This window comes from Peromyscus californicus, unplaced genomic scaffold (assembly GCF_007827085.1).
Source record: "Peromyscus californicus insignis strain IS unplaced genomic scaffold, ASM782708v3 Scaffold_13__1_contigs__length_99412109, whole genome shotgun sequence".
Lineage (NCBI taxonomy): Eukaryota > Metazoa > Chordata > Mammalia > Rodentia > Cricetidae > Peromyscus > Peromyscus californicus.
Window position 1 is genome coordinate 82,116,642 of NW_026294424.1, and position 214,593 is coordinate 82,331,234.

The 214,593-nt window shown below is 39.0% G+C and overlaps 2 protein-coding genes and 1 pseudogene across 3 annotated transcripts; 2 read left to right on the forward strand and 1 right to left on the reverse strand.

The window, feature by feature from the left end:
• Nucleotides 1–623: 623 nt before the first annotated feature.
• Nucleotides 624–161,266, forward strand: Npffr2 (neuropeptide FF receptor 2). 2 transcript variants are annotated; one of them, XM_052735339.1, is made up of 4 exons: nucleotides 624–781; nucleotides 140,427–140,761; nucleotides 143,976–144,075; nucleotides 148,736–161,266. In XM_052735339.1, the coding sequence occupies exons 2-4, from the start codon at nucleotides 140,434–140,436 to the stop codon at nucleotides 149,559–149,561; spliced, it is 1,254 nt and encodes a 417-aa protein (XP_052591299.1). In that variant the 5' UTR covers nucleotides 624–781; nucleotides 140,427–140,433; the 3' UTR covers nucleotides 149,562–161,266. The 2 variants fall into 2 exon arrangements, with proteins under 2 accessions (XP_052591299.1, XP_052591300.1); XM_052735340.1 differs by lacking the exon at nucleotides 624–781 and adding an exon at nucleotides 83,454–83,633.
• Nucleotides 8,715–40,259, reverse strand: Gc (GC vitamin D binding protein). The gene is made up of 13 exons (XM_052735338.1): nucleotides 40,108–40,259; nucleotides 30,922–30,991; nucleotides 30,200–30,332; nucleotides 27,796–28,007; nucleotides 25,423–25,555; nucleotides 25,027–25,121; nucleotides 22,443–22,572; nucleotides 21,012–21,214; nucleotides 19,164–19,293; nucleotides 18,611–18,708; nucleotides 17,092–17,224; nucleotides 13,264–13,323; nucleotides 8,715–9,123 (listed from the first exon to the last, which is right to left on the reverse strand). The coding sequence occupies exons 1-12, from the start codon at nucleotides 40,199–40,201 to the stop codon at nucleotides 13,288–13,290; spliced, it is 1,467 nt and encodes a 488-aa protein (XP_052591298.1). The 5' UTR covers nucleotides 40,202–40,259; the 3' UTR covers nucleotides 8,715–9,123; nucleotides 13,264–13,287.
• On the forward strand, nucleotides 130,181–130,783 carry LOC128108794 (60S ribosomal protein L19-like; annotated as a pseudogene).
• Nucleotides 161,267–214,593: the final 53,327 nt, after the last annotated feature.

Genomic DNA, 214,593 nt, shown 5'->3' on the forward strand with positions numbered 1-214,593 from the left:
GACTTGACGGTGGGAGCTGGAGAAAAATTCTCCAGCTACAGCCTTCCATCAAAAACCTCACTTAATACAGTTAGCTGCTTTAAAACCCAGTGCTCTTGAATTTAAAAGAAAATAATGTATCAATTTAACTAGGTGGCTATGCATGAAAGCTCCTAATTCTGAAAATCTCCCCATCATTGGTATTCCTTACGATACATGTAAAGGATGAAAGGATGCTCAAACAGATTTGTGACTAGGAGTGATGAGAGCACTGTATTTCATAGCAAGGGACAGGGGAGGCTAGGATTTTATAGAGTTGCAAGTTTAGAGACTGAAGTTTACAGGTTTTTTGTTTGGTTTGTTTTTTCGTGTTTCCTGGGTCTCAAATTCTTGAAAGGTGGTGGTGATGGGCCTATATATTTGGAGGAAAAATGGCGATTGTGAGTGGATATTTCGGTTGCTAACGGCACCTTGAGAGACCTCCTTTCTGCACACAAACCCAGTGTCATAGGCAGGCTCCTGATAGAAGGTGTTTCTTTTTATACCAATATTTAGATCACCACGTGCTTTAGTTATGTTTCAGGGATAATAAGAAATGAAGAAAGAAAGAAAAAAAAAGCTGTGCATCTCTTTCCGTAGGTGATGTTCTACCCAATTGTGATTGATGACAGCAATGCTGCTTAAAACATTTTCATGTGCCAGGAACTTGTCCACCACGTCTCTGATCAAGATCCTGGGAAACGCATTGCAGTGCAGCTGTACCGTTAAAAACTGACTCTGGAGTGGCCAGTGAAAGAGAATAGTGAGTTTATTAGAATCAAATCAAATCAAATGAATGAAGTGTGTAAGACCCTGCCACTTTGTGCTCTGCTCACTTCTCTTCAAGGGTTTCCCCAGCTCCCTCAGCTGTTCTGTTTCCCAATAGCCAGGCAGTATTCAGGCATGCCCGGCCCCTGTGATGGAACCAGACGCTCACAGCCATCATGTCTTCTTACTCGCCATTGTCCTACTCTGAGTAGTGAGGACAGATGCCATTCCAGCTGTTAAATATTTTGAATCTCACTTTCATCATTCCTGTCCCAACACTACTTAAGAAAGTGTTTGTTTCCCACTTGTTTACGGGTTTCTGTGAACTGACAGTTTCAAGGACACTGCCTTAGAGATCAATTCTGTTTGAGGCAGGAGCCCTGTAAGGTGGTTAGGATGCTGACAAGGTTGGTGGAGTGGAAAGGACTCGAGCATCTCTTGGGAGTTAGACTTAAGGAGAGTTCCTGCTATAAAATACTTTCTCCTATCTGTGCACATCAAAAACTTACAACATATTGATTCCTTTGGCTTCTACTTTCAGCCCACATGTTATTTTTCCCCCAAAAGCAAGTATTTCTGGGAAAGGGAACAATAAATTCAAATCACTTTAAACTATTAGACCAATTTGGAGATTAATCACATGAAACGTAGCAATACAAATACATGGAAAAGAATTGAAAGATAATATAAAACTAGGGCACTGTGGCCGTGTCTCAGAGCCCTAGAGTCCATGAAGAGTTTGAGTAGAAGCAGGGAGAGTCCTGAGCTGGTGGGAGAGGCCCGTGGAAACTGCTGTTTACCTCCTTCCTGTTTGCCCAGGTAGGTTTTCCAGAGCCTGATTGAGTAGATGGTGGCAGCACGATTTATTTTAATTATGCAGTATGTCATCTTCTCTGGCATCATGAAAGTTAACGAAACAGCAAACCAAACAACTTATGGTGAGACACAAGCGAGGGAGGCACTGTGTTTATTGTCCCGAGCTTCAGTTCCCAGACGGAAAGTCAAGAGAACCGACTTGGCTGGTGAGATGATGCAGGAGACGTCACAGGCGACATATTCCTTGTACAGACACCAAGGAGCTGACTGAACAGCAGGGAGAGAGAGAGAGAGAGAGAGAGAGAGAGAGAGAGAGAGAGAGAGAGAGACAGAGAGAGAGACAGAGAGAGAGACAGAGAGAGAGACAGAGAGAGAGACAGAGAGAGAGACAGAGAGAGAGACAGAGAGACAGACAGAGAGAGAGACAGAGAGAGAGACAGAGAGAGAGCCAGAGAGAGAGACAGAGAGAGAGAGAGACACAGAGAGAGAGACAGAGAGAGAGAGACACAGACACAGACAGAGAGAGACAGAGAAAGAATACCATTTTACCCTAAAGAGCCTGCCCCCGTATTAAAGTCTGGATACTTAGGTGGGCCAGTTTTCCCCTCTTTTCCCTTTCAGTGATTCTGCATTTGCCTGTGATGTTCACTCACTATTCACTCCTTGGTTTATTCGCCTATACGTCTGTCTGTCTCAGCACAGTGGAAGTCAGTTTAATACTAAGGGCTGATACTAAGGACTAAGCTTGGTAAATGATGACTAGAAGATCTGGACGTGTTTAAAGATCTGTACTCCGCAGGACAGTATTGCTGTCTTGAGAATTCTTTTACCTGAGAGGCTTTTAGCAGAGAGTTGTAGTGGATGTCAAAACACTGCTCAAAATTGTCTGCATACACCCAGTCACCAGTTTCACTGTCGAGAGAGCACGTATAGAACTAATTATACTCCACTATGGAGCCCCAGTGCGTCATTCTACTTTGTGTGTTTCCCAGCAATTAACTTTAAAAGGGCTAACTAGCCCCCGTGTGCCCCAGTGTCCTCATCTAAAATTCGCGGATACTAGCGCTACCTACCTCAAGAGGTAGACATACAGTAAGTATATGTGCTAGCATTGAAATACTGCAAACTTCTTGTTACTTCACTTACCAAAAAGTACAGCCAGTCTCTCCTACCCCTTGGATAAGTCTTTGGACTTACTTGGTGAATAGAATAAAGACATGGAAAGAATGCAATCTGATATCTGAAACTCCGTTGGAAAGAGGAACTGCTGTAGGAAGCTCACTGTGAGGGCCGCCATGTGAAATGCTTGCCTGGCCTGGGGCTGGTTGAGGAGAGCCCACCATGGAGCCCATGTATTCCACACACCAGCTACTTGATTCCTTCCAGCCTAAGGGCTGAACACAGGAATGCAGTAGTCTTGAAGGTTTCAGCTGGTCATAGTCTGCCTGCAACTGCAATGGACGTGTTTATTGCTGTTGCTATTGCATGTAACTGTTTATAATTGTTATTGTCTCAAACTGCTCTTTCAGGGTAGTAAGCTGCTAGGTGGTCATCCACAACACTAATAGAGGGTTAAGTACTTTTCTGATTCAAGGAAATACTGAATGCTCTCTTAAATAAGTCTTTGCTGTTCCCTAGCACATGCCACTGTTAGTGTGTTATCTCATCGAAACCTTTTACCTGGAAGTTCCATGTGATAGGAATCTTTTAAGTTTAACATTTTCTTTGACTGATGAATCTGTTTCCCCTATTGCATCTTCAATGCCTGAGATTCTCTTCCATCTCTTTTATTCCGTTGGTGATGCTTGCATCTATAGTTCCTGTTTGCTTACCAAGAGTTTCCAGTTCAGGATTCCCTCCATTTGTGTTTTCTTTATTGCTTCTATTTCCATTTTCAGGTCTTGAATAGTTTCCGTTATCTGTTTGTTTGTTTGAATTTATTTTGGTGATTTATTGATTTCTTCCAATTTCTTGTTTGTCTTTTCCTCAATTTCTTTAAGGGATTTGTTCGTATCCTCCTTAAGGACCGCTATCATCTTCATAAAGTAATTTTTAAGGTCATTTTCTTGTGCTTCAGCTGTGCTAGATAGTTCAGGTCTTGTTGCTGTAGCATAGCTGGGCTCTGGTGATGTCATGTTGCCTTTTTGTTATTGATTATGTCTTACACTGGTGTTTAGGCATCTGGATTTGGGAATGATTATAGGTCTGGGTGTTGATTCCTGCATTTGTCTTTGTTAGATGAATGTTTTCTTCCTTTGTTTCTCTTTCCCCCCTAGTCTTCTGACCTAAATGGCTGAGGGTTCTGGTGAATAGTGTGTCTTCAGGTCCAGTAGGGCGTTCTCTCTGGGTTTATTGGGGCTAGGGGTCCCTAGGTCCAGCCTGGCTTCTGGTAAAGCAGAAATCTCCCAACGTTGTAGACCAGGATATGGAGGGGGGTAGGTGGGCTGGGGTTGTTGGGCAGGCTTTAAAGGGTTTTTGTGGGTGGTACACAGTGTCTTACCTGGTGTTCCCAGGACCAGCCTGGCCTCCCATAAGGCTGCTGGGGCTTTGGGCCCTAGTATGGAGCCCAGGTTGGGGGAACAGTCTGGGTTTGTTGGGCAGGTTTTAAGGAGTTTTAGCTGGTGGTGGGCAGTGTCTTACATGGGGTTCCTAGATCCTGCCCGGCCTCTGGTAAAGCCAAAGACTTCTTCCAAATTAGTAGGCTGAGATATGGGGCCCAGGGGTGGGGGTGTTGTCTGGGGTTGATGGACAGGCTTAAAGGGGTTTGGCGGGCAGTGGGCAGTGTCTTCCCACTCCCTCCCTCCCACATTTCTCCTCTTTATTCTCTCTGCCTGCCAGCCCCACCTATCCTTTCTGCCTTGCTGTTGGCCGTTCAGCTCCTTATTAGACCATCAGGTGTTTTAGGCACAGTAACACAGCTTCGCAGAGTTAAACAAATGCGACACAAAAGAATGCAGCACATCTTTGCATCATTAAATAAATATTCCGCAGCACAAACAAGTGTAATACACCTTAAACTAATATTCCACAACAGAATACATTTGGTGTATGTGTAAAAAAGTGGTCAAATTGACAAAAATTATTAAAATGAATCAAAGAGAATAAATGTTAGAACTTTCCTGTTAGCTGCAAATTATTATGAAAAATGCATTTCAAATGATTTGGTGTTGACTGTTTTATTAAGATATGTTTTAACATATTTATATATAAGTTATATGTTGTGTATACATATACATGCACACCATAATTATATAAATGTTAAAATAGATCTTAATAAAACAGCTAACACTAAATCATATATATATGTGTGTGTGTGTGTGTGTATAAATATGGGTGCAGGTTATGAAACTAGGAAGGATGAAGGCAGGAGGAAAGGAGGTATTGAGGAAGTGGGGAGAATAGACTACATATGACATAAACGCTGAAAGGAGACGACAGGGGTGGAAGGGTAACCAGGCAACCAGGAAGGCTGAGGGGACTGGGAGAAGAGGAGAACAGAGAACCCACAAAACAAATTAATCAAGCATAATACTTTGTATACTCATTTTAAGAATAAGTAAAATTAGTGGGGTGATGGTGGCGCATGCCTTTAATCCCAGCACTCGGGAGGCAGAGGCAGGTGGATCTCTGTGAGTTCGAGGCCAGCCTGGGCTACAGAGTGAGTTCCAGGACAGGTTCCAAAACTACATAGAGAAACCCTGTCTCGAGAAAACAAAACAAAACAAACAAACAAAAAAGAATAAGCAAAATGTAGAATAATGGAAAAGATCTCATTTCAGAATCCCTTTCTGTAGTTACCTGCATTTAGACATGTCATCCACAAGGTGGAGGCAAAGAGTTTTATTTGAACTAGGCAAGTTAGGAGTCTTTATAGCACAGCATACAACAGGTGTAATACAGCAAACCCATTCTTCTGATGTTGAAGACCGTGGAGCCAGGCATTTAATTTAGACGTTAAAAACTTTCTTAAGGGCTAGAAAAGTATAAAAATCTCCACCCAGGTAGCAGATACTTGCTAGTATGCTTAAGTTATAAATAGTAGTGCTGTTGGAATGATGGGTGGAAAGAGAGATTGTAATTAGGTGCTTTTCTAATAGGAAAAGGCATTTTTAAAATCTTGGAAGAAATAAACAAGTATGAAACAGCCTTCGGAAAAGGAAATATTTTTATTTTATTACCCACAATTGGGAATACTTAGTGGAAGGTGAAATTGTCACCCTGTCACTAAGGAAAAGAATATTAAAAATGCAGTGCAGTGGCAGCTACAGATAATGCAACCCCATCAGTTCACCCTTGCTGAAGTGTTATCAGCCACTTAGACAACAGATGAGAGCCATGAATTGGCTGTTCTCAGGGATTATGGTGGCACAGGGATCAAATCTTAATCTCAGCGGTGATGCTTGGGAGAGGATATTTTGTATTTCTGTTCAATTCTCCATATGATTCTAATGTGAGGCAGGGTCCTGTTACAGGCAGGGCTCTGTAAAGGGTCCAGAGACTTAACAAACAACCTTCCAAACCCTTCTTTTCCAAACCCTTGTTTCCTTCTAGCTATCTCTATCCCAATGGAAATTGATAAATGTCAAATCTGATCAAATTCTTGTGTTACTTGGGATTATCGTCCTTGAATTAAATGACATAAAAGCTTTTCCCATGTTTCAAAATCTAAATCTCCAGAATAGGGAACCTTGCTTCTGAAGAATTTCATCATGAGATAATAATAAACTAACCCTTGTGGAGAGCGTTTAAGACCATTAGGGTCATGTGTAAGAGTCATCTATGTGATGACCTAAGCATCCAAAAAGCACAGTGACTGAGTGCTACAGTGTAAAAGACTAAACTCTACAAAGGACAGCAGTAGAGAGCTTGAACACTAGTTGAATTTTTTTTTGAAAAAAATGTATTATTTATTGTGTATACAGTGTTCTGTCTGCATGTATGCCTGCAGGCCAGAAGAGGGAACCAGATCTCATTACAGATGGTTGTGAACCACCGTGTAGTTGCTGGGAATTGAACTCAGGACCTCTGGAAGAACAGCCAGTGCTCTTACCCACTGTGCAGGCTTTGGTGAGAATTTGGTGAAAGCTGAAGCTAGGTATTGCAGTCAGATTAACATTTACCATCAGTCAACTTAAAGAAGATGGACATTCAACTCATTGTAGCTCTTAAGAGATGAAACAAGTTTCCATGCACGGAAGAATTCTACCTCATCTGTAACGTGGACATCCTTCCCCCGTGTCTACACTGTCAGCCTGCCCTGTGGATGGCAGACTTACCAGCTTCACAATGGGATAAGCCCATACCTTAAATCCAATCTATCCTTTGTCATTTCCTAGGAGAACCTTGGTACAACTTTTGTCATTCTTAGAAACACAATCGAGTTTTGTTTCCTTGTGATATAGTGAGGACTCAGACAAGAAAACAAATTACCTCTTGGAATCACCTATGGTTGACAGTAGATGGAAAATGAAAAATCGTCCCTTAATGTTGGACAGCATTTAGGGGTATCCTACCAAAAGACAACTGCTTCACAGGAAGTGGAACAGCAAGGGCATGAACACAGACATAAGACTGAAACCTAACACTCCTACTAAAGTGATGGAACACTTAATATTCTTAATACAACAAAGCACAGTAAAGATGAGTTCAATAAAACTAGTGAAAACACCATTTTAGTCAGCTGTGTCAAATTTATTGACTCCTTAGTGACAAAAGTACTTGGGTATCAGTACTCAGTTCTATCTGATCAAGCCTAAAATACCTGAGTAAACTGGAGCAGGTTGCAGCAGTTCACACATAAATGATTTGTGAATATTATTTCTCATCTAAAAACAGGGCACGATTTCTCAAAAATTGACAGAGCAATAATTCTGGGCAGTACTCACACAAGGGGGCTGGCAGATAAATAAATTTGGGAAATGATGACTTATATAGAGTAAATTACGGCTCTCCAAAGAAGAGGTAAAATTCCAGAACAAATTTGATTTAAGAATCTGTCCTTCAGATATGCCCACAAAACTTCCACGGAATGTTAATTGGAGGTATGTCTGTCCTGCCTTTTGCTTCCTATGACCTTGAGCTCTAGTTCCTTTTTTGTTTTGTTTGTCAAGACAGCTTTTCTCCATGTAGCCCTGGCTGTCCTGGAACTTTCTCTGTAGACCAGGCTGGCCTCAAACTCAGAGATCCACATGTCTCTGCCTCCCTAGTGCTGGGATTAAAGGTGTGCTCCACCACTGCCCTGCTGAGCACTAGTTCTTTTTGGAGTCTGTCTTCTCATTTTATCAATGCTCTACTACTTCGAGTTATTTGAGACTTTAGAAAGGCTTTGTTTTTGTGAGAGGATTTTTCAAATGTCTGAAATGTTGTCTGTCTGTGGCTAGTTGGTTTTTTGACGTTGGGGCATCTCAAGAACTCCATTTGAAGTCAGTTTCTCATTTTGGAACCTTTGTATCCCACACACTTTCTGCCACAGAGGCGGCAGGGCACAGGCGGTTCATTCCCTTGGTAAAAGTGCAGGCACTTCGCTTGGTTTGATGAATGAAGTTCTCCTGCTGGACTTAGAACACTGAAGAGTGGCAGAGTTGATTGTGCTTAACTTAATCCTGATTATATATGCCGTAGAACACTTTTCGCTTTTACTGTTTAACCACATCTGCCATGAGGTGAATTCAAATTTTCCAGTGCGATTAACTCTAGAGAATGTTTTCCTTGGCTTTTTCCTTTTTTTTTTTTTTTTTTTTTTAGCTTCACAGATATAGTTATTCCAAAAATACGTTTTTCTTCCAGGAAGAATAAAGAATCAGGGCACCTTTATTTTCCCTGAGCAGAGAACACACACATAGAAATTCATGCATATTTTAAGTACATGGTAAATGGAAAGTAAGTACATGGTAAGCTGAAATTTTGTGATATTCTAGAACTTACCTTGCTAAATGGCTTTCAGGAGTCATTAGCAAAGGTAAAAACCCAAACCAAAATTAAAACAAACAAACAAAAAAAAAAACATGCTTCTCCTCTCCTTTCAAGCTGAGGAGAAGTTTCATCTGCAAGGCAGATAGATATTACAAAATTAACTGCTGAAGCTCATAGCTGGACCTGAGAGGGTGGTCCAGGTGGTGTTTTGTTTTTCTTTTAAGGAGTGTGATATCTCAGGCTGTTTGTTAGCAAGAAGGCTAACTTTTCTTTAATGGTGCATACGAAGTCTGAAAGAACAGTCAGGGAATGGAGTAGAGCCTGCTGGGGATTGCAGAGGTGATGCTCATGTTGGAAGTGTTTCAGAGAAATAGCAGAGATCTAGTGAGAAGCCTGGCATCTGTGGCTGGCTAGAACAGCAGCATCACTCTCCAGTGTACTTAGGCTTTGCACTATATTCCAATTTATTTATTTATTTATTTTTATAATTCATCACAAACATTGTAGCTGGGAAAAATGGAATGATCTTGGTGGTCTTCCTGGAAGCTCAGTGGCTTGGCTCAGATTTGGCTACCAGTGGCTATTTTCCAGGCTGGTCCAGTTCTAGATCTGTGAGAAAATGGGGATAAATGGTGCATTTGAGAAACATCAGATGCATACAAGGCCATATTCTTTTGATCTTTATAGTAAGCATAAAACTGTCTAGCATGACCCATTTGTCCTTTATAGTCCATTTTGGGAATGAGGGATTACAAGTAAGAAATTCCCAATACCCAAAGCAAAAGTTATCCTTATTGCATACACAATCTAGTGAGGCCTGTGTGACTGTCTGCTCTATGGGAATAATCACTGTCAGAGCAAAAGAGAAACAATGGATAAAAGAGCCCTGGTTGTGGTTTGGGTGTTGACTGTCCCACAAAGGTCATGTGGTCCTATGCTGGCTAATTTTATGTCAACTTGACACAAGATAAAGTCATCTGAGAGGAGAGAACCTCAGTTGAGAGGTCTCTATAACATGTCTCTATAAGATCTGAATGTAGGCAAACCTGTAGGGCATTTTCTTAATTAGTGATTGATGCAGGAGGGCCTACCCCATTGTGGATGGGGCCATTCTTGGGCTGTTAGTCCTGGGTGCTATAAGAAAGCAGGCTGAGCAAGTCATGAGGAGCAAAGTCAGTAAGCGGCACTCCTCCATGGCCTCTGCATCAGCTCCTGCCTTTAGATTCTTTCCCTGCTTGAGGTCCTGTCCTGACTTCTCATGATGATGAACAATGATGTGAAAGTGTAAGCTGAATAAAAACCTTTCCTCCCTAACTTATTTTGGTCACAGCATTTCATCACAGCAATAGACACCTTAACTAGACAGGTCCCAAGGGAAGAGATGGACCCTTGGAAGAGTGGAGTGCAGTAGGAGGTCCTTAGGTCATTAAGGATAGGTATTCTTAAAGAGGACAATGGGATACTAGGCCCTCCCGGCTTCTTCCTTTTTCTCCCTTTGATTCCTAACCATGAGGTTAGCAATTCTCTGTGCCACATGCTCCCCTCCACTGCCATCTGCCATCTGCACAAAGGCCGAAAAGCAATGGCACTCCATGAAACTTATGAGCTGGGACACCTCAGACAGTGAGATGAAATCAACCTATTTTTTTAAATAAGTTGATGATTTCAGGTATTTTGTTACATTTGCGGGAAGCTGAATTCTAATGCCCCTGGTCATGGAGTTGAGAGATCAGTTCAGTGGTTTTTATTTCAGTAAGACATTGTTGAGCATGGGATGGGTCTTTTTCTGGGTTTGGTCGTTTTGTTGCTGCTGTTGTTGGGTTGTTGGTTTTTGTTTGCTTTTTTATGTGTGTGTGTGTGTGTGTGTGTGTGTGTGTGTGTGTGTGTGTGTGTGTGTATTTATTTACAAAAAATCTTGTTTGTATTATGACAAAATTCATTTGCCCTTGTTCTGTTTCTTTTCTAAGATAGCAGGAAGAAAATCTTCATCTGCGACTTTATTCACTGAGGTTATCCCTTGGAGAGAGGATGTGACAGAAGTTATGAACATGCTCTTAATGTCATTTCTTAGGTCTCTGTCACACTGTGAGCAGTCTGTGCAAGGTGTGATTCAGGTATCTAGAATATTTTTCACCTACAAGGTAAAAGAACTCTTTTATCTTTGCATTCCAGGGAACTCTAATTTCCTCCAGAAAGAAAAAATGCCTTGTTTTATTAGATTGAAAAACTTCCTCCCTCCTCAATAGAGAATCACGTTGGGGCCCTGAAGGCTTTCCTAAGAAAACAAATGTCAAGATGAACACTCCAGTTATGATAACACTTTTAAAGCAGGAAATAGAATGTGTCTGTTGACTGTATCAGAGATGTAACTAGGGATGAGAACATGTAGAGACAAACTATTTCAGCTTCTATTCAATCTCTAGCTGGGCACTAGTGGGCTTTCATTGAAAAAGTGTTACGTGCCCAGTCAAAGTTTCCTTAACAGTGTTAGGGTGTCAGAATCGCCGAAAAAAAAAATGAGTATCTTCCAATTTAAGATGTGATGAAAAGACTGGCCTGTTTAGGGGGAAATACTCAATATTTCTGCTGGTATCATTGACTGCGAAACTGGGTACAGAATGTCTATCTCAGGACTCAGTCATCTCAGGGTAGTTTCCTGTTAGTGGAATGCCTCCAGAGTTATTCCATAGTACCACAGTATTTTTCCTAGAGCCCAAGAATCACAGTGTACTGGGTGTTGTATGAAATTTAATAGGAAAGTTTAGGATGCAGTATCATATTCTGGACATGATACCTCAGTCCTATAACCTTGTGAATAAGGTGTAATTCTTTCTCAGAGCCACAAAACCATCTTGATACAGTTGATCATTAGTAGCTCTTTATCCCAGATTGTGTTTATGACCAGCAAGACATGGCTAAAATTGGTTTAGAAATGTTCAATGCATTTTGTAGAAATTTACAGAATGGTGTAAATGATTTTTGAGTTTTTATTCAGGTGATCAAAATGCATTCCAATGGTCAAATAATGATAGTACAGAAATTTAAAGATTATTTAAAGGTTAAAGAAAAATACTAATTGAGGGGAAATGGCACAAAATATCTATAAAAGATAAAAATAATGACTATTAACTAGAATAATCAGCATTTTGGAATTTTCATTGATGTATTACTATGTTAAAATTGAGTTTATCCCTTTATTTAGTTAACATTAAAATATTCCTGAAAGCTGTTAGGTTAAAAGAAAATCTCTTTAAATATAATTAGTTTCATGTTTTTTACTTTGTTTTCTGTTCAAAATATACTTATTTATTTTGTGTATATGGTGAGCTCATGGGCCATGATGTATTTGAGTGAAGGTCAACTGGTAGGAGTCCACCATGTTGGGCTGGGGGATCAACAGGGCTCATCAAGTTTAACAACAAGCACCTTTACATGCTGAACCATCTCATCCACCCTACTTTGCTTTCCTAGATGGATATTTTCTCCTGTTTCTAAGTGTCCTCTGAGAAGCTAAATCTATCTTCCTAAAACTTTGAGAAAATGTGCTCTGAGTTACTGGAGAAAAAACAGCTTGGTGAAAACAGATTTAAACTGAAATGATCAGAAGGCTTTCTAAACAACCTTGATTCTTAATTAAAGCTTCAGATGCCTTGAAGGGTGGCTTGTGAAGTAGACATAATGTACTTGAATTTTCAGTCTATAGAAATTCTCACGCATGGATTGTGATGAAGGGAAACTGAGTTCATTTAAAAGGGGGTGTAGATAATGTATCAGCAATGGTCCAGATACTGTTTTAATTCTATAACACATACAGCATGAATAACTTGTATTTTGAGTTCTATTCTCCAGAAGGTAGAGAACTGACTTTGCTGTTTGTCTGGGTTTTGAATTTTAGGAATAGAAGCAGCAGGGGCAATGAACGCTCTTGCTAGCATCCCTGCTGATATTTACTTTATTATGTTTAATAGACACTAACACTGAAGTAGATACTTAAATTTTCATTTATAAAGAATGAAATATGAGCTGTATGGAATATGGATCGATTGGTTCAAGCTGGCAAAGACAGAAAAATGGAGTGGGGTTTTTAATTTAGATTCGATGGTTCTAGAAATGAGTTTCTTTGCCCAATTTCATGAAAAGCCTGACTAACACAAGTCAAAATCATTGTTTATAACATTTAAAAATCTCAGCTGTATTAGTTTTTAATGAACACAATTGAACTGAGAAAAGAACTTTTGTTGAAGGGCGTAGAGTTGAGATCACCTTCAGTTTAAAGCATGGGTTATGTACAATTAGAGTTTTGCAGTCTAAATATCTTCATTGGTCACTTTTAAATGATTGAAAGCATAATATCTGAAGGAAGCAAGTAGTGCTGAGCTGCAGAACTCTGCTGAGAATTTTAATGCTTGATGACCTTATCTTTAAACTGTTTTTCCTCTTGATGTACACCAGGATCCCTTCCATGACATTTATGGTATCATTATCCTAGATAATGGCATTATGATGGATGAAGTATGAGGCTGGGTATCTGAGAATCTGGAATTATTATTAAATATGTCAGAAGTTATCTGTGTACATCTATAAGTACTGAAGCTTTCCTCAAGGCTTACTATGCTCAACTGAAAAATGAATTGGAATGGATAATAAATAGAATAGATAAGTAGGGTAAAGTTTGCATCCTATTCTATGATTTATAAAATATGTGATAAAATTCTAGATTCCTTGATGATGTGTTTTAAATGTACTTACCCAAGACAGTTCATATGCACTGCATCAGGACTGCAGGATGTCTCTCATTTCAGCATCAATCTGATGATGAAAAAGAATGTTCTGTAATTTATCAAGCACTTTACTTGTAGGTTAAATCATGTGGAAGATACACTGTAGTTGGAGGGTTTCTCTGGTCCCACCTGTCCTGCCTTGCGGTCCAGACAAATCTCTGTCACCCTAGGTCTGCAGCCAGTTGTACCCAAGTAAACATACAGAGGCTTACAGTATTTACAAACTGTATGGCCTATGGCAGGCTTCTTGCTAGCTAGCTCTTATAATTTAACCCATTTCTATTTATCTATAAGTTGCCATGTGGCCGTGGCTTACTGGTACTTTCATATCTTGCTTCTCCTGGTGGTGCTGGTGTCTCTCTAGACTCTGCCTTTTTCTTTCCTGTCTCTCTCCTTGGATTTCCTGCCTACCTCTAAGCTGCCTTTCCATAGGCAAATGCAGCTTATTTATTTTTATTATTTATTAACCAATAGGAACAATATATATTCACAGCATACAGAAAGACATCCCCCAGCAGTGCACAGCATTTGCACTTGTCAATGGATAAGATTATAATGATAATACAAGTTTTTCATTATAGAATTTAAGAACAACAATAGAATTTAAGAAGTGCTAATTAGTGAGTGCACAGAACAGATAACAGAGGAGCTTGCTTTGTGCACATGGAGTCCTAGAGGTGCCGATTCTATTCTTAACCTTAAAGCCTGGTGAAAGAAACAGCAATTGGGGTTAGTCATTATCTGCACACAGTGGGGTAAGGGAAGAGAGCAAATTTAATGTTTGGAAGATTGAAAGTAGTTCAGGAGAGTGTCACAGAGGCACAGAAATAGTCATAGGAGGTCTGGCTGCAGAGAAAATCAAGGATCAAAATCTCTTGATTGTAAGAATAAAAGGAAATAAAATCAGACTTCGATATGGAAACAAGGAAGCACCACTGGATGAATATATTAGCCTTGTTTTTTTTTTATATAGTTTATTGTGATGTCAGCATAGAGATGGGATTGTGTGAGGAAGTGGAATCAGAATGGATTTGTGAGGTCAGTTGTGAATGTATAATCCAGGGGACAGACTACAGGAAACTAGGACAAGAATGTTGAAAAATATAGGATGGGGACTGGGGAATATTTAGAAGGCAGAGGTGGCAGGACTCAGGATTTGATTTGGTATATATAGAAAAAGATGAGAAATTAAGTATCACTAAATTGTCATTTGGAGACAATGGGTAAATGATGCTGATATGAATCATCAGTTTGTGAAGCACAGAGGTTTTAGATGGGAGGATTTTGGATTTTGGTTATGCTGTGAATGAGTTCATTGTGCTATAAGCAATCATGTGATGAGAAGAGATCACCATAAATGGTTGTACAGAGAGCTTGGTGCAGAGAGGCAAGGTATTGGCTAGAGGTGGCTGTTTAGACACTAACAGCACTCACAGAGAGGAGAACACTTAGGAAAATGTTGTATCACGGACTTGACAATCAAAGACAAACCGTGCAAAATGGAAATTTAAGGAGTAAGGAGAGGATGAAGAAAATATAAAATAGAACAAGAAAGGAAGATCATAGACCAACAATAGAGAATGCTAACATGGAGGCCATAGAAAGTGTATTAAGGGGCTGGGAAGACAGCTCAGGGAGTAAAGTGCTTGCCACATCAGCACAAGGACTTGAGTTTAAGTCCCAGACCCTGCATACAAAGCTGGATATGGTGGCACACATGTAGATGGGAGGGTGGAACTTGTTAGCCAGCCAGTATAGCCTAATCAAAATGCACACACATCCACAGGGACACCAGAGCACATATGCACGCACACATGAGCACACACACACAGTACATTACCTCAAAGAGGAAGGAATAGTTGTGGGTACCACATGTTTCACAGAGGAGGCTGATGAGGACTGAAGGATGTTTGTCAAGGTTAGCAAGAAGGACTGTTGGTGTGACTGCCTTGGTAGTGGCATGGTCTAGCTTCTGGTGGTACCATACCATTACCAACACAGTTACAGCAACAGTTCTGACATAGGAGTTGAGTAATTCAGAGAAGGTATAGGGAATCAGAGGACATACTGTTGGCCAAGAAAATAATAAGAGAAAGGAGAAAGAAAACTCTAAGAAGTATTTAAAGTATCATATTTATTAGTTTTGACACAAGGAAAAACAACTCTAGTATAAATTGGAAAGATTTAGCAAAAAGGAGATAGGGACTGATTCAAGGTAAAGAATTAGACGAAAGTTAGAGTGAATACTACCAACCAGATGCAGTTCTTGCTATTAATATTTTAACAATAGTAAGTTTGGATTTTCAGTCAGTAACTATTTTCTGACGTAAAGACTTGGCTTTTGTCATGACTGGCTAAATTGGAGCTGGAGTCTATGATAGTGGCTGGAAGAAAAGGAGCAGGAAACTGGTAAGAACAAACACTGGTTTCTAGAACAGTATAGGACCTGCTTCATCTTATCCATCTGTAACATGGATTTTAATGTACATGGTTGCTTTAGGTTATTCTATAAATGTTTATGCAGAGAGCTATTGATTCTGTTTAACATATCAAAAAGTCTTTACTGAGGAACATACTAACCTAAGGTGGGTATGCCATGGAGAGTATGCACTGGGAAAGAGCAGGTGGAAAGCACATCACTGAAATTGTCAGCCTAGCTCCTACTTGGCTGTTGGCATCTGTTTCTGTTAGCTGGATTCTAGTGAACAACTCCATCAATAGTAGCAGTTTTCTGACTCCATGAGGCAGATGTGTTTTGCTGAATTATTCTCACCAAGGTCCAGAAATGGAGTGGGGACATCAAATGTCTCAGAACTATCATACCTTCAATCAAGGCAAAGTGTTGATCTGACCTTTGGTCTCTTCTAAATGCCTTAAATGACTTTTGGAGAGTAATAGGGACAATGAGAAATGTAAACAAATGGGATCCCTCTGTTCTGACAGTGACCAACATGTATCTTCTGGTGGGTTAGGGCGAGTACTGATTGATTGAGATGCCAGTATAATCATTCAATATCTCAGAAGTCAGTAAAGCTCAGGACTAACATTATTGAAGCAACACAGCTGAATTGGGCTCCCTTCTCTCACATCTCAGTTGAGAGAGAGAGAGAGAGAGAGAGAGAGAGAGAGAGAGAGAGAGAGAGAGAGAGAGAGAGAGAGAGAGAGAACACAGTATAGCCTCCCACTGTGGCCTACAGGAGAAAACCAAGACACCTTTGTAGTAGTGAATAGGGAAGAATGAGAGCCAACTGATAGTGTCTAAAAGAAAGGCTAATATTTAAAAATGATTAACATTTTAACATTAAAAATATTTCTTCATAAAATAAGTCTCATGGTAAATATGTGGCCATTTTCTTATTATACTAAAACAAATTAAATGTAGCATTTTATAGTTAAAATACAAGAAATGGGCTGGTATCATTTCTCTACAAGTATTTCTATTTATCAGTCTACCTGCCTGTATGCCTGTGTATGTATTATTTACACTCACACATATATATGCATGAAACACAATGCTATAAAGTAGCATGTGTTCCAGGTAAATTGGACTCTGATGCTTGCACTGTTACTCTCTACTTTCATTTTTAGAACCCATTGTGGGTTCTAACCTATAGATTGAGTAAAACCTGGAAACTATTTTTCTTAGTTTCCTTACTGAGACAACCAGCAAGGTCACCACCACTCCGAGAAAGCCTTTCACCTGCACACACTTCAGGAGCATTCAGAACAGGGACGAAGCATTGGAGTTCTGGAACACTCTTGCCCTGAGAAGCAGAGGCGAGTGAGGCTTTCCTACCTGTGAGCTGCAGTAGAGAGGAGGTGAGTTGATGGAGCAGCACTTGGAGGCGAAGTCAGATCGCTTGTCCATCATGTCCTCCAGCTCTCTTGGAGAGGCGTTGGGTGTGTTTGTCTTCAGTCGCTCCGCCAGTCTGAGAAAACAGTTCTCTGTGAGGTTTCGCTGGAGGTATTGCAGGGTCATTGCTTAAGCACCACAACAGCTATTTCAGATCATGTACAATGGAAATAGAAATACTTGCCTGTCTTAGGAAACCTTATTTGTAAAATGGATTTTCAGTGAGCGTGTTGAGGTTAGAACTGAAATCTATAACTTGTTCAAATTTGTGCAAGCAAGCATAGAAATGCCACTGAATTTGCAAGCCAATTGTCTCTTTTGAAGTAGCTCATTATCTCAACATTAAGTGACGCCTTTTTCTATTTTCCCTGGCTTTTCACCTTTCTCCAACGTTAAATTTCAAGTTGCTTTAAAAGGTATCCTTCACAGGACTTGACTTAAGTTTTATGCTTTCTCTTGCTCCTCAGTTTGTTGCCTCAGTTTGGAGCTCACTATTCAGATGAACCGAAATGGGAGTGGGGTCCTTTGGCCCTTGTTCCCAGGGGTTTCACTTACTCATTTTCAAGATGGTGATAGGACTTGAGAAAGCCTCTCACTATTTTCCAGTTTGTACCACCTATGATCTTGGTGTCCCTTCACTTTCAGAGTGGCCGACTTAGCTTGGCTTATTACTTTCTCCAAGAAATACATGCCTAGACCAGTAGTGAGCAATAAGGGCCAAAGGGTGTGATAACACTTCCAAGCATAAGACTTTCACACTTTTCACTTTCACTTCATGGAGGTCACTGAGGAGATGTCCTATTCTGGGGTTCTTTAAGAAAATGTTTTTGTGAATCTGTGTGTTTACTTGAGACCTGGATTCCAACTGATTTAAAATGGAAATTTATTAAATTGTGTGGAAAACAGCACAATCTTTTTAGAGATTTTTCCCCTAAGAACCCAACACCATGTCTTTTATTATTATGGCCAATTATTTTATTGTTAATTTCTACTTAGGGAAATGCTTCCTCACCCGTTTAATTGAGAAAATAACTATTGTACCATGTTGTTGATAATTAGCATTGTTACTTCCAGTTCATAAGGATCACAGGCTGGCGATGGTTGACATCGGGCCAGCATGAAAGCTTGGTTCTTATCTGAGAACAAACATTGGCAGGTAACTCCAGGGTCCTGAATATTGACCAACTATATGTTCGTGTCTCCATTTTGAGTTAAGTCCCCTCAGATCACTTATAATTTATATTCTTGTGACTGTGTTTTAATTGGCCACTCACCCCATGCCCGTGGCATACCCTGGACTCGAGGAAAGAGTTCTGATCACCTTTTAAAACTTTCAACATTGCAGCCCTTCTTCATCTCTCACTCAGTACGCCCTGAATTTTCACTTGTACTTTTCAGTCACAGAGTTAGACAAACAGGACAGACACATTTGGAGGGTGAAGCCACGAAACCAGCCACTCACTTTTTCTTGTACTCGGTAAATGTGTTCTCAGAATAATCTGCACACATTTCCTGCCCCCTTTCAATGAAAGAAGTTAGTTGCTTCTTCAGTAGGGGACTCTGTAAAGAAAAAAAATTGCACATCAACATTCCTTGCATGGGAACACTGTCCAGGTGAGGCCATTAGATCAGATTTCCATGTCCCTGCACCAGGTATCAGCAAACTTTTTTTTTTTTGCATAAAGCCAGTTAATAAATGTTTTCAGCTTTGTAGGTCATATATGATCTCTATTATGGATATTCCACCCTAAATAGCAGTGATAACAGGCAATGGGCAAACAATGTGCATTGTGGTCCTCCAGTGTAACTCAATGGCCACTGCAATTTTAATTTTATTTAATTCCCACACAATGAAATATCAGTCTTCTTTTGACCTTTTTCCTTAGTAAGTGAAAAAATGCCATAAACCACATTTTGATTGCTAGCTTGCAGGGCAAGATTGCCAGGTTTGATCCCTAAGCTTCAGTCTGCAGTTTTGGCCTCCACTGTTGATAAGGAAACTTGGGGATGTGTACCTGAGTGCTGAAACAAGCGGCAGAGTCCTGTGCATCACAGCATTCACTAAGGGATTTCAGGGTGGTCTCCAGCACCTTGCTGAGGAATACTTCTGGAACGCGAGTCCTTCTGCTTAGTTCAAATGTATACCTGGTGTCAAACAGAAAAGGAGGGGATGCTTTTCAAGGTGCGTCTGGAGTTCAGAATCTGAGATGGGACCCATCTACTATCTACTACTATTCCACCTATCTACCGAGACAGTATGGACATCTTGCTTCTGATTGTCATGTTGTTTTCTTTGAGACAGCCCTGCTCTGCAGCCCAGTTCATTCTGTAACTCACAGTGGAGTGGGTCCTTCATCCTAGGACCCCCCTTCTGCACTTCCTGCCGCAGTCTCCCTAGTGCTGGGGTGACAGGCATGGACTCACATGCCTGACTATTTGGTTTTTGTTAATTTATTTTAATTTTATTTAAAATATAATTACATCTTTTCCCCTTCCTTCTCATTCCTAAAACCCCTCTCGTGTCTCTCTTATTTTTTCTCAAATTCATGGCATGTTTTTCTGTAATTATTATTGTAACATATGTGTGTGCATGTGAATAAATATAACCTGCTGAGTTATATTTCGTTTACTGTTGTTTAACTTAATTTGAAAAGGATTTAACACAAACCAACTCGCTGTAAACTGACTTTAGATTAGATGACATTTTCATAAAAACATTTTATTAATGCTGGGTTTAATAACTGTAATATACTATATATACAACAGGACATATATAAATATACCATGTTCCTTTATGCTCATATGGGCATGTCCTTTGTGAGAGTATAATACAATTCTCCCTGCAGCTAATGTTAGCTGGGTACTTCAAAGCAAGTGTTCTGTACAAAAATGTACACAGTCTTCCCCCTCTGTCTTATCTAACTATTGTCTATGAACTTATCAAATCAATTAGTATTTATAGGAAGAATGTACATTAGTTTTAGTTTTGTCTAAATTCTACTTTCTTATATAGGCAACTGACATTCTAACCATTTTTCCAAGCTGTAAATTATTTTTATGCTATAAGTGTGAAGATACTCTTAATATATATAACATACTGTATATGTGTTGATTCTCTTTAGTTAGATAAAACAAGATCAAGTCTCACTATTTCTATTTAATCTCTTATTAAGTAGCAGTGAATATCAATACTGTTAAGGAAAGAACATTCTAAATTTGATGTTTTACTTATTATCAAATGATTATTCTCCAGAAGCTTGATAAACTTTTAGTTGGTTTGTGTGTGTGTGTGTGTTTGTGTGTGTGTGTGTGTGTGTGTGTGTGAGAGAGAGAGAGAGAGAGAGAGAGAGAGAGAGAGAGAGAGAGAGAGAGAGAGGGGAGAGAGAGGGAGAGAGAGGGGGAGAGAGAGGGAGAGAGAGAGGGAGGGATTTGGAATAGAATATGGTCAAACTGGGCAATGACATGATACATATTTATGTTGCCATGATATGTGTATGGAGCATTTTATTGTATACGACACTTACGTTGACCTCCATTTCTAGATGTGTTTCTTATTGGCCGCCTCTGCACTAAGTAAAGCAATGTTGTCATTCTCAAGTCAGCTAAAGAGAACTCTACGTCAGAAAGGCCAAGCTCCTTCTGCTAGTACACACTAACGTCAAGAGGCGGACCTAGGAACCACAGGCTCCTTCTTCCTTATCCAAGTTTAAAGACTTGGAGCCTTTTAAAATCAGTTAACAAATGCTCAAGCTCCATAGATGATGCCGTATAAAGAGATTTGTGTTTGCAAAGAGGGACAGCTTGCTTTCCCCTAGTCTGGTCCCCTGTGGAGGCAGAAACACACCACACACTGCTCTACTTACTGGTCCATGGCTTGGGTGGTACTCTGACCACACAGGTCTGTCTTTGTGGGCAACTTGATGGCTGGCAATTGAAGTGGGTCAGCAGCTGGCATGAAGTAAGTGCACATAAAAGTGTCCATGGGTGTCTTTTCTTGACAGCACTCTTCAAACCTAGAATTCTTTATGAACGGGCTGCCACATATATTTGATGTGTGTTCAAGCAGCTACAAAGAGAATGGTGGAGTCGTGCAGTTAGTGTTCTTCTTGTTGGTCTCACTAAAAATAAAGCATAGGCTTTCAAAGCCCTGATATATTTATAAATGCCAGTGAGAATGCTCTTAGAAAACAAATGAATACGATACTTGGGAAGGGAGTTCGTTGATACATGAAAGTTTATCACATAAAGTCCAACTTCACTTCTGAGAGAGAGACAATGTTTATGAAAATTCCATATTGAATCTGGGTACTTTATGCTAACAAAAACAAGCAATAATTTATGTTTAAAATAATTAGGACCGGCCGGGCGGTGGTGGCGCACGCCTTTAATCCCAGCACTCGGGAGGCAGAGCCAGGCGGATCTCTGTGAGTTCGAGGCCAGCCTGGGCTACCAAGTGAGTCCCAGGAAAGGCGCAAAGCTACACAGAGAAACCCTGTCTCGAAAAAACCAAAAAAAAAAAAAAAAAAAAAAAAAAAAATAATTAGGACAAAGAGGACACTTAGCTATAATGCTATAAAGCATGTCGTTGCTTAAAATGCTGAAAAGCCAACACAAATGCAATAATTGAAGATTAGTTAAAGATATGAAGCACCTGGAGAGATGATGTAATATATACAGTTGATAATCCAGTGAAGTCCTAGTGGACATCATGCATCACAGCAAACCATAGCAAAGCAGCTATGCACACAGTTGTTCGTTTGCAATGGAAAGACCACACAGCACAATGCATCTATGCTAAATATGGAGACTGATCTTCATCTAATGTAATTACCTGAATCTGTATCAACTTGAGAAAATTATGCAAATTGAGAAAGTAGAAAAAAATTTGATATGCTTACCAAATTGTACAAAGTATAAAAACATTACCAGGCTTGGATAGTGTCCGCACTAATAAGACTTTATGCCATAGTAGAATTTTAAATTGTGTTCAATTTAAATATAATACTGAAAACTATAATTAAATTTAAATAACCATGTGTGGGTAATGGATACTCTGCACAGTACAGGGCTTGGGAATCCGGGAATCTTGTCCTTGTATGACTGGATTTTTGTCACTATTTGTGTGGTTTCAAATTACCGACCCCCTCATCTGTGAGTCATACTTAAGAATGTATTTATATTTCATAAATGCATGTAAGGATGCTGAATAATGCACATGAAAAGCAGCTGAGAAAACTGTCTGGCAGTCAGTTCACAGTACTCAGATCATCACATGATCACATGGACTGCCTTACCTCTCTGGCCATGCAGTCCTCTGAGGTAGACTCACAACATCTGGACAGGACTTGAGTAAGTTCTTCAGCTAGTGGCATTACATCCCCCAGGCTAGCAGTTGGCACTTTTTGGGCTAGTTTTATGAGATGGCTAGATAGTTAAAAATGAATTTGTTAGTTAACCCATGTTCTTAGCTTTCTAGTTTTCATTATAGACATGCTACTGAGAGGAATAATGTAGTCTTTGGCATCAACCGATGAATGGAGCACACCAGCCATGTGATCTGTGCTACATAGTAAAGTTACAATTCTCAAGATTAAACTATCCCCAGTGAAGGTTTTCAACTATTCAGCACTGAGACATAGCTTCTCTTTCAGCCAGATCTTCACACACGTTGGACTGAAGGCAGTCCATGATGTCAATGTGGCGTCTCACTGTCTTTTAAAATGCCTTATAAAATCACCTTTAATTCAGCACTTTTGTCACTGAGTTATAGAATGTTTTATGTGTCCTGAACATTACCTCCATAATAGTCATAGTTTGCCAGTGTTTTCCCTTATTGCCTCTTCCCTTGCTGATTATATCCTTTAGATAGAAGTATAAAGTTTGATACAGTTATTTTTGCTTTTGCTTTTCTTCTGTTTGAGAATCATATCTAAGGAATCATTGTCAAAGCCAAAGCCTTGAAGATGTCTGCCATTTTCTTATAAGAGTTTTATAGCTATAGATATTACATTTAGATTTTTAGTAAGTTTTTAATGGTGTGAGGTAAGGATCCAGCTTCATTCTTTTGCATGTAGCTGTCTAGTTTCTCAACACTGTCAGAGAAATTGCCTTTGCTGTGTTGTATACTTTTAGCACTTCTGTTGAAAATCATTTGACAAAATATACTAGTTTAGTCTAGATCTTCTATTCTGCTCAGGGATCTATACATCGATTTTCGTGTTAGTATCACACTACCTTGATTATTGTTGCGTGGTAGTTATTTTAAGCCTCACTGTTGTTGTTTTGTTTTGTTTTTCAAAAGTATTTTGTCTATCTAGAGTCCTTTGAGGTTCCCTTATGATAACCTATTCATTTCTGGATGGCAATGAAGTTTGGAGCTCGAATGTCCACCACATGGCAATTGTTTGAATTCAGGTGATAATGCTGGAAGGTGCTGGAAGCCTTGAGAGATGGGTCTTCTTGGGAAGTCTTTGGGTCATTGGGAATTGACTTCCAAAGGGCATTGTAGAACCTCCTCCACCTCTTCTTGCCATTTTCTCCAACTAAGAGCTGAGTGGTTTGCACTATCATGTGCTTCCAATCAATATGCCACCAGAGGCCAAAACAATGGGGCTAACTTACAATGAACTGGAACCTTAAAACTCGTACTGTGTATAGGTTGATTAGTTTAGGTATTTGTTACAGTAATGAAAATCTGATTAACAAAGACTTTTTTCATTTAAAAAATGCCATTATGGCTTTAAGAGCTTGGATTGACTACACACATTGATTTAAATAGTACATTTTATTTCATTTATTATTTCTAATATTTACTAATTTATTGTTTGAGACAGGGTTTTACTATGTACCCTAGACTAGCCTGAAACTCACTATGTAGCCTAGGTTAGCATTGAACTTATAGGCAGATATTACTTTCCTGCCCACCAGTTCCAAATAACCAACATGGAGACTTAATGCAAATTACAAATGCTCAGTCAATAGCTCAGGCTTGTTACTAGCTAGCTCTTCCACTTTAAATTAACCCATATTTCTTATCTACCCTCTGCCATATGGATTATGGCTTATTACCTCATTTTCTACACATCCTGCTTCCTCTGTGTCTGTTGGCATTTCCTTTGATTCCACCCTTCTTCCTCTCATCATTCAGTTTGGCTGTCCTATCTATACTTCCTGCATGGCTACTGGCCAGTCAGTTCTTTATTAACTAATGAGAGTAATATATATTCACAGTGGTAAGAAGGATTATTCCACAGAAAACTTATGACTACCCTCTTGCTTCAGCCTCCCAAGTGCTGGTATTGTAGGTGTGCATCACTTCACTTGGCTAGTATGGCATTTTCATAGTTTTAAGTCTTGTGTAGGTCCTTAAGTAGGGAGTGCCTTTCCACTTATGGTATCATCTTTGATTTCTTTGAGCAATGTATTATACCTTTCATTGAGCATGCTTTTACAGCATAATTTTGAAGCACTGATATACTTTTATGTTTGTATACTATAGTTGAGATATTTTCCATTCTAGAAACATTTAGAGATTATCTAGATTTTCCTTATTAAAAGTATGGCAGTAATATTTATAACTTAATCTTTGTTCACATCAAATGCTAATCCCTTAGAGTAAATTCCTGGACACTAATGCAAGTATAACCTAAGGTTAATTAAGGAATATATACGATGGCTCTGTATTATGACTACATATGTGATACTTGCAAAACATACCTTCTCAGTGTGAAAGAAGAATGAAGGCAAGACTAGAGAATGTGCCATAGAGTGTGTGTGGGGTTCTTTAGCGGGCTGTATTCTACAGCTTCTTTCACAAGCTTACAGAGTACAGAGTGGAGGAGCAAATTTCTAACCATGAAGATGGTATGGAGTCTTTACCTAAGCCTTGATTTCTCCTTTCCATATGCAGCATATTGTGAACAGAGTCTATTCGACAGAGTGGTGAGAAGTGATGACTGTTTAATCTGGAGTCTCTAGAAAATAACAGAGAATTATATTAGATAATGAAAACCAATGAAATACAGTATGAATAATTAGCAGAAAGGGGTGTTTTAGTTGTTTGATGTTTTAAAATCAATATAATGCTGAACCCTAGCACCACAATGTATTGATAGCTCCTTAATGGCATGAATATTTTCCACTTAACAAAATGCAATGAAGTTATTCTAGAGACTTTTGCTAATTACAAAATCTTAACTTTTCCCATTATTGAACAGAAATGCCAGTTTAGGATGGAAAAATAATATATAACTGTAATAAGTAAATGGAGCCTACCTCCTTCAAAAAGCATACAGTTGGGCTTGGAGAAGTACAGCAGGATCCAACCATAGAGAGATAACTCTTGGTGTAGCCGACTAAAAGTGGCAGAGGAGCTTGTCCATAATTACTGGAATATTCATATAGAAATCTGGGGGAGAAATGGGATTGATTAAATAAATTATAGGAAAACTCAACTTTTGTTAGTATTTTGATGAAGAAAATGTGCATGTTATATTGGTTCATATCTATCTATCTATCTATCTATCTATCTATCTATCTATCTATCTACTTATCTACCTATCATCTATCTATCTATCTATCTATCTATCTATCTATCTAAGTATTTGTATGTATATATGTATGTATGTACATATAGTGTGTGTGTGTGTGTGTGTGTGTGTGTGTAGGCTAGAGGTTGACATATGCTATCTTCCTCTATTGCTCTCTACTTTAGGTTTTGAGACAAGGTCTCTCACTGAACCTGGAGTTTACCATTTTGATTAGACTGGCTGGGTAGTAAACCCCAGAGATTGGGTGCCTTTGCCCTATCCCAGTGTATGGGTTCTGTGGATCTGAACCCAGGTCCTTATGCTTGCTCAGCAAGCATTTTACCTATGAAGCCAACTCTCCAGCCCATTAGGTCATGAAATCACTACAAATTTAAAGAAATAACAATAATACTGGCAACTATAAAAATGTATTTATTTTGAAAAATGGCTTCTTTAGTTCTCATGTTGTCTGTTTCAAGTGAGAGGTCATCTGTCTATTTTATTTTATTTACGGTCTCTCTAAGAGCATCACCAATGGTAGCTGCTTAGTAAAGTGCTTGTTGAATTAGTGATAGTGAATATAATTAGGGGAGTTACTCTTCATTTTCATTTAATTTTGCTATCCTAGAAAATTCTCATGTATAGTCAGCTTATGTGACAAGAGCAATCATTTCGATTCTTAGCAACACGAGTTCCTGGGGCTTTTTTTTTTTTTTTTTTTTTTTTTTTTTTGGTTTTTCGAGACAGGGTTTCTCTGTGTAGCTTTGCGCCTTTCCTGGAACTCAGTTGGTAGTCCAGGCTGGCCTCGAACTCACAGAGATCCGCAGTTCCTGGGGCTTTTAAAGACATTCTGAGGGCTGGAGAGATGGCTCCATGGTTCAGAGGACTTCCTGCTCTTCCAGACCTTAATTCACTTCCAAACATCCAAGTCAGGTGGCTCACAACTACCTGTAACCCCAGCTTCAGGGGATGTGATGGCCTCTGAAGGTACCCGCATATACGTAAAAATGAGGTAAGTTTAAAAAAATTGATAGAAGACACCTGAAATCTTGAGCAAAATACCCAAAAAGTAACAGAAATGGGCATACCCACCAATATGTATGAAATTATGAATAGTTTTAATTTTATTTCGCCCTTTATCTTTGGATATAGATATTTTTCATCATCATGAGTGTCTTTCCTTCTTATTTTTGTCCTTATTCATTTTGTTTTTTTGAGAGAAAGTTTCAGCAGCTTTGGCTGGCCTGAAACTTGCAGCAATCCCCCTGCCTTTGTCTTCAGTGTAATCCCTAAGGAATTCCAGGATTTTGTGATTATGGGCAACTTCATTTCTGTACATTTTATAACTCCCCAAGATTAACATTTTCAATGTGCAACCTGATTTCTCATATAGATTAAACAATAAAAAGGTCCACATTACATGTTCACTTTGTAATATGTGTCATGCTTACAGCTGTTTCTGAAGATGTATGGGGGTAGAGGGCATGTATTTCTGTGTTTTATTGGAAAATATTTTTGTTGTTGTTGTTTGTTTTTGTTTTTGTTTTGTTTTGTTTTGTTTTTGAGACAGGGTTTCTCTTTGTAGCTTTGGAGCCTATCCTGGAACTCACCCTGTAGTCCAGGCTGCCTTAAACTCATAGAGATCCACCTGCCTCTGCCTCCCACCTGTGCTACAACCACCTGGCTGGAAAGTATTTTAAAATGTGCACAGTAGTAACATTGCTTCCATGTCTGCATGATGCAAGAATCATTATTAGTAGAAGGAGAGTCACCACAGGCACTTGCAGATGTATGAAAACAAGTCATGCGATGGTGGGAGTTGGGGAGAGTGGGTGGGTTCACTTCCCATTATGTAGTATTACTGTTTTCTTAAATCTTTGCATTTAAGATACTATTTTTTCACTATCCATGAGTTGTCTTTCCCCATATTTTTGCCTGCCTGCTTGCCTCCCTCCATCCATCCTTCCTTTCTTTCCTTCCTTCCTTTCTTCCTTTCTTTCTATTTTTGAGAGAAAGCCTTCCCATGAGGCCATGATGACCTTGCCTTTGCCTCCCCAGTGGCAGGAATCTGAGTTGGTGTAGAAGAGCTGTAGGTTGACTTCAAAAGAAGATCACTTACTGATCAGCAAATCCCTTTGGATCTTTCCTGAATGCCTCACAGATCTCATCATTTGTTGGTTCTACATAGGTGGGAAATTCTTGTGGCTGGTGACTGAGGGCAGCCATGCAGAGTTTCCGCTCCAGGCCCTCTTTGGTGCAACACTCAGGAGTTCCGGGGTGTATAGGAAAAGGGGCATCACTTTCACAGGACTTGATAGACAGCTCCGAGGTCTGGAGTGAGAGAAGGAAGGGGGAACAGGAAAAATCTGTACAGTATATGTGAGTCTCCATTCTGCATAATACATAATTTGTAATGTAAAATTTTAATTAGTAATCAAATTTCCACAGCGTGGCTTACAAACATACAAAGTTGCATAAGTTTGGTTATAGGCAGGTAGACTCTTGTTTATGGTAATCAATGACACTTTCCAGATTAGAATGAAACAACTTTCATTAATAAATGGACTGTGCTTATGGGGCTGCAGCCATTTGACTTTTATTATATAGCCTGGTGTTTCTCGATGAAGGGTTTTTAACATCTCTAGGGGAAGAGTACTTGGAGAAGTTCTGGTAGGGATGCTCATCTCATCTCCCACCTGCTTTTTGCAGTTAGACCAAGAGCAAGGAGGACCTCCGTGGCCTTTTTTCCTTCCTTAACTAAATGAGCAATCTTTGACGGGGTCCGCTTTAGCTTCCTGCATGTTGCAGTTCCCTGTCATTTCTGCAGCAGGATTTGATATTACTCATCCAGCATATAAAACACTTGCACAGTAGGTCGAAGACAGGGACCGAAAGTCTGTGTTCCCCTAAGTTTCAGGTCTTATCCTTGGCAAGTGATGGAAACCAGCGGTCACTGTCATTTACAGCCTCAGCCCTGCTAGTTTCATTCATGCTGAAGGATGGAATGCCACCAAAGCAATTGTAGGGGGAAAAAATGGAAGTAATTTGATATTTGAAATAAACTGGTATAACAGAATAGATATAGAGAAAAGGAAATAGAAATTACCATGGAAAAGTCACTTTGGTGTTTATATAAGAAAAAGTAATTTGATATATATTAATTGTCCTTTTAAGGTACATTTTCCCAGGATCTTTCCTAACAGTGAAGGAGAGCAACATGCTGAATGAGTTGTTCAAACCAGCTCATCATTACTTGTGCATGCCTTCCTTCCATGACACCTTGAAATGAAGAATTAAGCTGCCTTTGAAAATCATCTCTCTCCAACCAATCTCCTTTTCCTTTTCATTAGTTTCCCTAGAACCTCCTCTGGGTTTTCCTGTTTTCAGTTATCCCACAAAGTAGAAGTTGAACAAGCATCAGCACATGGCAAAATAATAAATAAATGCTTAGAATGAGCAGGATAAAGGTGTTGCATGAAATTTGCCCACATCACCTCTCCCTAAAGCTCCCATCTCCCACCTCAGCAAGGCAGGCAGCAGCAGATCCATGTAGTGAGATGGAAAAGAAATGACCATGTACTTTGTTGTTTTGAGTGTGGTTGATGGTCTGGAGCATATCCAGTCTGATGTGGTGCAGAGTGAGGCTGAAATGATGAGCATTGATGAACTTGGTGGTGAAAGAATTGACATAAAATAGAAGCTGAAGGGGGGCAAGTAAAGTAATCAATGGGCAAGGATATCCACTGTATAGAATCTGTTCTAGTAATGGTGTTGAGCAGACATGGATCTTTCTGTGAGGCCGTTAGCCAAATCCACCTATCATCATTTGTATAAGGGCTAAACCACATTAGTAAGTTTTGTCTACTTTTTCCACCTTTATCAGTTACTGTCTGTACTTTGAATTATAATTTTTTTTCATTCAGAATTTCAATTTCTATATAAATTCTGTAGGGGAGAAAAACACACACACATGCATATGATATGATATGTGGGTTTTTTTTAACACTTAGAACCTAATATACATACAAACTGTGTACATAGTAATATTTGAGTGACCCAAATAATTTGAGGCCAACATTTAGTTATTCTGTGGCCACTAATCCTAACCTTAACATCGTAATAAAGATGTAGACAGGATTTTAAGCTACACAGCATGTGTTAAAATTATTTTAAAAGGTTTGTGAGTTCTTTGTAAAGGTTCAGATTTATAACGATTAAAAAGTGTTTTTTTTCAGAGTCCAACCTGGATTTAAATCCTACACACACTTCTCATTAGCAGTGTATGTATAGTAAGTCATTATGTTACTTTACCCCAGTTATCTTTCTTTTGACACTTTTAGCAACAATGAGGGAAAGGAACTGAGCACTAGAATAATTGTGGGGGCTAAAAATAATATCCTTTGTTTTTCCTTGCGACTGGGAGTAGGTGGCTTGGTGTCTAGAGTGTCCTGGACAGGTGACAGGAAGGTCTCTGGCAGTTCCTTTCTCTGGGTCATGGTGGAGATGGCCAGACCCACACTTACCCTGGTGTCGTAGCAGTTGGGGTCAGCCCCCTCCGCACAACACTCTTCAGTTAAGGCGACAACTTCCTTCACCAGCTGGCTGACCTGTTCGAAGGTGCCACTGGGAAATTTCCTGCTGTATAGGATGAGTGACCTGAGGGGGGAAGTGATTATATTAATTGGAGTTGAATTGGTTTTTTGTTTGTTTGTTTGTTTTTGGCATTTTGACTCATGCCAAATAGGATATCTATTCAACTTTTAAATGAAATATTTCATATATTAACTTTTTTATTTGACTAATGGTGGTAATATGAGGTTATATGTCGGGCATTTGCTCTAGGAAATTTATCTTGTATACAGTAACAACTGGATTTGTAGTTCCCATCAAAACAGCTTGCAGTCTGTTTTGAGCTTACCCCAAAGAATGTACTATGTAGGCCATTGCTTGTGTTTTCCAGAGTCCAAAAATGGACAGGTCTAATTTACCTCAGAAACCTGTGTCTACTCTCTATTACACACTCATTCATTAATTGACGAGTGGTAGTTTCTTTGACCGCAGTAACTGTATTTCAGCTGGCGTCTCTGGCTGATCTCCATATGTCTGATCTCTTGGTCCACAGTGGTCCAGGGCTCTTTCCTCATCTCAGAGAGCAGTTCGGCCTTCTGGGATGTGGAAGTTAGCCTGTGCTCACTTTGGTTCATGGTCAAGTACCCAAGAGAAATGCATGGACACTGCAACTTACAAAGATCTGAAGTCATCTTTCCCCAGCACGGCGAGTTCATTGCAAACTTTGTCCTTTTCATAGTCTCGGCCTAGAAAGCAGATAGAGAAAATAGGTGTTTTTTTTTTCCTTTTAATGAATATTACACTAAATAGATATGTGTAAAGTGCTCTTCAAAATGATCCATGGTAAAGGCATTTCTTAATATCTATGCACAGTTTCATTTGGAGGTATGTTTTCAGCTATTTTCTCACAATAAGCCTCAATTTTATGATTTCTTTTTATTAACTTTTACTGTGTAGCAAGAAAAAAGGTAGAAAGGCCAAATTCATGTTAAGAATAAGTCAAATGTTACACATCAGTTAGTGAGTTAGAATCACTAACAAGAAAACCATTCTCCTCAGTCCAGATAAAATGCTGAAGGAAATTATTTCTTTCAATCTCTCCATTTCCCTCTCTTCTTTCTCTCCCTCCCCACTTCCTTTCTCCTTCTTTTTTCTCTCCTTCCATTTGTTGTCTTATGGCTTCAACAAGACAAAGAACAAAAGGAAATGGAGAGGCTTTTCCACTCCAAGGTGAGTTTCCAGTTGTGTGAAGTCTGAACTTGGAAGAGGCCAGTGATTACAAAACCTGCTGCCTGACTGGGACCACACCAGACTCTAAGGACTTCAGGTAGGGAAGCAAGGGTCTAAGGAACAGTGTGGAGTAGCTCCTCATACTTCGGGCATAGTAAAAACAGTTTTGTAACCACTAGTCCTTGTTAGATTTTCCTTAGAGTTTGAGATACAGTGGACAGGGATCTGATTCAACTCCAGAAATCTAAATGTAATGGGGCAGGTAAAGTAGCCTAGGGAGCAAAGAAGATATCTGTGGGTAGGAACCAGTGGTCCTCAGATCTGATACAGACCAAATGAGAGAGCAAGAGGGCCTGGAGTCACCTTTATTTTGTAAGTTTGGAATCTTTTCCCTAAACCTCTAGTATTCAAAAGTCACAAAATAGTTCTGTTAAAAAAAAATGTTTTACCTTTTTAATGCACACTAAATAACTGTTTCAAGAAGCTCCCTCCATTAAACTAGTTTTATTTGTGTTGGAACTTTTATTGTGACAATCCAGTAGTGTGCAAAGTGAATTCCATATGAAAGTGGGGTACTATGGATGAATATTTTGAGAAATATTTTGTTTCTAGCTTTTCAGTTTCAGAAGTCTCATTTCACTAAACATGTGGAGTTTCATTTCACATGTTACAGAAATGCAGTATGCATGAAAAGGCAGTGTAAATAAGCATTACATATTAACCTGTCCAGGAGTTTTGAGTAAATCAGAATATACTTGTTTGCACACAAGTGTTTTGTATCTCATAGGAATTGCATACTGCTTTAGTTAGGGAGAATACTGCTGAGAGAAAAGTGGGAAATTGGACTGTGAGAATTAAAGTCATTTTGGAACTGTGTTTGCTGGATCATTTAGCCTTGGGTGGGAGAGGACACAAATGAAGTCTCAATGGGTGGCACTGGCATTGCATTAAAATACAAAGTATAATCTTAAAGAAATAAACCACAGAGGGAGGCATTGATATGATCTTTCAGATGTATGGCCTTGGATGTATTTTTGGAAAAATTAACTTATACAGGAGACAATATCTATTGTGGATGGTTGGATATGTTAATCCTTTCCTTATTGCACACACACACAAAAGCAGTAAATTACTGAAATTGATTAATTATTACAGATTGATTTCTCATACTAATGGAATATTTTATGAAAAAATTAAATTTATTTTACTATTTGCATGGTTGTGTGCATGTATGCATGGGAGAGAGAGAGAGAGAGAGAGAGAGAGAGAGAGAGAGAGAGAGAGAGAGAGAGAGTGTTACATGTATGTGGGTTGCCAGAAGCTTCAAGGCAGTTAGTTGTGTATTCTCCCTCACAGCCAGAAGTGGCTGCTGGGAATGGAGCTTGGGTGTCTTTCAAGAGCAGTGTGAGTTCTTAACCTCTGATCCATCTCTCCTATCTGAAAAGTATTTTTAGACTAATTAAACTCATTTAAAGTTAGTTAAATTTATACGGTAAGTGAATTATAAATATCACATTTTTTGTTCTTTAATGTATCACTTAGAAAAAGAATGATTTAGACTTCAGTGTGGTGACAGAAATTGTTGGTATAAAGTTAATGACTCTTGTGAAATCATGTTCACACCAAGTGACCTCTTTGTACTACTTAATGTTTACAAATTTCATTAACGATTTTTAACATCATGTCCAATTAAATCTACATTGTGAAATATTCTGGTAAATCGTATCAAAACCTGAACTTTTGAAAATGAGTTGTACTTACTTTTGGGAAATTCTGTTGCTTCTTGCATATTACAAGCACTTCCAACAAATAGGACAATATTCATTCATTCTTTCACATGTGCCACAAATGTGTTCTATGACATTCACTCTCTGCCTGACACAGCATTCACACTGAATGTGAGATGCAATGGGACCAAAACAGGTTCATCCTCACCCTCATGGATTGCTCATTCTGATAGCAAGAGCCAATGAAATCCTCCTGATTTTGGTACAAAGTCTACAAAGAAAGATGCTTTGGGTTCTTTTGCTATTGTAAAGACTTTCACTAACTCCTGATTTTGTTCCATGCAGAGAATGAATCTTGATTAACGACTTGAGTCAATATTTTACAGAATGCTATAGGCTATCTCATGGAGCAGTTTTTTCTGTTTTCATGATGCCCAATTTTGTTAACCTTTAAATTTGTACTCTCTGAATGTTCAACTCAAAGATAATTAACATCATAATAATAGCTAAATTATGAGTACCAATGATTTGAGTAGCACTGTAGTAAATACTTGATGCATAGCATACCCTTTAACGTTTATAGAAATGTAGTCAAATGTGTAGTTTATCACAGCTCAGTCATTGTTATCTATACTACTCTGTATGTACAGCGTGGATAGAACTTCATCGTTTATTTATTTGGTTTTCTTCGAGACAGGGTTTCTCTGGGTAGTGTTGGTGCCTGTCCTGGATATCACTCTGTAGACCAGGCTGGCCTCGAACTCACAGAGATCCACCTGGCTCTGCCTTTCAAGTGCTGAGATTAAAGGCGTGCACCACCACCACCTGGCGAACTTCATCATTTAAAAACATTTTTTTCTAAATTTGATGATGATGATGATGATGATGGTGTGTGTGTGTGTGTGTGTGTGTGTGTGTGTGTGTGTGTGTGTGCATATATGTGAATATGTATGTGTCCACAGAGCCTACTGAAAGAGGGTGTCAGATCTACTGGAACTAAAGTTACAGGTGGCTGTGAGTTGCCTGATATGAATTCTGGAAAATGAACTCTTCTTTTCAAGAATAGTGAGTGCTGTTAGCTGCTGAGCCATTTCTATAGCCCCTAGAACTTCATCTTTGTAAGATATTTTTAGAAAAAAATGTGTTTGCTAATTAGCATAACTGTTGCATTTGTTTCTGTGAGTTAGAGAATCACTTTTAGATTTGGCACGATTTTCTTTATGATATTAAAAGTTCATTGTTAAAATACCTTTCTGAAGTTCTAGTTATGACAGTCATGTCTTCATAAGTTCATTCTAAGTTTTCATACTCAACCCTAACTTTTAATTTTAAAAGACAAGCTTACAGGGTTTGACATAGGAAAATAGAAAGGACAGAGTGTTGGCTGAATTTCTCAGTGAACTTCTTTGGTCTCGGCAGACACAAGGACTTGAAATAACATTGGGCATTTATGAGTGAGTCTTATAAAGGAGATCAATGCTAATTATATTCCCTTTAAGTGAACTTCCATTTTCTATGAAAGATATTATTGGGAAGGGAACTTTCCTATAATAAACTTCTAAGTGAACTTCCATACTAAGTAAACAAATATAAACTTCTAAGTCCTGGGTGCCTGTCAGTTTTGTACACAACATGTGTAATTGCACAGAGCCAATTTATTAAGCATTCATTGTGAAATTTTAAGAAATTATCCAGTTGAGGATGTCCAAGTTGTGTGTCTGTATTGTACTTCTTGAATGAGGTGACATAAATAGCAAGTGGTGATGATCTTCTTTTGTTGGGTCATTATACATGATCTGCTTCATAACTCCAGGAAATAACTCAAAATAAATTAAATATACTCAAATGAAAGACTTAGCACTTTTTAACTACTAAAAACAATCATAGTAGAAACTTACATCATAATGGTTTGAGCAATGATGTTTTTTTATATGTCTTCAAAAAAAGGCAATAAAAAGCAAAATAATTGAACAGTTGAAATAGGAACACATGAAAAGTATTTTATTTTTATTTGTTTATTTTTATGTGTCTGAGACTGTGAATGCATGTATGTGTACTCATATACATGCCTGGTACCCGAGGAGGCCAGAAGAGGGTATTGGATCACTTAGAACTGGAGTTATAGATGGTTGTGAGTCACCATGCAGACACTGGGAATTGAACCCATGTCCTCTGCAAGAGCATCCAGTGCTTTTAAATCCTGAGCTATTTCTCCAGCTCCCCTATGCACCAAATATTTAAGACTTCAAAGGAAACAAGATGAGGAGATAACCCACAGAGTGAGAGAAATTTAAAACTACATATATAAGAGATTACTATCCAAAATATATAAGAAAATCACATCAAGAAACAAATAATAAAATTTAAAAATAGTAAAATGACAATTAACATTTCATAAAAGAAGAAATACAGATACATGAACAATTTCTAGCAGCTATATGTAAAAGTTTACAACAGGTATTTGAAGCATTCTCAATATCATAAAACACCAGGGAAATGTAAATCAAAACCACAGCAAGATGTCATTTCACACTTGCTGTTGCAGTGGTGATTATTAAAAAGAAGAAAGATAGTGTAAGGATTCAGAGAACAAGGAATTATCATACAATGTTAGTGAGGATGCACTTCAGAATAGCCATATGGAAAACAGTGAACCAATTCTTAAAAGAACTAAAAATACAACTATAGTACTATATTATCCAGCAATACTACTTCAGGGTAGATAAACAAAGAAATAATGTTGCCATGTTGATGGAATCTTTGAATTTCCATGTTCATTGCAACAGCATTATAATCACAAAATTAAGATATTAAAATAACCCATGTGAACCAGTGGAAGAGTGGATAAACAAAATGTATTATTGATACACAGTACATTACTATTCAGCCTTATAAAAGGAGATTCTATTAATTAGCAGTGTGCCTGATCCTTGAAATCATTATATTAAGTACAAATGGCTAAGAACAGAAAAAAAAATGTAACATGATTCTATCCATTGAATGTGAAGAGTCAAACTCATAGAAATGAAGAGTGCAATGATGTTTATTAGGGGCTGCAGGCTGTGGGGGCAGGAATGGAGTTGTTGGTCAAAGAGTTTCAGTTAGATTAGAAAAATAAGTCTTGAGACATTTTTTTAAAGAACATAAAACTTAGTCTAATGTGTCTTAAGATACTTTATATCATAAGCATGATAACAATGGTAGATACTCATGAAGAGTTTATTTCTTCTAAAACATGAATTCCATATTAGCATTTGATTTTCCTCCTGTCGTAGCCTTCCAGCTGTAGTGCTGGAATTCCATGATTATAGCATGAGCCATAAAATCTGGCTTTCACTTTTCCTATAATAATCAAAACTACATTTGAGGTTAGCACTCGAATTTTGCAGTATTATACAAAAACTTCATTGAACGAAGCACTACTCTGAACCTGGGAATTACAGTGGGGAATAAAATCTAGTTCTCTCTTTCATGCTGATAATTATATGATGCATTTGTTATGATAAACAAACGAGTAGCTGGAGAGAAGGTGGAGGATGGAGTAGTAAGAAGAAGGGTGGATCAGGATGAGTGGATGGAAGTTGGGAGCGGTTGGTACTAAGTGAGGTTGGTTGGAAACCCTCACTGTACGTGGACATTGATACTCAGACAACTGAAAGCTGTCATAGCCATCTGGATATGTGCAGGGTCAGTGTTCCAAGGAGATGGAGGAGTTGGTGATGAGCTCTGGGGTGCGGAGATAAAGAGCGTGGAATGGTTGAGGCCGCTGTGACTGGAGAAGAATAGATTGAAAAGTAGAGTGGAGGTAGTCTGTAATACAATTAGATGGAAGTAGGTGGTGGACGGGAACCTCATGTGTTATTTTGAGAGACATCTTTATCTTCTTACATAGATTGAACCCATGATCTTTTAAAGGGCGTGCATGTTTATTCTTATACCATGCACATAATGGTGACTACATACCTGGCATTGTGCTTTATAGCGGTGAGCTGTGACATTGCCATTGATTTTTTTGGGGGGGGGCTAATATTTCTTTTGATGATGACAGTAGCTACTTCTCTAACTCATTTTGAGCTATTTTGTAAAGAAGAGGAAGAAGAGAAAATGTAGTTCATTTACCAACTCTAAGGGAACTTCATTTTTTTTTGCATTTTGGTGTTATACTTAATAGAAATATGTATACAGAATAGCTTAAAAGTCTACAGTTGTTTATTTCCTGTTGACAATCATTATCTTAGGGACTAAAAAGCTGTGTCAACAGTTCTCTTACTTACTGTGGGAAGGGCACGGGGAAAGACAGCCGCAGCTCAGCGCTGGCTCCATTTCAGTTCTTGGGAAAGAACATAGATCAGCCAGCAAGAACTGCCTCTGCAAGTCTTGGGCCAGCAGAAGTGGGTGGCTGTTTTCTTATGATATCATCATGATTCGGCAGATTTGCTAAGTCCGTTTCTCCCAAGATATGTCCAGTTCCCCAATGCCCTCTGACAGAAAAGAACAGGGCATCTGCCGCAGGTATCGTTTCAGACCCAGTTTCCGAAAGACAGCTCCAAAGATACCATCGCTCAGGAAAGATCCAGGGTGTTTGGAAAACTCCGATTTGAATAGGGTTTCTTGTGGACTCCCAGAGCCTTGATGACAGTTGAGGCATTGATGGTGAACTACGGAGTGACACATGGCTAGTTTCTTAAATATGCCAGGCCATAGGAACAGTTTTCAAGATGTGTCTTGTGTACATGGTGTTTGGAACAGTGTGCTAGGAAACTGTTAGGTCTCTGAGAAGGTGACAGACTTAGAGAACTACCACCACTCCCCCAACTCCACCGCCAAACTCCTGCTTGTGCCTGTTCTGAGCTGGGAACTCTGCATTCCCTCAGTCTGTGCTCTGCCCCTTCCAACCAGCAGGGGGCACGCTCAGCCTCCAAAGGGTCATAGCATGGCTCCGGCTGGTGCACTTGGTGTTACTGACCAGGGAACAGATGAACGAAGCATTTCCTAGCAGGGCTCTGGGTGCCACACTTGATGTGACAGAAGGGAACTATGGATGAATTCTGAGTGGCTTTCCCTTGTACATGTGTTTTACATGGCTCTGGGTATCGTCGGGACTACAGGACGTGGGCTGTAAAACTGAAGTTGCTGCGATCCTTGAGGGAACTGATTTGACTTTTTTGGGGGGCATGTTTCCTCTGGGACTATGGCTGCTGAGAATGTTGCAATAGAGATGGGAGAACGCCCTTTTGGCAGAGGAGGCAGAGCCGACGCCAGCTGCCGAGTCAGCAGGGCTCCTCTCAACTTGTGGTCTCCACAGGCATCTCCAAGATCTAGCTGCTGCTGGACTTTTGATTTTGGAGATTCAGTCTGAACGAGCATCAGTAGGATTTTTCCAGGTTATCTGTGTCCCGAGAAACTCTGTTGCAAATATACTTTTGGCACTCTCTGGGGCATTCATCACCTACACAGCTCATTTATTCATTTATATCTTTTTTTCTAAGATTTTTGTAGTTTTAGCTAAGGACTTACATCTGACTTAAGCATCTGTGAATGAATAAAACCGAATTTAACATAATTAAGATAAAAATAACATGGAAAAATATGAATGTAGGGGCTGGAGAGACGGCTAAGTGGTTAAGAGCACTGGCAGCTCTTCCAGAGGACCCAGGTTCAATTCCCAGCACCCATATGGCAGCTCACAACAGTCTGTAACTCCAGTTCCAGGGAATCTGGCACCTTTACACAGGCATACACGCAGACAAAACACCCATGCACATAAAATAAATAAATCTTTATAAAAATGTGAATGCAAAAAGAGTAAGATAAAGTCAAGACTGAGCTCATGCATTCCATAATTAGTAAGTGATGATTCCTGAGAAGGCATGCATCCCTGGTTAAATATGTTACTACTATGACTATAAATGGATGACCTGGATGAGTCTGTTAACGGAGAGTCCTAAACGAAAGCCTTAATCTGACAAAATAGACTGTATGCATGTTCCCTTATAAGCATCACAGAATAAGCCAGAGGAGAAGATTACTCATAGGAAAATTTATAAAATTATAAATTTTCAAACACCAGAACTATGCAATGAAGGATTAAACTAAGGTTAACAGGTCTACGGAAAAATAAATTGAAGCTTCTATGGAAAGTTTTCAAGCTGCAGAATTTATGAAGTGGCATACATCATGTAGTCTGCTAACATTGTCAGAAGTCTTAAAATATCATAAAGGTGAACATACCATTCTAAGGGAGATTTCCACAAGAAACAAGCTCCGTTACTTTGTTTATCATTCTATTACACAGTTACCAAAATTTCTTATTTTGTGTGAGAGGTATTTTAAAAACTTTAATTCCTTCCAAATGCTCAAGAGTAAGATTCCTTAATGAGGATCAAAGAGATCTCTCTGATGGCTCCCGGGACCACTGTCAGTGTGATGCTGCCAAGGAGGATAAGCATTTGGGGAAAAAATGCTCAGTTGTCTATCAGAGTCTCCAGTTACATTATAGATCTTATTCATCCGATGTGTGAGGGATAATTAAAAGGTCTGTAACTCTATCTTCTTTCATGAATCTTTCTGTTTGTTTTGAGTCTTTTCTGTTCAAGCTCAGACTGGCCTTGAACTCCCTGTGTAGCCAATTCACCAGGAGGCCTTGAACTCCTGTCCTCCAGCTTCCACCTCCTGCCTGGTGAGACTGACAGCATGCACCACACCCAGCTCTGTCTGGTGTGGGGAGCATTCCTTTCCAATGCTATATGACAAAGCTCAGCTCAGATCAACCCCACTTGGTCCTTCTTTCATTTCGTCTTCCTAATCATCCACCATTTCGTCTGTCTGTTACTGCCTCTTCAGTTTTTAAAGTGGCACTAGAGCATTGAACTAGCAATAGTTCTCAGTCACAAGGGGAACCTTACCTCGCTCTAGAGCATGCCCAAGTGCTACGGCCAGCAGGAGAACTAGAACCCTCTTCATGTTGTGTCCAGGGAGTCCTGCAGCGCCTCTTCTCATCTGCGGGTCACCATGCAGAGGACAGGAGCAAAGAGGTACCAGTCGCCTTTACAAATGCTCCTAACTAGGAACCCATCAATTATTAATCTCCACACAGAAGCAAGGGACAGTCAACCTTGTCCCCAAAGAAGGAAAATAATATCATCATCAAGGCAAATAGATACCCCGGGGGAAATGTGGAGGAAAGTCTGGGAGATTTTAATCATTAACTTTGTCAGTGAAAAAAGCCAGGGCATAAAGATCCTTTCCCACCGCAGTTTTTCCACTGAACGGACTTAATGTCCTAATGGGGGCACACTTGCCCCTCCGTAGAGAGGAAAAGACATATCTATATATCGTTTTTGGATACTCCCTACCATCCTTATGTATTGATAGAAAATTGGAGGATTATGTTTCTTCCTTTATTTTTCTCCTTTTCTCCCTCCCTTCCTCTCTTTAAGTCTACCACAAGTAAGCATCACTTTAGAATATCACAGGCTAGATATTTTAAGTAAGTTCAGGAACCACATTCTTGCCCAACTCTTCCTGCTGTTCATTTGTGAAATGTGCTCATAACTCAGTTCCTTTGCCACTTGCTTGGTGTGGAATTAAGCCATGTGCGGAGCTTACCAGGACACCCAACACATGTTCACATGCATTAATGTTACTTCTTTTATTCTAGTTATGGCCACATTCTCCCTGACTTTTCATGCTTACAATGTCTGAAGAAGTCATAGAACCATTGAAACCTATAATCCATTTGAAGATTAAAATTCAGTACCTGTGAATACCCTGACCAATCAATTCAGTAGCTAAAGATTAACCATGCAGGCAGAGTCCACTAACATCAAACCATAAAAAACAGTTACATTCTCAGTTGGATTACTGACCATATGGAAAGTGCATGAGTGTTAGGTTCAGAAAATGGAGTCTAGCTGGTTGGAGAAGCTAATGGTGCAAGATTTAATAGGAACTATGTATGTAAAGCTGGTGGAACCCCACACAGCAGAAGACATTAGCAGGGGCTGGGAGCAGTGGTAAAGACACATGGGAGGCTGCTTCCTGCTTACACACTAACTGTGTTCTGTGTAAAGATCAATTTCATGTCTAAGACAAATATTCACAATTTCTCTTTCCTCTGGGAGCACTAAAGAGAGTTTTATTCTGAACTACAAACTATTTGGGAATGGATGCTCCATAATACCAAGACCACTAAGAACACAGACATCAGTATGATGGTTAACACAGTTGTATACTTTTGTACTTTTCATGTCAAGAGTAAACTATGAATATATATTAGAATCTACTCAATATTTCAGTCATGTTCTCATAATTAGTTCTTTCAAAAAATACATTTGGACCATTTTTCCATGGGTGCTTGCAACAGAATTGAAGACCTGCCCATGTCTTCATTTTTTTTTTTAAAAATTGTAACTTTATCTATCTTTTTCAAATGCACTCCCAATGTTTAATGATAAACTACATTTTGCAAGAATTTCAACATCTCATTTAGGCATGCTCTTGGGAAATCTTCACACAAGCTGCCAAAACTATCCTCTTGGATGTGTCTGTCTTTTTCTAACTGAAAAATCAGCATGAATACATCCATTTCACTCTTACTTTTGTGACTTGTCTTATTCTTCTACAAGGTGATCATATGCTGTGATCCTAAAGCAGAAATATTCCTACGTGGCCAGAACAAAACCTCATATGATAATTGTTGGTAATAAATCTGCTGTGAAGAAAAATCTGAAAGAAAAAAAAATCAAACTTCAGAGCCTGTTACAGAAACAGTTGTAGAAATTGATGAATTTACTGCAGAAATATCAAGTTAATTAAAAATTTAAGCAGTGCACTTGTACAGGCATCTTTTTCCTATAAATAATGTATTTAGGGCTGGAGAGATGGTTCAGTGATTAAAAGTGCTTGCTGTTCTCCAGAGGACTAATGTTTGGTTCAAAACACTTGTGTTGGGCATTCACATTCATATGTAACTCCAGCTCCTGTGGATCCAATGCCCGTATCTGACCTCTCTGGGCACTTGCACATAGGTGGCATACACACACACACACACACACACACACACACACACACACACACACACTTCAAATGAATAAATCTTGAACTTCTTGAAAACAGATTTTCTTTTTCCTCTGTCCCTCTATTAGCTTTAGAGGAAACTTAGATTCTTTTCCTCAGCAGGGAAGACGGAAGGAGACGGGAAGCAGACAAGGCCATTTTTGAGTTCTTTCTATCACGTTTCTCTTCTCGAAGTGGCTCCTAGGTCTTATACTCTTTACCTAAGCAGTACCTATTACATCTGATGCCGTGAAAAACTGCTGAAAAATGCCCCCAACAATGTACTCCAGTAGAAATTACCTCCTTCCTGGGAGTCTGTTTCCCAATGTGCCCCTTATTCTATTAAATGTATCATCAGTATGTTTGATACCTGACGAAATAAATATTATTGCTTCATGATATACCACCTTTTAAATCTATCATCACCTCATAAGTAATTATTTAGAATGTTAAAAATCTATTTAGCAATTTGGAAATGCCTAATGACTGCCACGCAGTACAGTAAATTGCTTATTGTATTTTTCTAACCTAACCGAAACATTGTGCCCTTTGAGAAAAGTTTCTGTCCCAGCCTCTCCTCCTCTAATGCCATCCTCTGATACCCACAACCTTTCTACTCCATTTCTATGAGGCTGGTGTAGTTTAGAGTCTAAGTGTAGTAGTGATCACACAGTATTTGTCTATATGTACTTGCATTTTCAACACAATGTCCTCCAGGTATCATCACTGCAAATTATTCCATTCCTTCCTTTTAAAGACATTAAGTATGGTGTTCTCTCTCATATATCTCTCATCTCTCTCTCTCTCTCTCCTCTCTCTCTCTCTCTCTCTCTCTCTCTCCTCCCTCCCTCCCTCCCTCCCTCCCTCCCTCCCTCCCTCCCTCCCTCTCTCTCTCTCTCTCTCTCTCTCTCTCTCTCTCTCTCTCTCTCTCTCTCTCACACACACACACACACACACACACATATATATATATATACACATATACACAAACACATACACATATGTACACTATGTATACTTGCATGTACAAACGTATGCTATTTCCTTCATTTGTTCAGGGGTGGGCATTTGCCTTGCTTCCATATCTTAACTCCTGTGGATAATCCTGCAATCAACCTATCAGTAGAGACAGCTCTTGGATGGACTGATTTCAATTCTTTAGGCTATGTACCTGGATGTTGTTGTAGTTCTGGACCCAACGATCACTCTAGTTTTTAGTTTTGAGAGGCTTCCATGATATTTTACATACTGTACTAATTAATATTCCTACCAACAAACAAACAGTATTTAAGAGTCCCCCCTTTTCCTCATTCTCAGCCACACTTTTTGGCATTCATCTTTGTGACAATAGCTAGGTACAGAGTGGGCAGTAATACCTTAGAAGTTGATATATAGAGAGAAACTATGGTCCAGACTTCAGGGTATTCTTGCTGGAGTCATTTTCCTATTCTTGACTTCTATGAGAAGTTCCGGTCTTGCCCACCCCTCCCCCTGATTCTTCCCTTTCACTGATGCTCATTCAAGTTAAGTTTCTGTGCCTTGTGGTGAAAAAGCCTTCTAACTAACCAGCCTTGAAGTCATTCCCTCTGTTGCCGTCATTTAACACTGTTAAAGTCTACCTGTTCAAAGCATCGCAAGCCACAGTCTGTGTTAAAAGTTTTAAAGTTGTTACTCCTTTTGGATTCTAGGTATCTGTTAAATTAACTGACAGGAGAAACAACAGCTTGTTTTGTTTTTCTGTCCTTCCTCCAGTCTTTGTTCATACTCCTCCTCTTCCCGTTTCTATTTGTGTGTTTTCTGTCTCCATCCTTCAATAGAAAAACCCTTAAACAATTCATTTATCACATATTTAATTCATCCCTGTTCATGTTAGATAGCATGCCAGCTATTGTTACCAAGGACAAAAAGACCTCCGTGGCCCCTCCCCTCATGAACCTTTCAATCTGGTTAGGAATACAGGTGTCCAAAGCACAGTGCAGAGCACACCTAGGAAGGTATCATGTTCCCTTCCAGGGCCTGTGATCTCACCCCCAAACAAGGGTTTGTAAGACATTTTTATACTGTTCTTCAGAATAGTTGTACTGTGTGATATTCCTCCAAACTGGAGGAAAGTTCATTTTCTCCATATCCTAACTAGCATTTAGTTTTTACTTTTTTTTTTTTTTTTTTTGGTTTTTCGAGACAGGGTTTCTCTGTGTAGCTTTGCGCCTTTCCTGGGACTCACTTGGTAGCCCAGGCTGGCCTCGAACTCACAGAGATCCGCCTGGCTCTGCCTCCTGAGTGCTGGGATTAAAGGCGTGCGCCACCACCGCCCGGCTAGTTTTTACTTTTTATAATGCTATTCTACCTGGGGTGAGATGGTATGTCACTGAGATTCTAACTTGCATTTCTTTGATAATTAGCAATATTAAGAATTTTTTACATGTTATTAGCCATTTTTTCTTTTGAAAAAATCAACTGCCTATTTTTAAATTGGGTTGCTTTTTTAAAGAAAAGCATTTTTTATTTCTTTATAAATTTTGAATATTAACCCTTTGACAGATGGGTAATTGGCAAAGATTTTTTTCTCTTCTGTAGATCGTGTCTTCATTCTGCTGTTTCTTTTGCTCTGCAGAAGCCTTTTAGTTTGTTGTGATTCATTTATATTTTTGTGTTTGGTTTTGTTCTTGTACTTGGATCTGAAAAAAACCAATCACCTATACCTATTGTTTGGAGTATTTCCATTATATTTTTGTCTACTAGTTGGGGGCCTTCTGTTGGGATATTGGTTTCAGTTGCAGTTGATTTTTCTGTAGTATGAGGGGTGGAGGTTGTTTCCATCTTTTACATGTGAATATCTAGAGTTCCAGCACTATTTGCTGAAGACGCTGGCCTTCCTCAAATGTGTGCGTTTTTGTTTGTTTGTTTGTTTTTTGTGTGTGTGTGTGTGTGTGTGTGTGAATCAGTTGACTGAAGACACTGGTTTTATTTTTGAACTATTTGTGTGGTTTCATTGGTCTGTTAGTCTGTTTATGTTGGTACCATACTGTTTTTAATTAATGTGCTATGTAGTATAGCTTGAAATCAGGTACTGTGATAAATCTACTGTGGGCTATTGTGTGGTATGTGTGTGTGTGTGTGTGTGTGTGTGTGTGTGTGTGTGTGTGTGTGTGTGTGTGTGTTTCTGTGAGTTAGTATTTTCATAAAATTCATGAACTGTTAACACATTGATTTCCACAGGCTGCTAAAACTGCTTCTCTTCTTTGTTTAGAAGTTCAGTGGCACATATTTCCATTTTCGTTTCAGACTAGCTGATATCACCCCACACCGAGTTAACCCAGATTGTCACTAACAGCAGACAAAAGGAGGGTTGTGGTGTTAAAAGTAATCACAGAAGAAACAGTGCTAAGGGAATGCATGAAGAAAAAATTATATGGAAACCACTAACCTTGGTTATGTACCAGATAGACTTCCTGCTAACAGATAAATGGAATAATTTATTTTAAATATCTAGGCAAACATTCAACCCATATACACATAATAGAACTTGGAGATTTTTTTAAAAAGGAGTATATCCTTTTTCATACATGAAATTGCCCTGTTATGTCCAGAAAAACATTTCTTTAATGTTTGTGTGATGAGTACGTTCAAGGGAAATTGTGTGAAATTCTCAAGGAACTAATAAAAATATTGGTAAAAAGAACATATTTTATCTACTAACTCATGAAGAGTGTGCTAAATCTTCCTGTTCTATAAATGCTGATTAATGTAGATCAAGGGAATAAATAAAATAGTCAACATCCCTGATCTTCAGTTATATGATATAAAATAGAAAAACTATGTTTACATCATATTTTTGTTATACTGTTTGTGACAAAATTTGACTAACAATAGTAAATTTATTCATTGACTAGTTGAGACATTTATATTAGTATATAGCACTATTTGAAGTATTAGGGTAAAATACAAAGAAGGCAGTCAAAAATATTTAATCTTATGGATTTTAATACTGGTGGAAAAGCAGGATGAGAATTGCTTTAATAGATAGATATATTAGGCAGTAATTCTGATACAAAAATTCTAATAAAGTATTTTTGTAGACATAATTTATACCTGAAGAAACTCAGGAACTGCTTTCCTTCTAACTTGTATGTAGCACCTTCATCTTGCTACTCAGAGTCCTCCAATGAACATCATGAAATAACTTTTACTTCTAAATGTAACTGGTCCACTATTTTGGTTGTTTTGCGGCAGGTTCTCAACTATGTAGCTCTACCTGACCTGGAACTAGTAGAGATCCTCCTGGCACTGTCTTCTTAATGCTTGGATTAAAGGCATGTGTTACCATGCCTGGCCTGAGTAGTCCATTATTATTTAAAGAAAACCATTTTGTAATAATCACCATACACCAAAACAAAGTTTTAAAGGGTTGTGGGGCTGGGCTGTGGTGACGTACGCCTTAAATCCTAGCACTTGGGAGGCAGAGGCAGGCAGAACTCTGAGTTCGAGGCCAGCCTGGTCTACATAGTGAGTTCTAGGACAGCCAAGGCTACACAGAGAAACCCTGTCTCAAAAAGCCAAATTTTTTTTTTGTTGTTGTTGGGAGTTCAGCCCAATTGGTACAGCCACAACATAATCTCTACACCTAAGGCTCAGAGGACACCATGGATAAGTAGGGGTAGAAAAATTGTAAGAGCAGGTGAGTCTGCTGCTGGATAGTGTCTTCTGGCCGTGACAGGGATGCTATACCTATGAGGCCTCAGGAAAAAGGTTCCTACACAAGTTGTGAGTTGCATGGCTACAGGAGGTAGGATAGCATTTTATATTAGGAGCTCTGGTGGTATCTTTTGACTAGACTTCATGATAGGTCTCTGCAAGTAATAACCAACCTAGTGGTGAAACCCCACCCCACCCTCAAGCCTGGAGTAGTCCAGGGTGGGGTGGTGCTAGCCCTCAGGAGGCATCATTACAGTGACTGACTTTAACCAAGTAAAGAGTTATTGGCTTACATGGCAAGACTAACAAGGCATAATCCTGCAACTGTGGAGCTGGCCAGTTTTATTAAATGCTTAAGAAATACTGTAAAAGCAACTGAAAGGTCAGTTTTGCTCTTATCATTTCATAGTAGTGCTGTGAAGCTCAGAGAGTTCTTCCAGGAGTGTTTAAAGGCTTACACGGCAGTGTTCAAGGCAGTGACTCCCAGAGTCACTGCAGTCATTATCTTGTCCCAGGGACATGTTTATTCTCTGCTTCTTAGTGACAATACTGTTCTCATAACCCCTGTGTTTTTTTCACCCTTCTGCAGAATGTCATGCTGGTTCACACTATCATCGCCATTAGACTAGCAGTCTGTGCTGGTTGGGAGTGGGTGTGTGCTGTTATCTAGGGTTCATGAGTGGCCGAGTGAGGAATAACCTCAGGAGGTTTCAGAGAACTCCAGTACAAGTAAAGGTTTTAGGATCTCTGTCATTAAAAAACCCCGGTTCTCAGTAAACTTCTTTAGAGGTGACATGTAATGCACTTGGAGGACTCTTCTGACTCACCTATCACGACTTGAAAGTCATCCAAGTTTAAAAACAGCCTAGAACAAGAAATGACTTTGGCAAGAAGTCAGTTTGCTGACCACTGGTTTTGAGATTGTCTTTCAGAATTAGGTGTGTACATTGAGCTGAATATTGGCATACTCTCTTCTAACATGAGTGAGATAACCAAAGGATGCTGGGAGGATCGGCCTCACTCACCATAGCATGATGCTTTCCATTCCCTGGCTTTGCGGATGCAGAGTCCTGTTTCCCATCAGGAAATGCTTTTAGCAGGACTCTGCCACACCCCCATCTTATCATCGTACTCCCTGATATTGCTGAATCTTTATAGAGTAAAGGTATTATTATAAGGGTGCAGTAGTGCTTACTGCCCATGGAAGGGAGACTGTACAGCAGGGGCAAGTAGGAAAACACTTGGAAGCCGGGAGAACATGTTGGTGCTTCTCTACCCAGTTATAAATAGACAATGTCAGCATCCGTGGTAAACCACCATGCAGGGAAAAGGCTTCGATCTCCCTAGGATATCTGCATGATCTCGTTAGGAAAGGAACCTGGAGGGACTGAATTGTTCTGCGAGAGTTAAGGCAATTTAAAATGTGTGATGGAAGAGAAAAATAATGAGCTTTCGATAGCCTCAGGACGAATTATAGCAATGGGCAATGTGGCTTGTTTGTGACATATTGGATTTAATAAAAGGCACAAAATTGCATGAACTATATAAATGAAAGACTGTATTGGACAGTTTCCTGGATTCTCAGCCCCCACTTCTCCCTTTCTTTTTTCTCTTATTTTTGAGATTATAATATAATTACATAACTTCTCCTTCCCCTTTCCTCCCTCTAAACCTTTCCACATAGTCTTCATTGTTCTCTTTCAAATTCACAGCCACTGTTTGCCATGATTTTTACATACACACACACACACACACACACACACACACACACACACACACACACACACACATTCCTAAGTATAACTGCTCAGTCTGTATAATGTTACTTGCATGTACGTCTTTGGGCTAACCACTTGGTATTACAAAACACTTGGTCTGCTTTTCCCTGGGAAAGACTATTTCTGCCACTTTCAGCATCCTGGGTAGTCTTTAGTTCTTTGTATAAGGCTTAGACCTCATGAACTTTCAACCACCCACTTTGGCATGCTTGTTTTTATTGTTCTTGTTCAGCTCAGGTTTAGGCAGCCATGTTGGTGAAGCTTTATGGGTGCAGCTTCTGATGCTGCTAGGAGACACAGTCTCACACCAAACTCCCTGATGGGCTGGCCCTTACAATCTTTCCACCCCCTCATCTACAGTGTTCCTTGAACTTTAGGTACAGAACTTGTTTTCACATGTATCCATTGGGACTGGGCCCCACAGCCCTCAATTTTGATTGGTGGTGGTTTTATGGAATGGTCTCTGACTGTTGCAAAGAGAAATTTCCTTAATGAGAGATGCAGATTACACTTATCTATGGATATAAGGATATATTTAAAATGCAGTTAGGGTTATGCTGGGATAGTAAGGCGGTTGTTGTAGATTCTCCTCCAAGACGCACGACTTTACTAACGCCTCAGTAGTTGGATAGTTTCCAGCTCCAGGCATGTTTTCCCACTTGTCCAGTGGGTCATAAGTTTAACTATTGAGCTATTGGCTTCTGCCAGGCTATGTGTGTCAGGGGCCTCTGAGCCCTGTGTGTGAAGTGCATGGTGTCATTAGCAATGGGCACTTTACCTTCCACCTCTAGGGGGCAGCTAAGGGCAGTAGCCATAATCTGTATGTTTTGGGAGTCTCTTGGACAAGGACCCTGACTAACAACTAAAAACAGGGTTTCTTATGCCTGGTGTTAGAGTTTTTTTCAGGTGGTCTCTTGCTTTGGGGTGGGGGAGCATTGTCAGCCTAGCTGAGAGATTTCATTCAAACTATGTATGTATATTTACACACAAACTTACATGGATTATAGGGATTTTTTTTTTAAGGTAAATAGTTAATGCAATGATTCCTTCTGACCTTTTCAGACATCCTTACTGTTATTTTCCCCTCCTCCCTGCTTCTTCTGTTTTTGTATTCTTCCCCCTCCTTTTCCTCCATTTCCTTCATCACATCACTTGCACCCAGCTATTCCCGTCTGTAATGCTGCCCTACCCTTGTACTCCAGTCCTGGTCCCTTTTTACTTCTCTGGTTTTGGCAGTTATTCCAGCATATGTACTCACACCTGAAGATTTGGAGTTAAGGGCCTCTAAGGAGAGAGAACACACAATGTCTGTCTTTCTGGATCTGGGTTAACTCCCTCAATATGAGCTCTTCTAGTTCTACCCATTTACCTGCAAGTTCATGATTTCATTTTTTTTAAATAGCTGAAGAATACTCTACAGTGCTTATGTGACACATTTTCATTATCCATCACCAGTTGTAGGATATTTAGATTGTTTCCATTTCCTTGCTGTTGTACATAGAGCAGAAATGAATATGGCTGAGCAAGTATCTGTAGAGTAGGATGTCTGACCCTTTGGGCATATGCTATGGGCTGCTATACCTATGCCATATGGTAGATTTAATTTTTATATTTTTGAGAGTTCTCCGCACTGAGTTCCAGTCAGCTCACTTTTATCTTAGCATTGCAGTAGTGCTCCACCAGTCAGCTATCACTGGATGGGGAGATGGCGTAACTCTGCTGCATGTTTTTGTACTGTGTTCTTCGTTTTCTCTTGATCCAGTGTAGCACACTCGTTGAAACTATCCTGACACAGGTACCAATGTAAGCTGTGAGAAAGTCATTTGTAGCATGAATCTTAAAGAGTCTTATTAACAAAAACAAACCTGAGGCCAGTTATTGGGGTGAACACTGGAAGATCAGAGAGCCAGAACAAGCCACAGCCACCTCACCTCGCTGGCTCCTCAGCTGGTCTTGTCTCCTCAGACTGGAGGCCTCTGAGTCCTCATCCAGAATGGGTCTCAGCTGAATTGCTGCTCCAAAGCCTGAATGCTTAACCAGCCAAATGCTTAACCAGCCAAATGCTTCTATATTTGGCTATATATAATCTTATATATCTTTCTGCCTTCTACCATCACTCCCTGGGATTAAAGGCGTGTGTCACCATGCCTGGCCATTTCCAATGTGGCCTTGAACTCACAGAGATCTCACAGATGGATTTCTCCCTCTGGAATGCTAGGATTAAAGGCGTGAGTGCCACCATTTTCTAGCCTCTGTATCTAGTGGCTATTCTGTCTCTGACCCCAGATAAGTTTATTAAGGTACACAATATTTTGGGGAACACAATACTACCACAGTCATTACTGTGACAAAGCCCTTGGCTAATGAGGATTGAAGCAGGCAAACTGAAAATTGAATCAGGATTCTCACACAGTCCCTCTGTCTGGCTAGTCAGGATCTCTGCAGGCACTGCATCCCAGCTTCAAAATGTTTGGAATGTTAAGATGTGAAAAAAATGATTACTTACTTACCACTTTCATTCCCTAGAACAGAGCAAAATTTAAAACATGGATTAATTGGTTTACTCTTTTACATCTAGAGCCTGGAAACATGGTCCTAGCATGTATAATAAAGAAATGTTGAAAGAATAAATGAAAGGCCATTTTTCTCCGTCATGATCCAGGCTCCTTCAGTGAAGGTCCAAGGCACAAAGCCCTAGTGCAGTCATGGGGCAGCTAAAGACAACCAATTGAAGTGACAGGCTCGGTTTCCAGCCAGGCTTGTGATAAGACCCAGAGACTCAGTACCACATCATTCTTGAAGTATAGATGCTCTTTGAAGGATGATTCCCTCGCTGTACTTGACTATCAAAGAGGAAAGGAGAATTGAGTGAGTATTGTTGGGAAAATATAATCAAAGCACCAAATATCCTCCATAGCCATAGAATAAAAGCTCTTCACCAGAGCTGAAAAGAAAGAAAACAGGTGGTCTGCTGGAGGACGTGAGAAGAGAGGAAGAGATCTTAGCCTATCTCACAGCCAAACATTATATACATATACATACCGTTACAGGCCTGTTCTCCAGGTAAGTAGTGACTGGTCCTCGACTAAGGCAACGTGAATGCACATAGAGTCCTGCTGTATCTGTTATCTGGAATCCCTCTGTGTTAGCCTAGCGTTTTTACCTGAAAGAAAACAAAGGTCTCTCATTTTGAGACAGGACGGTGTTTCAGAGCAAGGCACACGATGAGAGGCTATTTCTCCAGAGAAACTAGGAGGGCTGTTTTCTGTTTTTGTTGAGAAATTTCAAGGAGATAGTTTTCAGATATTAAAAAAAAAATCATTCCCAAATTGTAAAGATAGCATGAAGTTGACTTTACGTTTAAAGCAAGACTTTATATACCTTGCAAAGAATCACAGAAGGAGTTTGCAAGTCTTCTAAGGTAAATGTTCTAAGAAAATGCTTTGTAGGCTAAGCCTCTTTCCTTATTTTCAACAGGGAATGTTACTTTCTAGTTTTTAGTTTGTATTATTTGCCCTCACAGTTCAAAAAGACAAACAGAACATCCTAGCTGAACCATGGACCTTTGATTTAGCAATCTGACACAGTGAAAATTGAATATTTACCTGCACCTGGCACTGTGTGGCTGGGCCAAAGTCTCTGTTACTACCTTTAAGAAATACATTCATTATCCTAATTGTATTCATTTTTAACATGAAGCTGTGTGGTTTCAATAGGTTATGGTGACAGGCCATATAAAAATAGTGGTTTTGTAGGTGGTGGTGGCATGCACTTTTAATCCCAGCACTCAGGAGGCAGGGCCAGGCGGATCTCTGTGAATTCAAGGCCAGCCTGGTCTACAGAGCGAGATCCAGGACAGGCACTAAAACTACACAGAGAAATCCTGTCTCGAAAAACAAAACCAAACAAGACAAAAAGAGTGTGTTCTTCCAATTCTATTTAATGAATCTTTTGAAAGTATATGTATTTGCATGTGCCTGTGTCTGGGTATGTACACATGTGTGGGGTGCTCATGGAGGCCAGAAGAGGGTGTTGCATCCCCTGGAGTTGGAGTTGAAGACAATTGTGAGCCACCTACTATGGGGGCTGGGAACTGAACCCTGGTCTGCCGTGAAAGCAGTCCATCATCTTAACCACGGAGCCATCTTTAAATTCACTGAATTTTATGTTTATATATTTTGCTCTCTACTTCCATTAAAATGTATTAATTCTTCATTATCAGAAATATACTTTAATATTTAGTACTGATGGAGATTTCATCAATCTGCGTTACCATAAACAACTCCTTTTGGTCCCACCTAAAAGAGCCTGCGTGGTTTGCTCTTAACAGGACCTCTTATTTACATCATTTTCCTCCCTCACTGCAAGTCCCTGGTCATCTGCTTGAACATCCTAAGCTCCCTCTGGCCTTTGATTTCTTATCTGCTGTTTTCTCCTTTTATTCTCTTTGCATCTTAGTGCTGAGCCGCATAATTTGTCTCAACTTAAACATCCAATTTGGGGAGGCATTTGATTGGGTGAAGCCATGTTCATATATGCTCTCATAAACACTTGCCAGCTTTATCATTTTAAAATTTGGGGGTGTAATCACTTTCCTAATGTCTCATGCTCCTTCTAGATTGCAGACTTCAAGAGTGAAGAGCATTGTTCTGATTTGTAGACATTGTACACCCAGTTTCTGGCAGAGTGCCTGGGATGTGCAAGGTCTCCAGGCTTATTTACTGCGGAAGATGAATCTGCACAACTCTATTGGGTGGATAGTATTGTATTCTACAGCCAAAGAAATTAGAATTCAAAGAGGTAACATTGTCTGATTATTCAGAACAAGGCCTCAAATCCACACTTGGTTTGATCTTGATATAAAAGAAAACCAGGAAAGTTTTCTTGTAGAATGATTACTATGTTTTTTTTTATTATATGAAACCACATATAACTATCTAATAAAGTGGATATTTTAACACATTCGCATTCATGAACCCACTAAAGATGAATGATGTAGTTTACGTAAGCTACCCATTCCCCTCTCCAGTCCTCATAGCTAGGATGAAATTAAGGTATCGAGCTATATTTAGAAATGCATAGAAGAGATTATGATTCTTACTATGCACTATATATTATATGAAACAAACCATGCGCATCAGTACTAAGCCATGAATATTACCCCTAATCTTAGTGCCATTAGTTAATTCCCCACCAACAAACCAACCAGGTAGCTGCCTCCTCCTGTGCCGAGCTGATCTTACGCTTTATAGAGAGGAGAAGAAAGCAGGCATTCTGTGATTATCTGGCTTCAGGATAAAAGTTATTTCTCACCCAAAACAAAGTTTAATAATAGATTTTCAAATTAATTGATTAAAAATTTGTTGAGTATGGAAATTTAATAGAATTAACATGCAAAAAAAACAAAAACAAAAACAAAAACACAAAACCTGTGAGAGGAAATATTCCTACCTCAGAAATGAGTCACTCTGAGAAAAAAATGTTTTGTAATGGAAGTAGGAAGTGCCAAGTACTTCATTATGTCCACGTAACTCAAAGTTTTCACTTTGTGGATAACTTTCAGCACATTAAAGGGGGTGAGCCAGGAAAATAAGGATCGTGTCTTTGGGTCTTTGGAGAAGTAATGGTAGGGCTATTTAGGAATAGTCTGAGTTTGGAGAGCTGCCCTGCAGGATAACCTGACTCTGAGAATGAAATTTCTGCAGATACAAGGGCAGAGCAGCAGAAGGGAATTCTCCAAAAGGAGATGTAAAATGGGATACAGGTTTGGCTCAATGGAGACCTGATGCAGAGTCGTCAATGCTGAGACCCACTCTCTGACTAAAGCAGCTTAAACTGACTTATTTTCTGTCCTGTTAAACTGCTACAGCGTGTGGTTGGCAATTTCCAGTCTGAGAGCAAATGCTACCAATGCCCAGAAATAAAGGACAGCTATTTCCTCCTCGGTGTCTCCTGATTATACAGATGATGGAAGATAGTGGTCACTCCACTGAGCATTCATTTATTGAAATGTTGTTAATGAGGGTGTCTGTTAACCTTTATACAGATTGTACAGAGAACAATTTCCTGTTAATTAAGTTTAGTCAAGGGGAAGCCAATTCAATCCATTGAGGTGTCAATAAGATAATACTTTTTGTTTTATCTTTTTTTTTTTAAAGAAAAGATACACATCTAATAATGGTCTACTATGGGTGGTTTTTTTGTTTGTTTGTTTTTGCTGCTGACGTTTCATATAGGACCTCACTATAGTTTCTATAAAGGAGCTATAAGTAATCAAAAGGAGTCTCTTACATCTCGGTGTGGTATGATCTAGGAAAAGGGGCTATTAGAATTCGGAGTAGCTGGTTTAAATTTGTCATCTAAACTTCTGGAAGAAACGTTTTCTACTTTGGCTGCTTTTCTTAGAGTACCGCTGACCAGTTACAACCAGACAAACTTCATTATCGAAATAAATCCAGGGGATGGTGAGATGGCTTAGTGCTAAAGTGCTTGCTCTACAAACTGGAGGACCTATGTTTAATCCTTGGACTTCATGGAAGTACAGAGGGAGAAAATCCCACTCCATAGCTGTCCTTTGACCTCCTGGTGCATACTGTGACATGCACACCCACTCTCAAATCACACAACAATAGAAGGCCTAGAATCTCAAAAGTTAAAGTACTCAGCTTCCAGTGGAAGGAGTAGGTGTGTAGCTAGAGTTTTCCTGCCTGGCCCACAGTCAGGACAAATCTCTGACACCCGCCAGTCCCACAGCTGCTCAGACCTGACCAAGTAAACACTGAGACTTATATTGGTTACAAACTGTATGGCCGTGGCAGGCTTCTTGCTAACTGTTCTTACAGCTTAAATTAATCCATTTCTATAAATCTATACCTTGCCACATGGCTTGTGGCTTACCGGCATCTTCACATGCTGCTTGTCATCGTGGCGGCTGGCAGTGTCTCTCTGACTCAGCCTTCCACTTCCCAGCTTTATTCTCCTCCTTGTCCCGCCTATACTTCCTGCCTGGCCACTGGCCGATCAGTGATTTATTTATTGACCAATCAGAGCAACACATTTGCCATACAGAACATCCCACAGCATAGGTGTATGTAAAATGAAGAACTAATATGGGGCTGGAGAGAGAACACAGTGTTTAAGAGCATGTACTGCCTTGCAGAAGACCAGAGTTTGGTTCTCAGCACCCAGGTTGGTAACTCCAGATCCAGGGGAGGTGATGCCTTCATTTGGTCCCTATGGTCACCTAGGCTCATGTGCACATACCCACATACCCACAAGTAATATAAAGGTTTTAAATAAGAAATAATATATATTAAGGGAGTAAAGAGGACAACATTTGAAGTCTATGTGGGATAACTTCAGACTTCTTATTCCTCCCCAAATCTGTATTGTATAACTTCATACAAGAAAAATTTCTTTTCATAATGATGACCTCCAAGGTGTGAAAGGCAAAACACACACACCAGAAAGCTAGGAAATGCCTTTATTCAAGCTACTGCAAGAGGAATAAATTGCACTGCGTGGCATGAAGCAGACAGGGAAGGGTCGTGACTAGGGCAATAGGGAAGAGAGCAAGTCCGTCGTGGGATGAGCCCATGACAACTCATCTTGAGCCTTTCTGGGCGAATGGTCAGCATGAATAGACATATTTGTCTGCTAAGTGGCGTTCATCTCAGTTGGGTACCAGTGCTCACAAAGAGACAGAGATGGGTCTATCTTTCTGATTTTTGTCAAAGGGATAGCATCCTAAAATCCCTGAAGGAAGGCATTGGGTTGTAAAACAGACAAGAGCTGGAAGAAGATAGGCATCCTAAGGAAGAGCCGGAAGACCTCAGAACTGCATGTTGTATAAAGTAGGTAAGAAAAGAGAAGTCAGGACTGGCCATAAGGAAAAAATTTGCCAAAATTTAAATCAAGCGGAGATGAAGGCTTAAAGCTCTTCCTCTGATACAGCAATTCTCCCCCTGTATGTTGTGACCCCACCCCCACCCCGGAGTCATATATCAGATATTTGCATTATGATTCATAACAGTAGCAAGAGTATAGTGATGAATTAGCAATGAAAATAATTTTATGCCTGGGGGTCATCACAACATGAAGAACTGTATTAAATGGCCACAGTATTAGGAAGGTAGAGAACCATAGCTCTAGTATCTCTAAGAAAAGAGAATTGGGATTTTATAAAATGAGTGCATCCGTGGGGGGAGGTGGAGGCAGGTCTGACACAATTCATGAAACAGGGTAGGTGTGGGAATGTAGAAGAGCCATTTCTCAGCTCTCTAGGGGATGGGGGAATTAAAAAGTATTTATAATATATCTCATTCAGGGACATAGGACTCAGGGAATATTCACCACTGTGGAATAGTCTTCCACCTAAGGTAATGCGGTCACCCATCGTTAGTGTATTGTGCTTCCTAGCAGGGAGTGTTCAGCAGGATTTCAATCATGGTAGTATTAGTGGGGCTTGTGGGGTAGCTTCCTTGTGGTGCCAGAATTCCAATAGACTAGGCTCAGCCACACATTCCAGTATGCCAGCCAGAGATCTGAGTCATAGTGAAGGGTAGAGAAGGGAGATTTGAGAACAGTCAAGATGAGGACACATATGGGGCTTCAGTGACCTCAAGTATGTCTTCAAGAGTCTAGCTGAAACTTTTTTATAGCCAAAAAAGCAGGGAAAGGAGGGGCTGAGTATTCATAGCTAACAGGACAGACGGTGGTCTGATTGCAAGCTCGGATCTGGCTCTGTTGAGGACCTGGGAGCTACTGTCATTGTCACTACAGAGGAGCAATCTGGCTTCCAGGAAGTTCTTGCTCCGGAGGCAGCCTCACCCTCCTGGGTAAGTGCCATCATTTGGGAGGTCATCTGTCCTGACAGGCTTCCATGGCTCAGGTGAAGTTTCAGTCCCCGTTCACAGTGACATTTATTGATTGGTTCTGCGCTTCCTGGAATTCACAGTAACTACGGGAGACTGTCTTCAAAAGAAAAGCTGAAGGAGGAGAAACGGCCTGAGAGGGACCTATTGGAGTTATTGCAGTGACTAGTGTCCAGTGGTCACCTTCCTGGACTAGTGTTTGACCGAGTCAATACAATATACAACTGTTCTGTCTCCTAAATGTGTTGTTAATCAAAACAAGTTTTGTTTCAATAAAAGTAAAAGAGTTTCTTTGCTTGTGAGGTGTTTAATATTTTTATTGTTTTGCTTAATACTTTCGTGTGCTTTTGCTATTAGTAACCATTTTTTATTGCTATTATTCCATGTTTATTTCTTAGAATGCTAATCTTTCATTTGGATTATGTTTTAAATGTTACAAAGCTTTGGATTTACTATCTCATCTGATAATCATATCAAGAGAAGGGAAATGTAAAATACTAGGTAGTGTTTTAAGTTAGATGTACTACAATTGTGGCCAAATTAATTAAAGCATGGGCTTTTATTCACGTACACAGCTGCCTCCTCCAGAGGCAGGGTTTGAGGGGGTTGGCATTGGATGTGAAGAAGACAAGGCTTTTATAGCTCAGGGGTATGGGGGTTTCCAAATGGGGGATTTGGTGGGTAAAATAGGTATGATTATAGGAGCAGAGCATAAGCATAACAAGTTAGTTCTAACAACCTTCTGAAACAAAGACATAGTTGCAAGGTGGGCATAACAAGGTAGTCGTCATAGCAATAAGCTGTCATAACAAAGTAGTCATAGCAATAAGCTGTCATGACAAGGTAGTCAAAACAATAAGCTATCATAACAGGGTAATCATAAGTGGTTATATAACCTTTTGAAACACATGTAGGGTTGCAAGTTGGTTATAAACAACTTTTTTATTTTTTATTCTTTGTGTCTTTCACATCATGCCTCCTGATCCCATCCATCTTCCTCTCCACCCCAAAATAAAACAAAATAAAATTTAAGAGAAAAAGAGGAAGAAAAAAAAAGAAAGAAAGGGAAAATATTGTCTTGAGAGCTGCAGTGTGACACAGTGAGTCACATCCATATATCTTTACATGCAGGCATTTATCAAAAAGAATCATTGGTCTGGTTTGAGGCCCCTGGTCTCTGTTGCACCATTCACTTGGGGCCCTCACTGGGACTCTTCCTGGACATTCTGCAGCCTTGTGTCCTCAGGACTGACCCCTATTGTCACCCCCTATACTACAGCAGATTACAGATGGAGTGGATGTTGGGATGGGCCAGCACAACACTGGTTCTGGGCCTGAGTAGTTGCTGGGTGAGTCAGCCACCAGCTCTCCCCTGTGTTAGCCACCAGGGTGGACTCACCAGCATTACCCTGGCTAGTTCACCCCTTGCAGTGATGAGCAAGGGGCAGGCTAGTTCTTCAGCTTTCATGCCCTCAGGTTCAGTTCTCCCACACCTAGTAGCTGGCTCTACTGTGTTGTTCAGGTGAGGTGTTGAGGCCACTTTCCTTGGTGCTGCAGCTGATAAGGGGCAGGGCCAACTCCCCCACTCTGTAACCTCAGGCCCAGCTCTCCCACCTGCCTCAGGTGTTGATGGGTGGGTGGGGGGCATCTCTCCCCAACCCATGCCTCCATAAGACAGATGAATAGTGGGGACAGCTCTCCCATGTTCAAAACACTGGGGCTGGCTCACCCACACCTCCACCAACAGGGTCAGCTCAACTGTGCTGCCCAAGCGAGGTGCAGGGTCTGCTCTCCTGAGTTGTACCTGGTGGGGGGAAGGGATAGCTGTCTTGCTCTTATGACCTGAGAGACAGCTTTCCCATCTGCCTCAGTACAGAACCATTTGTAGTTAAGGCTACAGAGGCCCAATCCTTGAGAAACAGAGGTTTGATCATAAAGAGGGATTAATCTAGTTTGTCTTTGCTATAAGATGGCTTTTAAGCCTAAGATGGAGGCAGGCTGGTTCTTCAGTCAACTGCTGTGGTAGCTCAAAAGAGACATAGAAAACATTCAATGGATGAACATGGCTGCCCATAAGAAGCTACTTGTGGACACTGAGATTCAAGTTTCATAAAAATCTTTCCTTAATCTTGAAATATTTGTATAATTTTCATGAATTCTAAGGCCATATGGAAAAAGCAGGATGACCCCCAGAGAGGAACATAACATGAAGACTTGAAGATGGTCTGTGCTCCTCACAAACACTAAAGTATTAGGTAAATACTGCTTTAGTGTATATTAACTGTACAGAATGCTTCACTGTGGCATGAGTGTGGTGCACTTGGACCATATTTGTTCTCCCTATTACCTATATTTACCTGACCGTGCCCCCCCATCTGCATCCTTTTCCCCAACAGCCCCCTTTCCATTTTCATTTATTCGCCCCTAGATTCCATCTATGAGAGACGCACCTCTGTGAGTCTGGCTTTCTTCAATTGACAAGGCAATTCTGAAAAGAAATACCACTTTGCTCTCTAGCTGAATAATACTCAGTGTGCTCAGGTCATGTTCTTCTGCACGTGTGTATCGGTTGATACTGTGGCTGACTCTATAACTTGGCTGGTGTGAGCATTGACATGACAAGCACAGTGCCCCGGGGATCTGCATGGTGTGCTGAGTCCTCAGGAGTGGTCGAGCCGGATCACATGCTACTTCTGCTTTTAGCGTTTTGAGGACCCTCCACCTGTACTGGTTTCCATGTTGCTTGGACTCATGCAGGCTCTCTTCTGTGGTGTATGAGTTCTCCCCGAACCCCCCACATTCTTGCAATTGTATGTTGTTTGTCTTCTTGGCCATTTTGACTGAAGTGGCATGAAATGTCAGTGCAGTTTTCATTTTTTCGTGAGGACTGTTCCCAGTGAAGGGCATTTCTGACGGAATGCAGTCACTCCATCCTGTGTCGTCGGATTGACATGCTGCCGTGTGTGAAGGCCGACTGCTGGGCTCTTTCCTGGACTCCATCTCCACGCTTACACAAACTCCAGCTGCCTTCTAGGTACTCTACATTTGGGCATCTGCTGATGAATGGCACCCCTGGTTCTGAACTTTCACTCCGCTTAGACCTTGAAAAGTACTGATGCTATTCCGTAGACTCTCTCTTTACTCTGCTGTTTTGTTTGCCTTGAAAGAACTTTCTAATTTCATATAACCCTGTTTTATGTCCAATACATATATGGAAAAAATGTCCAACATTATTAGTCATCACAGAAATGCAAATATAGATTACATTAAAATCTGATTTCATCCCAGTTGAATGTACTGTTTATTTAAGGGACATGTCCCAGCCTAGTGGCAGTGGCGCACGCCTTTAATCCCAGCATTCGGAAGGCAGAGCCAGGCAGATCTCTGTGAGTTCAAGGCCAGCCTGACCTGCAGAGAGAGAATTAGGACAGGCAATAAAACTACACAGAGAAACCCTGTCTTGAAAAACCAAAAAAACAAAGAAACAAAAAAACAAAAAACTAAACAAACAAGGGACAAGTCCCTTTCTTTTATCTTTACTTCTGGCAGCCAACTATCTTGGAAATCTTATCTGCTTTAGTCCAGGGTAGGTGATACAGTTACTCTTTATTAACTGCCCTTAGGATTTTTTCTATGTAAGTAGAAGAAATGAACAGTCCTACTGTGTGAATGCGTGTTGTTAATAGAAGGAGGATTTAACTTAGCTCTAACTTCCAATGCAGTGGTATTTTGAAATGGAGCGTTTGGGAGGCAGTTAGATTTAGAAGTCGTGATTTAGACCACACATGGGTTGGGTGTCCTAGAAGGACTATCTCGGTGCTTGCTAGCTTTCTCCATTACCAGGACACAGCAAAAAGGCAGCCATCTCTAAGATGCAAGAGAGCCTCATCAGAATCTAGCCATGCCTCCACCATCATCTCAGCCTTCTAAACTCTACAGCAACATGAGAAAAGGGCTGTCTGTTTAATCTTCTTTAATTTATCTTATTATGTTGTTTTGTTATGGCAGCTGAGGAGACTCAGGCTTACATGGATATGCAAACTTGATTAAATTATTTCATTATAATTCATTTGAACCTGATGAATAGGAAACTGAACCCGTTTCTTATGCTTACATACTTGTTAAAGAACTAGTAAATAAGAAAGCAAAGATTTTTAAAATAAAATCTTAGTTAAAATATAATTCCATCAGTTCCCCCTTTCCCTTTCCTCCCTTGGAACCCTCCCTTAATGCATAGACAATAACTAGCAAAATTTATAATAAATACAATTTCTATTAAAAGGGGATATTATTTTGTTGAAATAAGATAGCTGCTTACAATGCAAATACTTTTAAGTCCTCTAGATTAAATCACATCTAAAAAATTCAGCATTTCTAATGCATTATCGATCATAATAAGGAGATAATTGTGGGGTTATCCGAACATTGCTTTCAGGCTGGCTGGATTATAGGCTTGGTGTAAAGGGAGAATTTATATAGCTTATAGTGAATGCACAAGTATTTGGTTACTGGTTACCTAGATTTATCAATAACAGATTGGGGCTAGTGTTATATAAGGAACTATAGGATGTCACAGACAAATGACAGGTATGACTGGAAAGTTAGCCACTGCTTTTCTGAGAAACTGATCTTTAAACTAAAATCAGGTAACTGGTTTTGGAGTAGAAAATAGGAAAAATGGAAGGAGACTTTTCATATGCTCCCACTCTCAAAAGTAGCGTCTCTGTGTGCCAAGCGGTTGCCCTCTTGCTATTGTTTAGATGGAGCCTGGAGTCATTCCTAAGGCCAATGACTCCACTGAAGGGCCTGTCCCATGCCAGCCTCTGCAGTCTCATTGTGCTGATGCTTGCCATCCCACATCTTTAACAAGTCTGTTTCCACTGCACTGTTTCTATTACATGAAGTGATAGAATCATTCTCACCTTTTGAAAAAGACCTCTCTTGATTTGTTCCTTCTTTTAGTAAAGGTTCCATTTTTCCTTTCACCCAGACTGCAGGCGTATTCTTTCTTTACTCTCTCTACTATCTCTGGAGATAAATGTTTGATTTTTAAACTTATTTCTAGAATGTAACAGCATAATTGGGTTTCTCTAAAATTAACTTTCAACTCACTAAAAAACACTGGTTGTGGGATTTTACACATTTATAAAGAGTAATTTTTCTATAAATGTATTGATAAGAAATGTAATCTCATTACCTACTTATTGAGGGCTAAAAATTATGTTTATTGCTTTTCCCCTGCCTAATGTTTTAAAATACCAATTATCTGAAGCATGAATGCTTTCTAATGGCACAGAATTACAAATAGCACCTTTCCCTCCCAAACAATCACTCACCCTTTGAAGTGTTTATTGTGTGTTATGATCCTACATTCTCTTCTGAAAACTTTAGCAGTGGTGGCCTTTTTTTTTTTTATAATGTAATTCGTTTTGATATTTTAGAAAATGGATCATTTTGCGAATAAGATGTATTTTCCTCTACATTCTTTTTGAACTCTGAAAAGTTATCAGCTGGAAACTTAGGTTAGAATGCTAAGCATTCTGTGTGAAATTGAAACTGGAGACAACTGAGGATTAGAATGACGAGGAAGAACACACATTAAGAAACAGAGTGTACTTTAAAGGACCATGAGCCTGAGGGGAAATGTAATTGCCAAGAGCAAACCATATTTGAAAAAAACATTTCTCTAAAGTCCTTTCTTTGCTGTGTTCTTTGCCCCTGGCATTTCTTGTACTGGTTCTTTTTCCATTGATCTATAAAATCAGGTCTTCACCATTAGAGCTCATTTTGAGGCATCTGAAATGACTCTCCAGAGCTCACAATTTCTTTTCAAATAAATTGCACTATACAACACTCTGATTGTCTCTGGGTAAGAGGGAGGTTGGGGAACTTACCTTTCCTGGGCTCCAGGCCACCTCTTCACAGGTGACCTAAGTTCTAGGTGGGGCAGGTCCACATACCAGGCTTTGTTGATTCCCATGGGAGGCCTTACCCTCTTTGAGGAGTGGATGGGGAGTGGGGTTGGGGGAGGTGGGGTGGGAAGCAGGAGGAGGGGAGGGAGGGGAAACTGTGGTTGGTATGTAAAATGAAAAAGAAAATTAAATAAAAAGTAAAAATAAAACAAAAAAGAAAGTTACCCAGTGAAAGACACCTCAGTAAAATCTTAAGTATTACTAAGAGAAAATGGAATAATTAAAATAAGTAGATGCCATTGCAAGCCTCCCTTTCCAGCCTGCTGCTGATAACAAAATAGGAAATGGAAAATGAAAGTTATATTAGCATATCAGTGAAAAAGAGAAAATATTAGTAACAAATGCTTTTATGAATATATGTGATCTACATATAAAGTTATAAGTCATAATATATATAATTTTGCAGTATATATTTTATGTATATAAAATGTACATAAAATCTTCAGTGACAGGCTAACACATGGTTTCAGAGTGTTGTCTAGTGCAAATTATTTGAAAAGAAATTTTAAAGGTCACCCTATTTACAAGTTGTTTATGTCCTGACACCATCTCCTGTTTTTAGCATAAATAACTTGAGCTAACTTCCTTTCTCACTATTCGTCTTTAATCTCCATACAAATAACCTAGGCTAACTTCCTCTTAGCCATCCTTTGTATCTATTCTCTGCACAAACAACGTAAACTAACTTCCTCTCCACATCATCCTTTGTATCTACTCTGTTCATAAACAGCTTAAAGCTTAAGCTCTATTTGTCTACATTTCTCTTAGCACCCTCTTTGCAGCCCATGTATGCCCCACAGCCTGGCATGGGACACTCAGAACCACTAACAATAGAGTTCATTTCAGACTAAGGCTAAAGGTACTAAGAAGTGTGTTAGACATTATGAAGTTTTGGGTGTCTGATAGGCTGTTTTGGAAACAATGCTTTTTGTGTTTAAAATAGTTACTCTTTCTTCACATAAATGTGAAAATCAAGTAGTGAGTGAATATATGGAAATATAAGCTCTGCAATACTGTGCACATGTGCATGATATTTATCAAACCAATGCAGAAACACTTTGAGGGTAATACTGTAGCTATAGAGTGACAATTAGGTTTTAGAAGAATTTTCTACTGTGAGCACTAAGGCTCTTTTGAAGAACCTCCATTGTAGTCAAGACAATGAACTTACCTCATTGTTCCTTAGACCCCCTTTGCAGTACTGTGCTCTGGCAATCAGTGATCTGCATTCAACAGTCATGGGCACTCTGCACTGTCCAGAATTCTATACAAATAGAATCATACAGAGTATATTCTTTCTGAGGTTTTTGTTTTGTTTTTCTCTCATCTCTCAACATAATTATTTAAGGCTCATCCATATTGTTGTCAATTATCAATAGTTTTGTAAATTTTTTTTTGATTTTTTTGTTTTGTTTTGTTTTTCAAGGGAGAGTTTCTCTGTGTAACAGCTCTGGCTGTCCTGGAGCTCACTTTGTAGACCAAGCTGGCATTGAACTCACAGAGATCCACCTTCTTCTGCCTCCTGAGTGTTGTGATTAAAGGCAGGCACCACCACCACCCTTCTTGTAAAATTTTAATTGTAGCATAGTAATCAGTTTTGTGGACATGTCACAAATGACTTATCCATCTGTCTGTGGATAAACACTTGATTGATCACAGTATATTGGTCTGTGACAAACAAAGCAACCTTCATCATTTGTACATGTCTTTGTGTAAACATCTGCTTGCCTTTGCTCTGTTTGTGTTTTATAGGAAGCATATAGTTTTAGTTATAGGAGCATATAGTTAACAAAATAATTGTCAAGCTTTCTTACAAAGTCCTTGCACCAATTTATATAGATACCACCTATAGCCTCAGCTCTGTTCTCCATACCATCACCAACAGCTAGTGTGATGAGTCTTCATTATCAGATATTCCAGTAACACTCACACCCCCAGATATAAAGTATGAAGACCATAGAACACCTGGGTCTAATTGTTCCATTCCTAAGTCTCATGATATCTTTTCCTCTAGTATTTCATCTTGTTTTAAGGAAAACTCATAGCCCCATGATTAGAATGCATTAATGTTTTAAATCCGTTCAAGCTATAACTTTTAGAAAGTTGTCATTTTGTTTGACCTCTGTTGTATTCTGTATATTTGCGTCGTATATGAGATCTTATGCACATGGGAAATCTTGGCTTTGAACTCTTATTAGAATTCTTAGAGGATTAACTTGCAGTTGTTTCTCCAGACTAGATTCTTCTAATGTTCATGCAATTTCACTTGAATATGCTCAACCTGTAAATATTACAAAAATAAAGACCCTAAGAATTTAGTCTCCAAAATTGTGTGAGCTTAGCCTATGGTCACATTCTTGACAGAAACAATTTTGTTTTCTACTTAGAGGCAAAGCAGAAATAGACAAATTTCTTTCGCATATTCCTCTCTTATTGTACTTGATTATACACATTTTCTAAGGTACAATATGAAGACACCCAGGAATGTGAGGAGTCTGATCTTTTTCACGCCCTGTCACAGGAAGGCCTTGTGTTTTCTTCTTGGACATTTGGAGTGGTTAATATAAACACCTGCTCCATCTGGGCTAATCAACTTTCTGAGTTCTTGTTTATCTTCCTGGTCCCAGTTTTCAGCATGGAATATATATATAATTTTTTTACTTTCCTGAGAGTTAATCTATGCATTTAAAAGCAGTTTTATGACTGTTCAATTGAGTATGAAAAAATATGCAAGGGTTCAAGGTAAACAGGCCATTATATTTTTAGATTTTACTTATGTTATCTTCTTCTGGGTAGCCTTCATAGGCATCTCAAAATACTAGTGATAGCATTCATTTCATGCTATGCCTAAAGCAGCTCATTTATTAGTAGGAAACATGTCTTAAAAGACTATTGTAGGTAAAGATGGAAAATGCCCAGTGAGGGCAAACACAATAAGAAGACAGTTTTTAGTGTTGTGTCACATAGTTTTGAAGTATTCAGTCTAAAATTAAAACACCAATTAGATTTGTAATCAAAGAAGAAATATCAATTTTTGTTGTGAAGTGTGGCATGGGTGCGTGTGTTCACACAGATCCTTGGGAAGATGACTCAAAGGCACCCTAAGAATGAACCTTTCTCGGCTGCTGGGGGTGGGGGTCCAGCCTCAAAGGACTGAAGCACTTTCCCTTCACCCAGGGCATTTTTATTTTTCTCAATATTTACAGTTTAGTCAGTTGATTTCCATATGCTCAAAACAACCTGAGAGGAGTTCCCAAAAATGCAATGCCAAGTGCAAATTCATCAGTACCACAGTTTTCTGGGTTTCCTGAACCAAGTTTTGCATAGGCTTTTGTATCCTTGGGAAACTCTCAGACAAGATTCACATAGGGTGACTAGAGAAACAAAAGGTATTGGTTAAACAGAAGATGGATTAGGGCTAGATGCTACTCTCTGGAGCCAGGCCAGGAGTAGCTCAGCGGAAATGCAGCCACAAATTTTACAGCATCCATATGTGCTTTCTTTTCTTGTTTGTTGCTCTGATAAAATACCGTAATCGAGGCAACTTACACAAGAAAGAGTTTATTTGGGCCTGTGGTTCCAAAGGGATAAGAGTCCATCATGGCAAGGAGGCCTGGCAGCAGGCAGCAACTGTAGAGACCTTCACTCAAATTCCATGATCTTAACTCATAAAAATTTGAGAACTTTTTATTGAAATGTTGAGCGTAATTATTTCTATAAGGAAAAGAACACTAGGTAGGATTCAGCATATTCAGGGTGTTGTGGCCATTACAAATAGCAGTAGGAAGAATTTGGGATAAGAAAAACACAGAAATTTAACCTAATTTATTGTCATGCTTTCAGTTGGATTCTCAATCTAGTTTGCAATCTTCTGCATGCTCCTCAATCCTCTGAGTCTTAGTGTGCTCATTTGTCCTCTTGAGAAAAGAAGTTTTCTCACCTATCAAAAATGATGATCTCAGTCTTGCAATGTTACCCCAAGTATTCATTTAAATATTATGCTTAAAACAGTAATTCTAAGAAATCTAATTTTTTTTTTGTGGTCCTGTAAATGACCCTTTGTCTTTTCACTGCAGGAATTCAAAAATGAATATCAGGTTATTTATGTGCTTTCAAATATAATTTGCATCATAAGGCACTTGATAGTTACATTGTCCTTCTTAATTAATCCCTTCTGGGGAGATCACAAGTCATCCAAGGCATAAATAGGGGCTTCACTCATTTTTGTAGTCACAGACCTAGTGATGTGCTCAATACAAGTCCTCAGTAATTACGTGTTCAGGGATTGAATTGTCTTCTGATTCTATTATTTTTAAATTAGTAATGGAATTAGAGAGCTGTGCAGAATAACAGATTCTAAACTGTACAAAACCTATGTCATTTTAATTTCTGAATCTTCTAATTATGGTTAAGTTGCAAGAATCATCGCAGATAATTACACTCATGCCAGAGGTAGCTCTGGAATACAGCAAGGGAAGCTTCGATCTAACCTAATCGATAGCTTAGTTGCTGAGAAATTCTGACCCCTGCAGCACTCAACAGAGCAGTGAGTTGAAGTAAAATCAATTGAATTTTGAGAAACTAGATGAAGGAAACTGAAAAAAACATGGTACGTGTTAGTAAAAACAATAGAGTGATACTAGTAATGGACTTTCATAATGGGTAACAGCATTTCTTCAGAAATTCTCTATTACTTTTGAGTTGAAGGTCTGGTCTCCCTGGAGTGGTTCCTCATGCTGGCCAGTGAAGTAGCAATCTTTCCACACACTTGCTTCAGTGTTCCATAAAAATGTCTTTATAAGTCATAGGAGTATTGGCTTATTAAATGTAGCTTTAAATTATTATAATGAAGGAGGCAAAACACAAAGTTTTCATAAGCACACTGACTTGCCAGAGATGGATTTGAAAGACCATTCAAACTCTACAACCACACAATATACAGTGGAAATCACCTATTGTAGAATTAAAATCAATTTAGAGAAACAAATCTCCCAGCCTTACAGTTCTTGGTCCAACCTGAGATCTCTGTGGTCTCTAGAGGAAGAGGGATGCTTTAATCAGCAAATGGTACTGGAGCAGGTCTATCCATGGTAGTTTCTAGATTCTCAGAGAAATGTATGGTCATTATAGATTTTTTCATGTTTTCTGGATAAATATTTATTTTATGCTGTTGGCATATTGCCTTTTTATTTTATCTTAATGCATTTTATCCAAAAGAAAATGGCATGTATTTATGTGGTGGGGGTGGAAAGGAAAGTGTGTTGGAGGTGGGAACAGACTTGAGACTCTTGAGTGGTGCTCTTGATTCAAGGTAAATATGCACAAAAGGCAAAAATGCATATTATTCTCATCGAAAGCCACCAAAGGCATTTTTGCCTATTAATAAGAGCATTCACAACTTTTATTAAGAATATGTAGGTGAAATTATTCAAGTACTTATGATAATCACAATAATATCTATAGTGTATATTTTGTCTTAATATTCAGACACTGAAGCCAGTTGGGTATTTTCCTTCTTAAGTAACTTCTGAGCTTAGATAGAGATAGAGAGTCTGTTCAAAATTATGGAGACTGAAAGTAGGGAAATCCATTCAACTCTAAACAACAGTGAAAAATAGAGTCCCACAATGAAGCTAAAACCTTTCTTCCTCATTTATCTCTCTTTACACATACCTCACATACACATATAAATACAAACAATGAAAGAAACTTAAGAGACTGGAGCCAATCTTGTGACTGACTTTATTGGCTTTGTCTTCAACAGTTTTGGCTAATGATTTGGAAAGCTATGTTGAAAGGGAACTTCTTAATCTTAGCTAATTTATCTGTTATATGTACATCTATCTTGAGCATTGAAGGAGACTTTTGGTGTTGGCCAAGAGTTGGGGAAGTAAGAGAGGAACTTTTCCACCTTTGGGGCCAGAGATTGATACAGAATAAAAATAAATGAGGGGCTGGGGGTGGGTTAAGACAGTAATGGGGAGGAAATACCATGAATTGTTTTAAAGAATGCTTCTAAGCTTTCTGTGAATTAGGGTGTTGTTTTCCTTTGCCTTTTTTATGGTATTTCCAGTCATTGCTTTAAACTTTCAAATGTCTTGAAAGTGGAGGGTGTGCCATTTAGCATGCAGATAAAATAGTAATGAAGTTATGGCTGTGTGGTTGTTACATTGGCAGCCACATTTATTTATTGATCAAATGGGCTTTAGTCCAATGAGGAGGAACTTCTGGTCTTCTGCCATCGCTTCCTCAAATAAGGCTAAGGTTGGGTAGAAATTCAGTTTGGCCACTGAGCCTTACTCAGAGTAACTAATCTAGTTTCTTATTTTCATTTCTGTCTACCTCTCTAAAGGTGGTGGAACCTGGGAGAGTAGAGCCTAAAAATAAGGTAGATTAAAGTCTCACACAATAGCCAACTTTATTCAGAGTAATAGACAGCTTATACTCTGAGGTTTAAGAAAAGTCACATGAGTAAAGTTCTCATGAGTTCAAACTATATATAATCACAAGGACGTTGCACTTGGAAAAATCATGTTTTTCCTCAGAGGCATAGAAACAAATAACAACAGCCAGATGTAATGAATAGTCTGAAGTAAACTCACTCCTATGTGCTACAGCTTACAGGGGCACAGAAATACATTCCAAGAACAATTCCATGATTTTGAAGAAACTGGAGTCACAAGACTCTTGTCTTGTTTTCTTGGAGTGTTCTCATAAGCACTCAAAATTCCCTTTGCAGGACTCCATTTTTGTTCTGACATACTTATTCATTAGAGGTACTACAGGACAAAGGTATAGTCTGTAATTTTCTACAGCTGAGTTGAGGTCTCAAGGAGATGCCCAACACAAGAGTGAAAGCTGTTCCTCAGTGGCGTGGTTATTTTCTGGCTCTGGGCCTCCATGTTTATACCCCAGAATGACTGTCGTGTATAATGGTCTTTTACTTAGGAATGAGACTAACCAGTAGAAGACCCTAGACCAAAGGGCAGAAGAAGACAATTACGGGCCCAAATGTGACAGAATTAGGTAATGCTTGCTTTTGAGTATTTTGCACAAATATACCTGGAATTTGATGGTGGAGCCTGATTGCCTTTCTTAAACATCTATAGACTCATTTCATTTCTCATGGTGTTTATATAAAAAGCAATAGAATGTATTGAATGACCACCATTGTCTCTTGGAAAAATTACCTTTTAAAAAGAATCCAGACATTTAATCTGATAGCAAGAACAGTCATTGCAATCCATGCGGTAAAGCATAGAAAGTAATTCATCCCGACAGATTGTTCCATAACAATAAACATCTATGCTTCTATTTGTCTGTGAGATCATTAACTACTGCCATGTTTGGGAACAATTTCTGGTATATGACTTAAGTCCTGGGAGCTGGATTTATAGATTTTATTGTGGCTTTGTGTGTGTGTGTGTGTGTGTGTGTGTGTGTGTGTGTGTGTGTGTATGATGGGGATCAAACCCAGGATATTAAGCAATGAATGAAGCAAGCTCCTAGTACTGAGTCTCATCTTCCAGGTCATGGGGAAAATAATGTCAAGGAAAAAGTTATATCAAATTAAGGGATCATCAGAAAGATGCATTTGTATATTCTTAAAATATCCAAAGGGATTATTATTTGCTATCAGTTAAGGAATTATGCTTTTGTATTTCATAATACAAATTGTCTCAAAAGCTACATCACATGTCTCTCGGGACATGCTTTTTGGTCAGTGAAAGTCCCCAAAGCTGCCCTCAAAGGTTGACCTCATAGATAGCTTATTAACCTATTCTGACTGGTACATTCACTTATTTAGCAACTAATAAAGGACTAAGACAGTCTAGTGGGAATTTGTATGTCTTCTGTTGCTGTTCATATTTCAGTGGGTAATTAAAAGACAAACTTATAAACCTGTATTTTACTATGTCTATTAAAATGTTTTCTCATTAAGCAGCATTTAGTGGCTAACATCAACTTCTACTGAAATATAAAATAGCATGTCAATTTCTTTTTAGTTGTTGTTTTCAATTTTATAATGAATTAATTGCATTTATGAGGCTTAATGTTTCTCCTGGGTTCATCTGTAAAATTTTAATTATAAATTTTTCCTGCTCACTGGATATAGAGAAAAATATATTTCTTTAAATTTTTTTCAACTAAGAACAGATAATTTTGACTGAAAGTGAGTCTTTATGATGTTCCTTGACCATTGGCTACCTTTGAATTGATGCTTCATGGTGTGTTCTATTTGATTGGCTCTCAGTGATCTAAATTGACATGTTAGGATGATGAAGAAAGAAAAATGGAGTATTCAGGAAAAGATGAAGATTTGGCTATACTATGAATTTTTTTATCTCTTTTTATGTTTAACTTTGCTTATATTTTAGTGAAACCAAAGTGTTTAGCATAAAAATAATTTTGAATAGCACATAAACAAATATAAATATATTTATATCTCTATCATTATAACGTGGACTATTGGTTGATAAAATAATGCTGTCTTGTTCTTTTAATGACATGCACGGATTCCTTTTAAAAAGTATTTGAAGACCAAAACAGTTAATGCTGTTTTTTTTTTTTAAATTTTTATTTAACTTTATTTTATGTGCATTGGTGTACAGGTGTCAGACCCCCTGGAACTGGAGTTACAGACAGTTGTGAGCTGCCATGTGGGTGCTGGGAATTGAACCCAGGTCCTCTGGGGAATTGAACCCAGGTCCTCTGGAAGAACGGCCAGTGCTCTTACCCACTGAGCCATCCCTCCAGCCCCTAATGCTAAGTTGTTAAGAACTCAACTGTTGCTTTTTTATCTCCTCTACTTCTTTTCTTGGTGGGAGCCAAAGTGTAAACCTTGGTGCTCATAAGAACTGTTTACCAAATAATTTTGGTTCTCACTTCAGAGCATATTTCAATTCCCACTCCTCTTCCAGCTAGCTTAGTCATGTGTGAGGAACTTTAAAACAATAAGTTGTGGTCAGAAATGATGTCTGCAGTTGAGGGGCTCTTGCATATGGGCCCCTCCCCATAGTGGTTTTCCCAAGTACAGCACATCATGGCACCAAGAAGAAGGTGAAGGCATTGGCTTGGGTAGATGATTAACTAAGATAGACAGAGCCCTCTGCTGACTGGCAAAGGAAAGACACCATGGCCAGAAAAAAAAATCAACTCCCATATATAATTTAATATATCCCAATAGTTTCTTTTTCATATACCTCTAAATAGCTGATGAAAGTAATCCCCATGAAAGGAGGAAATCTGAAAAAAATGCTAAAGAGAATATGAGAAATCTTTGAAGGAACATCATTAAGCAAATACCTTCTCCTAAAAGCCTGAGTGATTCAGTAGCAACTCAGTTTCAGTAAGGAATTCGTCACTTGCATCTCTGTCCCCTATTATCCCTTTCCTTGCTTTGCCTCTACATGCCATTCGAATATTAGACCTCTCTGTTCTTTGTGAAGGTAAATCATGCCTGGAAGGATATTTTATGGTTTTTTTTTTTTTTTTTTACTTTCTTACCTTAGGGTTTTCGAAAATGCTTATAAGCAGTAGGCACTCACAATAAAAAAAAAAGAGAGACAAGAACATTGTTAGGTGCATTCAATGAGTATAGATATAAAAAGGCATTCTGAAATGTTTTAAGAAAATGGAAAAACAGAAAAGCAAGCCCCCCCCCCACCTCTCATGGAATATTTGTTTAACTATGCAAAGAAATGTTGCATTTGTTTAGCATGTAAAGATGTGTTGCATTTATTTATGTTGCATAATATTTGTTTAACTATGTAAGGATATGTTGCATTTGTTTAAATATGTAAAGATGTGTTGCTGTTTTACCTTGCCTGTCTAAGGTACCTGATCGGTCTAATAAAAAGATGAATGGCCAATACTGAGTGGGGAGGCATTGGTGGGACTTCTGGGCAGGAAGAGTAACTAGGAGGAGGAATTTAGGCTCAAGGGAAGAAAAAAAAAGAGATGCCAGGGAGACACCAGGGGCCAGACAGACAGACATGGAGGCAGAAAAGTAGGACATACAGAATGAAAGGCAAAAAGTCCGAAGGCAAAATGTAGATAAATAGAAACAGGTTAAATTAAGTAAAAGATCTAGTGTGACAAGCCTAAGCTAAGGCTAGACGTTCATATTTAATAATAAGTCTCTGTGTCTTTATTTGGGAGGTAGTTGGCAGCCCAAAGAAAATGCCAACTACACAATACTTTCTCTCTCTCTCTCTCTCTCTCTCTCTCTCTCTCTCTCTCTCTCTCCCCCCACTCCTTTCTTATCTTTCTCTGTGTAATCTTCTTTCTCACAAGACACTGACTTTTTATTCAAAATGAATGGGATTGGAGCTACTGTCTTGTCTTGTGGTCTTGTAATCCCTGGACTTCTTGCAGGAGTTTGGTATAGGTGGGCCGTCTGCCCCATGCAGGTGTATGCCTGATGTTTCTGTTGATGGTGCAACAGCTCCCAGCTGTGAGCACAGGTCTGTAGCTGTCATGGCAGCACTTATAGCCCTTCCATAATTTCTATCTCTAAAAATAGACTTGCCCATTTATGTTCATGCTTTGCCTTTTACATAACAGAACAGTTGTATTTGCAACCTAATATCATCAAATGGCCTTCAGTGTGTTCGTGGTTAAGTCTTGTTTAAGTTCATCCCTTGCCACATCATGCCTTTGGGGACACAGCTTCATCTTTGAAAGAGGTGTTTGCTTGTTTGTTTTCTCCACAGTTTTTGATGTCTTATCAGTTACCAGGGGCAGCCATCACTTGCGTTGATGACCTCCCTGCTTTCCCTGACAACAGAGTTCTCACAACAGCCACATCATCTCAGATCTCCAATTCTGAACTCACTAATGGTGCAGTTCTTTTCCTTATAATTTTTGAGCTTCCAGAGAAAAAGGTCTTTGTATTGATTTTCAACATGAATCAATATTGACATCTTAATATATATTTGCTGAATGAATAAATAATCACACTAAATGTCTTTATTCAGTGATTTCTCCCATGTTATGAATTATAAAACACGAGCCATTTCAATGCTCTTGGCTCTGAGGAGAAAGAGAGGGAAGTTCATAAAACTTCTGAAGTAAAAGGTCGCCCTGGGAAATGTAATAGTTTTTATTTGTTTATGGGCTAGGAAGCGAAAGTATTTTAAAATGTTCAACATGTTCTGTGCCCAAAGGAACGATTAAAGTGTCAGCAAGTGTATTAGAACTGTCATCTTACAATAAAGCAGACAGTTTTCAAGCTTCAAGAGGTATTTATCTCACTTGTGTTTCTGAGGCCAGAGGATTTTACTATTAATTACATTCAAGGATGCTCTACAAAACTGCTGTATTGAAAGAATGTTGTCACACAGTAACAACCCATATTTGTTCTATCTTTTTAAATAAGCTTTGGGCTAGAGAGATGGATCAGTGGTTAAGAGCACTTGTTGCTCTTACAGAAGACCTGGTTTTGATTCCCAGCACCCCATGGTGGTGTATAATCATTTCTAACTCTAATTCTAGGGAATCCAATGCCCTCTCCTGACCTCTGTGGGCACCAGGCATACATATGGTACATACATACATACACGCTGGCAAAACACTCAAGTACATGAAATAAAATAAATAAATTTTTTTAAAAATTAAAAACAAACATGTTAAAGTGTGTGTGTGTGTGTGTGTGTGTGTGTGTGTGTGTGTGTGTGTGTGTGTGTGTGTGTCCTGTCATTCCTTAGGCTTAGATACCTACTTGATAAGACAGGGCTTGAAGGGCTTCATGTAGCCTAGACTGTTGGCCCAGTATCCCGTCTGCCTGTCTCTGCCTGCCCAGTTCAGGGATTACAAACACAGGACACTTGTTTTTCCACTTTACTTGGATGTGTGTGGATGTTTTGCATGCATAGATGTCTGTGTACCAAGTGGATGTAGCGCTGGCAGAGGCCAGCAGAGGGTGTCCGATCCCCTGAGACTATAGTCGTATTTATGAGTCACCATGTAGTTGCTGGGAATCAGACCCTAGTTTTTTGGAAGAGCAGCCAGTGCTCTTAGCCACTGAGCCATCTCTCCAGCCCTATGCCTAGGCTCTTTTGCGTGAGATCTGGGCCTGGAATTTGAGTTATTGACTGTGCCATCTTCCCAGCCCTAACTGAGAATTTTCAAGTGCGTGTTTGATGGTAGACATAGGGTAGTAGACAATGTAGTAGACATAGGATGATGAGAAGGGACCCCTGAAAATGTTCATTGGTCAGACACAGGGCAAATTAATGGGCTATAGTTGTAGTTGAAGTGAGTCTGGATAAAGAAATGATGTTGCAGAAATCTGTGATTGTATTTACTAACTGTGTTATAATAGATGAAGCTAACTTAACATCTGTCACTATAGATGACAAAAGACAGACCACGTAGTGAATATTTGCAGAAGTAAATTCTTTCAGTTTATGTTTCTAGGTGGTAAATTTGGCAACATTCTAGATTAAGATGAGAGATTATTAATTACTTCTAATTAATTTTATGCTACTTCCCCATCATATTAATCAGAACTAATTTTTTACCTAAATATTCTCATCACAAGAATTGTTGTAAAGAAAAATGCTTTCACTTGAAAACTCACGTCATTCATTCTCATAAAACTTCAAGGAACAGGTGTAAAATCATACATTATTGGAATACTTTAATCAACTGTTTGCTAGTACTTATATATATGCATATATTTATCCCAGTAAAATCTCTCTCTCTCTCTCTCTCTCTCTCTCTCTATATATATATATATATATATATATATATACTTAGTATATATTAGATTAATTCATGTTTTATTTTAGATGTCAAATAATTCTTTGCAAGGCCTATTACTTAGATAAATATAAATGTAAGTTTACATGTGCATATAAAACAGGCAGCAGAAACATTTCACTCAATAGGGAAATGGCCAATAGGAGTCACACACAAGACCTGGTCCCTGGCTAGGCTACATGAAGCCCTTCAAGTCCTGTCTTATCAAATAGGTATCTAAGCCTAAGGAATGACAGGAAACACACACACACACACACACACACACACACACACACACACACACACACACACTTTAAATATACAAATATATACTATATAAATATATAGTATATATTTATTTAGTATATATTAGATTAATTCATGTTTTATTTTAGATGTCAAAATAATTCTTTACATGGCCTATTACTTAGATAAATATCAATGTAAGTTTACATGTGCATATAAAATAGATTATTGTATAGAAATAAACTACTTAAACATAGTGTTTACAGCTGATAGTGAAATGGTGAAATTGTCTGATGCTAAATAATTGCAGATTATAACCAGGTTTGTTTATTTTCAAGCTGACTAAAAAATGATTAAAAAAAGAATATATTTCACTAGTAAATATATTTTCAAAAGAGGTTGGCATGATAACTGAACTCTCCATCTTTATTTAAGTAGAAGTCTTGTTCTACAAATGGCCGAGCCACATGGATAAAATCCAAAGACAAAGAGAAACTTAGTTACCATGGTAATTGCCCTATGATATCATTATTATCTACCTTTGTGACAAGTGGGGCTACTTAATGTGACACGCCGATATATTTCTGAATGACAGATGGGAGAGAACACACAATTAAATATATTTAGTTCCTGCAATATCTACTTATCTTCTGCCACTTTTAGTTTGAGTACTGTAAGTACAATAATGATTCCACACTGAATTATTTACATAACTACCCCTTTTCACCTTGTCTCTGTTGGCACCATGATGATAGTTCTGTTTGCATTTACAGTTGGTGATTTTAAGTACATGCTTGGGAGAACGACTTGGGAACACATGAGAACATTTTCTCTCTTCAGCCTTAGCAGATGTCACAGTCCTCACCCTGTGAAATTATGTTTGATACAGGGAAATCTCTCATCAAGAGGTTAATTTGTATTAAAAAATTTAACATTTAGAGGAAAAAATACGTCTGAATCTTCCTTTTTCTCTCAAACAAACAAACAAACAATGGCCAGAACAAACAAGCTGAAACGGAGCATCTGTTTTGTTGACTTTCAGATGTCTTGGCAGTTGGGCCCAGGGACCAGGTCTTGTGTGTGACTCCTATTGGCCATTTCCCTATTGAGTGAAATGTTTCTGCTGCCTGTTGCAACATTAAGGATGGAGCTCACTGGGGACAGAGTCTCCTTTATCTCTTATTACAAAGGCTAATCACTGTCCACTTGAGGATTTGGACTCATCTAGAAGGCATACCTATGAGTGTGTCTTTGTGGGCCTTTCTAGAGATGCTTAAATGAAGACATGTTTTCAACTATAAAATGCCAGTAGATATAAATCTTGGTTTCAGGAAAGAGGACCAAACTGGTGGCATAAGTTCCTACACTAAGTGTGATTCTTGAGTCTATTTTTCCATCACAGTATAATCTTACCTATTTATTATTTATTCATTTATCTGAAGTTCTGAGAACTGAGCCCAGGGCCTTATGCATGCTAACTAAGCACTCTATCACTGAACTACACTTGAAGTCTATGATATCTTTTTAACTGCTACACTATTTTTTAAACCCAACTCATATTTTTTTTGGGAAATGTGATTGTGTTGAAATCTATAGTTGTTTCTTAGTTGCTCAGTTTTTAATAAGCTATACATATCTGATTTAAGTAGAGGAGTTTCTTTTTACAACGGGGATGTGGCTATTTAGACTCATAACTGGTCAAAGTGTTCAGAACAAGTGTGATGAGTTTTCAGAAGTGGATGGATTATCTATAGTGACTTCCCTCTATCTAAGACTCAGGGAACATCTCACATAAGCAGGAAGAAGGAACATAAGAGCTAGCAAATGAAGAGGAGAGCTGTTGAAAGGCTTCCTTCTAGACATGACATGGTTAATGCACACATCCACTGTGGTTGCCTGCACAAGATCAAGCCAGTTGAAAACAAGATGGAGATCCAGGGAGGCGGCTCAGCAGGTGAAGGAGCTTGCCATAAAGACTGATGATCTGAGATCGATCCCTAGAACGCACATGAAGGAAGGAGAGAACTGGCTCTCACAGATGTCCTATGACCTTCACATGTGCATCATGGCTTGTGCATGTATGTACCCCCATACCCCTACACACTAAATAAACAAACAAACAAATGAATAAATAAAATGTATAAAATAAAAACAAGGTAGAACACAGTAGAAGATACCCAATGTCACCTCTCACTCCACACACACACGTGCAAGAACAAGTACACACACATACATGTAGACACAAATACCATGGAGCCACCCACACACATGCAAAAAAAATTCTACACGTATACTAAATTTCAAACATAGGAAATCATGCATTTTGTTTCTTCCATATTTTATGTTATTTCAAAAGATGATAAAGGGAACCAGAAAGTTCAAGAATAGTTTTAAACCTTCAAGATGCTGTATCTTAATATATTTTTCTTAAATTAATTTCCATACAATTGTTTCTTCTTTCAAAGCAGTATTTTATAGATGAAAAATAGAATGAATGCTCAGAACAAGTGTCATCTTAGATTAGAACCAAAATTAAAAGGATACTTGTATTTCATTAATAATAAGTTCTATAATTCACAATTAAGCACAATAGAGATACAAAGTTAATGCCTCACTTTTTTTTAAAATATGAAAATCAGAAAAGGGAGATTTACTCAGTGTGGCCACATGGGCAAGAGGGGCAAAGAAATCCAATGACATCTTTCCTTATGTCCATCTTCTGGGTTCTAATGTAAGGGTAAGGTTTACATAGAAAGCAAAAACTATGCACAAGTAAACAGCCCAATGAGGTGTGGTCCCTGTCCACCACTGTCTCTCCTCCAAGTAAATCTATGTACGGCTTGGATAGAAAATCCATGCCCATGGAGAAATCATTGTATCAATGCTAGAAAATCTGCTTAGCAGCTAGCCTGGCACTCACAGCTGGGTTTTGATGTACACTATGTGAAGATGTGTCTTTGTCAAGGTGCCTTCTGATTGGTTTATTAAAGAGATGAATGACAAATAGCTAGGCAGGAAGAGGTTAGACAGGACTTCTGGGGACAGAGGACTCTGGGAAGAAGAAAAGCAGATTCGCCAGCCAGACGTTGAGGAAGCAGGATGGGCAATACAGGATAAAGGTAACCAAGCCATATAAAAGAATGCAGATTAAAAGATATAGGTAAACAGAGACAGCTAACCAGAGTTAGTGGGAGCTCAGGGACTCTGGACTGACAGCTGGGGAGCCTGCATGGGACTGAACTAGGCCCTCTGAATGAGAGTGACAATTGTGTGGCTTGATCTGTTTGTAGGGCCCCTGGCAGTGGGACCAGGACTTATCCTGCTGGGTACATGAACTGACTTTTTAGAGCCCATTCCCCTATGGTGTGATGCCTTGCTCAGCCTTGATGCAGGGGTGAGGGGTTTGGTCCTACCCCAACTTGGTATGCCAACCTGTGTTGACTCCCCAAGGGAAGCCTTACACCCTATGAGGATTGGATGGGGGTGGGGTGGGGGAGAGGGGGGTGAGAAGGGGAGTAGGGAAGGGAGGGGGAACTGTGGTTGGTATGTAAAATGAAAATAAATAAATAAAGATATAGGTTAATTTAAGTTACAAGAACTAGTTAGGAACAAGCCTAAGCTAAGGCCAAGCTTTCATAATTAATAAAAAGTGTCCATGTCATTTTTTATGAGCTAGCAGCCCAAAGAAAAACCTGTCTACAATTATTTTCTTCCTGGTGAGATTTCTATCCTTATGACAACATTATTTCAAATTTCAGGCTGAGATTTGAAGTCTCCAAGTCACTTCTCCCTCATCTCGTGACAGACAGAGGAAATGGTATACCTCCATGGAAAGTCTCCTGGACCTCTCTGGTCACTGGTTTTTCCTTGACAGATAATCAACTTGTCTCTGAATGCAGTGATTGATGATCATGAAACCAAATTTCAACTTGACCCATTCTCATTTTCAACACGAGAAAGTCAGTTTCATCCATTTTCCAACAGACTTCATACAAGTGACAAGTATGAAGAATTATCACAGTGTAAGCCATACAACCAAGGTGTGTGCCTTGCTTTCATTCCACGTCCTTGTCAGGACTTGTATAAACTAGTCTAGAGGGGATGGGACAACATGGCCTTGGTGATTAGTGCTGTCCCAATGGCAGTTCATCAGACCCATATGACACAAAGACAGAGGTATGATCACTCAGAAATTGCCAAAAGAAAAAAAAAAAAAGGCATTTCAGCCTGACAAGATTGCCCTGAGCATTTTGGCAGTGTGGTTTTTGGAAGAGAATGGCAGCATAGTTCAGGCCCCTTTTCTGGACAATCTGTGGTCATGAACACATTATCCATTGTCATCAGCAAATGTGCTCACAGTTAAGTAGTCTCACTTTAAAGCAGGGGATTAAACCAAACATTGAGAACAAAGTCAACAGAGCATACAAACCTAAGAAGGAGATGGGACTGATAAAGACAATTGGACAAATATCAACCGATAGTCAAAAGACTGAGATCTCTTGCAGATGGTCATTGTCACAGAAAATCACAGCTGTTAAAACATGCTTTACTTCCCCTCTGCCATCCTATACTGAAACATGGTACCTGATGTACAACCTGATAACTAAAGAGAATAACCCGAACACAAGGCTGGGAATGAGGGAGCAATGTTATATCCATATTGCAGTACTTTCAATACAAATGGAGACAAAGTAAGAAATAACTAAGCACCCTGCCTCTCTCTACATCTTCAGGCTTCCTGTATGACTAAAAGGATCATAGAAACATTAGTCCAGACTATGGCCTAAATTCAAAGGATGATGCTTTAACTGCTGTACACCTGAATGACTGATAGATACCTCGATGAATTATGTGGCTCTGCCAGTGCCAATTTTGTTGCCCATGAATCTGTTGTCCACTGTCCTCTCTACCCCCAGAGCCCTTTTCTCAAACCTTTTGGCCTTTATTATATTAGCTAATAGTTTGGTAGCCCTGCTGAACTCACAGATGTCAATCTTTGTCTCCGTATTTATTTTTCTATCCACTTCCTCTTCACATCCCCTTGCATTTGTTTGGACGACGGTCTTGTATACCATTCTGAGCTAATACTATTTGTCAAGACTCTGCATTACTCATTCTTGGAGGTAACGTCACTCCCTCCCATGCTCACATGGGTTTTCATTCCCAGGTTTTCCAGCCCTCATCCTTGCTCACCCTAATCTCCTCTGTCCATTTATAGGGTTTTTCTTCCTGCCTCTAGAAATACAGATTAGACCCCATCTTACGAGTGAAATCAAAATTCAACCTGCCAAAGTGAAACCATGTCAAAGTAACACATACTCCACGCAGATGGAAAGGGTTGGGATTAACATCTCCACTTCCGATTTTTCTTACAGCATTCAACCATTTGTTTTTGCTCTCTGGCCTCTTTTTGATAAACTAAACTGAAAGCAACATGCAGGAGGGCTGAGACATCTAAAGTGACCGAAGAGTCCTTACAGAGTTACAAAACAAAATATCTTCTAGCTAGAGCATTTAATGTCTTTAGTCTGTGTGATTGCATGCTCTTTAGAAATGGGGGCTCCAGGGGAGGGAAAGTCATTACTCTGTGCAGTAAAAAAGATTGTTTTCTGTTGGGAAGAGATTTGGAACTACTTATCAGTCTTGCTTACAGCTAATGTTGAAGAGGCAGGGAGCAGTTTTACAGCATCCTTTCTGCTTTGCCCTTCACGGCTCTCATGCAAATCAGAACATTCTGCAGCCACATGGACCTTGCCCCTACTCTCAGCCAAGGGTGTTAGGTCTTTGCTTTTGTGGCCACCACAGTAAAGTGCATCCTTTTTCTTTGATTCACAGATGCACACTCATTTGCTTTAAGCCATGACACATTTCAAAGTAACAAAACCATTCCTGGTTTAAGCTGATATTTGAAATTTATTCTGAAAGTAGGGCTTAGGTGACCAGTACTTGACCCCTCTGCTGTCATTACATCTTTCCAGGAAGGAAAAAAAAAACTTTCGTATTTGGGTTGGTTCATAGATATTTAGCAGAATACTCTCTCTCTGTCTCTCTCTCTGTTTATGTATATATATATATTATGTGTGTGTATTATGTATCTATGCATGCTTTATATAGACAGCATCATTAGATTCTTTGTTAAAGACTGCCATTTTGTGTATTTTTAGTTGTTAATTTGGTAGCCATGTTGATTTTCTTCTGATGATCATTTTCCTGCAATAAGGAAAAACTGTTGTGGATGGGGTGATTTGAGTCTCAAGTTTGCTGCTCTGCCTGCCTTGAACAAAGGGATTACAGCCATCTGCACAATGCTTATGCCAGTATTGAGTGACTTGAATACTCCATGATGCTTTGAGATGACTGTGTAAGGAACTATAGCTAATTACCCTGGCTCCAGATCCAGTCAGGGATGTTTAAAACAGTTTCTACTAGACTTTTTGCTATTACAAACCTCAGTGAAATTTAGAGGATTCTAACAACCATTTCCTCTTTGGCTGAGGGGGACTTCCCTCTGGTGGTCTAGAAGAGGACCTGCTGTTATCAGTTCTAAATGGCAAGATTGTCCTTGGTCAAAATCAGTGGCTGTGATTAGTTCAAATACTTGAATTACATGAGCAAATGGTTCAGGCTCACCAGTCAGTTGCTGGTGGACACTCTCCTGTGATGTTCCAATATCAGCCCAGCCAAAGTTTCTCTCCAGTGTTTTCCCTTACTTTTAGTAGTTATGGCTGAGTTTGTAATCCAAAGAAAGAAATAACAGGAAGTTGTGGCTGTGGTGCCAGCAGAGGGGATACAATGGCAGTGGCAGCAGCCCCCCCCCCCCCCCCCCCCCCCCCCCCCGCCCCCGAGGCAGTCAAGCTGCAGGACTGCGAAAGCAGCAGAGCGGCCAGCTGCAAAACAGCTGAAGAAGCAAGAGAAGAGCATCTGGGGCAAGAAAGGAATGAAACAGAAGGGCAGAAAGGAAAACAGGACAAGTGAGGATGGAGAGCGGACGCTGAAGAAGGATAGAAGTCTGTAATGGAGCCAGAGAAAAGAAACTGCAGGTCCCAGTCTCCAGAAGGTCTAAAAGGTCAGTAGGTTTGCAGCACCACAGGGCTCAGGTTCTGGGCTGAGCTATAATGGTGGCTGCTGCCTGGGCTCGGGATCCTGAGAGCCAAGGCTGGTGCAGAGTGTACCACTTGTAGGACAAAGGGTCCTAGTAGGAGAAGCCGCAGAAGGGATGGCGCCCTAGAGGGAGCTCCTCCTTGCTGTGGCTCCTGTCGGCCTATCTGGCTTGTCTGCCTAGATGCCATTTCCAAGCTGCCAAACAAAAGCTGCCAGAGACCGGCCCTTAAAGTGCTTGAGCCCTGAGTTCTGCCTATAACAAAAGAACATTCAGGCAGCTGGTGGGTGGCACGCTGAGTCTCTCCAGAGTTCTGTGTCATGCTTAGTGAACAGACACTTTCATGGAGTATAATCATACCTAAAGCATTATAATGAGTGCATCCATTAGCAAAATAGGTCAAAGAGGATTTTTCCAATCTTCTACACTCCTAGCACTCTTATATTTAATTTTGTGTAAGTGAATTTTTTTCTTTAAGCCAATTAACTACTCCCCCTCAAATACGTAATGCCCCACTCTGTGTCAATTGATACACTCATGGTTGGACAGTAACCATATTTTTATAAAGCAACATTGTTTGTCATAGTAGACTACTGATGGCATTAAAGTATTCTAAAGATATTCTTTCCTTGAGGGGAAACCTAACCTCAGCAGGGGTCCGTGTAAAATGTCACTCCATTTTTTAAATACGATAGCAGATACATTAATAAGACAAATGGTCCAGAGGTGGCAAGTTCATAACCAGAACTAACATCCAAGTGTGCAGGTACATGATGGTCATTGAAATACAATGTTCATTCATAACCAGAACTAACCTCTGAGTGTGCGGGTCCACAATGGCCATCGGAACACAATGTTCATTCATTGTCCAGTCTAATAGACTTGTTTGTTGGGCCTAGGAAAATGGGACTTTGTTTTTCTTTTCCCAAACAGACAGGCCTTAGAAGTTTGTGGTTGCTCTACATCCCTCTGAAGAGTTTAGAGGGCAAGCTCTGTGGCTATCCATCTTAGTGCAAATTGTTCAAGCTAACTTTGTTTCTTCATTACCTTAATTTCTCTCTTTTGAAAAAAAAGATTTTTAAAATTTTTTTTGTATGAGTTTCTTTTCTAGTTTTTTTAAATAATAGATTTGTTTCATGCAATTTCTTCTGATTATGGGCTTTCTCTCCCCCAACTTTTCCCAGATCCTCCCCACCTCCCCGAATCCACATCCTTTCTGTCCCTCCTTAGAAAACAAACAGGCATCAAACAAACTGGGAACTAGGACAAAGCAACCGAACAGAAGAAAAAGAGCCAAAGAAAAAGCACAAGAAACACATATAGATGCAGAGACACACATGTTTGTACACCCCTTAAAAACAAAACTGGAAGTCAGAGAAGCTGTAGTTACACAAAAACAAAACAAACAAACAAATAAAAATCCTGACAAAAGATTATGAGACAAAGAATACCCAAGAATGCCATTGAATTTGTCTTGTGTTGGCCATCTATTGCTGGACATGAAGGCTGCCCTTAAGAGTAGGTTGTAACCTGGGTAAGACTCTAATTGGAGGGAGCTAATTTTTCAATTGCAAGTGGTTATCAGTTGGAGATAGATTCTGGATTAGAGATGTGTCCACTTCTCTCAGCGCTGGGACCTCATGTGGTGTGGACCTGTGTATGGTGATATTTTATTTGTGCTGAAATGTGATTTTATTTGTTTGTTAATAAAGTTGCCTGGGGATCAGACCTAAGAGCGAGCCATTAAGCAGAAGTCTGGTAGTGGTAGCACACGCTCTTAATCCGATCACATGGCAGGCAGAATCTTGTGTGTTCAAGGACACAGCCAGCATGGTGACACACGCCTTTAATCTCCGTACCAACCATAGAGACCTGGAGGTCTGTATAGACAGACAGTGATGAGGAAGGCATGTGGTTAGGTTTATAGCCAATGAGAAGGCAGAACACAAAGGCAATTAAAAAGACAGGACACAGGAAGAAGGTCTGTAGCTAGAGTTTTCCTGCCTGGCCCACAGTCAGGTTAAATCTCTGCCACCTGCCAGTCCCACAACCGCTCAGACCCGACCAAGTAAACACAGAGACTTATATTGGTTTCAAACTGTATGGCTGTGGCAGGCTTCTTCCTAACTGTTCTTACAGCTTAAATTAATCCATTTCTATTAATCTATACCTTGCCACGTGGCTTGTGGCTTACCGGTACTTTACATCTTCCTTGTCCTGATGGCGGCTGGCAGTGTCTCCTCACCCAGCTTCCTGTTCTCTCAATTCTCCTCTCTGTTAGTCCCGCCTATACTTCCTGCCTGGCCACTGACCAATCAGTGATTTATTCATTGACCAATCAGCAACACATTTGACATACAGACCATCCCACAGCAAAGGTCTCTCTCTCAGGGGAAGGACAGCAGCTAGTGGTAAGATAAGGTAGTCTTAGCTCTTGGCTACTGCTCGGTCTCTGGGCTTTTAACCCTTCATTTGGCTTTGTGTTTCTTCTTTAATAAGACTATTTAGAATTCCATCTACACCTGTGCAGTCCCTGTGCATGCTGCCTCAGTCTCTCTGAGTTCATATGTCTTTTGGTTAGAAGACCTTGTTTCCTTGATGTCCTCCATCCACTCTGGCTCTTATGTTCTTTCTAATTCTTCTTCTACAGGGTTCCCTGAGCCCTAAGGGGAGGAATTTGATGGCAACACCCCATTTAGGGCTGAGCATTCCAAGGTATCACTCTCTCTGCACATTGTCCAGCAGACCCAGGATCTCTGTATTTGTTTCCATCTATTGCAGAAGGAAGCTTCTCTGATAATGGACTGAGCAAGACACTGATCTACAAGTGTAGTAGAATGCTGTTAGAAGTCATTTTATGGCTATATTCCTTTAGTAGTATAGTCATATTTGGTTTTCTCCTAGGTCCCTGGCCTATCTGGTCTCAGGTTCTAGGCTACCAAAGCAGTGTTGGAGATGGGTCCCATCTCATGGAGTGGGCCTTAAATCCAGTCTGTATTGGTTGGCTACCCCCAAAAGTTTTATATCACTATTTCAAGGCAGGTCATCATTGTAGGTCAAATTGATGTAGGTTACATCAATTTCTTTAGAATTTTTTGAGAAGCATTAATTACTGAGAATAAAGATTTTAGAGTGTAACTCGATAGAGTGTAACTAGATGTAACTATTTTCCTGTTCTTTATAGCTAAGATGGAATAGTTTTAGCAGTCCTAAAGTTAAATTCTACTAAAGCTATGACTGTGGACCTAAGATTCAAACTCAGGTGGTCTCTATGCCTTTATTATGTTGATCTGTAACAAATGTCACTCTTGTTCAAAGTCACTATACACTGAAGAATTCATACCCATTTTTCTGGTCATGACTTTCTAAAGTATTTGTTAGCCCAACACATGGGCTGAGCACTGATTATAAGACAATAGCAATGTTGTGAGCTGTGCATTTGAAAGTGACTGAATAAGAACCCACTTGCATGGAACTTGTTGTTGATAAAGGAAACATGCTAACAGAGCACTAGGGAAGGATGCTCTTCCTGGGGGAAGGTTAAGTCAACAGAGAGCAGTGAAAATAGTCAGCATGGAATTAGCACTGTGCCTTTGCCTGGGGCTATATGACTGGACTCCTAAAAGATCAAATTTACAGTATTCACTTATCTATTTGATATTTTTAAGTTGGAAGCACCATGTTTAAAATAGTCATGTGATAACCTTTGTTCTCCTCTGGTGTTTCTCATGTTTGTCCATGGCACCTTAAACTACCAACTCACCAACACAGAAGTATCTGAGATGTCTTCCAGCCCTTCACTTGACATCTCTGGGGTCTCTAAGTTACATTACTTGCAAACATCTGTTCTCCTTTCTACCCAGGCTCCTGCTTTGTTAGTACAGTTTGAAAAACTGGTTTTTAGTATCTTTTGAGGCAGGCTAGGTTTCCTTTTCCCCCAGTCCACTATATTTTTGTAGGAAGCAACTTTCTAGAATACTTATCCAACCATATACCATCTCACCTAATCTGCCTTTATGTACTCTGCTCCTACACTAGCTGATGCTTCTGTGTATGCACATACTTGTAACACACACACACACACACACACACACACACACACACACACACACACGTGGAAAGAGCTATGTTGAACTTCTTCCAGTTACTCTGATACAGATGGACTAGAACTTGGTGGCCTGATTTTAAATGCTAGCACTGCAGTGGTTAGCTGTGGTGCTGCAGGATAGTTAATGCACTGCACTAAGGCTGTGTGTGAGGATGACGTGGGAGGGGGGAAGCTAGGTCATTTTCAAAATTCCTGACACTACTTTAGCATTTAGCAAATATTAATGTCATTATTTGTTTTCTTCCCCCATGTTCCTGTAAATAAGCAGTCCTGACAGCTTGAACGACTCAAGAACACCCAGCATCAGTATTAATTGATGCACTAAGTGCTCAGATAACAAACAGTGTGTGAAGTATCAGCTCTGGGAAGCTTTCCCTGGAAGAACCTTACAAAGTTCTTCCAGAGTGCCTCAATTATATCTGAGAGGGGTGTAGTTACTTGCTGCCTACTTCTTAGCACTTGGGGGATTACTTTTTGCTCATTACATCCTGCAAAACCTGGTAAATTCTCATTAAGCACTTGTTGAACGAGTGATACTGACCAGTTTAAGGAGACAACTCATTGGATTAGCAGCTGTATACTTACTTGTAATAGGATGTTTCCTGTCCCAGCCACCTGTTCCCAAATACCCAGCAGCTGCTCCCCAAAGTACCACACAGAGGCTTATATTAATTATAAATGCTTGGCTGATAGTTCTGGCTTATTGCTAACTAGCTCTTACACTTAAATTAACTCATAATTCCTATCTATGTTTAGTCACATGGCTTGGTACCTTTTCTCAGGACGGCATTCTAATCTTGCTTCTCTGTGTTTGCCAGCGACTCTCTGACTCTCTGACTTCCCAGAATTCTCCCAGCCTGGCTCTCATGCTCAATCTCTTCCTGCCCAGCTATTGGCCAATCAGCCTTTTATTAGCCAATGAGAGTAATACACATTTATAATGTAGAAAAGGATTGTTCCACAGCACTTACTAATTTCTGATAACTTCTCAAAACTACATTTACAATTAGCAAAACTAAGACATATTTGTCTACTTGCTTGTTCATTATCAAGTATGTACAGAGATGATGTCACTGCCTGGCACTTTGCTAGATTTCCGGGATTAAAAAACAAAAGTTTTAAAGTCAGAATTTATTGTGTCACTGCTGATTGCCCCTCAAATAAGACCATAATTATTTGCTAAAGTAAAAATAAAAAAAATCTGGTTTAAAAACTCACCATATCTTTGAAAACTCTGTCGGTCTGCAAACGCACATATATCAGCTCAACCTATGGATGGAATTAATGAAATCTTGACCTAACAGATGCAACACATAAAAAAAAATCACCATGGTTTGTGTAACAAGTGGGTCCAAACGTAGCTGATTTTTAAAACTCCAGAGACTTGGTAAAAATGACAATGATACACAAACAGACACTTGCACACACAAAGGTTGGACTGATAAAGCTGGACAAAGGATGCAAAACACAGATGCAAATTTTCTAGACATCTCTGTGGTTGCTGTGAGTTACCTGGCATATGTTAATCAGATGGACTTGCCTATATCTATTTATACACTAAAGCCCACCTATACAGTCACTTGATTCTACTTACTGATATTCCCCAATTGGTTCTTTTCCTAGAATTTTGTATACTGAAAGTTTAGAAAAGGTTCCTTCTCCTCAGTGAGCCTTGACTTTAGGACTTACCATGCCCACTTAGCATTCCTTACCCGAGTGACTCAGCCATGAACTTCACACCAAGGGATGAAAGTAGACACTAGTCATTTCAATCTGTAGATAATCCAGTGAATGTGTTATACTGTAGACAGAAAATTTAAATTTCCTTCTCATTCTAGGATTTCAGAAATGCTTTTCAAATAAGTCAGTTGTAACTAAATACATACAAATAGCAAAACTGGTCGTGAATGGTACTATTAATTATATTCTTTTCCCATTTCTCCATTTTCTTGTTTCTACATTAGGATACTTGTCAAAAGCATAGCTTTCTTTAAGTGACTTTAGGTGTCATGGTGCAAACACCAGGACTGATAAGATGTCTTCAATTTTTATTTCAGCATCATAGTCGACTTGTGGACTTAGTCAGCTTTCTGAACATCTTTAAGATTATATTCATATACATATAAATAAATGACATACAAATATATGTATATATAGACTATATATAGACTATATATATGAGTACACACACATGTGTACACGTACATACACACGTGCATGCACATACACACACATTCCTCTGTATCAGTGCCTATCTAAAATTGTTGATGGTTCTCATGAGACAAATGTGAAAAGGAATATGACTAATTGTGCAATCACTTGAGGATTCACCCTTGAAAGTTCTACAGCTCTTTCCCCAAGTGATCAACTATTTGGAAACTACATTCTGCAGACTGTGAAATTACATATGGCTGAGACTTACCAAGAAAGTAACCACTGGAGTCCCTGGCTTTCAGTGTTCATCTGTCATCAACAAATCTGAGTTCCAGAGCATTGTGGACAGACTGTAGATTGATTTTAGTTATAGACTCAATATAAACATTAAAATTTGTGAGAAGAGAAAAGGTTATAGCCTTTATTCTGCAGGAAATATTTCCTCTTGGCAGACATCTAATCAATGAATTCAGACTTTTTATGATTCTATCATTTTAGAAATTGATACTATAAACTCACTCCTCCTCTTTCAAGTGGATTGAGCTAAATTCTCAAAATTTTTGAGTATTTCAGAAAACCTAGAAACACAGATATTTCAGCGTCAATCGATGGTTTTGAGTGAAGAAAGACTGATACTCAGTCAATGGTTTTGAGTGAAGAGAGGCTGGTAGTTCTGATGCTTCTCTGGTATTCTGAATACCTTGTCCCCATCAGCTACTGGGTTTCCATCCCTCTACTGTTCACTATAATGTGATGGTATACCTGACCCCTGTGGCATTTGATTCATTTATATCTTTCACATAGTTGCAGCATGCCATGATTTCTAAGGCAGTGGCTAAATAATAAAATGAGCTCCTGAAATAAAAACTAAGCAGAGCTAGAAAGATGGCCAGCACTAGGATGAACTGAAATTACCTGGTTACATCACATGAATGTGCAAAGTATAGAGAATTACTTAGTCCAACAAAAAGAAGAGTTAATCAGGAAACAAGTCCACTGGTTATTTTTTTATTTATTAATGGTATTCCATTATGCCAGATACAATGGTATCTGGCAAAACCATTGTAGAGGCATAGCAAATAAGGTCAAATACATCTTGTTAAGAAGAGTTCCATAGTCTTTAAAATCAAAACCCAGATTAAAATGTGTTGATACCAGCTTGCCTCAGATACTTAACATACTCTCAAGGCTTAATTCCCCACATGCTCCTAAACCCTTAAATACCTTCCATACTAAGGCCATCCCTCCTTCCCTCATTCTACCCATGTGAACTAACTTCATTTATTCCATATAAAATTAGCTAGGCATGATGGACCATCACAAAGGATTGGGGCTCAAACAAATTTGCAGAACAAAGCAAGAAACTGTATGGCTTTGGGCAATTACCAACTTCTGAAAGACCTTGTTACTCAAAGTGTGATCAATGAAGAGTGGTGTCTGTGTTACTTTTGAGTTTATAAGAGACCAAGGCTGTCCACTCACCACAAAAGTACTGGGAAATTTCGCATTAAAACTGCCTTAAAAATTTGAGAATCATCACTATAAGCTACAGTTTTTATCTGTAAGAAATAAGGTAAAATAAGGTTTAAAAAGAATACATCTTAGGGCATTTATTAGTATGAAATGGGAGTAATGACTATAAGGGGTTTGGCATAGCTCGGGAAACAAGTAGCCAACAATTAATATTTGGTGATAATTTTTAAAATCGCCTTTCGAGTTTTTCCCAAAGTAATAAATATTACTTCTATTTTAAGAAAAATATGTGTTAGGAAGTTTAACAAATTCTTGTGATCCCCATTCTAGTAAACGAGGCTACCAGGGCATCAGTCCCCACAGCACAGTTACATGGGTATGCACTACATTCTGATGTACAAGACCAAGAACTCCCTTCTGTTCTATGACCAATAGGACATCATAACGGGAGGGGCTGAAGAGACAAAACCTTGCCGCCGAGTGTCCAGAACACCACGATCTAGTTTGTTTAAATCAATCCAAACCTTGTGTTAAATGTATTCTTCTCACTTCCCTGCTTCCAGCTATGGTGTTTTTTTTTATATCTTGAGGTCAAAGAAGAAAGGTTCTCTCTTCCAGGCAATGAGGATTAGTTCTGCCACTTGAAGCTAAACCCGACCTCCAGTGGCCTGTTAGAGGAGTGCACTGTCCCCTCTGGCAAAGTCCTGACTGTGCTTTGCATCTTAGAAGTTTTATCCTGACTTAGATGCTCAGAACCTCTACATTTGCTCAAGCAAGAACCCGGAGTTTTGTGGTTCCGCTATATTCCATGCACAGACTTTAGGGAAGGAGGGTCGAGACTCACCTGCTTAGTCGCTTCCCTCTACCTGGTCAGTTCAGTTCCTCTAGAGTCATGCTGGCTGTGTTGCTGAGCTTATCATGGGATGCACTGAGGCTTCATGACAAGGAAAGGCAACCGCTCCTCTTGTTGCTGATGTGAGCACAGTTGTACATGTATTACACTACACAGTGTCCCGGTGCTAACAAGTCTTCAAATACTGAGACTTTCTGTTGTCTTACACAATGGCTGCTTTTGCCACACTGAGTGAAGAAACTTTTCCACACAAATCTCAGTGTTCCCTTGCTCCATATGTTCTCAGAGCACAGCCCTTGCCTAAATTCCATTGCCCACTTTTTGTGGAATATTAGTTTAAGATGTGTTACATTTGTTTATGCTGTGGAATATTTGTTTATTATGATGCAAAGATGTGCTGCATTCTTTTATGTTGCATTTGTTTAACTCTGTAAAGTTGTGTTACTTTGCCTGCCTAAAACACTTGATTGGTCTAATAAAGTGTTGCACAGCCAATAGCTAGGCAGGAGAGGGATAGGAAGGGCTGTCAGGTAGAGAGAATAAATAGGAGGAGAAATCTAGGCTTGAGAGAAGAGGAGGAGTGAGAAAAGGAGGAACAGAGGATGCCAGGGGCCAGCCACACAGCCACACAGCCACACAGCCACACAGCCAGCCACAGAGTAAGAAGGAAAGAAAGATATTTAGAATAAAGAAAGGTTAAAAATTCCAGAGGCAAAATATAGTTAAAGAGAAACAGAATAATTTAAGTTAGAGAAGCTGGCTAGAAACAAGCCAAGCTAAGGCCAGGCATTCATAAGTAAGATAAGTCTCTGTGTATTTTTTTCCTTTTCTTAAAATTTTCCCCCATTTTTATTTATTTATTTATTTTTCTATTATCAGCTTGATACAGTATAAATTCTTATCCTAATAGTGAAATGTTTGATTGAGGCTTGACCAGTAATTGAGTAAAACCAAAACTTTTTATAAGCCACAGTCATCCTAGGGTCCCCCCCCCCATATAGCCTCCCTGGTTCTGTGGGTTGCAGTCTGATTGTTCTTTGCTTTATATCTAGGATCCACTTATGACTGAGTACATACCATGTTTGTTCTTCTGGGTTTGGGTTACCTCAGTCTCCATGTATTTATTTGGGAGCTGGGTAGTGGGCCCCCAAAGAGTAAAAAAAAAAACAACTACACCCACTGTTTTACGTGTCCAAATGGCACTTATTTTTTGAGACACAACTGAAACATCTTGTCCTTGTTCCTTCTTTTGGAAATAATATTTCTATTTTGATCTTAACTTTTGAATGTGGACTCTGTAGAGTTCTAATAGGTAGGGTTAAATGAAGGTAATAATTATAAAGGGCTTATGTTCTGCACGCCAAACTCAGTTTTCCTTCAAAGCATTTAAGGTGCTGAATATGGCTACACATCCCCACATAAAGGCAGGAGGATCTTGAATTCAAGGCCATTTTAGACTACACAGCCTGATCCCCAAGACCCTACTCAACATAACTGAAAAAGAGAGAGAGAGAGAGAGAGAGAGAGAGAGAGAGAGAGAGAGAGAGAGAGAGAACAAAAGAAAGAATGGAGGCTATTCTAATCCATGTCTACCACCCTCTCTCATCAAAACTTTTCACAGTGGCAGTGAATATAACCGACTGAGAGACTACAAATTAGTGAATGAAAACTGGGAGGAAGATGGCTTGCTAAACTGGGAGTAAGAATCTAGGCTCTTTCAAGTAGTAAAACATGAGTTGAACCCTTTGTTAGACTTAAAAAACTGAAGCTAATGAAAGTAAAGGATCAAAACATGTAAGAACAGGCAGCTGCTGGAATAATAAAACACTAGAAGAAATGTATTCACTTATAATTACAATATAATGCATAGACTTATCCAAATACTCATCTAAGCATTATCCCAAGAATTTATTACTTTGCATATAATCAAAATTTATCCTAATTAGCATGCTTATTTCACTTAGTATTATTCTACATTTCTTTCTATTTGTTGCTATTGCCATTGTAATGAATGTTTTTGTGGCCACATAAATTTCACTGTGTTCCCATACCAGAAATATCCTGCTTTTTCACTGTTTAGTTAAAACTAATAAATTGCTTCCTGCTTCTAGTATTTATTATGTAGCTGTTTCCAGTGGGCATATTTCCAAGAATGGGTTTATTAAATGAAAACCTAACAAAATTGTAATTTACTTTATTCTGTCAAACTGTTTTTTAAAAATATGTTATTCTTAAAGGAATAACACTATTTTCCTTGCCAACTGATAAATGGGTATTGTTAATATATTATTAATGTAAATAGGAAAACAATACTTAAATCTTATCTTAATCTGTATTTTATGGTTTAGCAATGCTCATTCCTTTGGTTTTTTGCAACAATATTATTTTGCTATATTATTTGCCTCTGTAGTTTTCCTATATGCTTTTTTTAACCATAAATATTATTTGACTTCTCTAACATCTTTTAAAAATTAATCTTATTTTCCCCTTAGAAACAGCCACCAAACTTGAGTTTAAAACAAGCACATCGGATCAGAAATGACTACAAGTGAGGTTGTGGTGCCCTATGGCCCTCCTCCTTCCTTTGTCCTTTGATCCATCTTTCCAAGTGTCCCCATGTTGTTTACAGTCTTCTACTGCTTTCCTCTGTGTCTCAAATTCCATAAGTTTATCTCCAGATTACTTCGGTAGTGTTCCCCACACTGAAGTACTATTGCTGGATTGTAAGATACCTTAACACGTAATACAGACAAACTCTTCAGGAAACCTTTAACATTTCTACTTTAATATCTATTAACAATCCATTTTGTAGTTGCACCAAACTTCCACTGGTTTTCTACTTATATGAGGAATATAGATAGAGGTGTGTCATTGAAACACATTCAGAAAACTGCATCGTCAGGTAATTATGGGAACACCTTAGAGTGCACTGGAGTAAACTTATATGGCAGAGTTCAACCTATGGACATTGGGCCCCTTGACCCAATCAAGATAGGACCTAAATATGAGATAAATGTCCGTGTAATGTTATAGAGTATTACAGTAAGATTTTAATGAGTAATGTGCTGTGCTGTGATGTTGCAATGGAAGAGAAATAAAGCCATAAGACATTTTCAATTCCATCATATTCTATGGGCATACAGTCCCTTGTTGATCAAAATGTCTTTATTAGACATGGGCACCATTTTTAAAAACTGGGCTTTTCTCCTCATGGAAAAGAAGTGCAGGTTCCAGGCAGAACCAGAGAAGCTGTCAACTAGGGTCCCCTTGTTTTCTTTCTTTATGATCTGTAGCACCCAGTTCCCATGTTATGTTCCCATTTGGTAACTTGAATCATACCACATTGAAGCTAGCAGGGAGAAGGGCAGGTAGCAAGGTCATGAGAGCCGATGAATGAGTTTTGCAAAGACTGTGATCTTGTGTTTAGATGTGCTGAGTTTGCAGTGATGCTGAGATGCAGAAGAGTCCCTTATGCAGAATGGGTGTCCTTTACAGCGAGGAACAATGGTGAAGACCTTCTGTGTGTGCTTTAATAGCTGACTTGAGGCTAATGATATGAATGAAAATGCTCAGAAAGTTGGTTCAGAATTGAGAGCAAAAGAAGCAAGCCTGGCACCCAGCCTTCGAGGAGCTTTTGTACTACATGGTTGTGAAAAAACAATGAAAACTCCAAGGGATAGAAATGGAGTAGCCAGAAATTCAGAGTAAATAAGAAAAATAGAGGAATATCGTGAAACAAATGTCAAGAAAAGGAAGTGTTTGGAAAATCAAGCTGGCTTGGGCCAAGGAAGCCAGAAGTGAAAAGCACCCATTTTATTTATCAACCTTGAGCTAAATGATGATCCTCACAGGATCATTCCATAGAGGCTCGAAAGCTTCCATGGGTTGATGAGTGAGTGCGAAATGAGGAAATACAAACCACAGAATAGATTGTGGTTGTTCCTGGGGAGGAATGATATGGGTAGGTATCACATTTGAGGCCTTGAGGGAATTGGTTTGGATTTTATTTTTTTAAGTGAGAGAGAGTGAGCCGATCTAAAAGCTGGGGTGAATAATTCATTGGACAGTAGGAACAGAGAGGGAAAGGGAGAGTTAAGAAGCAACTCTGGAGGCCCTGGAGATGGGTTTTGGAAACCTGGTGAGGCAAAGTCATTAAAGTGGCTGGTGGGGTGTGTAAGAAGGGCACAGTGAGGGAGGGTTGCATCACAGACATGCTCTAAGGCTTCCAATGGCAGCTTATGGGGTACATCTTAAACCGCATTGCTTTATAAGGGACAGAAGCTGACTCACTGTTGATCTGATTATTACACAAATATATGTAAGTATATATATATTTGTGTAATATTTATATATACATTTAAAATGAAATGCCAGGAAGGTAGACATTACTCACTGTCTTATCAGAACCTGGCTATTGGGATCATTCACTTTGATGACTGCTGTGGGGTGTTCTGTACGGCAAATGTGTTGCTCTGATTGGTCAATAAATAAAACACTGATTGGCCAGTAGTCAGGCAGGAGGAAGTATAGGCAGGACAAAGAGGAGAATAAAGCTGGGAAGTGGAAGGCTGAGAGAGACACTGCCAGCCGCCGCCATGACAAACAGCATGTGAAGATGCCGGTAAGCCACGAGCCATGTGGCAAGGTATAGATTTATAGAAATGGATTAATTTAAGCTGTAAGAACAGTTAGCAAGAAGCCTGCCACGGCCATACAGTTTGTAACCAATATAAGTCTCTGTGTTTACTTGGTCGGGTCTGAGCGGCTGTGGGACTGGCAGGTGAGAGAGATTTGTCCTGACTGTGGGCCAGGCAGGAAAACTCTAGCTACAGATGACTTTTTGTTTTTCAGTGGGACAGAGGCTTGTGTGGAATGGCCCTCCTTTCCCTCTCGTTTATTAGCTTTTACATCTCAACATTCTCCAACTGTCAGATCATCTCTGCCAATTTTAATTCTCTCTGCTGTTACTCTCCAAAAACCTGACACCTCTTAGTTATCTGCCGACCTGGCTTTTTATCCCTGCCTAGCTTCCTGTGCCTTGGACGTCTTGATAATACATTCTCTCAGACCCTGGTCTTGAACTTGTAAAGTCTTAGTAGAGTTATTCCTGTCTGGCTCCTCAAATTATTCACCATTGAGATTTAGACACACACACACACACACACACACACACACACACACACACACACACACACGATAGGCAATTCTATGATGTTACTCCCTAACCAAGAATTCTTTTCCAGACAGCTTTCCCCTGTATTCCATACAGTGGAATGTCAACAGGGAATGCAATAGAGAGAATTCGCCCTCTGGAGGTGTGATTTAAATGCCACCCTGTGATCTTCCACAAGCCACTGAGTCTTGGTGCCATGTGGATTGAAAAGAAGCCCTATAGTTTCTTGTGGCTGTTAGTGCCATACCCGGATGCTCATTAGTTATGCTCACAACCTTGACCCTATCCCTGTTATTTTCTTAAAGTGCCTTTAACTTTTTCACCCACCCTGTGAATCTCTAAATTAACACATTTTAAGCGTGGCTTCCCTTAGCTAGTCCAATATAGCAGAAACTGTGTTAGAATCACTGCGGAACTCTCCTTGTCTCTCTCCACCGGTGGTTATAAGAATTCAGGCAGGGTTATCAGGATCTGTCCCTGGTCAATGGGCAGGCTTCTGGAGCCAGGTGCCTGTGGTGTGACACCTTGCACAGCCTTGGTGCAGTGGGAAGGGGCTTGGACCTGCCTAGGCTCAGTGTGCTGGGCTCTGCTGACTCCCCATGGGAGACCTCGATTTGGGGGATGTGGGGTGGCTTGGGAAAGAGGGCTGGGGGGTGGGAGGAGGAAGGAGGGGGGATCTGTGGATAGTATGTGGAGTGAGTAGAAAATTTCTTAATAAAGAAAAATGAAAGAAAAAAAAAGAATTCACACTTCTAGAATCACAAGGATTTACAGAGCACCACCTGCTTCGGAGGACTGGATGTGTGGGTTGTTTTAATTTGTACTCTAAAATGGAATTCTTATTGTTATGAGAATTCACAAAAATTAACGAATGCTTGAAATATACCACGACCACTCCGGCATACTTACACACAGCTACCCATGTAGTTCTTAAAGTACTTACTAAGACCATCACAATTTCTATTTTGCAACAGAAGGAAACAGACACCTAGTGATTTAAATGATCGCCCAGGATTTTGAGCCACCAATGACCCAGGAGGTGGTAATCAGAGCAGCTTCCCTTCCTTTGCAGCTCAGGGATTCTGAATTTACAAGCTCCCCGGAGCCTGTTGGCAGGCTGCGATCAGCTCTGTCGGTAACCAGCAGTTTGCTGGTGCTGCGGGAAAGTGATGTCCTGAACAAGAGCGGAGAGTGCAGAGCTCGCCACCGGGCAGTAGCACGCCCTGGGGACCCAGAGGAGGAGCTAGCCCTTCACCCCAGGGCCAGAGAGAGCAAGTGAGCTGGCAACCCAGACAGAACCTGTTGCTCAGGCCGGGCTTGGTTTCTGCTTTCAGTGCGGCTGGGACCCTTGGCCACGAGCAGGTGAGGGTGATGGGAAACTGCTTGGGCTCTCAGCGTGGGTGGGAGACCCTTTCCCAGGGGCACCACTGGCCTCGGTGACACTTAGTAGCTTGGATTCTGAGGTTTTTACTCTTGACCTTTCCCCAGAGGCTTTCCGCTCTCTGGGCTCTCTGGGTATTGATTGTCCCTGGAGCTTTGTTCTGGTCCCAGGCTGAAGTTTGCACTGGGGTCTTCCCAGCGCTGCTCCGCCCAGTGGGCGGCTGTGCTCTTTGGCTCACAGACCAGGGACCTGGCTGCGATGGAGGTGCTTTCTCACCCTCAAAGTCTCCGGGTGAACACTGGTAAACTTAGTTGAATCACCTTAGGAAGGTAAGTAGATCCTTAGCGAGAGTTTCCTACACGGTTCGCTTGCTTCATCCGCATGATTCTTAGAAATGGCATTTGTGGACCAGGCTTGGTCTTGAGCATCAGGGTTTGCCAGGGAGACTGAAATGTGGCTAGGACAACACCCAGCTCTCAAGGCGCTGAAGATGGGATTTCTTTTGTGTTAGACAAGCAGGCACTGCTAGTGCAGCTCTGGGACATTGAGGTGCTGACATCTGAGAAGCAGAAAAGTGCTCTCCTGTAATTAGAACTACATACAAACCAAGGAACAAAAATGCATTTACTTCCCATTTCCCTTCAGCCAGGTTGGCGACAATTTCAACATTTAAACAATATTAATTAAATATAATTAATATAATGAAAGGATTTCATTTTAATCAAAATATTCCAATTTCTTGGAACCAGGTATCCAAATTCTCTTTCCATCCCATGTCTAAATCATTTTCGTAAGAGGAGAAAAAGATGGACAAGCCAATGTGTTATTAGCTGTGAAGGATATATTTTTGTTGTCGGCTGGGATCCCAATTAAAAATAGGTTGGGCAAAATTAGTGACATTGGAAGTCACAGCTGAATTTGCAACATTTCAATAGAATTTTCACAGATAGTATTGATCAACAGCAAGTATGGATTAATAGGAAAGCTGTGCCAACAGTGTTGCAGACTTCAAATTTTCCTCTTAAGACGCCTGGTTTAATTAAATATCGACATCGCTGCTCAGTAAAAATTAGATATGATTAATCTGAAAAGTGTCTTAGTTATTGTTTAACAATGAGTTGCAGGATTCTTGTTATCTTCTGCTTCTTGTCATTTTCCTTCAAATCTATATCATTTAATCCTATAGTTCTACCATATCCCCCCCCCCTTAAGGTAACAGGCAACTTTAGGAATATTGAAAGTTCCTATTACTTTTCCTTCATTTATTTTTCTCTAGGAGTTTTTTTTTTTGCACGTTGCAAATGTACTGTGAAGAATTTACAAGTGTGTATAATAGAAATCTCTTTTTATGATCCTTTTGGTTCATAGTTTTATTTACCGAGTTTCATCTGTACTATCTTCCAGAGGTGTCAAAACTGTAGACTGTACAGGTACAAATTGACTATAAGTCAGTAAATGGTTTGTGCCTGGAAGACTCTGCATTTGCTACATCTGTTATTGCACTTGGGTTCTGGGGTGTGGTGTGTGTGTGGGGGCCGGGGGGCAAGCTTGCAGGTGTATCTGTATTGTGTTAGGGATTTCCAGCTGTATTTCAGACCAGGTAAGAACTTTGTTCCTCAAAGCTAAGTAAACCAGCAAGGACACATTTTGTAGCACATCCCTTTAATAAGAGGTGGAATTGATTTTGAATGAACACTGTCATGCAGGTTTGAAAATATCAAATCGGATTTCACATTCTTTACCCTTGTATATAGTATGTTAGTGATCTTGACAAATTATTCTTTGGAGAATTCCATGCTTAGAATTAACTTGATGATAACAGCTTATTTCTTTTTTCTCTGGCTGGATGAGTTGCAGTGTTTGCCACAGCAGATAGACTTCCATACCCTTCAAGTGCCTTCTACAGTCTCAAGGTAGAGACAAGCTCTCATTTCAGTCAAACACACTACCCCCACAGCCCCACCCTGTTGGTGTTCTGCCCTAAGCAAATCATTTGCTGTCTCTAATGCTGTTTAAACATAAAAGGATGTTAGAATCGCATTAGTACAACCCTTTCAGTCTTTAGAAATCCCTGGTTTCCCACGGGAGAAAATCAGAGAATCCAGAATGAGAAGGCTACCTTGACCTTGCCTTGCCACTAAATGTCCTTAGCTGAGGCCCTGAAATTCATTAGTTTTTCTATAGAATGACCTGTTGGGAAGAGATGTAGTTTCTATATAGAAGGGGGATCTATTTGACTAGTTGGATGCAGCCTCTGGTACAAGTAAGATGACTTATGGTCTTTTCTCAAGAGCCAATCTCTGAGAAGTCTGAAGAGATCTCAGGCTGTGGCAAAAGAGGAGTCCCAGCATGTACAGATGACTCATGACCAGGACAGTCACCAGCTAGTACAGTAAGCCCTGGGCCCCAGAGAGGAGCAAGCCAGAGCCTCATTGTGTTTTGAGTGTGTATCTGTTACCTTATTCAGAAGTTCCCTCCCTGCCCCCCACAAATGGAAAGCAAAAATTAAACGGATTTCACTGACACAGGAGATTGAGAAAAGATGTCTTAGTCGGGTTCTCATACCTGGTTCAGCTTCTCTTCCCTCTAAGCAAACCAGATAGGCTCAGTGATGGCCATGAGGAATAACAACGCAACCCAAACCACACACACCAGCAAACGAGGGAAAAGCAGTGGAAGGAGAAGGCGCTCTTCAACAGTCTGGGGGCGGGGGAGTTTCCTGTAAGTAATGGTTGCCGCTGAAAATTTTAATTTCTAGATATTATGAAGGCAATGTCTTACTTGTTTTCTCCGGCTACAGAAGGGGCCTCATGTGGGCATCTGCGTTGGGTCTGGGCGGCTCCCAGGCATCTCTGGACTAAAGTACTTTCCATTTGAACCAATGCTCCTTTCTCTCATTCACTCTCCAGAGATTTTATTTACCAAACACATCCACATGTTACAGCTGTTTGTCATCTCTCGAGGGTCAGAAAATACCAGCATTTGCCCAAGCTCCAATGAAGCAGTAATAGTCAACTATAGTGAATAACCCTGTGTGTATGATTTCATTTCAGCCTTGTGATTTTACAGATTGTATATGAACCACTTTTCCTTTTTGACAAAGAAACTAAGATTTCAAAGTAGATTTCCCAAACTTAACGTGTTTCCTAGGTAAAGGGACCAGGATAATGAAGTCATATTTTCTTCCAGCCACATTTAAATTCTACAATGCAGAACTTACAGCATCTTATAGATTATAATCCAAGTACTGATTTCTGTCATTTCCAAGTGAAAACTATATGGCAAAGAAGAAATTAAATTGTCCTAATCATACTCTTATTAAGAGAAGAAAGAACACCAGAGACCTTTGTGTTCCTTTGCAAACACTCAACCCGGTTCACACAAGGATGGAGTGGGCTGGAAGTTGGGACTGAGTATATGTACTTTCATAATTTTTCTACAATGAAAACTTACTGTTCCGGTTCACAATATTGATTTGTAGCCATTCACAGAAGAGTCCTAAATGCTGTCTGATGTTTATATTTTGTGGGAAGTTTAGGATGTGAATTGGCCAAGTACAACAGGCTTAATGAACCAAAGTGATATCCAGTTTAATCACAGTTTTGGTTGATTGTAGAAAGTCCTATGCCAGCTGAGCAATCTCTGATAACTAGGTTAGCTATAATCAATTAGTTGGTTGATTGACTAGGCTGTAGCCAATGAGGTTGTTTTCTGTGTGTTCCTCACTTCTGTTTTCTTACAAATAGGGTCTGGTGCCTTGGCTGGAATTCTCTCACTGGCTCTTGTTCTAGGAGAAATTGTTTTGTTTTGCTCAAATAAGCTTTACAAATTTAATTGGTTTAAGAAATTTCTCTTCTAATACTGGGCAAGGGGATATTCATTTAGAGGAAAGCTAAAAATGGGATGAACATTTCTGTAATTTAGCACCACCAGAAAGCCAGTAAGATCTAATAGTTGTCTGTATTAGAGAATTTACCCCCTAAGAACCAAAAACTCAATGAGGACAACTTTCAAATTAAGAGTTTACTCATGACCTCATGATTCTTGTGTCTTGGGGAAACCAGAGGGACTCTTAACAGATTATTTATACTTTCAAAGACTGCTCTCAATCACCTTGTTAAATGTGGACAAGTAAACAGATGCCCACAACACTTAGATTTCCTCTGAAAATTTCCACTTTCCATTAAGGTAGAAATATATATATATATATATATATATATATATATATATATATATATATATATATATTATTCTTAGTTAATCTTGTATCCTGCTGCATTACTGAAGGTAACTGAAATTTTGACCTCATTTAAAGTTTCTCTAACTTTTCATTTCTATCTTAGTTCTGTGAGTTAGTGCACATGGGTGTTGCTTGATTCTAATGGCTCCCTTAGGGGAGGGGTTTAGAAGACACTGGGAGTCAGTTGAAAGCAAACAACAAACTCATTTATTCAATAACAGGGAAGGCCTTATATGCCCTCCTCCCAGCACCCAGTCTGTGTCCCAATCTGGTGGCATTGCTGCATGGTCATCCCTCATTGGCTGGGCACGATCAGGAACTCTGACAGTGCCTGTTGCTAGGCCCTCAGGCAGACTTCAGATTGGCTCATAAGGAAGTATGTTATGTGCATGACTTGGCAAGTGGTTTAAGCCAATTTCCTCGACCCTATGGTGTGGTGATATATTGTGTACCTTAATAAACTTGCATGAGGATCAGAGGAGAGTGACATAGAATAAAAAGTGAATTAGGTACAACATTTTGGACTCACCAAAATAGGATAAATAATGGAGTTTTTTCTCTGAATCTCTCAAATGTTAATTGACTGGACATTGTTAATGTAATTCTTGACTGTATATATTGTATATACTTATTGTACTTATTGTATATAGTTTTTATTTTATTAGTTATAACCTACTTTTATTATTTTAGACAAAACAGGGAAATGTGATGATATATTGTGTACCCTAATAAACTTGCATGAGGATCAGAGGGCAGAGTCAGCCACTAGATTAGACATAGAGTCCAGACAGTGGTAGCACACACCCTTAACCCTATCACTCCAGGAGGCAGAGATCTGTCTGGATCTCTGTGAGTTCAAGGCCACACTGGAAACAGCCAGGCGTTCGTGGCACACACCTTTAATCCCTGTACTGGGAAGTACAAAAGCCTTTAATCCCAGGAAGTGACATGGCTGGGCGGAGAAAGGTATAAAAGATGTGAGGAAACAGGAACTAAAACAGTTCAGCTGAGATCCTTTCGGGTGAGGATTCAGAGGCTTTCAGTCTGAGGAAATAGGATCAGCTGAGTTGGCAAGGTGAGGTTGGCTGTAGCTTGCTCTGCTTCTCTGATCTTTCAGCTTTCATCCCAGTATCTGGCTCTGGGTTTTTTATTAAAAGACCATCTAAGATTCGAACAACATCTATGTCTGATCTAGTGGCTGGCTCTGTCCTCTGATCCTCATGCAAGTTTATTATGGTACACAATATATCACCACATTATGGGCCTGTCCTACTACACATGGGTACTAAAATGATTTGAGCCCTGTCTGGGAACATAGCTTCTACTCATTGTAAATAAAGTATGTTGTTATATGTAATGGGCCACTCCCTCAGCATTTACCTGAGGTCTTACCTCTGACATAAAAGAGGACTTTTATCTGGAACCTGTCTACCACAGTCTACAGGGAGTTTTTGTCTCTAGGCAGGCTCTTTCTTCCTTTTGTCATGGTTCTCCGTCATGCCTCAGAGTCTAGAAAATTTTCCTCAAGTGGAGAAGCTTCCTTAAATCTTTTCCAACCTACACTGTGGCTGGTGCTTCTTTGAATAGTACCAGCCCTGGTCTTGTCCCAAGTACTGAAGGAGCTCAGAGAAGCTGGGGTTCAACCAGGTACCCTGACCCTGAGCTTGTTTTCCTTGATAGTTTGATTATGGTTTTAGTAACCTCTTCCATCATAATGTCCTACAGAATCAGGGCTGGATCAAAGCTCCCACAGCTTTCAAAGGCCTGCAAACTCAGGGCCCCAACCTTAGCTGTAGCCATTCTTGTCTTTGTGGTACCCTCATCCTGGGTCAACCAAGGCCATTCTGCTTACAGCTTTTGTGCTTATTGTGTTCCTTGCCTCAGAAATCCAGCCTCCAGAGCCTCTCAACGATGATTCTGGCATCTGCTTCATACTGTTGGTTATCACAGCATTATCTGATGTCAGTTAAAGATCATCGAAACTGCTTCCAAAATGTGTGAACTTAGTTTTGCTTTCCTAAGGGAGCTGGTTCTCAACCTTCCGGATGCCGCATCCTGTTAATACAGCTCCTCATGTGGTGACCCCCTGACCATTAAATTATTTTTGTTGCTACTTTGTAACTGTAGTTTTGCTACTGTTATAGCAAATGTAAATGTGTGTGATTTTTTATGCAAATAATGTAATATGTGTGTTTTCTGATGGTCTTAGGAACCTCCATGAAAGGGTCTTTCTTTCGATCCAAGTGGGTCAAGACCCATAGGTTGAGAACTTCTGTTCTAAACTCTAAAGAGGTGGGTCCTATGTTTTCATGTTCACTGCTGGATGGTGTTTATAGGTTGATGAAGAAAAGCAACTCAGGAAACAGCTGTCCTAAAGCATGGCACTCACTCCCTTCCCCATCAGCCACTTCTGCACTCGCACGTCCAGACCAGCTGCTAAAACGTCAGCCGGAGGCTGCTTGGATTCTTCCTTTCTGCTGTTTCCTTTTTTCTTCCTTTCTATCAATCTTACCCCAATTAAAAGCCCATTTAGCATTTATTCTTCCCATTGTGTGGAGGAAAAAAGTTTCAAGAGACTGTTTATCACTAACCGTGCCCTGTTAGCACATGTTCTGTAATGTGGTAACTGAGAAAAAGCTGTCAGAGCTCTAGGAAAGACTAAATACAAATGGCTATGACAGTTACTTTGAGTAATGCCAAATCTGTCTACTTCATTCTTTTCATAGGCATGAATTTTCATCTTTAATAATGTCATATATTAAAATATATATGAATGTATAAATGCTTAAACTAAATTATAGTACGTTACTTTTAAAAATAATTTAAAATTATATTGTGTGTGTGTGTGTGTGTGTGTGTGTGTGTGTGTGTGTGTGTGTGTAAATGTGTGCTTGCCATAGCATACATATGGAGGTCAGGTACAATTTGTGGGAGGAGTTGGTTATAACCTTCTACTATGTGGGTACCCAGGATTGAACTCAGGTTGTCAAACTTGGCAGTGAATACCTTTAACCACTGACCTGTCTTGCCAGCCATCTTGTCTTTAATTTATTAGTTTCCTTTCTTAATTGCCACCACTTACTCTTTCATCTCTTTCTGCTTCCATATCACAGACAGTGCTTACTCGCGTGGGGGCTCTATTATTTTATATCTTTCCCTGCTTCCAGAGCTACTCGTACAATATGACTATATGTATCCATGCACTGATGCAATTAAAAGAAGACTCTTCTTTCCTTGCTCATCACCAGCCTCTAAAAGGCCTCCATGTCAACTGCTATAGATGAAGTTCAGGTTTGTATAGCTGTACACTAGTCTATGATATGAATAGTAATGAATGCATTTAGCCGTTCTCTGCCTGATAACGACTTTGTTGTGAATGTTTTTGATTTGGTTTAGTTTTGTCACTGAACAAGGCTAATATATACATACATGAATTAAATAATTCGTTCAAGGAACAAAAATTTCCAAGTTTAGCATATGTGGTCATATTACTTCCAAGGTAATACAAACAAATGTTTGCCAGAAGGTTGAAAGACTATTTATATCCCTATAACCACTAGTGTTATGCCTTTGTTTACAGTTGTTATATTAATTTGAGTCACAGACCTCATGTCTTATTTAACAACTACAATCTTCATTTCTACTGTTACTCATTTTCTTTAATGAATTTGTGTTCTTTGCACATTGCCTAATAATGTAGCTATTTGTTTACTTGCTGTCTTTTCCATAACTTGCTGTATACATTCAAAATATTTTCATGATCAATTTAGTTAGTTTCAATATGATTGGAGATTTCAGTATTAATGAATTTCATACTTTCACTAATGAAAGTCTCTTTACATTCTAGAATGGTTAACCCAAGTGTGTCCATACATGTTTATTTATGCATATACATTCACATATGTGTTTACTCTTTTAACTACTTAGATATATCTTTATCTAGAAGCATTAGGAGATTATTAGCTTCAGTTCTGTTTTATAATTTAAAAAATTTACTGATAAGTTTTAAATGTATTCAAATATTATTAGAATCTTTTGTTTTAAAAATAAGATTTATAAACCTAACACAGCACGTATTTTTTGTGAAATATTTCATATTTTCTTCAACTTTGCTGTTCTTGCTTTCATTGCTTTAAATAATTTTATTTTTTTCTTTTTGATATTTCATTTGGTCAAAGGTTGATCAAGAAGAGGTTTGCTAATTTTGAAGTGATTAGGATATGCCATTTCATATTTTTATTATTTAGTTCTTTGATTATCAAATGATCAATATGAAAAAATAGAGATGTACCCAGCCATTTAATGTTTGTATTCATTGATAGTATTTTGAGATGATATCTTGCCTTGTAGCTCAGGATGGCTGTGGCTTTAATAAGCACTCTATATTATAACCATTAAATAAATTTTTTCTAAAAGTCAGAAATTGAAAATTGAAAAATGAATTTAAATAACAGATGTAGAGAAAAGTTTAATAAACATATAAAAAAGAATTAAACTAAAGATCTTATAAAATTAGTAAAAGAACATGATGGTTTACAATAGCTGACTAGGATCTACTCTGATTTTTCCCATAACATTGAATATATCTGAGACCCGAAATACAGACTATAGATAATGATGGGAATGAAATAGTTCAATGAATACTTCTCATGCCTGAGCACAAAATGATATTTATGTCATTGCTAGCAAATTAAAAAGTGCTAAATTTAAAAAATTCCATAAACAATATGTTGGGTCTTGTTAGTACAGGTTTAAAGTCCATTGCCCATAGAATACCACCATGTTCTTATAACAGCCTTAGACTTTTCAGTTTGGTCAATCCCTCCATTCCAGCCTTCCTTTCAGTACACTGTGATCTGTCTATCTCCAGGCTGTAGCCACTGTGGACCTCTATCAGGCTCCTTCCTCCAAGCCTAGTTTGGTGCATGAAGATGCTTAACATCCTCACTAACCTCCCCTGCCCATCTGTTCATACTCTGCCTCCATCCAACTTGTCCTTCCACTTAACCTTTTCTCATGAGCCCTGCAGGTCTGCCTTAGAACTTTTAAATATGCTTTGTTTCCCCTCTGTGCAGTTTCATCAACCAAGGAGCTCGTCATCCTTATGAATAGATGCTTGGATGGTTGCCTTTTTGCATGATTGTTGACCTGAGGCAAGTCACTGAGCTTGAATGTTGTGTAAAGTACACAGCAAAAAAAATGCTGAATGAGTGAGTGAGTAAATAAATAAAGCTCAAAGATGCAAGTATACTATATGAATAATACTTTGTTTTATAATTAATAGTTCCATTAACCCAACTTTGGGACAACCCAGAGATAGATACATTTAGGTAGGATACATACAGGTATAGAGACACCAAAATGCCAGCTTTATTACTAATAAAATTGCCATTTGAAACTGTGACTGGAAGCTATGGGCAGGAGGATGTGCAGTTATGCTACTTCTGTGAGGGGCAGAATTTCCTGCATGATCTCATAATTACAGGGAGACACCTTTTGTAAGCGATTAGATTAGAAAGCAGATGCACTTTTTTTTTTTTTTTTTTTTCCGTTTTTCGAGACAGGGTTTCTCTGTGTAGCTTTGCGCCTTTCCTGGGACTCGCTTGGTAGCCTAGGCTGGCCTCGAACTCACAGAGATCCACCTGGCTCTGCCTCCCGAGTGCTGGGATTAAAGGCGTGCGCCACCACCGCCCGGCCGCAGATGCACTTTTTAAGCAGAAGGATACAAAAGGGAACAGTGCAACGGTCCTAATGTTCAAGTTCAGTTTTTTTCTCTTATACTTCCTGACACAGAAGAGAGAATGGAGAGCCAGGGCCAGTATCTTTCTTACTGTGGGAACAGTAGAGGTTGCGAATGTTTTCTCTCTAGAGGCAGTAAGTTGGATTTTAATTTTCATTTGTATAGTCTACGTTTTCCAATAATTATGCCCTGTTTTTTTTTAAGATTGCCAAAACATGTTGTAGCACATCTTTTCTTGACTATTTCTGTTGTCACAGGTATCAGTTCAGTCTATTTATAATAGATCCATATCAAGTTCAGATTTCACATGAGGGAAACAAACACCTAATAGAATTGAAGATGAGTAAAGTTGCTTAAAGCATGCAAAAAAATCACACTAACTACTTACAACTACCTAAGGACAACCACTTGAATGAGAAAGTTATGGCTTAAATGAAGTGACTGGTGCCAAAAGCTGTGAGCACCAAATGATATTTTGAGAATGTGACCAGAATGTGAGAAAATTAATCTCCATCTTCATTTTTTGACAAGATTTTCCTGTTAATAGTCAAGTTTAAAAAACTATCTTTTCAGCCAAGTACTCCAATAGTTTCTGTGCTCTACTGCACACCCCAATTGCATTATTTTGTAAATACACAGGTAGAATAAATAAAACTTTACAAAACAGAAGTGTTTGAACTCTGAGAATGTCCTCTTAAAAGTGTTATTTGGATGCAGGACCCAAAGTACATTTGTCAAATGAAATAATTTGCACTCAATTTCAAGGCTGAGTTGGAGTCTTAATTTAGCATCCCCATAAAAATGACACACATATTTCAGTTCATTTAGTGTGAGTGGAATCTTTTATCTTGCCAAGATTATAGTGCAATATGATTTTTGGAGGGTGATTATTCTGTTAAAAGTTCATAAAAGGGGACTGTGGAGATGGCTCACTTGGTAAAGTGCTTGTAATACAGACAAAGGGTCATGAGTTTGATCTCTGCACCGATGTAAAGCAGCGAGGCACGGCATCATGGCCCAGAATCCCAACACTGGGAGTGGGAACAGGCAGATCCTGGGGGCTTGCTGGACAGTTAGTTTACTGATCAGAGAACTCTAATTACAGTGAGAGACCCTGGGTCAAAATACAAGGTGGAGGGTGACTGAGGAGATACTCAGAGTCAAGCTCTGGCTGCCACATGCAAGTGAGTATGCACACTAGCACATGCAAGTTAACACAGACACACTCCACTAACACAAGCAAAAGTTCATGAAAAGGCCCAAGGGATAACTTTTGAACTTGAGAACAGAGTGTTATGATCTTACATAACGCATCAGTTCCTCCATCTCTATTCTTTCCTTCCCTGCTCTCAGTTAACTGGAGTCAGCCATGCTTTCAGTTAACTGGAGTCAGCCAAGCTGTAAAGGCATTCAGTAGAAAAAGAAGAAACAAGTTTTTAATAAATTGTATACTTTTTGTTATAATTGTTTTATTTTATTATTGTCACTTATGCCATACTTTTTCTAATATATAAATTAAGCACTATCACAGGTGTGTGTATAGGAAATAAAAGATTATCAAATCATTCCTTAGTGTCTACAGGAAACTGTTTCTTAGACACTTGACAAATATTAAAGTCTATAGATGTTCAAATCTCTTCTATAAAATGGTATATTACATGCAGTAATATCTTCCCATGTACTTTACATGTCTGTAGGTTACTTATATTAATACAATGTGAGTAATTTGAAAACAACTGTTACACCATATTGTCTAGGGAATAATGACAACAATAACAGTCCTTACATGTCTAGTGCAGGCAAAAATTTTTTTAAATATTTTATTTAGATTCATGATTGGTTAGCCCTGTAGATAAGAAATTGGCAGATATGAATTGCCAATCATTCATGAATATGAGCAATTGTATCACAGATACACTTTAAAAAATGGGTGGATGTTTTATATGGAAATTATACCTAACTAGAACTTTTAAAAAGCAATTAACTGTAATTGAATAGTATATACAGTAGGATAAGCTGTAAGTCCAAATGAGAAACGTTCCTCTGTTTGGTAGATTGTCAATTTATAAATGTAGAAAAAAAGTCACTATTGTGTGACTAATACCATAATTGCCTCAGGTGAGCAGTATCAGTGAAGACTGAAGTGTTTTGCTGATGTAACACATCCTAGGGTTGGAATAACAAACCCAGAGGCTTAAAAAAACAAACTGAAATTTATTTTCCTATATTCTGGAGTTCAGAAATCTTGCTGGATGATATAGACATGGCCACAGTGCCTCCAGAAACCACAGGTGAGAGCCCTTTCTTATCCCATCCAGTGTTTGTGAGTCTATCCATTCTGCAGCTTTGATGGCAGAACTCCAGCCTCTGCCTAGGTCTTCACACAGGCTTTCCCTTGTGCCTATGTCTGAATTCCATTGACCTTTCCTTGAGCACCCCTGTCCTTGTATTTAGGGCTTACCCTAAAAGTGAGAGGACCTTACTTTGGATCCTCATTCTTGTTTTCAATGAACCTCTTATTAAATAAGGTCACATTCCTACCTTTAACATGGTAAGACAACTCTTTCCTTGAGTTAATTTAATCTACTACAAAGAAAATCAGGTACATTATTTCAGAGTGTATGTTAAAAGAATCATATTAAATGCTAAGGGAAAAGTAGAAACTTCACAGAAATGTGGGAAAGCATGGTCACTGTCATTTTGTTATACTTTCTAGAAATTCCAATGTCTTTATGTTATGGGGAGGACATACTCAAGCATTTAGGGACACAGGGATCTTGCATCAATAGCAATTACCTTTGGAAACTACTACTACAAGTATGCAGACAGAAAGAAGATAGACTAAATTTGGTGAAGTATTGGTATTTGGAAAATACTATGAAATTGTACTAGAATGGTGTATGACAATTTTGTGTGCTATTGCTCTATAATTTCTGTATATATTGCAGGTTGAAATCACTGCAAGATAGTAAGGGGCTGGATGGATGGCTCAGTGGTTAAGAGTGCTTGATGCTCTTCCAAAGAACCAAATTTAGTTCCCAGCATGCCCATGCACTCGTACAGGCACACACACAACTGCCTGTAACCTCAGTTTCAGGAGATTTGATGCCCTCTTCTGATGTCTGCAGACCCCTGAACACACATGACACACACACACACACAATAAACAATAAGCAATAAACAAAAGTAAAAATAGATCTAAGCAATCAAAGCTGTGAAAAACAAAACATCTTAGCTTAGGGGAATCAGAGCTTAGGAAGCTTCTGTGACTGTGACACTGGGGTGATTTATGTCCTTACCTGTGTATAGTGGCCTCTGGCTATAGATCTAATAATCTGACAGTTTCTAAAGTAGCAGTGGTTAGAAAATTTTATAATTGTACTTATTTGTCAGTGGATAAGCTTAGGAAAAATTTAATGCAAACACTTGGATTGTTTGTTATTTTATTCATATTATTTGAGTTCTCTATGTAGGATTCCATCTATTTTGACAAAGATTACCTCTACTACGTAAGTAAACTTGATTACTTCAGTGTTCAAGGACTAAATCAATAGAAAAACACATCTGTTGATGGCTTATAGCATGGGCCACTGAGACCTAAATCTCAGGTACTGAAGATGCCTAACTAGCCATGTGGATCATCTTATTTCATTTAATTTGTGTTATGTCTGAAGACAACTTATAACCTGGTCCTATAGTGGTGGAGTTATATGCTTTCAACATATAGAGAAAGATGATGCTGTGTTACCAGCTGACCAAAGAGGCCTGTCTCAGTGGGATATGTGTGTCCATGGTTTTGGCCTCATTATGACTGACAGTTGTTAGAAGCATTTGGAACTCTGAGGTAATTTAGGTTTTTCATAGGCATAATTTGGGTAGGATGATGAAATTCCCAGATAAGGTTGGGGAACTTCTGTAGGAAGGAGCATAAGGCTAAAAGAACAAGGTTTTAGCAGTAAGTGTTATTGCTGTTTGCCTGTGTTGCAAGCCACTAAAGTCTTGGGGCAACTGTTTTTTCTCCATTCTAGCCCCTGCACCCTGTATACAAACAGGTAAAAATACAGGAAAATTTAAACATCTGCTGTTACAAGTTTAGTTCATTTGCTTAAAACTTTTAGAAATCATATTTCTTCTTCCAATAACTTTATGCTTTGCAAGGGATGATGAGAATGTTGCACAGTAATATGTATTAACTCATTTTCATAGGCCAACAGAAGGGGTCTCTCCATCACTGACAGGATTAAAGGTCAACCTGATGTAGAAATACTATCATTGAAAAAATTTTTCAACTAAAATTAAATCAGGTTTTCTGCAAAGACAGTCTTCTATTCTTATAAATAATGAATAAAACCTGACTCGTGAGCACTCAGTTGGAAGTAGAATAGAATGCATTTCTAATTTTAAGAAAGGAACAAGGGTGTTCGTCTTAATGTCACAACTGCTTAGGGTGTTTCCTTATATCATGAGCTAGCCATGATAGGAAGTTACAAAATTAATTTCAAAAATTTCAATAAGGTGATAGTTCTTAGTCTGAATTACCCTTCCTCCTCTGTTGGCATGATACATACAACAGAAGATGCAGGGAAGAATATCCAGAGGCCATGAGATGACAAGCTATTGGATGGTTCCACAACTTATCAGCAAGTTATGTGTTTCATGCCCTTTCTTCAGGCTGGATCTTATGAACTTGGCGTATCCTAAAGATCTTTTTCATGCTTTGTCGATAAAGCACCTTTAGAGGAAAAATAGTGTATTAATATAAAATATGCATATGCATAGCTGGGGACAGCAGTGAATATGGGCTGTAACCACTAACAAGTGACTTTAGCAAGATAGTCAGTGCAGAGACAAGAGACAAATTACTGTACATCAAAGACTGAATGGAGATTGAACTAAAGCCATTCATCATTAGGATGAGGAGTGAGTACCAGAAGAGGAGGCTAACTTGAGGATGACAGGTCATTTCGGGATCAATTCAACATAGTGCAGACAAGCCATAAGAAGGTGAGGGTCCATGCACTAGTCACCCTTCATGGCTGGCCTGCCATCTCTCACCTTGTGCTGCACATTTAGTGCATCTGTGATGTGACATTAGAAGATAATATCTATTTTGAATCAATCTATGTGATGACAGTGCGTAATATCATAGTGTTTAGTATTGACACCCATAATGATTTCCAAAGAATGGCAAAAGATTATTTTTTTTATTTGCAAAATAAATGATTCAAATATATTTGCCATCTGTTACTCAAAATTAGACAATCTACTCCCCTTTGATAACAACTCAGGTATGTCAATTATCTGTTGTGGCCCAGGAAGTGGCTCATGCCTATGATCCCAAAATTCAGGAGGCTGAGACAGGAATGTCACCATGAGTTTGAGACCAACACGGACTGCATAACAGGACTGTGTCTCAGAAAATATGTTGGTGTACACTCTACCTTTCCATTTTCTACCAGTGTATTAATGCTCATAATTAGCCAACTTGTCTCCTGAAGTTCCCCCATGCCAGGCATTCTGCAGTGCAACCTGCGCAGGTTAGACCAGATTATGCTTATTGGTGTTTATTTGCTGGCACAAATTCATCAGAAGATATTCCTATGTGACTATTATGGAAATACTTGATGCTACCCATGTCCGCTTCTTCAGAGCTGTGGGTCAATCAGGAATATGGCAAGTCAACCACTCACTCTAATGAAAGGTAACATTGGCTAGAAGAAAGCACATGCGATCACTCTGATACAGGGATACCTGAATTCTCTCCCTTCCTTCCTTTCAGATGATCTTAAAATAAAGGGAACACAGATTTCTAACTCATTCATGAGCACGGTCCCAGCTTAAAGATAATAAATTGCAAGCATACTTGTTGTGGAATATTATTGTAAGATGTGTTGTCACATTTGTTTATGCTGTGGAACATTTGTTTTAATGATGCAAAGATGTGTTGCATTTTTTTTATGTTGCATTTGTTTAACTCTGTGAAGCTGTGATACTTTGCTTTTCTAAAACACCTTGTGGTCTAGTAAAGCACTGAATGACTGATAGCTGGGTAAAGAGAAAGGATAGGTCAGGCTGGCAGACAGAGAGAATAAACAGGAGAAAAAAATCTGGGAAGAGGGATCAAGGAAGAGCAGGATAAGGAGGAGGACTCCAGGGGCCAGGCACCCAGCTACACAGCAAGCCATGGAGTAACAAGTAAAGAAAGGAATACAGAAATAGAGAATCGTAAAAGCCCAGAGGCAAAAGGTAGACAGGATAATTTAAATTAAGAAAAACTGGCTAGAAATAAGCCAAATTAAATCCAGGCATTTATAAGAAATAATAAGACTCAGTGCATTTATTTGGGAGCTGGGTGGCGTGCCCCCACAAAGAGAAAAAGAATAAAACAACCAACTGCATATCCTTTAAAGAATGTTTAGTTTTCTAGGCTTTAAGAGCAAAATTAGAATTGTTACAAATCTTGACAGGCACTAGCACCCAATCCTCAGACAAGAACCCCATTGAATCTATAAGGCATGTCTTGTTTTTTACATCAGACCTCTCATGGGGCTTTAGTTTTCATTGGACACACGTCTCTATTTTGTCACACCGACCCCTTAGACATTTTAGCTAGTAGGGAGCTAGTATTAACTATGATATGTTCTTATAAAAATTGGATTTTCCTCAGCAGTTTTTTTTTAACTCAGAGGGAGTGAAAATTAGGTTCAATTTTCAGTTATGTAGAGATTTCATTTACTGTTTATGTCGTAAACATGTACATGCCTTGGACTGGGATCATTTCCCATTTTCTTTGCTAGAACTATTCTTACATTTTAAAAGTATATACAGAATAGGAAACACCAGTGGCTATAGGCGTTACTAATAACCTGCAGTTGGTGTATTACGACTTGGCATTTATTTCACAAAGATGTCATGAGTTATTACCCACAAAGTGTCATGCTTTACTTTGATGGGGTTCTTAAGTATTAGACTCCCTTAAAATGTGTTTTAAAATCATATTCTTAGATCATAACTGTCCCTAAAGATCAGTAATGGAAGTTGTTTATTTTGATTAACTGGAGATGTATTTAACAGCAATAACTTGCATCCATAATATCGCTAACACTTTCATCACATGACGTTCATCATGTGACTGTGGCCTTTGGAAGCTTTCAAGAATTTCTCCAAAAAAGTAAACCAAAGTTGATGAAGGCTAAAGCAGTTCTTTTCCTTACTTTAAAAAAATTATTTTAGAGAACTATAAATCTACAATCTTGTCTTGTTTCTAGACAAGAGAGCACAGCAGGAGGATACCCTGAACCACTGTTTCCCCAAGGTTAACTATATGACAGTCACACAAAAAGATTGACATTGATGCAGCCTAGTGACCCTCTGCAGATTTTCCTGGTTTTACATCTCTCTCTCTCTCTCTCTCTCTCTCTCTCTGTGTGTGTGTGTGTGTGTGTGTGTGTGTATGTGTGTGTGTGTGTGTGTGTGTGTGTGTGTGTGTGTGTGTTCCATCTATGTTACATTAAGTTTTTGTTTTTGTTTGTTTCTTCCAGTGCTGGAGACCCAACTGGGGGACTTGCAACACTTAACATGTGTTCTGTTCCCAAGCCAAATCTCCAGCCAGCCTGTCTCTATGCAATTTTATTACAATGTGCTTGTGGAACCATCATCACAAAAGAACACAGTTTCATCTCAGAATCCTTGGTGCTATACCTCCACACACACAAAAAGAGCCACCTTCCTAAGTCACCATCATTAGCCTATTTTCCATTTTTGTATGTCATTATTTTAAGAATGTGTTATAAATGAAGTACTGTAAGGAAAATTTTGAAATTGAACTTTTCCTTCAACATAATTCCATTGAATTTCTTGTTATAGCTATCTCAAAACTGTGGGTATATTTGGGCGCCTCTACTTCTGGTTTTTCTGGTTATTTCCCTTCACCAACACCACCTTGCTTTTATGAATGGATCCCTACCATAAGCCCCACTGTTGGGCAGAGCAATTCTTTCCATATTGTTCATTTTTAATGATGTCTTAGCTGACTGAGTCTGTGCTTTACATATAACACTTAAAATAAGCTTGTCTATAGCCACAAAAATTAACTTCATATAGATTATGATCGATATTGTATTAGATCCTTGATCTAACTAGTCTCCAATCTTCCTAAAGGCCCATACCTCTTAAAACTCAACCATAGCATTAGTCCCTGTGTTATTCTCATTCTTTCAAAAGTTTTCTTTTTTATTTTGGGGAGGTGTTATTCACACAGTTCATAGGACTTTTTCTGCATGTTCTTGTGTCATTCTTGCCTGTCGGTGCATAGTTCCAGTGGTAGACCTGACTGGGCTACAGAAGCAGTGAGTGGTTGTAAGGTTCTGTGGCCTGCAAATCTCTGAATTTTCACCTCTTTACAGAAAAGAGCATATGTGCCTCTGGTGTAAAGTGTAACCCCAGTATTCTACTAATGTCTTCCCATTGTGATTGAACCCTCACTGACAGAAAGGTAGGCAACTAACAATTGACTTATCAACTTGTGCTTCATCTCACAGTACACACTGCTAGGAAGTTCTAGAGAGATTATTGAATAAGGTGGGGATTTAATTAAATTTGTATAGTACTTACCTAGCATACCATACACAGGAACCCAGATCTGGTCTCCAGCACCACATCACACTGGGTATGGCGGCATACTCCTCTACTCTCAGCAGTCAGGGAAGAGGTGGGGAGAGTCAAGAGGATCAAAGGTTCAAGGTCATCCTCTCATTATGTAGTGAGATTAAAGCCAGCCTGAGACCTTGCCAAAAAAACAAAAACAAGAAAAACCAAAAACTTGTAGTGAATAATTGGAATGCGACAGGTATATTGTGTCTAACAACAGGCCTACTGTATAAAGTGTGGAAGAGTTTTGAGGCCATCATAAGTCAGGTTGCATAGTCTTGCAAATGATTCAGAGTTGAAGAGAAGAACCTGGCTGCTATTGATGGTGGCAGTAAAGTGGATGAATTTGTGCTTGGAAATTCACACCATTTGGTCAGGAAAGATACACTGGGTAATCACTACCCAACCTGACATAGATACATCAGTATCACTTGATAACAGAAATAATCACTTCCAAAGCGACTTTACACACTGTAGTCAAAAGTTTTTTCTGGTCCCGCCCGGCCCCGTGGTCTCACAGCTACTTATAAAATAATCATTCAGAGGCTTAATGTTATTTACAAACTGTATGGCCTATGGCAGAATTTTTGCTAGCTAGCTCTCATAACTTAACCCATTTCTATTAATCTATAAGTTGCCATGTGGCCGTGGCATTACTGGTCTGCTGTCATCTTGCTTCTCCTTCAGCAGCTGGTGTCTCTTCTGACTCCACTTTTCTCTTTCCTGTCTCTTTCCTTGGATTTCCCACCTACCTCTAAGCTGCCTTGCCATAGGTCAAGGCAGCTTATTTATTAACCAATGGGAACAACATATGTTCAAAGCATACAGAAAGACATCCTCCAGCAGCACACACAGCAGAAGTACAGAGCAAAGACTTCTGAGCTTCTCCTTTGTTCAGACCAATTGTGCTTTCTTCTGAACCACTCCCACTGTTAGACCCTTATCTCAAAACTAAAGCAAAATACCCAGCAAATGCTGTTAAAAGAGGAAAAGGGTTCTTTTAGCTCACAGTTTGAGGGGACATGGCCCATCATGGGGGGAAGTCATGGGAACAGAAGCATGAAACACAACGTGTCTGTAGTCAGGCACCAAAGACAGGTGAATGCTGGTGTTCAGTTTGCATTTTTCCCTTTTTAATTTAGTCTAGAATCCCAGCTCTTATAGGATGCCATACACATGGAAGGCAGGTCTTCCCTTCTCAGTTAAACTCTGTAAACACCCTCACAGACATACCCTTGGGGATTCTAAATAAAGTTAGAGTGATAATTCCAATTGGCCAGTTTACTGGCAAAAATAACCTGGTCTAGTATACTTAGATCCCATGACCATTCTTGGTCCTCTCTTGCTCAGTTTCTTAGCAATATTTAAGTACTTGACATAATTGACTACTGTTTGGAATAGCTGATTGGTTTCAGTAACACTAGCTTCTCTTTTGATTTTGTTGTATCACTAACTTCAATCTCCTTATGTGGTTCTCTGTCCTCCATCTAACTCTGAAAATCAGGGACCCCTGGGACTGAGTCTCCTCTATCTCCTTCCTATATACCTTGATCCTATATGTGTATGAGCTGTTGCTATAGCTTAAAATACCATCAACACACTAGTATTTCCTAAATTGTTCTCATCAATTTTTGTCTTTTCTCCTTGCCCCAGTTCATAAACCCAAGTACTTGATAGCCCTATTCAGCCTTCTAAAAGGTATCATATGTATATATGTACATATGCATATGCATATATACACATATTCATATAAAGTACAACAGAATTTCTAATATAAGTAAATGTTGATACATCCCATTTAGTTCTCATGTCCCAGATTGAGTTTATCTCCTTTCTTCTTTTCTAATTAAATGATACCCCTGATGCATTAGCAAATGACCTTCATACTGCCACTATTTTAGGTCCCCAGGGCCTTCTCTCTCTATGTTCATAGCACTATCACTGAATCTAAGTCATTTCCATTTTCCACGTGAGTTACTAGAAATACCACAGAGTGGATTTCCCACTTCTCCTGCTGTCCTGTATCCTTGCTCAATTTAGTTTAAGTGGAACAACCAGGAAAATATTATTAAAATATAGAGCAGATATTTCATTTCAAATTTTTTCTATTACAATAAAATTTACTCTTTTTAATGTGGTATATAAGAATTTATCTGATTTGATTTCTGACTTCAGTTTTGATAAGATCAAGAAACAGTGTGTCATGGATGGGAGAAGGGGAGGCTTCAGTGTGGCTGAGGACAACGGTTGGTGTTGGAAAATGTGAGGGATGATGAGACTAAAGAGTAGAAAGAATCAAACCGAGAAGGCCCAAGAGCTAGACGGGTCTTCATCAAAGAATTTGATCAATAAAATGACTAGATCAAAAGCTACATAAATATTTTAAAAGGCAATGGATTGTGACTACATTTAGTTTTGCCTCGAATAATAATATTTTAAACATAGCTGAGGTTCATTTCGTTAGCAGATGTTTTAGGTGACTGGCTCTTCTCGGGAAATCTTGTGCTTTCATCAGTCTTACTATGGATCATCCCCAAGTGCAATGGCAGCTTCTGTGTCAAAGACAGGCAACTTAGCTTTTCCTCCTGCTGGTGTTTTCTGAAAGGTGAAGGTCTCTCAGCCTGAAATTCAAGGTGTTTAACTGCACTGAAGTGGGTGTCTGGAGTCATCAGATCAATGTCCTACTCTCACATTTCCCTCCTTGCCCAACTTGATTTTATTTGATTCCGTTCCTTTACCTGCTCACCATGCTTACTGCTTCTTTCTTCCCAGAACTTCCTTTCAAGTACACTACTTGCATCAAAGCCCTTGCTTTAGTTTCTCTTACAGCTGGAATTTAAAAGTGATAATTACTTATTCCTTTATTCAAAATTATTAATTAAGAACATTGTGCAATGTGCTTAAAAAATAGAGTCATCAAGAGATTTCAAGATGAAAATAAAACACTATGGGTTTGAACATAGTGCACATGCACATGCACACACACACACACCACACTTAAAACTCAGACATTTTGTAATAAAAAAAAATAGGGATTAAAATCCTAGAAAGACAATTAGAAATCTGTGAGATGAAAAAGGACACCAACGATTGTGGATACTTGGCCCCATTCCGCAGCTGTTTATTTTCTTATTTATTATAAGTGATAAGGGGTGGCTCTCAGGGAAACTGAAGAGTCGATGACATTATTCAATCTTATCCTTGGTGTCACTGCTATCTCAGACTTCTGTGATGTAATCTTCACCTGTAAAGAGAAGGAAAGTCTATTGGGGGAAGGGCTGATTCTATATTATTATATATTACAGTTCCAGATGTGGTTCAGCATGGTAGGGAAGATACCGCAGCAGACAGAAGAGGTGTGTTGGCCGGAGTGGTCACACTAAGTCCACAGTAACTCACTTCCTCCAGCAGGCTCTAACTCAAGGTTCCACAGTCTTCCAGCGCAGCACCACCCGCTGAGGACCAAGTGTTCATACCCACGAGCCTACAGGGGCTGCCTCACATTTAAATCATAGCAGACCTTAATCTATTTTTTTCTTTTATTCAACTAAACATGAACATTTTCAAATTCATCACAGCACAAGCCATTTCATTTTAGAGTTGATTTTGGGTAGCTGACAGAGAAAATGATGATGGATGATTAACTTGTTTTTGTTTATATTGGCATCATTGTTGATTAAAGAGACAATTATTTATATCTTGTTTAGTTAATTAGGTCACTTGGGGGGAGAGAATTCTCAAATAGTGACATAAGGAAATGTCTAATTTCCAAAGCCCCTGAACTCTTACACTGATTACCATGCCACTTACTCTGAACTCCTCGACTTTTCAGTAAACCAAACTTCTGAAATGAAATTAATATCTAAAGTTTAAATGGTCTTTGGTAATTCTCATAGTACACATTTGTTACATACATACTTGCTTTCACAATAATGCAAAATCTAAAAGAAATAAAATGGAAATGCAGATTTTTTTTTCATCTTATAGATTGAAAGAAAGACACAGGGTGATAACCTACTTTGTTTGATAGATACCAAGAAGATGCTCTGTCACACTGCTGGTTACTGCTGTGCTCTGACAAGGTCACTCAGGGCACTTTTTCTTATTAAATTATGGATATGAAATTACTCTATGTCAAGCATACAAATAAATATACATACATACATACATACATACAAACAAGTATGTTTTCCTTGATGTCCTCTGTTCTTGTTTGATGCAATCATTGCCCTCATCAGAAAATAAAAATAATTAAAAAAAATAACCTAAGTACTAGTTCAAACAGAAGACAATGGTTCTAGCCTTTTAGCTTTGTGTTGTAGGTTCAGCTTTTTGAAGTCCTCAGCCTCCTAAGTAGGCCATAGTCTGATCATCTAGAACATGAATGCTATTCATGACCCTATGTTTCTAATGTCAGAGAGGCCATGCTACTTATCCTGTTTTGCCATCTACAATGTTCTACTTAGGATCCCTGATTATGTAAGTAGACTAATGATCAATCGGATAAAAGCTTCTGGAAATTCAGATTTTAGATATATAGCTTATGTGTTACTTCTGGATCTTTACTGATTGTGAGAGAATACATTTATTAGTTCTATTTATTACCTTAAATTTTTTAAAAAATATATGTATTACTTGTGTTTTGGGTTATTCTCAAATTGATCTGCTTAAAAAGAACATTTTAAAAGAATATTAGCAGTTTATTGTGAATAGGAAATAAATAAATAAAAACCTGACTGCCAACATAGAGTGAGCTTACTATAAGCACTAAAATGGTACAGATGTTAATAGTTACATAGAATGTCAAAGGACAAAAATACGTATTCTAAATGACTTATTTATTAAATTTGATATGCCTATTTAAAGATAACAAAATTATGGAATTTAAAAGTCTATTATTTTCTTGAAACAGTTCAAGGAAAAAAAAGATATTTTCTTTTTAGAAATTAATATTAAGGGAGCATTTGTCCTATCAAAAATACAACTAGAGTTGACAGGCAAGATATTTTATGATAAAATTATTTCAGTGATGTTTGTTGCTATGTGGATATGAGGACTGTACTCTGAGATTATGTGTTAGTTTACCGATCTTTGAACACTACGCCTCCAAAAAATCCCTCCAAGTTGTGGTCCAACACAACAAGCTGCTAAGAGTATAGTTAACACTCAAAAGAGTTTGTAGAGGTTGCTTTCCAAAAGCATAGTTGTTTGACATTATTTTTAAATTTCTGGAATGAAAACCTAAAGGAAACACCCAGAAGGGAATGTTCATAACTTCCGGTACTTTCCTTGGAAGAGCACACGCCCAACCTTCCATGGCGCATACACAGAGACGGATACAGGAAAGGCAGATCTGGAGAAAAGCATGACACAAGGAAAACCCAAAACTTGAACATTTGCCTGCTGCTTGAGTTGCTCAGGATTGTGAATACTGGTAGAGATCACTCTACTGTGTGGGTCGCAGCTTTTCAGGGGACCGTGGGAAGGATCTGGAGTCCTTCAGAGAAGTAGGCTACCTCCCCAAGTAACACGTTTCTAGGAAGCTTGGCATCCCCAGACAAGGTTGAAATTAAAAGGGAGTTCAGGTGTATATTTCACACTGGCAAGAACTGATGGAAAGAAAACCACATTTTTATTACACTCAAAACTCGCTAAGTATGTTAATATATTACTTGAGTAGATTCACGTCTCTGATATGTATAAACAAGATTCTATTAATTAGTTCTCTTCCAATTTCCAGACTGGCAAACTTTATTAAAATCATATATTTCTAAAAAAATGAGACTTGGTTGATATTGCTATGACTTCTTATATCATATTAAAAATAGGTGCTCAAAAAGAATTTTAATTAAGTGTACTTAAGACTGTGTGACATAAACAATGTATATTAACTATATACATTGTATATGCAACTACTTATACTACTTAAATACAATGTACATGTAACTATATATTAACACTGTTTTCTAAATATCTATAATATACTGGACACTTTTATGATGGATATATATTATAAATAAGGAATATGGGATTGCTGTAGAATGTAAAAGCTGACCACAATTCTATGTCAACACTTGAACTGTCAAGTGCTGTATCTACAGTCACAAGATACACATTTCTTTAGCAACATGTTAGGTCCAGATGGTCCCTATGACACTTCCCCAGCTTTGTGTCTTCGTATATACGTCAGTGTTTTACCTTTCTCTACTCCCAGGCTTTCCCATGACCAAGTCCCAATTCTCTGATAACTGCCTTATCAACTTTCCTTCCTAAGATTATAGTCTAGTGGAGACCACCTCATAATGTGACGGAGATAATTCGAATAGTGAGATCAATAAGTTGTTTCTGACTGATGGTGGAAGACAGATTTTTATAATAAAATCTTTAGCCTTTCAGCTTTATTTCTTTTCTTTCTGTTCCAAGGTTTTTGGATGAAAGTTGATCCCTGAAATTTTACATTTAAACAGCAGTTTCATACCTGGAAGTAAAATCTCTTTTATAAATTACATACAATGTTAGGATAATAAAACCTTCATCTGGAGAAGAAGAAAACATCTCTGATGCATATCGAATGGGAATTTAGCTCCCAAAGTTTGTGTAAAGTATACAGTTCCCTATAGCATGAATCTTAAAAGGTCTTATTAATGAAAATAAACCTGGAGCAAGGTATTGGGGTGAACGCTGGAAGATCAGAGAAGCAGAACAAGCCACAGCTTCCTCACCTCGCCAATTCCTCAGCTGATCCTGTTTCCTCAGACTGGAAGCTTCTGTGTCCTCATCCAAATGGATCTCAGCTGAACTGCTGCTCAAAAACCCAAAAGCTTAACAAAGGGTCTAGTTCCTGGTCCTCATGCCTTAAATACCTTTCTGCTTCCTGCCATCACTTCCTGGGATTAAAGGCGTGTGTCACCATGCCTGGCTGTTTCCAGTGTGGCCTTGAACTCACAGAGATCCAGATGGATCTCTGCCTCTGGAATGCTAGGATTAAAGACATGTGCTACCACTCCCTAACCTCTATGTTTAATATTGTGGCCGTTCTGTTCTCTGACCCCAGATAAGTTTATTAGGGTACACAGTATATTGGGGGACATAATATATCACCACAGTTCCCTCAGATAGACACATGGGAATTGGACTTTCAGATTGCTCTACTCTCTGTTTATTGAGGTCACTTAGTGATCCCCAATATAACCTTAGAAGTTAGCCCCAAACAACTGAGGCTCCTACCAGTCATCTTACCTTTCAGATAGAGCTGACAAAATATTTTAAATTTTCTTCTCGACCTTTGACTTATCTCTGTCTCAATTCTTAGTTACATATATTTGCACATATATATGTATATATAAAGTTTTCTGATTTAAAAGTGTGTGGCTAATTTATTCTAATTATGCCTGTGCTAGCATAAAGTAGGAGCTCAATAATTTTGTATTGAATAGATGAGTATTTCCCCTACAATGACAGAAATTATGTGGCATTGTATCAAATCTATGGCATTAATTTAAGCAAAGATTTAAGAAACATTTTGTGTGTTGAAGAAAACAAAACTGAGCATGACATAGGCTCTTAACTGTCAAAAAAAAAAAGCTACATTATAGGTGAGTTTGTTTTCTTGTGCTGTGCTGTCAACATACCTGAGGCAAATAAGCTAAAGGAGGAAAGTTATTTTGGCCCACAGTTTCAGTCTGGAATTACCTGGTTCTGTTGCTTTGGGCAGATGAGGGAGAAATGGTAGAGCAAAGTTGTTTACCTTGTGATCACTAAGAAGCAAAGACAGAAACAGGAAGGAACCAGAGTTCCCAATACCATCTTTACGGCAGGCACATCCTTGTGATGTCGCTTCCTCCCACTAGCCCTCATCTCGTAAGGTTCCAATACTCCCCAGTGGTGCCCCAGGCCTTTAGAATATGGTCTTTGGGGTGATGTTTACAATCCAAACCATGACAATATGTAAAAGGAGATGAGAAGATAAACTAATAACTAGTTCTGTACTAGAGAGAGAAGCCAGTATGTGTAACGAGCATATCCTCAAACTTCGCCAGCTTAACACTGCAGAATTTGCTTCCTACTTACTCATATTTGATGTGGGTCTGGCAACTTTATTTACTCTTACCAAATTTGACACAGGAATCTGAGTTCACTCTATATGTGTCTCTACTACTTAGTCTTTGATTCCAAATAGAGATGGGAGAGAGGATGTGAGTGAGAGTGTGAGATGTGAGTGAGCGGGGCCACAGTTTGAAACAGACAATCTTGTAGCCACATTTCTTCTACCAATGTCCTGCTTTTAGATGCATGAGTTTAGAAATTCATTCTTCCTACCTACCAAGAAGAAGAGAAAAGTGATCCTATCATGCAGTATTTAGCACACTAAGAAGTAAGTCAATGTAGGTAGGGAATTTAAAATATTTTGTTTGTGCTGCATCTCAAGTTATTTGTCATTATACTTAAAAACATTGATTGTATCAGCAAAGTTTCAGTAGGAAAGACTCTTCAAATGAGAAAACATTTTACCCCAAGTAGACATGTCTCAGTACTTCTGGAATCTCACTGTCTCATCTGCTCATCAATCTCTATTTGAATCTAGTTGAAGATTCTATCAATGTCTGTTGACATGGAACAACCTATTCATAATAGTATTCAAAAGAAAACATGTGCAGACTCTGACAGTACAGCCAGGCTTACACACCCTTTTCTTTGCCTACCATTATTGGTAGACTGGTTAGTAACATAGAACCCAAACTGACATAACTTCCTGAATGTGTATGAAAAAATGTCCTCTGAGCTCAGTGCTGATGATGTCACTGGATAGCGTCAAAGCTAAAAGGTGAAAATGAGGTAGATTTTGAAAATTTCATGTTCAAAAACTACTTTTGAATAAATGAATAGCAAGAAGAAGTGGATTTATTTAAGGGTTCTTATCATTCAAAAGCAGCCTGGTAGAAGATCTAAGACTAGCTTTGTGTTTTCCAGGATTTAATTTCATATTGAGAGAAATAACTCTGTCTTCTTGCTGCAATACTGTCCAGTTGCTGAAATGTAATATACTTGAAAAGCAGTTTGAATTAAATTTCACTGTAGAGGAAAAAGAGCTATACTATTTATACTCACATACTGAAAAAGAAAATTTTCTTCTAACTTCAAACACTTGATTGGGAAAATCTATCTTTGTTTTGTCCCTTATTCCAATCTTCTTTATTTTGAGACAGAGCCTCAAGATGAATCCCAGGCTGCACTGAACTCGCAAAACCTCTGCTCTAGCCTTTTGATTGGTGAGATTAGAGGTTTGCTCCATCACACCCAGCCCTGACCTATTCAAGTTTTGTGCATCTTATGCAATTCACTCATTTCTATATGAACATATTTCTTGTAGCTCCAGGTTTGCAAAGCATTCTTAGAAGACTAAAGCAGATGTTCAGAGGAAGACAGATGTTTGTGTGGTTCTGTTGCTAAAGACTACCATTTAGAAATTAAAGAGATTAGACCAGAGGTTCTCAACCTGTGGGGTGCGGCCCATTTGGGGGTCCAACAACCCTTTCACAGGGGTCACCTGAGACCGTTGGAAGTATGAGCTATTTACATGATGATTCATTGCAGTAGACAGTTATGAAGTAGCAACAAAAATAATTTTATGGTTCAGGGTCACCGCCACATGAAGAAGTGTATTAAAAGTTTTCAGCATTAGGAAGGTTGAGAACCACTGGTTTAGACAACTGTACAAAGATAAAGTATTAAAATATTTTATACAGTATTATATAATATATCATAGTTAATGACATAACTAAATACATGATATGGAATCAAAGTTATTTAGGAATTTCAGGGGAAATTTTTAATGCAAGGTTAGCTAGAAAATCCCTTGATAAAACAGAATATTAGTTGAGGGCACAGGGGTCAAGGGGAGAAAAAGGTTTTTCCTGGGTAAGGGACAACAAAGGAGCAAAACATGAACAAAAGCTGGAGGTTGAAGCCATAAATGAGCTTCAAGGAACAAGGTGTGGAAAGGGGTGACTTGGAGGTGTTCTCCTTTTAAGAAAAGCTATAATATGGTATCCAATTAGCATCCTCATGAACAAGCTGTAAGCGGCAGCATAGCTTCCTGAAACACTATGTGACTATGCACTTAATCTCTTGTAAATGTGATTTCTGTTCCTAGAAATATTAGGAATTGAGATCTTCATGTCATTTTAAAGTGTTTTCAGTCCTTCCTTCCAGCTCAAGAGGTTACAAATTCATTCTCCTTAGCCATTTGAGTCTTCATAGAAAAAGCTGAGTATCACAGTTGAAGGAGATAAGTGATGAGTTCAACTGGGTCCAGTCTATGGAGGAGCTTGAATATCAGTCTAATGAGTTTGGATTTCATGGTAGCAGTGAAAGGTCTTTGAAGAATACTCGTGAATGGGAAATACAAAACCCAAGTATTGTAGAAAATCAGTGTGGACTTATTATATAGGATATATATATGGGGAAGTTGATAAACTGGTGCTATCTCAGATATCTCCATAAGTAATTACTTAGGCAATTACATCATTTTATGAGCCAGTTCTGTGCTATAATGCACAAAAATGTTTAGTACATTTCCCTCTTTTTTATTTCTCAAAGACCAGAGGACTCATTCCTTTAGATCTCACAATGGTTACTTTAAAATCTCAAGATTATAGTCAAAGAAAGAAAGATCTGTGACAGCTGTAGGAACTAAGGAAATAAAAAGGGACACTAAATTTGTTACAGTGCCACACAACTTCTAACGTATACTAATCAATAATATTATCTATTACAGTCTTGCATCTTACAAATCAATCTTGTTAAAACCATTCAAGAATACAGTGCCTTTTATATAAAACATTAAAGCAGACAAAGCTTTTGTAAATACCAAATGTTGACGTTGTCACCTGTCTTCTAGGGAAAGCATCAAACAGTGTTCTGAAATTTTCTCAAATAGTTAGCACTTAACTCAAAAAGAGATAATATTTTGGGAGGATTAGCATCATTGATGGACTATTTAATGACCTATTTGGTCGTAGTTCCCTGGGGGACTAAAGTGGTTTAGAAATGCTAAATACTGTAGGAATAATGAAAAGGCTTAGGAATGATAAATGGTATAAGGAGAGAAATGGTAAAATTCACATTTCTTGCCTCGCTCCATCTCTGCCACAGCCTTGAGAGTCATTAGCCATAGGTGATTCTTTCACTTCTTCAGAAACTGGAGAACTAGCGCAGGACTCTTGGGTGCCTGGATTAGTTACTCTCCTTAGTGCTATGGCAACATACTTAGCAAAAGCAACTTAAGGCAGGAGGGTTTTATTCTGGCTCACAGTTCAGGGATGCAGTCCATCACAGTGTGGGCATCCTCAAGCCGGAACTTAAGGCAGACCCAAGAGGCGAATGCCTGACTTCACCTGCCTTTCTCTTCCTCATCGCTCATTCCAGGGTCTATCAAGTTGCTTATTGAAATTAACCACCACAGTGGCCTACCAAATCTGAGCTTCCTTGATAAGTCTTTTAATTTAACACTCACTTATCTTCTTTCAGGTATAGAATTTCATTTCATGATGGGGGGTGGGGTAGGGTGGAGAAACATCAGTTTCTTAAAGCTGCCAGCACAACTATCTGCTGCAGACTTCCTTTCCTCGAATGGGTACACAAAGATGCATGGAGAAAGCCGGTAACAGTATAAAATGTCTCTCGTGGGCTTTGTGTGTGTGTGTGTGTGTGTGTGTGTGTGTTAGATATTTCTTTCTTATATCTTTATTTTTTTAATTAAGAGAATTTATTTTACATATCAACCACAAATTCCCCTGTTCTCCCTCCTCCTACCCCCTAACATTCCCCCACAACCCACCCCCTAATCCCACCTCCTCCGAGGCAAGGTCTCCCATGGGTAGTCAGCAGAGCCTAGTACATTCAGTTGAGGCAGGTCCAAGCCCCTCCTCTGTGCACCAAGGCTGAGCAAAGTGTTTCACCATAGGCACTAGGTTCTAAAAAGCCAGTCCATGCACCAAGCACAGGTCCTGGTCTCACTGCCTAGGGGCCTCCTAAACAGTTCAAACTAAAGAACTGTCTCACTTATCCAGATGGTCTGGTCCAGTGCCAAGGGGGCTCCTCATCTGTTGGTCCACAGTTCCTGTGTTTCCACTAGTTTGACTAGTTGTCTCTGTACTTTTTCCAATCATGGTCTCGATATTGCTTGCTTGTAGAATTCCTCCTTTCTCTCGTCGATTGGACTCCTATGTCTGGCTTGTAACAACTTCATCTAAGACTCAAAATATTGGAACCCTGAATCACACTTTGGGGAAGAGTAGAACAAGAGTTAACTGAAAGAAACCTCAGGCTAGTTACAGTCCACACTAGGAATGTCTGAAGACCAGTTTCTTAAGACCAGTTTCTTACCATGTCACTTCCCTTGTTCTTGTCTTAATATGATTATTCCATTACACACACACACACACACACACACACACACGCACGCATGCACTCATGTGCACACATGCACAAGCACATGTGTATATTTAACTCTTTTTTTTTTTTTTTTTTTTTTTTGGTTTTTCGAGACAGGGTTTCTCTGTGTAGCTTTGCGCCTCTCCTGGAACTCACTTGGTAGCCCAGGCTGGCCTCGAACTCACAGAGATCCGCCTGGCTCTGCCTCCCGAGTGCTGGGATTAAAGGCGTGCGCCACCACCGCCCGGCCGTATATTTAACTCTTAAAGGTCATTTTCTCCTTTCCTCTCGCTGCTACATCCTCAGCCATGAGTATTCTCAGGCTACAGAAGAGGCTTGCCTCTAGTGTCCTCCACTGTGGTAAAAAGACGGTCTGATTGGACCCCAATGAGACCAATAAAATAGCCAATGCCAACTCCCATCAGCAGATCCAGAAGCTGATCAAAGATGAGCTGATCATCCAGAAGCCAGTGACTGTCCATTCCTGGCTTGATACCAAAAAGACACTGGCTCGAAGGAAGATGGGCATAGGGAAGTGCAAGAGTACTGCCAATGCTTGAATACCCGGGAAGGTGATCTGGATGAGAAGGATGCGGATCCTGCGCTGACTTCTCAGGAGATTCTGTGGATCTAAGATTAACTGCTGTATGTATCACAGCCTGTACCTGGAGGTCAAAGGGAATGTCTCCGAAAACAAGCGGATTCTCATGCAGCACATCCACAGGCTGAAGGCAGACAAGACCCACAAGAAGCTCCCGACTGACCAGGCTGAGGCCACAGGTCTAAGACCAAGAAAGCATGGTCGTATCGGGAGGAGCGCCTCCAGGCCAAGGACAAAGAAATCATCAAGAGATTTTTTTTCCAAGGAGGAAGAGATCAAGAAAGAAAGCTTCCCTCATGTCTGTATATAGCAACCTGTCTGTGGCTTCAGGTGGATCAATCATTAAAATAAAACAAGCCTTTGTCTGTTGCCCTCTTTAAAAAAAAAAAGTTATTTCCTCCCTCAAAATGATTGCTTAAAAAGCAAAACAAAACAAAACAAACAAACAAACACCAAATGTGTTTTATTAATACAGCTTAGCTGTTAAGAGAGCACACTGCATTTGCCGAGGACCAGAGTTTGGTTCCCAATATCCACATCAAGTTGCACACTACCACTTGTAAGTAAAGAACCAAGGGATCCAATGCCTTCTTCTGGCCTCTGTGGACACTACATTCATACTCATAAAAACATACTATCACACATAATTAAAAATAAAAACAAAATCTTTTTAAAAAGATCTAATGAATAGTCAAGTTATAGGAGTTTAAGGTGAAATGAATATACTCATGGGTATTATTAGGCACCATTGAAGATGAATCAGTCTATAGATCATGGATGTCTTTCCATAGTCTTAACTATTCAAAAATTCAACATAGAAACAAGTGTAATAACTAATTGTAGCACAGTGGGAATTATTATTTCATACTTGGGATATTTGTGCAGTTCTGACAAAATTATTGATTAGTATTTTTTGGCACAGTTAAAAGCTTCCATATAATTTTCATCAGGAAATCTGAACAAAAGCAATCGAAAAGGATTTCTGCACACTATATCATGCATTTGAGTAATTCCCAAAGATGCCAGTATGAGAGCTGTGGGTGACAGGCAGGTGAATTGGGGGTAGCAGAGGTGGGGTGGGGTGAGATTCTGTAGCAGAAGCTGTAAGATTTCTCAAGGCTACAAAAAGAGCCAGCATCAGCCAAAGATGAATTTCCCCACAGTACACCATAAAGACTGTGCACCAGAGGATTACAACAATACTGCTAGCATCCCAAAGAGCTCAAGGAACTCAGGGATGCTCCCAGGAAAGTAAGCATTGCATTTTTTTTAACTGCCTGGTCTGTGGAACACTTCATGACAACATGAGAGAGAGAATCAGGACTTTTCAGGTTTCTTTGCACCTGGACTTGTCCATGTGCAGCTCAAAGGTAAGGATAGGGACTAGATAATGAAAACAGAGGAGGCAGTGATGTGGGCAAGTCAAGAACAAAAGCTGAAGAAGAAGCTCGGGGAAGCTTCCACTCAGCGTCTCCAACCATCTCCTAATCCTAGTGAGCATCATTTGTGTAAGTCTGGCCTGTTTTTCATTCAGTTTTATTAACAGACTTACAGACCCTCCAAATACCATATAGCTGTAACAAACAGGTTGATGTAGCACTCAGCACACCAGGCATTGGAATACATACAGCATCATTTGGGATATATTTTTTTTTCTTTCTTTCAGATTACAGACTGATGGTGACCCAACCCTTTATTTTCCAGGGAAAAGAAATCTAAAGATTTTCCCCCCAATAGTGGCTATTAGCCAGAACCAGATCTGAAACAGATGTCCACCACTATTCTCTCTGCCCTGCTGAGTTGGCAGAGAAATAACATGATTGCCTCTTTTCTAGGGCCTGAAATCAAATGGCTCTTTAGCCATTTGCTGTAGTCTACTCTAACAAACCTCTTCCTTGTGTTGAACTTTCCAGTTCAGCAGGAATGTGATTTACCACAGTGCCAACAAGCAGAACAACATTGCTAATGATGCTCTTCCCTAGCCATGTCTACTGGGAAATGTGGGAAGTTTGTGTGTAGAGGAATCATATAAAGTTGTCCTGTGCCGGGACAATAGAACTAAGAAAGGAAATGACCTGATACAGAGATGTCCAAGTTCATGCCTTAGTCAATTTGGGCTGATGTAACAAAACATCTTAGATTACAAAGTGTGTAGGGAACAGACATTTACTTTTCCAGGTTCTAAGTCTTGTAAATCGAGAATCAAGATAATAGCAGATTCACAATCTGCTTTCCCCAGATGGAAATTTATCCTTGTAGGGCACAAAGTTGAACAGGCAATTTTAATTTGGTTTTATACAGAGACTGATCCTACTTTAAAATGCTCTTAATCTTAAGACTTAATCACCTCCTCAAGACTCCTTAATACTATTACATTTGGGAGCTAGGTTTCAATATAGGGATTTGAGGGGTCTTATTAAACATTCAGCTCATGGCAATACTTGTAGGCTTGCTAACTATGGGCTTTAGAAGAGGTCTCAGCAGCTAATCAATTGTGTGTAACTGAATAATCTACACAATTCACCCTTTCTTGCCCCAGGTAACACCTGTTCTGGTTTTTGTTTTTGTGAGTTTAGCTATTTCGTATATCTCATATAAATTGAATCATGTTGTATCGGTCCCTTTCCAACTTATTCACTTAGTAAAGTATCTTCCAGATTCTAATATCCTAATTTTCACAGTCAGGTTTGGTTGATTCTTTCCCTTGGGGTGTCCCTTCTTGTCTCATTAACCCAGCAATACAAGCTTGAAGGCCTATATGCTGCTCTCTGCAGGAGCCACATAATGAATTCTAAAAATCTGGCTAAAGCATGCGCCTTATTCTAACCCTAGTCTTAGACAGCGACATAGATTGTGTCAGCAACATAGTTTCAGTCTTCTCAATTCTCATGAGAACTCTTTTCAATGAATGCCCATTTCCTTGAATATATAGCAAGGCCACTGGCTGCAGATGAAGGGCGTTGGAGAGGCTTCTGTTTAAGCTTCTCTTGTGTGCATTGTATGTCACTGGTGATTTAGAGCCACACGACGACACATCCAGAAATGTTCAGCAACAAAGAGCATGCAGATATGGTGATGGAGAGGTCCTCTGGGTGTCATTGCCGATCCTACAGCCTTCAAAGCAAAACTGCTTTTATGTAGTAATTGTCTTGCCTGAACTTCCTCATCTCTCAGTATTTCGCAACTTAATTCATAAATAACTTTTGCCATGAGACTTGATTAATATTTGAATGCCTCTGACTTGACCTTGCCGTCCTAGGTTCAAAATTGCCTGATACCTTTTTTTTGCTTGGGGTAGGCCCGTATTCAGTGAGATGCTGGCAAATAACTTCCAATACTTGATTAGGAACAGATCTCTTAGACAGGTTTTGGGCCCAGGCATAAGAAAAGTACTTATTGAACTATTTCATTCCCATCATTAGCCACAGTCTGTAGTTCTGGTCTCAGATATATCCAATGTTATGGGAGCAACCAGCTTAGCATCCTAGTAGGCCATTGTAGATCACCATCCTTTGACAATTCTCTAGCAACTGTTTCCACTTGGGCCTCTACGCACATTCAAATATCTTTGGTGGTGCTTTTGTAAATAGGAGCCAATATGATTCTTAGATTGAAAAATAAAGACCCCATGGCAAAGCCAAAGCAGTCAGATCATCCTGCTCCTTGGCGGTGCCTGAAAGCTATGTATTTGTATGGTTTCGGGAACGAAGGTAGTTGCTCCAGTCCTCCACGTAATTCCCAGGTCTTTGTAGGTTAGCTGGACTTATTAGCTTGCCTCTCCTTGTCATGTGAGCCACTGCAGCCCTTAACTCCTCTGACCTTTTCCTCAGAGGAGGCATTTTCATAACAGTCAATGCAATTCACTAGCTTGATTTGAATGTTTATTGAATCAAAGGCTCATCTCATGCAATGACAGCAGTTAGGTTGGAAAATACACTCCAGCAATCCGGTGTATTTACACAGACTTCTTTGCAGTAAGAGTTCAAATTGTGCCAATTTGTTCATGGAAACTGCAACCAAAAGGAGAGCGCTAGCCTAGCTCCTGATGACAAGGGGTCCTCTTTGGCCTGAGGTACTTCCCTACAGGAAACACATCACCAAGTCAAAGCTGTGAGCGCTGCCTCGCTCACAGCTTTATGAGTGACAGGTAACAAGTTCTTTGCACTGGGGAGCTCCACTAAGAACAAAGCTCTGGGAACCAATGATCATGCATCAGTCATTCCCTCCACCATCTTGGTATTCTGTGTTATTTAGTTTATTGCCTTAAAACATGTAGGGAGTTAACAAAAGTTCCCACCCAGCATGACCAGTTAAAACTCCAGGAAGGTGACTTAGGCAGTATATTTCTACATGATAGAAAGACACAGGCTGTTTTCTCTAATGACACAGAGTGTCTACTACAAGGGTAAATTCAGTTAAAGGCAACTCAATATGGAAATCCTTCCACTCTTACTCCCTACCTCTAACCTCAGTCTGATGCTGGTCCTTCCACTTGGTGTCTCACAGTCTTCCTACTTTCCCCGTGGCCCTTTCAGAGCACTGCTATTTCCCATGAGTGCTACAGAGCATTGACTATCTCTCTGGTATGGTCATTCTGGGGACCTATGCCAGCCAGTCCCCGGCCTGTTACCTAGATGTTCTCACAAAGCCCGTGAACTTCCCATAGCACCGTTTCAGCATTGTTCGGCTCTCACTCAATGTTATTCATGATTGCTATGGCTTACCCATGGAAATAAATTCAGGCTGATGTTCAAGTACTTTCCGTTTGTGACTCCTGTTTTTTGATTTGATGTCTTCCAGATTACAGTCTTTATAAACTTGCAGTGACTATTTGGGAGTGGTGGGAAGGTCAGAACCATACCTTGCCCTCCAAATGTTAATATTATCACACCAACTTCTTATTAGACGTGCACTTGGCATGCTGGGTTCTTCTTCTAGCAAGTATAAGGTGGAGGGAAAGTAGCAAGTTAGAAAGAAAAGAAAGGAAAAAAAATTAAGGGAGGGAGGGGAAGAGGGATGGTGGAGCCGTTCTAATTATTATTTTTTTTAGATGTTGATATGTTTATTTCTAAATTTTAATATCTTAGAGTAGTGCTATATAGAACGGCTGCTACTTTTAGATTATAATAATGGACCTTTTGTTTTACAAAGATACATATGTTTTTAATTTTTTATTTTTATTTTGCAATACAATTCAGTTCTACATATCAGCCACGGATTCCCTTGTTCTCCCCCCTCTGACCCCCCTCACCTTCCCCTGGAGGAGGTGGGAATGTTCTAATTATTATTATTATTATTATTATTTTTTTTTTTTGGTTTTTCGAGACAGGGTTTCTCTGTGTAGTTTTGCGCCTTTCCTGGGACTCACTTGGTAGCCCAGGCTGGCCTCGAACTCACAGAGATCCACCGGCCTCTGCCTCCCGAGTGTTGGAATTAAAGGCGTGCGCCACCACCGCCCGGCATAATTATTTTAATACCACTTGCATCGCCTAGGTTACGATCATTTCCTTTCTTTCCACTTCTCTCCTCCTGTCATTCTCATTCTCTCTCTCTCTCTCTCTCTCTCTCTCTCTCTCTCTCTCTCTCTCTCTCTCTCTGTTTTGGCAATTTGTTGTTGTATAACTCCTTATGCTTTCTTGGAGTCTGTAATTCCATTTATGTCTCCTGAATATTTTTGTCTGGTCTTCCCAGGAGCTGGATTACATAAGAGACCTGGAGAAGTAGCCCCTCACAATTACAGTATCTTCGATTATCCTAGTCAGGAACAGTAATCGAAGTGTTTCCCCAGTTCTCAAAAAGCCTGTGGTCCCAGGAGCTTGATATAGACACCAATAGCTTCAGGGTTGGGCCCTTTGTGGGACATAGAAGGATGCAATTAAAATGCATTAATGTGATTCTGTGTTCAAACAGGTCACTGAAGTTGATCATTTTAGTATGGAATGAATCTCAATATTTATATCGGTAATGAAGCTGTAATATTCCAATAATGCATAATTACTATTTTAAATTTATGTACACATCTATTAAAAAAGAATGAAATAACAACAGCACAGACTATATCTAGCAATGTTTTTTTTTTAATCCATTTGTTACTGCTTTAGAGTCAGTGCACTTGCTAAGTGTGAGGAGAAAAAAACAGAGCTCTCGCCTTAATGGAACAGAGAAAGTTTATCCTAGAGCCAAATTTGAGTGACCATGGCCGTGGGATAACAGATTTATTTAGGTTATTGCAAATTCATTGTTTCAACATGGAGAGAGTTTCATGGGATTTTATAGTTTTACAGAATAAAGTCATAAATCAATACCTGTTTAAAACGCATTGGTGAGTACATCAGAAGATGGGTACATCATTAGAAGGTGGGTACAGAAGAAGGTGGGTACATCAGAAGGTGGATATAGCAAGATGGGAGAAGCTTCTCTATAGGCCCCAGATGCTATTGAATGATATTTTTAGCTTATGGATTGGTGGTACCTAGGGGTCTCAGTTAAAAGATTCTAAAAGACTTTTAACTTTTATGGGCAATTAATGGCTCTTCATGGGGTTAAACCTAGCCCAAGATAAAGTAATTGATGTCTGAAGTTGCAGCATCCCAACCTCTCCACATCAGTTCTGTCAGTCAACAGTCTTTGCAGACACAGCTTCTTTCTAGGAATTCTAATTGGCAGATAGAATCCCAAATGTGAACATTTTAATCACAACGCATTTAAATAAACTTTTTCTATGTCAAACTAGAGTGAACTGACTTATTTATGGAGTTTTTCCCATATGTATGTGATGATTGACTCCATTCTCAAAGCTATTTATTTATTATAACCTTTTTTTGCATTTCGTTATGATTTTGTCACTGTAGTAAAGTTAGTATATCAGATTTTTGAAAGGTGAAAAGCAAACTGGAAAATACTTTATTGCCATTATGAAATTAAGGGGACTGCATATAAACTCTTCATTTGAGATGTAATTTAATTTACAGGCTTATTTCATTTCATGGACATTATCTTGATTTAGTCTGTTGTGAAGACGTGCTTACAATGTTATATTGTCTCTCTAGTTTTCCACATTGCTGCATTTATTGTACTTTCAAAATTTGTATTACCTGCTTTTTCTATTATCCTGGTGTAGTTACATAATTTTTCTTTTTACCTCTTTTTTCAATTTTTACATAATTATACTCTTTTTTTCAAACCTCTGTTTTTTTTTCTCTAAGGGCTCATTTGAGTCACTGATGTGCTGATAAATATTACTAGCCATTTTTTTAAGGAAGCATAAAGAGAAAGCTCCCCCCCCCCACACACACTTTTCAAGTTTGCTGGAGGAGAAGTGGTGGTGTTGTAAATATCCCTGTGTTATCCAGCCTGTAACATAAGATAGCTGGGAACAATGGTGTAAAACTGGCCTTCACAAAGGGTTGTGAACTGGTTTCAGCGCCCCATTGTCTGAATTCCTGGTCTCCTGGGGGTTGAGACCTGATTCATTTCATAGTTATATTTCTAGTTCCTAGAACACTGCCTAGCACATGGTCACCATGGCGCTTTTTGTTAAATAAACGAAAGAACAAAGAAGTTCCCCTCAGTTCCAGGAAAGATGACAGAGAAGCACTTTCCCCAGAGGGCTAGCCTGGTAACTCTATCCCTTGTTCAGCCCCTTCATAAGCCTAAATTATTATTATTTTTTTTTTTTGGTTTTTCGAGACAGGGTTTCTCTGTGTAGCTTTGCGCCTTTCCTGGGACTCACTTGGTAGCCCAGGCTGGCCTCGAACTCACAGAGATCCGCCTGGCTCTGCCTCCCGAGTGCTGGGATTAAAGGCATGCGCCACCACCGCCCGGCAGCCTAAATTATTTTAAGAGTAAGAATTAGCACTCAGTTTTTGAACAATATATATAACTTTTATTATATTAACAAAAAGTACACTGTAGGTATTTTACATTCTGGTATCCTATTTCTGAATATGGCATGTAGAAAGTTAAAATAAATCCCATTAAAACAAAAAAGGCAGAAAAGGAGAAAGGCTGGGATGGAGGGAGGAAAATAGTATGAAATATTTACTGAGTCTCTATGTTATATACTCAAATTGCATTATGTGGGTTATAGTGTAAGATTAAGAATGTTAGTTCTAGGGCTGGAGACATGGCTCAGTGGTTAAGAGCACTGGTTGCTCTTCCAGAGGTCCTGAGTTCAATTCCCAGCAACCATATGGTGGCTCACAACCATCTGTAGTGAGGTCTGGTGCCCTCTTCTGGCCTGCAGGCAAACATGCAGGCAGAACACTGTATACATAATAAATAGATTAAAAAAAAAAAAAAAAAAAAAAAAAAAGAACATTAATTCTAGAGGAAGATTCCTGGAAGAAACGGTTCCATGTCTACTTTCTTATTGGTGATCTTTGACAGATAATTCATTTGGCTATTGCCTTCGTTACCTATTTGATTGTGTTGATGTAAAAAATGCATAATAAAGATACTTATTGCTAAGTTTGACCTCTAGTAAACAAAATGCATTTTAGCAATAATTATTTTATGAAAGCCTTCAACACTATGAAGCATGTACATGTGCTATCATCACCTTTTAGATGAGATAGCTAAAGGACATGGGTTTGAGTTCTTTATCCAAATCTCCATAGCTTACTCACAACGCTGTCCTCAGTTGAAATGAAGGTGTGGAATTTGAGTGTAGAATACATTCTGAAACCTCAAAAAGGGTTTCTGATTTTTGCTTTTTGAGGGAGGTGAATACAGCTATAAAATATAGGAGAAACCCAAGGATAACCTAAAATAATCAGAGGGAAAAAAAGGAAATAAAAGTGTAACATAATACGTGGTATTAAAATTAATCTCCCTCATCTATTTTAATGGCTTAATATCTAGTTACTTTTTTCTATACTAAAAAAAATGTAACCATGAAACACAATTCATTTCTCATCACTTAAGAACAGTGATGCAAAAGGCAAGTTGTTGGGCAAAGATTTGTTTTGGAAACTGAAGATGATAAAGACTCATCAGTAGATTCCATGTTATCTTTGGGTTGCAGGCATGAGGTCTACATCCAGAGCAGGCAGTGAGGAAGCACACCAAATAGGTGGGCATCAGTGCAATGTACAGGTGCCAAGTTCTCTGTCCTGCGGCTTCCAAGACAGTAGGGTCCTGTAAATCTAAAAGAAAAATGACTGTGTAAAAACTGTTACTGCTCATGTATTTCAATCCTTTTCCTAAGAGGAGTTCATTGTGCATTCAATGCTTAATTTACAAATGGATCCTTTCCCAAAGGAAAGCCATAAGAGTCTACATCTCTCTGGTTCAGCCAGGAAATAGATCAACAGTATCTCACTCATTCAGTGACTTCATGCAGAAGTGTCATCTACAACAAAGCTCAGTGAAGAGATGAATAATGACTTCACCAGATATGCGACACAAGTATACTTGGCAAAGATCCAGGAGAGATTGTGAAGTCACTAATTGCCCCAAAGTGTTTCAAAGTATGGTCTTGCCAACTCAGTGGTTGGTCCACTTAAATTGATATCTACCAATTTAAATTTTCTAACATTATTCTTAAAAGTTGAATACAATAGTATAATTTGAAAAATTTGTCTGATAATCTGAATACAGAGGTGGGTCTGCATCTTCCAAACACCCATAGAAATAATCCCTTGTCAGATTATTAGACAGGCTGGAGGCTCTGCTGATACACCCCTGTCTTACAAGAACATCAGGGAATCAATTGTACTGATTGTTGTGAATGGCACAAAGGGATAATTTCAAATGCTTCCAGTTGAAATCCTAATATGATGAATGCTTCGTTTATAATTCACTTTCGTGTAAAACTGGTGGATAACTGAGAGCTCATTCAAATTCAATAACGTTGAAAAAATACCCAGAAAGTTACATAGAAGTTACATTCTACCAATGTAGAATTAATTCTCTCTCATTAATCTTCTCTTTTCTACCTCTCCTTTGTTAAGGTCCACGATGAGCAGGAAATGGGACTCAAACTCTTCAGAAAACTGGAATCACACCTGCAGTAGCAATGACACACAGCAACCCTGGTACTCGGATATCAACATCACCTATGTGAACTATTATCTTCACCAGCCTCAAGTGGCAGCAATCTTCATTAGTTCCTATTTCCTGATATTTTTCCTGTGCATGGTGGGAAATACTGTAGTTTGTTTTATTGTAATAAGGAACAAACACATGCACACTGTGACTAATTTCTTCATCTTAAACCTGGCAATAAGTGATTTGCTGGTTGGAATATTCTGCATGCCTATCACATTGCTGGACAACATCATAGCAGGTATGTTGAGTTGTATGCAGTATAAAGATGCCCTCAGAAAATGCTTCCACATATGCTCAAAGTCAGAGCAGAGTCATTCATTCATTTACACATACTTATTGAGTGCCCTGAAGTGTTCCAGGTGAAGATATCTTCACAAGATGAAGATCTTGTTTACATTCTAAACAAAACATGTAATGATCAAATAGATGTATGGTTTGGGAACAAGAACTTCTTTCCCATACTTCTGGGTCCATGTCATTATTTCTTTATACCACTTTACATGGTGTAGAAGTGCAGGGACAGTATATTCCTTCATCCAAGTAGGGTTTTCATTCAGAGTGTTGGTTTAATATTGTACGAGTTGAGGAACAACACTTGAGATGTTCACGTTCCTACCAATATAAGAAAAACAATGAAATAATTGCAACATATTGAAGTTCTCTGCAGTAGTGCCAGCTATTTCAAAGCTCCTATCCTCTCAGGACGCTCAGTTTCCTGACATCATTATTTTGAATTAGATGATTAACATTTTGCACATAAATCACGTCACCGTACCCTTGCTTTTGTTTTCTAATAGGCAGCCACTTACAGCATTTTATGTCTTTATTTTTGGTAATTATGACCACATATCTAAGTAACATGCAACTCATGCCATTTTCTGTTTTCTAAACTGCATAAGACAGAAATTCCATTTCCGTAATCCACTTATACCACATAAACACAAGCATACATCACACCCTTCACCTCTTCCACTGGCCATGATGGGAATTGCTCAGTGGTTGTTAGCTGTCTCCTCACTGGCAATCTTCTCCACTTCTCTTTGTATTTGTCCCTCTGTTTTCTGATATCAGATCTTCGTTCTACTTTATTCCTTCCTAAGAAATAGCACATCGTGATGAAACATTTCTGAGAATTTACGTGTCTCTAAATGTCTTTGTTTTACTCTCACGATTATAGTTAGCTATGTGAACAGTTCTGGGTTAGAAAATTTTCCTCTCAGAATTTTTTTTTTTTTTTTTTTTTTGGTTTTTCGAGACAGGGTTTCTCTGTGTAGCTTTGCGCCTCTCCTGGAACTCACTTGGTAGCCCAGGCTGGCCTCGAACTCACAGAGATCCGCCTGGCTCTGCCTCCCGAGTGCTGGGATTAAAGGCGTGCGCCACCACCGCCCGGCTTTCCTCTCAGAATTTTAAAGGGATCACTTTCCTGTTGCTTCTGAGAAATGTTGAGTTACTGTTGAACATTTTTGACTCTTGCTGTCTTTTATTTGAGTTGTGTATTTTTTCTTCCTAAAAGCTTTTTGAGTTTTCTTTATTCCCCCAGTGTTCTGAATTTTAGGAAATTAGGGCTGGAAGTTGGTTTTCTGTGGTTAATTTATTGCACTGGATGCAAAGTACTCCTTTTAATCTGAAAATCAATGTGCTTCATCCTGGAGAATTTTCTTGGCCAAGTCTTTTCCCTTGTTTTGCCTGTGTTAATCACATGTAGGAGGTCAGGATGTCCCTTTTCATTGTTTCTCATTCAATTTATGCTTCTTATTATTCTATTCTTCAAATGTGTGTGTGTGTGCGCGCGCGCGCGCGTGCACGTGTGCACATGCTAAAGGCATGGAGGTATATACCTATAATATAATATCAGCACTTTGGAGATCCAGGCAGGAGGATTGCAAGTTAAAGTTCAGCATGATCAACATATAGACAATATCTTCAAAATCCATGGGTTTGGGACTAGACAGATTGCTTGATGCTTAAGAGCAGTTCATAATGACCTAGATTTAGACCCCAGCACCCATGTTGGTTGACTCAAAACCGCCTATAACTTCAGCTTCTAGTGAATTTGATGCCCTCTTCTGGCCTCTGTGGGCACCTGAACTCACCTGTATATACCTATATACAGACACATACATACACATAATTTTAAAATTACAATAAATCTTTTTTAAAAATCCAAGGACTAACTATATAGTTCATGGTCAGAATGATTACCTAGGTTATACAGGGTTCTGGGCTCAATCCCCAACACTGTGGGGCAGAGAAGGATTTTCTCAACTTTCATCTTGAGTTCTTCATTTTCATTGTTTTAAATTACGTGGCCTATTTTTGTTAATTTTCTGTATGTTTCTTTACCATTATCCTATATTTCAGACATTACTGGTAACTTGTTTATTCTATTTCTATGTGAATTTTCTATTACACAGTCCTTTCTTGTGTTGCTTTATTTTGGGTTTGAGGCTTTCTAGCATGAAGAACCATTTTTGGTTTGTTTTTTAGTGTGAGGTCTTATGTGTTTAATAGACTCACTGGGGAATATATTTTATGATCTAGACTGCCTGGGAGGCTCAAATGGAGAAATCCCAAGTTAGAAGCCGATCTAAACACCATAGCAAAGCTCTATCTCAGAAAGCAAAGAGAAAAGGCAAATCTAAGTAGGGATGCCTATTAAAAATAGACTCGATTATGGTATTTAGGCTAATAGAAATTACATATGAGTAGTTTGTTCTTTAGAAAAGAAACTACAGGATTTTTTAGCAATAAAATTTAAAATCCAAAAAACATGTCTAGATTATTTGTTCGGAGGAGAAGCTTTTTTTTTTTTTTTTAACTGAAAATGAGTTTTTGGAAGGTCTTACTGCTCTGATAATTTTGCTTATTTCTCTAGTCACCAAGGTCTAGGTAAGGAACTCTGTTATTTCCATTAATGTATAGTAGTCTTTATTCTAGACATCACTATTATGTAAATTGCATACTGTATATATTTGTTTCAGATGTAATTCTCAGTTCCTCACAATTTTGGGGGTGTATTTCCAAACTACAAAATTATTTTTCTGGCTGCTGTATTCGCTTAGAGCATCGCAACGTAAGGTTTGATGGTTTCCACTCTGGAAACTTAGCTGAGCTTAAATCTTATGATGCTCATAACCGGCTGGGGCAAGGTGTATATTTGGTTTTTACCTTATCCGGAGATACCATGAGTTATAACACATATTCAAATCTTCCCCAGGGGACTAAACAGAGGCAAGTGTGAAGTACTTCCTAGAGTGTCTCGGATGTAATTGTTACTGGGTTAGTTTTGCATTGTGAATACTGCACTGATGAAACACTCTGTCTGGAGAAATTACCAAAAGCCCCAGGAGACGTGGTTCCATGGCTGCCCTCATTTCTTGCCACTTTGTTCTTATTTGCAATAGAGTGTGGCAAAATAATCTTCTCAAAAGACTGTTCCATTTCCCACCCAGGATGGCCATTTGGAAGCAGCATGTGCAAGATCAGTGGGCTGGTGCAGGGAATATCAGTCTCCACTTCAGTCTTTACCTTGGTTGCCATAGCCGTGGACAGGTAAGTCAGCTCCAAATCCTGAGTTTCAGAAAGTGTTGATTTACCAAGCTACTACATCTTGTCACTGCTATTAAATGATACTGAATATACTGATATTCATATATATGTGTGTATATGTATAAATAATACATAATATACTGATATAACTATCTACCTGTTTATATTACTATAATACAGAGTACTACCACAAAACTGTTGCTTCACTGAAGATTTATAACAAATTACTTAGCATGTAATTACATGTATTTACTCAGATTTTAAAGTGTTAGTATTTCCCACGCAGTTACAGCTTGGGAATATGAACTGAGATATTTAATTTTAGAATCATTGAGACATTGTTCTTCTCTGCGATAACCACATAACAAGGCCAGTTGGACCCTCAGTGTTTGAAGTAATAAACCACATCACTTTTGGGTAAAAGATACATGGTTTTTGTGTGTGTGCTCACTCAAAATATACATCACACTTTAAAGAAAGACATTAAATACAAGGATCTCCTGCAAGTGAACATTATACAGTGAACAAAAGCTATACTATCATTTGTATTTCTACTTCAATCTTAAGCTTAAAATGTTTGTTTTCACTTCACATTTGGTACTTAGGTGTCCTTACACGCTTTGAGCAATGTTTCTGATATGACACTTGAAAAAAAGTTAAAAATAAACATTGATCCTCTACATTTTAGAAAGTAAATGAGATTAAAATCAACCAACAATGCTTTTTTTCAGTGGGTAATGTTAGAGAGATTTCAAATGAATGAAGCAGGGCAGCATAAGTCAACATATATACATTTAAAAAAACATAAACTGGAGAGAGATTGCATAATGACACACACGATATGGTGTCACAATGTGAAATCTAAAACATTCCAGATGCAGGCAAATGCTGAAAAGTGCAGAACTGCATATACAGGAGAAATGGCTAGCAACCTCCGAATGTCTCTGCAAAGAGGCAAATGAATGCGTATGGCTGGCTGCCAAGAGGAACACAGCTGCATCTGAAATGTTGTGTTTAAGACAGCGTGGTGTAGAGATGAGAAGGACGTATGTTAGGTCTAGAGAGCAACAACAAAGGACATCATGCATTTTCTTCTACTTTTTATGTTTGAAAATTTAATGAGGTTAATCAATAAATAAATGTAAAGTCGTTTTATTCTTTGTGTGGCATGAATGCCTTGATCTGCATCAGGTTGTTGAATTTTAGTTTGTGTGTTAGACATGTCCTGTCTAGTGTTTAGTCAACTTTACACAAGCTAGAGTCATCTGAGAGGAAAAAAAAATCTCAACTGAAAATAAAAATGCCTCCATAAGATCAGCATGTAGGCAAGTCTGTGGGGGCATTTTCTTGATTAATAATTGATGTGGGAGGGTCCAGGTCATTGTGGGTGGTGCTTTCCCTGAGTAGGTGGTCCTGGGATGAATAAGAAAACAAACTGAGCAAACCAGTAAGTAGCACTCTTCCTTGACCTCTGCCTCCAGGGTTCTTGTCCCGAGTTCCTTCAGTAAAGTGTGACTTGAGAATTATATGCTGAAATAAACCCTTTCCTCCCAAATTGATTTTGCTTGTGAAATTTTTGTTTGCTGTGTTTTGTCTTTTGAAACAGGGTTTCAGTCGGTATCCTTGGCTGGATTGGAATTCACTGTGTAGGCCAGGCTGGTCTCAAAGTCATAGATCCACCATCCTTTTGAGTGCTGGGATTAAAGGCATGCGCCACCATACCCTGTCTTGGTCATCATCTTTATCATGGCAATAGAAACCCTAACTAAGGTTTCATATGTTTGAGTTTTTCTTCATCGTTATCACTTTAGTTTCATTCATTTCATTTTTAATTATTCAGAGATTGTACCAGTAATACACATAATATTAAATTATCATTCTTATTTTATTAATAAATTATAATCTTTGGCAATTGCCTACATGTATATTGTTCATTCTGATGACTCTGTCCCATGGCCTCTCTTATCTCTGCTCCCACTACTACCACAGTCCCTTCTTTCCTACCAATCTCTTTCCAATACTTACGACTTCCTATTTTGTTCTGTGTCACACAGTGTTTAATGAGGCTGTTGATGTGACCATGGCTTTGGAACCATCTATTAGAGCCGTGTGGGCTCACTAGAAGCTATATAAGTAGATACCGACTTGCCTATCTCCCAGAATCTGTTAGTAGCTAATAGTTCAGCAGTAACTGATACAGCCTCATGAGCCCCTTCACCATTCACAGCTGACTGTTGTGGATGGGCTGCACTTGTACAGACCCAGGACTACGAGGCACAGCAACTGTGAGTTGATGATTGCTGTGGCCATATCATGCTTTGAAGATGGCATCTCACAGCTCTTCTCCCTGTTTGGTCTCATATTCTTCCTATTCTTCACTTTCACTGAGTCTTAAGGGTAATGGAACAAATGTCTTGTGTGGTGGTATTGTGTTCCCCAAAATATTGTGCACCCTAATAAACTTATCTGGGGTCAGAGAACAGACCAGCCACTAGATACAGAGGCCAGAAAATAGTGGCACACACGCCTTTAATCCTAGCATTCCAGAGGCAGAGATCCACCTGGATCTCTGTGAATTCAAGGCCACACTAGAAACAACTAGGTTGGTGACACATGCCTTTAATCCCAGGAAGTGATGGCAGAAAGTAGAAAGGTATTTAAGGCATGAGGATGAGGAACTAGATGCTGGTTAAGCTTTTAGGCTTTTGAGCAGCACAGTTCAGCTGAAAGGCATCCAGTCTGAGGAAACAGGATCGGCTGAGGAATTGGCAAGGTGAGGTGGCTGTGGCCTGTTCTGCTTCTCTGATCTTCTAGCATTCACCCCAATACCCGGCTCTGGGTTTGATTTTATTAATAAGACCATTTAAGATTCATGCTACAGTCTTGTTTAGGTCTGAGTCTTCAACCATCCATTATTCTCAGCATCTTATGGCTCTCTGCTTTCATCAACATCCATTGAAGAGGGGATTCTCTGGTTACGGCTGAGCATAGCCTTTGTCTGTGGGTGTAAACAAAGAAAATCAGAAGGAAGTTTGACGCTGTTTCACTTCAGCTAAGGATCAGTAATAGGTTCCTTCCTTGGGTCTGTGACCTCTTTAATCAGAGTTTTTGACTTGGTTTACAGCAGTAGGCATGGGTTTCCTCTTGTGGAGCAGACCTCAGAGTCAGTCCCAGAGAGGAACTGGTTTCCCCCATAACAGTTGTGACACAGTTTCACCAATAAACACATCTTGCCTGGGAGATTGGTTCATAAAGTTCCCAGCTGAGTAAGAACTTTTATGTCTTTACTGCCCCCCCTCCCACCCCGGCAGCCTGCAAAGCACTGTCTGGCACTATGTAAGCTAGCCAGAAAGGAGAAATCTTTCAACTCAGTTCCAGCTTGATTTCTCTGTATTTTGCATTCAAGGTATGTGGTGTCTTCAGCAATATGGTTTCATCAATTCATTCTTTAGTGCTTTTCTGAAGGTGCATCACAGAAGTTAATTTGGAGTTTCTAGTCAACCATTCCTTTCTTTATCTGTACAGCTGTCTTCTGAGCAATAAAATCTGCTTTAGAATAATCACAAAAGCAAAAAAAATAATGTTTTAAGTAGGTGATCATACCTAAAACCATAGGTTTGCTTAATAGCACATACATAATTATTTGTAATATATATATTACATATATATATTTATATATATATATATATAAAACAAAAGTCACAATAACAAAAGTGGTAAAGTTCCTCAACAGATTTTGAATTGCCATGCTCAACAGAGGCTATAGAAGGGTCTTTATCAGAACTTATAATGGTGCTTCATCGACCTGTATACTTGTGAAATAGCTAAGAGCACCTTTGGTACAAGAAACGGTAATTTATTCCTCTTGTGCGTCTGTGGGCTGAGAGAGCACCTCTCTCAGTCTTCTGCTCCCCAGACCATTCATGCTGCAGTGTTACCCTTTGAATTAAATTGAGACTGATGTGTCTAAGATGGCCAGCCTGATGCTCCCCAGGGCCTTTCCCCATGTACTTTTCATCTAATTCAAGTTTCTTGGAACCTGGAAGCTGCATTTTCAGAAAAAGCATCCAAAAGGACAGCCTTGATGTGCATACCAGGTCATGTCTAATAGCCAGAACACATTCCATGGCCAACCACATGAACGATATATTAGGAACATTAAGAACCTGGGGGAAAATGGCTCATGAATTGCTGCTGCTGAGCGTCTCCTGCAGCACAGTAGAACTGGCTGTCTACTGAATCTACCGTTCTGGAGTACAACTGCTTGGATTGAAATCATGAATAACAATAAGCAAGATTGCGACCTTTCCTAAATCCTAATCTTCATACTTTAATTCGTCATGCTTAAAGGAATAGCTGATGTAAGCCCATGGGACTAACTGTACAGCAGAGTTCTAAGGGACCGTATTTGGTATATTCTGATGTAATACCATTAGCACCATAATAGCATTTTCTCATTAATAGCATCTGATCTGCTTCATTCATTTACTTTGAATTAAAACATATCTTCTGTCAGTTATATAAATTGGCAATGCATGCCGCATTACCCCAGGTGCTAACTTGGGGTGTTTTTGAGGGAAATCTAGGTGGATGTTCTCACACTTGTTTCCATCAGGTTTGGAAATTGAGGCGGTGCCTCATTGATCTTTGCCTCTCATTGCAGATTCCGGTGTGTGGTCTACCCTTTTAAGCCAAAGCTCACTATCAAGACAGCATTTGTCACTATTGTGATCATCTGGGGCCTGGCCATCGCCATTATGTCTCCATCTGCAGTAATGTTACACGTACAAGAAGAAAAATACTACCGTGTGAGACTCAGCTCCCACAATAAAACCAGCACAGTCTACTGGTGTCGGGAGGACTGGCCGAACCAGGAAATGAGGAGGAGCTACACGACTGTGCTATTTGCCACCATCTACCTGGCTCCGCTGTCCCTCATTGTTGTCATGTATGCACGGATTGGGGCTTCCCTCTTCAAGACTTCAGCCAATTGCTCCGGAAAGCAGCGCCAGGAGCAGTGGCATGTGTCCAAGAAGAAACAGAAGGTCATCAAGATGCTGTTGACTGTGGCCCTCCTTTTTATGCTTTCCTGGCTGCCCCTATGGACCCTGATGATGCTCTCGGACTATGCTGACCTGTCTCCTAACAAACTGCTTGTCATCAACATCTACATCTACCCCTTCGCCCACTGGCTTGCCTTTTGCAACAGCAGTGTCAACCCCATCATTTACGGTTTCTTTAACGAAAATTTTCGCAGTGGTTTCCAAGATGCGTTCCAGATCTGCCAAAAGAAAACCAAACCCCAGGAAACCTATGTCCTAAGAGCTAAAAGCAACATGGTCATAAACACATCTGGCCTGCTGGTCCAGGAACCTGCATCTCAAAACCTAGGTGGGGAACATTTGATGTGTGGAAAAAGTGCTGAAAACCCCACACAGGAATTCCTGGTGGAAGAAATGAGAGAAGCTACTAATAGTACTGAGGTTTAAAAAGAGCGCAGGGCTGAGAGGGACAGTGTTATGTAGTATATGAGTATGGATATGTCTTTAAATACTGCTGCTTAGTGTGACTTTGTATTTCTAATACTCTGGTGAAAGCCCATTTTGTCAAAAATCTGAAGGTATAAAAATGGCCTTCCTAACCAGTCTTACGTAATATGAAATATTCAGTGACTTTCATATTTGCCTGAAATTTTCCACCATCTGACCATTCCCACTTTAACCATTTGTTTTATGCGAGCGAAGAAAATCAAATGTGTTTGTTTTGTGAGTCTTTCATTTAGTCTGTCTGTCTATCCATTCATCTTTTCTTCTGCCCTCTGTCATCTATCTGTCTAGAACTGTGGTTCTCAACCTATGGGTTGCAACTCCTTTGGGGGAGTCAAATGACCCTTTCACAGGGGTTGCCTGAGACCATCAGAAAACACGGATATTTACATAACATTTCAAAATAGTAGCAAATGAAGTAGCAATGACATTTTATGGTTGGGGGTCACCACAACATGAGGAACTCTATTAAAGGGTTGAAACCTTAGGAAAGTTAAGAACCATTGATCTAGAAGAACACATATCTACTAAATTGTGATGAAAATGTACTGTGCATGAAAGTACATTTTGTCAATTCTCCAGTTGATTTTGTATTTGAAATTTTAGACTTACTAATGTGCTCTGATTTTTAAATGGGTTTAGTCTTTTAAGAAAAAATATTGGGTTATCTGAAGCCTTTGCTACTGATTTCTCATTGCTGTCAATTAACCTGGGTTACTCTTGAAGAAAGATGTTGCAGGTCCATCAGCAATAATGTCCCTGGTCACTTCACTTTATGTGTTAGAACTGCAATACCAGGGAAGGGAACACAGATTTCTTTCAATTTAAAGGTTTTTTTTTCCTTTGAAAATTACAAAGTTAGAGAAATCATAATAGTCCATAGAAGTTACTACTGAGGCTGGAGAGATGGCTCAATGGTTAAGACCATTTATAGATCTTGTTGATGGACTCCATCACTAACGTGGTGGTTCACAACCACCCACAACTTAAATTATCTGAATCCTCTTTAGACTTCTGCAGCTACCAGGCACAAATGTGGGGCAGATACACACACGCAGGCAAAGCACTTATACACATAAAAGTTAAATACATCTAAGAAAGTTCTTAAAAGAAATTACTGTTGACTTTTTCATATTTTCATGGTTTGAGATCTGCATTTTGACAGAAGAGCCAAGCAAAAGAAGAAATTCTTTCACAGCGCAGCAGATGTCAGGGAGTGCCATGTCTTCCTTCTCTTTGAAAGAGTGACATCAGAGCTGCTGGGCCATCATCCTAAGAGTTCCCTGACCTATAGACAGAGCAAGGATTCTTTTCCACACTTTCTACTGGAACCAATATTTAAATATATCGTTCATAGTTTAGTAAGTTAGCACTAAGGTATAAAAGAGAATTGATAACCCCCTGTTACCATTATGCAGTGTAGTGATTTTAAGTGCTAAGTTTATCTTGAGTTCCCAGAAAGTTGAAAATTATAACAAAACACTTTATTTGGCAGATAAGAATACATCCTGGATATTGAGAGCCCATGTTCTTGAAGTCATTGCTGCAGTTCAAGCTGAAAGGTTTCCAACAGGCCGGCAAGAGTTAATTATTGAGGTTCGATCTCAACTGAGTCATGATATGCTCCTTCCTGCCATCCGGGTGCACAGCTCTGTGAACCTTTAGGTTAGGAATTCCTCCCTATTGTCTTGATTTCTTGAACTTCTGCTTATAGTTGGTGAAATTGGACATTACAAATTATTCACTAGAGACTGTGACTTTCTCGTGGCATTGAGACCTGGATAGACATTTGACCAGTTCTTAGAACTCTCCCAAAACCCTCAGCTCCTTTCTTCCTGTGTTCCATCAGCCATGTCCCCTCACTGCCTCTTTCTTAATGCTTGTGGTCCTTCTTTCTGTGTTCTATCAACTATGTCCCCTCCCTGCCTCTTTCTTAATGCTTGTGGTACTCATTGCTGGATTGTGTCCTGCCGTGGTCTTGATGCTTTTAGCTCTTTCTATAGTCGGCAGAATCATCTTCCTTAAGTAGATAGTGAATTTGTTCTCCAGTGTAAAATGTTCTTGGAAGCTCCATTAAAATATGTACAGGCCCCAGGCTAGCCAAGGCCTGCCCCGTATCAGCTCTTTGTATCTTTGACAAAAATTATTTTTAAACTCTTATCAAACTAAGATGCTCAGCCTAGATTGTTCATGCTTTTTATTTACTGGTTTTTCTACTTCTTCAACTTCCTGTGTTAGCATTCTTGAACATCTGTTCAAAGGAGTCCCCTCAAGAAGCCCGTCTACATTCTTAGTGTAGACAACTCCATCATCATTCCAGTGCATAGATGATGCACAGATAAGAGGTTTTGCTTTTAATAAACTGGAACAACAAAGGGAAGGATGGAGAACACTAAAATGTCCAAACATGTGTACTTAGCATTAGGGTTATGGAATTGTAGAAAATTGAGCACCTATCTGCTAGGGTAAGACTTTGGACAAATATATTTTCCATAGCTAAATTGTCTCATTTACAAGACTAGAATCACAATGGGTTTATGCATTTGCTATTCTGTGAATATCATGTGATGGGAGAGACAAGGTCATAAAATGAAAAGCAGAGTGATTAACATTTAGTATAAGGAAATGTTGATATTTTCATTGTACTGTAGTTATAGTACTATAACATAATAATATAATCTTAACACCATGTAAAGTGATTTTCAAAATGTTCTTTAGGCCTCACAAAAGTAAATAAACTGGAACAACAAAGGGAAGGATGGAGAACACTAAAATGTCCAAACATGTGTACTTAGCATTAGGGTTATGGAATTGTAGAAAATTGAGCACCTATCTGCTAGGGTAAGACTTTGGACAAATATATTTTCCATAGCTAAATTGTCTCATTTACAAGACTAGAATCACAATGGGTTTATGCATTTGCTATTCTGTGAATATCCTCATTTTTTGGAAGGCAGAACCAAGTCCATAGAAGCTTGTTTTCCTAATTTTTTTTAATGCATATGCTTGAATATCTGTAGGAGGGTTATGCCACATGTATATAGGTGCCTGTATGGAGGAGATCAGAGGAGGGTGTCAGATCCCCTGAAGTTTGAGTTAATATGTGGTTGTGAACTACCTGATGTTGGTGATAGGAACCAAATTTGGGTTCACTGAAAGAGTAGTAAGTACTCTTAACTCATGTCCCTAAAATCTTAAGACTTAAGAGTTATAAAAAGAAAAACAAAGGTTGGGAAGTCAATGTACATAATTCAAAAACTATTTTAACATTTTCTCCCAATGTTATAAATAATAAATAGAATAAACTGCATGTCTTTTTATGAAGGAGAACCACTGGCTTAAAGACTTATTCTATCCAGCCCTAAGATCAGCACCTTACAGCTCATCTCCATCAGTAGCAAAACACTTTCAGAAGACAAGGAATGATGGAACGGACAGCTCTAATACAAGAAGTAATGAGACAGACAATTTTGAAACACTTTTGGCTTCTACTATTGCTTTTTCACGAAGTTATCAATGCACAGCCCACACTATGCAGCTGACTGTCTCAGAGTAGCCTCACACCATACTCAATGTCTTTCTTGAACTTTGCTACTCTAAGAAATGAAAATGCATTTGAATTGACTGTTTTGCTTACTAGCTAGTACACTGTTCTTTGTTTCTAACTAATTTATACTTCTTCTAATTCTTTGACCACTTCTCCAGCTTGTTTTGTCTTTTCTTTCCTTTTTATGCATCTTTTGTGCTTTAGGCATATGAGTCCTCAGCAACAGGCAGAAAATATCACTTCGTTGCATCAGAAACATCACAGTTTATTTTTGATTATTATTGTTGCTTTTAACTTGGAAGAAAAACCAGAGTGTTTATTAACACTTGCATGTCTTTGCTTTTTCTGTCCTGATCAACTTCTTGACATCCTCTGAAACCACCACTCAATTTGTCACCTTGGCCACCTGACTAATTCCTTTTTCCTCTCCCAAGTTCTTTGTAGATCCTGGATTTCCCACCTGTCTTCTGATAGATGCACTCTCCCTATTTCCCTTCACGTGTAGGCTCCTTCTCTTCCTCCAGGACTCAGCTCAAACTCTACCTGATCATTTCCTCCATAGTAGATCTCATTATCTCTAATATCTTGAAATTTCACTTATGTACTTGTGTAATATCTCTATCCCCTACCAAACAGTAAACTGTAAGGCAAAGATTTTGTCTCATATTTCATTTTATTCCAAGTCCCTAAGAAGGTACTTGGCACACAATAGACACATGATAAATATTTATTAAAAAATAAATTGAACAGTTACAAATAACTTCTTGGTTTTAGTTTATTAATTATGTACAAGCCATATATTATTTTCTATTGTTGAAGGAAACCCAGAATTCAATAGAAGTGTTAGGTAATACTGAAATGCAAATTATGTAAAATGAAAACCATTAATTATCCCACTTTCATGTAGCAATAATCATTTTGTCTACTTTGGGGTCTGTGTGCATGGTTTCATTAATAAGGATATGGTTCTATGATCTATGCTTTATAGCTGTTTTATTAGTTTAGTGTGTCACAGATATGTTTCCATGTTGTTTAGGAGTTTTCCAAATTATTTTAATAATTTCAATGTCATTCCATTATTTACTAAGCTTCTCTGTGGCTGGAAATGTCACCAAAGTCTTCATTTTGTTAAATGTGTAATTATGTAAAATTCTTATAACACTGAACATATTCTAGCATCTCAGAATAGACCGAGAAGAAATGAAATTGCTTGACTAAAATGCACTTCTTAATATCTTAATATTCACTGTAAGATTCTGCTTAATTCTTTAGAAGCACTTTATATCCATCTGAGGTATAAGATAATCTATTCACATATGCTCTCAAATATTGCATATTCTAGAAAACTTCTTTTTCTAACCAATTTGGTGAGAAAACATTATCTCATGCGTTATGGTTTGAATGCTTAATGTTTCCCACTGGCTCATGTGTTTGAATACTTGGTACCATAAAACTATTTTTTTTTTTTTTTTGGTTTTTCAAGACAGGGTTTCTCTGTGTAGCTTTGCGCCTTTCCTGGAACTCGCTTTGGAGACCAGGCTGGCCTCGAACTCACAGAGATCCGCCTGGCTCTGCCTCCCGAGTGCTGGGATTAAAGGCGTGCGCCACCACCGCCCGGCTATAAAACTATTTTTGATGTCTTATGAAGTCTGGGGAGTCCAAGGGCTGGAGGCCAGGTAGCAGAAGTAGGTCACTGGGAAGCAGCCTTGAAGATGGTATCCACTTCTGCTTCTTGCTCCATGCTCTCTGCTGCCTGACCCACCATGTGTGAACAAGCAGTGCAACAAGGTCCTGCTACTGTGGACTAAGCAGTTCAGGTTAGTCTTTCCGCCATGATGAACTGTAACCTTTTGAACTGTGAGCCAAATGAGCCTTTCTTGTCTTAAGATGCTCTATTGGGTACTTTAATCACAATGATGAGAAAAGTAACACACACACACACACACACACACACACACACACACACAGTACTGAGAAGTGGAGTAACTTTTGTGACCGTCTATATTGTTTTAAACTTTTGGAGATGGTATGTAGAAGGAGTGTAGAACAGATTGAAGCTTGTAGAGTCTTATGCAGGTTGGGTCCTAGAACCTTGACTAGGGACTTGTTGGGGGGGAAGGGGACGACAAAGAGAGGACAGACACACAGACACAGGTACAGTAAAACTGGGATCAGGTGAGGTTCTCTAGCAGCTGCAACAAGGAACCTCACTATGTTAGATATCGCACAGGGGCAGGACTTGGCTAGGTATGTGTAGGAGGTCTCTGTAGGCAAGCAGTCTCTGGCTGTAAACATCCAGGAGTAGGAAGCAGCAGTTGTTAGTCTTTGCACACACTGACCAATTGTTCATAAACACTCAGACTCTCAAGGAGAACTATACTACCCCTCTTGAGCCTAGTTGTATAAAGAACTGGCTTTGTGGGATTTTCCATGGGTCTGAGCCTTGGAGTCCTCAAAAGGGCCATGCCCATGTCAAATACACATTCATGCAGGACTTCACACACTCAGGGCTTGCTCTGCTCCCTGCAGATGCTATGGAATAGAAAATATCTAGAATGTTGAAAACAGAGTTTAAAGGGCTATTTTGATGAGAGCTTGAAAGACCAGAATGCTGAGGGAAATGCAGACAGACTGTGAGTAAGAGGCTTCAGAGAGGAACAGGACTATATTGGGAACTCTGTTAAAAGACATTAGTGTTACATTCTGCCAATTAATCTGGCTCCATTCTGCTCATATCTTCAAAATGTGTATGATGCTTAATTCAAGGCAGCATGACATGCAAGCCATGGTATAGTTGTTTCTCGGTGCTAACAGCCATGTTTATAGTGAGAATCTAGAGGAAAAAGTAGAACAGGATGATGTGGAAAGGGCACATTTGATAAAGGGGGAATTGGCGTTCTAAACTTGGAAGGCTGAAACACGCAGATTGCCATGGAGTCAGGCTCATTATGGGCTTCATAGTTATCTCCAGGCCACCTAAGCTACACAGTGAGACTTCATCTCAAATCAATAAATAAATGAAGTCAAGTTGTGGACAAGGTGGATACAGAGAAATGTATATGAATATTTAAGATATTAGTGGCACTATTGAGAAATTGTACACTTCAAATTGAGATAATAGAATGCCTTGAGAACAAGACTCCACTTGTGGAAGTCTCTAGCCTCTACAAATGGGAACCCATTTAAAAGACATTCTTTTCAAAGGTAAATGACACCACAGAGTCATGGTACTAGAACAAGTTCACCAAAGGAAGTGATTTCTCAGGTCATCCAATTAAGCACTCAGAGGCCACTGTAGCTGTGTTGGAGGAGGGGTAGCTAAACCTCATTATATCATAATGGAAGCTTACATCCAGGGGATGTGGGAGTGTGAGGGTGGGGGGATCTTAAGGTAAGTCACTGTACAGCTGATCAGATTCCCTGAGGAGCAAGTGTGTGGTGAAGCTATGTAGACAAAACCCAAGTTGCAGTAGAGACCCCAGGAAATTGAAGATGCTAGGACTGGGAGGTGTGTCTGCCAAGGAAAGGTTGAGGCACTGAATAGAGACAGCTTAAGAGTGAGCCAATTTATTATGACAATGGCAGAATGGTAGGCACAAGGCTGCCCAAGCCTAATAGATCTTAGACAATGCCACCACATGCCACAAACACTGCGCAAAGACTTATAGGAATTAATTTCTATTCTGCTGGTCAGTCTAGTCTCCATCTGCTCATTCCTGCTTATGATTCTCTTGCTTCCTTTTTGAATAGAAATATTTACTTCTTGCCATTGTATACTACAATTATACAATAAAAACGACTTCCTTTTGGGTTTTGCAGGGGCTCACTATTAAGAAATTAACTTGAGTCTCAGCAGAGAATTGGGACTTTTGAAAGGCATTAGCTCTGTTAAGAGTACAAGCGTTTTGAAGTTTGACTGAATGCATTTTGCATTGTAAGAATGCTATGACCCTTTAGAGGCTGGGGGTGGAATTCGAAATGTTCCCCCACAGGCTCATGTGTTTACAGACTTAGTTCTCAGCTGGTGGTGCTGATTTGGGAGGTTATAGAACTTTGGAGACAAGACTAACTAGCTAAAAGTAGGTCAAGGCTACCAGCCTTGAAATTGGTATCTGCTTCTGATGTCTGAACTTTCTGCTTCCCAATGTGCCAAAGCATGACTGAGTCACACTGAAGTTTCTGCCACAATGACTTGGTTGCTTTAGGCCTTCCATCTACCATCACCTCCATGAGGGACTGGTGACCTCTTAGTTGTAAGCAAAATTAAACCCTCCTTACTCCTCAACTTGGTTGTGCCGAATTTTTTCTTACAGCAACATGAAGTTTAATAAATATTGTTTGTAACATGAATTGCTAAACGGTCTTTTAATAAAAAACCCAGAGTCTGATATTGGGGTAAATGCTGAAAGATCAGAGAGACAAAGGAGCAAGCTACTGCCACATCTTACCTTGCCAACTCCACAAATCCACTGACTGAATATCTCTGAAGCTCTCTAGCTGAAAAGCATTAAGTTCCTGTCTCCTCACGCCTTATATACCTTTCTCTGCCCAGCCATCACTTCCTTCTTAGTACTGGGATTAAAGGTGTGTGTGCTTCCCCAAGCAAAGGCATGAGATCTCAAGTGCTGGGATTAAAGGCATGTGACTCCCAAGTATTGGGATTAAAGGTGTGTGCCACCACTGCCTGGCTCTGTTTCTCTCCTAGACTGAGTCAATCTCACGTAGTCTAACATGGCTCTGAACTCACAGAGATCCAGAGGGATCTCTGCCTCCTGAGTGCTAGGATTAAAAGTGTGTGCCATCACTGCCTGGCTTCTATGTTTAATCTAGTGGCTTGTTCTGTTCTCTGATCTTCAGGCAAGTTTTATTAGGGTACACAATATATCACCACATTTGTTTATTTTTATTTTATTGGTGTACATTTGAGCATGGAAAATAAGTTTTATACAGCATGATTAATTTCTACTCCTCTTTATCTGTATTCATTTGCATTTACTTTTTGGTTAGTTTTCTGTTAACATCTTTGCCCACATTTCTGTTTGATTATTTTAGTATTTTCCTTAGTTAATTAATTGTAAAAGGACTTTCTAATTCAGAATCCTATTCTTTGGCTACCAGGTAGATTTCAATACTTTGCCCATTTTATATGTACATATGAGTGTATGGATGTACTCATATATATTGGTACTGTGAAAGTTTTTTTTAAGGTGCTTTAAAAATAATGGATGTGCATATCCTTTTGTTTTGTTTGTTTGTTTTGCTTTTTTGTTTTTAGTTTTTTGTTTTCTGTTTTGTTTTGTTTTGAGACAGGGTTTTTCTGTATGGCTTTGGAGCCTATCTTGGAACTCAGTCTGTTGACCAGATTGGACTTGAATTCACAGAGATCTGTCTGCCTCTGCCTCCTAAGCTCTGGGATTAAAGGAGTATACCACCACTGCCTGATTGCCTACCTTTTTTGTAAAGCTCTTCCTGAGGGCTGTCATCCAGGAACCCATGTTCCTTCCCTCTATTGCTCCTCTTCACCTATAGCAGGGGTCAGAAAAGTACCATAAAATCTGGTCTGCCATCTATTTTGGTAAATAAAAGTATATTGGAATACAATCTGCTCATATTTTAGCATATTTTCTGTGATTGCTATCGTGCAACAAAAGAAGAGTTGGGTAGTTATGACTGATACCATATAGTTCACAAAGGGTAAACTATTTGCTATCTGAACAAATCAATAAAAGCCTGCAAATCAGGCTTGGAGTATCATCTTGTCTCCATGACTACATGGGCAACAACTTATCATGAACATATTTATATAAAGGATCATGGGAATGGAAAGGGAGGAATAATTGGTTAGACAGTTAATTTTAAGCTAGAATGTAGACTATGCTCACAAAGTCAGAATCATGGTTCAAGGCAAGGTGGGAGGGAAATGTAGAAATGTAGTCTTCAGATGAGCACAAATACTTACAAATGAAATTCTCCTGCTATTCAAAAAAGACAGAACAGCCTATTCATTTTTACATGGTTGGAGTGAATAAATTTTCCATGTTTTACATTAACCTTAGCTTTGACTTCAAGAAGCCTTTTCAAGTCTTTATGTAAGTTATGTATCTGAATTGATTAGAAGAAATAGACTCTTCCCCCAGAGATGCCTGTGCCTGAATTCCTGGTACTTCTGAATGTCACTGCATTCTTTTTGTAGTTGGCCAAAGGAACTTCATTGATGTAACAGACTTAATAATCTAGAGATAGGATGTCATCCTGAATTGTCCAGGTGGCCAGCATAAGCACAATGGAGATGCAGTGAGGAGAGGCAGATGGTGACATGGAGCAGACCCTTCCGAGGTGAGAAGCTTAGAAAGTTTGTCATTAGAGTTGGAGGAAGGAAACACATACTAAATCATGTGAGTGATCTCATAAAAGAGAAAAGGCAAATGTTTTATCCACTGTTCTATTGCTATAAAGAGAAACCATAACCATAAAAGAAAGCATTTTGTTGAGGGTTTGTTTACACTTTCAGAGGGTTAGTCCACTATCTTAGTCTATTAACATCATGGCAGGAAACAGACAGACATGGCACTGGAGCAGTAACTGAAAGCTTTGCATCCTGATCCTCAGGCAGGCAGAGAGAGAGAGGGAGAGGGAGAGGGAGAGGGAGAGGGAGATTGGGCCTGGTATGGGATTTTAAACATCAAAGCCCACTCCCAACAATATACTTCCTCCAACAAGGACACACCTACTCCAACACACCTCCTAATCCTTCTAAACAGTTCATCAGCTGGGCACTAAGAGTGCAAGTATATGAGCCTATGGGGCACATTCTCATTCAAATGATCACAGTAAGGAAGTATGTTTCCTAGGGCTTCCAGAAAGGAAAATACCCTCATAAATTACTTGGATTTAGCTCAGTGAAATCTATGTTGGATTTATGTCCTACAGGATAGTAAACTATGCATTCATTAAGCCAAAAAATTAGTGGTAATTTGTTATATCTACAATAAAAAAAACTCATATGGAAATATGTAGTCATAGGTGAGAGATTGTCATAACAAACTTATGTGATGTTGGCCAGATTAATTCCAGTGAAGAGATAGGGAAGATTGTGAGGAGAATGTTAGGAAAAGCTTAGGTTGCTTGAAAAAAAACCTCCTAGTAAAAATACATTTCAGTAAGAATACTATCAATTCTATGTGGGAGGAAGCAGAAGGAAATGACCACCATGGTAGAGACGACTTTCTATCACCTTAAAACATGTGTATACTGCAAAAATCTGGTTACTTTTAGAGGTTCAGAAGGAAATGAGAATTGTGTTATGGTTATTAGAGAAAAGGAGATCTTTGGTACACAGTGGCACAGTTTGGCAGGATTGTGTCCTGTTTAGAGAAACACATTGTTAATAATGAACTTGGATATTTATCAGAGGGTTTTCACAAGTACTAAGGATTGAACTCAGGGCTTAGCTTGAGCTAACCAAAAAGCACATGGCATTTTGGAGAAATGTGTTTTTAGTGTGCTTGATGGCTCATTGATGCTTCATGTAAAATTCTAAAGGAAAGAGATCAATTAAGAAACCAAACTGTCAAAAGATAACAGTGGTAAAACGCAACCTTATCCTGGGAAATTCAGAGCCTATACAAATTGCAAATCCAGGCTTTGTCCCTCGTTGATAGCTGCATGGTTTACATGTATAGGACTCAAAATCTCCATTATAATCAGGATTTGCTTGTTACCAGCTGCTTGGCTATGTGTGAGAGACTCAGTGTCCCCATCAAATTGCCTGCTTGCTGCCAACTGCATAGTTGTGTAAGGAACTCAACCTCTCCATCAAATTCAGTCTATACTGCTCATTGTTGGTTGCATGTGTGAGAGCCTTGATTTCTCTAAGCATCAGTGTACTCATCTGTGAAAAATATAGCAGCATGTCTTCACAGATGAGTTCTATGACATAAAGCACTGGACAATGTTTAGTTTTCTTATAGTGATGTTGGTAATTTGTCTCACATACCATGTATTTTGGTAGGACAAGTCTATTTTTCCAAATCAATTTCAAAATGATACTGTAATATCCTTATTGCACCTTGGATAAAAAAATATGTTATATGATTGTGAACTAGAGTGAAATAAATAAAATACTTTTCAAATAAAAATTCTTGGTTTTCTATGAAGCATTTCTTACAAATAAATATAATTATGGTAGTGAAGAACTTAAGAAGGTACTTTTGCTTATTTTTATTTCTGTGTATATGTGTGTGCTTGCCTGTCTGTATGTATACTATGTATGTGCAGTGCCTGTGGACACCTAAAGAGGGAGTCAGATCCCTTCGAACTGGAGTTATAGCTTGTGAGTGGTCTGATGTGGGTGCTTGGATGGAAACCGTGACCTCTGCAAGGGCTTCAAGAGCTATTAAGTGCTGAGCGATCTCTGTAGCCCAGGTCCTTTTATTTATTCTTTAAAATCTAATAAATGAGTAAGATTTCAGGTGAAGAATTTTTGCCAATAATTATATTACTAGCATTTTCATTTTGTAATTATATATGGATTCCATTTCACTGAAAAATATTTAAAATCTTAAAGTCTATTTGGGAAATTATGTTATAGCCACAACAGAATTGTTTCCTTTAAAATAGTTTTTTCTTTTAAAATATAGTTCTTTTTCATTATAATAAGAGATATCTAACTGATATTACCTAAATATTCTTGTTATTTGCATTTCATTGCTTGGACAAATTTTTATAGTTCTAGTGAGGTATATTTGCTAAGCAAAGAACTGTGAGTAGTGAAGGTGCATCATGTGATGAGCTTGAACACATGCAAATCTCTGTGGGTCCCTCACCACAATCACCATAACAGAGGCATCTAAGGCCTTCCAGAGCATCCTTGTATCCTTCCTATGTGTTTCTGTCTCTTTACTTGCAGGAAAATGTAAGATCTACTCCCATTCAAATTTTTCAGGACACAATACCATATTGTTAATTATAAGCACCATATAGTGTAGTGGCTCTTTAGAGTGTCTTCACCTAGCATGCCTTTCTGGTGTGTTTCTAGACTTCAGTATTGTATATTAATACCACAGAGACACTTTTTGTTTCCTGCCAGATCTCTATAGCAAGACTGAAGTCAACTCAGCTGTAGCCAGTTCTGGTTAGAGTACTTTAGCTATCTCCATCGAGCCAGTAAGAATTTGCTCTCCTCTATAAGCCATTCTGGCCATTTTACCACAAAGATGTAATCATACACACAAAGAAGAAAGCCAAGTGTTGGTTCTCACCTCTCAGAGATTAGAATCAAGGTAATGGAAATCAAGTAGGAAGGAGCAACAACAGCAATGAAATGCATACAGGTTTATGTATCAATGGCTAAGGGAACATAGAGTTCCTAGGCACAAGTTAGATGGGAAGGCAGTAGAGGTCTTGCTTGTCTCCTATAATCAAGAAAATGCTTTTCTGCTGGGCAAAAATTCTATAGTGGTCTTCTCCAATGCAAATTATTATTTACCTTCCAAATAGAGTTATGAGGCAGTTCTCAGAAGCAAAGTTCATGAATCGAATATCAGGTCTTCTAGAGGAATTATTTAGCATCACTAAAAGTATGTATGATAAAGGGCAGTTTCTTTTCAAAGACAGACTTGTAGCTAAAGAGTAAATTTCCACTAGGGAAAGAGTATGTCTGGATTTCATGCACTGTGCAATATAGACCTTAAACCAACACTGTTCTGGGAATGGGAGCAGAAACATGGTTACATTTCCTAATTAACATTGAGGCAAACATAGCCAACATGATTAACAGAGTCCTGGGCCAAGTCCATATTATTATGACCACAATGGATCTGGTTAATTACTCTGCAGTTGTTTTTATAATTTTAATCCCTCAGTGCATTTTTAAAGGATTGAAATACTTAGCAATTGGCAGATTCCTTCTCTTAATTTCCAGATTGACAAAGTCATTTTTGTAGGAAAGGATACAGTTTTCCAATACTTTAAAGGCACTGTTCCTTTGATTTCTAGATGGAATAGTTCTATGAAGCTTAATTTCCATCAAAGAGTTACTTCTTAGAATTAACTTTTCCCTCTGAAAATTTTAGAGTATTTAACGTTTCTTAGAAATGGTGGACAAGATGGCTTCTTTGATTCTTACCCACTTGTATTCATGCTTTTCTATAATTGTATGCTCTTGAGTGTAGATAGAACCTATGACTTTCTTCTAACCAAAACAGTATAGAAAAGGTGAGTGAGCATTGCTCTGGGTTCTTAATTTAGATGAGACTGTGCCTTGTTAGTGGACCCATATCATCTTTTCTTGCTAACTGTGAAGTAGTAAGCTGTCTTGAATCCTACAATCCCAAGGACTTTTAGAATGAACTGATTCAGATAAGATACAATGAAATATATAATGTCGTATGTGGCAGTATACTTATGAACAATTTATGCATAAGATCTGACTTTTTCTATTAGTGGCAGTCTGAATGTTTCACATTCTCCTTTTGTTTACTCAGACCTGTTTCATGTTCACAAGATGGCTGCCAAGAGCCCCTCACTTATCTCTTCATAGTTTAGAATGATAGTTTAACAGATCTTCAGAGATAAGTCACATGCTTGTCACTGAAGGAAGTGACCACATCTGAAAAAAAAAAAAAAGATTGTTTCATACACATCATGTGAGTCAGATAAGAGATTCCAAAAAGCAAATGGAGGTATTGACGTGTTGTCTAAAGTAGAGAAATGAAGTTTTGAATAGACAAATTACCACAAACTCCTCATTATATTTTGGCTATGCAACAAACAAGGCTCTTTCCTAATACCAGATTTTGGAAATTCTTTCACCTAATAAAACACAACTTTCACACATACTGAAATCACCTTCAAGCCACTTCTAAAATAAGATGACACAAACTCATGCTCTGCCCTAGTTACCTGGGGAGTCCCCTGACAAGACAGCAATGGCTGAAGGTCAGTAAAGGGCATGGGAATAAACCACTCCAGAGATGGTTTCAGGAACACCATCTGCTTAATTGCACACGAGCAACCACTTATATGGAATTTCCCCAGGAAACTTCCCCAGGTAGTAAGCCTACCTACTGTGATTGGGTCGCACATTACCTTGGATTAGATAGTGGGTGCTCACCACCAGGGTCTCTTTGCAGAAGAAGCTACAGTTAATTGTTAGTAGCCATGTGGATGTTAGGGACCAATTTTGTGTCCTCTTAGCCTTTGAGCCATGTCTCCACCTCTTTTCTTTTTATGTGAACAAATTATTAATTCATATAGCCTAAGTAGTCTCTGTTAGTTAACTGAGGTATGACACTACGCAAGTACTTCAGAGTTGGACTCTGCCTTCTTTGATCTCTTGAGTCTGATTTCCCCTAGGTAGGATGAATTCTCAGGCACAATCTCTTGTAAAATCTATGACTCATATCCTAAAAGGTTTGAGAGAGAATTTAGCATGTTCTTCAAATAGGTTTCTTCAAATAGGTTTGCTTGTGTTAATATTTTTATTAGTTCTATGAAAGTTTGGTACAACATGTTTTGTTCATATTCACCCTCCTTCCCCCAGCTCTTCCCACATCCACCCCCTTCTTACTACCCAACTTTGTGTCCTTTGTTGTTGTTTAACTCTTGAAGGACAATTTGGGCTGTCCAAATATTCTTAGATGTGTGACCTAATTCTAGAGCATGGTCAACTTTACCAGGGTCTACACTCTTTTTTTTTTTTTTTTTAGGTTTTTCGAGACAGGGTTTCTCTGTGCAGCTTTGCACCTTTCCTGGATCTCGCTCATCTAGACCAGGCTGGCCTTGAACTCACAAAGATCCGCCTGCCTCTGCCTCCCAAGTGCTGGGATTAAAGGCGTGTGCCACCACCGCCCGGCCAGGGTCTACACTCTTAGAGAAAATTGTCTTTTCTTCTCCCAGGAACTAACAATTGTCAATGGCTCCATAGGTTAGGTGGATTTGTTTGCCCAATTTCCATCTTCATGCTGGAATTTTGTCTGGCTTGTGTTTGTACAGGTTTTGTGCATGCTGTTGACTGTGTCCAGAAGATAATGTTTCCTTGTAGTCATCTACAATCTCTGACTCTTATATTCTTTCTGTACCCTCTTCCATAATGATTCCTGAGCCCTGGTAGAAATATATATACTATTTATGGCTAAACTTTCTACAGGCTCTTACTCTTCATGCCTTGGCTTATTGCTGGTCTGTTAACCACCATCTACTGCAAATAGAAGCTTATCAAGTGAGGATTGAAAGATGCATTGTTCTATGGGAATAACAATAAACCATTAGAAATTGTTTTAATACTAAGTCTGTTTAGCAGAATAATAGTAGTAGGTTCTTCTCTAGGGTCTGTGACCTGTCTAGCCACAGGTTCTTGGCTCAATAATGGTGCCAGTTATGGGTTTCATTTTGTGGAACAGGACTTAAATCTAATGGGAAAATTGCTGGTTACTCCCATGATGTTTATGCCACTATTGTACCAGTGGGCATGTCTTGCTAGGCAAGTCATTATTGGAGTTTGCAGAGTTCACATCTTGATTTATGTATGATTGATGATTATTTTTCTCCTCTGGCAGTATGTACAGCACCTTCTGGCACTGTGAAAGCTAACCAGAAGGGGTGAAGGTTCTAGGTCCATAGAAGTTTCATTTTACCATGTTTTATGACTCAAGTGTGTAGTGTATTCAGCAACAGGTTTTTACCATCAAGCTCTGGATGGTAACCAAGAGCAATAACAATAGCCTGTCACATGTAGAGGTCTATGGGACTTTACTCAACAATCCCACCTAAGTAACCCATTCCAGGCACTGGCCTTTTGGTTAACCTGTGTTTTCTAGAAGGAGCATTGTTGCCTTATTATAAAGTAATTCTATTTTTAAATCTCTCTCTCTCTCTCTCTCTCTCTCTCTCTCTCTCTCTCTCTCTCTCTCTCTCTGTGTGTGTGTGTGTGTGTGTGTGTGTGTGTGTGTGTGTGTGTGTGTAAGCTTCTATAATAGTAGGTTTCCATGTCTTTTTGAAAAGTCTTTAGTTTTTTTTAATCTTTCCCTCCCCATACATCTTCAAATAGTTTTAATAGCAATCTGAAAATTGGAGCTCATTGTACTGAATCCAGGCACATACACTTCTTATGATAAATTAGCTTCTCTAAGGAGATAAAATATATTGACAACCCAGTCCATAGCTTTATTCCTAATTTTTCATATTCCCACATCTATTGCACAATGTAATTATCTATGTAATTCTTAAAATAGAATTACATAAACACATATCAAATTTGTTGTCTTACTTGTAGGAAGCTAGGTGTTAATGTTCATTCTGAGCAGGGACAAATGAGTGATATCTTTGACATATAGCTTTTTCAGTGTGTAATATGATTCCCCCATTAGAATAAAGTGGTGGTATTGTGTTCCCCAAAATATTGTGTACCTTAATAAACTTATCTGGGGTCAGAGAACAGAAAAGCCACAAGGTATTTAGGCTAGAAAATGTTAGCACACACCTTTAATCCTAGCATTCCAGAGACAGAAATCCCTCTGGATCTCTGTGAGTTCAAGGCCGCATTGGAAACAGCCAGGTATGGTGACTCACGCCTTTAATCCCAGAAAGCAGCCTTTAATCCCAAGGAGTGGTGGTAGAAAGCAGAAAGGTTTATAAGGCGTGAGGACCAGAAACTAGAAGCATTTGGCTGGTTAGGCATTTGGCTGGTTAAGCATTCAGGATTTCGAGCAGCAGTTCAGCTGAGAGCCATTGGGATGAGGACACAGAAGCTTCCAGTCTGAGGAAACAGGACCAGCTGAGAAGTTGGCCAGGTGAAGTTAGCTGTGGCTTGTTCTGTCTCTCTGACCTTCCAGTGTTCACCCCATTACCTGGCTCAGGTTTGATTTTATTAATAAGTACTTTTAAGATTCATGCTACAGGCAGGTCCTCAAAATGGATAGATAGCTGGGGACTGGCTCTGGGTGTTATGAATTTGCAGGAGTCGGAACCCCCAGCTGACCAGGCCAGGGTTTCCCATGCATTAGGGAAAACATGCTGGGTAGCCTGCAGTGGTGGCACATGCTTTTATCCCAGCACTCGGGAGGCAGAGGCAGGCAGATCTCTGTGAGTTCAAGGCCAGCCTGGGCTACAGAGTGAGTTCCTGGAAAGGTGCAAAGCTACAGAGAGGAACCCTGTTTTGGAAAAATAAACAAACACACAAACAAACAAACAAACAAACAAACAAAAAACCCATGCTGAGTAGATGCAGCAGGGGAGCGGCAGTGTATAGAAAATCATTCACACCTAGGTGCTACATCATCCACGTGGATAGTTTATTATCATAGAGCACTCCTTCAATACAAGCACTCCAGAGGCAGAGGCAGGAAGATCTCTGAATTGTAGACCAGCCTGGTCTACTGATCCAGTTTTAGGATAGCTAAGCTTAGGCAGTAAAGGAAACCACCCAGAACAGAAAGCTGGTGAAGATGTAATTGAACAAGTGGACTATGTCCAGCCCCAGCAAGAAGCAGAACTTGGTTGCTTGGGCCATGCGGTTCTGGATTTAAAGTCAAGGATAGAAGAATGGGCTTATGAAATCTTCCTCTGATTAAAGAAAGCTAGTGATGGCAGGTATATAGCAGGGGTTTCCCTGGAGGGGACCTAGTGAGGTCATTGTGTGAAGCTGTAAGGGTGAGCCTGGATTGCTTTGGAGACCCCAAAATTTCAGAGATGCCAGAGTCATAGGACACCTGCTAAGGAAAGCTGCTAATGGGGTATTGAACCAGTCCAAGAGAAAGAAGTTTGTTTTTCAGTCAATAGAGCTGAAAGAGTTGGGTAGCTGAAGAGTGCTTCAATATCAAACAGGGATATGCAGAGTTTAGAATGTGTTCAGCTGGTTTGTAGTCTTGCTTTGATCCAGTCTTTCTCACTATCCTCTCTTTTCTCCATTTTTGAACATTAATGTATGTCCTATGCCATTATATGTTGAAAGTATTTGACCTACTTTTTAATTTTGATTTTACAGGAGATTATAGGTAAAAGATTTCAGGAGTCTCAGAAGAGACTCTGAATTTCACACTTATAAACATTGTTGAGACAGTGATGGACTATGGGGACTTTTGAAGTTGGACTTAATACATTTTGCACTATGTTATGGCTATAAGCCTATGGAAGGCAGGGAATGGAATGTGATGTTTTGAAAGAATATGGCCTCATAGGCTCACAGGGATTATCACTGCTCGACTATATCACTGTCTCTGGGTTTTGATTGGGACTAATTTCACTGCCAATTATGACATAAAATGTAAGATAAATCTCCAGCATAACGTGCACCAATGGAAAAACCTTAACACATCACAGAGAGGTTCAGACAGAATCAGCAGTTGGAGAATGGCATTTAGCAATCATGAGGTAAAGCAAGCATGATCAGGCCTATTCTCTCAGTCACTTTTTTCTGTGTCCTGTAGAATGTCTGGCAGTTGTCTCTGTAAAGCAGGAACTGAAGGAGCATTTCGTCTTGCAAATTTCAGTGGTCACCTTCCTGTGGGTCCTGCATGTGCAATCTGTACAACATATTATCAGCAGTCCAGGCAAGAGCAGTTTCTTGCCCAAATGGCTATTTTTGCCAAGAAGAAGATAAATTCCATATGGAGTGTCTTTGATGCCCATCTTCCTCTTTGAAGTACTCTTAACCACTGAGTCATCTCCTCGGCTCCTCAATTTGTTTTTAATGACACAAAATTTACTAACACAAAATTATATCCATGGTGTAGCATGTTATGCTTCAATACATGGATATATTATAAAATAAAGTTGAGGTGTTTGCTATATATATCATGTCTGACATAATTTCTTTGTTGTGAGACCACTCAAAGTTAGCCCTTCGAGCTATTTTTAAATATTCAATATTGTGAACCACACCCACCCTAACACAGTAACAGTGAAGTTCTTTGTCCTGTTGAACTATAATTTGGTATCAACCTACCAACTTTTCTCCTCGGTCCTCCCCAAGTCCCCTTCCTGGCCTCTGTTAACCACCACTACTCTCAAATTCTGTGAGAACAGCTTCTTTGTGAGATCTTGTGATAGTTTCATTTGTGTTTAGTTTATTTCACTTAATATAATTATCCCCATTTCCATTCATCTTATTGCAAGTGAAATATTTTATTTTTAATTTTATGTAACTAATTTATTTTGCACCCTGATTACAGTTTCCCTTTCATGCTCTCCCCCCATCCCACCTTCCACAATCCACTCCTCCTTGGTTTCTGTTCAAAAGGGGGCAGGCCTTTGTATTGTATGTGTATTGTGTATTGGCAAAGCATGGCATATCAAGTTACCATAAGACTAAGCACCTCTCCTTGTATTTAGGCTGGGCAAGGAAATCCAGTGTGAGAAAAAGTTTCCTAAGGGCCAGCCAAAGGCTTAGGGACAGCCCCTGCTGCCATTGTTAGGAGGAAAGATTATAATTCATGACTCACTAGTATTCAGCTGTAGAGGAACCATCTTTTCTTCATCCATTCTTCCATTCATGGACACCTTGGTTGTTTCTATTTCTTGGCTAGTATAAATAGTGTTGAAGTGAACAGGGGAGTAAAGATTTTTTTCCTTTTTCTTTTTTGTTTATGTTTTTTTTTTTTTCAAGACAGGGTTTCTCTGTGTAGCCCTGGCCATCCTGGAACTCACTCGGTAGACCAGGCTAGCCTCACATTCAGATATCTGCCTGCCTCTGCTTCCTGAGTGCTGGGTTTAAAGGCGTGGGTCTAAGGACTAACACTGCCTGGCAGAAGATATTTTTTTCTAAATCCTGTCTTCCTTTCTCTTGGATATGTATCCAATAGAAAGACTGATGTGTCTATGGCAATTACATTTTTTAAGTTTTTTTAAACAACCAATGTGCTGTTTCCCATGAGTATCTGATATGGCCAAGTGTGTAAGTCACTCTTTTCTCCACTTCACAGTCTCCCCATTGTTTGTCTCTTCTACTGTGGCCATTCTCTTCAAGGTAAATGGATATTTCATTGCAACTTTCACATAAAACCTTTGCTGTTTTTGAAGAAAACATAAATCGCTAAAGCATGAGTGTATCATATAATCATATGAGAGAAAGAGAGCTAATGGGAATAAAATTCCTCATAACGGTCTTCTCAGGGCCAGCTGCCCCTTGCTTCTATGTGTGTGTTTATATTTTAGCTTCCAAAACCAAACTTGTGAGCTTTGTACCATCTGTCACAGAGCATTCTTAGAAGCAGGAGATGGTCACATAGTTTCATGTGTGACTCTGACTGCCAGAGAGGTCAATGTGGGGTCATGAGTCAGTCGGTGCCACTAGTTTGCCCTCACTACACAGTTTATTACAGCCAATTTATCTAAGTCTCAGGCCATGGGAATGAGAAAGGTTTCCTGGGTTTCTGTCTGTCTGTGGGCCTAAAACAATGTGGTACTTCTCAAAACTAAGCCAGTCTTTTACAGGATTCGCACATGCTACATGGTGCCTGTAAACTTGTTATTTATTTTTACTGTAAGTAGTTATTAGCAGTAGCTACACATGTGGCCACTTCCACTTAAATTTTTTATGACTCAAACTAATATTCAGATATACACGTGGAATTGGTAATTTTGGCACTGTGTGAGACAATCATCATCATGACTAGACTATTATTAATGTATTATTTTCTGTGCCCAAGGAAAGCAGACAACCCTACTAATACTTTACTCCTATCAAAGAACTTGTTTTCCTTGTTTCTCATAATCTTGAAACTGATAAACTTGCATGTTAAACAAACTGCTTCATATTTTATTATGATAAATCTACAATGTGTTATAGTAAAGAAAGCTAGCAAAAGAATAATCTAATTAAAAGTATGTGTCACATGAGAAAGCCATAGTTAACCCTTATTACTCTTCATTGTTAAATGGGCTAAGAGGATTTATAAAGCTATGAAATACAACTCTTTAAAATGTTGGCATGAAAATAAAGTTTGCTTTTTTCCATATGAAAAAAGACCATATGACGTAAAGCATGTAATTCCATCCATGGTTTTGAATTTCAACTTTCTCGTATATGTAGTTTACATATGTTTTAAAATGGTAGAAAGGAACATTTATTAGCATCTTAAATGATGAAGTTTGGATCTGTTAGTGGCTGCCCAGAACTCTTGGACTTACTCATTCTTTGGGTGGTATTCATGAATGCTAAAGATTGAGAAGCTTATCTAAGCTTGTTTTGTGGAAATGTTTCCAGCTATTATTGGAAAGGAGAGACCCAAACATGGAAATTCCCAGGGTGCAGGTTAAAGAATGCAGCAGAGTCCTCAAGGGGAAGAAAGATGGACTGTCGACCTTCAGGCCAGAAACAAGTCTGTCAGCAACTCCAGGAGCCGATCACTCTTCCACCTGTGGAAACCGTGTCCAGTCTTGTGGTGGAGTTTCTCACCCTGGTGTGGTTCACTCGGCCCTAAAGAGGTGATCGCATTAGGAAGACAGGCAAAGAGAATTCTAAGTACTTTTCTGGGACTATCTTGTGCATCTGATTCAAGACAGTAATTTCATTCCCCCGTTCCTTCTCTGGATTTTATCCAGTATGTGAGATTTAGTGATAATTGTACTCACAGATACATAAAATTTCAAAGTTAGAATGCTCTTTAGGTCTACCTGATCTGTGGTGTTTTGTCAAAGCATAAACACTGTGAAGGGTGGTGCTGAATTTAGAACTGCCTGAGCCCAGCCCCGAAGAGCCTGACTCTGAAGTTGTCAATGTTTTACACTGTGCTGCTCTCTGCTCTGAGGAAAATTCATTTGGTGCTATAGAAACCAAGTAAGATAAAAGTTGTAAGTTACAGGCTGGAGAGATGGCTCAGTGGCTAAGAGCACTGACTGCTCTTCCAGAGGACCAGGATTCAATTCCCAGCACCCACATGGCAGCTCACAGCTGTCTGTAAGTCCAGTTCCAGGGGACCTGACACCCATAGCAAAAACACCAGTGCACATAAAATAAAAAACAGAATTAAAAGAAGTTGTAAATTATATTCTGTGTAGAAAAGAGACTTTGAAAGCAAATGTCCGCCAAATTTTAAGAATAAACAGATATGATCACTGATATTAAATGTTCATTATTAACTGCACGCTTCCCAGATTTACAAATTTCTCCTTACAATGTCTAGGAGAAGGTAAATTTGGGACAGTCATATTATATGGTTCCAGGTAAAACCTTTAGGTCCCTCTCCTGCAGCAGTTAAAGATGTGAATCCAAAGAGACCCCTGGTGTCATCCTGAACTCTTTCTTCATTCTTGAGAGGTAGAGTGGATCCACTGTGGCAAGGCAGGAGTCCACGAGAGCTGAGTTCACCTTCTACACAGCTCATCGGATGCTCGCATGTGAAAATGATATACGTTTGAAATGCTTTTACTTTCACTAGCCCTTTATAATCTGTCAAGTTTAAATGAGAATGGCATCATTCTTACAGTTACTGGGAATGTTACAAGAGCAGTGTAGCCAAATACTTAGAAATGATGATCAAAAATTATGAACATTTTTATGGATGAAGTACTTCTCGAAGTCATCAGATTTTATATAATAGACTCAAGTCTAGAAATTTTGTCTTTTACAATAAAATGTATTGCTGGTCATAGCATAAGGCAGTAGTTTTGCTGACCTAGGCATAAAGCAAAAACAAAATTCATGTTATTAAAAAGAAAAAAAAATGTAATTGTATTAGAATATTATTTTAAGGTGTGTTACTTCTGTTTATGCTGTTGCATTTGTTTAACTCTGTGAAGCTGTGTTACTGTGCCTGTGTAAAACACCTGATGTGTTTTAAAGAACTGGCCAATAGCAAGGCAGGAGAAAGGATAGGCGGGGCTGGCAGGCAGAGAGTATAAATAGAAGGAGAACTGTGGCAAGGGGGTTTGGAGAACTAGCAGCCAGAGAGGGAGGACTTCAGGGGCCAGCCACCCCGCTGTACAACCAGCAAGCCATGGAGTAAGAGGAAGATTTACAGTAAGAGAACGGGAAAAGCCCAGAGGTAAACGGTAGTCGGGATAAGCTAAGAAAAGCTGGCCAGAAACTAAGCCAAGATAAGGCCGGGCATTCATAATTAAGAATAAGCCTCCGTGTGTGATTTGTTTGGGAGCTGGTTGGCAGGGCCCCCGCCAAAAGAGCCAAAACCAACATGTAACAGATGAAATAGCTGTTAATTTCAACTGCTTGTCTAATGTCATGTGTTAACTGTTGTAGTAGTTTAGCAAGTGTGAATCACTCTTTGAATTATGTTCCTATTAATTAACTCAGGCAATACTCATTTCATACAACAAATCATCAGATTAATGAGGCCAAGGGGCAGTTAGAGCCATTGTTCCGCATTGTGCCTATGAGGAATGGCTTCTGACCAACACCCACATATTCTCATCTTGGATCTTACTCTCCTTGTGTTTTGAAAGTAATTACAAGCTAAGTCTAATTCAAGGCTGATGCTTTCAGGACTTTTCATGAGTGCCTAGAGAATTTCTGCAGTCCTCAGTCAAGATCTGTGTGTTTGTTCTCGTCGGTCTCTATGGGTCACCGATGTCATCATTTGAGTTTTACTTGTCCTTCTGCTTGCTTTGTTGATTTTGAATTCATGTTACTGAAAGTTCCTAGAGTGCTATGGCTTCCTACTGGGTTTCTGAGCATGTCTGCCCCCTGTGGTCTGAATCTGCAACTGCATCACAGGGACAAATAGTACCACATGTGACTTGCATTTCTTAGATTCTACAATCTTTAAATCCTGGCTCAGTTTTTTCCAATACTTTCAAAGAGATAGTTTTGTTGATGATGTTGCTTTCCCCCAGCTTTTCACTTGATTTCAGTGGGAAGGAACTAGCCTTGATCAGGTTCCAGGGAGAATGTTCAAGCCAGGACCAGTTCCCTGGATGGCATGTTCAGAGTTGGATTTAGTCTGTGTTTCTCAGCTGTTCTGAATGTGGAAGCCTCCTCCTGTTATTTCTCCACATAGTGTCATTCATGGAGGATCAGCTGGCTTTATGTGCTTTTCCATCGTCATTTTAGACATTTTAATGAGAAAATTGAAAATACTATTCAAGTGTTTGCAAGCAAGGGTTGGGGTCAAGTGTGCTTTTCTCTTTCTTCATGAAGATAATTTTTTAAGTAAAAAATATTGAGAATTAAAATGTCAACATTGGTTTTGAATATTTTCAGAATGATTTTCATGAAGTCCTTTGCACTGTGGAATATCTGCGGTGAGAAACAAATTACAACAAACAAAATAACAACAAACCAAACCAGACAAAATAGCAACTAACAACACAAAAACACCACTTTACAGACACTAGGGAGAAGATAGGAGTGAGGTAAACTGTGAACTGTTCACAAATCAAGTTAAACCCAGAAGTTGATTAGATTTCACCTTTTCAAATCAGCCATAAAATAATTAGCTACTCTGTTTTGTATTTTTCTAATGTGGTAGAAACTGCTCTCTGTTGAAATTATAACCATCACTCTGCATGTGATCCTCAGGGCTCACATGTATGCCTCTTCTTTACTGCTGTAACACTATGGGTTAGCTGGGACCCAGGAAGGCAGCAGCAGCAGGCTGTTTCATGAGTTTTCATTATTATACAGAGGTAATAATGAAATTCTTTTTTTCCTCTCGGATTTCTCATAATTTTATTTGGAACTCATTTGTTTCTGCCCTGTATTACTAAGTGGTGAACCCTATTAGCATGGTCAGCTTTCAGTGTCAAAGTCAAACTATAATGCTGTTACATTACTGTGATTACTATTCCTATGCATTTCGATCACACTTTAAGTTGGCTACTTTCAATTTCAAAAACGCTTTGTTTTCATTGATGTTTTGCGTGGTCTCAGATTCAGCACACCCTTGCAAAGAAGTAAAACAGTCTATTTGCTTTGATCACAGCAAATAATGAGTTCTTATGTAATTAGTAGGTTTAAGAGAATATGGAACTGTGTAATGAAGGGCTGGAGATGTAGCTCAGTGGTAGAGTCGTGCTTCCCATGTGTGAGGCCCAAGTTTCAACCTGCACCCCCACTCTCCAACAATAGCAGCAAAAACAGAAAAAAAACCACAATAAAATGGAAAACATCAGCCGGGCGGTGGTGGCGCACGCCTTTAATCCCAGCACTCGGGAGGCAGAGCCAGGCGGATCTCTGTGAGTTCGAGGCCAACCTGGGCTACCAAGTGAGTTCCAGGAGAGGCGCAAAGCTACACAGAGAAACCCTGTCTCGAAAAACCAAAAAAAAAAAAAAAAAAATGGAAAACATCCACATGAATTATGTAAAGAAGGCAATTTGTTGGAGGCTTTAATAACTTAGCTACAAGGATAGTCTTCAAAGCACCTGAAGGTTGGAGTAAGGAAAATTTATTTTAGGATTAGGAGATTTTTCATTGTTTTCCTAGAAGACATTATTGGATTCATCTGTTTCTCTCAGATTGGTTTGCATTTCTCACTAAGTTCTATGCTGATTGAATTCTATCCTAAAAAGGGTCTTTTTTTTTATACTTTTGCTGAAATTTTATGGAACATGTCATCTTTGTTCCACTGAAGAGAAGGTGCTAATTTATCCCTAAAGAAAAGCAGACTTGCATTTTTTTTCTCTACCTCTGATGGATTCCTTTGATTCAATTACCTAGCTTATAAAAAGTTAACTGAGCATGATAGTTTCTAGCAACTGTAGAAATAAGCTTTCTATAAAGTTATGTAATTTTGTGAAGACAAATATCAAATGTATTTTTTTTAAGAATCAATGTAAGTTTATTGTTTTGCTGCTTCTGAGCTAGAAATAAATCATTCTACACCATTTACGAAGTGACATGACCAGGGTATTTTGAGGTCATGGCAATATCATAATAGAGAATTTTTAACATCTGTTACAGCAAAAAGAAGTTGTCTGTTTGTTGAGAAGGAAGCTAACACAAAGTTAGAAGGAAGGGCCTCATGGCTGTGGGGGATTATGATGTACCCTTGAGGTGGAAGGCATTAAGAGAGAGAGGATGATGCATCATACCAGAGGGCAGCATCCTGGGCTGTAAAAGAATGAAGACTGGAGGGGGGCTTCATTGGGATAATAGGCTTTAGGGAGTAGGAAGTAAAGCTGCCATGTGTAGCCTGATGTGGGAATGAGGTGGAGGGAGAGAAAGGTCCTTCAGAGAAATACCTCCAGCAATGGAAGTTTCTGACCTTTATAGATTTTCAGGGGATGGTGGGGTGTCCATAGAATGTGTTTGTGTGTGATTTAGCCCATGTGACAAGCAGTGTGGGCGTAACGGAGCATGTTGGAAACATAGCATGAAGGTCCTTACACCACAGGTCTCCAGAGAAACCAGGAATGTTGAGCACACAGGATTGTCTTTTCAATGGGGAAGATGGTAAAAGAACCTGTTCTTCCATCTGGAAGGTGAGAATAGGAAGTGATTAATTGCCTGGTGATCTGCCTTGTCTGTTGGGCCAGGCCATATCAAGCTCCTACAACCAGAACTGGGGATACCTAGTAGCCTAAATGACCCTTACATTATCTATATAGCCAGAGGCTCCTCTGAGCTCTGACAACCAGGACCAGAGGTAGCTCATAGTCAAAATGACCTCTACACTATCTGTATAATAACTGAGACCAGGCCAGAACCTTCCTTAGGCCCTTAAGCTTGTGCAAAGAGCCTATCTCTGGAACCATCTTCTTGGAAGAAATGACATGTACCCTGAGTCGAGTTTCAATGTAATTACACTTCTATGTACACTGGGGACTGTATTACACCAGGAAACTTTTTTCCAAATTGTAATGTGTTTTAAATATGCCCAGAATGAACTGCCCAGACTCCCAGAAGTCTAGTTCCAGGTTGATGAAGTCAATGAGAAACAGTTTTCATTCTCATCTCTTTGAAGTTTGCTTCTTTGCCTGACACCTGCAGAGACCCCCTCAAGAATGGATGCCCCACACATGAGGAGGGGAGTAGGAGAGAGAAGTCCAAGTGCTCTGGAAGGCTGGGGATTTTAAGTGTTTTCAGTGACAGAGGAGGGTGCTTATTGGCTCACATCTTACGTCCAGGTCCTGCTGAGGCCCTGCCCAGGCAGGTCAGCCAGGAGGAGGCCTACAGTAGGAAAAGAAGCCTGCCAACTCTGTACTGGGTGAAGAAAATCCAGAGATATGCCATCTTCTTGTTTCTTTATAGCCTCTTTCCTTACCTATCTGCTGTGTGTGTGTGTGTGTTTGTGTGTATGTGTGTTTGCATGCATGTGAGTGTATTGGGTGCATGTCTGTACACATGCGTATATATGTGTGTGTGAGTGTGTGTGAGTGTATGTGGGCGTATCTGTGCATATGTGTGTATCTGTGCTTGTGTGTGTTTAAGGTGTATAAAGGTGAGAGTTGGAAATGTTGTTAGAGGAGTGTTGAGTTACTTAGGGATCCAACTATTTACATAGTTAAAGGATATAGTTTCTGAAGTTGGCACAAGTCACATATGAAGGTTTAGCATAGGACATAGAATTATCTGAGAGAATCCTTGCCCTTCAGACTGAGCAGAGTCCTTGAGAAAATATCCCTCTCTCCAATTGATGACATCACTTGGTTTTAGTTCCCATTTCTCTACTTTTTCCAGAAACCTATGATGAAAGGACTTAGTGACCATCTTTATTAATAGTTATCATAACTAAAAGTTCCCTCTAACAATGTATGTAAGCGATACAAGAGATGGGTCTTAGAGATTCCTTAACTTTTCATAGGCTGCTAAGTATTTATTGTATAAAATGAGGACTTGACCTCTCTAAAATAAGGTTGAGGAGAAGTATTTTATTGTAGATATGAGGGAGTGTACAATTAGAGGCATCTGGAAGAGTCCAGAACGGGGAGAAAAAGTAGTGGATTAAACATGGCCAGTAGATTGAACCAGGCCATGAGAGGAGAGAGCGAGAGCAGGAGAGCAGGAGAGCAAGAGAGGAAGAGAACACAAAAGACTAAGAGGTCACATGGCCAAAATGACAGGGTTCTATAGGCATCAGGAGGTAAGGGAAGGGAAGCCCATGGGCTGGAGAAGTTCAGGGTAGGGACCAGGGTGAGAAGAGCCAAGAAGAGCCACAGATGCTGAGTGAGCCTGGAGGCCAGCAGACATATTGGTATGCTAATAGTCACCACAGTTAGTCATTTATCCCCAGTTTCTTTTGGACCTGGTTTATGAATAACAGGAAAATAAATTCGTAGACCTGGAGGCATTTTATTTTCTCAACAAAATTTAACTATTTGCTGAAGACTTAAGGCTTGTTATAATGGGCATTTAGGAATTGTCTTTGTTCAAAAGTATCTTTTCATGGCATCCCCTAGAAAACTAAAAGTAGAAAAATACTTAGGCATTTTTATTTTCTTTGATTCCCAGGCATCAATTTACCTTTGCAGTAAAAATGTCCATCACCTAAGGAATATCCTGTCTAAATTATGTCCCTCTTTAAACATGAAAGCACAGAGGCAAGTTACTGTCCAACTATAAAAGACAATTTATTTTCATGATGTAATGAAACACTTTGAGATCATTCGCAAACCTTAAATACCTTTGTATGGTTTTGAGTAGGTTAAATGGGTTCAAAGTAAGCATTTATTTCTTAGATCCAAATATTTAGAGTTGTGTCTTAGGCTTGGCTTATACAAGGGCCTTAAAAAACCTGTTTTTTAAAGATTCCATAGGAAGTAAATATCTTCTTATATTTACATACAAAATGCTCATGCAGGTACACACACACACAGAGAGAGAGAGAGAGAACACAGACACAGGCACATACACACATAACACCCATGCATAACATGCATGCAAACTAAAACTAGGCACATGCAGAGAATAGCATGCATTTTTGTAATATTTAAATGAAGTGGCCATATATTTTGTCATTTAATTATTTCTTGGGAAACAAATTGGCACACAAAGACAAAAGCAATAGCACAGACAGGCATCGTTGGTTAAATTAGCTCAGGATACCCCAAGAACTAAAAGCAGGTTAGCCTGTCTACCTCTTTGACATGAACAGAAGGAGAATTAGAGTTCTTTCTTTCCCTGTTAGGACTTAACATCTGAGAGCAGCACCTTTACAAGTATCTCTTTAATTACCAGGCCTATCTCTTCCCTTGGTCGGGTTCATCTTAAAGAGCCCACACCCATCTGTTCCTTTGATGTAGAATTTGCTTTAGTTGGTGACAAAGAAACCAGGCTGGAGAAGGGCAGATGAGAATGCGGGGTTAAGAGTGACTAGATTTGGGTTTAATTTGAACAAATCTAGACTAGTCTGGATTTATTTTTAAATCTGACAGTCTCTAAAATTTTCTTATGAATTTCCAATTTATTTTAAAATTTTCTTTTAATTCAGTTTCCAAAACTCTTACTTATAAATTTCACCATTTTAAAACAAAATTATAATTAAAACCACTGCCCTTTCATGCTTTTTAATTCTGTTGATGAGGACTTACAGTTTATTGCATAACAAAATAATTTACAGATATTAAATGCTCTCCACTTTTAAAATCTCTCCTTCTGAGAACTGTTTATTTCTGTCCCCATTAATTTTTAATTGAATTTATTTTTTCTTGTTTATTTTTCACACAATGTATTTTGTTCATGTTCTTCATCCCCTCTTTTCTTTTTTTCTGACACAAGGTTTCTCTGTGTAGCTTTGGTTAGCTGTCCTGGAACTCACTCAGCTGACCTTGAACTCACAGAGATCCATCTGCCTTTGCCTCCCAAGGGCTGATCTTTCACCTCTCTTAACTCCTTCCAGATCCTCCCCATCTCCCTACCCACCCAACTGCAAGCTCCTTTGATTTCAAAAAACAAACAAACAAACAAACAAATAAGTAAATAAAAACAGAAAAGCAACATTTAAAAAATCAAACAAACAAAAACCAAAAGCACATAAAGGACATGGAGCCTGTCATGGTTTAAAAGAAAATGGCCCCCAAAGGGAGTGGTACTATTAGGAGGTATGGTCTTGTTAACAGTACTAACAGACCATCACAGTGACCATGGCCAGGGACACAGATTTAGGTTTTGCTAAATACTATGTTCCTATATGGTCAACATAAGGGGTTGTCTTTTACAGAAAAAAAATCTAATCTCTTTGTCCTCTGCTTTGTGCTGGAGTCATGCAATGCTGCAGTAAAACATGATACATCTTTTCGTAGGGTTGTCTGGGTCAAAGTTTTTCCAGTGATTAAAGATACACCCACTAGGAGGGCATTCAGAAGGACAGAGGAAAAGTTCTCTATAATGACCTACAATGGAGAGGAAAGGAGAAAATAAAGACCTGGATTTTTTTTTTTAAAAGGATATTCCCTTGAGAAAGAAGAGCAAGGTGAATTTGCAGATTCTAGGGATGTTCATCTTTGGAATCTCTCCCAAGGATGCTGGATTTTCACAGCATTAGCCTCAAGTGGGTTTTGCAATACTTCTCTTCAAAATATGTTCTCCATAACTTAATGTCTTCTTTCTGACTGGGGTACCCCTGGGTGTAAGCAGCGACTTTCAGGTCCCTGTAATTGCATAATCTGGTTTCCTTACAAAGAGTTCTTTGAGAAAGGTGTGGTATATGTGCCAAGTTACTGAATGAGTGGGAGAAGCTGTCTATGGCTAAGAATGATGGCTCCATATGAGAATATCCCTGGCATGATAACCCTCAGACAAGGGCAGAAGTATGTTCAAGGAACAGTACCAAAGTCACTCTATCTGGAGTAGATTGGTGAGTAGGAAGGTTAGGGGAACAGCAAAGATGAATTAAGAGAGAGAGAGGCTCTGTTCAAAGAGAAGTATGTCTTGCAGGGCTCAGTAGTCCATTTAAGACCCTAAAATGGAAAATTTTTAGTTTTAAACAGAGGATTAAGACCTATCTACTATTTTCAAAAAAATAAATATGCATGCATAGAGAGACATAAAGAATCAGATGGTAATGGTAGAAATAATGTGAGTGGTTAAACTTGCAGATACTGTTGATTCTTTTCTTTCTCTTTTATTAATACTTTGAGAATTTCATGCATTTTGATCCCTACTCCTTCCCTTCCCTGCCCACACAAATTTGCTTTTTTGTTTTTTAAGCCCATCAAGTATAGTTTGTACTTCCCATACACTCTTGGATGTGTAGGTTTCACTGGAAAGTGTTCACCCCACCAGGGACTGCACCCTTGAAGAAAACTGACCCACCCTCTCCCAGCTTCAATTCATTGCCAAAGGCTCCTTCAGTAGGGGTGGGACATCACATCCCCTCTCCATGCTAGAATTTTGTCTGGTGTGCACCTGTACTGTCCTTGTCTTGTGCATACAGTCATAACTGCTGTGAGCTTCTGATCATCACTATATGTTCATCTGTCCTGCTGTGTCCAAAAGAGTTTCCTTGTCAGCTACTGCTCTGACACTTAGAATTTTTCTATTCACTCCTTCACAATGAGGAGGAGGTTGGTGAGGGGGGCGGGTGTAATATAGATGTCCCATCTAGGGATGAGCATTCTATAGATTGACTCTCTGCACCTTGACTAGTTGTGGGTCTCCATGGTTAGTCATGCACTGCAAAAAGAAAATTTTCTAATAAGGACTGACAAATACACTAATCTATGGTATAAGGTTAAATCATTTTGAATTTATTTAATACTATGTCCATATGCTGATTATTTTTTTTTTGTCACCATGATGTAAGCTAGGGTCATCTGGAAAGAAAGGATCTTAGCTAAGAAAATACCTCCATCAGAGTGGTCTGTAGGCAAGTCTGTTAGATACTTTCTTAATGATGTGGGACAGTTCAGCCAACTGGGTAGGTAGCACTGGTTGTTATAAGAAGGCAGACTAAGCAAACTATTTGAGAATAAGCAAGTACATATCATTATTCTTTGGTCTCTAGTTCCTGCCTCTGGGTTCCTGTCCTGACTTCTTTTAATGATGGTCTGTGTTTGGGACATGTAAACCAAATAAACCCTTTCCTATGTAAGGTGCTTTTGGTCACAGTATTTTATCACAGCAGGAGAAAGCAAACTAGGAACGTCCATTTAACAGGTAATTGTAGTGGGTTCACCCTTCGGGTCTATGATCTGGTCAACCACAGGTTCTTGTTCCCTATAATGTCAGTTCTGGGTTTCAACCTGTTGAGCAGGCCTTAAACCCAAGAAGGAAGTGGTTGGTTACTCCCACGGCTTCTGTGTCACTTTTGCATCAGTGGGCTTGTCTGGCCAGGCTGGTCATTGGTCACTTTTGCATCAGTGGGCATGTCTGGCCAGGCTGGTCATTGATGTAGCCAGCAGGGTTCAAAGCTGGGTAAGACTGGTGATTCCTTTTCTCCTCTGATAGTGTGCATAGCACCTTCCAGCACTATGAAAGCTAGCTAGCAGGATGAACTTTCAAGGTCAATACCAGCTTGATTTCTCCATATTATATCATTTAAGAGTGTGGCATCTTCAGCAAAAGTGTCAAGTTCTGGAGGATGACCAGGAGCATTGGCAATAGCCTGTAATGTTTTGAGGACTATGGGATTTCACTTGTCAATATCACCAAAAGAGGTAATCCATTCTTGACACTTGGCTTCTTATTTGTTATCCTGTGGTGTCTAGAAGGGATATTATTGCTCCCATTATAGGTTAACTCTAACATTTAAATTCTTTTTATATGTGTGTATGTATATATCTAGACACTAGCTAATAGTACCAAACCATTGATTCTAGGGGAATGATAAGCATAAGCTGCTGTGAGCTTCTGATCACCACATTTTCATCAGCCAAGCAATGTATAACATATGTTTTTTATTTAAAATTGCAGTGTTTAATAAATATGTTGCTGATTCAGTAGCATTAATTTTATGACATTAGCACTGTAACTCTTTTATGTATACCAATTTTTTTCTGAAAGTGTCATCAAAGCTCTGTGTACTTAGTTTTGCACTTACTGAAACAAAATGTGTAACATCAACTTACAAGGAAAACATTATTTTGACTCACAATTACGGAAGCCTCAGTCCATGGCTGCCCTATCACTTTAGGGCACGTGGCAAGGCAACATTGCATTATGGGAGTGAGTACTGCAGAATGCTCCTTTCATAGTAGCCAGGAAGTAAAGGGAGAAAAGAGGAGACTAGTATCTCATTGACTTATTGGTTCCACTGTTTAAGGTGGAACCTACCTTTACCATATTGGCCTTTGGAGGCTACAAGAATGTAAAGGAAACAACACTAAACAGTCTCTAAAGATGACATTGGTTTGCACTATGAGAGCAGAAATAAGAGGCAACATGTCACCTTGTTTGCTGGCAGTGTGAGTCCAGTGACTCACACTTTTCACTGTTTTGTCCTTGAATGATCACAAATTCCCCTTGAGTATTGATCTTGAGGCTACAGACAGGCAATTAAGTACAAAGAAACAAAATCCATGAATGATGAGGGTTGGATGTCTTGTGGTAGAACTGACCAATGTTACTGATCACTCAGAATTCTTCACATTTTTCTTTTAAATTGTATCTGTTATTTAACATAATTCCTAACACACTGTAGTCTTCTGTCTGACTCACTTAAATTTTAATATGAAAAACTAGATCAATAAAACTCTTAGTCATTTTATTATATGCTATTCCTCTACTCCAGCTGTTTGGATAGAGAAAGATTTTCCTATTTGGCTCTTTTTTCTATTAATCTTGAAAGTAGGACACAGAGAAAACAGCTAGTAACTGAGGAGCTGGCAACCTTGAACTGAACTGGGCTGCACCCCTCCATAGAGTCATAAGAATTTAGATTTATTTTCCTTTTAAAAGCTAAGGAGGAATTTTTTAAAAATTGGTTTAGTACTACAGCAGACTTTTCAGAATCTCCAGTCTATAGTATGGTTTTACAATGTCAAACACTCCTTCTTTTGAAGTCAAAGGATATGATTTTTTTAGATTCAGAAATTTTTTTTTGTTAGACTTAATACTAAAGCAAAGGCTGGGGAAGTGGCTTCAAGAGTAAAGTGCTTGGGGTAAGCATGGAGAGCGAGGTTTGACCCCCATCATCAACATTAAGATGTCAGGCACGGTGTGTCTATAAGCCCAGGGCTGGGGAGTGGGCAGTGAGAGTAGATCCCTGGGACTCACTGTTCAGCCAACAGAGTCAATCTAGATTCAGTGAGAGACCCTGCCTTAGAAAAACAGGGTAGAGATGATTGGAGAAGACATCTGGCATTGACCTGGAGCCTCTATCGGAGTGCGTCACCCCCTCCCCACATACGTGTATACAATGCGGAATGAAGCCATGTTAAATCTTTCTCATCCCCTTCTCTGTTTGCATATTACACGTATTATATTATTATATTCTCTTCTGCATTTTAACATAACATTTATTCTATTATTTATTCCTCGTAGGATATATGTTCATGTAAGAAGGACTATTTTATTTACTTAGAAGCTTAGAACAGTGTCAATCATATATATATATATATATGTGTGTGTGTGTGTGTGTATGTATATATATGTATATATATATATGATAGATATTCAGTGGGGTTTTTTGTATTTTCTTTTTTTATTGTGTATTTTAACAAACAAATGAGTGCTCAAATTTAATATTCTCAATTAAGAAAGCATTTCCTGTATAACACATGCTCCCAAATGTTAATTGTGCTTTTAGAAACAAAACTTTAGAACCATTTAAAGGCTGTTTCTGTTTGTTTGTTTGTTTTTATCACTTAGCCAAATGCCATCTACTTACTGGGGACTTTCTGGATAAATGGTTTGAGAAATCACTTACTTCATGGCCCTTCACTCATAGCCACACTTGTCCCAATTTACTGAATATTGATTGAGTTCTACTATGATAACTACATCTAATCAAATTTCTTCTTTCCATGTCTTTAGAAGCAATTCTACATATTTTTTAATTATGTTATTTCATATTTTGATAAAAGTGCCTAACTTTATGTGAAGGTGAAAAATCATTTCTGTGAATTTATTTACAAATCTAAGATCACCAGGAAGAATTACCACAGAACAGTTCTAGCTATAGATGAAAAGGCTTTTTTTTTTTTTTTTTTTTTTTTGCTCTATTAAATTTGAGGAACTACTTCAAATGTAACCATTAAAAACTAAAATCTTTTTCCCCTTGGGTGAAATTTCTATCTGAAGGACTTTGAAAACTTTGGTAATCTTTTCTCTTTAAAAAATGTGGTCTATACACACACTGTATCCAAATAATTTGTAGAATTTGTTAAAGTTCAGCTTCCTCATTCTGTCTTTAAAATTAGATAACCAAGGACTAGAGAGATGGCTCAGGGGGTAAGAGTACTTTGTAGCTCTTGCAGAGGACCCAGGTTCAATTCCCAGCACTTACATGATGGTTCACAACCTACTGTAACTCCAGACCTGGGGGATCCAGTGCCTTCTTCAGGCATCTGTGGGCACCTGCACACATCTCTCTCTCTCTCTCTCTCTCTCTCTCTCTCTCTCTCTCTCTCTCTCTCTCTCTCTCTCTCTCTCACACACACACACACACACACACACACACACAGAGAGAGAGAGAGATAGACAGACAGACAGACAGACAGACCGACCGACAGGGGGCAGAGAAATAAGAATTAGTCTTAAGAAAATCCTCTTTCCGATAGGACCTCACAGACTCAAACATGATGGGCCTGCTTTCTCACTGCCTCCTCCTCTTTACTCTTAAACACAGTCTTGAGAGTTATGGGTGAGTCTCACAAATACAATTAATTTTGATTTCCAAAGAGCAGCACTAGCTGGAATTCCAGTCACAGATGTGCACACAGGTGCGGACTTGGATAGAGCCTTTTTTCACTATGTCACATTCATGCTGTGTAGAGATGGTTTTGTATTTTGAGCCAGCAAGTTGTAATCTGTACAGTGGACAAATCATACACCAAGGGAGATTTTGAAGAACAAAATGAATCTAAGTAACTATCCTATAGGAGCACATATTCTAGTAAAGAAGCTATTAATTAATATAGTATATAACATGGTAAGAAGCTCTCTCTGTACACGTTGCAACTAGAGTTAGAGCCTGAAATGTGAGAAAGGACAAAAGAGGTAGCATATGAAGAGGACTAATGTAGTAGGAACCATAGGCCTTTGGCTTCTCCCATCTCATTTCCTGCTATTTCAGCCCCTGTAGTACATCAACCATATATATTGTTTCCTGTGCCTAACAGTGCCACTGTTCTCACACAATATTCCCAGTGCCTCTCTTTGGGAGCCTCCTAAATCACCTGTGTTGGACACAGGGATCAAGACACAATGCTAAGCTTTCTACAGACACAGTTCACTCCTCAAAGGTATATTCACTTTTTTTTTTGTTTGTTTGTTTTTTGAGACAGGGTTTCTCTGTGTAGCTTTGCGCCTTTCCTGGAACTCACTTGGTAGTCCAGGCTGGCCTCGAACTCACAGAGATCCGCCTGGCTCTGCCTCCCGAGTGCTGGGATTAAAGGCGTGAGCCACCACTGCCCGGCCACTTTTTTTTTTTTTTTAAAGATCCATGTCTGTAGTGATATTTTGTTGTATTTCAATAAAATTTGCCTGAAGATCAGAGAACAGAGCCAGACACTAGATTAAACATAGAGGTCAGGCAATGGTGGCACACACCTTTAATCCTAGCACTTTCGGGAGGCAGAGATCTACTTGGATCTCTGTGAGTTCAAGGCCACAGTAGGCTACATGAGATTGACTCAGTGTAGGAGAGAAACAGAACCAGGCAGTGGTGGCACACACCTTTAATCCCAGTATTTGGGAACTGCACACCCTATTAATCCCAGCACTAGGAAGGTTGAGATAGGAAGTGAAATGGCTAGGCAGAGAAAGGTATGTAATGAGGAAACAGGAACTAGACAGAGCCTTTTGACTGGGGACTCGGGGGCATTCAGCCAGAGCATTTCTGGAATTGGCAAGGTGAGAAGTGGCTGTGGCTTGTTCCTTTGTCTCTCTTGTCTTTCAGCATTTACCCTGATACCTATAGCACTGGGTTGTTATTATAAGACCATTTAGGATTCATGCAACACGTGTCCCATATAGATATGTATTCATGACTTTCCCACAAAAAATAATAGCCCCATAGAGACCAGGTTTATGGTACTCCCTAGGATATATTTTTTTCTACTATGAAAGCTGTCTGTTTTTACAGCTGCTTGCTTTATACTTTCCTGTGAAAAATGTATGGCACATAATAGTAAATCCAGGCAAGATGAGCACAGTCCTTCATTCATCCTCCATCAGCCTTGTCTACCTCTCAGAACCCACGTAAAATTTCCATCTAGTATTCACACCTCTCTGAATTCAGCCTATGACCCATATACACTGAACACCAAGTTGCTGAAATCCTATGTGCTATTTGCATGAACATTTAATTGCACTAGTTAACAAGTCCTGATTTTCTGGTTAAAAGTTTTCTAAGTGTATGGCAAGTTTTTCAATGGGATTGTAGAAATCTGAAGGTTACTTAAAAAAAACACATATTTTAGTTTGCAACACATTCATGAGCATAGATTTGACCAAATTTGACAAAAGGCAGTCGATAAAAAGTCCCCTTATAAAAAATGCATAAAACGTAATGAAGATACATATAAACAAAATTAAATTTAGTGCAGAAAATGTACTTCAACTTTGGTCAAGTAGAATGGAAGTTAGGAAGAGGTTTTATTCTCCAATAGAACAGTATTTATTAGCTCAGCTATAAGAAAGTGAATGGCATATTTAGAAAACAGCAAACATTTTGGCTGATCTGTAGATGGCCAGTGGGAAATCAAATTGGAAGGAACTTTGGAGACAAATGGCACAGGTATTAAATGCCAGGCTGGGGCCCTGAACTCTCTTGCCTAGTCTTGTGAGCCACTCTGGTATCTGAGACTTGCCATCTTCAGGGTTATGCTTTGTATCCCTCAATAGGCATCTAAGAGCAAAACAGACAGTAGGATTCAGATCAGTGATAAGGAGGTCTTTACTCTGTGGAATAAACCAAAGCACTCAGATACTCATTACTGACTGTTTAAGAAGATATAGCTCTTGGATTCTTTCAGTTTGGATACAAATACTGTTTGTAGGATCACAGTCCAGAATAAACTGTACTACCAACTTGTCTTCTCTTCATCACATAAAGGAATAAAACGACACTTTTTTGCTGTGGAATAATCCTCTTGTATATTGTAATGATTTGTCACTCAAATTGGTTTAATAAAACACTGATTAGCCAGTAGCCAGGCAGGAAGTATAGGCAGGGCAACCAAACTAAGAATGCTGGGAAGAGGAAGGGCAGAGTCAGGAGTCGCCAGTCAGATGCAGAGGAAATAAGATGAAAATGACATACTGAAAAAATGTACCATGCCACATGGCTAAACATAGATAAGAGTTATGAGTTAATTTAAGTGTAAGAGCTAGTTAGTAATAAGCCTGAGCTACTGGCCAAGCATTTATAATTATATTAACCCTCTGAGTGATTATTTGGGAAGTGGCTGCTAGATATTTGGGAGTGGCAAGCAGGACAGAAATTTCTGCCTCTGTTTATACTTTTGTACTGTGGCAAAGACTACATGAGAAGCCTGAACTCTGAGGTCATGGAACCATGGTAGCGACAATATGCCTGCTATCTTCTGTTGATTGCTTGCTATCAACCAGGCACACTTTCTAATGTATATGAATTGATTTCTTCATACTTAAATCCCTTTCACCTATATACTATGACTATTTCTATTTTATTTGAAGAGTCTGAAAACATGGAAAATTGATGATTCAGGCCACTGTGGTGCTGTAAGAGCCCATGATTAATTATCACATCACCTCAATCTTTCTGTAGATACTGTATATCTTACCTCTTTATATCTCTGAAAAGTTGAAGTGACTTTAGGAAATGTCATAATTCCTTACTTGTAATTGCCTCAGTATGAGCAAGAGAAAGCAAGGAACAGTGGCCTATGTGGCCCTCCTCCCAAGAATGATGCTCTTACCTCCACTTGGTGATGGGAAAGTAGGAAGTTACATAACCTGTGATACAAGTTAGGAATCAAGCAATCATGCTTTTATATTTTTATATCCTGAAAGGACACTGCAAAGTTTTTTTTGTTTCTAATATGAATAAAAGTTCTTTTGTACCCAAGGAACACTTTCCACTGAAGGGGGAAGCAGAAGAGGATGTGGATATTTGGCCTCCATTGAGGTTGTGGAGATGATTGCTGAGGAACACACTTTACTTCACCCTCTCATGAGCACAAATCCAGTTAACACATAGTCCCTAGACAGCTAAATCATTGTTCTGAAGTGGGCTTTGGCAGCACATCCACCTCATTGAAACCATCCATTAATGAAAATGTGTGTGTCAGGGCGTTATGGAAATATGAATAGTTGTGCAGCCTCCTTGACTTAACTTGTTCTACAATAGCCAAAAAATCTTTTTGTACATATATATTAAAATCATAAATTTATTTGAAATAGATAATCAAAGCATTTAAAGAATTAAAATTTAAATCTCAAATTGCTTCAAAGCCATTTTGAAATAACAGTATAAGAAAGGAAAACAAAAGGTTTTTTTTTAAGTAGATTCAACAATAGCAGAAAGAATAGTTCTAATTTTTTTTTGACTTGGGAAATGCTGCACCATGCAGCTTATGTCATGTTACTGTAATATTCAAGGAAAACCAAAGCCTGGTGTTGATTTAGCACTGTGTCTCCTTATTCCTTGCATTTTGGTTGAGTCAGTAATTCAGTTCTTAACTCTTCTGTTCAGTTCCATCTTCAATGCTGTGTCGTTTGTAAGTTCCCTATTTCCAGAAGCATTTCAAGAGGTCCACTATTAATGCACGTACAACCATTCATTGATCTTCATGTCGCAGTAGTTCTAGAGACCCCACCACCATGTTTATTGTCATGGATGTGAAGTGCACCCTCAAAAGGCTCATGTATCAAAGGCTTGTTCTCCAACAGAGCTATGTTCACAGGGAGGCTTTGGGGAAGAGTTTGGATCACGAAAGCTGCTCTGGCCTTGTGACTAGGTACTCCACTGAGAGATTCATCATCCAGTGCGTTATTGGGAGGTGATAGAGATGTGAGAAGACCTAGTTAGAGGAAATGTCTCACTGGAAACAGTTTGGAGGGTTGTCTAGCATTTTCATTGTCTCTCTGACTCTTGTCATGTGAGCAGTTTTGCTCTAGCACACACTACACTCTCTGATGTTCAGTCCTGTATCAGGTTCACCACAATTCAACAAGCTGATCATGGAGTGAGACCAGGATTCAGATACTTCCTCCTGCTAAATTGATTTTTTTCAAGTATTTCTTCTCCTAGTAATGGAAGTTTGAGAAATACAGATGGCAAACATTTGAGGGTGCTCAAGCCTCTCATGTAAAATGACATCATTTGTCTACCTCTCTTTTAAAAATACTCACTTTAAATAATCTCTATATTCTTTACACCTAATACAATGTGAACTTGTGTGAATAGTTGTTACACTGTTGTGCAAGAAACAGTGACATGTTCAGTCCTGACGCATTTTTTTCTTTGACCAGTTTCAATCCATAGCCAGTTGAATCCATAATCCAAGGATATGGAGGATATGCTGTAAATAATATGATATCAAAAAAGCACACAAATTAAAAATAAGAACTAAGAAGAGTCATGGATAGAAACTGACAACCACAGAGGCTGGACAGATATTTTGAATGAATATCAAATATATTTTGAATTATCCCCACAGCAGGTAAGAAATGAACCAAAGTAATAGCGTAGCTTTTGCCTCTAGCCAGAACCATGACTATTACTCTATCATTCTTGAAGAGTACAAGATGTTGTTGAACGACATTTTATCTATATGTAAGTGCACTGGGTACACGCGTTTAGCCACAGAAGACAAAAGAGGATGCCAGATCCTCTGAAACTGATATTACAATTATGCTTATAAGCTGCTATGTGGGTGCTGGGAACCAGTCCCTGGTCCTCTGGAAGAGCAAATGTGCGTCCGTGAGCCAACTCTCCAGCCCCTGTATCACCTTGTGATTTTCACCTCTGTTAATGGAGGGCCAACAGGCAATGAAGAGCTGACAGGCAGGATGGCTTGGATTGTTCTCCCAGGCCAAGACTAAAGGAATAAAGAATGAATGTAGAATCATCTTAAGAAAATGAAAGCTGCCGGGAGGTTGGTGGTGCACACCTTTAATCCCAGTACTAGGGAGGCAGAGTCAGGTGGATCTTTGTGAGTTCGAGGCCATCCTGGTTTACAGAGAGAGATCCAGAAAAGGCGCAAAACTACACAGAGAAACTGTCTCAAAAAACCAAAAAAAAAAAAAAAAAAAAAAAAAAAGAAAAGAAAATGAAAGCAAGCAAAATACAGGTCAGATCTATGAACAACATGCCTTTCCAGGAAAGAATTTTCTGTAGCCTATTTGAATAGTTGATTAATTAAAATGGGAAGAGTTAGTGAGATGTGATAGAGCCGAGCCTGGACCCACCAACCATCTCACTTTCTTCCCTCTCATCCTTACACATGAAGAAGCCTAGAAACTGAAAGTTAAAGCTTTGTTCGTGGCAGAGTTTGGGCTGGGGTAAAGTTTAAGATATTTTTAGAATTTTTAAATTAAATTTTCTCTCCTATAAGATGATAGACATTACAAATTACAAAATCAGAATATCTTTAAGTAGGTCACCTTCTGAAGCAGAGGCGTGATTCTTGAACAAAAGTCAGTTTCTATGAAGATAACAACACTCAGAATATCCCAGTTGGGAGTGAGCTATACAAAAGGTGACAGTCATTTTAAAGTTGATGTGTAGGGGGCGAGGATGGATCTCTTAATAGAATAAAATTTCATATATACAGAATAATAATTTTGTGTCATTTTGTGGTTATGTGGAAGAATTAAAGAAGCTAAGACACTGTTTTCTCAGAGGCAGAGGAGTTAGGGCAGAGCACACACTTTGTGTAGCACACGCAAAGCCCTGGCTCAGCACCGAGTAATACTAGGCATTATGGAACATTCTTGCAATCCCAACACTAACGTGGGAAACTCAAGTGTTCAAAACCATCCTTGGCCACATAGTTCAAAGTCAATCTGGGTTACACGAGACCCTCGTGTCTCAAACAAAACAAACCTGGAGTTTACTCACTCAACCTCATGGAAGATGGCAGGATAACCTTAGAGGTAGAAAAAAAATCACTGATCAAAGACTTCAAGTCAGAATGGGTCACGATACATCATTCAGAGTGACTACATGTGATATTCAGGATACATAGAACCCGGAATAAAAGAATCAGGTGCAAGTACTTATTGGAACGAAACCTAGGAACATGTAACAAAAGAGAAATGAGCTCTATAAGAAGAGATTAGGAAATTACGCCTAGCATATCTTCATTGTAAGTAAGACAGTGTGTGTGTAGTTTCCTTTCATTTTAGTTTCCATATTGAGAAAGTACAGCAAGAAGAGGAGGAGGAACAGGTTTTGAGATTGTTATATGAAGGAACCTGAGTGTCCACAGTGCTGTTCCATCTGATGGAGCCTGGGTGTGCAACTGAAGGAGCCTGGGTATACACAGTGTTCTTCCTCCTGAGAGCATGTTTTCCTTCTCTGAATTTGAAAAAAAATAAAAATAATTCTTAGCTATATATAAAAAAAGCAGTTTAAAATTTTCTGACATTTCACTAGGTCTGTAAAACATACTTCTATTTCCATGGCTCAGTAAGTACAGGTGGCACAATCACAAGTTGAAGGTCAGCCCCAGCTACAGAGTGAGACTCTGTCTCCAAACACTGAAAAGTAACAATGAATAAAGAAAGCTGCATGTCAAAAACATGAGTAGGAAATACAGTCTCAACAGTTCACCATTAGGGCAGAAGTGGTATCTTGTGACATTTTATAGTTTTGTGACCATGAACCTAGAACTTCTGACTCCTTCTATGTCAGTCACCTGGAAGCTTATGGAGTTCCATTGTGATAGAACAAAAGAGAGATCCCAAATGGTTAAATACAGTGTTTCGTTTTGGATTTTTGCTGAGTGAATAGACCATGTTGCCCTGGGAAGGCAGACTGGGAATAAGTAACTGTGAGATCATGGATGAGTTAATTGGTTCCTCTATGGCACCCAGCTCACTCCAGATATCTTAGAACACCATGTGGTTTCCTAGAAAATATGCAGTATGGTTTATTTTTAAATGCAGTAAGGTGGTATTGAGAGTATATCTAAAGGCACTGGCCCTAAATCCATTCTCAAACTCCCTATTTAAAGTAAATTTTTATATTTTCCCTTAAACACAGGACTTTCAAGTACATTCAGGCAAACTAAAGAAAGAGGGAAGAGAAATAGAACCGTAGAGGAGATGAAGACCCCATGTAGAGTCCATTGACCTGGCCTCATGGGAGAGAGCAGCAGCTTGGAGCTTAGGCTCACTGCTTCCAAAACACGGTGAGCTGCATGCTGAAAGATCAGCTGTGGCTATAGTGTGCTCCAGACTCTCACTTTACAATCTACCATCTCTTCCAATGGAGATGAGAGAATGAGAAATTTGGGCAGAGCAAAGGTGATATGTAGACTTCTGTTTTTCTCAGTTAAAAGCTGTCCTCAAATAAAAAAAAGAAAGAGAAAGCCAATCAAACAACAACAGAAGTACCAAAGCATCAAATTGCTTCATTGACTTTTAATACAGTCCAGTCAACGTGACAACATAACTCATACTCCCAATAACTTGTGGATACAGGAACAAAGAGGAGACTTTCACACATATGTGTTCACGCTCAAATATATGATAAAGGTGTGTACACATGTGTGTGTTTTGTTCCACTAAAGGAGGAATTTTTAACATTATCCCCCTATGGTGCATTATAAACCTGTTATTCTATTATCACTTTGTTTAAAAAGGTTTATTTTAACCTAAGATGACAGGGGATGTAAGAACATAGAGGTTATAAATCTGTCTAGGAAGGAATGTACTAAGCTTGAAAACTTACTAGTATTCTCAACAAATAAGTGCTTAGTCTTTATAATTTAGTAGACACTGTTGAGGGCACTGGGGATATAGAGGCAAGAATAATGCAGAGAGGTCATTTTCTTGGTGAAACTTAGATTTTAGTGTGTTATAGGCAGCCAATGTATTAGTAAGATCCAACCAGTAAATGATTGCATAAATAAATCAGAACTATTTTCAGGAGAATGACTGAGAAATATATAAAGAGGAGATGTCCCTTGAGGATGTGATTGATGTTTAGAGCAGCTTGACACATATCTAGAGATCACTTTTTTGCCTCTAAAAGACATTGAAAAACCTCTGTGGCCCAGGTAGAGGAAAAAGATCACAATAGCGAAGAAAATGCATCTGGTCAAGTCCTGTGTGTGGCTTGGATGGGTGGCATAGAGGAAAAACCAGACAAGAGGAAAGGAAAAGGGGAAATTGATATTGACTTTCTGAGGCCAAGCCATCCCGACTGCATGAAGAGGATGGAAGCGGCTCATTCCGGGTTGGAAATACTCTCCAGCGCTGATGTAATGGCTCTTGCAAGCATCCACATGTGCTGGAATTAATGAGATGTAAAAGAACAAAAGGAAATAGATTATAGCCATAAAAATACAACCCAGGTAACTATTGGGATGCTATTTTTTTCAGTTTAACAAAATTGTTATGTAATTAATTTGCCAGCAGGAAATATTTTGTGACATGGATATGAAGCCAAATTAGACAGAAATCAAATATGTGTCCTTTCATGAACTATTCAAGAATATTATAAAATGTGCTGTATATTGAATTAGAATCACAATGCTTCCAATTACATTAGTGTAACCCTAGAGGTGAAATGTGTGGGAATCATTATAGTTTAGGTCTGTTAGCAGGTGAGATGATTATAAGTGACTTTAAGAGCCTTAGAATTATTTTCCGGCCAGTTTTTTTCCAAGTGTTTCACATATCCAAACCACTTCCCTTGGTGAAACCTAGTTCCAAAATTTAGCCACACTACCGTTAAAGGTTTTACAAGGCCAACTGACCAAAACTTGAGGATTGTTGAGCATTTAATGCACACAAATTATTCAAAGTTGTCTGAGTTACCAAACATCATAAAACTCATTCTCTCTGTCTGACCAGCCATTGGCTGGTAGCAGCTCTTCATCTAGGAGTAGGATCTTATAAAATTTCCCATATCCATATTGGCATGTTGGCATGTATAGTTATTATGAAGGTCTAGTTTAGTGCAGGCAATCATATTGTTCAGATTTCAAGGGCAGCTTCCCTGTCATGTATGGAAGACTATCCAGTCTGGCTATTAAATTTTTTCTGTCTTCTGATAATTTTCTTGAACCTTAGGTGTAGGGGTTACATTGTAGATGTAACAATTGGAGTTAGGCACCCCATAGTCATTAACTCTCTGAATTTCACAGTTGTGGACATCTGTAATAACTTTGCTGCAAAATGAAGTCTCTTTGAGGAGGGCTGAAATCCATGTTTATCTGTGAGGGCAAGGATAAATATTTAGGACATAGTTAGAAAGTATGCTGTTTTTGGAAAATGGCAGTAGTAGGTTGCCCTCTAGGATCTATGGCCTCTGCAGCCACTGGTAGTTGGCTAGGTATACAGTACCAGGAATCAACTTCCTCTTAACTGGGGGGACATGATAAATCCAATTAGACAGCTCTTGATTATGCCCAGGATAAAAATGTCACTATTGCACCATTAGGAATATCTTGTTGGGCCAACGACTGTATTGATGTGGTCCATATGCTTTATAGCTATGTAGTATATTTTATTATTTTTCTGCCTTGGCAGATTGTATGGCACCTATTAATACTATAGTCTCCAGGAAGGAGACTTCCAGGTCAGTTCCAGCTCAATTTCTCCAAGTCCACAGGATACATTGTCTTAGGGCAACGGCAACAGTCTATGGGGCTCCCTTGACCAGCTATTTGAAGGAAGATTTCCCATGCCTGGCACTGGAATTTTTGTTAGTATATGGTTCTTAGAGGAATCATTATTACCCCATGTGCCACAATTACATTAACACACACACACACACACACACACACACACACACACACACACACACAGTTTTTTTGGGTAAACTTATAAATTAATGTTTCTCCTTTCCAAACATCCTTAGTGTTATTTTTCCTTCCTTTCTGTACCCTTCTGTATTACCCTCTGTCCGCCTCTGGTAAGATATCCCCGATTTCTCCCTTTCCCATTCATAGCACCTACATCATACTATAACCTTCTCTAGAGCCCTTCTCCCTCCATCCTCCCATGGTCCCTTGCTACTTTCCTGGCCTTTTGCTGTTATTTCAGGTGATATACTCAAACCTGAGGATTTGGAGTTCCATGTGGCGTTTGTCTTTCTGGACTAGTGCCGCCTCATCCAGTGGAGTTCCCCGCTCCTTCCATTGACCTGCAAATTTTGTTACTTCATGGTTCTTTACAGCTGATTAGTATTCCACTGTGTATATGTACATTTTCTCTATCAGTTCATCAGTTGAAGCACAACTAGCTTGTTTCTCTTTCCTAGGTATTGTGAACAGGATGTCCATGAACTGGCTGAGCAAATGAATTTCCTTTTCATGCCTTATTACTCTGGTATTACTCTAGTGCTTTGAGCATTGTGTTGAAAAGGAGTGGGGATAGTGGACAGCCCTGTTTCATTCCTGATTTTAATGGGATTTTTTTCAAGTTTTTCTCCATTTAGGAAAATGCTGGCTGTGTGTTCGTAATATATAGCCGTTATTATATTAAAGTATGTTACCTGTGCTCTCAAGGAATTTAATCATCAAGTCATCTTGAATTTTGTCAAAGACTTTTCCTGCAGCTATTGAGATGATTATGTGGTTTCTGTCATTAAATTTATTTATATGATTTATTATATTTATCAGAGTATGCATGTTGAACCATCTCTGCATCTCCAGGATAAAGGTGGATTCATTGTAGAGAATGATGTTTTTGTTATATGCCTGGTTTTGGCTTGCAAGCGATTTAATGAGAATTTTTTTTTTAATCTATGTTCCCTATGGATATTGGCCTGTGGTTTTCTTTTTTGTTGCATCTGTATCTAGTTTTCTTTTTTGTAACATCTTTACCTGATTTGATAGTAGAGCAATACAGCTCTGTAGGAGGAGTTTGGGAATATGCTTTATGTTTCTATTTTTTGAATAATTTAAAAAGTATTGGTTGCAGTTTTCTGTGAAATTCTGGCAGAATTCCACTATAAATTCATCTGGACATGGGATTTTTTTTTGTAATTTGGAAGGGTTTTTTTATTATTATTATTGTTTCGATTACCTTATTTCTAATGGATCTGTTTAAGTTGTTCATCTCTTCTTAACTTTCATGATTCAGAACAATGTAAAAATTCATTTATTTCTTTAAGGTTTTCTAATTTAATGGGAGTATAGGTTTTAAAAGTATTCTCTTACGTTCTGAATTTCTTTGATGTCTATTGTAATGCTTCCTTGTTTATTTCTGATTCTGTTACTTTGGGTCTTCTCTTTCTTTTGATTAATTGAGCTAAGAGTCTGTCAATCTTGTTTGTTTTTTCCAAGAAGAAGCTCCTAGTTTTGTTGAGTCTTTGCAATATTTGCCTTCTGTTTCATTAATTTTTCTGTTTCTTCCTATTTACTGGATTTGGGTATGGTTTGTTCTTGTTTTTCCAAACTCTTGAGTTGTATTCTTATTTATTTGTGCTCTAATTTCTTAATGTAATTGATTAGGGTTATAAACTTTCCTCTTAGAATTTCTTTTAATGTGGCCCAAAAATTTCTTTGTTTCAGTTCCAGGCAATTTTTTTATTTTAAAAAATGTATTCTTTGATTCATTCAGCAGCATGTTGTTTCATGTCCCTGAGTTTTTGTAATTACTAGAGTTTTTCTTGTTGTTGATATTAAGTTTTATTGCACTGTGGTCATATAGCATACATGGAATTATATCAAGTTTTCTCTATTAAGAATTGTTTCATGTCCACAGATATGGTCTATTTTAGAGAAACTTTCATAGGTTGCTGATCAGAATGTATATTATTTGGTGTTTGGGTGGAATATTCTATAGATATCAATTAGGTCCATTTGATGTATAATATTGTTTAAGTTTGATGTTTCTATCTAATTTTTGTCCAAACGACCTGTCTATTGGAGAAAGTGTGGTATTGATATAACATACTATTCCTAATCTGGGTTTAATCTTTGTCTTAAATTCTAGTAGTATACTTTTTATAAAATCAAATGTGCCAGAGTGTTGTGGAATATTAGTTTAAGATATGTTGCATTAATTTATGCTGTGGAATATTTGTTTAAAGATGCAAAGATGTGTTGCATTCTCTTATGTTACGTTCGTTTAACTCTGTAAAGCTGTGTTACTTTGCCTGCCTAAAACACCTGATTGGTCTAATAAAAAGCTAAACAGCCAATAGATAGGCAGGAGAGGGATAGGCAGGGCTACCGGGCAGAGAGAATAAATAGAAGGGGGAAAGAGGAGAGGGAGGAGAAAGAAAAGGGGGAGAGGAGGATGCCAAGGGCCAGCCACCCGACCACACAGTCAACCATGGAGTAAGGAAAAAAGAAAAGTATATAGAATAGAGAAGGTAAAAGCCCAGAGGCAAAAGGTAGATGGGATAATTTAAGAAAAGCTGGCTAGAAACAAGCCAAGCTAAGGCCGGGCATTCAGAAATAACAATAAGTTTCAGTGTATTTATTTGGAAGCTGGGTGGCAGACCCCCAAAGAGCAAAAAGTAAAAAACAACCAACCAACCCAGAGTTTTGTGTGTATATTTTTAGGATAGTAATGTCTTCTTGGTTAACTGTTCCCTTAATTAGAATTATCAGTCCATCTTTATCTCTTCTGATTAGTTTTAGTTTGGAGTCTATTTTGCCAGATATTAGGATAGCAAAACCTACTTGCTTCCTGCTCCCATTTTCTTAGAATACTATTTTTGCAACATTTCCCTCAAAGATAAGTTTCTGTAGACAACATAAAGATGCTTTTCTGTTTCTTAATCTGTTTGACTAACCTTTGTCATTTTTTATTAGGGGGTTGAGCTTATTAATATTTAGTTATTGTTGAGGGTGTATATTGATTGCTATTATTTTATCTTTTTGCTGTTTCCATCCTTCATCCTATTTTGTGTTTCAGTGATTATAGCTTTACTTTTTCCCTTCTATAATCTCTTTAATATCCTCTCTTTAACCTAAATTATTGCCCCCAGTATTCTATGTAGATCTGGTTAGCCTGTTTATTAGATGGAACGTTTTTGCTTCTCCTTCAACTACAGCAGATAGCGTTGATGATAAAGTAGCATGGGTTGTCACCACGATCTTTTGGAACTTGGAGTACATTGCTCCACATTCTCCTGGCTTTTAATGTTTAATGATGAGGCAGTTGCTATGATGAATTTTCCTTTATGTGTGATTTGTAGTTTTTCTCTTGTAGCTTAAAAAACCCTGTTTGTTCTCTGTATTTAGTGCTTTAACTATAATAATCTATGGAGCGATTCTTCTCTATTGTTGTCCATTAGGTGTTTTGTGTGCTTCTTGTATCTGTACAGGTACAATGTTCCTTAACTTGGGGTAGTTTTCTTCTATGAATCTGTTGAATGTCCACTCTATGCCATTGAACTGGTATTGGTTTCTGTATTTATAATTTGAAGGTTTTGTCCTTGCTTAGTGTCCCAAAGTTCCTACATGTTCCTTTGCTGCATTTTGTTTTGTTTGTTTGTTTGTTTTATTAATGTCATGTTCTTTGCTTTTGTGGTCAAATTCTTCTACTTCATCTTCAAGTCCTGATATTTTATCTTCTCCTTGATCTATTCCAATTATAAGGATTTTCCCTGAGTTTTCTAATTGGATTACTGAGTTTCTCAATTCCATCTTCATTTGAGCTACTTTCTCAGCAGTTTTATCTCTTTGCTGAATTCAGTTTTCAAATCCCCTACTATCCTCTTCATTTTAGGCAGTTATACATTCATGTTTTTTGGATACCATGCAGTTTATTCCTGTACTCTTTCAGTTCATTGAGGTCTTTGTTCTTCTTTTCTATACTTTCATTTAATTTTTAAGATTATGATATAGCTACATTTCTCCCTTCCCTTTCCTCCTTCTAAGTCCTCCCATATCTTCCACTACCATTGAAATTCATGACCTCTCTGTTTATTAAATACATATATGTATGTATATGTATCTATATTTATATTCCTATATATAACCTGTCAGTCCATATAATGTTACTTGTATGCATTTTTTTCTGTATGTTTTACAGGCTGAGTGTTTGACACTGGGCAACTAAAATCCTTCATTATTTGATGAGGTTTATGACTGGTCTTTTAAGTTCTGTGTCTCAGGATTCATCTATGTAGTTGTAATTGGAGAAAATTTCTATCACTAATGGGTTTGGGGGAGATGGAATGTCTTGTCTTTTCAATTGTTTGTGTTTTTCTGATGTGACCTGGGTACATGAACTTCTTTCAGTGATGTGAGCCTAGCTTGCCTCTGTTGAGTAGAAATTGGGTTCTGGTTTACTATTGCCCAATCTTGGTTAATTTCAGATTAGGTATGAAGAGTAGGGAAGCCAGTCCTTCAGATCTTCAGTATTGATTTTTGGTTAGAGATCCAGGGGTGGTTCTAATTCAGTGGTAATTGAGAAAGACTGCAAATAGGACTCTTGGTTGTGTCTCTCTGGGCTCAACCTCCATGATGGGAGCAAGGCCTGAGAGTATGGGGAGGATTCAGGAAGGAGTTTGGGGAACTCAGCTTGGTTGGTGTGCAGGCTACATGGCTGGAACTAGGCCTGAGAGTGTGAGGATATGATCTTTCTAATGGGACTTATTTCCTTGAGCATAAAGTGGGACTTATTTATCTATTTTCTCTGTGCAAACCAAGTGGTACTACTTGACGTTAGACAAATGCCTTGCCTAATCCTTGTTTAAGAAAACAATAAGAAGTATAGGTTTCATTATTTTATACCAGCCATATATCTCTTCCCTCAAGCTAAACTTGTCTGTATAGGATAGTCTTCTGTATAGGATAGTCTTCTGTTCTTCTTTTATCTGTATGATGCAAATTATAAATTTTTTATGAACTACTTATTCTCTTTTAAAGATTTTTATTTAACTAGATATAGGTGGATGTGTGTGTGTGCGTGTGTGTGTGTGTGTGTGTGTGTGCGCGCGTGCGTGCGCGCGCGTGCGTGCGTGTGTGTGTGTGTGTGTGTGTGTGTGTGTGTGTGTGTGTGTGTATGTGTGTGTATGCCACCATGAGTGTGTGTGTGAGGCATGGAATTCAGGAAAGGGCATTGGATACCCTGAAGCTAGAGCTACAGATGGTTTTGAGCCTCCCGATATGGATGCTGGTAACTGAACTTGGGTTCTCAGGAAGCAGGATGTGCTCTTACCCACTGAACCATTTCTCTAGCCCCCATGACTTAGTAGTTCTAAGAGGATTTCCTTTTTTATTAACATATACTGTAACATATTCATACATGTATAGAATTTATACGTATTTACCTACTCAATACATTCTCATATCCCCCATTTCAATCCTCTTTTACTTTCACATTTTCCTAAACTTTATATATAATGAAAATATGTAACACTTATCTAAGTCTGATTATGTCACCTAATATGATCTACAATTGTTCTGAAAATGACATAATTTAATTCTTTGTGGCTGAATAGTATCACATTGGGTACACTCTTCACATTTTCTTTACTTATTTATCCACAGGCAGGCACTTAGGCTGATTCATTTATTTAGCCATTGTGACTTATACTATAATAAACATGATTACACAGTCATCTATGTTACATCCTGATTTTTATTCTCTTGAATCTGTACTGGGTGATAAAATGGATGGATCATATTGCAATTCTGTTTTTGTTTGGGGCTGGACCACCATACTAATTTTTATGGTGGCTGCACTGATTTATGTACCTATCAATATTATATAAGCATTCCTTCTCAATGAATCCTCACCAACATTCCTTGTGCATTTTCTTGATGACATTTCTGACATTGTGAGATGAAATATCAATATAGTTTGGAACTGTATTTCCCTAAGGACTAAAGAGGTTGGACACTTTAATGTACTTATTGGATATTTATATCCTTAAAACACATCTCTTTAGTTTTTTGAAAATTAAAATCTATCATTTCTCTTTTCTCTCTCCAACCCCTTTCATGCACCCTTCTTGCTTCATTTTCTTTGTTACTATTACATAAATACATGGATAAATAGATAAATGTGACCTGGTGAATCCATCTAGTGTGGACTGGATGCTGGTAACTGAACTTGGGTTCTCAGGAAGCAGGATGTGCTCTTACCCACTGAGCCATTTCTCTAGCCCCCATGAGATATGATTGTGTGCATATCCTTTTAGGGCTCACCACTTGGTACGAGATAGCCATTAAGGGGTGCATCCCCAAGAAAGACTGATTCTCCCACCCATGCCCCTGCCCCCCACCGAATTCCTTATTTTTCTGTCGTTCTTTGTCTAGGGGCGGGGCCCCCCGTGACATTTCTCTCTTTCATGTTCCCATGCCTGTTAATGTTGTCCTTGTTCTGGTCTTGTGTAGGCAGCCATATTATTGAGGGACCATGGGTGAAACTTCCCTGACATTCTAGGATACACAATCTCACCGCACATTTCTTGGTCATCTGGCACTTGCAGTGTAGTGGGTAGCCATTCCAGCTTTGATCTGGAAGCTCCAACCCCCATTGAGGCTTCGGCAACTGTCACGCCTACAAGGCGGGGCCAAGGGAGGCGCCTGGAGACCCGAGATAGGGATGGGCCAGAGCGCTCTCTGTTCCTGGACCCTGAACGGTGGAGGTGGACGGAGCAGAGCTCCAGAGAACACCGCTGGACTGCGATACACCTTCCCCAGACCCCGCGACCTACCTATCCCTTCATTTGTAAGTTACACCATTATATAAATCTCCTTTTAACTATGTGGAGTGGCCTTAACAATTTCACCAATATGCAGTCTTCCCATCCACTCTTGCACAATGCTCCCTGAGCCTAAGGTGTAGGGACTGTGTTGTAGATGTATCCCCTGGGGATGTGCACCCCGTGATCGGCTTTGTTCTCTGCATTTTCACTAGTTGTGCTTTTCTGTGTTGTTCTCCATCAGACACAAAAAGAAACTTTGATGATAGGTGAATGTGACACCGAGCTGCGGGTAGAAGGGTAAGTATCTAGAAAGCACGTGGGAATTACACTGTTTTAGTAAAGTGATTGTTGTAAGTTCTCTTCTAAAGGTCTGTGACCTGACTAGCTCCTGGTAGTTTGCTGAGCTTCCAGTACCAGACCACTGCTTGTTGAGTGGGTCTTGGTTACCAACAAGAGATGACTAACACTGTTGAATTCTCAAAGATGTCTTGCCATGCTGGTCATTCTTATGGTTCATAGGCATCATACTCAGAAACGGTGGTTTATTTCCTCCTTTAATAGTCTGCGTAGCATCGTCTTAGTACCATCAAAGCTAGTCCTCAGGAAGGAGGCTTTCAGGTCAAATCCAGCTCAGATACTCCAAGTCTTGTGTTCAAAGTCTTTTGTGCATGGTGTCTTCAACAATAGGACTTACGCGACATGTGGGAGGGAACCAAGGGCAATAGCAATAACCTGTATTGTTCTGGGAGTCTCTTGGACTCCCCTGACCGACAATTCAAAAGGGGGTTTCTCATGCTTGGTACTGTGGTTTTAGTTAGTCGATGGCTCTTGGGGAAGGAGCATTGTCAGCCCAAATATCATACCTTCATTTAAACTATTTATGTTTATACATACACATATATTACATATATTATATTATATGTAATTTATGTAAATAAATATATTCCTTCTGGCTTTTCAAACATCTGTAGTGTAATTTTTCTATCTTCTCTCTTTCCTTTTGTGTTTCATCCCCCACTTCCCAATTAAATCCCATTTTTTGTCCACTTACTGATTCACTTACTTACTCTTTGGTATTTTTTTATAGCCACCTGTTGAATCAGAGAGCTTGACTATGTCTACAGTAGATTTCTCTTCTAAACTTGTATCTATCACATATTTTAAGAATTGTTTAGTTTTCTGTGACTTTGTCTAGTATAAATTCTTTTTAAATTTCTATCTACTTATCTATGTGGAGATTATGTATATGATAAACAAGTATAGTGGCAAGTACCTGTAATTGGACATTTCTTTCCTGCCTGCCAATTCTAGAATAACCACTCAGAGGCTTAATATAAATTATGAATGCTCAGCTAATAGCTCAGGCTTATTACTAACTAGGTCTTACAACTTATCTCATTTCTATTAACCCTTGTACTGCTCTGAGGCTTATGACCTTTTTACCTCTATCCCAGTTTGTATGTTTGATCCATTCTCCATCTGGCTGGAAACTCCTCTGACTCTGCCCTCTTCTTCCCATCATTCTCAGATTGGCTTTCCTGCCTAACTTCATCCTGTTCAGTTATTGGCCAGTCAGCGTCTTTATTAAACCAATCACAGAAACAAATCTTCACAGTGTACAAAAGGATTGTCCACAGCATTTCCCCTTTTTTGTCTAATTAAAAAGGAAGGTTTTGACTTTAATATAGTAAGATTATATTCAACAAAACCAGTTATCAAATAACAATCACAGTTACAATATCCATTTGTATTTGTCAAAGGTGCTGAAAAGCCACAGGCAAGCAAATTTTTCATCAATTTGTGCCCCAAAGTTGGATGCCAGATGAAGTGTGATCCTAATTAGTCTTATCAATAAAAACCGGGAGTCAGATATTTGGATAAAAGCTGAAAGATCAGAGAAGCAAAGGAGCAGCCACTAGTGACGTCTTGCCTCTCTGAATACTCCCACCAAAAGGGCCGAGATCCTGTCTCCACCCTGCCTTATCACTTCCTATCTGTACAGACCTCCAGACCTCTATGGTTACCTAGTGGCTAGCTCCACCCTCTAATCTCCAGGCAAACTTTATTCGTCAGAACACAAACCAAATATCACACAAGTACCTTTACCCGCTGAGCCATCTTACCCTCTTCTAGTCCAGTTTCTGTGTGGACAGAATCTCTTCTTATCCATTTCAAAATCCCAATAAAGAGTACTATGTTTAACACTAGCAGGTACTCAGACGTTAGAGAAGGAAGTGCATGACTTAGTAAGTCAAGGAATGAGAATTATGTAAATAGTCTCCTATAGGTGGAGTTTTCTTCTGGTTCTTTCTCTCAGTAACTCACTACACTTTTCTCCTTATTTTAATAGTGTCAAGTTTCATGGGAGACAGCAACCAGGTGTGATGCTGCTTGTCATCATGAATGCACTCCACATAGGCTCAGGTAAGCAAACTATAAATATATATATATATAGCTTTGATAGACTCTCACGTAGCATCAAATGACCCCAGGGTTGTTATTGGTCTTAGTCAATGACAAAAATATTTAGCAATATGAACTATCTTTGGTTAACTATTTAATGGTTATTTTAACATTTATAGTATGCAGTATGACATTGAAAGCCTAGACGGAAGTTCAGATATAATGCTGTATTGTATGAAGGTATGATTTATATAAAATTGTATTACAGATATTATAATTCTAAGGTAATTATCCAAGGTTCTTATTTAATGTAATTATATTATATATGATAATATAATTAAAGGTATTATAGATAACTGACCTAATCCCAATTTCTTTATGAAAACTAGTTCTGTGTTGTCATTGAGCAATGCTCTACAGATTAAAATTTGGCGAACAGCACAGGCATGACTCTGGCATTGTGGCTATGGAGGCTTATTCATGGGAGCTGTGTGTATGAATAGAATGTGTGTGTGTGTGTGTGTGTGTGTGTGTGTGTGTGTGTGTGTGTGTGTGTGTACGAATGCACTTCACTTAGGCTCAGGTACACTAATATTTTTGCTCTGACAAATTGTCACACAGCATCAAAGGATTCTAGGGAAGGAGGGACGAGTACTTCTAGTACTTAGAAGGAAATGATGGAAGTTTATGCCAATATCATACCCATTTTATTTCTATTAATATGCATTCAGATTATTTTTCTCCTTCAAATGACTTTTTAAAATTTTTATAGTAAACCAACTTGAGTTACCACGCCTGTAAAAGACAATGAGGCCTTAGCCAGTTGTGGTCAGACCAGGCAGTATCTGGGCATAGGGTGGCCTGTGAAAGCTGGGCTTTATTGACATTTAAAGCTCACATACCCATAATGTATTTATGAAGTTTTCCTGTGAGACTATCTACAGTGACTAGAGTGAAATATTCATGTACCAACAACCAGATACTCAAATGTCTTCGTAAAGTACAATTCTGTCCATTGTTATGGTGGTATAAATTAGCAGTAGAGGAGTAATAGGTGCTTCCATTGCTGTGTTCACACTCTACCATGACTAACATGACCTCTATATACTCCAATAGTTAAGAACGAGCTAAAATTTTATCTTCAGTTTGACACAAACAGATAGAATAACTATGTAGTATATATAATCATCAGGAATCCACACAAGCTCTGAGTCTTATTTTCGTTTTCGTTCATCATCTCCAATCTCCCTTAGGCATTTCACACATGGCTCCAAACAATATGTAACACAGTTCCTGCTGTTTTCTATGAATGATTTGCTGATTTACATTAGTAAGGCTGCATCTACAGATCTCTGGTTCCTACTCTGCTCTTCACTCTCCTGAGCTAGAGTGGAAGAAATCTCCCTGTGCTTGCTGAATATGCTTGTGCATTAGTTTCTCTAGGGAGTGGCGTGTTGGGTCAACTTGGGCTTGTATGCATGAGTTCACTGGGCGCTCCAGATTGCTTTCTGCAATGACTATGTCATGTGACAGTGTTTCCAGGAGCACATCCTGGTTCCTGTTTCTCCTCTTGTGTGTTAACATTTTGATTATCTATATTTATTCTTTCCTCCCAACATTGAGCACATGAAAATGGTGTCACTTTACTTTGGTATTAAAGGAAAAAAGGGCACAGAAAATTTCAAGAGAAATAGAAAGATATGCTATTTTTATAAATGAGAGCAATTCACATTGTAATGATAGAACATAGCTTTATTTTCATATTTTGTATTAATTTGATATGCTAATTTGTTATAGCCAGAACAATAAATTTATCTAGATTTTTTTAAATTCCATTTTGTTTTATTGAGATGTCTTGCTATATAGCCCTGGATGATCTGTCTTGTTATGTCAGGCTAGCTTTGAACTAATGGCAGTCCTCCTACCTCAGCCTCCTCAGAACTAGGATTATAGTCACGTACTAGCATGTGTGGTTCAGCTGTTTTTTTTTCTTAAGTTAAAGGACATATGCATACTTTAAGTATTAGTGTATAAAACAGTAGCAAAGATAAGGGATGGGTCATATGACTGAGATAAAAATAATATGAAGGTGGTTTATAAACAACACAGAAATGTCTCTTTGTATAATACACTGCTAGAAGATCAAGGCAATCCTGACTACCAAAGGAGAAAATTTCATTTGTAATATGAAAACTCTTTAGTAATATATAGAGATGGAGGGAAAGAGAGAGTGAGAGAGGGAGGGGGGAGAGAGAGAGAGAGAGAGAGAGAGAGAGAGAGAGAGAGAGAGAGAATTGTCATTTTATATTATTTGTAACATGTACACATTTCTGGGATAGATGATCTGAATGAGAAAGAAAAATGTCAGACATCTGTGGAATTATTAATAGTGTTAAAGATAAAGTAGAAACCATGTGTTAAAATGTGATGGATTTGCTTACTTCTAACTCAATAGTTTATGTCAGATGAATGTGTAGTATCAACATGCAGATGACAATGGAGAAATACACAGAGCTGATAAGCATTTACGATGCTATTTCAGTTGAAACTGTCAGTACAAGATCAGCAGACACGTGTGGTCTGACACATCAGAAGGACTTTCTCAGAGCATTCGGAAGATGTAGAAGCAGTAATAAAATGAGCAAGACAGGAACAGCTCAGAGAAAGAAAACCTCAAATGTCAGGTAAATATGAATCAGCATTGAAGATAATCAGATAATTCATTAGTAAGAAGAGGAAAGGTGAAGCAGCCATCTGGTAAACAAATCCCATTCAATAAAGCTGTCACTTTAAAAACACAATTAACTTTAAAGCTAAGTGTGAGAAATAATATCCCAAATGTGTGTCACAGTAAGTAGGCACTCACTCACTGAGGCTCACGTTCTTTTTTTTTTTTTCAGAAGTGGCAATCATATATTTAATAAAAAGACAATTTGAAAGGCTGATCAAGCTATACAACTGTCTTGCTTATGCAGAGGGCATAGTCCAGTCCCATGGAGACCCCACAGCTGTTGGTCTAAAGTTCATGAATTTCCACTAGTTTGGTTTGGTTGTCTCTGTAGGTTTCCCCATCATGATCTTGATGCCCATTGCTCATAGAATCCCTCTTCTCTCTCTTCAACTGGACTCCTGGAGCTCAGCCTGGTGCTTGGCTGTGGATCTCTGCATTTGCTTCCATCAGTTACTGGATGAAGGCTTCATAAGAAGATACTAGATGTAAAGCAAAGGATATCCAGACTGAAACTCACAGCTCCAGAGAAGCTAGGTAACAAGGAGGACCTTAAGAGTGACTCATGGATTGCCCCCCACTCATGTCCAGGCTGTTGATGTAGATCTCATTCCATTTCTCTGTCATTGGGCGATCCCTGTGTCTTTCTTGGGGTCCTGTTTTCCAGGTAGCCTCCCTGGTGATGTGAGTAGCAGACAAGTCATCCTTGTTTCATGTCTAGTATCCTCCTATGAGTGAGTACATACCATGTTTGTCTTTCTGAGTCTCGGTTACCTCACTCAGGATGATTTTTTCTAGATCCATCTATTTGTCTGCAAACCTCATGATGTCATTGTTTTTCTTTGCTGAGTAGTATTCCATTGTGTATATGTACCACATTTTGTTTATCCTTTCTTCAGTTGAAGGGCATCTAGGTTGTTTCCATGTTCTGGCTATTACAAACAATGCTGATATGAACATAGCTGAACAAGTGCTCTTGTGGTGTGGTTGAGCATTCCTTGGGTATATGCCCAAGAGTGGTATAGCTGGATCTTGAGGGAGATGGATTCCCAATTTTCTAAGAAAGCGCCATATTGATTTCCAAAGTAGTTGTACAAGCTTGCATTCCCACCAGCAGTGGAAGAGAGTTCCCCTAGCTCCACATCCTCTCCAGCATAAGGTGTCTTCAGTGTTTTCGATCTTAGCCATTCTGACAGGCGTAAGGTGGTATCTCAGAGTTGTTTTGATTTGCATTTCCCTGATGATTAGGGATGTTGAACAATTCCTTAAATGTCTTTCAGCCATTTGAGTTTCCTCTGTTGAGAATTCTCTGTTTAGTTCTATAGCCCATTTCTTAATTGGACTGTTGGGCATTTTGATGTCTAATTTCTTGAGTTCCTTATATATTCTGGATATCAGTCCTCTGTCAGATGTGGGGTTGGTGAAGATCTTTTCCCATTCTGTAGGCTGTTGCTTTGCCTTGTTGACTGTATCCTTTGCTCTACAAAAGCTTCTCACGTTCTTAATTGCCTCAAAGGTATGTTACTGCTGGGGACCTGTCTGCAAATCAGTACAGTGAACACAGTAGCTGTCACTGGAGGTGGAGTCACATGGAGAAGGTCCTTATGATTAAGGGAAGGGACCATGGAGCAGGGTGCTGTCAGGCCACCAGCTCTACCTTTTTCTATTCTAACTACCCTTTTCTAACAGTAAAAAAAAAAAAGTTACTTCCGGCTGGGCAGTGGTGGTGCACGCCTTTAATCCCAGGACTCGGGAGGCAAAGGCAGGTGGATCTTTGTGAGTTCAAGGCCAGCCTGGGCTACAGAGAGAGTTCCAGGAAAGGCGCAAAGCTACACAGAGAAACCCTGTCTTGAAACCCCCCCTCCAAAAACAAAGTTACTTCCAGCTCAAATCCCACTGACCTTATGTGTAAATATGCAATAATCATGGTGTCCTCCCTCACAGAGTCATGACACTTAAGGAATGCATAAAAAAGACTTCCCCAGATGCCTAGGCATGATGTAAACTTCACAAATGTTACCTGTAGAGATGGCTTAGTCTTTGGATGGCATTTTTGTTAATATTCTTATTTTTAACAAGTTACAAGTTAGCTATATATATATGTGTGTGTGTGTGTGTATAGCTAACTTGTAAATATATACTATATATAGTGGCCATATAAAGTGAGCACATTTGGCATAAATTAAAAATGTGTCTAAGTTTACCTTAAGTACCACTTTCAAGGCAAGATAAATTTCTAATTACTACAGAACTTCCTTGTTTTTGGAAGCTTATGGCAGAATTAAAATAACAGACAAATCAATCTTCACTCTATCCCTCCAAACCAGGCAGAAAGCAAGACCCAAATGCTGCATATGAAGGAAGGGAGAAAGTGAAAGAGTCCAGTTGAAAAAAGAAAGAAAAAGAAAGGTGTCCAAACCACCAACAGAAAGACAAGTGGCTGAAATCCCTGATTTACTCTGAAATCTTGCTTAATTTTTCCTTGTTTCCCAAGTATTCTGCTCCCCCAAGAGTAACAATAGGAACTATTAATACCAAGGGCAACTGCTTCTCTTGGCATGCATACAGCATTCTAATTAGTCCTCACAATAACCCCAGGAGGTAAATTTCATCTCTCATGGATGAAGCACCAAAGCAGAGACCTACCTACCCAGCAAGTGATGATGATTCAGGAGGAGCCTGAGTTGGGGAGAACCCGACGTCCATGTTACATTTTCCCAAATGCTTCTCAGTTAAAATCAGAACAGAAAGGGTAAACAGATCAGTGTTTATGAGGGTCATTGAGATACAGCCTCTCAAAGTGGTGTGTGTGTTCCATTCATAAACACATAGGTGTTCCATTCATAAACACATAGCAGAAGGACTTCACAGGGTGCTACCTCAGACTTTGGGAAACAACTCTCATTGAGGTACAAGGCTAGCAAGAGTAGAAACCAAGTCAGTGGCCACCATAATCTTACTATTTTCGCTCACTGTAGAGGCAGTTTCATCCAATCATATCTATTTAAAGAAAAAAGTTATTTGCTAACAAAAATAATACTGTCATAAATAATCTTGTAAACATATACAGAAAGCACCCTGAGAAACTTGAAGTAAACCTTGTTAAAATATGTGAATCATTGCTATTATTTGGTTGAATAAACATTTTAATACTTAAGGTTGGTTAATACCCAGTCAAGCACTATTTCCTGCTGGGCTAGAATTGGCAATTACTTCATTAGTGTTGCGTAGAAGTATTTATTTTGTTTCTTCAATTATATAATTGAATATCAATCTGTACTTCCTGGTGCTTGCAGAAGCCATAAATGCATAAGCATACTGGTACTTGGATCTAGACATAGTCCCTTCTAAGATCTGCTGATTTATGTCCATTTTTGTTTTGTTTTTTAAAAAAGGGGGTGAGTGGTATTGAGAGGAGAGACTGAGTGGATGCCCCAACCTCGCTTGGCAAACTCTGCCTGAACCACAGCTTCTGTAGTGCCTTACCTCTACTAGAAGCAAATTTTACTTGGGAACAAAGGCATAGTTTACTTCTCCCTGATGTTGGGAAATGGGAAGCAAGGCTGGGGAGTGTTGGGGGTTAAGTTTTCTTTGAGAATGGGTGTTACACATAGATTCAGTCTCTCTTGACCAGTAATAAAATTACTGAAGATATCAGAACTTTTAAAATATGTTACCAAGTAAAACACAGAGTCTATCTCTCATTCCTCCATTAAGCATGGGATACATTTTTATGTGGAAAGGGTTTTCCAGAACATAGTAAACTAGGTTGGCAAGTGATTGCTTTTAACATACCGGCAAGTTTATGGACAGGGGATAAAAATACATACTAAAGCAATGAACAATGAAAACAAAAGTACTTGTAAAACAATCTAAGAAGGAAAGCAGGAGGAAATCCCATTTAAATATGGTGATGAGGTAAGTCCTTTTGGTACTGTTAACAGGGGACAGCTCTTGTGCTGAGAGCTGAAGGGTAGGAAGGAATCAGGAACTTTCCAAGCAGAAGGTAGCCCAAGCTGTGACTCTATGGAATAAGAAAGTCCAGCATGTAGGATAGCCTCAAAGAATACTCAGGTTAAATAGTTGTGAAAGGAAGAAAGAATTTCTCAACAAGAACTTGCAGAAATGAGTAGTACCAAACCATGGAGGTCCTTGCAGGTCAGCCCTAGAGATCTTACTCTAAATACGGTGAGAGGCGACAGTCATGATTTAAATGGTTGAAATTACTACTCTGATTTAGGATTTACAAAAATTGCTTGAACTCAGCTGTGAATGTGTATTACCAAGAGAACACCTACATGGTTGTATCAGTGTTGGTAGCCAACATCCTGGGGGTTGTGTGGCAATTACAAATTCAGTAAATGACAGAAGGGGAGCTGAGTGGACTGATTCATTCCCAAATAGATGAGTGTAATTTAACGACTGAGTCACCAGGACCAGGTACTTTGTTAGACAGATGCTATTATCAGGGAGCAAATTTGAGGTTAAACTCTTCACTGGTTTAGTAGAAGCTCAAATATTTGAGAAAATAGGTCTAAATGACTTGAGGAAAAAACAATCAGTAATGAATCAGTTTCTCACAGGTACCATACAATTACTTTAAATTGCTCCTGTCAGTGAAATTATCCCTGCCTCTGACAACTAACATCTTATGGGGTGACATTAGATGCTTCCATAAAAATTAATTGCTGTGGCTGAATCTGTTTTGACTTCTTAGGACCCAAATCAGTATTCAGTGAAGGTTCCTGCTAAGAACACCATAAGGCCATTTTCCCACATGATTTCCCACAAGCACCTGACAGTAGATAAAATGTCTTCATTTTAAAGACAAAGACATAGATATTCAAAACCATTGAATAAGTTGTCCTGAGAGTCTGAACTGTGTGATGATTTGCCTGGGTAGGATGAGCACATTTCTTCTCCATACTGATTCTTCATTGTCCTTTGTAACCGAGAGATACTTCAGATGACAAATTATGCTTCTGAACTTACATAGCTCAGGTTTATTTAAATTCATGTACAATTTTTCCATTATAAATGAGTTTATTGGATTTCTAAGGTTTCATTGGCAACCTGTGTAGTGAGCCTTATCTCTCTTTACCTAAGGGAGATAATGACAACTGTGGGTTACCAGCCACAGAATTCTCTCAAAGGCAGGGAGCTAAGGTAACAAAATCCTAAACCCAATGAAGCAGCATACGAAATACCTGGGCAAGCTTCATGAACATAAACTGTGCCTTACTTAAAGAATATCGCAAAATCAGTGAAATACCCATTAGACAGCCAGAAATAAGGGAAGATAGTTAATTCTGATGGGTTTCCTTTCCTGACCTTTGGAATCCTTTTATCTTTTCTACATTATTTTTAACTTCAGATATTTCTGTTCCCAAACTAGAATTCCACTAGTGAATACAGAGATCAGTCCAATGTAGCAGCAAACAGGGATTTGAAGCAAATGCATAGACATGGTAAGGGCACCCCTCCTGTGACAGGGGCACACCTCCTGTGATGATCCTGCTTCCCAATGTTTTTACATTTTAACGGATCTATTTGATGGTTAAGTTCATATTCTATCTGTCTTAAGCATGTACCTGGAAAATAATAGAAATTATTGGTTGTTGCATTCTCCATATTCACAGAGTTTTGTTTTGTTTTGTTTTGTTTTGTTTTAAAAAAAAACATTTAATAGAAACATGTCAAATTTCATGTTCAGGAGTTTTAGTGGAATGAATGTGAAAGTGATCACATTTAATGTTTTAATTCACCCAAGTGAAACATTACTTTAAAAAAGGAAACACATATTAAGTGAACTAAACTTGAATTATTTAGCTTAATTTAGTTTCAATTGCCTACTAATGAGTTTGTCAGTACTTGAGTTAGACAAGTATTGGAAATACATATGCAAGAGATTTTTTTTTCCAATGATGTAGCCAATAGTTTCATAATCTGCAAGTTTCATGACTGCAAGCAGATTCTTCTCAATTCCAAACGTACCAAAGATTCAGACTATTGTCAATGCCAGAAGTGGCAAAGGTTTAAACACACTCAGTTTACACATTTGGTCACTATGATCAGGTCTGTGTTTTCAAGCATGTTTAGCACGAGGCTATACATTCCTGATTACTTGGTCAACACAAAAAACATAGTTCTCAACTCAAAGGGAATAAGAGATACTTTACTTTGGAGCTAAATTGAGTGACCAGGACTTGAGAACACAGATTGGGTTTATCTCAAATATCGTGTTTCAATGTGGTAACAGTTTGGTGAAGTTTTTGTAGTAACAGACCAAATAAAAGTCATAAATCAAGGTATTTTAAAAAACAAGCTGGTGGGGCCATGGGATGGCTCAGTGGGTAATGTCACTTGCCACAAAGCCTGACCAGTGTTATCCCTGGGTCCCACAGAGTGGAAAGAAAAAGCTCCTCTCAAAGTTGTCCTCTGACTTGCACACAAGTCTCATGTTATGGCCCTTACCCTCCACTAAAATAAATGAGTGTAAAAATACATATCAATTGATGAAAAACTCA

Excerpts from the sequence above, each read along its gene's own strand:
- Gc (XM_052735338.1), bottom strand. The coding sequence starts at position 40,201 with ATGAGAAGAGGCGCTGCAGGACTCCCTGGACACAACATGAAGAGGGTT. Across the intron at positions 28,008-30,199 it reads CCAACTGCTACGACACCAGG|ACCTCGGAGCTGTCTATCAA; the intron begins GTAAGTGTGGGT and ends CTCTCACTCCAG. Across the intron at positions 22,573-25,026 it reads AAGGAGAAATCAAGGCTTAG|CCATCTCATAAAACTAGCCC; the intron begins GTAAAGACTCCA and ends TTAACTATCTAG.
- Npffr2 (XM_052735339.1), top strand. The coding sequence starts at position 140,434 with ATGAGCAGGAAATGGGACTCAAACTCTTCAGAAAACTGGAATCACACC. Across the intron at positions 140,762-143,975 it reads GCTGGACAACATCATAGCAG|GATGGCCATTTGGAAGCAGC; the intron begins GTATGTTGAGTT and ends TTTCCCACCCAG. Across the intron at positions 144,076-148,735 it reads GTTGCCATAGCCGTGGACAG|ATTCCGGTGTGTGGTCTACC; the intron begins GTAAGTCAGCTC and ends CTCTCATTGCAG.